At 36.1% G+C, this 288358-nt stretch overlaps 4 protein-coding genes across 5 annotated transcripts; 2 read left to right on the top strand and 2 right to left on the bottom strand.

The window, feature by feature from the left end:
• Positions 1-60649: 60649 nt before the first annotated feature.
• Positions 60650-155053, bottom strand: LOC149808461 (ribosome quality control complex subunit NEMF-like). Its single transcript, XM_089977628.1, has 33 exons — positions 154903-155053; positions 151964-152032; positions 150866-150968; positions 148612-148737; positions 147296-147441; positions 145767-145834; positions 145061-145150; positions 143708-143781; positions 140403-140470; positions 138747-138822; positions 138315-138377; positions 135200-135325; positions 133282-133442; positions 131306-131413; positions 129099-129162; positions 126162-126250; positions 123264-123367; positions 119299-119361; positions 118811-118981; positions 117138-117196; positions 112875-113335; positions 106986-107082; positions 104412-104452; positions 102604-102748; positions 97746-97796; positions 96368-96445; positions 93417-93645; positions 88232-88281; positions 85494-85550; positions 79241-79344; positions 74588-74631; positions 66859-66938; positions 60650-64921 (listed from the first exon to the last, which is right to left on the bottom strand). Exons 1-33 carry the CDS (start codon positions 154956-154958, stop codon positions 64844-64846), a joined length of 3399 nt encoding a protein of 1132 aa, XP_089833754.1. The 5' UTR covers positions 154959-155053; the 3' UTR covers positions 60650-64843.
• Positions 155054-155200: 147 nt separating this feature from the next.
• LOC149808460 (ribosomal RNA processing protein 36 homolog) lies at positions 155201-188056 on the top strand. 2 transcript variants are annotated; one of them, XM_089977617.1, is made up of 11 exons: positions 155201-155216; positions 158964-159064; positions 160116-160613; positions 164466-164481; positions 166160-166220; positions 171244-171336; positions 172651-172717; positions 178434-178538; positions 178934-179008; positions 182151-182268; positions 187463-188056. In XM_089977617.1, the coding sequence occupies exons 2-11, from the start codon at positions 159059-159061 to the stop codon at positions 187600-187602; spliced, it is 1179 nt and encodes a 392-aa protein (XP_089833743.1). In that variant the 5' UTR covers positions 155201-155216; positions 158964-159058; the 3' UTR covers positions 187603-188056. The 2 variants fall into 2 exon arrangements, with proteins under 2 accessions (XP_089833743.1, XP_089833752.1); XM_089977626.1 differs by lacking the exons at positions 155201-155216; positions 158964-159064 and adding an exon at positions 155223-155359.
• Positions 188057-217235: 29179 nt separating this feature from the next.
• LOC149808459 (large ribosomal subunit protein uL11m-like) lies at positions 217236-224294 on the bottom strand. Its single transcript, XM_089950676.1, has 4 exons — positions 224123-224294; positions 221512-221607; positions 218463-218556; positions 217236-217545 (listed from the first exon to the last, which is right to left on the bottom strand). The coding sequence occupies exons 1-4, from the start codon at positions 224255-224257 to the stop codon at positions 217283-217285; spliced, it is 588 nt and encodes a 195-aa protein (XP_089806802.1). The 5' UTR covers positions 224258-224294; the 3' UTR covers positions 217236-217282.
• Positions 224295-224384: 90 nt separating this feature from the next.
• On the top strand, positions 224385-286830 carry LOC149808458 (uncharacterized). Its single transcript, XM_089977589.1, has 20 exons — positions 224385-224539; positions 229595-229641; positions 230989-231034; positions 233251-233492; positions 235126-235401; positions 237564-237717; positions 243024-243602; positions 246167-246264; positions 254009-254124; positions 256347-256425; positions 258792-258935; positions 261929-262243; positions 262893-263042; positions 265234-265323; positions 269499-269606; positions 270607-270714; positions 276002-276135; positions 281580-281778; positions 285160-285357; positions 286486-286830. The coding sequence occupies exons 1-20, from the start codon at positions 224449-224451 to the stop codon at positions 286549-286551; spliced, it is 3240 nt and encodes a 1079-aa protein (XP_089833715.1). The 5' UTR covers positions 224385-224448; the 3' UTR covers positions 286552-286830.
• Positions 286831-288358: the final 1528 nt, after the last annotated feature.

The following is a 288358-nucleotide window of genomic DNA, read 5'->3' as shown; positions in this document are numbered from 1 at the left end:
ACCACTATAATCCAACTAACTAACTAACTCAATTTTGTTTTGGGGGATGTTTTCCATCACGTCCGCGCTTTTAGTATAAATTGAAACTCGCTTGGCAGTCTAGCTACCCTGTTCATTCGTTAACAAGACAATGAATACCAGAATAAGCAAACTTCTTGAACTCCAGATGCACCTGGAATATGCCAGGCGCATACTAAATGATCTGGCCGCGGAGGCCATAGTAGAAGAGGGAAGGATGAAAGAGGAGGAAAGAAGAGAAATAGAAGAGGAGGAAAAGGAGAGAGGAAATTTCAGAATCCCAGTGACAGAAGATTGGGATTCTGAAGCCACTTATCCCGCCTCTGCACTCCCAAGAAAGAAAGTAAAAGGAGACTGGGGAAGAAGATGTGTGTGTGGTGCCAGGCCTGGAATGTGCCATCATTAACCAGGTGTCACTGGAGCTCAAAAACAAAGAGCCCTTTTCAGGGCTACCCCAATCTCAATAAAAGAAATAGTAATCCATTTGCCAATGTGTGTATGTAGAGTAGTGTGAATATAAACACTGACTCTTATGTGGTGTGAGTGTATGTGTTTGTAAGAGCTGACGTACGTTTGTGTGGATAGTAGATTATTGGGCTTTGTAAGTGATCACGTATGTTTGTGTGGATAGTAAATTTGGGGTTTCATTTTAATGCTTTGCGTGTGTGGATAGCAGATTTTGGGTTTGTTTATTGTTGTTTCAGGTATGTGGATAGTAGATCATATGAAATGAGAAAAGTAGGGGATGTTTTCCTTCACGTCCGCGCGTTGTTTGGTTATGATCTAGGTAATATTAATTTTGTTTTAGGGGGATGTTTTCCATCACGTCCGCGCTTTCACTATAAGAACCCAGAAAGTTCGTCGTTCGCACCATTCTAAGGAATAAAAAAGGAAGATGGAAGTGTCCCAACTGTTTAATGATTTAAGGCATGTTTATTTTTGGATGGTGGATGGTGAATATGGAGTTGAAAGGATTGAAAGAGATTGGAAGTTAAGAACAAGTCTGCACTACGTGAACGAACTAAAATTAGCCAGGGAGATGATAGAGGGATTAATTGAAGAAGAAGTAAAGAGATTGAGAGGGCTCAAAAATCCCCCTTATGTCAGAGTGGGGACAATAAAAGAGGCCATGGAGAAGGTAAAAGAAGTAAGAAGGTTCTTGGAAGAGATAGAACAAAGGTCAGAGTGGCCCTTTGTCAAAAGGAGTGTTGAACAATTGAAAAAAGGGGAAGAAAAGATGAGAAAGGTGATAGAAGAAGAAGTGGAGAAAATAAAGAACAGGTGGGCAAAAGATAGAAAAGAAGAAGAAAATAGAAAGAAAAAGAAAGAACTAGAGAAACTAAACGCTAACTGGATGAAAATCCAACAGAAGTTCTGAGCCATGGGTCACCCGGACTGGATACCAGAAACAGAAAAGAAGAAGAAGAAAGGAATGATGGAGAAAAATAAGGGGATAGATAAAGAAGTTAAGAAGTTAGAAGAAGAAGAAGCAGAAGAAGAAACCCAAAGGCCCTTTTCAGGGCCACTCCAATCTCTCGAAAAGAGATAGACTTTCAATTGCCTACACCAATTTTTTTATTTTTTTTTGTTTAAAAAAAATAGAGACCCCACCCTGTTTCAATTTTCGTATGTTCCATTTCCATAGACCCATCAGGTCGGGACCGTATTAAAATAGGGTCCCGACCCTGTTCCATTTTCCCTTATCGCTCAACAGACCCAAGATTTTTTTTTCCATGTTCAATTCCCCTTGACGCTAGAGTGACCCAAGACTTTTTCCCCATGTTCAATTCCCTTGAGGCTAGAGTGACCCAAGACTTTTTCCCCATGTTAAATTCCCCTTGAGGCTAGAGTGTCCCATGATTTTTCCCCATGTTAAATTCCCCTTGAGGCTAGATTGTCCCATGATTTTTCCCCATGTTAAATTTCCATTGAGGCTAGATTGTCCCAGGGGTGTTTTTAATGCTAAGTCCCATTGAGGCTAGGGTATCCCACCTTACTACTATTGTACGATGCTATAGAACTGTTAGAAGATCGTGTGGTCACCGTCACCCTAACATCGAAGGAGACCGTTTAGCAGCTTGGATGGATAAGCACCCCGACGACAAGATTCTAAGTTTTGCTAGTGGCGGACCCAAAAGGTACGGCTACGAATACCGTAACCCAGAAGGAGAAGTGCACACCGAGTGTAAAGTGAGAGGATTGACTCTCAATTGTCGCACCAGTCAAGTGTTGAACTTTGGGGTACTGAAATACGCTTTTTAATCTGGAGAGGAATAACATTTTAAAGTGTCCACCTACAAGCCTCACAAGATTGTATGTTTATCCACACACCAAATCATCAGTCGACCTTTAGAACAACTGTATCAAATCGTGTGTCAGAAACGAGTGCAGCTTCCCAACCACTTCACTTTACCTTACGGACACATCAATATTGGTCAGCATGTAAAAAAAGGGAAAACATCCAAGTCCGATAGGTCATTGTAACTACCAACACTACGCGAGAAAGATGAATCTTTTCAAACATACAATATTCAAGTTGGGTGATTCTCAAGTGGAGTGCGATGCTGTCCCTTGCGATTGCAAGGATGCCGTACGCTGTGACCTCATTAATTCAGTACCACATCAAGGAAACTTCGCTATGGCTACACTTACCGTTGAAAGTGATGCTGTGTGTGTCACACTTAACGGATGCGAAGACAATGCCACTCGTTACTCAACATGAAACCATGCGGCTACCACCCTTCGGATGTAATTTATGCCTTAGCAAACTGCTTGGGATTTCACCGTACCCTCATCAAAATGAACCCTTGAAAAAAGATTATTCGTTCCTTGTGCGTTTGTCTGAATACCGCGCCTTTGAAATTCGATTTCAAACCTTCCATGGAAAATAGCCTAAATATCTAGGAGGACATACCCCCCACCCCGCGAAGAATTATCCGCAGCCGAATTTATCTACTTGGGCGAAGGTGACAAAGTCAAGTGATTCAGTTGCGTTGTGTCACTTCACCAGTGGGAGCAGAAAGATTCAACTTACCTAGAACATGCTCGATAGTCTCTGCACTGTTACTACGTACCTTTAGTGGGACAACCTCATTAATCTCTTGATGGATATTTTACAAGAGAACATTCGTGGTTTGCATGTGGAGATGAGAGAACGCATTTACCAAGAGTTTGTAAAAATAGAACTCAAACGCAAAAAATAGCATCCTTTACGTCACCGATGTTGGAACCAATGATACGTGAATGGTATAAGAGGACTGATTCATTTCAAAGTCTTCCATTGTTCAAGTGAGATTCATACAGTTTTGGATGCCACTCATTCTACTTACAAGGTGAGCATAGTATACTGTATTCCAACGGAAGAGTTGGAGGATTATCAAAATCTTTTACACGAATAAATCTTGGTTCAAGAGAAAACTTCGGTGCGATGTTTGGTGTGTGAGTTAGTGATTAAACAAGTTTGGTGTGGTACTAAAATAAAACCGCTTCTGTTCAAAAGGTATATGTATTACCTTCAACAAGAGAGGGTATAAAAACTTGCTCCCATGCCACAACCTTTATCATTATTGATAAAACAATTACCCTGGAAGGAAATCAATGACACTATTTAGACCGTGGTGGATTACCAACGCTTTTTACGAGAACTGTATCCAATGAATTTAAGTCGTCGTGTGGTGTGTGTCTTAGTGACTTCCTTTCTGTGATTTCGTTTACCAGCCGATTCCTTCTGGGATCTTTACGATCTGTACCTCACAGAAGCACCAAACCATGAGGATGGTACCTTTAAATGTACACGAGAGACTCATTCTGTTAAAAGCCTTGCGCATTCATCTCGATACTTCTCTACCTCTATAGAAAAAAAGATTCGTCAACTTTTAGTCACTGAAGATGTTTACAAAGATATGTGTATAGCCTGTGACTTACACCTTCATTAGCAAGATGCATGTGATTGCAAATGTCTTGGTTTTGAGGCTTAGACAAAAGATGTGGCGAACTATGCCCATGATTTGTGATCATGACTTTCAAAGTCCAGTGAAAAAGTAACTTTTAAACCTGCGTTCACCACAGTGGCAGAAGAAGAACCCGACACCGAGGAAAACCACTCTATTCAAGACAGGACCGTCATTCACATGGACATTACCCAACGACCATTCCGGGAGAACCCCTGTGTGACTGTGCCCTCTGTAGAGACTCTAAGAGCATTACCAAGTGTCCCTCGGACACCAAGCCTTCGTCACAAAAAAGTTGTACAGTGACTTGTTTATATTCCACTTTGATAGTTTTGATGTGTATTTTATCGATGTACTTACCCAATTGGCTTTTATGCATTTTTGACTTTCGTGTTCAATTTTAATTTTTTAAAAAATAAACGTGTCCGAAAAAGTATAAAATCTCTTGTCTTCTTTGTCTTTTTTTCAAACGTGACATTCCCTGTAATATGGCTACCTCTGCTGTCTCTGCTCCTCCACTTTCAAAGTCATCGACGAAAAGCTAGTTAGAGCCAGTTGGGAGGCCTTGTATCTCCGTCAATCATTTAACATATCAATTGCTGCCCCCCAGCGGTTCAAGCAAAACCGATTTTGTCAAACGTTTGATCGAACATAAAAATAATTTGATCGATCGTCCACCTCAACGTATCCTGTGGTGTTACAACAAGTGGCAACCGGAGAACGTCATGGAGATTCCATCGTGTTTGTTTAAGGCATTCTTGGCGAAGACGACGGGATCGTGTCTGACCCTAATCAAACTCATCTTGTCATCTTGGACGACATGTTAGGAGAAGATGAAGAAGAAATTAAAATGTGGTCTACGCGCAAAGGGCATCATCGTAATGCCAGTGTCATTTACATCACCCAAAATTTTTTTCAACAAAGTAAGGCCTATCGCATCATCAGTCTCAATGCTCATTACGTGGTCTTGTTTAAAAGGTCTAGAGATAAATCGCAAGTGCAAGTGTTAGCAAAACAGTAAAGAATTCCTTGGCTGACTAATGCGATCGACGATGCCATTCGAACCCTTCACGCTTATTTACTCGTGGATTTAAAAGCCACTACCGCCGATTATTTGCGATTTCGTACCCATCTGTTTTCACCACTGTGTCAAGACGGAAGGCCTGCCGTGTTATGACCCCATCGACTTAAAAAAACATATAAAAACCTCAAACACTTTTGGTCTGTCTCACACATCGTCAACATGAAATCCCTTCAGTCTCATCTTCACGTCAAATTGATTCATGCATCAGTCGCGAACAAAATCCACATCTACATTCTCGTGTCTTAGAAGCCAATCTCAGAGAAATCTTACGATGGTTTATGGTGACAGAACGTCAATTACTTCAAGGCATCACTTATATTCTTCATCATACCAAACGCTTTTTGAGAGAAACAAAGCAGCCTTGATGCAACTGGCTGATCTCCGCATCGACACTTAAACCAGAAAGCAAATCAGTTTGAAACCAGGAGTTAGCGGTTCTCTAGAAGGTGTCATTATTCGCTCGCTCTTAAAATGGTATTGAAATGCTCTTAAAGTCATGCCCAAGAAAACAGCTACTCTACGACACATTGGTATCCAGAAGAAAAAGTGCAGTGATATCATGACCAGGTCACAGCCCAGAAAAAGAAACGTCCCCAGAAAAAGAAAAGCCTCAAGAAAAGACCACAGAAATCAGCAAGAGAGGAACTACAGTCAGGGCGCAACCTTACATTCCCAAGCCACGACCTGAAGCGACGGTGACTGCGTATCAAGTAGCCTCAGGTTCTTCCACTTCCCCGTTGCTAGTGATGCCAGTTAAACCCAATTTGACACTCGTACTTCCCATTTGATGGACAAATGGAAACCCGCGTCACCAAGAACTTCTTCTACGCCAGTGACACCCTCCTTCTCTTCATTCTCAGCGTCAGCGGCTAACAAAGAACATGCCCCAAAAAGAAACATCCAAGAGAGATCAGGTACGTTACAGAGTTTACTCGATTTAACCAAGCAAGAACTGACACGATTTAGCCCGTTGCGACTTGTGAATACTGTTATAAAGTTGATATGACATAGCGACAATCAGTGGCTACGCATTCCACTATAAAAACATACCTAGGGCAAACGATGGGTATCAGCGTTTTTGTTGTCCTGAACACAAAAAGATGTCCCCTAAAAGAAAGCACACCATCCCGTTCTCCTGTCCAAAAAGAAAATGGAAAAAGGAAAGGACTGTCTTATCGTTTAACCCCACATCCGAAAAAACGCTTATCCAAGCATCAACGTCTGCCCAAGAAAAGACCCAGTCGTCCAAACAAAAACAAGTTGCTACAAAGAGGACGATTTTTATGCCTGTTTGTTACCACAGCTTCTCGAACGTTTTCCTCGTTTATTACCACCAATAAAAATATAAGATAAATGGATTTTTAACCTTGAGTGGACCTATTGTCAAAGGAATAACAGGATCCATGCTGGGAGGACTCATGGGAGGTGTTGTACTCATAAGTCCAAGATAAAAAGTACTAAGAAGATAAAAGGAGCCTTTGGAGTCAAAAGATCTCAGATGGTGACCTTTGAAATCTAACGGAAGGACGAAACCTGATTTTATTGCCTTACAAACGATGGATGGAATTGCATCCTTCGCAAGAACAATGCATCCCACATTTACCTCCCAATCCACATTTGACTTAGATGTCCCAATTACGACAAAAAACTTGCAATCACTGATGGATCACGGCGATTTATCAAACACGGAATAATCTCAACGGTACGGTCAAGTTTTTCAGCGACTTCAACTCTGTCACCAGAAATCTTAAGTCTAAACAGTTCGACCGACTCTGACTCTAACGATAATCAGTGGCAAGCAGATTTAGCCGATGTCTCTCATCTGACCACCTCCAATCGTGGCTACAAATATTTGTTTTGTGTCAACGAAGTCTTTTCCAAATTAGCCTGGGTCGTGCCATTGCCTTCCAAATCGAGCACTGAATTAATGCCAGCCCTAAAGCTTGTGTTGAAACGAAGCGGTCGTCACACTCTTCAATGGCAAACCCACAAAGCCACCGATTTTCTGAACCGAGCTTTCCAAAAAGAATTAAAGAAACGAGACATTATTTTCACAACAGAGACTACAGAAACCAAAGCCAACATAATAGAACGTTTCCAACACACCTTGAAAGAACGCATGTGGAAATAGTTTACGCATCAACACACTCTCAAGTACATCGACGTCTTACCTGGTCAAGGAATGCAACCAATCTTACCATCGCCACCACCACCACCACGAAATGACCATCTTTGAGCGCCTGTTTGGTACGTCCACGACTGTTGCTGTCCCCAAGAAAGGTAGAGTGTTGACGACGAGAGATTGGGTGCACATTGGCAAAACCAAACGCACTTTCTACAAAGGCAACTTCCCCAACTGGACCACCGAATTGTTTCGTGTCACAAGACGAGTGTGTGACCGTCATCCTGCTGTCTATAAATTGGAAGACATGAACTGGGAAGTGTTAAATGGAACTTTTTACTTACCTGAGTTACAACGCGTGACCAAAACATAAGACGAAGTGTACGACATCGATCGAAGAACCCGAAAAGCGGGAAAACGTGGTGTCAAAGAAGAGTCAAAGTACACTGGCAAGGATACACACCAAGTTTTGGCTCTTGGATCGACGCTTCGCAAGACATCGACTATAAAATGAAGTGACCATCATGTCCTTCAACACAGCCTTAACCACCACAGTGACCACTCCCTCACCGAGTTCTTCTTTGCAAGAGCTACAAAAGCAACTCTTATGGGTGTGGTGTGGAGAACGCGAGCCTAAAATGCACATCGTCTTTTTCTGCCAAACCTGTATGGTATATTGTGTCATGGGTGCTGCCATTGCCAATATGAGTATGCAACTAGGATACGAGCAATTGTGGATTATTTTACTGAGAAATTGCATCAGTTACCTTCGCCCCAATCCTTCCCTGAAATAGTCTAAGGGTAACAACGGGAGTCTTGCGACCAACGTCAGTCACCCTCACAACAGTCACAAGAACAACAATCCTCTTTTAGACACTCCTCTGACCTCCAGTGACCCCTCGGACAGCAGAACAGTGGAAATATTTTTTAAAAACTTTACTTAACTGCCCATTGGAAAGTGGCTTTGGTAGAAATGATTCACCCTACACAAATCAAAAGCATCACTATAAACCAAAACACTTTCGAGGTCGACGTTCCGAACGACCGAGTGCAACAATACTTGAGTGAAAACGAAACTGTAGATGCCCCTATAAAACGAATAGTGTCCCCAGATACTCTAAGGTACATCTATATGTTGAAACTTTCTGCAGGCTGTTATTTTAGTAGTCAACATCTGGTGGACACGATTGTTGCCAAATTCAATGCGTTGTTTGACAAAACCTTGGACAAAACGAAACGAAGAGTCACCATCGAGTACCATGAAGTGACTCATCGCCTACTGATGCAATTTTCGGATGCAAAAACGTTGTTCATTATATTTTGTCCTGAATTGTTTGTCATTTAGGGTGGAGACCTCAAGATGGTCAAGGGTCTACTCATACTACCCATCAGCAACAACTTGAATTTGCGGAGTTTTTTCGTTACCCTGTAGAACTAAATCTATGGTTAAATTTAGATCTTTGTGTACTCTGATGTGGTGGAGTACAACGTGCTGTGACACTAATCCGCATCGTCACTGCGAGTCATGCTTTCAAAGCTGATTCTGCCACGACCACTGACGAGGAAGGTGGAAATACCTATCACGTTCAGCGTGAATTTGTACATCCTCACTATTTACCTGTCATTAAGTCGTATTTCGACAGTGTCAACATTGGCATAAAGGTGATCTGGGACAAAATATTCCATTCTTCAATTGAAACTTTACGGTGAAACTTCATTTTCGAAAACGATTCTCTAACGAATTATAAGTCATGTATCATGTGTACGGAGGAGTCACTCGACAGCGAGGACATGGTTTAGGAGATATGCTGAAATCTGCTTTTCGTTCTGTGGCCTCCGTGTTGAAACCGATGGTGATACGGGGATTGAAAATCTTCAAAGACTGACGCAAGTCAAATAATTCCTTCCAAATGACATCATCGACAAACAAAACCGAAAATGATCCATGGCAATCACAATCCCTAAACAATAAAAAGACCCAAAAGATATTAATTCTTATAGACACATTTCCCTAACTAACAACATCTATAAAATTATGGAGACAATTATAACAAATCGGCTTAAATACCACTTGGAAAGTAACAATCTACTCTCTGAAAATCAACGTGGATTTCGAAATAGAAGGTCCACTACGGATCAACTCATAAGATTAGAAACGGCAATCAAAGTAGCACTAACCTCCCACCGCAAAGCAGGCAGAAACTTAATAACAGTATTCATAGATCTTTTAAAAGCTTTTGACCTCATCTGGACTAAAGGACTGATAGCCAAACTAAAGCGGGGGACACTTGTTCTGAACTATGCTCACTAGAAAACGATATTCCACAAGGGAGCGTACTCAGCCCTACACTCTTCAACATCATGATTAATGACCTTGATCTTAATGTAACTTCTAACCGAAATGAAATGTCACAACTTGCGGACGACATTGGGCTCTGGCGATCAGGAAACCCCGAAAGTCACACAGTTATCAGTGAAATCCAAAATAATCTAAACAAATAAGGGAAATGGGCAGATTAATGGGGATTTAAGCTATCTCACGAAAAAAACCATTGCAGTCCTATTCTCCCCAAAACGTCAAATCATATTAAAATACGCTAAACTTACCATGCAAAATAAAATCATTAAATTTGTAGCTAGATTTATGGATATGTACTATGACGAACATCTAAACTGGGGACATCATATAGATCAACTAGTTAACAGTTGTGATAAGGATCTAAACTTACTTAAAAACCTTAAAGGGGCCACATGGGGATCCAACCAGGAAACTCTATTAACACTATACAGGCCGTCTGAAGATATATAATTTCATTTTGAATTAAATCATGTAGCACGTACATATGGTCGTTTAATGATATTTATGGGACGTGACCAAAATATAGATACCGGTTTACAAATATCACAGTTAGATTTTAGAAATCTGTATCAGATCTATTACTTTTCACTGGAACATCTTGATTTATCTTGACAATCTGTCGTTGATATATATTTTCGAGCTCGTGTAAACCCAGCTGGTGTTAATTACAGAGCAATTGCGGTTATTCTTTCAGATAAATCAATGTTACTTGAAGGTGCTGGTGGAAGAATGCGAGTTATTAACGCTCCAGTAGAAAACAGGTAATTCAATCGCTCATCATATTATAAAAATATCGTTGGAGTCACTCTGAATTCCGGTCAGGTGAAAAAATTACAATCAAAACTTGCATGTAAATGCGGAGAAAAAAAATCACTAAAAAATATCAAATAGCTAATGGCGTCCAAACAAATTATCATTAACCAGGACACAACTTAAACATTTTAAGAAGGCTTTAGAATCAAAAACGGGAGTTCAACTTTGTCTTTCTCAGAGCGCTATTAAAGACACGTATGTCCACTTCTTGCAGCTATACCAGGATTAATTGCCGCTGCAGCTCCAGTCATCGCAAAAAACAGCTGCTTTAGGTGTTTTAAGTGGTACTGCCGGAAATATTGGTATCATGCTTGTTGATAAAATAACAGGAAAGGGATATAAAAAAGGGAAGGGGTCTAAGATTATCGGGAAGCCCTTATCGATACGTCCAGTGTCTAACTTTGATTTACTTGATGCTGCTAACAAAAATATAAAAACAAATTTGAGGTGTTTTATGCGTGGCCAGTTACCAAAACAACCAATTTTAAAACAGGCATTATTAATCTCGATGATAATTTAGGGCCCGGTACTCATTGGGTTGCATACGCAATTGATACACGTGGAATCGTTTATTTCAATTCGTATGGGTTGGCTCCACCAATTGAATTTTTAAAATATATAAACACAATAAAAACTCCAGTCTGGTATCAAACATTACCAACACAAATAATGACAGATCCACCGATATGTGGTCGTGAAGTAATTAATGTACTTGACGCTAAATCAAAATCAACATTACCACCTCATTAAGTCGTGTATGATTATACGAGTAATCGCGTCGTTTTTAACAGATCTTAAATTATAATGGTTGATATATACGAAAGATCTTCTTCTATCAAGGGCAAGAAAAAAAGATGATATTGATTTGTCAAATTGCGCGAATAAAGATGAACTCGCTGATATTATGAACCTCTCTGGAGTTGACAGAGATGAAGTTGGTTTTTTTTTTCAGGATAAATACGGTGTTTTAAAGACAAGCAACATCAAGTTCTTGGTGCTACCACGGATAACATTCCAGCATTTACTGATAGCGAAAAAATCAGAGACTCAAATATATCATTCGCAACTATTAAAAATGAAATTGTAGGAAGCGTTACTAATTTGTTGTCGGAACACAGGTGATACAATGACAGGCGAACTCAGCATGAACGGAAATAAGATAGTTTTAAGAGATCCAACATCTGATGAAGATGCTGCAACAAAAAAAAATATGTAGACACAGTAAATACTAAATTATCCACGCTGCGAGATGTGTATGACGTTCACGTAAATATGTTTTTAAATACCCGTATAAATTTTCAAAAACTCAATAAAATCACAGATGATTTCTTAGGCACCCCGTTGACTGTTGACATGAAACTCGTTGACATTAACACAAAATTCGGTGATATTAAAACAGCTATATCAGAAATTGATACGATTAGAAAAAAAACTAGATGTCATAAGTGGGATTCCTTAGATCGTTAAAATAATCTGATTAAAATCCCCCACGGACAGATTACCACCAAAGAATACAAAGTATCATCAGGATTCTCAACATGGTCACAGCAAAATAAAATTCTCAAACATGCTGCAGAAGTCACTGGTGTGTATAGACGGTCTGTGTTCAGTGCTGCAAAATTTGAGATATTTACTACGTAGCCATGGCAGCATTCAGCCTATAAGTTTTCTCGTTTTGTGTCTATCATATTAAATAAAGGAAACGAAGAAATATTTATTCTGGAAGCAGCTGATAAGAAATTAACTGCAACTTTTTACTGGTGGTGTCTGGAATTTGTGGCTCAAACACATAAAATGGTTACGAAGGAAAATATAATGAGTACTTCAATCGACGTTCAAAAATTCAGGTATAATCAAGCACGTGAATGGCAAACAAAATTGAAAAATATCGTTGACTAGAACGTAATTAAAATAAAGAAATATCGCAGACGTGTAGTTATTGTTAATATAATTGTTTATTCAGCGTCTGCTGTTATTGCTGGAACCGGCGTGTTATTATCAGTAATAACAATGATGGCACCAGTAGTTGTAACAATTTGTGTTTCAGCTACAACAAACGATTGCCGGGATTCTCAATATCATTGCAAAACAAATATGTACGTGCACAAATGCAAAATTGCATGATTATATAATAAAATTACACACATCCATATTAGCATACTCCAAATTATCCTCGTTGTTATCATCGAGTCTTAGTGATGGAAGAATATCAGATTTTGAGTTCATGGAGATGATTAAAATCTACAAACAAGCAATGGCAGTGACTGATTTAGAAAATCATGATTGAAATAACAATGACATCGCCAAGCGAGCTACTACAACAAATCGTAACGACTACGACTCCAAGAAAAATAACAATAATATCAGTAAATTCAATTAATCCAGAATTTTGTGTTAACTTTCCAACTGCAATTTCAGTGTAAGAAATCGCATTAGAACAATTACAAGTATATTACAGTTTGCCAAATATCAGATCAAAATCATTTGGTGGATTACAGGCGAATAATTCACTTGTATTTGCAAATAGAAATAAAGATGACGGAACACCTGATTGGAATGTTGTTTCTATTCCTACAGGGAGATATCAGATCGAAGAAATCAGTGATGAATTTCAACGGAGAATCATATCAATAACTGGAAGAGAAGCAAAAATAGCTATAACAACCAACATAATCATTTGCGATGGATATAAATTCTCCAGATTACGTTGTTGATATTTATCAATCGTCAATCAGATCTGTTTTAGGTTGGCCTGAAATTCCACCAGAATATAAAGAAATATCAGAACCAAAACGAGATGATTTTTCTACTAACGAATTTTTTTTATAATAACTCCAGAATATCGAAAAGAGAACCAGGGCTTAGCCGTATAGGAAAATATGTAGCAGAACATCTTCCTGGTATTCCTGGTCCTGGAAGAGTTTATAGTACGTATCATTATGGTAATGAAATAAAGCGTTATGTACCAATATTAGTACCAATATATAGTCGTAATGATCTAACATTCATGTACACAAGAACACCACCAATGTCAAACCCCAGGGAGAGGGCATGAAACGCTTTCGGGCACAGGAACAATTCCTTATATAGAAAAACCGCTATAATTGGTACAGTCGATAGGATGCCGGTCGAACCCTGACCCACAAGATGAAAATCAGACACGCTACTTCTGCACCATGTTCCAATCTTACAAATGTACGTTTCTCAAATTATTATAAAGTTACCTATGCTAGGTTGCTACATACAGTACTGAGAATTACAGTGTGCATTTATTTCTGTCTAGAAACTCGCTGTCTAGAAACTCGCAGTATAAAATAATTGTATATATATATATATATATATATATATATATATATATATATATATATATATACAAAATCAGGTTTAATACTGGTAACATATGTCTAAAAATAACTTTGTTGTACATGTACATGTTTACTGTACATGTAACCGCGTGTTCTACCTTGTTTCGTTTGTAAGTTAGAAACCATAATATCCCTTTACTAACTTGAACTATTATACAATTTTATGTTACATCACTGATATTAAATATGATACAGATGGTTAATTACATTAATTAAGATCTACGCAGAAAATATGCACTACAAAATTTTCTCGTTTCCTCATGTCACTGATCTTAAGAAAGGGAGGTAACCGATAAATTACTCTTTGTCAAGGAAAGGAGAGTTATGTCCCTTCAATAATACTGAAATTTGATTAGTATAGAAAAGATAAATATTCTAAGTCGCATATTTTGTGAGTGAGAAAACTTTCGTTTTCATATAATATATGTATAATCATAGAACTCTTGAAATGGTAAAATAATCGTTCTATCATAGTTATTTTAACAATGATTATGATGACACAAATTAAAGAAATTAAATAAATAGTTTAGTAATATGAGCGGCATAACTAGTTAATACCTCTACCGGAGAGAGACAGTTATCTCCCTTAACAATAATGGAGAAAAAAAAATTGTTTAGGTGGCGCGCTACAGTTTCGTATTTTGCATAGAGTTAGAATTTGTTTTAAAAAAAAAAAAAAACGAATTTTCCCGGCTTTTCTCACTGGTTAATCTGGTTTTTCAAAAAAGACATTGTATATGTTAGGTATAATTCAAAAGAACCTTTTATGCCCTATATTTTGGTGTATGATTGATGGGTGTAATACGAGTTATAGAGTATACAGCTTGGCCTTACTCAAGATGTGCAACTTTCAAAAAAGTGCTAGTTCCAATTGGTCATTTTCACTTCCTGAACTTCTGAGGTAAATTGAATAAAAAAGAGTCGATAACTTTTTTAAATTTTATATATTTGGTAATTCATTCATTGCACTTTCAGAAGCTGGTATTGTCTAGTCTAGCTAAAATCATTTTCACTGTTTTAATAGCGGTTATGGATAGTGTACTTTAGACTAATTGAGGCTGAATTTTTTTGCGCAAGGGAGCATTCATTTTAGTTAGCAGTGTGTTAAAATCATGTACAAATTCCAAACGTTCAATATCCCAAGAAATGTCATCCACATTACATTAAAGCAACCTAGAGGTATGCCAACATTCTCTCCAATGTGCATGTTTTAAATGCAAACAACTTCACCTTACATATCTCACTCTCTCAAAAGTACATAACAGCTGGTGAGCGCCCCCTTATATCAGATTTGCATATTTTCTCTGCGACATGTTGTACCGAAATCAGCATGATATTAAAATATTTACCAGCTGCATTCATTGACTGAATTATTATTTCTTCGCCAGTCTATGTATTTGTAGATTTAATTGATCTTGCAATTTTTGAATATTTACCGGTATTACCTGATTTACAATTTTGGCTTTGCGTGGCACAACGTAAATTTGATAAATAGTTATTTTGGGGGATTTGAGTCAATGTGATCGATGACAAGACCGTCGTCGATTACTCCGTTGAAACATTCAAATATAAATTTATGAAGTAATACTTTTTTCTTTCCACCAAACATTACATAACTAAATTGTCTAAATTATTATCAGATAATCTTCTACACTTTTTATAACCTTGTCACTGGCATTATGTTTTTAATCATAGTATATTTTTAATATTCTGTACACAACTGCGTTTTTCCTCTAACTCCAACACCGCATTTCAAAACACGGTCTTGGTCCTAAACTTCCGTTACAAACGCTTTGTAGATGATGTCCGCAGAATTCGATTACACAGACTTTGTTACAAGGAGTCAAGGAACCTATAATTAGCCATCTGCACTTGTCCTTTGTTTGAATAATAATAATAATAATAATAATAATAATAATAATAATGAGGACTTTGTATAGCACCTAATCTTTAGAAGCTCTAAGTGCTTTACAACATTAGACAACACCTATAAGATAAAAAGCATATATAATGATATGATTACAAAAACAAACACCATGAAATTAGAAAATATTAAAAACATGCTGATAATATTTAAGGTAGGAAACATTATTAGGTCTTTAAGTTTGTTTTTGCAGTCGAAATAAGTGAGTTTTGAGAGCACTCTTGAATGGGATCACTGTGTCCTAGAGTCTAAGTTCAGTGAGCAATTCATTCCACGTTACTGGGCCCTGGTATGCAAAAGAACGCTGTCAATATGACTTTGTTTTCATAGTTGAAGTAATGAGTATAGGATTGTCATAAGAGGAGCGTAAGTATCCTTTCTGGTGTCTACAAATGGATGAGGTCGGATAGGTCTGTTGGAATACAGTCCGTCAGTGAAACGTAGCACAGAGAACAAATTTTGTGTTTGATTCTGGATCAAATGGATAGCCAGTGTAGGGTACAGAGCAGCGGGGAGGTGTGCTCTGATCGTGGTACTCTAAGTATGATCCGAACAGCTGTGTTTTGAACTTTTTGAAGCTTCTGGAGTAGATATTGAGATGAACCAGACAGAATTGAGTTAGAATAGTCCAGTCTTGAAAGTACTAATGAACACACAAGTGTTTTAGTGTCATCAGCTGAAAGATACTTGCGAAAAGAGCTGATGCGTGTCAACTCAAGATATGCAGCCTTGCATATGTTCATGACATGTTGGTGCAATGTGAGAGTATTGTCCAGAGTAACACCTAGGTTTCGTACTGATTGTGTGAATTTGATGTTGGTGTTGCTGATATCTATTGTTTGAGGTAAAGGATGTAAATGAGAAAGTCTTCGTGTTGTAATCAGAATGGCCTCAGTCGTATCATCATTCATCTGCAGCTTGTTACATTTCACATCGGAAATGCACCTCTCTACACCTTGGATGGTAGCATCAACTTCAGTTTGTTGGCTAGATTTGTGTATTTGGGTGTCATCAGCGTACAATTGGTGAGACACTGGATGATGATCTATGACACTTGAGAGCGGCTGAGTGTTTAGAATGAAGAGAACAGGTCCAAGAACAGACCCCTGTGGAACACCAAAACATAGATCAACTGGACTGGAGTGTATTCCACTTGCAGATAACTTTTGGCTTTGTGCAGCAGCACGTAAATTTGATAAAGAGTTATTTTGGGGATTTGAGTCAATATGATCGATCACAAGACCGTCTTCGAGCACTCCGTTGAAACATTCGAATATAAATTTATGATAATAATACTTTTTTCTTCCCACCAAACATTAGATAACCAGTATTGTGACAAAACCGACTGTTTTTTTTTTTGTCGACAGTGCCGAATTACGCCATCACGAGATGCTTCATAATTTGCTATAATAGGATGTCTCATAAACGTATTTTTCTAATCATATATTTTATATAATATTTCAATTTAAATATTTGTCTTAATTATAATTTGGATGAATATGAGAGATTACTCAAGATCAAGCCTTCTAAAAATAAATTTAATTTTGACAGAATATCACCTGATTTACCGATAAAAGCTCTGGTTTATCCGAAGAAGAAAAAAGTTGATTAATAAAATTCATGACGCCAAGAAGGAATTTAGCAAAGATGGCGCATCTCATGTCTGGTCAACGTTCAAAATCAGCAATGGTGTCGATGCAACGATGAACGAAAAACGAGCGGCAGCGATCATTAATTATCTCGACAATCGAAAATATCTTTTTAAAGTTAAATTTGTTGTATTAGCAGAAGCAGACAGAGTATCCGTGACAAATATGATCCTGTCCTTCATAATGAAATAATTGCCATACTGAGTAAAAAATTCAAACCAGGAATGTTGACTGGTATTGACAAACCGTATTATGAACGAGCCTATCCTGTAACCGCGGTTATTTATGGAATTTATCCAATAAATGAAAAGCCCAGCGTTCATAATCTAAAGCCGATGAAATTTTCAGACTGAATTTTGTAGCTCAACGAGTAATGGAACATTTTACCGTTTGTGGTCGTGGAAACGGTCTAACAGATAAAATACGTAAAAAAAATAAACGAGTGAGGATAAATAGTTAAAGACACCGGAGCATCTATCAAATACGTTGCTGAGGTAGAAAAGAAACTAAAATTTTCAAAATCATTAAAAATTACAACCGGAGAGATTTTGTACGAATCAAAATATAAATCAAAAGAAGCTTTGATCGAAATTATTGATCAAAATGCGCATGCGTAGACTAATGCAGTAACAATATTTCCACGAAATCGAACTGTTAAATTTTATAACGAGGATATATTTGATTTTATTAACGAAATAAGTAAAAACGATCCTGTACCAGTATGGTTATTTCAGAGTTCTGAAAAAGACGATGAAGTGATTAGACCAGATGGAAATATCTGTATCGAAGAAAAAGTAAATTTGATCAGTTTGTACGACCTAATGGTGAGATTTTTCGAACAGATTCTCTTCATATAAAAATGAAAAATCTTCCATTAAAATATACCGAATATACTGAACAATTACTCAGTATTAGTTTCACTGTTCCGTCAGTTGCGGCTCATTTTGCTAGAGAGAAAAATTCGTGGGAACCACCTCAGTTTGATTTTATTAATGATATAATGTGGAGTTGTGTCGAATACGGACACTTTGGATTGTGGAATAGTAAATACGACCATAAAGATGTTATCTCGGTTGATATGGTTACATGTTATCCCGGAAGTTTTTATTTTGGTAATGGAGAATGTTCTGCATATTTTTTAAAAAATCGGTCATCCGACACACGCAATCACCAGAGTATCGATAAATGGACCATTGCGAGACTTTGACTTGACTGGATTCGATTTATCGAGTCATTCGAGTTTGCTAAAGGTCTTCATCCTATTTGTTATGTTCGACGTAAAAATACTGATAATTTTGACAGTAAGTGAATCAATTATATCATATCGTTCGCAGAAAGAAGTTTGGTTACCACAACAACAAAAATATTCTGATGATGAAAATCCTGATACAACCGATTACGAAAATAAAATTGCAAAAGATCTCGGCAGAAATATAATCGGTAAATTCACACAGGGAGGGGCATACGATTATAAACGACATTGTACAAGATTGATTATAGATGATGCTGAGTTAGATTTAATAATCGCTGATACAGCGAAGGAAAATACGTTTATAAGTCAATATGGACAGTGAATCGCAGCAATTTACTAATTTAAGATCTTCAGTGCTCGCGTACGTTTCGATAAATTTATTATCGATGATAAATATAGTTTCTAAGTTTGCTGTCAGAGTCGCTATAGATTCGTTTTATAACGAAACAAAATATTCAGGATTACTGGAAGAAATAAATATCGGTAATTATGCATCATGGGGCGAATGGAGAATAAAACAAGAAAATATACTCGATTATTCTGTAAAGGTATCATCTGCACCGTCATTGTATGATCCCGTAACTAGACATAAAACAGTTATCTCAATGGACCTGGAAGTTCTGGTAAAACAACTCGAGTGATTGAACTATTTCGGAATAATGATATGGTCGTTTTAACCCCTACACACAGACTCGCAAGAGAAATGAGAGAAAGAAATATTAAATCATGTACTTATAGTTTCTTTCGATGCAAGGGACATGCATGGACTCCTGGTCGAATATGCAAAAAATACATTCCAAAGATAATCGTTTGGGATGAAATATATACAGTGTCTATAGAAACATTAAGGAACATTTCTTGATTGGTTATTGACAAAAAATACTGCTGTAATAATATGTGGCGATCATGGTCAACCATCACCTTTTGTTGGATTGTCTCCACATAAATGGGTGAGGATTTTTGTTGATTATTATGACGAAATAGCTGATGACCATAGAGCACTTGATTCAGAATTAAGAGAGTTTAAGAAATTAATCAGACTACAACCGAATAAAGGTCAGTGTGAAATAATGCGAGAAGTAATTTCAGAAACTCCTATGAGCAAATTTTGGAATTTATGGAGACCAAATGATTTGATAGTTGCAAGCAGAAAGATAGTTCGTAATACACTTCAACAGCAATTATTTATGTTACATAAAGAAAATTTTTCAAGTCTACCCGTACCATATTGTTATCGACAGTTGATACGCGACTGCAGAATATCGACGTTGATATACCAGTATTGTCAGAATTGTCAGAGAAACAAAATCTTGTGTTATATGATATTGTTTTAGTTCCTGTCAATGTTGTTGAGAGCGCGTTATCTACTGACAAATCTCCATGGGGGCTAGGATACGCGATGACGATTCATTCATCTCAGGGGTTAACTATTTCTGATACGCGAGTTTGGATCTTAGATGATCGTATCGAATGGTCAAATTTAGTTTATCTCGCAGTGTCTAGAGTCAGGAAAATATATCAATTGCGGAGGGTTAGTATAGACTTTACAGAAACAACTGGCGATGTTATTGACAATGATATAATAAGATAAAAATTAGTTAACTGTAAGCAGTGTGAAAAAAAAGTAATAAGCGCGACTTTGACCTTGATGCTGAACTTATAATGACGCTGAAACAACAGTAAAATAATCATTGTGCGAGCTGTAATACAGTAATGTTGTGGCGATACTCGAGTAATGATCCAAGACAATTTACCTTAGACAGAATTAATAGTATGTTTGGTCATGCACGCGAAAATGTGATGCTAACCTGTCTTGAATTTAACCGACATCGAGGTGCAAGTTAAGTGAATTAGGTGGTAATTGTGTGTCTTCAGGAATTACTTGTAATTGCTCGTGTACGAATCCACGTTGAGGAGCAGTTGAATCTAGTCTGTAGATTGCGGGTCTACCAGTAAATATTACCACGCTAGATATTTTATGTGTCGTTACACTCCAAATAGGATCAGTCGCTTTTTGTTTACCGCCTTCAAGTTCACCGGGTTCATATAAATACCGGGCAGTAACATTAACTAATATTGGTTGTTTTGAAAAATCATTTCGTTTTATTGGTATATGTTGTTTTTTTTGTAATCGCATTAATAGGTTTCATGGCAGTTGTTCGAGTAACTTCATTATTTAATGCAGCTATCAGACTTTGTAATCTTGCAACCCATTCGCGAGATTTCGTATCCTGAATTATTTCCTTTGGATACTGATATCCAAATAACCGCTCAGCAAGTGTTCGATTAAATCGTTCAACAATTGCCTGATCACGATGAATTGCAGTATGTACTCGTCTGATTTCGACATTATGTTTTTTCATCAGAGATGATACTACACCAAGAAATTCCTTGCCAGGATCAACCTGTAATAGTTGTGGCCATCGTAAGGGGCCTCGTTGATAAATTCGCTCAAAAGCAGATACAACTTCAGCAGCTGTTTTAGCTCATAGTGGCTCTGCTTCTTTATGCCTACTTGCAACGTCAACGATAGTCAACGCGTATTTGTATGTTATTTGACATCAACCAATTTTGATAGTATTGTGTGGTAAAAACAAAATATCTGCTTGACGAACTTCATTAGGAGTCCTGACATCAAAACGTGCATGCTGTATTCGTTTAGGTGATGATAAAATAAATTTGCCATATTGCCTGTCGTGCTAACCAATTTGCGGCGGCAGAACGTTCGACACCAACTGCATCAGAGAATTTACTAATTGCTGTTCTACCTCTCCAATATCCCCATGGGCTATAATAAATTGATTCGATTATTTCAATAATTGGTTCATTAACTACCAACTACCTTTCATTGCAGATTTTATTATCAATCTAGCTAATTTCTCTTTAAAAGATAAATCTTTTATAGAATTTAATGCATGAATTAAATCCACGTCTGCAATATGCCTTTTTGTAAATCATTGATTTTATACGCAACATCACGAACATGACACGCTTTATCAATTTTATTTATTGGATATTCACCAGGTTTTTGTTGATCTTGGTTACCAAGTTGGATATCAAGTCGGGTTCCAGGACCACAACAATTGTATCCTGGAAGACGTTTTTCTCCTGGGTATTTAGCCCATGGAGTTCCTGGAAATTTTTACATTAACGTGGCAATATCACCACCGTATTTACGTTGAATTTCAGGTAAAAACAAAACATAACTTCTGTTACATATTACACATCTTCCACCATATGCTATTTTTCCAATTTTTTATATATATATATTTTTTTTGTAACCGTGACTAAATGAGTGGTTGGAGTTTTAACTCTACAACGTAAACAATATATATTCATGTATATTTATAATATGGATGTAATTGATTTCTCAGCGACACGAAAGCAAGAGCCAGTAAAACATATTTCAGCATTACCAAATTCTATCAGAATTATTATAATAGGTCCATTTGGGTCTGGTAAAACGCAATTACTGCTTAATTTGATAATGATATGGTTAAAGTGGGACAAGTTGTATTTAGTTGCACCATCAGTTGATGATCAGAGATGTCATGATGTACTTAAAGATTTTAATGAAAATGCAAAATTTTTAAATGAAGATGGTGACGACATTATTAATTTTATAACCGATATTGATGAAGCGCCGAGTGTTATGAATTAGATGGATTTATTAACAATCTCGTAGTATACGACGAGGTAATGCTGGACAAGCAATCAGATCCAGCTACAATATTTTCCAGAAGAAGACATAAAAAAATACGGATATAATTTATGTCACTCAACGATATACACAAATGCCAAAAGTGATCAGAGATAACTTCAACATTTTAGTTGTATTTAACGGAGGTGATACACATACCTTAAGGAATATTCATCAAACTTAGTGCAGCGGAGATATGGACATAATTATATTTAGAAACGTCTTTCCAAAAGCACAATCTGCTCCACACGGATTTATGACAATACATTTACACGATCCTCGATCGCGATATCGTGTAGGTCTTGATAAAATATTTGGTTGATAATTATAGCAGCAGAGGAGGCGCTACCTCAAATAAGTGTCCTGACGGGTGAACATAAACGACAGTTTGACGTTATTGACTTTCGTTTTCCTAGGAAGCCTTAGTTTTCAAAAAATAGACCTTCCAGCAGTGATATCTTCACCCATTTTCATTTTTCATAGGAAGCCTTAGTTTTCAAAAATGGGTCTTCCAGGAATTGGTCTGTTCGCCTCCTCTGCTCTTCCGTAAGAAAAGTTTACAACTTGTTTTAATTTGACCCAATTGCGCAGGTGGCTAACACATTTTTGGCATTTTTTTATATTGTCCATTAGTACAACTAGACTAAATTTGACTAAGTACGGGCTGGCGTTCTTGACAGTGCTCGACATCCATGGCTGGCTTGCCGAGTTCCTTGACCTCTTGCCTCTAACGGTGGAGATGTGGAACAATTTCCACCCGCCTAAAGCTAGGTGTCCCGATGTGACGTCATCGTTGCGACCAATCGCAATGGGCGTTACATACTGCTTGGGTCGACACCTAGTACAGTCAAAAATGGACTGAAATCAACTCTTTGTTAACATGAGTGTGTGTTGGGCCCATTACCACTCATGAAAGCCCTTCATTCAGGTCGTTAGAGACATATAATATTACGAACTGACGGCTAAATTAGCAGTGCTCCTTGAGCACATAAACGCCTGGAGGATGTGGCACTAATTCCTTCCCCCAGGAACATTTAGCATCCCACTGTGCGGGAATAAACCCGTCGCACATGCCCTTTTGGGTGCACCCGACGTAAATCCAAGTAATCAATCAATCAATGGGTTGACGATGTATTTAAGTAGCTCGCGCAAACCTCCCAGTATACCAATGATGTCACAATAAAGCACATCTAAGTCGCCTAACTTAGTAGTATAGTTGCTTTTCCTTCCTTTTAAAATCCGTGAATACAGAAGTGTCGCAGAATAAGGCAAGAAATAACTTGGTTTCGCCTAAGAATGATTTGATATATTTCGTCGTACATACGTACAACGTTAACTAGGGTGGATAATTGTTTTTCTAGTTATGACCGAGCTAACATGCAGCTTGTCGTAGATCGTTTGCGGTGAGAGACACAAAAAGCACGGTATGCACTACTGGTATTTTACCCTTGCTAATACTTATTTCCCTGTAGATTTAAGGCAAGTTTCTGTTCTAATAGACACATTGATCTTTGGGGATGTTGTCAAGGAGTGTATGCTCTCCATTTCATTCTACAGCCATTAGGGGTAAGTGTTACATTTTATTTTATTTGCAAATAGGTGAAACATATTCAGTTTTAATGATGTAGCGTGAAATGTTGCCTTTATCGCTACGCGAATTTAAAACTTTATGAACTTTTTAACTGTTACAAGTTGCTAATTAAGAGTTTAATTTAGTAGCATGTGTTTATAGATTTTAATTCCGTACCTGTTATTGCGACCAATTTAGTTTTGTTTTAGCTGTCTGTGTGCGGGTGTATCAGGCTGTCTGTTTGGCTGTTTGTATGTCTGTTTGTATGGGGAGGGAAGCACGTGCGACCATCAAGGCCATACAAGGACGGAAGTGTTGATCTGTAAACTTGTGCGCATGGTGGATCCATGAAGGGGGGTTAGGTGTCTGGCCAATACAAGTGTGGGCTAACCCAAGAATTCAGGAGAAGTAAGGTTTGACAATGGACATGTGAACCAGGTCAAAATTTCTCATTTACAAGGTTTGCAAGTATTAAACGAGTCATACGTTGTTAGGAGTCGTACCTGCTGTACAAATGACTATACGGGTCATGATTCGTATGTTTGATACAATTGTTATGTTTATTACAACTGATCATGTTTATTTCAATTATGATCTTTCAAATTAGTACATGGAACATATGTTGTTTCAGCTGAGTATACATTTGATTACAATTTGAGTTACACCTATTTGCACGAGATTATAGAATTCTTATCTATATTACATGAGATTATATGAATCACATCTTAGTTTTACTGTATCATGTGTCTACAATTTTTTGAATATATGAATCACATTTGTTTCCCCATTTTTGAATGATTGTATTAATTTTTGTATGTCGTAAGGTTTCATAAAGTCACAGTTCAATCACATATAATAAATGTTTGTGTAAAGTAACTGAATCAGTCGTATGTTTAGAGCTTGAAAGAATCATACTGTATGTGTTGTAGAGAATATACATATATTTATTAATTAATTTTAAAAAATGTCATCTTTCAACAGATTGTGTTTGTGTTGTCATTTAATCCAGGCATCCATTCAGGTCAAATTATGTTACAAGAATAAAGGAAGGATCCAGTCAATAAAATCGTGTGACCAAGGTCTAGCTGACCCAGAGGTCCAAACAATCCTTCAGCAGCGATATATTCTGAAAGAATATACGTTATGAGTAGCATGACCATAAGTAGTAATTTTCTGGCATACGATGGGAAAGGTTGAGGAAGTTCATCCATTTCAGATCTAAGGTCTGTTCGAACACTCGACGTAAAAAGCAGCGTACATTTCAAATGACAATTTATGATGCGGCAAACTGCTTCCAATATGACGTAATAAACGACTTGCTATATATGCAAGTTGATGTCAGTTCACTGTGTGGAAGCATTCAAAAGACCTAGAGACTTTCTGCAGTGGTCGAAATCAACTTCGATGGTGATTGTGTGGGCATGCTCAAACTTCGGTCAAATGTTGACCGAAACCCTATCCCACCGGTGGCTTAGTCAATATGGCGAATATGGCATCGTCAATTTACAACCAAACGATTTCCACTGGAAATCATGAACTACAAAGTAAAGAATGCTACAGGGCAACAGTGGATGGAAAATTAAACATTCGAGCTGTTTTTAAACTATCCTATTAGCCAAAGAAAATGCACCCCAATGCTTGCCACATTAACAATTGCCAATTTCAGTGCTTCAAGATAAAGTTTCATTGTAAGTACTGTCTCAGACTGTGACTCTTTATCTAAGGATTTTCTATCAGAAATTTCATTCCTAACCTCAAATATTATCACTTTTAAGGATAACTTCAGAAACACTGATTAGATGTTATTATTTTCTGCGCTGCTCAAGCAAATAATAGAAAAATGCCAAGTGGGATGTAGTACTAAGAAAGAGCAAAATCAAGAAGACATTGGAAACCTAACACCACGCCATCAACTTCCCTCCCCCAACCCATTACATTAAATGTTTCAGAGCCCCTTCTATTCTACTGTACATTTACATAATCTACAAAACAACAGCATCAACAATATCGAAGATGACAGCAACAAATGGGAAGAAGTGATAAAAAAAGGCGACAATAACTTTGTATGCATACGAATTATGCATTTAATCTACTGGAATAAATGCAGTTTGAAGTAGCTTATATTACCAAACGCTGGACATTTGGAACGTACAAATCACGATATATTATTACGGCGTTTTTGTCGTTGTGTATGTTTAAATGTTCTGTGCAGGTCAATATCACCCACTTATTGTAGTGTTTCGGATTTTTAGAAATCACTGAAGCTCGGCGTGTAAACTGTAACTGACGTGGATCATTGTAAGATATACGTATAACGCAACACCAATTTAGATGATGAAACAGTCGAGGATAATATTCGCACTTCTAAACGCATGAATGTCTTGATTTGAAATGAAGAGTCGAAGGTCTATAGTGCTTTAGGTAGGTAGGTAACTACTAGTATCCATTGCAGTGCCTAGCTACATATATCCATAGTTATTGTAGTGTGTACCTACTTTGAGAGCAGTCGGTTGCTACTTTGAATCCTTTGTTACTGTAGAGGGTAGCTAATAATATTCATATTAATGAATAGCTACATATATAAATAGTAGTGTGATATTAACTTAGTCCCATAGCTGTGGGTAGCTACTTGCGTTCATAATCGTCAGTGGTTACGTACACCTATTGTAGTGGGAAGCAACTTAGATGAATATCTGTGGGTAGCTGCTTGTGTCCATCATCGTCAGTGGTTACTTACATCTATTGTAGTGGGTAGCAACTTAGATGAATATCTGTGGATAGCTACTTAAGGCCATAATATTGGGTAGCTACGTATATCCATCCAGTGGGTAACTATATATCTCAGTTACATGGATACCTACTGATATTCATATCACTAATACAAACTTAGAAACTTTAGCCTTTGTGAAGTCATTTTAAGGTTTATCTACTTTATTAAAAGTGACCATGTTTAATACGGATCTGCATTAGTTTTATCAATCTAAAAGTTGTTTAAAGCTAGAATGAAATTAAGCTGATCAGTGCAAGTTTTTCAGAAGTTTAAAATAGTAAATATCAGTAACGACCATAGCAAACGCAAGGCCGGATTTGGATCATTTTGGCGCCCTCCCCCAGATTTACGCTTGTGGCCCCCTAAGAACACGGCTATTGGAAATTTTAAACAAGTTTTATATGATATTGAACTTAAAATTGGTTTCCGTCGCTTTAAAATCTCTCTCTCTCTCTCTCTCTCTCTCTCTCTCTTCATTACTAACGCGCGGAGCCGATTAGGCCAAATTTGTCCAATCGTCCTAAGGCCAGCCCAATTAAATATTGACTGACAATGCGCAGCAGACGACGCGCGATACATCTGTTGCATGATCAAAAGCTCAGTTGTTTTTGGCCATGATAAATACATGTTATTAGAAAATAAATATATAAAATTTGCTCATACGATATAACTGTCCCATGTTTTAAGAGAAAGTATATGGGCATAATATTTGAGTACATTTAAGTACTGACACAAATTGGGAGTCAAAAGTAAAGTTGTGAATGCATGAAACTTGGCAATGGCCCAGCTTGGCAATGTGTCTATAGGAATACACTAGGAAGAGAGTCTGTAGAGTTGTGAAGGATGTCCGACACCTGAATGTGGAGCCGCAAGGGGCTGATGCGGGTTATATAGGGACACTGATAACGGAATCTAGATAAGCCCGATCCTGGGAATGCCATGATAATGAACATTAAACGATTTGATAAAGGCCCACAGAACAGAGCTGGAACGGTTCGCTATGCAAGAAATTTCCCAAAATAAACATGGTGGAAGGAGGGGAGGCGAGTAGTTCTTTCCGCAAAAAATGTTAAAGATTAATTGCAGCATCTTTACAGGCGTATCAGTTACTATATGACTGATGCCAGTAGTTAAGTGGGATACTATACGTACAATGGGAATTAGCATTACGGAGACCCCTGGGACAATATACGTACAATGGAAATTTAACATGGCGAAAAATCGTGGGTCAATATACGTACAAGGGGATTTAACATGGAGAAAAATCGTGGGACAATATACGTACAATGGAAATTTAACATGGAGAAAAACGCTGGGCCACTCTAGGGACAATGGGAATTTAACATAGAGTTTGGGTCTGTCTAGCGACAAGGGGAAATTAACATGGGAATAGAGTTTGGGTCTGTCTAGGGACAAGGGGAATTGAACATATGGAAATTGAACATGGTGGGTCTGTATAGCGTCAAGGGGAATTGAACATGGTGGGATTGTCTAGGGACAATGATGGTAGAGGGTCAAACACAACAGAGACAGAAACATACATACACTAGTACAAGCGTGAGATTTATATATAAAGCATTACCAAGACCTGAAATCTTGCTGGGGTGTTCAAAAATTTGCATAATCGTAATGATGCTATAAATAGCTATAATCAAGGAAATGCTCAACGACAAAATGGATGTGACTAAAAGTAACGCTAAAATGACGAAATTGTCCCAGAATTTAAAGGAAAATAAACATATCCCCGAAAATTAAGTTACAATGGTTTAGACTAAAATGGATAAAATTAGTAACTACTTACAATATCAACTTCTGTGACGATCGTGAATAAATACCTATGTATCTATAATCAGCTGAAATTCCTATGAAATCCCACTATCTATTTATAGCTCCAACTTGTGGGTTTTTCCTTTGGAAAATCCCACTATCTTTTTATAGCCTCAGCTTGAGTGACGTTCCTGTTTATGAATTCTAGTATATATGTATAGCTACAAAATGTGGAAATCCCCAAGTCGATATTTATAGTCTCAAAATTTCCAGCGTCAGTGACGTCACTGTACTGAACACTAGGGGATAAATGTCAACAGTGTTGCAAGTGGCTGACCTGAATACACGCTACTGCAGGTAGGTAGGTAGAGTGTATCTGATAGGGATAAAGTGAGTTTTTATAGGGACAAACAGAGACCAATACACACACACACACACACACACACACACAACGTACGCGCGCAGACATACGCACACACACACACACACACACACACACAGGGAAGAGGAAAAAACAAACCCCAAATATACTATCAATACAGAAGGGAGATAACACAAACCCCAAATAAACTATAAACACAAACGTACGCGAACGCATACAAACCCCAAATATACTATTCACACAACGTCGCTAACGCATACAAACCCCAAATATGCTATCCACACTCGGGAGGAAGAAGAAAAAACAACCAAATATACGATCTACACAACGTACGCGAACACACACACACACACACACACACACACACATACACACACACACAGAGGGAAGAGGAAAAAACAAACCCCAAATATACTATCAACACAGAAGGGAGATAATACAAACCCCAAATAAACTATCCACACAAACGTACGCGAACGCATACAAACCACAGATATACTATCAACACAGAAGGGAGATAATACAAACCCCAAATAAACTATCCACACAAACGAACGCGAACGCATACAAACTACAAATATAGTATCAACACAGAAGGGAGATAATACAAACCCAAAATAAACTATCCACACAAACGTACGCGAATGCATACAAACCCCAAATATACTATCAACACAGAAGGGAGATAATACAAACCCCAAATAAACAATCCACACAAACGTACGCGAACGCATACAAACCCCAAATATGCTATCCACACTCGGGAGGAAGAAGAAAAAAGAACCAAATATACGATCTACACAACGTACGCGAACAAACACACACACACACATACACACACACAGAGGGAAGAGTCAAAAACAAACCCCAAATATACTATCAACACAGAAGGGAGATAATACAAACCCCAAATAAACTATCCACACAAACGTACGCGAACGCATACAAACCCCAAATATACTATTCACACAACGTCGCTAACGCATACAAACCCCAAATATGCTATCCACACTCGGGAGGAAGAAGAAAAAACAACCAAATATACGATCTACACAACGTACGCGAACACACACACACACACACACACACACACACACTCACACACAGAGGGAAGAGGAAAAAACAAACCCCAAATATACTATCAACACAGAAGGGAGATAATACAAACCCCAAATAAACTATCCACACAAACGTACGCGAACGCATACAAACCACAAATATACTATCAACACAGAAGGGAGATAATACAAACCCCAAATAAACTATCCACACAAACGTACGCGAACGCATACAAACCCCAAATATGCTATCCACACTCGGGAGGAAGAAGAAAAAAACAACCAAATATACGATCTACACAACGTACGCGAACAAACACACACACACACACATACACACACACACACACACAGAGGGAAGAGTCAAAAACAAACCCCAAATATACTATCAACACAGAAGGGAGATAATACAAACCCCAAATAAACTATCCACACAAACGTACGCGAACGCATACAAACCCCAAATATACTATTCACACAACGTCGCTAACGCATACAAACCCCAAATATGCTATCCACACTCGGGAGGAAGAAGAAAAAACAACCAAATATACGATCTACACAACGTACGCGAACACACACACACACACACACACACACACACACACACAGAGGGAAGAGGAAAAAACAAACCCCAAATATACTATCAACACAGAGTGAAGAAGAAAAAGTTTTTTGAAAGCACCTAAGCCCTCACCTGCAATGACCAACTCTGCCAAACACCTACACCCCACCCCCACTCCCAACACTACAAAACCCATTTAACCCGTTATTTTATGGCATCAATGTGTGATTTAGGAAACATCAAGACACAAAATGATGGATGAATAGACTGACTATTGTTTACCGACTTGCATGCCTAAAGAGCGTGCGTGAAGGAAAACATCCTTCCATTTCAATTCTAACTAAAACATGATCCAGAGGGATAGAGAGAGGTGAAAGAGCACAATTTCATAAAGTGTGAGTAAAAACAAAACACGCCATCCTTATTATACAATGTCAAGACCAAGAGACACACGTTTTCTTTCTGGTCTATTCTCTTTTAGAAGGTAGTATGAAATTTCACATCAGGGCCAACGCATCGGCTCACATTGTCAATTTTTCCATTTCCATGTCTTTACTGGCACAAGTTCTTCATCATCTTCAATTTCTTTTTCTTCTGAATCCCTCTTCTCTGTTTCGTCTTGTTTTTGTTTCTTCTCTTTTCTCGTAGGGCACTCTGAATTCCAGTGTCCTTTCTCCTGACAACGATATTAGGTATCTTGACTTTTGTCTCTCTTTCTTAGACGAAGCAGGTATTCTGGAGACAAATACCCATTTACCTTTGCAGATATAGCAAACTTCATTAGCACTTACACACTTTCGTATGACTCTCATCAAATCAACGATCAAAAGAATAAGTTTTGTTGCCACTTTCGCATGTGAATTATGCTTTCGTATGACTTTTAGCAAATATTTGACCAGCAGGTCGATCTGTGCTGACTCTTCCATCTTCTTGATCGTTTGAGAGCGGAATGAATACTCTGACGCTAAGATACTCTCCTTATACACAGGGACCTGCTGCGTATGAAACCTAGTCAAATGTAATTTTGCAATAAGATGAAACGATTTCATTGAGGAAGTAAAAAGCAATGATGTACCGTATCGCCTCACACAAAATCTGAAGTGTTAGTTCAAATCCGTGTCAGCGATTTCGAAGACGACATAACTGAGCTTTAATCAATGCTCTCCAATTATGCCACAAAACCACGAGTCCTGATTCACGCCAAAAGAAATTTCGTTCGGTCCATAAAAAATAGTATCATATCTGAGAAACGCAAAAAGGAACTTCCAGAAAACTGAGAAAGACGGCTTACACCTACAACGTAAATGTATGAGTTCAAGTAGTGCGTAAAACTTAATCAAATTAAATTTTTATAGTCAAGACGAAACGATCTCTTTCCGAACAAGAAAGCAGACACCAAGCGACAATGGCGATCCGTGTCACACAACACTTTTCAAAATGTATATTATCAGAGGTTTGTTCTAGCGATCTGCACGGTTAAATTAAATGTTGATGTATTTTGCAATAAGACGGACACAATTTCCATGGGATCGCCCATGGTACGAATGTTCGTGCATTAGTTTAATTTTTAAAAATATTTTTTTTATATAAATCGCCTTTCACTGTACTTTCGGTTCTTTACTTCATACAAGCCCCAAATTTATTAGTTTGAAAACGAAAAGATAACATGCCCCTCAATACTGTAACACGTCTGTTCTGACTCTACCGATGTGAGTGTGAGTGTTTATGTCGAAATGTTTAAGTGAGATATAAAAAAAATGGTCAGTTTGAAAACGCGAACCAATACTGTGACGCTCAGTATTTTGATGTGGTAAGAGGAAATGGTACAACACACACAAAGAGGGCTTGTAAGTTCACATTTCAGTCTGTCTGCACTGTAATGGTAACAACGCAAGAACATAGGGATTATTATGCCACACAGTCCTAGAACAAAACAATGCATCACCCGTTGTAAGCCATTTCATTGGCTATACTTATTTTCTTACCGCGTTCGCTTCGAATTGACTTCAGTAGCTATTCAGACAGTGACGAGAATGGCCATGCTTTACTGGGTCTATCCTATAGGCGATTTATATAAAAAAATATTTTTAAAAATTAAACTAATGCACGAACATTCGTACCATGGGCGATCCCATGGAAATTGTGTCCGTCTTATTGCAAAATACATCAACATTTAATTTAACCGTGCAGATCGCTAGAACAAACCTCTGATAATATACATTTTGAAAAGTGTTGTGTGACACGGATCGCCATTGTCGCTTGGTGTCTGCTTTCTTGTTCGGAAAGAGATCGTTTCGTCTTGACTATAAAAATTTAATTTGATTAAGTTTTACGCACTACTTGAACTCATACATTTACGTTGTAGGTGTAAGCCGTCTTTCTCAGTTTTCTGGAAGTTCCTTTTTGCGTTTCTCAGATATGATACTATTTTTTATGGACCGAACGAAATTTCTTTTGGCGTGAATCAGGACTCGTGGTTTTGTGGCATAATTGGAGAGCATTGATTAAAGCTCAGTTATGTCGTCTTCGAAATCGCTGACACGGATTTGAACTAACACTTCAGGTTTTGTGTGAGGCGATACGGTACATCATTGCTTTTTACTTCCTCAATGAAATCGTTTCATCTTATTGCAAAATTACATTTGACTAGGTTTCATACGCAGCAGGTCCCTGTGTATAAGGAGAGTATCTTAGCGTCAGAGTATTCATTCCGCTCTCAAACGATCAAGAAGATGGAAGAGTCAGCACAGATCGACCTGCTGGTCAAATATTTGCTAAAAGTCATACGAAAGCATAATTCACATGCGAAAGTGGCAACAAAACTTATTCTTTTGATCGTTGATTTGATGAGAGTCATACGAAAGTGTGTAAGTGCTAATGAAGTTTGCTATATCTGCAAAGGTAAATGGGTATTTGTCTCCAGAATACCTGCTTCGTCTAAGAAAGAGAGACAAAAGTCAAGATACCTAATATCGTTGTCAGGAGAAAGGACACTGGAATTCAGAGTGCCCTACGAGAAAAGAGAAGAAACAAAAACAAGACGAAACAGAGAAGAGAGATTCAGAAGAAAAAGAAATTGAAGATGATGAAGAACTTGTGCCAGTAAAGACATGGAAATGGAAAAATTGACAATGTGAGCCGATGCGTTGGCCCTGATGTGAAATTTCATACTACCTTCTAAAAGAGAATAGACCAGAAAGAAAACGTAAGTGTCTCTTGGTCTTGACATTGTATAATAAGGATGACGCGTTTTGTTTTTACTCACACTTTATGAAATTGTGCTCTTTCACCTCTCTCTATCCCTCTGGATCATGTTTTAGTTAGAATTGAAATGGAAGGATGTTTTCCTTCACGCACGCTCTTTAGGCATGCAAGTCGGTAAACAATAGTCAGTCTATTCATCCATCATTTTGTGTCTTGATGTTTCCTAAATCACACACTGATGCCATAAAATAACGGGTTAAATGGGTTTTGTAGTGTTGGGAGTGGGGGTGGGGTATAGGTGTTTGGCAGAGTTGGTCATTGCAGGTGAGGGCTTAGGTGCTTTCAAAAAACTTTTTCTTCTTCACTCTGTGTTGATAGTATATTTGTGGTTTGTATGCGTTCGCGTACGTTTGTGTGGATAGTTTATTTGGGGTTTGTATTATCTCCCTTCTGTGTTGATAGTATATTTGGGGTTTGTTTTTGCCTCTTCCCTCTGTGTGTGTGTATGTGTGTGTGTGTGTGTGTGTGTTCGCGTACGTTGTGTAGATCGTATATTTGGTTGTTTTCTTTCTTCTTCCTCCCGAGTGTGGATAGCATATTTGGGGTTTGTATGCGTTAGCGACGTTGTGTGAATAGTATATTTGTGGTTTGTATGCGTTCGCGTACGTTTGTGTGGATAGTTTATTTGGGGTTTGTATTATCTCCCTTCTGTGTTGATAGTATATTTGGGGTTTGTTTTTGCCTCTTCCCTCTGTGTGTGTGTGTGTGTGTGTGTGTGTTTGTTCGCGTACGTTGTGTAGATCGTATATTTGGTTGTTTTTTTCTTCTTCCTCCCGAGTGTGGATAGCATATTTGGGGTTTGTATGCGTTCGCGTACGTTTGTGTGGATAGTTTATTTGGGGTTTGTATTATCTCCCTTCTGTGTTGATAGTATATTTGTGGTTTGTATGCGTTCGCGTACGTTTGTGTGGATAGTTTATTTGGGGTTTGTATTATCTCCCTTCTGTGTTGATAGTATATTTGTGGTTTGTATGCGTTCGCGTACGTTTGTGTGGATAGTTTATTTGGGGTTTGTATTATCTCCCTTCTGTGTTGATAGTATATTTGGGGTTTGTTTTTTCCTCTTCCCTCTGTGTGTGAGTGTGTGTGTGTGTGTGTGTGTGTGTGTGTGTGTGTGTGTGTGTGTGTGTGTGTGTTCGCGTACGTTGTGTAGATCGTATATTTGGTTGTTTTTTCTTCTTCCTCCCGAGTGTGGATAGCATATTTGGGGTTTGTATGCGTTAGCGACGTTGTGTGAATAGTATATTTGGGGTTTGTATGCGTTCGCGTACGTTTGTGTTTATAGTTTATTTGGGGTTTGTGTTATCTCCCTTCTGTATTGATAGTATATTTGGGGTTTGTTTTTTCCTCTTCCCTGTGTGTGTGTGTGTGTGTGTGTGTGTGTGTGTGCGAATGTCTGCGCGCGTACGTTGTGTGTGTGTGTGTGTGTGTGTGTGTGTATTGGTCTCTGTTTGTCCCTATAAAAACTCACTTTATCCCTATCAGATACACTCTACCTACCTACCTGCAGTAGCGTGTATTCAGGTCAGCCACTTGCAACACTGTTGACATTTATCCCCTAGTGTTCAGTACAGTGACGTCACTGACGCTGGAAATTTTGAGACTATAAATATCGACTTGGGGATTTCCACATTTTGTAGCTATACATATATACTAGAATTCATAAACAGGAACGTCACTCAAGCTGAGGCTATAAAAAGATAGTGGGATTTTCCAAAGGAAAAACCCACAAGTTGGAGCTATAAATAGATAGTGGGATTTCATAGGAATTTCAGCTGATTATAGATACATAGGTATTTATTCACGATCGTCACAGAAGTTGATATTGTAAGTAGTTACTAATTTTATCCATTTTAGTCTAAACCATTGTAACTTAATTTTCGGGGATATGTTTATTTTCCTTTAAATTCTGGGACAATTTCGTCATTTTAGCGTTACTTTTAGTCACATCCATTTTGTCGTTGAGCATTTCCTTGATTATAGCTATTTATAGCATCATTACGATTATGCAAATTTTTGAACACCCCAGCAAGATTTCAGGTCTTGGTAATGCTTTATATATAAATCTCACGCTTGTACTAGTGTATGTATGTTTCTGTCTCTGTTGTGTTTGACCCTCTACCATCATTGTCCCTAGACAATCCCACCATGTTCAATTCCCCTTGACGCTATACAGACCCACCATGTTCAATTTCCATATGTTCAATTCCCCTTGTCCCTAGACAGACCCAAACTCTATTCCCATGTTAATTTCCCCTTGTCGCTAGACAGACCCAAACTCTATGTTAAATTCCCATTGTCCCTAGAGTGGCCCAGCGTTTTTCTCCATGTTAAATTTCCATTGTACGTATATTGTCCCACGATTTTTCTCCATGTTAAATCCCCTTGTACGTATATTGACCCACGATTTTTCTCCATGTTAAATTTCCATTGTACGTATATTGTCCCAGGGGTCTCCGTAATGCTAATTCCCATTGTACTCATAGTATCCCACTTAACTACTGATGCCCTAACTGACGCAATGTTTGATCACATGCTCCAACTCAGTCATCTGATTGGTTCAACATGACAACGTATCTAAATTTAGTTACTACCTTATTAAATATATTGGCTGCATTGACGTGTCTGGGTAGAGAAACCATCGTAGAAAAAGAGTGGGGCAGAGAAGGATGCACTGTGTATTACTTAAAACTACATTTAATCAATTAAATTATAAGATAAGCTAAATTTTCACAATAAAAAGGCGGTTATTAATCGCGCAGATTTAAATACCATTGATAGAAATTAAACGTGATTTGGTTTCATTCCTTAAGTGGTTAAAACGTTTTCGAATGGAAACCAATTTATCAACGAAGGCTAAAGTTCGACATCAAAGATGGTTCATAACTTAATCACATTTAAACATAAAAAGGTGAAAATCAAGCATGACCTTCAGCTATTTAGACGTGAAACCTCGTTCGAAAGATGCTTTTCAAGACACTAAGTCCTATTCAAAAGTGAGTGGAGATGAATTCATGACACAATTTCAAATTTCTAAGTTAAACTCTGGTCAAAAGCCGGCGAAATATTGATAAGAAATATGCCAATAGAACTTGACTTAGGTCCTTTTTATGTCAAGCCTGACACAAAATTTGGTTTAGTTCCATGAAGTCCTTCCAAAGGTACTTTCTAGACACTTCATGTATGATGAAGGGACAGGACGGACATGAATAACATCAAATGCTTACTTACTAATTTTTTAAAAAGTGTCATGCAATATGTAAGTCATTGTTATGTTAGCTTCGTGTAAGTAGTCTTTATTCAACTTCCTGTAGTATACAGCAACTTTGTCAGGCAGTTTTCATTGCCGTTGTTAGGTGAAATGTTTGTTCGTTTTCTTCATATATAGAAGACTCGAAGTTTTAATGTGATTACATATTCAAATAAAGTTTTGCAAGTGTTGGAGTGCTCAAATTCGAAAAGGAAACTAACATTTAAACAAGAGGCCCAAACTGAGCTTAAGCTTTCAGTCTATAATTTCCTGTTTTAAACAGTCTAACTAAAAAGCGAATCCCAACTTTGACTTATGGGATCATGACTTATTTAAAGAAGACTCCAATAATGCTAAGTTTGGCCTGGAATGTTTCATTTTAGCATTCAATGTATGTCAGATTCCCCGTCAGCCTAACTCATTGTGATTACCATAGAGTTAATTTAACTCAGTATGATTATCATATGGTTCAGTTACCTCAGGATGATTATCATAGGGTTAATTTAAACCTGTGATTACAACAATGGCAAATTTGCTCATTATGATTACCATAGGGTGCAGTTAACACAGGATGATTACCATACGGTTCATTTAATGCTGTGATTACCACAGAGTTAATTTAGCTCAGTATGATTACCATAGGGTTCAATAAACTTAGGATGATTACCAATTTACCATACGGTTAATTAACACCGATTACCACGGGGTTCATGTAACTCGGTATGATTATCATTGGGTTAATTTGACTCGGTATGCTTAACAATTTACCGTAGGATTTATTTAACGCTGTCATTAACACAAGGTTAATTTAAATAGATGAGAATCAATATGTACTGAGTGACTGCCCAGTTACAGAAAACAACGATGTGTACTAGTGTTTATGGAAAGGCAAGTAACGTACATAAATCTCTATACGAATGCAGGTGTAGGAAAATCTGTACATCAGAATAAAAACATGACAAACTTGATGAATTATGTTATTTTTGTAAAAAGCATTCTGTGCTAGTTCACAATCTAATTCAAACGGGTACATATTTTGTGTGACTTAAAAAAGTAAAAAAATCACAACTTCTGATATAGAATTTTTATTTGGGTGGGGATCTTATAACCCCCAATTTTTAAACGTTTTCACCACAAAGATTTAACTTCAACCAAACGACATTCGTGTCAGAAGGTGAAATTTGAGGAGTGCAGCCTAAAATCTCGCACAAAGCTCAAAATGACCCAAAAGCCAGATCCAGAGGAAGTTGACTAAGCATATAAAGGTTGCTATATTTATTTTAGTAACGGTAGACATATTGGGAGGCAGATCAACATCATGTGTGACAACTTAAAAGGCTTTATACCATGATGGTTTCTGGGAAAGTTGGGTACCATTCTATCGAAACGAAGCATTTTCAGCTTATTTTATATTTTGTGTAACTAAGGCTATTTCTAATGGCAGCATCCTTTGCATATTTGAAGACCATTATGTTATTTTGTTAACGAGGGCTATATTGGATGTCATATTAGAATTCTTTGCACATACAATTTTAATATAAGGCCGTTCTGTTATTTGGTGCAGCAGGAGCTATATTTGAGGGCAGTATCCTTTCAACGCATATTTAAATGGAATTGTGCAAGAAAGATTTCCATAATTTTATCAAATTCCGTTTAGATTTTGTTCTAGAAAATGTCTTTTACGGTTTTCTACTTCGATAACGGCTGCCATTAAAAAAAGCGGATAATCATTTGTAAAAACTTGCAAGGCTTTTATCACAGGCTTCTGTCTTAAAAATTAAACCTTTGTCGGATATATTTAACATTTGTTAAAGTGTTCCAATTAACTACTTTTGTACCTAAATATATCGAAGATTCGAAATCTCGTGTATTTTATTTATTGCAAGCTAGACCTCTCCGGTGGCTTAGTGGTTAAAGCGTACGCCTCGTATGCGGGAGGTCGTGGGTTCGATCCTCGGACGAGTCATACCAAAGACTTCTAAAAATGGTACTAGCAGCTGCCTCGCTTGGAGCTCAGCATTAAGAGGCTAGTGTTAGGACTGGTCGGCCCGGTGTCAGAATAATGTGATGGGGTGGGAGATCATGCTACATGTCTGCGACATGATGCCCCAGTGCTACGCATCACTATAAACTGCCACACTGCAGACATCGTAGCGATATGACTGAAAAATTGTTAAAGCTACGTTAAAAATCCAAATCAACACACATTTATTGCAAGCTAACAACATTTGAATTTGAGTGTGCACTAAAGTTGAGGAATTTCGAGAATAATGACGGGGCCTGGCTCTGCGTCCGGTGTGCGTCGTCCGTCTACATTGCCACAGGCCAATTTTAATAAAATTTGGAAGGGGCATTCCTCAGTACATGTTCCACAAACATTATGTTCGGGGGTTGCTCTACAAGCAATCGAATTGGAAAACATTTTTGATTTCTTCTCCAAAATGGCTTCTCCCTTTTAAATTAAACAAGGTAGGAATGCTTTTTAGTCTATGCTCATTCCAAAACAAAACTTCTGATGTGGCTACCCTACCAACAGTGTGGTTTACTTACCAGTTGGAAAATATACAGGTCTTCGCAAGAACGACTGCGTCATTTTCAGTCCAACTTGGTAGGAGAGTTTTTCGAAGTCGTGCTTTATCAAAATCATGTTTGGGGTGGTTCGCCTATGAATGCGTGTCTTTCTTAGCAACCATACGGAAAATCGATTTTCAGTTCCTTTTCCAGAATGGCTTTACCAGTATGGATTGAACGTGGTAGGAATGTTTAATACATGCTCCATCAAAATTGTTTCCATTGCGTATCCGCTGTCAACAGTGTGGGTTCCTTTGGAACAGGGTGGAAAATCTACTTTCTCTCTCTATAACGAATAAGCCATTATAACCACACTTAGCAGTAATAGTTTTTAAGACATATTCTATGCACACACAAAAGAATAGTTGGCTTCCTTAGCAACCATATCGAAAAGCTATTTTTAACTTCTCCAACAGCAAAGCCAGTTTTAATCAACGTGGTAGGAATGCTTGTTAGATTACGTTCTGTATAGCAGCAATGCTTTCTTAAGCCCATTCTTCGTTGTCACGTTTACTTTTAATTTCGTTATATAAGATCTAACCAAACTTTGTATATTTGCTAGGACATGATCTATCAAAAGTTTGTCTGGGATAGCTAACATTTCAACAGTGTGGCTTGTTTAGTAGTTTGGTGTGAAACCCATTTTCAAATTCGTCTCCAGAACAAGCAAGCAATTTTTGATAAATTTTGGTACAGATGGTATTTAGGACATATTCTATCATAATTGGTTTCTGCTACATATATTGTGGCTTCCATAGCAACCATATTAAAAGCCTATTTTCAATGTCTTCTCCATTATAACTGAAACAGTTTTGATCAAGCTATGAATTTTGTTTCTTCTTAGGATCTACTTTATCATGCATTGGTGTTGTTTTCATAGCAACCAAATGTAAAACTTACTCTTGACTTCTTTTTGAGAATGACAAAGCCAGTTTTGATCAAACTTGGAAAGAATGTATCTTGGGACATACCATATCAAAACTGTGTCCAACATGGCTACCCTTGCAGCGGTGTGGGTTCTATTGCAAGCACATTGAAAAACTATTTTCAAATTCATTCTTAGAGCAACCTACGAATTTTAATCAAACTTGGCATCAATATTTATTAGAATAAAGCTGTGTCAAGGGTGCTTCCCCTATCAACACTGTGGTTTCCATAGCACATGGTTAGAAAATCCACAAATGATGCTTATCTCTTGTTACGTTTGGCTATTTATTAAACGGTAAAACAAGAGTCCCATGTGTGACTGTGGCCACTCACCTGCCTAGCATATGGCCAAGAAATATGGCTCAGTAGGATACTTTATGTTGAAATTTCTCCAGCGGTATTGACTACATATGCACTGAAAACAACTGCTTCAGCGTTTCTATAGTTTTTGCATCTTCATCCATATTTTACAACAATTCAGCATAATTTGTCAAGTACTGAAATGCCACAAGTACAGTATGAAATAACTTAATACCAGAATGCTTTATGTCAAATCTGTTCAAATTCTGCTAAGTATTCTATCAGAAGTTGTTTAAAGTTTTGTCAAAGTGGGTAAAATTATGTTCTGTTGATAATGGCAGCCTTATTTATGGCAGAAAGGCATTGTTTGTATTATGTATGAAATGTGTTTTATGCGTTTATAATTTCTTTTATATTTAAGTTAAATTTTTTAAATTGGTTATTTATAAGATACTCAAGTTTTTTTTCTAACTAGATGACTGACTCAAGGTCTCTTCCATAGACATTACAATAACCAGTCCTCACATCATGTGCTATTAACAATCTCAAAGGGTGTCAGCACAGATCAGAACCCCAATTAAACATGAAATATATACAAGTAACAAGAACTAAACTTCATCATCATCCAAAAATGTTTAAGGACTTGAACAAATAAAACGTTGCGGCTGGACTTGATTCTTGTAAAAAAAAAATGACAATTTTTAATATAGTAGAGTGGCACAACATACTATTGTTGGATTACATTCTATAGGTCAAATTTCTGAGAGAAAAGAGATCATTTTAATAAATAATAGTTTAATAGAAAACTAGTATAGTATGCAAGGAAGATACTACAACTAAACAGCTAACCCAAAACTGAAAATGACACATTTTTATCACATTTCATAATTAAGTAAAATTTTTTTAAAAAAATTTATAACAACTATTTCTATCTCCTTTTAATGTTTTAAAATATCTCACTGACACAATAAAATATTCTGGAAATAAAATGTCTGGCAATAGCCATCAGAAAAAAATCCCATAGGACATAAAATTATTTTTTGAGTTTTTGTGCATTTCAAAAGAAGCCATCTTTCCTAGATAAAATGCAAATAGTGAATGGGGATACCGTAGGGACTATAGGGCATAACATTAAAAACACCCTTGGGTCAATATAGGGACAATGTAAATTTAACATGGGAAAAATGGCTGGGTCAATATAGGGACAAGGGGAATTGAACATGGGAATAATGGCTGGGTCAATATAGGGACAAGGGGAATTGAACATGGGAATAGAGTGTGGGTCTGTCTAGGGACAAGGGGAATTGAACATGGGAAAAAAATCTTGGACAAGTTGAGCCTCAAGGGAAATGGAACAGGGTCGGGACCCTATTTTAATACGGTCCCGCCCTAATGGGTCTCTATTTTTTTGTTTTTTTCTAAAAATAAAAAATGGGGCTAGGCAATTGAAAGTCTATCTCTTTTCGAGAGATTGGAGTGGCCCTGAAAAGGGCCTTTGGGTTTATGTTAATGTATCCCTTAACATAAAGGGCACCGCATTGGTCTTCTTCTTGTCCTTAGGCTACGTCTCACTGTAGGACCATACATTAACACTCTTTTGAGACATCCTTGACGTTCTACATAGATCCTACGTATCCATAGACTCGTGTCTGTCCTATGGATAACTGCCCAGTTGGATCGGACGTATATGGGTATGTTCGTCCGGAACATCATTGAAGACACAAGCGTGGAAGATTGTACGTCGGTCCACATCTTGAGGCGCCGAGAACAGGTGAATCAATGCAGTGAACTGCGCTTATTTATAGGTAGAGGAAGGATTGAAACGGATTGAGTTCATTGACCAATCCAAACACGCGTTACAAAATTCAGTCAGCTCGCATCCAATCCAAAGAGAGCAGTCTGTGACGTCACGTGGTCTTTATAGATTTGCTAGCGCTTGTGCGCAGTCAATTCATGTGAAAGTTATTCAACACGACGGAAACTCAGAAAACGATCAATTGGGGTGCACCAGCAGTGGAGACCACCCAAGGGAACCCGGACTTACTTTCAGAAGAGGTAAATTGGGATTTTGTGGATTTTCTTACCTCGCAAGAATTTGTTCCGGAACCTTCGTCACCTTCTTCATTACCGCACGTGGAGAAATTTAGACAGAGACAGAAAGAAGAATTGGAGAAATTTATACAACAGCAAAAGGAAGCGGAACAAGCTTTTCTCCTACAGCAACAACAGCAAGAAGAAGAGGTAAGAAGAAAACAGTAACAAGAAGAAGCAGCAGCAAAGAAACAAGGGTGTGAAAATCAAACGGTCACGGTACTGTTAGACATTTTAGCGGAGTTAAGAAGTCTGAAACAAATGTATCAGACTTCTTTATTATGACCGAAGAGAATACGACCTTCCCGAGCTAAACACTCCAACCCTGTGACTAAGCCTACCGTGCCACCCTTAGTAATTTCAACCAAATCATCATCATTATCATCAACAGTACGCAGTCCAGAAGTAGACCTTGGCTGTGGCAAAGGCTTAAGGCAGTTAAAGTTGATTGCTTAAACTCACTCCTACACCAAGAAAAAGGTCCTTTTCAGGGCCACCCACGTCTCTCGAAAAGAGATAGACTTTCAATTGCCAATAACTCAAAAAACAAAAACCATTTTACCCTTATAGTACGTGTCTGTGTATGAGTGCATGAGTGTACGTTCTTATTTTAAAATCAAAACCCAAAGACACTTACCTTTTTTTACCTAATTTATTCTTTTATAAATATTTACAATCCAATTCACAATTCACAACAAATCACTTTAAAAAGTTCATCTACTTCTTCTGTCTCATTGTTCACTCTCTCTGTGTTTTGAATTTCTTCACCGTCACAGTCTTTTCCTCCTCTTCCTCCTCACTTTCTTCCCTTCTTCTTTTCTTCTCCTGTTTCTTTTTCTTTACCTCTTGTAAATAGAATTGTCTTCTTTCTTCCTCTTCTTCCTCTGAAGAATCCCTCTCTTCTTCCTCTGAAGAATCCCTCTTTTCTTCTGACTCCTCTTGTTTCTTTTTTGGGCAATCTGGAGACCAATGCCCTTTTTCTTGACAATAATAACAGGAATCTTGACTTTTGTCTTTTCTAACCCCTTTTTTTTCTTTTTTGATGGTCTGGACACTCTAAAGACCAATGCCCTTTCTTCTGACAGATATAGCAAGTATCTTGACTTTTATCTCGAAAAGAAGGAAAGTAGTCCGAAGGCTGGACTGAAGAAAATTTTCTAATGACCCCTCGCAAAGCTCTGATGAAACGTTCGATCTGGCTAGTCTCTTCCATCGTTCTACTCGGTTTGAGAGTGAAATGAATAGTGAAAGGACAAGACACACACCCTTTTATATACGCTGGTCTGCCATGACTATAAATTAGTCCATGGTGTTTAAACTTAGTCATTTGACATTTTGCTATCAAGATGAAACGATTGAATCATTTCGAGAAGAAAGAAGAAGAAAGTAAGAGGCAGAAACGTGATCTATCGCCTCGTACCAGAGCTGAAGTCTTGGCACAAATTCATGCCAGTGATTTTGAAGAGGACATGAGTGAACCAGAATCCAAACCCTCTAAACAAAGTTCAGCACCCTTAGTCAACCCTGAAAAGTACTATTCCATTCGAGAGACAGAAAAGCGCTCCTCTAGAAAATTTAGAACCACGGCTTACACCTACACGGTGAAGTTTAAAGATTTCAAGGCCGACGTACCCTTGGAGAAAGCAGAAGGGTTCATCATCGGGGTGTGGGATTCTTTGCTCACCACACTCAAGCGACAATGTCAACCCAAAGAAGACGTTCGCTTGAGACTTTCCATACAACACGACGGCTTGAAATCCCCTGTTTGGATCGAGTTTAGTAGCCCTGCAGAATTGACCCGTTCCAAAGTCATGGACAAAATTCAACACGTACAACAATCCAATGACCAGTTTGACATCACCGACGGAAAAGCCACACTGTTTATGACCCACGTGTTTCCTCCTCAAAGGACTGGACGCAAAAAGATGTTATTGGTGAATGACCTTCGCAGCATTAAGCGTAGCCTCGTCCAAATTCACAACCCTCAAGACCAGATGTGTTTAGCCAGGGCTATTGTGGTGGGACGAACCTATGCCAACAAAAACGACACAGTAGAATGGAAAAGAGCCTGGGAGAATATTCGAAAATCGGATCGAGCCAAACAACGAAGTGAAGCAGAACTCCTGTTGCAACAAGCCGACTTGCCCAAAGACACACCCTGCGGCATTCCTGAAATGCAAAATTTGCAAGATGTCCTAGCTCCACGCTACACCTTGAAAGTGCACCCTCAAGAAATACGTGGGCCTCTGTTGTTTCGAGGGAAAGACTTTAAGGATGGAAAATACATTCACGTCTATCATCACGATGACCATTTCGATACCATTACCAGTATCACCGGATTCCTGGGATACGGTTATTATTGTGAGAAATGTGACTATGGCTATAACAATCGAGAGCAACACAAGCATTGTGGATCGAAATGCTCAGGATGTTTGGCCTCTCCACCCTGTGTGAGCGAAGGACAAGAACCAGTGCATTGTTTCACTTGTCTGCGCAGGTTTGTCAGCCCTGCCTGTTACCAACAGCATTTGAAGACGCAAGGTTCACAGAAGAAATGCGCTTGTCAACTGCTGAGATTGTGCCCTACGTGTGGACAAGGCATACGTACCAATAGTGCCAAGGCACACGTATGTTTAGCAAAGAAAAAATGTCACATTTGTCATCACATCGTTGACTTGGAACACCATTGCTACGTACAAAAATACCAACCCCAACCAGAGAAAGAGGATGGACACAAGAAGAAAGGCAATTTCATCTTTTTCGATTTCGAATACATGCAAGAGACCGGTATTCACATTCCTAATTTCTGCGTGGCTCATCGAGTGTGCAAAAAGTGCATTCAAGAACATATCGTGAGTCATTGCCCTTACTGCAGTAAGATTCCTGGAGGGCGTGAAAAAAATCTTTTGGGGACCGAACACGCTAGCCGATTTCGCTCGATGGGTCTTAGACCCCATCGACAAGACGTGGAGCCAAGAGGACATCGAACGTTACGGAGATTGTCATTGCCATGCCACAGTGATGGCTCACAATTTCTCCGGATACGATGGACAGTTTCTTTTGAGTTACTATACGGAACATGGCACCGAACGTCCTAAAGTCACTTTGAACGGAGCCAAAATCATTTTCATGCAAGTGGGACAAGTGCAGTTTAAAGATTCGATGAGTTACTTGGCAATGCCTTTGAGTCGAATGCCTAAAACGTTTGGAATGACAGAAATGGCTAAAGGTTATTTCCCTCACTTTTTCAATACGGAAGCCAATCAACATGCCGTTCTACCCCATTTGCCTGAGGCTCACTATTACGACCGCGACAACATGCGTACCGAACAAAGAGAAGCTTTCTACGCTTGGTACCAGGCTCACGCCTCCGACCCTTTCGACTTTCAGGAAGAAATGCTAAAGTATTGTCGTTCCGACGTGTACATTTTACGACGTTGCTGTGGAAAATTTCGAGAACTGTTCATGGAACACGGAGGGGTCGATCCTTTGAAAGAAGCTTGCACCATTGCCAAAGCGTGTTCCTTAGTGTACCGCCAACGATTCATGCCTGAAAACACCGTGGCTGTCATCAGTCCTCAAACGACCAACTATGTCAAACGTCAATACTCGGTCAAAGCCCTACGCTGGTTACGTTACTTGTGCGACAAGGAAGACAAGTGGATTCAGCATGCCCGCAACGGAGGACGAGAAAAGACCATCGGAACGCATTCGGTCGATGGCTGGGACTTAGAAAACCCCAAGATCGTGTACGAGTTTAACGGTTGCTTATTTCCATCCAGCTCTGAGCAAACTCCTGTCCATGTCACCCAACCCTCATCGAAACGAACCTGTGAAAGACGAATATTCGTTTCCTGTGCGTTTGTCGGAATACTGCAACTTTGAAAATCGTTTTCAATCGTTCAAAGGAAAATGGCCTAAGTATATGAGAGGACCGACCCCCGAAGAATTAGCCAGAGCCGGATTTTTCTACTTGGGCGAAGGGGATAAAGTCAAGTGCTTCAGTTGCGGTGTGTCACTTCACCATTGGGAACCGCAAGATTCAGCCTACCTGGAACATGCTCGATGGTCTCCCAGTTGTCATTACTTACCCTTAGTAGGAAAATATATTTATATGGATACTTTACAAGAGAACATTCGTGCTTTGCCTGTGGAGTTGAGAGAACGCATTTACCGAGAGCTGGTCAAAATACAAGTCAAACGTAAAGAACAATTGCATCCGTTACGTCACCAATTTTTAAATCACTGGTACCTGAATGCTATACAAGGACTGATTCATTTGAAAGTGTTCCATTGGACAGACATTGATCAACGATCCCCTAGTTTTAAAAAGGATTGGTTTGCTATTGATGATTCTATCTACTACATTGTAAACTTACTGCATCGAATTCCAGAGGAAGTGTTAAAGACTTACCAACATCTTTTACACAATGTCAACTTAGTGAAAGAGGAAACTTCTGAACGAATTGTAAGGTGTAAATTAGTGATGAAACGATTTAAAATAGACACTGAAGTAAAACCATGTCTGTGCAAACGGTACATTTCTTGTGTTAAAAAGAGGATTTAGTATTACCTATTCATGGATACTTTGCTAGAGAACATTCGTGCTTTGCCTGTGGAGTTGAGAGAACGCATTTACCGAGAACTGATCAAAATACAAGTGAAACGCAAACGCAAAGTTATTCATCCGTTTTTAAATTATGCTCTGTTCCAAAGTATAAGAAGACTGATTATGAGTGGATATTACATCAGGCACAAAGGTAAACGAGGCTATCGGCCACCACCCAAGGATTCCAAAAACAGTGTATATACTTATGGATACTTTACAAGAGAACATTTTAGGCTTGCCTGTGGAGTTGGGAGAACGCATTTACCGAGAGCTGGTCAAAATACAAGTCAAACGTAAAGAACAACTGCATCCGTTACGTCACCAGATCTTTAACCACTGGTACCTGAATGGTATAAGAGGACTGATTCGTCAGAAATTGTTTCAGTGGTCAGACCTTGTTCAACACTTTCAGTTAGTGAATGAACTAAATGTTCGTAATTTTGGTTACTTCGAGATTCACCTAGAGCAACGTATTGAGGAAGACGAGTTAAAGGATTACCAACATATGTTACATGGAATCTGCTTAGCGGAAGACGAAACATCTAGACAAACTCTGAAGTGTAGGTTACAGTATGCAAGATTTAGATTCCCTACTGGAGAACGAAGATGTCTAGTTAGAAAGTACCTTTATTGCTTCCGAAATAAAGAGACTATTAAATCAGGAATCCATGCCACGGCTTATGTCACAAGTGATTGAACAGATTCCGTGGAAGGAACTCAATGACCATATTCAAACCGTGGACCATTACCATCAATTATAGCAAGAACTGTATCCATTTAATTTGGGACGACGCATAGTGTGTGTCTTAGTGACTTGTTTTCTGGGATTTCGTTTACCAGCCGATTCCTTGTGGACTCTTTACGATGAGTACTTACCACCCCAATGGCCTTAAATGGTCACGAAAGACTCCTTTTGCTCAAAGCCTTGCGTTTTCATCTGGATACTTCTCGACCTCAACAGGAAAAAAAGATTAGTAAACTTTTAGCTACCGAAGACGTGTATGACGATGTGTGTGTAGCTTGTGACCTACACCCGCATTGGACAGATGTTCGTGACCGGAAAAAGGGGGGTTTTGAGGCTTTGACCCAAGAAGTGGCCCAGTATGCACAAGAGTTGTTCAAGGAAAAAAGTTACTTTTCAACCTGTGTTAGTGACAGTGCCAGAAGAACCCGTCACCGAGAACAACCACTCGCTTCAGGACAGGACTGTCATGGACATTCCTAAAAGGTCATTCCGGGAGGACACTTGTGTGACAATACCTCATGTAGAGACTGTAAGAACATTACACACTGTCCCTAGGACATCTTGGTTACCCAAAACATGTTGTACAGAGACTTGTTTATATTCCACATTGATCGTTTTGATGTGTTTTTTATTCCTGTACATAACTATTTGGCTTTTATGTATTTTTGTCTTTCGTGTTGTTCATATTTGAAACAATCAATAAACGTGTCCTGAAAAAAGTATATAAACTCTCGTCTTGTTTGTTTTCGTGTCACAAGTGACATTCCTAACACTATGGCTACCTCTGCTTTCTCTGCTCCCTCTTCCTCCCCTGTCAAAGTCATCGACGAACACTTAGATCGTGCCAGTTGGGAGGCTTTGTATCTTCGTCATCCCTTTAACATGCTCATTGCTGGATCTAGCGGTTCAGGCAAAACCGAATTCGTCAAACGTTTGATCGAACATAAACATCATTTGATCGATCGTCCACCTCAACGCATCGTGTGGTGTAACAAAGAGTGTCAATCGGCGTACAGCCTCTTGCGAGAAAGTCAAGGCGATTCCATCATGTTTGTGGAAGGCATTCCTAAAGAAGACGACGGCATCGTCTCTGACTCCCGTCAAACCCATTTGGTCATTTTCGACGACATGTTAGGAGAAGACGAAGAAGAAATTAAACTGTGGTTTACGCGCAAAGGGCATCACCATAATGCCAGTGTCGTTTACATCACCCAAAATTTGTTTCAACAAAGTAAAGCCCATCGCACCATCAGTCTCAATGCACATTACGTGGTCTTGTTTAAAAGCCCCCGAGATAAATCGCAAGTGCAAGTCTTAGCCAAACAGTTAGGAACACCTTGGCTGACTCAGGCGTACGACGATGCCACTCAAACTCCACACGTCTATTTACTCGTCGATTTGAAACCTACGACCCCCGATGATTTGCGATTTCGTACCCACTTGTTTCACCACTGGTGCCAAGACGGAGGACCTGTCCTGTACACGTCTCCATCCTCGACTTAACTTCACTCAACAAAAAAAATCTATAAAAACCTCAGACACTTTTCGTCTGTCTCACACTGCGTCAACATGACGTGCCTTGTATGGCATCAGTCGAGAAAAAAATCCACAAATACGGGCTCGTGTCTTAGAAGCTAGTCTCAAAGAAGTCTTACGATGGTTCACGGTGACAGCACGTCAATTACTGCAAGGGATCATTCAGATTCCTCATCAAACCAAACGCTTTTTTGATCGAAACAAAGTCGCTTTGACCCAAATGGCCGATTTCCGCATCGACACTCAAACCAAAAAACAAATCCTTTTGAAACCGGGAGGGAGCGGTACTCTAGGAGGGGTCATCATTCGCTCTCTCTCAAGATGGGATCCTAATGCTCCCAAACTTCTCCCCAAGAAAAAAGTCAAACGAAGCTCCAAGAAGAAGAAAAAGAGCCACGGTGTCAATACCAATTCCCCAAGGAGACCCTTGTCTCCAAAAACTTCTCCAGTGGCGGGACCCTTCTCTTACTGGACACCACTCCGGAAAAAGAAAAGAAGCCCCCAGAAAAAGAAACAGAGAAAAAGTCCCCAGAAAAAGAAAAGCCCACAGAAGAAAACTAGTTGCAAGAGAGGCACTTCGGCCAGGACGCAACCTTACACTCGCAAACCACGACCTGCAAAGGTGGTGACCGCGTCTCCGGTAGCCTCAGTTTCAGTCACTTCCCCGTTGATGTCACCAAGAACTGAAGAGTACTTGGAGACGTTGATCTCACCAAGAACTTCCCCAGTGACAGGTCCCTCCAATTTAGCGGCAGTGGCCGCTGCTCACAAAGTACCTTCTCCCAAAATCAAAGTTCAAGAGAGATCGGGTATGTTACAAAGTTTACTGGATTTGTCCAAGCAAGAACTGGCTCGATTTAGTCTTTTACGTACCCCTGCACGACGTGTCATGCCTGTTCTGAAGTTGATACGCCGTAAAGACAACCAGTGGCGACGCGTTCTAGTATAAAAAAGGCCTGTGACTAAGTAGGGGCATCAGTGTTTTTGGTGCTGAAGACTCAAAGATGTCACCCTCCAGAAAACATCCCTCTTCTAAACAACCACAAGGAAAGAAAAGGAAAGGACTGCCTCCTCATTTAGGCAAACATGGGGACATGTTATCTGTCCTGTCCAAAGCTTCTCCACCCCTACGAATAAAACTCATTCAATCAGCCTCCAAAGAGGTCATCGATACCGTGTGCGAATGTTCTTTGAACGTCTTGAAAGGCACGATCCCTTTGTCCAAACACCAGAAACAATGCTTAGGCAAACATCGTCACGTTCTTCGCCAAATGGTTCAAAAGAAAATTCCCATTCGTCAAAAGAAGAAGATGTTGGTCCAACGTGGAGGCATTTTACCCCTCTTGTTGGGTCCATTGCTAAAAGGAGTCTTGGGAACCATGTTGGGAGGACTGGTGGGAGCAAGATAAAAAGACCCTCTGAAGTCCCAAGATCTCAGAGTCGACCCCTGACAACCCCATGGAAGGACGAAAACTAGCTTTAGTGCCTCACAAACGATGGATGGAATACCATCGTTGGCAAGAACAACGCACCCCGCATTTACCTCCTAATCCCCATTTGAGCGAGATGTCCCAGTTACAACACGAATTGCAGTCCTTGATGGATCGCCAAGATTTGTCCGAAACAGAAAAATCGCAAAAGTACGGTCAACTCTTGCAACGACTGCAACTCTTTCACCAGAAAGCTTTAGACGAAACAGCTCTACCCACTCTGAAAGATTTTAAGACCTTGATGAAAAGTCCAGCACCATCATCACTACCACCACCACTACTACCATCCCCAGGAGTCTCCAGAGATGTTACCCCACGAAGACCTGAGGAAGAAGAGATGCGAAAAGTGTTTTAAACACCGTCAGCAGCTCCCATTTCAAGTAAAATTGCAGCATCCTTGTTGATCCCGTCCCCCACACCCCAACGAGAGAAGCTTGGGTTAAAAAGATGATGTCCACTCCTCCTTCGACAGAAGTGAAAAAGAAAGAAGGGAAACCAGAAGTGAAAAAAGAAAAGAAGACCAAAGCCATTCCATTGCCACCTCCACCACCACTACCTTCGACTTCTACTCCCGTAGCCCATCGGACACGTAAATCCGTTTCCAAACCACCCTTTCGTCCCATCCAAAGTAGCATCACCGAAAAGTGGGTGACTTATTAACACACAAAAAAAAATCGAGAAGGTGTTAGCCAGCATTTACTACGATCCCTCCCATCCTGCAGGTTACGCAAGAGTTCAAAAATTGTATCGTGCTGCCAAACCTCGACTGAAAAGTCTCCGTTTACCTCAAGTGCAACGATGGTTACAAGAACAAGCTACCTACACTTTACACAAACCCATTCGACGCAAGTTTTCCAGAAGTCGGACCCGAGTGGAAGGCATCGATCATCAATGGAAAGCTGACTTAGCCGATGTCTCTCATTTGGCCAGCTACAATCGCGGCTACAAATATTTGTTTTGTGTCATCGACGTCTTTTCCAAATTTGCCTGGGTCGTACCCTTGACTTCCAAATCGAGCAGCGAGTTAGTGCGAGCCCTGCAACGAGTGTTGAAACAAAGCGGTCGTCACCCTCTTCGATGGCAAACGGAGAAAGGTACCGAATTTCTGAACCAAGCTTTCCAAAAAGAATTAAAGAAATGTGACATTCATTTTTTTACCACTGAGAATCCCGAAACCAAAGCCAGCATCGTGGAACATTTTCAACGCACTTTGAAAGAACGCATGTGGACATATTTTACGCATCACCACACTCTGAAGTACATTGACATCTTACCGCACCTGGTGCAAGAGTACAACCAATCTTACCATCGAAGCATCGGACGTGCCCCGCAAGACGTGACTCCCGAGAACGAAGTGTTGGTGTTTGAGCGCCTGTTTGGTACGTCCCCAACGAGGGCTGTCCCCAAGAAAAGTGGAGTGATGGCCGTAGGAGATTGGGTGCGCATTGGCAAAACCAAACGCACTTTCGACAAAGGTTACTTACCTAACTGGACGACCGAATTGTTTCGTGTCACTGGACGAGTGCATGGCCGTCATCCTGCCGTCTATAAATTGGAAGACATGAACGGAGAAGTGCTCAAAGGAACGTTTCATTTGCCCGAGTTACAACGTGTGACCAAAAAAGAAGACGACGTGTACGACATCGAACGCATTCTCGAACGCAGAACCCGTAAAGTAGGCAAACGACGTGTCAAAGAAGTCAAAGTACGTTGGAAAGGATATCCACCCAGTTTTGATTCTTGGATCGACGCTTCGCAAGTCATCGACTATAAAAAGAAGTGACCATCATGCCCTTTCACACAGACGCAGCTACGTCGACCACTCCTTCACCTAGTTCTTCTCTGCAAGATTTACAAAAACAACCTTTGTGGGTGTGGTGTGGAGAACGTGTGCCTAAAACGCAAATCGTCTTTTTTTGCCAAATCTTCGTGGTGTATTGTGTCATCGGGGCAGCCATTGCCAATTTGAATTTGCAACAAGGAGACAAACAATTGTGGACCATTTTATTAAGCAGTTGCATCGGTTACCTGCTTTGCAATCCCTCCCTGAAATTCTCCTCGAACGGGAACCACGGGAACCTTGTGTCCAGTGCCAGTGCCAGTCACCACCCAACAACAACAATAACCCCATTTTGGGCGGAGACACGCCTCTGACGTCCAGTAACCCCTCGGAAAGCCACAGAACTCTGGAGTCACCAAAACCAATTTTACTTAACCTTACCCAGTGACAGTTCCATGGAGGTGTTTCCCCACAACACGTTGTGCTGTTACACGGCCAAATTACCTCAGGCCATCCCATTAGATCACGAAGCCCATTGGGAAGTGGCTTTAGTAGAAATCATTCACCCGACCCAAGTCCTCAAGTCCTCAATGTCCTTCCCAATCAAAATATTTTTACGGTGGAAGTTCATGACGAGCAAATACAACAGTACTTGGATATCCATGGCAAATATAACAAAAAATACCCTAACACAAAAAATCCAAAGTGGACCGACTGTCGCTTGTCCATTCCCGCAGGCTATTATTTTAGTGGTCAACATTTGGTCAGCACCATAGCCTCCAGGTTTAATGTCGTGTTTCTGAAAGCTTTGGAGTGTCAAAAAAGTGTCACCGTGGAGTACCACAAAACAGCTAGTCGCTTCCTGATGAAATTTCCTGAGGGGAGTAAAATCATGTCTTTCTTATTTTGTCCTGAATTGTTTGTCATGTTGGGCGGGGACATGGAGATGAGAAAGAAAGTAGAACAAGAAAAAGGCGAATTACTAGTCATTTCTGACAACGATACTTTTGCCAAGTATTTTCGTACCCCGGTAGAACTGAACCAAGGACTGAATTTGATGTTTGTGTACTCCGATGTGGTGGAGTACAACGTGGTGGGACACACATCCGTACCGTTACTGCGTGTCATTCCTTTTAAAGTGGATTCTGCCACGGCCGCTGACGAGGAAGGTGGAAACACTTATCACGTCCACCGCAAATTTGTACATCCTCACTATTTGCCTGTCAGCAAGTCTTATTTGGACACGGTCAACATTGCTATAAAAGGAGATCTGGGACAAAATATTCCATTCACCAAAGGAAAAGTCACGGTGAAACTCCATTTTCGAAAACGGTTCTCTCACGATTCGTAAGTCATGTATCCAGTGTACCGAGGGGTTGCTCGACAGCGAGGACACGGTTTAGGAGATATGTTAAAATCGGCCTTTCGTTCGGTGGCCCCTGTGTTGAAACCGATGGTGACACGCGGATTGCACGCCTTGAAAGATGCGGCACTGACATAAGGCAAAGAATTTCTCCAAAATGTCATCATCGACAAACAAAACCCCAAAGAAGCCTTCATGAGGGCAGGCAAAAATGTCTTGCTGCAAACGGGTAAAGACCTTTTGAGCCGACGTGAAACACCTATAAATGCCCTGCACGCTACCGAGTCAGGCATTCAGCAAGGACAAGGCACAAAGAGACGACGAAGAAAACACCCTTTCACCAGACTTCACACTTCTAAAGCTAGAAAGACAAAGAAAAGAAGAACCGTTCGAGACTTAGACGTTTTCGATTATTGAGAAAGAGAAAAAATGATGCACCGAGAATCTTGCGCTTGTTTCAAGTCGGAACTAGATCTGTTTGCCATGCCCCCCACTATGATGACCATGCAAGAATCCCAATGGGTGGAATTTCATCCCGTCTCCTCTTTGACAGCCTCCGCTCCCATCGAGTTTGAAATCAAAGGACAGTCCGAAGATTACATCGATCTGAATAGCAGTTACTTGTACCTGAATGTCAAAGTCTAGATAAGACAGGAGGTGATATAGACACCGAAGCAGTAGCTCCCGTCAACAATTTCATGCATTCCTTGTTCGGTGGAGTGGACTTGTACTTGAATAACAAACTAGTCAGTAGCAGCATGAATACTTACCCTTATCGTGCCTACCTGGAAAATCTCTTGACGTACGGAATAGACGCCAAGAACACTCATCTCGATGCCTGTGTGGTATGGGAAGCTGACGAAACTGACGAGTTTGAAACATTCGAAAGTATTACAACTGATAAAAATAAAAAAATACAATAAGGGATTTGTAGAACGAAGAAAGAAAATTGCTGAAAGTCGTAGTTTAGAACTGATGGATCGTTTACATTTGGACATGTGGTTGCAAGAAAAGGATTTGCTGAATGGGTTGAATGTTCGCCTGAGACTGAATCGTAGCAGTGCCGCTTTCCATTTGATAGGTACTGCCGCTTGCAAAACTGTCATCGAGGAAGCCAGGCTCTACGTACGACGCGTGGAAGTGTTACCTAGAGTGGGAAACGACATCAGTAACACTTTGAGCAGAACGACCGCCAAGTATCCGATACGACGCGTGGAAGTGAAAACCTTCACCATTCCCAAGGGGCAACGATCCATGATCGAAGATCATCTGTTCCAAGGACAGCTACCCAAACGTTTAATCGTTGGTATCGTGAGCAATGAAGCCTTCAACGGAGCTTTGGCTAAAAATCCTTTCTTCTTTCAACCCTTTGGCGTGTCCAAGATCGAAGTCAGTCGCGATGGCAAGACCTTGTGTACCCGACCTTTCGAACCTGACTTTGACAAGAAGAATTACTTGAGATCGTACTTGTCCCTGTACGAAGCCACCGGTCAGTTAGGAACCAACACCAGTCACGGCAATACGTACGACGATTATGCAGGAGGCTACGCTTTGTGGGCTTATGACTTCACTCCAGACCAAGGCAGCGACGAGGGACATTTCCACCCTATAAAATCCGGCCAGATTCGAGTAGAAATTCAGTTTGCAAACCGAATCCCTGATGAAACGGTGAACGTCATTCTGTATGTAGAATTTGATAATACCATAGAAATCAAGAGTTTGAGAGAAGTCATTCTAAATTATTAGAAGCTATGGAAGACTGTTATCCCTCTTTACCTAGTGGATAAACTTTGGAGATGAAATGTGAGGAGACCGTAGAAGAATCCCAAGACAAAGACGAAGAAGTTGTCATGATGAAGTCGAGATGGCCAGAACAAGAAGCCCATTTAGTCTCCTGTTCTGCCAAACACTTGGTCGAAAATATTACGGAACTGATGAAGAAACATTGCTATGGATGTCAAAACAACCATCCCAGTCAAATTCAACACGATAAATGCCTGATGCTGAGTCAAGAAGAAAAATTGGACAAGTATCTGGACGAAGCTTGGAGTCTCATCTCGGACGAAGTCGTGTTGCACCAGTGGTATAAAGACTTGCGTGAACATTCTTGTCCACCATTAACCACTCAAGAGATCCGTCGTATTGAAGCTCTCCTGACTCAGAGTGGGGAGACGATGCGAAGAAAAGGTAATTTGTCAGACATTTTCAAACAAAAAGTCAGGATCGAATTGATGACCTATTATTACCTATGAAGAAAAAAACAACACACAAATGGATACCTGGGAACTTTATTACCTTTTGAACCACAGTTCGTACACTGCTTCTTGGAATCCTGTCGTCTGTGCTAAAGATGAACTCCCTCATCGCAAACCTCAAGACCATCTAGCTTATGTGATCAACACGGACGACAGTCATCGCCCAGAAACCCATTGGGTAGCCGTCTACTTTCCTCAAGAAGGATGTGTGGAATATTTCGATTCGTATGGATTGCCTCCTTTGGAAGACGATATCATTGACTTTATGAGAAGAAATGCTCAGACCACCCGATTCATTAATGTGAAATTACAAGGCACAGATTCCTTGGTGTGTGGACAATATTGTGTGTATTTTCTGCATCATCGCAGCCTGGGCTATTCCTTAGAACATTTAGTGACTCATTTTGATCCTCGTACTTCTTCTAGAAACGATGTGAAAGTAGATCAATGGTTTTGTGAGCATTATGCTTATCTTTTGTCTCAAGCTAGGAAACGTAGTGTCCATCAATGGCCTAATGACTTCCAACAGTGGAAATCACAATTTCATTCACAACGTTGTCAACCCTGTTTAAAGAAAAGTGTTAAGTGAAATAAAATGTTTGTAATTTGGAAAAAATGTTTGATGTTATATTGTTGAATTATTATTAAAAATGTTATAGTCGTTTGTTAGTATTAAGTGATTTTGAATAAAAAATGTGTTTTGAAGAAAAAATGCCTTTGTGGTTTGTTTGACTATAGAAATCTTGATTCATGCTCTTTGACTTCTTACTATCCCTCTCATGACACTCATTGAACGTTGTGGCTCGAAAACTGTGGAGGGATGTTTTCCTTCGCGTCCGGGCTTTGACTTTAAAGCCTGGGTAGCCTTCAGTCTAACCATCCATTGTCGACTCATCCTCCTACGAAGATGTGCTCCAAACTAGTTAAGCTAAACGAAGCCTACGTGAATTTGCATAGGGTCAGACACAGTCTGATACCGAAGCCAGAAGAGATAGAGAATGTGAGAATGTTAAAAGTCACTGAAGACCTGATAGAAGAACTCTTCAGAGAAGAAGTGAACAGGGAGAAAGAAGAATGGACAGTTGTTGTTGTTGTTGTTGTTGTGGGGTTTAACGCCATTTTTCAGCACTTGATTGGCTATACATGGCGGCCAGTATTAATGGTGGAGGAAGAACCTGGGAAAACCCAGGAAAGAACCACCGACCCACGAGAAGCTACTGGCAAGCTTTCTCACATACCCACATTGGCTGAATCTTAGACTCGAACCGCCGCAGACAGAGGTGAGATGGCAGTGATCCGTAACGAAGAGCGCTTTAGACCACTCGGCCACTCGGGGCCCCGACAAGAATGGACAGAGAAGTACAGACTTCAGAAACAGCAGAGAGAGCAGCAACAGCAACAACAGCAGCAGCAGCAGGAACCTGAACCTGACAGAGGCTTTGTCGATTGTCGTATCGACACCAAAGAGTTCTTCTCTTTCCGAAGAAGCAGACCTATCATCAGAAAGCCTATCATCAGAGGACGTCGCATTCTTCGAAACTAAAAGATCGCCCTAGCTTCAACTTCACACAAGCAAAAACAAATAGCCCTTTTCAGGGCTACCCAATACTCTAGAAAAGAAATAACAATCGATTTGCCAATGTGTGTATGTAGAGTAGTGTAAATATAAACACTAACTCTTTTCTGGTGTGATTGTATGTGTTTGTGTGGATAGTAGATAATGATCATATTTTTTTTGCTGTTTGAAGTGCATGGAGAGTAGATTTGGGGTTTGATTTGATTGCTTTGCGTATGTGAATAGTATATTGAAGTGATTAATGAAAATTTTTAAATTAGTAATGGGCAGTAAAAAAGTGAGTGTTTCTTTTAGGTCCGCGCATTGTTTGGTCATGATCTAGGTAATATAACTTTGGTCTTAGGGGATGTTTTCCTTCACGTCCGCGCTTTCACTATAAATTGAAAATCTCTCGGCAGTCAAGCTACCTTTGTTGATTGATCAAGAGAATGAACATCAGACTAGCAAAACTGCTTGAACTTCATGTACACCTGGAATATGCCAGGCGTATAGTGAATGAGCTGGCTGCAGAGACCATAGTAGAAGAGGGAAGAATGAAAGAGGAGGAGAGAAGAAACAAAGAAGAGGAGGAGAGAAGAAACAAAGAAGAGGAAGAAAAGGAGAGAGGAAATTTCAGAATCCCAGAGACAGAAGATTGGGATTCTGAAGCCACTTATCCCGCCTTTGCTCTCCCCCCAAAAAGAGTGAAAGGAGACTGGGGAAGAAGATGTGTGTGTGGTGCCAGGCCTGGAAGGTGCCATCATTAACCAGGTGTCATGGAGTTCAAAAAACAAACAGCCCTTTTCAGGGCTACCCAATACTCTAGAAAAGAAATAGTAATAGATTTGCCAATATGTGTATGTAGTGTGAATATAAACACCGACTCTTTTTTCTTATGTGTGTGTGTGTGTGTGTGTTTATTTGTAAGCGCTCATGTACGTTTGTGTGAATAGTAGATTTGGGTTTAATTTTAATGCTTTGCGTGTGTGGATAGTAGATTTGGGGTTTGTTTATTGCTGCTTCACTTATGTGGATAGTATATTATATGAAATGAGAAAAGTAGGGAGATGTTTTCCTTCACGTCCGCACTTTAACTATAAGAACCCACAAAGTTGTTCGTTCGCACCATTCTAAGGAATAAAAAAGAAGATGGAAGTGTCCCAACTGTTTAATGATTTAAGGCATGTTTATTTTTAGATGGTGGATGGTGAATATGGAGTTGAAAGAATTGAAAGAGATTGGAGGTTAAGAACAAGTGTGCACTACGTGAACGAACTAAAATTAGCCAGGGAGATGACAGAGGGATTAATTGAAGAAGTGAAGAGATTGAGAGGGCTAATAAATCCCCCTTATGTCAGAGTGGGGACATTAAAAGAGGCAATGGAGAAGGTAAAAGAAGTAAGAAGGTTCTTGGAAGAGATAGAAAAAGGTCAGAGTGGCCCTTTGTCAAAAGGAGTGTTGAACAATTGAAAAAAGGGGAAGAAAAGATGAGAAAGGTGATAGATGAAGAAGTGGAGAAAATAAAGGACAGGTGGGCAAAAGATAGAAAAGAAGAAGAAGAAAATAGAAAGAAAAAGAAAGAACTAGAGAAACTAAACGCTAACTGGATGAAAATCCAACAGAAGTTCCGAGCCTTGGGTCACCCGGACTGGATACTGGAAACAGAAAAGAAGAAAGGAATGATGGAAAAAATAAGGGGATGGATAAAGAAGTTAAGGAGTTAGAAGAAGAAGAAGAAGAAACCCAAAGGCCCTTTTCAGGGCCACTCCAATCTCTCGAAAAGAGATAGACTTTCAATTGCCTAGCCCCATTTTTTTATTTTTTTATTTTTTTAAAAAAACAAAAAAATAGAGACCCATCAGGTCGGGATCATATTAAAATAAGGTCCCGACCCTGTTCCATTTCCCTTGAGGCTCAACTTGTCCAAGATTATTTTTCCCATGTTCAATTCCCCTTGTCCCTAGACAGACCCACACTCTATTCCCATGTTCAATTTCCCTTGTCCCCATATTGACCCAGCCATTTTTCCCCATGTTCAATTCCCCTTGTCGCTATATTGACCCAGCCATTTTTCCCCATGTTCAATTCCCCTTGTCCCTATATTGACCCAGCCATTTTTCCCATGTTAAATTTACATTGTCCCTATATTGACCCAAGGGTGTTTTTAATGGTATGCCCTATAGTCCCTACGGTATCCCCATTCACTACTAATGCAGATTATTTCATACAAATTTCATGAATATTAATGGAGATACTATGGTCTAAGTATATGATGCAACAATGTTATTGTTATCAATTCTTTTTTTGACACAGGTTTTCTATAACAATGTCACATTGTCTTTATATATATATATATATATATATATATATATATATATATATACACACACACACACACACACACACACACACACACACAAACATATGAAAAGGGAAAGTGATCAGCATTTGAAAAGGAAAGAAATATTTGACACTTTGTACTGATCTTTCCAAGAGTTTCATATTGATGGTTCAACTCAAATATATCAGGAAACAAGAAAATATTTCAACAAAACAGTAAAACAGTTTCAGTTGGTGGATTAAATGTTTATTTAGCAGCTTGTCCCAAATTATTCAAGAATATTATATAGTGTTTCAGATGATTCAGACTAGAACAAGTCACAGATCAGAACAACAATATTTAGGACATTCCAACAGAGAAGTAGATACTGTAATTACCGTGAATTAATTTACAATTTGTATGAGTAGTCTACAGACTCAATTTAATACAATACAACCTGTCTTGAGAGACCACCCCTTCTACCAACAAAAAGCAGTTTCTCAAGATGGTCTTGCATAAGAGGCTTATTCAAGATGATTAGTCGTCACGGTCAGAATTTGACAAGGCTGAAGAAGGAAAAATACCCACAATTACTCAAGATGATTTTTATGTCTTATTCGTGCATCTTTTTCAAATATTGCATTCATTTTGTCTCAAAATAATTTAAAATAACAATGGATTTATATCTATCATAAAACATTCACAGTTATAATTAAACTGCAAAATTAACTACAGTAATATTTTATTTATCCTTCATTAAGTTAACTTCACAGGTCAATAAATTTCATAATTACTTTAAATGAAGCATAAGAATTAAACAGCTATGATAACACTTACTCAACAAAATAAATTTATGGAGAGACGAAAAGTCAAATGTTCAATTCACCAACGAAATAACGATTAAGTTGACAAACATAGGCTGAAACCAGCTGCACTATGATGAACAGATGATGGCTTGGTGTGTGGGTTTTAATAAGATGGCTTGGTGTGTGGGTTTTAATAAGATGGCTTGGTGTGTGGGTTTTAATAAGATGGCTTGGTGTGTGGGTTTTAATAAGATGGCATGGTGTGTGGGTTTTAATAAGTGTATATTCAAAAAAAAAAACAAAAAAAAAAGATGAACCTTTTTAAATGACAAGCAAATTTGGAAAATTATAATCACTTATTAAGACAAAGACCTCTTTCATCGCCGACATTATAGATTGATTCCAATGAAAAACAACTTAATCACCCGTATAGTGATACCATTTAAGGTTTCTAATTATGACATAATTGGGGTTGTGTGGGTTCTCCCAAAGATAAAGAAACAATACAAACCACTGAACTGACAATCTATATCCTTGACTGTTCACTCTGATTAATAATGGTAAATCGTAATAGGGATTTACATGATTCAGCACTAAATTGGTGGTTAGTAAAATGTACTTTAGTCTGGTACGGACTACGGGATGGTAAAATGTACTTTAGTCTGGTACAGACTACGGGATAGTAAAATGTACTTCAGTCTGGTACAGACTATGGGATAGTAAAATGTACTTTAGTCTGGTACAGACTACGAGATAGTAAAATGTACTTCAGTCTGGTACAGACTACGGGATAGTAAAATGTACTTCAGTCTGGTACAGACTACGGGATAGTAAAATGTACTTTAGTCTGGTACAGACTATGGGATAGTAAAATGTACTTTAGTCTGGTACAGACTATGGGATAGTAAAATGTATTTTAGTCTGGTACAGACTACGGGATAGTAAAATGTACTTCAGTCTGGTACAGACTACGGGATAGTAAAATGTACTTTAGTCTGGTACAGACTACGGGATAGTAAAATGTACTTTAGTCTTGTACAGACTACGGGATAGTAAAATGTACTTCAGTCTGGTACAGACTATGCGATAGTAAAATGTACTTTAGTCTGGTAAGGACTACAGGATATAATGCTTCCTGCATGACCTGCAGATATTTTAAATCTGGTAGACAGATTATTTTGTCAAAATAGAACAAATCCTCATAAGTAGACATGTTTACAAAGGATTAAATAAAAAGGTAAGAGTGTTTATCTCTCTTCTTGTGATGTTGTTGTTCATAGCACTGTTGTTTAGAACAATCTGCACTTAGCTTCCAGACCTTCCCAAGTGGTTATGATTACAAAGGATTAAATAAAAGTCAGTGCTATTTAACTTTGTTTCTGTGACGCAGTCATTAACAGCAGTGTCAAATCACTGTTTTCACCTAAGAATTATGGTTGCTGGTCACATTCTGCAGGTGGTCACTCATGACAGTGCATTTTATATAATTGATCTGTGCATGAAAATTGTTGTCACAAATGACAGGTGGTCACAAACAGCAGAGGTTGCTCAAGACAACTTTAATTTTTACAATATTCTTTAGTCAGTAAGTTGCAAAAATATAAAACCAATAAACAGTCAAATGAAAAGTACTTCCTGCAGTTAATAGGTATCAACAGTTATTAGAACAATGCACATTTCTAAAACTGATGCATGAAATGAAAATTAGATTTTCTACAGGTAAAATGCCTGTTTTAAGTTTACACAAAAAGGACTGACTTTAATGAACACATTTAACAATTTCATGGAAATTGTTATTAAAATAATTGAAAAATATCATGCTAGTTTTATACAGACCCACCCATATGCTAATGCAAGTTCATTTTCAAAGTCACCAGTTTATTTTTGAAAATCACCAGTGAATGAAATCTGAGACTGGAAGAAAAAATGTTAAATTACTGAAAATCCTTCATCACTGATATTGTGTTAAGATGAAAATCAAATTGACCAACTCAACAGTAGTGATATTGTGTTAAGATGGAAATCAAATTGACAACTCTATAGTAATGGATAATATGCACATTAAAGTTAAAAATATCCTGAATACCATGCAATGTCAAGTTCATACTCTTGTATATGACAGCATACAGCAGTACAACCAGCTTGTATATCTGTCCAGGATTTGTGGTTAGCACATAAGAAGAAAGACTGCTCTCCCTTGTTTATGTTATGAAGGAGAGTGATTTAATAGTTTGACTTGCTGTTGATGCGTGCTCCTTGTTATTCTTAATGGGTGATATCATGCTGATGAACACAGTAACTACAGTTTGTATTCAAATTAACTATTAGTTGTTCTTGTTGTTTTAATACCACTTTCCAGACCGTGATGTACTTGTACAAAGTGACTAGTATAACTAGCAAAGGAAGAATCCGGGAAAACCCAGCAAGAATCACTGACCCATGGGAAGCGACTGGCAAGCTTCTCACATACCAACATTGGCTGAGCATGGACTTGAACTCACATGGACAGAAGTTTGATGGCAGTGATCAGTAAAAGCGAGTGCTTTAGACCACTCGGCCATCGAGGCCTCCATTACTATTAGTCTACAGATGAATGTAAATCAAAAGGAACTTTATGTAATCAATCATGGACAAAATCAGAGATTTCTGCCTTTGTCTACACAACATGAAATTTATAAATCAGTTTTAACAGATAAATGAGATTTTGAGTATTGGTCAATCTGGTGTAACTCCCAGTGAAAAAGTAGTCCAAATTATAAACAAGTGTTCCCTGGAAGGGTCTCAGATATATCAGTAAGCTGGTCATTATATTCCCTGTATCAGACATTTTCACTTAAAACTAAAAACTTTTAACCATAGCTATAGTTGGCAAGAGAGGGAAGAAAGGACGTCCTTGCATATCAACATATCATCTTTAGACCTATAGTAACATTATTTTAAACATTCAGCTGAAGACAGCAACTATACTGAAAATTCCGATTTTAAAAAATGTTAACATGCAACTTGAACACCGCCAAGATGAAACATGATTTCTGCATAAACAGGTGAGATAGGCAAGAGAGTATAAAATTTCAGACATAATGGAACACTATAACAAAATTTCAATTGAAAAAGCAAAAAATGTAGAAGATATGAGACTTTTAAGACCTTTAACACAAAATTTTAATATTATCCACAATGATAAACTAAGCTTTTGCTTCAGATGACAAGGCAAACAGGAAAGGAACTCCTAGCAAATTGGCATATAAACTTTAGACTCAGTAAAATTATCATTAAGTTTCAGTTGAATGCAGCCACTGATAAATAATACATGTGACTTTTAACGACTTTAACAGAAAACTTGAAATATTTTCTCCATGATGCTTAAGCAGGTAAAACAGGGACTCCTAGCACTTTAGGGCCAGAGTGCTATTATCAAACAGTTTCATTTGAATACACAATGGATGCAGAAGATATGTGACTAAAAGTCTTAACACAAAACTTTGACATTGATGATGACAACACTGCTGACAAAAAGCAGCCATTTGTCAAAAAACTAACATCCATCTAAGAATCAGGCAGAAATACTTTTGAAAGACTCAGCATAACTTGAAATTGTTGGTAAGTAACACAAGAAGAATCTGGTGCTTTATATCAATGTCTCTTCTGTTTGTGCAAATTCGCAGCTGCAACCTTCACCTTGCCTGGAAAATTTCTGGATATATCAACATCCTGTGAAGAAAGAAGAACCAAGTGTTGAGTCTTTTGATGTAAAATAAAAAAATCCTTTACAGTTTTATCTAATGCTGCTAATGCTTTTCTATGGAAAAACTTTGTATTCATTGTCATGCTGAACAAAGTAAAAGAAAGGTTCAAGGGTTTACACTGCTTCATTTATAAAGAGATTAGTCAAGAAATGTAACCATAATGTTTTAATGCATATTTATTTACCAAAAAAAGTCAAGATATATAATCCCTCATTATATTGTCCAATTCTATCATAAATCTAATTGACAAATTACAAAACAATTCTTCTTCCTTCAAAGGTTTCTGAAAAAATAATAAATTTTAGATGGTAGAGAACATTATAATTTAATTAAATGTCTCCTATTCGTATTCTGAAACAGAGGATCCCCAGAATATTGATTATTATTTTAAAATCTTATAAATTGCATTCAATTATTTTGAGAAGTTTTGCAAGACAAAATACAAATAAAAATAAAAAATAAAAACTAACCTCACTTCTCTGTGGTACAACAAAAAACAACTGAAAGCTTATTGTTTATACTAACTTTTAAGGCAATTCCAACTGCACACAGCATGGATACTGATCTGCTATTGCATATATAGCAGATCATAGTGTGTGATGTTCATTTTACCGATTACTTCAAACTGCATAGACCCAGATCTGCCAGTGTATTATGTGCTGACAATTCTGGTTCTAAGCAGTGTGCACTTGGATAAGATTTATAAAGTATTTCTTACTTAACATTTGCCAGAAATGACTTGTAGATGACGTAAGTTTATCTGAACTCTCCAAGTCACAACACTGATACAGTAATACTAATACTAATACAGTAGTACATTATATATTGCATCTAAATTGGGTCGAACTGCAATATACCCAGATCTGAAAGTGCATTATGTGATGGCAGATCAGGTCTATGTTGTTTATTTCTATCAGACTCAGATCTGTTGGCTGGGTGTGTTGAGGCAGATCTGGGTGTGTTGAGGCAGATCTGGGTCTGTGAAGTCTGCAGTTTTATCTGATTTATAAGTGAGTAAACATGTTATGCTCGAATTCACATTAGAATTATCAGATACAGTAATGTCTTTGGTTTTCTCTGCACCTTGTGACTTTCTACACAATTAGCAATGTGCTAGTGACTCCATCTTACAAAAGAAAACTTACATAGAACTGCTTTATGTACAGACCAAGAGCAACACATTCAAGGTAGGCTTTATGAACAGACCAAGAGCAACACATCCAAGGCAGGCTTTATGTACAGACCATGAACAACACAACCAAGGCAGGCTTTATGTACTGACTAAGAGCAACACATCCAAGGCAGGATTTATGTACAGACTAAGAGCAACACATCCAAGGCAGGCTTTATGAACAGACCAAATCAGCTCATCTAAGGCAGGATTTATGTACAGACTAAGAGCAACACATCCAAGACAGGCTTTATGTACAGACCAAGAGCAACACATCCAAGGCAGGCTTTATGAACAGACCAAATCAGCTCATCTAAGGCAGGATTTATGTACAGACTAAGAGCAACACATCTAAGGCAGGCTTTATGAACAGACCAAATCAGCTCATCTAAGGCAGGATTTATGTACAGACTAAGAGCAACACATCTAAGGCAGGCTTTATGAACAGACCAAATCAGCTCATCTAAGGCAGGCTTTCTGTACAGATCAAGAGCAACACATCCAAGGCAGGCTTTATGTACAGACTAAGAGCAACACATCCAAGGCAGGATTTATGTACAGACTAAGAGCAAAACATCCAAGGCAGGATTTATGTACAGACCAAGAGCAAGCTAACTGAGTACATTATAGCCTTTCTGTATCTTGTCAATACTTTTGTTTCTGGTAACTTTGCAGAAAATATACCTAACTAAAATAAAATTCAAAAAAGGAATTACAAATAAAAATTTTACCTTCAAGATCTTCAGGAGATCTTTCTCTCTGGATGAGGCTTGCTTGTCGTGAACAAACATATTCAAGGCAATTTTGGCAGCTAGAATAAATAAATAAATAAATAAATACCAATACACATAACATAACTGATTAAAATCTTCTAAACAGTGCTCCATACACATAGCAAAATGTGTCAGCTCTAAGCACCTGGTCAACATAAATTTAGGAAAATAATAAATGATGATGAATTAAGACTTTAAGTTAATAAATGAGAAACCAATTATTGGATTAAAATATGTTATGTGACGCAATTTGGATTTTTAACGTAACTTTAAAAATATTTCAGTCATATCACTATGCAATGTGGCAGTTTACTGTGCTGTCTAGCACTGGGGCATCATGCCGCAGACATGCAGCATGATGTCCTCCACAGTCACATTATCCTGATACCAGGCCAACCAGTCCTAACACTAACCTCTTAATGCTGAACACCAAGCGAGGCAGCTGTTAGTACCATTTTTATAACTCTTTGGTATGACTTGGCCAGGGATCAAACCCATGACCTCCTGCATTTGAGGCAGATGCTCTAATCACTAGGCCACCGGAGCAGTTGGGTTAAAATATATTTCATCAATGATACTTACCAAATTATAATAACAGGTTTATGACCACTACTATGTGAATCCAGCCCTCCCAAGCTTGTTTTTTGCTACCAAATGTGCTAAAAGTTCTCTGTCCACTTATGTGGGTGTCAGACCAGAGAAGTCTATTCTTCGACACAGGGAATGGCGCTAAATTCCAAACATGTGTCAGTTACCACTACAGTGGATATGCAAAATGTCATGTATATATAACCATGGAAAGCAAAATCATCTTATCCTATTTAAATATACAAAGGATAATTACTCTTGTCTATTACCTACCCATGGCAACACCTGGTGTTGCTTGTTTTTAGCTAAGTGAGTAACTGACGAGGATGCTTCTGGATTATTTCAGTATCAGCAGAGTTGGAGGAGAGGCAAATGCCAACAACCGCTCCCAAATGACTGACAGTGCATCCACAGCCCATGCTTTAGGGTCTTGAACTGGAGAGACAAAGAAGGGTAGCTTGTGATTCCACCTTGACAGAAAGAGGTAGATCATTTGACCCCCTAAATCCAAATAATGACCATTCTGTGCGAAGGACTTGACTTCTTCTGGATAGAGTGTCAGCCTAGGCATTGAGTCAGATGGGAATGTGTCTGATTTGTATGTTGATATTGAGATTGTGACACCAATGTAGAAACTGCCAAATAAGAACACACATGTCATGTGATTTGGAGCCAACCTGCTTCAGGAGATAGGTCACCAATACTGAGTTGTCGGACCTAATGAGGACCATTTTTGCCTCAGAATTGATCTTTTTAGAAGTGAAAGGCGTTGATGACAGCTTTTATTTCTAGGTTGATGATGTGCAGAGGATGTTCACCCTGGTTCTCATGTGTCACCAATGGTAGCGAAGGTCGGAAACAGGTGGGTACCCCATTAATGCACACTGGCATTGGTACCTACCGCTACTTCCACTTGAGGCAGACAATTCTGATTACATGTACATGAGGACGTTGTACCAGATTCTGGTAGGTTAAAAATGCTATGTCCAGATGGACAAAATTCTGGGATGGACAGAGATCTGACAATCCCAGCTTACTGGAAAGCCTGGATAATCTTAAGAGAGAGGAGATCATTCCTGCCTTGGGGTAGAATAGAACTTACCATATGTTTCTGTAGGATTTCATCCAGGTAGGCTGCTGTTGATTGGAACAGGGTGATGACATAATCCATAATCTGATATTGAGGTCAAAGGGAGAACTTTGAACTGATAAACCGTGTCGTGGTAAGCAACAATAGAAAAAACATTCATGACACATTGTGTGAAAATATGTGTCAGTCAGATTGAGATTGGTGGCATACATCCAATGAGTGACCATATCTCCTGTTGTAGAAAGGCATCCTTCTCCCAATTTGATGGTGTATCCATGAAGAATGAAGAGGAGGAGAGGTAGGGACTGTTGATGAACAAAACATGCAACCATCCAAATGACCAGGATCCCCACTCCACCCCCCGTTCTGAGGGAATAGGGACATCCGGTAATCTCAAAATTCAGTTTTTTGCTGCTTCTGTATGAATGCTTCCAAAAGATCGATATTGGTGCACATGTGACTGAGAAATCCCCTCTTCTGAGGAGGCTTAACATCCCCTTACACTGGTGGGGGCTGAGTAGTTCCAAACACCCCTTGTGGTTTGAGCGGCAAAACGGAGGGGCAGTTCCTGACATGCCTGCCTCCGAACTTCCTCAATTCTTAATCCAAAGCAATGGTGACCTAAACAGGGTTTTCTGGAAAGGGAGGGTGTGACAAGGTTTGAGAGACATGGATCACAGAAATGTGACATGTCGTATACGGATTAAATTGGTAGAAACTCGTTAAAGTATTGGCCACAGTATAGTGAGCAGCCCTGGTCAATGAACCTAGCAATCCTGGCCATCGCCTCCCAAGTTTGGCTAATGCTGGGTGTCTCATCTCAGTTGAGTCTGAAAGGTCCGAATGAGGCCAAATCAAACAATGAAGGTGCATCGACGGCTCAAACAAGCTCTGATGGGCATGGAGCACTTTTGTCCACCTTATAAAACAGACACATGAACAGCTACTATATTCTTTTCAAGTGAATGGAGATCAGTACTGAAGGCATCTGTCACCATAAGTCCATCTATTCCTCCTCTTCGGGATTCTTTAAAGTAGTGGTAGGGGGTGGAGAGCATTCTGAAGTAGCCAACACCCTATAAATGCCTGCAATGTCAGCTTAAAAGCTTAACTTCAGTCCATTCCTTGGTCTGATCTGAGTAAGATGTGAAGGATGGTGGATTTGAAGGAGTTCCGTCACATTCACTGTGTCTATGCCCAACTGGGTCTACTTGCTGCTCTGGAGAAGCCATACCTATGAAAATGTGACTAGCTCTCTTTTGTTGACAAACAGTGAACATATGAAGTTTGGCATTTCTGGCTGGTCTGCCTGGTGAATGGTCGGCCTGGAAGCTGGCGATATAGGAGACAGTTTGGATATCACCAGCACTGACATTTCCAAGGACCTGGCTGGACAGACTGACTTATAACTGAAATCTCCGTCAAACAAAGGGCATGTCAATGAAGGTATGGTTAGACTGACGGAACTGTCACTAAGATCCCCATAAATCATAGTGGGCTGGACTGATTTAGCGAAAAGGTCCCAATGTTGGAACATCTGGATGGCCAGTGATGGACGGACAGCAACACTGCAGTTTTATTATGCATTAGATCAAAGGGATCCAGTTCAAACCCCATGTGTCCATACATACTGGCCCCAAGACCAAGCTTAAACATGCAGGAGGACTTACACCCACTGGGCTGCCTAAAATTGGGGAACACTGACCCAATGATTGGGAGACTGCTGAGCTGTCTTCTAAAAGGACTCCCATGCTGGATGGTCCGTGATGGCTGGACAGCCAGTAACAGTGCAGTGGTACAAGGGGGTTGATCCAACTGACTCGATATGACCCCCATGGGCCCTGACTTACAGGCCTGAAGGCCATGCTCAGACATGCGGGGGAACTTATGCCAACTGCGCTGCCTAAAATTGGGGAATATTCCCCGATTATTCACCAACAACAAACCACATATTGTCTTCCTTGATTTATTCTGTTTTTCCTTCCCTTCAATGCTGAATGGACTATTGCTTTGAACGCGCATTTCATGCATTTAGTAAACATTTCTCATGAAATGAAACAAGAAAACAAAGCATAGATTAGCAAATCAGTATGTGACTAACTAGCTAAAAGAGTAGATTAGCAAATCAGTATGTGACTAGCTAAAAGAGTAGATTAGCAAATCAGTAAGTGACTAACTAGCTAAAAGGTTTGATTAGCAAATCAGTATGTGACTAACTAGCTAAAAGAGTAGATTAGCAAATCAGTATGTGACTAACTAGCTAAAAGAGTAGATTAGCATATCAGTATGTGACTAACTAGCTAAAAGGTTAGATTAGCAAATCAGACTATGCTTTGAACTGAAGCATTTCAAGTATTTAGCTTACTATTCTACTGAAACTACACAAGGAGGGGAAAACAAAGCATAAATTAGCAATGCAGCATGTTAAAAACTTGTTAAAACCAACTCCATTAAAAATGGAGCAAGTGAAAAAAGTCAAAGTTGCACTAGCTCATAACGACCTTGTAGAGGTCAAGGATAGCATAGTGTGATGTAGTCTTAGAATGGCAAAGTCCTTAAAAGTGACAAAATCACTCAAATTTGGATGAGTCAATTAGAATACAAAAATGGCTTGGATTGTTGGAGGATAAACTGGACAATGTTATCCAGACAGCAGCAAATCAAAAAACTGGTGACACCTGGTGGTGCCAAGGGGAGGTAATGGGCAACTTAATAGTTAATGCCCTTTGTCTACTGAAATAGAAAAGATGATTTTCATCTTCTAGTAGGGCTAGATTCGTGAGGTAGCAGGCTAATGACCTTAACGTAATGTGAATGAGGAACTTATTCAAAGGAGAAACAGACAAAAAGTTCTGGAAGGAATTCCATGAGTAATATGTGATTCTTTGTAAGGATAAAAGACACTATTAAGATGATCTTCAAACCAAGTTCCATAGAGAAACTGACCTTGTTCACATACATTTTGAGATCCATACCAAAGTTGTTATAATGATGAGATGGAATGATTTTGAATTTGTACTTTTTGATGAGGAATCCAAAGTGGAGCTAAAGCAAAACATGGGATTTCATGTCTTGATTTAGAATATAACACACCTAAATAATGAATGTGGAGATGGTTTTGAAGTGCAACATGACTCTGCCCATAATTCTCATAAAGACCCAGAGATTAATATTCAGACTAAAAAAGAAATGCCCTGGACCGGTATATTGTATCCCTGAAAGTGAACCCCAGGATCTTCCTGTAAGATTTGTGTTTTGATATGGAGTTATGCATTCTGAAGATCTAAAATGACTGCAGATTATCCCATCTTTGGCACCAAGAACAGTATTCAGTAACATACATGTGAGTTTATGCTTCAAGCACTTTCTACAGTCACTCTTGTGAGAGAAGAGTCTACTTCTTGCTGCAGAACACTGGCTCTGAATGGGTCTTTGAGGGTATCTGTAACAAAAGGAGCCCTGACCAAGGTGCAAGGGGTACTGAATGTGATCTTGAGGTCCTCAGAGATGATTGTAAAGAAGATTTACTGCTTCTTGATGCAAAGCAATTGCTCTGAATGGGTCTGCATCTACAAGAATGAGATACTTGGACAATGTGGAAGGGTGCTGAGCATGATCTGGAGTAGCTCCATAATGAGAAGATTGTTTGGAGAAACTTACATGGAGGTCCATTAAGTTAACTTGCTGGATTAAAGGAACATCTTTCCCATTATGTGGTTAAGTGTCAGAGATTCCCCACCACTAGGATATGTGAAAAAGGTTGAGCATTGTATCATTATGTGGGGAGGAGAATGGTGTGGAAAGAAACTGGATCAAAAGTGATCCCAATCTGCCTGCTTCTTGTTGTCATTGGCCTCTAGAAACTGGTTTTGATCAAGGGAAGGACCTGATAGACTGTTTCATCATCTGGCATGACCTAGTGGGGTCCTTCTTGTTTCCTAGTCTCTATTCTGAAACAAGGGTAGAGTTCTAAGATTTGGGCCTTTGTGAGGTTTGTCTTTTCAGCAAACTTTTTCTGATCCTCCTCCATAGAACTACAAAAACGCTGATTTGACAACAATGGCTGCAATACAAGTAAGGCATTTATGCTGTTTTTTAATGAATGCAGAAGTGATTCTCTTTTCAAAAGCTGCAGATTAACTGACACAGTTACGGCACTAGCAAGCATTCATTGCGCTAGTCTGTTCATCACACTTGCCATCCATGAGACTGATACCCAAGCAAGACAAGCAAGGCTATCAGAGGGTGTGGCTGTGTTCATATTGCTGAAATATAACCATGTATACCAAGTTGAACAATAAGTCTATTGCAATAAAACTGTAAACAGTTATTGTGTGTCAATAAAGAACTTCTAATATATACAAACTGACATTGGTCTTGACATTCCCAGACCTGCCACATCACTGATGAGAATTGGGAATTCAGCATCAAAAACAGGTTTGTTTGTCTTGGCATAAACTATTATAATTACACTGGAGTCATTACTGCAGAAAGAAAGATCTGATAATGCTCAGGTCTTGAAGCTTCCTCTCTAAACAATGTAATACAACTTGACCTGACTGCAGAACCTGTCTGAATGTCAACTTGTCTTTCTTGGTCAATAGACAGATGATGAAACTTGGAACAGACAGCCACACAAAGATGTTTTTATGTACTTTTCAAAGACCTTCCAAATTCTTAAATTAGTGCCAACTTGTACATCATAAGATGAATTTTGCCAAATTAAGTGTGAATTATTTTTCTCGGACAGAACTGAGAAAGACAGAAATACAGATGCAGTATATTTCTGTTATGTCAGACAACAACTCAGAATCACACTAATTGTCCAAAAAGGCACCAACTGAAAACTGCTTTGTGAGGTCTCCAAAAGAGTGTGCTCCCTAGCACAAGCAGAAGCAGTAACTAATGTATGGACAGGATCTAGTACCAATCCTTCTATTCATGGGGAGACAACTCTCATCTGACTCCCAATGAAGGTGGCAAACAACTTTTTGCACTTTTGTGGCTAAATACAGGCTTTATAGGACTGGATTTGCAAGGCAATTGCCATACTCAAAATGTATTATGATCAGTAACCTATTTGAAAAGAAATTTTAAAAAAAAGTATTAAGTAGTTGTTGTTGTTGTTGTGGGGTTTAACGCCATTTTTCAGCACGATAGGCTATACATGGCGGCCAGTATTAATGGTGGAGGAAGAACCCGGAAAACCCCGGAAAGAACCACCGACCCACGAGAAGCTACTGGCAAGCTTTCTCACATACCCACATTGGCTGAATCTTTGACTCGAACCGCCGCAGACAGAGGTGAGATGGCAGTGATCCGTAACGAAGAGCGCTTTAGACCACTCGACCACTCGGGGCCCCTAAATAAGTAGTTGTAATAGTATGACTAAATCTGCCTGATAAAACTGTCAACAGTTATCATCTGCTACAACCTCAAGCCTGCCAAAGAAATTCACTACTAAGAATTATATAAACCATCTCTCTCCATGTTGTCACTATATAATGCCTGTTCCTAAATTCACTGATGAAGGACCTTTATCTTCATTTCTTTTATGATAGTAGTAGTTTGTATAAATAAAACTTTTCCGTCTCTGTGTTTACAGCAGTCTGACTGTCAGTAATTTTACTGCTAATTTTTTCTATATTGTTCCTGTGTCACATTTACTGAATCCATACCATCAACTGAGGCTGATTACAGTTCTTAAGGTCACCTGAGGGTGATAGGTTTACAATTTGAACTTGACAGTTAATTATTAGCTTCAAATATGATGATTTTACCCACAATTTGGAATGTGACTTCACTGACGACACCATTTTAAAAAGTTTAAAATACATCTTGCTTAAACCTTAATGCCTTAAGATGATTAGTTACCTAATTTGCAAAATCATGAAATGTAGTTATGAAAATATAGAGATAAATACATAGCATATTTTTACTGCATTTAAAGTTTTCAACTTGATTCTTTTGAAAGTTGAACATATCTATAGATATAATTATTTTACTGACCTTTGCCCTTTTTCGTTGAACCAGGTAGTAGTTTAGCCTTGTACCTGAAATATATAGAATTTGAATTAAACATTTCTACATTAAAAAATATATCTGCTCATGATTTCCCACCCAAACAGACACACAGACACAAACACAATTATATAGATAGTCTAATGAAGCAGCAGTGTTATGTCATTATTTGCAACATAAACTGGATATTTCCGATACATGACTAACTCTGTAAATGTCACAAATATTGAAAACACGACTTAACTTGGTAAACTGTCATGGATGATGAGAACATTACTGAACTTGGTAAACTGTCACAGATGATGAGAACAGGACTGAACTAAAGAGAACATGACAGGACTCTATACAGTCAAGGATGATGAGAAAATGACTGGCCTCATGTCAATTGTCACTGATGATAAGAACATGATTGAATTCTGCAAAATGTCATGGATGATGAGAACAGGAAAACTGTCAAGGATGATGAGACCATGACTGAACTTGGTAAACTGTCACTAATGATAAGAACATGACTAACTTGGTAAACTGTCACAGATGATGAGAACATGACTGAACTTGGTAAACTGTCACTAATGATGAGAACATGACTAACTTGGTAAACTGTCACAGATGATGAGAACATGACTGAACTTGGTAAACTGTCACAGAGGACGAGAACATGTTTGAACTTGGTAAACTGTCATGGAGGATGAGAACATGACAACTTGGTAAACTATCATGGATGATGAGAACTCGACTGAACTTGGTAAACTGTCACAGATGATGAGAACATGAATGAACTCTGTAAACTGTCATGGATGTTAAGAAGGAATTCATAGAGACATGAGACGGAAAACCAAAGTTAGGAGAACATGCATTCAGGTGCCATTATTCCTCAAACAATGACAAGGAATGCTAAAAATCCAACTTGTTTAAAATAGTATGATAAATCTGGTTGACTGCCTGCACTTTTTAGTGAAGATATGCTGCATAAGTTTATGTTAGGTAGACTGGAAATCCTGGGCCATAACACTTCTAAATGGTACATGTATTATCAAACTTAGTGAAAATGTCAACAATAAAAAGCATTATCCTGACTTTGCTGAAAACAGTCTGGAGAACAGAAAATATGGGGCCATGAATTCTGTAAATGATGTTGCGGAATGCTATAAATCAAACCCGTTTATGGTCTTATCGATATATACTAAATTGTGTTGAAATCCAACAGAAGAAGGCAAGGTAATGCTCCAGATATCCAATGGAAATAAGGGGCCATAATTCCTCTAAATGTTATAGAATGCTGGAATTCAAACTAATTCAGTCTCATCAACTGAATACACCTTGACATATACAACTGAAATCCAACAAAAAAGTTAGGCCATAGAAACCAAAGTCAAGAGCATGGGCAATCAGGGATGTAACTCCTGTTTATGATATCATGGGGAACATTCAGGGATATAACTATTGTATATGATGTCATGAGGAACATTCAGGGATTAACTCCTGTATATGATATCATGGGGAACACTCAGGGATGTAACTCCTGTATATGATGTCATGGGGAACATTCAGGGATGTAACTCCTGTATATGATGTCATGGGGAACATTCAGGGATATAACTCCTGTATATGATGTCATGAGGAACATTCAGGGATATAACTCCTGTCAATGATGTCATGGGGAACATTCAGGGATGTAACTCCTGTATATGATGTCATGGGGAACATTCAGGGATGTAACTCCTGTATATGATGTCATGAGGAACATTCAGGGATATAACTCCTGTCAATGATGTCATGGGGAACATTCAGGGATGTAACTCCTGTATATGATGTCATGGGGAACATTCAGGGATGTAACTCCTGTATATGATGTCATGGGGAACATTCAGGGATATAACTCCTGTATATGATGTCATGGGGAACATTCAGGGATATAACTCCTGTATATGATGTCATGAGGAACATTCAGGGATGTAACTCCTGTATATGATATCATGGGGAACATTCAGGGATGTAACTCCTGTATATGATGTCATGGGGAACATTCAGGGATATAACTCCTGTATATGATGTCATGGGGAACATTCAGGGATATAACTCTTGTATATGATGTCATGGGTAACATTCAGGGATATAACTCCTGTACATTGTGTCATGGGGAACATTCAGGGATATAACTCCTGTAGATGATGTCATAGGGAACATTCAGGGATATAACCCCTGTATATGATGTCATGGGGAACATTCAGGGATATAACTCCTGTATATGATGTCATGGGGAACATTCAGGGATATAACTCCTGTATATGATGTCATGGGGAACACTCAGGGATATAACTCCTGTATATGATGTCATGGGGAACACTCAGGGATATAACTCCTGCATATGATGTCATGGGGAACATTCAGGGATATAACTCCTGTACATGGTGTCATGGGGAACATTCAGGGATATAACTCCTGTACATGGTGTCATGGGGAACATTCAGGGATATAACTCCTGGATATTATGTCATGGGGAACATTCAGGGATATAACTCCTGTACATGGTGTCATGGGGAACATTCAGGGATATAACTCCTGTATATGATGTCATGGGGAACATTGAGATTTCATTCCACAGTATTGCATTTTGCACAGGGTTAAAGTTTTATAGAAAAAGCAGGACCCAACATTCGACCTATGGGATCATGTGTTAATGATGAATCCAGGAATACTGGCATGAATTAATTTGATTTAGGCATTAAATATTTACCAAATGCAGATATCCAGCAAAAAACACAGATAATTGGCTATTTTGAGCTAATTCACAACATGGATTGTAAGCACCAGCTATACTAATTGCAAATTTTATTTTGGATTATATAAGATGAAAAATGTCTCTGTTTTGGGCATTATGAACACAAAGACAGAACCTCATGCAGACAAAATATGCACCAGAAAGTGCAATGTTGTGAAGACTTGGGGTTGTAACCCAAATTCATATAATATCTTTCTAATGTAAAGCTGCATGCCAAATTTGGTTGAATCTAACAACCCTAGGTGATGCAACGTTACTGAAATTAAAGCTAGGAGGTGACGTAATCAGAGGCCATAACTTCTCCAAATGATGACACTGAAGGCTGAAAATCAAAATCAGCATAAAACTTCATACCAAATTTAGCGTAAAACTTCATACCAAATTTAGTGTAAAACTTCATACAAAATTTAGCATAAAACTTCATACCAAATTTAGCGTAAAACTTCATACCAAATTTAGCGTAAAACCTCATACCAAATTTAGCGTAAAACCTCATACAAAATTTAGCCTAAAACTTCATACAGAATTTAGCATAAAACTTCATACCAAATTTAGCATAAAACTTCATACCAAATTTGGCTAAGACCCAATAATTCCAAGTAGAGTCATCTTGCAGAAGCAAACTGTTGACAGACATAATATCAGACCCCAAACTGGTAATTCTACCAATCAAAACCAAACACAGAATGAAACAAAAAAATGCAGAATGAAGACAAAAGCAATGTAGAATAAAGTTAGATGAATTGATTAATGCATTTTCAAGAAAATGTAAGTGCAGATGCAAAATGCAGAACCACAATGACAAATGAATTAAATGCATTCATGAACTTATTTGAATATTTTCAGGATGTCACTAAATTTCCATGATCAAAAGCCATTTCTGCATTGTAATCTGGGATCGGAGTCTTTAAATGGACAGACATTTTTCATCTGTTTCAAGTTGTGACATTGTTTATCTCAAGGCAACCACCCATAATGTGATGACATTATCACAACTGTGTATATATTTGTACTTTTTTATTTGAATTAAACCAAGTAATAAGCAACATCTGCTGAATCAAAAATGGGGGATTTTACATTTATTGACATTATAGATTTTACTTTTATTAAAAGCAAATTCCATGCTACCTTTCCTTTTTATGCATTTGCTAAAATAATTAGCATACAATAAGAGAAGATATGAAAGCAGCAGTTCTCTCATTTAACACTCAAAAAAACAAAACTTCCAATTTCAGTCAAATATTTCCATTTTGTTCCAAACAAATGAAAATGAAAGAAAACAATAATGGAATCAATAAACACAAAATCAGAATACATGGCTAGGACTGTAAATGAAAAGTGATGAGATGATAGATGAAATGCAAATGGAAAGGAATGCAAATGGAAATGGAATGCAAACAGAACAAATAAAATGAATTATAAATGCGTTTCAAAATCCAAATGAATCACAAATGAAATACAGATTTGGTACAATTTTCTGCAGCACAGTCTGTACCATAGAGCTTCACAATTTCAGTGAGTGGGGCCCTACTGAGAATATCATTCTGTTAACTCAGAATGTTTCCTTTCTGATAAAGAAATTAGGATTTCAGAGACTGTAAAAGTTCCAAACACATTCATTAAAAATACAGACAATATACAGAAATACAGAAAATAGATATACATCATTTCTGATGCCATCCTTCTTTGCATTATATCTCAGAGAAATTTTACAAGAAAATACTCCATATGTGAACATCCCACATTAAAACTTAGCTGTAATTTTTATGTTTTTATACTACTATTTCCCAAACTATGTTATGTATGATAAATATAAAGAATATGTACTGATTTTATATGGATAATATAAAAATACATACTTGTAATGTGTCAGACAAGTGTATGGAGCACAGACTGGAACAGCATACAGAAGTTCATCATCTGGGTGGGGAATACCAGACAATGAATCCAAAATCTTTTTATCCTAAAAGTTAAATGAAAATGAGATAAATACATTGTTTAATGCTAGCAAAATATAATGGATGCAAACATTGGCCATTTTGAATTTCTTCCAAGTGTGTGGTTGTTATTACATCATAATAACCTTACTGACGTCAAAACAATTATAAGACATGTTATCACTAACAGCAATGTAAACAACAGGCCATGAAAGCTGATGATTTCTTCATTCTTTTTTATTCAAAAGTTACTGTAATGACATAAAAAATTAAAAGTACAGGCATTTTATTGATAATTTCAATTCTGCCAAAAATTTAATGTTATTTTCAACACCTGTCTAATGTTATGAGGAAGTATCTTCAACACCTATCTATTGCTATGAGGAACTATCTTCAACACCTATCTGTTGCTATGAGGAACTATCTTCAACACCTGTTTGTTGCTATGAGGAATTATCTTCAACACCTAACTATTGTTATGAGGAACTATCTTCACCTACTTTGCTGGACATTAATCCACCAAAATCTTATGACTTTGGGAAGTATCACTAGGAAATAAGAATGTCATGAAACACATATGACTGCTAACAAAGCAGCACTATAACCAGTCTAAAATAACTTCATCACATACTGACAATGCCTATACCATTGTTACCACCAAAAAGATAATTGCTTGTGACATAATGGAATATATTTAACTTTTTTTAAAAATGGACATGGCTATTGTAGCTTATGTAGTTAAGAATCTAAGGAACCCAAATTCATCAAAAAAATGGAAAGGCTGGTATTATGTATATTTTATTTAATTGCTTGTTTGTTAGTTTTATTTTTTATTTCATTACATGCTATTGTAATCCAACACTGTAAGCTGGACTTGACCTTGTCCTAAACTGAGTCAATTTCTGCTTGACCTGATTGACATTTTTCAAAAAATGTATTTAATTTTATGTAAACAACTAATAATAGCTTCATTATTCTCTATGAGTATGAACTTAATATCAGGAATTTTATTCAGGTAAACTAGAAGAATTAAATATGTTGATTTGGGTCAGGGTTTTGGAGTTTCCTAAGTGAATTTTGCAGGCTACTGTGTTGTAAGTAAACAAGGCTCATTAGATCATTCTAGAAGGTTATTTTCCATTAGGTAATGTTTTTTTAAAAAAGAAAATGATAATTGTGACCAGAGGTCAAGTAGGCAAATATATAATCTTAAGATTGTGAGGATTTGGTCAGTCATTCTTTATCATCAAGCACCTTCAAGTTGTATTATGTTGTGACCAATTTGGTCTGAATTTTATTTTCTTCAAATTATTGAATTAAAGTATATTATTTTCTCTGAAATACAAAAGTGCTCTGATAAAATTCTTGGATGAAGATGTTCACTGGAATTTATACTGAATTCAAACCTGGAATTATATTACTGTGATTCAGCAAAAGACTTTTGACACATCAGCACTCCATAAGCTGTAATATACACATCATCGCCTTCAGTTTTGGATCTCTTCGGGACTTGTACTTAGTTTTATTCAGGACTTTAAATTACTAGGACTTGTGTTTGATCTAATTCTTGGATTATTTTGGGATTTAATTCACAATATCATAAATTCTATTTTCTTATTTTCACTTTGTATTCAAGGGAAATTAAATTATTTGTTAAATTTGATACAGCTTGTTGTCTTTCACTCTTTTCTGTTACTTATTTTAAGAGCATAGACTCGTAACACTGGTGTTCATTTTCTTTAGCTACTCTTAGCTGAATATCTATCCAAAAGTTGTTGTTGTTGTTGTGGGGTTTAACGCCATTTTTCAGCACGATAGGCTATACATGGCGGCCAGTATTAATGGTGGAGGAAGAACCCGGAAAACCCCGGAAAGAACCACCGACCCACGAGAAGCTACTGGCAAGCTTTCTCACATGCCCACATTGGCTGAATCTTAGACTCTCTATCCAAAAGTAATGTCATTACAAAGAAAGTATGGGGACATGTACACGGTCTTCACTGTCTATTAAATTATTACCTGAATGAGTATTTAACAATTCATCAAATTTTCCTTGGCTGAAGATCATCGACTCCTCTTATCAAATGCACAAAGATAAAGGTGTGTTGGAGAACATTTTTTTTTCAATTTGACACAATTATTGTGCTTTTCTGTATATGAAAGCTTGTACAGCTGGCTGACGGAATGTGAAAGATTGTAAGTGATTTTCCAAGGTTTTATACATTTTTACATTGATTATATAATTTCTTTCATAGATATGTAATTGCAGTTAGCGAAATGTTTTTGGTAAATTATGTTTCTTTAGGAATACTTACCCAGTCACATTAATGTTTGGAAGTGACTCTGCTAATTCTTAAATCCAGCAATTGTAAAATTTCTTTCCAATCAATATATCATATAGATAAATGGAAGAAACTCTTCCCAACCTTTCTCCTTACCTCCACTTGCCACTGCTATGTAGGTTTGGTTGTTTACTTTTAACCGAAGCACTGACTCAACTAGGATGTTCACACTTGATGGGAGGTGTGTGAAGGTTTAATAGTAATTTGATTATGTAAAAGGTGGTAGTGCTGAGCTCCCTACCTATACCAGGGTCACCCTTGAAGGATAAAGATTCTTCCCTTAAGGAGCATAACTGCACATTACATTAAGAGAAGAACAACTAACGGTCTAAAGTTCTGTACCCATGGTATGACTGTGCTGACTTCAAACTGGCCTGGTGGTGTCCTGGGCTGCAACCACTGGACCCACCAAATTAAATTATTGTCTCAGCAAAGCTAGATCACACAGTTAAAAACGTTTTAAAAAAAGACTGCATACCAGCCAACTGCATCTATTATGTTTTGTATCACCAGATTCCAGACTGTTACAGTGGTCTAGTGGTTAGAGTGTCTGCCTCGGATGTTGGGGGTTGCAGGTTTGAACCCAGGCCGAGTTATACCAAAGACTTATAAAAATAGTACTAACAGCTGCCCCGCTAGGTGCTTAGCATTATGAGGTCAGTGTTTGGACTTGTCGGCCTGGTGTTAGGATAATGTGACTGGGTGGGACATGATGCAACATGTCTGTGGCATGATGCCCCAGTACTAGACATCATTAAAAACTGCCACACTGCATACATCAAAGCTATATGACTGAAAAATTGTTAAAGCTATGTTAAAAATTCAAATCACATGCACAAACACCAGATTCCATTTGAAAGCAAATCCTAGAGATAGATCTGATTTCATGAGCTGAAATTTTCATGAGTACTTGGTCTCTTCAAATCTTGGAATACACTAAGTGTATTACCCATTTTAGCCAAGATCAGAAGAAAGAGGTGTTGCCAGGCCCAATGGCATTTTTCTGCAGACTTCACAATGCTTGAGTGCATGGAATGGGCATTGCATTAAATAATGCTTCCTTAGATTGACTGATGGAGGAAAGGGGATAGATTATCTATCTCTGACTGCTCACTGACAGCAGCATTTAGCTTTTTCTTTGCCATGATCTGGGCTACAGCCACTAGACCTACCAAATTCAATTCATGTCTCTGTGAAGATAGATTACACAGACAAAAGCTTGAGAAGGTTTACTGTATGCTAGTCAACTGCATCTTGCATCACCAAATTCCAATGGAAAGTGATTCTTGCATAATTATCTCTGATTCCATTAGTTGAGATTTTTATGAAGCATACTTGATCTCTCAGAATATGCTGAGTGTATTACCCACTTTTGCCATGATGCCTGTCATTGGATGGTTAAACCCTCTTTTCCTGGACTGATCAAAAGAAAACGGCATTGCTGGGCCCAATGGCACCTTTCAATTCACTTTATAATGTTCCAGTGCATGGACTGGATCCTGCATCACTGCTTGCTTTCTTGTGCTGATTGATGGAATGAGGGGATAATTGACCACTCTCTGAATGCCCATGGACAGCGTCCTGTTCTTTGCTATAAAACTTGGCTGCATCATCAATACCTTAGAACCATCTTATCTGAACTGGAGCCAGTTCAGATTCACTGAAAGGGCATGCAATTCACTCACCATACATGTCAAATCTAGAGCTATCAAGAAATACATTTTGTACAACAGCAGCTTCAAGGGGGTTATGGCTAAGGGCTCAAACTGATCTAAGTTGAATCATATCAGCACCCATGACAAATTCCAGTTGGGAAAATTTATGATGAACAAAGTCAGTCTTATTGTGGGATCTGAGTATGCTAAGTCATCCATGTAATACCTGCACTCACTGTGGGGATAATTCTTATTCAGTGTTAGCTCCATGTCCATGTAAAACTTTCTTTGAGGCATGGATGAGAAATTGCCACTCTGTGTGTGTCATTGTATCTCTCCAAAGGATAAGATGTGAACAACTGACTTGCAGGCTGAATTGGCAGCCAGTAAAGAGCCACAGCTTGTCTTGCTGGTATGGATGTTATGCATGGTTGCTGACTGGACAGTCAGCTTGACTGTTGCATCTGGAACTGCCCATGCAGAATGTGTACTAAAATGGACACATTAGTCAAACTGATCCCCCTACGCTATCACATGCCATGGAACAACTGGCCAGTATGCAAAACAGCTTCGTGAAGTGACAGATCCCTGGTCATTAGACTACAGGTAAAGCCAGCCAGATGGCCAGATTGGCTGGTTGGCAGCCAGAAAGGTGGTGTATTGTGTGAAAGGATGGTGATTTGGATCATCAGGATTTGACAAATACCCATGCATCCAGCCTAACAATGCTATGCCCGTGCTAGGCCACCAGGTGGCACTTGTGCCCAATGGACTGCCAATATAAGGTGGAACACTCCCTTATTAAACCCAAACCATCCAACACATGAATGGATAAAAACTGTCTCAAGGCCAGCAACTGCATCACTATTTCTATGTAGCTGGTGACACATCTGTGACTCGATTAACATCTGGGAAGAATGTGGTAACGGCAATTCTGTAACCTTTTCTGCCTCAATTTGACTAGAGGTAATTGTTACAGTCTGCAATGAACATATATTATTGGGGGGTAAACAACATGACATCCACCACTAAGATAACGAACTGATGTGACGGCTTATAATGTTGCACTCTATCTGAGGCTTCACAACAATGCTACTTAATGATCCTTAACAATGCAAGTTGAGGATGATAAATATTATGTGAAAACAAAACAAGTCTCATGTGAGTCTTCATTAGCTTTCAATTTCTTGCACTTAGCGCATTCTGTTGCCATTATACATACCATATAACTGGCATAAGTTTTATTCATTTATCTACAGGGGTACAAATGTTATTGCATAATAATTACATTTTCCCTTGCTGTGAACTTGACCTTCAGGCACAGGCCTTATTATGGTATGGAACACACCATCTAGTCATACTATGTTTGGGCAAAGATCTCTTCAACTGTTACAAGCTTATGGACCAGACAAGGAAATATTAATGGCTGGATGGATGTATGGACAGACTGACCAACATACTGATGGTCAATGATAATGCCAATAACAAAACATTCCTGAGGTGTATAAAACCATAACTAATTTCAAACCAGAAAGCAAATTACCCAGTCCATTAAACTCATACCTAAAGCCCTCATTTTTGCTTAAGAAATTAACATATGGCCTACTTTTGGGTCTCAAAGAGTTCATGAGAACTGCCCCCACTTTCAGACTTAGAAGTTTCATTGGATATAAAAAGATTACATTCAAGTAATTGTTTGCCTTCATTACAAATCTGCAGTTGTCATTCCGTTATGCATATCTTTAATCAGCGAAAATGTCTATATTAGAGACCAGTGAACTGTACATTTTTCACATATGAAAACATGTTTTCTTATGGAAATCTATAGAAAAATCTGATAACCAGCCTAATGAGTCACTGTTGCTTAAGATCTTATTGTGTTGAGAGATTGTTGATTTAATGATGTAAACCTATATAATAATACTCTTACTGCTTGTTTTGTTTTAAACACAATTTTCAATTTTGTTTGATTCTCCAAGTTTTCCAATTTAGACTCAGTGCTGCCACCAGGGAATGTTTAGGTGCATCAAGCTAAAATTAGATACATTTTGCATGTGTTTATTTGTGTACTTCAATGCTGTATCTTTTCTCATTTGTAATGAAAATTGTCTTTTTATGAATTAATTTCATTGGACCGTGGAGTTACATTAGATATGGATTCTACTACGCTTCAATTACCTCTGATGTTGTCTGTACATCCTCCTCTTCTTTATCATCTTCAACTTCTGTTTCACCCTGTAGATAATAAACTTTATATGTTAATAGAACTGTCTAAGAAATGGTATAAATGACTCAGTACTCAAGGATGTAGAACAGTTCCAATGCACTCTCCTGCATCTTGTAAGAGTTGGATTATTAAGGTAGGAGCTGCAGGGACTCAGTGGTCAGCATGCCAATCTACTTCAAATCTACCATTAGATTAGCCCAGGCTGTCTTCTATGGTGTACCATTAGATTAGCCCAGGCTGTCTACTATGGTGTACCATTAGATTAGCCCAGGCTGTCTACTATGGTGTATCCTTGGGCATGGCACATTGCTCCAATTGCCTCTTATACTAAATAACCTACTTGTGTTGTTATGCCATAAAACACCAAACCAAATCAGAACTAGGTAGTTTTTATGAACATATCATTGCTGTAAGAAACATTAGGTGTTTGCCTAGCTGTTTTTGTGATCAAAATGTTTTCCCAATGGACAGCACTGCTATAGCCCTCTGACTTGTAAAAAGCAGGGAAAATAAAAAAAAACACTATGACTGTTATTGTTATGACTGTTGGATATAGGAAATATCATGCAATAGTCAATGGCATCTGAATCTAAACCGAAGACTGTTGGATATAGGAAATATCATGCAATAGTCAATGGCATCTGAATCTAAACTGAAGACTGTTGGATATAGGAAATATCATGCAATAGTCAATGGCATCTGAATCTAAACTAAAGACTGTTGGATATAGGAAATATCATGCAATAGTCAATGGCATCTGAATCTAAACTAAAGACTGCTGCTGTTATGACTTGTGGATGTAGAAAATATCATGCAATAGTCAATGGCATCTGAATCTAAACTGAAGACTGTTGGATATAGGAAATATCATGCAATAGTCAATGGCATCTGAATCTAAACTAAAGACTGTTGGATATAGGAAATATCATGCAATAGTCAATGGCATCTGAATCTAAGCTGAAGACTGTTGGATATAGGAAATATCATGCAATAGTCAATGGCATCTGAATCAAAACTGAAGACTGCTGGATATAGGAAATATCATGCAATAGTCAATGGCATCTGAATCTAAACTAAAGACTGCTGCTGTTATGACTTGTGGATATAAGAAATATCATGCAATAGTCAATGGCATCTGAATCTAAACTGAAGACTGTTGGATATAGGAAATATCATGCAACAGTCAATGACATCTGAATCTAAACTAAAGACTGCTGCTGTTATGACTTGTGGATATAGAAAATATCATGCAATAGTCAATGGCATCTGAATCTAAACTGAAGACTGTTGGATATAGGAAATATCATGCAATAGTCAATGGCATCTGAATCTAAACTAAAGACTGTTGGATATAGGAAATATCATGCAATAGTCAATGGCATCTGAATCTAAACTGAAGACTGTTGGATACAGGAAATATCATGCAACAGTCAATGGCATCTGAATCTAAACCGAATACTGCTGGATATGAGAAATATCATGCAATAGTCAATGGCATCTGAATCTAAACCGAAGACTGCTGGATATAGGAAATATCATGCAATAGTCAATGGCATCTGAATCTAAACTGAAGACTGTTGGATATAGGAAATATCATGCAATAGTCAATGGCATCTGAATCTAAACTGAAGACTGCTGGATATAGAAAATATCATGCAATAGTCAATGGCATCTGAATCTAAACCGAAGACTGCTGGATATAGGAAATATCATGCAATAGTCAATGGCATCTGAATCTAAACTAAAGACTGCTGCTGTTATGACTTGTGGATATAAGAAATATCATGCAATAGTCAATGGCATCTGAATCTAAACTGAAGACTGTTGGATATGGGAAATATCATGCAATAGTCAATGACATCTGAATCTAAACTAAAGACTGCTGCTGTTATGACTTGTGGATATAGAAAATATCATGAAATAGTCAATGGTACCTGAATCTAAACTGAAGACTGTTGGATATAGGAAATATCATGCAATAGCCAATGGCACCTGAATCTAAACTGAAGACTGTTGGATATAGGAAATATCATGCAATAGTCAATGGCATCTGAATCTAAAAGAATGTTGGATATAGGAAATATCATGCAATAGTCAATGGCATCTGAATCTAAACTGAAGACTGTTGGATACAGGAAATATCATGCAATAGTCAATGGCATCTGAATCTAAACCGAATACTGCTGGATATAGGAAATATCATGCAATAGTCAATGGCATCTGAATCTAAACTAAAGACTGCTGGATATAGGAAATATCATGCAATAGCTAGTCAATGGCATCTGAATCTAAACTGAAGACTGTTGGATATAGGAAATATCATGCAATAGTCAATGGCATCTGAATCAAAACTGAAGACTGCTGGATATAGGAAATATCATGCAATAGTCAATGGCATCTGAATCTAAACCAAAGACTGCTGGATATAGGAAATATCATGCAATAGTCAATGGCATCTGAATCTAAACTAAAGACTGTTGGATATAGGAAATATCATGCAATAGTCAATGGCATCTGAATTTAAACTAAAGACTGTTGCTGAATTTACTACAAAACAGCACTGCTCATATTAAAAAGTACAATAAATACAGCAAGTATGAAAATAAGGTGTATTATAACATTTTATATAAAAGTATTTAGCAATTAAATTTATATTCGTACATTTACAAAGTGGTTATAAATAGTGTACCTTAATGTTCACTGAAATGGAGGTTACATCATCTGCTCTATGCTCACCATCTGGAATACAGGTAAAACTGACATAATCATTTCAAACAAGAAACTCAGATAGCATGCTTTACAAGTTTACATGCTATCTAGATGTATGTGTGTGAGAACATCATTAACATCTTTTAGTAACCATTAAATGTGTGATATTGGTAGTAATATTTCTAAGCTGATAGCGTACAACCAGGCCATCAGAACAGATGATTTCAAGATTTTTAATAGTAGACTGGATTTGAAATCAGTGGGATTTCTTACCAAGATACATTTTACGCATTTTTAGGTTTATAAAACAAAACATGTGCATTTATTGCCATAATATTATACCCTTTTCAAATTATAATAAAATAGCAAATTCTGAACTTGAATCAGATTATGATGCAAAATTACAAAAATAATTCATTAATAAGAGTGAGGTTATTGTCAAATAAATGGAAAAGGAGGAGTTGTATATCTCTTGACTGATTGCAAACATATTTATTATAAAATTCATAAGCATTTTCCTTCACACGTTTACTAGCCTCCTGTCCACTGATTACATTCACTGTGCTTTGTAACTTTCACACTTAACAGGTTGTCAATATTTATCAGATCTAGATTTCCCGAGTTGTTGGTGTCTGCATGTATGTTATTCCTCCATATACTATCTTAATGTCCACTTTGCATAAAACACAATGCCAACTTGCGAAATTTACTACTAACCTGAACTGACTTAACTCTGATTTCCAAGCGCTGTTAAACTTTTTAATTTTCGTTTGATGATGATTGTTAGCATTGAAAAAAGTGCATGTTTTGGCATTTAACAGGAATTGGCCAAAAAAAGTTTCCTTTCAATATTCCCAACATCTTGAAAAATACAATAATAATTAAACAAGACTAAATTCAAAATAATTATTAAAGTATTTCTGCAGAGATAATTTTCAGGTCAGTCTCTTCTATTTATGTCTACTTCACCAAAGGTTGGCTGAATTTTAATTAAGGTAGGTCACTGCACAGACAGTTGCACTGGTGAAACAGATCTAGTCCCTAGTAGACTGGATGTTACTGGTTTCTGTGTGGATATAATGCCCAATAATGCCCTTTTGTATCAAAATCATCTTAAAAATGTCTCAGTTTTTAAAAGCTGTGAATTTCACCTTTAAAATTGTATGAGAGGTAGATAACTTTAAATGATATTTTTCCTACCACCAGTAGAATCACATGTATGTAACAGCTGATGTTTCGGTTTATTATTTAGTTAAAGTGTGTTCATTTATTCTTTCAGATATAATTAAAACAAAGAAAAAGAATGTTCAAAATTAGAAGCATTTTCATTTTAAGAGTTGTATCCTCAGACACCTCTTTAGGCAATTCAAGGCACATAAGAAAAACTGACACCCTTCTTCGATAAGCGACTAACCAAATGGACAAGCAATGTATCCTATCAAGTGAAATTCTGTCCAGTTGTGTTGGAAGTTCAGATAGACAACAGACAGATTATTAGTTGTATGTGAATTTCCTGGTATGTATGGGATTTTATGATGTTCCTGAACTCCATACACTCTGAGATTACACTGATGGGTTTATGGGGTTCAAGATTTTCATAACATTACATACTCCTTGGTAAAAACTAACATGTAATTCATTTATTGACTCTTAAAACTTTGCACAAAACAAACTGTTTTGGTCAAACTTTCCACTGATATGAAACCACACAGTAAATCATTTTTAAACATAATAGAATCATTTCATATATGGTATTTGCATCACAAATTAGATTTTTGAATTTTTAACTTCTGATGCAGAGGTTGTCTACCATTTTGTTTCACTTGTGTATTACCAGTCTGCATATCATTTACTTACATCCTACTTGTCACATGATCTAGTTTTGACTTACTTACACCCTAATTGTCACATGATCTAGTTCTGACTTACTTACACCCTAATTGTCACATGGTCTAGTTCTGACTTACTTACACCCTAATTGTCACATGATCTAGTTTTGACTTACTTGCACCCTAACTGTCACATGATCTAGTTTTGACTTACTTACACCCTAACTGTCACATGATCTAGTTTTGACTTACGTACACCCTAATTGTCACATAATCTAGTTTTGACTTACTTGCACCCTAATTGTCACATGATCTAGTTTTAACTTACTTACATCCTAATTGTCACATGATCTAGTTTTGACTTACTTACACCCTAATTGTCACATGATCTAGTTTTTACTTACTTGCACCCTACTTGGCACATGATCTAGTTCTGACATTGTTGGGAATTCATACACCTTTTCAAGAATAATTTTTACAGAAATACTGGATTTTATATCAAGGTAATTGACTATTCATATTGCTAGAAATTTGATTATGCTGTAATAAAGATGGATGAGGACATCTATATGTTCTCATGACAATGTATGCAGGTAAATGACAATGTATGCAGGTAAATGACAATGTATGCAGGTAAATAACAATGTATGCAGATAAATGACAATGTATGCAGATAAATGACAATGTATGCAGGTAAATAACAATGTATGCAGGTAAATAACAATGTATGCAGATAAATAACAATGTATGCAGGTAAATGACAATGTATGCAGGTAAATAACAAAGTATGCAGATAAATGACACTGTATGCAGATAAATGACAATGTATGCAGGTAAATAACAATGTATGCAGATAAATGACAATGTATGCAGATAAATGACAATGTATGCAGGTAAATGACAATGTATGCAGATAAATGACAATGTATGCAGATAAATGACAATGTATGCAGATAAATGACAATGTACATAGTTTGTTCAATATCGAAAATCTGTTCTGCTTAAATTTATTTAACACCTGAACTTTTACTGCCTTACCAATGTCAACTTCAACTTTTACTGTCCCTCCCCAATGTAAACTTTAACTTTTACTGCCCAATCGATGCATACTTTAACATTTACTGCATTAACAAGGGAAAGACTTGTGTACAGCATGGATGGCATAAGTGAGTGACAGAATGAGCTGTACTCCGAGAAAACTACCTATCAAGAATGGACAAATACAATGTGTTGCACAATGTACAAATATGATGTCTTGCACAGAGTACAAATACGACGTCTTGCACGATGGACATATATGATGTCTGGAAAACTGACAAATACAGTGTCTTGCACAGTGGACAAATACAATGTCTTGCACAGTGGACAAATACAATGTCTTGTACAATAGACAATAAGGTATCTTGCACAATGTAAAAGTACAATGTCCCTTGCACAATGGACAAATACAATGTCTTTCACAAATTACTTGATGTAGCAAGAAAAGTTTAATTGTAAATTATGTTTATCTAAGAATGAATACTAGATCTGATCACAATAATGTTAGGAATTAATTTATGCTATATCCTTAATCCAACTGTTCTCGAGAAGAAAGAAAAAATTGTCTTTCCCATCTATATACCATACAGAAAATAGTGATAGCATCAATGGAAAAACTCTTCCAGGATGCCGTCATAATTATCATGGGCAGATGGATGGCAATCTATGGAAAAACTCTTCCAATATGCCATCATAATTATCACGGACAGAGGGATGATAGTCCTAGGAAAAACTCTTCCATGATGCCATCATAATTATCATGGATAGCTGGATGGTAATCTAATTTATTGGATAATAATATGTTGGCTGTTCCTCAGTGAGGATGCTTATATATGTCAGGAAGTGGGGGACGGCTTAATTATAATGTGATGGATACCGAGTATTCTTATAAATGTCAGGAAGTGGGGGACGGCTTAATTATAATGTTGGACACTGAGTATTCTTATATATGTCAGGAAGTGGGGAACGGCTTAATTATAATGTGATGGATACCGAGTATTCTTATAAATGTCAGGAAGTGGGGGACGGCTCAATTATAATGTGATGGACATCGAGTATTCTTATATATGTCAGGAAGTGGGGAACGGCTTAATTATAATGTGATGGACATTGAGTATTCTTATATATGTCAGGAAGTGGGGGACAGCTCAATTATAATGTGATGGACATCGAGTATTCTTATATATGTCAGGAAGTGGGGGACGGCTTAATTATAATGTGATGGACATTGAGTATTCTTATATATGTCAGGAAGTGGGGGACGGCTTAATTATAATGTGATGGACATTGAGTATTCTTATATATGTCAGGAAGTGGGGAACGGCTTAATTATAATGTGATGGACATTGAGTATTCTTATATATGTCAGGAAGTGGGGGACGGCTTAATTATAATGTGATGGACATTGAGTATTCTTATATATGTCAGGAAGTGGGGAACGGCTTAATTATAATGTGATGGATACCGAGTATTCTTATAAATGTCAGGAAGTGGGGGACGGCTCAATTATAATGTGATGGACATCGAGTATTCTTATATATGTCAGGAAGTGGGGGACGGCTTAATTATAATGTGATGGACATTGAGTATTCTTATATATGTCAGGAAGTGGGGAACGGCTTAATTATAATGTGATGGATACCGAGTATTCTTATAAATGTCAGGAAGTGGGGGACGGCTCAATTATAATGTGAATGACATTGAGTATTCTTATATATGTCAGGAAGTGGGGAACGGCTTAATTATAATGTGATGGATACAGAGTATTCTTATAAATGTCAGGAAGTGGGGGACGGCTCAATTATAATGTGATGGACATTGAGTATTCTTATATATGTCAGTAAGTGGGGGACGGCTTAATTATAATGTGATGGACATTGAGTATTCTTATATATGTCAGGAAGTGGGGAACGGCTTAATTATAATGTGATGGATACCGAGTATTCTTATAAATGTCAGGAAGTGGGGGACGGCTCAATTATAATGTGATGGACATCGAGTATTCTTATATATGTCAGGAAGTGGGGAACGGCTTAATTATAATGTGATGGACATTGAGTATTCTTATATATGTCAGGAAGTGGGGGACGGCTTAATTATAATGTGATGGACATTGAGTATTCCTGAAAAAATATAATTTACTATGTAAATTTCTTCTCTATACTGAATACATCACCCAAAAAATTATTTTCATTGACACTATTTTTAAAGTGTGAGAGCTGCATAGAAGGAAAAAGCACATAATCTCGACAGAAAAACAACAACACTGATTCTAAAAGAAAATGCTGCAAGTCTTACTCTCTATCTTGATATCTTCAACATCCTTGATGACAATATCTACTAGCTCTAGCTTTCTTCCATAGTTCTGGGCCAGTCCCTTTCCCACTTGCTGTGGGACTTTCCCTCCCTTAGACTGACCTGTTCCACTCTGGGGCCTGCCTTTGTCTGATCCAATAGGGTTAGGACCTTTGACTTTCTCTTTACTTTTCTTTCCTTTCTTCTTATCCTCCTTTTTCGATCCAGCAGACTACAATTACAAGAATTGTAAGAATAATGAAACAACATCAGGTGTGGATTATTTATTTTGGTATTTTGGTATTATATTTACTTTAAAATGTAGCCATTATAATTGAAAGTGAACAGATGCTTAGCAACAACAGGACTGTGATGAATAACTGATTATGGATTATAAACGGAAATGTAAAAAAGATATGTGTTTGAACCTACATCAGGCAATTAATTCCATGCTAACACCAATTTCTGTATGTGATCGCAACAGTCAATATTTTTTTTGCACACAAATTTTTCACTATTCTACAAACAAAATAACCTGTTCCAAAAATATTTGTGCAAATGAAAAATAAAAGAAATGAGAAGTCATTTTTATGCAGTTTACATGGGTCAAGCTAGACTTGAAATTTAGGGAAAAGTGACTTCTTCTTTTGGACAAAACAGGGAGAAGTGTAAACAAAGCAAGATTTGCTCCATAAATATTATTTATAAACATTGGTTTTAAACATTCTTTTATTTTCAAGTAGAAACATTCTGAGTTGTATGTATATTATAAACACATATTCATATGCAGTGTATTTTGGCCACATGACTTAAGAGCACTGTAGACGCTATACATCTGCAATGAATTTTAACTTAAAGAAATAACCAGATTACAGTATTGCAATTGTGCAATAGTAAAAATGCTGAATCAAATGCCAATAAGCATTTATGTTTTTTGAAACGGTATAAAAGTTAACTGTAAAATGGCAGTTGAATAAAATTTGTAAACTTGTTTAAACAACCCCTGTAACATGTACATGAGAGCAAGTCCATATATCTTCACACCATTTTGTTCGTCTCAATTTCTTGTTGCCGAAGAAGCATTACCATAACTATTCATACATAAGACAGTGAAGCATTGAAGTTGGTATATGAATGAACTAAAACCTTTCCAGCTGAACTGAAACAGCTAAAACCTTCTTTCCAACCAAAACTAACTAGCCAACATATGGGTGCATCTATTTTTAGAAAGGGGGGGCTTTCATTATGTACCCTCTCACATTCTGGCTTTGTTGTATATTTTGACAGAACTACAAATATATGGTTTTATTATCTGTCAACATGCATGTAGTAACATCAGGAATTGGTTAAATAGTATTGCTTTGCTCCTTTTTTCTGTATTTTCACAACTTTAATCTTACAACACTTCTCAAATTCCACAACACTTCAATGTCCCATCTCGGGACCTACATAACTGCATTTTTACAGTAAATCTTGACTATCATAACATATAGACTTTGCTTTTTGAGTTGAATATCTTTCTAAATATATTTTCCCAAATGTTCCCGAAAATAGACAATCTCACAGAGTGGTACTTCCCAGGCACAACAATGTTCACCATGATTTCCCCCTGACAGGTTCACTCATGGTTTCAAATGGTTTTATGATTAAAATAATGAACATATAGCAATTAAAATCTTCAGGTCACTGATTTTGTTCTTCAAACACAAATTGCTATTTACATACTATATTAAGTTTTAAAACACAAATTTGTGTTTTTATCATCAAATGATAACTTTTGGAAATCAACTGATAGTTTCTATAACCAGAGAGATATATAACACATCTCTGCTAAAAATTTACTCAGGAAAGGGTTAATGGTCAATCAGTTATCAAAAGACATGCCTGTGAATGTGAAAGGGTCTGTTTTTCGATGCAACTGAAATAAAAACCAGCTTATTTGATGGCTTCATGTCTAAATTTTGCCTTGAGCTACAAAATAACACTTGAAATAACAGGCTGAAGCAAAGGTACATCTCAAAATGTATGGTCACTCAATGTATATCTAAAAAATCACAAGGCATTTTCACTTTCCTAACAAAAGAAAGGCAAGGTTTTCATCTTTTAGGCGACTTAGTCACCCACTTCACCTGGTAAGGTGACCCTGGAGTTTAATTGAAAAAAAATTAATCCACCTCAAGTGAATTGTTTATGGATATTAATCAACACAAGTATTTGAAATCTGATATCAATCATAACAAGTATTTGAAATCTGATATCAATCATAACAAGTATTTGAAATCTGATATCAATCATAACAAGTATTTGAAATCTGATTGAAGTTACAAGTACAACAGTTCAGATCTCAAAGTTGGAAGTAAGAGAATGATCTTCAGTACATGATCTATTGCAATGACAAACAGCACATTAAATAAAAATTACCTTACAGTAAAAGAACTGAATTTACATATTTTTACTAAAATAATGTCAAATGTATGGGCATTTCATTGCAGTAATATTAATAAAACTAAAACATTTTCTGAACTGGGCATAGCATCACATAAATGCTCCAAAAATCCAATTTTATTCAAAATTATTCAGACCAATACAAATCCTGCATCTGTTAAAGGCTAGAGTAGCATTTTATTCATAAGGTTTTAAACTGAAGGGGCCTGAGTGGTTACACTATTGTGAAATTTGTGTGAATTATGAAGATGCCAGACTGAACTGTTTGAACTTCCATGATAAAAACAAAATGGGGAAACTTTTTACACTGGTAAGTTTTAATGAATTTGTACTTTCTGGAAAATCATCTAGTTAATATTTATTACTTTGCAAATTCATTTTTGGCAATGACAATAAAAAATATTGCACTTCATAACCAGGAATCTGAAAATTGAAACGTCAAATAAAATTTCCAATTTATTACAAATAAATGTTGCAAACTATACAAGTGTACATGAAAACCAACTCACAGCCAGTATCTCCATACGCAGATGTCTCTCCTCCTCATCCTGGTCTTTGTACTTCTCTTTCATCTTTTTCAGCTTCCCCTACAAAAACAACAATAAAACGTTGAGTCTGATCTATTTACACAAATAATGAAAACCAGAATTTGTGAGTTTTTGTGCATTCATAACCTTTTCTCATGATTCACATCTATTTGTCATTGGTATACATCTCTAGATCAATCAATCACTCAATAAATCATTTATTAAACAATCACAAACCTCTCTACTGATCTATGTATCAGTACGATGTACATGTATGAAAATTCAAACAGAGCTATCATTTTGTTCTTATTAACAAACTTATGTTGAAACATTTTCAAATATTTTAAAGAAAATTATTTCCCAGTATCAAGCCTCTCTTCATTTCTTACACCAGTATTATCTATAGAGAAAGCAGGTTTAGTGCTTGAAGTGAAAATCATGTAAATTGTCTGACAGCAGTATGTGGGCAATTGTTACAAATATATGGTTTTAAAACAAGCAACAGAAAGAAGTGAAACTAGCAAGTTTAGTAAAATTCAACAAAAAATTTATTTCTCAAAAATACAAAGTGAAGATTCAAAAGACACATACAGTATTGTGAATTAAATTCAAATAATAATAAATGTTCTATCACAAGTTGAAAAGTATATAATATTCCAAATGAATTCCAATAAACTTTAATGTGCTGATGTACTAATAGTCTTGAATGTACTGATGTGCAAAGAGTCTGAATGAATTCACAATAATCCCAAAGTATTATTTCAATCCAAATTGAGCACTCTGTAAATCTAATGAATAATTTAAATAAATTATTCCTCTTAAATTACATCTGAACACAACTAAAACCTATGATCACATAATCCCAAAAACCGATATCAGACAGGAATGAACAATTCTTTACCTAACCTCTTTATATACAAACTGTTACCTGACCTATGACACAAAAAATTTTCAGAAAAACTAATGGAAAATTACACTACCTCTTAAGCAAGTTCAGCCTTGAATTTAAATTTTAGTAAACATCTTGTTTATCACTTAGAATCATGATACAATTGAATAAACACTACATGACAACAGTTAGAACAAAACTTCACCATCATTCACAGAGAAAGGTCAACCAAACAATATAAATTAAATATACATACAAATGATGAAGCAATAAAGCTCACACTGTTTACATTTCTCACCTGAATATTGATATCATAAATGTGCTCTGTCCCTATAATACAATGTCATGAAATCTTTTTGCCACCCAATAGGTACAATATGAAAACTTGTGTTGAAAAGCATACATGAATACCTGAATTATATTTGACAGAGACTTAATGATAGGATAAACAGCCATGTATTAATTCCTCACCTTATGTCCCCTTTTCTGTTGTTGGAGTTGCTGTTGCTGATCTATGGGTTCCTGAAAAAGATTAAGTAAGAAAGATGTAGTCAAAATCTCACAAGACACTTCCTGCTATCTATTTGTAGTAACAAGTCTGTTGGTGGAAAGGTCATTCCTTTGATTTATGGTAGTTATTGTCCTTCTTTTATTAATGTTACACCAGCATGTATAAAAGAAAATAATTAGTTAGAAAATATAGCTACATTTGTATATAGTATTTTTGTAATTATTTTTAAATCTTATACATATTTTCCTACTTTTACAGCCCATTTTTCCAGCAATGAATGTTTATTCACAATCCTCTGATATTCAAACCTAAGGAAAGATGATGTTGTTGTAGAGAATAATACACATTATAAAATAAACATGCAAGTTTCTTTTCTCATTAAATTGCTATTACAAAAGTTGGACAATGAATATTCCATTTAAAAAGATCTAATTTATTATGAAACACATTCATTTCCTCCAATTTTCTGGTGAAACCCAAATATTCCATTGTAAAGAATGTTGTTGTACTTAGAGATGGCTGTATTTCATTACCTTTACTAAATTTACACACTCATATTACTTATAAGACTAAACATAAAGTCATTCAGTTACATTACATGAAATCAACTTCATGAAGATGAATGGTATTTGAAAACAGTACTGGCATTTATTGTATATTCACGAAATTTTAATTCACTTCAAATGCATACTAGGAATGAGAAAATTAACTGACACCAAAAAACAACTGTGTAGTTTTTCAATGTTTGGAATTGTATATCCAAAACTTCCTTAAAAGTCTGGAACAAACACAAAATAGAACATTATATATATATATATATATACCACTATGTCGTCCCATTCTGTGCATTGGGTAATTCTGTGCAACAATACAACATTCCTGTAAACATTGGATCATATATTGTTTTTGGTCCAATATCCAACTTGTATCAAGAAAGAATGATTCTCCTTTAATTAAGGAAGTGATATTCATAAAGTGTACACAAATATACCACATTTCTATTCTAAATGCATATGAAAATGTGATTCTAAACATCAATATGAAGACCCACTCCATGACCTTCTTTATCTTGTGACCCAGAAAATCCTATTTACTATGGATTTGTTACAGATAAATACATCTATATATCTTTTTGAATCATACCAGTATATATATATTATATAAAAGAAGGAAAAGTATATCTTAAAACAATACTGCATTTTAATCCAAGTTTCCAACTTTGCAAGAAGTTGTCCCACATGTACAAAATCGTCTGCTATCCAAAATGTCAACTTGTTGCTAGAATGGGATTCTCTAGAAATTCCCCTGGTGTATAGTCTGTTTCTAAATACTTTAGTATTTTTTCCTCCCAAAAACAAGACATTGTAAACACATTTCATTCTATTATTTGTTGTTTCTCTTCAACATCTTATTTTTTTTATAAAATGTTGAACTGTACTAGTTTTTTTCAACAAGGTTGGTTTAGTTTGCTTAATATCTCTTGCCATTTATTGGCATTGTTACATTGAATTTTGTAAAACTAGCTATAAACCTGACCTAATTACTCGACTAAACTGCTGACAGAAACAGTCCAAAGTAATATATTTCATTTCTATAGCCTGATGGATAAACATTACATCTTTTCAAAGCTAATGCACAGAATAGGCTGACATATCGTGAGCCATGAAAACACAGGCATGGTATCCCCTTTGTCCAAAATTAATATTATTCTGAACAGAATATTCTGGTGACAATTGCCACTCATCAAATGGTAAGCATTGGAGTATTTTATTTTCATCAATTGCTTGAATTTGGTATGTATTTTGCTTCAATATTGGTGATGGAAACCAAATGTTCGTAGAAATGCCCAACATCAGCGTGTGTATATATATATATATATATATATATATATATATATATATATATATATATATATATATATTCTCAAAGCACATTGCTATAGTGAAAAGCTGTCTTAAACTTTGATACTTAGTCTTTGAAAGTTGGTTCTGTGCCTATAACACTCAATTCTGAACAGTGTTGGTGCCCTAAGTCTAGTACGTAGTATTCTTGTATTCACTGTACCATGTAATGCAGAAATTTTAAATTTATGAAGACTATGACACAAAAGAACAATTGTACCACTGTAATTAATCAATCTGATTTAAAAAAATCTTCATTTCAACACAATCAACAACAAAAGATTAATATATATATAATAATAAATCTCATTATTTAGCCTCCTGGTCACTTCAACTCTTCTCATGTATGCAGTAATTTATGATGATCACCACAATGCTTCTCATGTACCCAATACATTTTGAGTTCACCACAATCCTTCTCATGTACCCAATACATTTTGAGTTCACCACAATGCTTCTCATGTACCCAATACATTTTGAGTTCACCACAATGCTTCTCATGTACCCAATACATTTTGAGTTCACCACAATGCTTCTCATGTACCCAATACATTTTGAGTTCACCACAACACTTCTCATGTACCCAATACATTCTGAGTTCACCACAACGCTTCTCATGTACCCAATACATTATGATGATCACCACAATGCTTCTCATGTACCCAATACATTATGATGATCACCACAATGCTTCTCATGTACCCAATACATTTTGAGTTCATCACAATCTTTCTCATGTACCCAATACATTTTGAGTTCACCACAATGCTTCTCATGTACCCTATACATTTTGAGTTTGAGTTCACCACTGTACAATGCTTCTCATGTACCCAATACATTTTGAGTTCACCACTGTACAATGCTTCTCATGTATCCAATACATTTTGAGTTCACCACAATCCTTCTCATGTACTCAATACATTTTGAGTTCACCACTGTACAATGCTTCTCATGTATCCAATACATTTTGAGTTCACCACAATGCTTCTCATGTACCCAATATATTTTGAGTTCACCACTGTACAATGCTTCTCATGTATCCAATACATTTTGAGTTCACCACAATCCTTCTCATGTACCCAATACATTTTGAGTTCACCACAATGTTTCTCATGTACCCAATACATTTTGAGTTTGAGTTCACCTCAACGCTTCTCATGTACCCAATACATGTTGAGTTCACCGCAATCCTTCTCATGTAGCCAATACATTTTGAGTTCACCACAACGCTTCTCATGTACCCAATACATTTTGAGTTCACCACTGTACAATGCTTCTCATGTATCCAATATATTTTGAGTTCACCACAACCCTTCTCATGTACCCAATACATTTTGAGTTCACCACTGTACAATGCTTCTCATGTATCCAATACATTTTAATTTCACCACAATGCTTCTCATGTACCCAATACATTCTGAGTTCACCACTGTACAATGCTTCTCATGTATCCAATACATTTTGAGATCACCACAATCCTTCTCATGTACCCAATACATTTTGAGTTCACCACAACGCTTCTCATGTACCCAATACATTTTGAATTCACCACAATCCTTCTCATGTACCCAATACATTTTGAGTTCACCATAATCCTTCTCATGTACCCAATATATTCTGAGTTCACCACAATGCTTCTCATGTACCAATACATTTTGAGTTCACCACAATGCTTGTCATGTACCCAATACATTTTGAGTTCACCACAATCCTTCTCATGTACCCAATACATTTTGAGTTCACCACAATGCTTCTCATGTACCCAATACATTTTGAGTTCACCACAATCCTTCTCATGTACCCAATACATTTTGAGTTCACCACTGTACAATGCTTCTCATGTATCCAATACATTTTGAGTTCACCACAATCATTCTCATGTACCCAGTACATTTTGAGTTCACCACTGTACAATGCTTCTCATGTATCCAATACATTTTGAGTTCACCACAATCCTTCTCATGTACCCAATACATTTTGAGTTCACCACTGTACAATGCTTCTCATGTATCCAATACATTTTGAGTTCACCACAATCATTCTCATGTACCCAATACATTTTGAGTTCACCACTGTACAATGCTTCTCATGTACCCAATACATTTTGAGTTCACCACTGTACAATGCTTCTCATGTATCCAATACATTTTGAGTTCACCACAATCCTTCTCATGTACTCAATACATTTTGAGTTCACCACTATACAATACTTCTCATGTATCCAATACATTTTGAGTTCACCACAATGCTTCTCATGTACCCAATACATTTTGAGTTCACCACTGTACAATGCTTCTCATGTATCCAATACATTTTGAGTTCACCACAATCCTTCTCATGTACCCAATACATTTTGAGTTCACCACAATGTTTCTCATGTACCCAATACATTTTGAGTTCACCACAATCCTTCTCATGTACCCAATACATTTTGAGTTCACCACAATCCTTCTCATGTACCCAATACATTTTGAGTTCACCACAATCCTTCTCATGTACCCAATACATTTTGAGTTCACCACAACCCTTCTCACGTACCCAATGCATTTTGAGTTCACCACAATCCTTCTCATGTGCCCAATAAATTCCGATGATGATCACAATTTATCTTGTGCACTCAAAATGTTCTAATGATCATCGTAACTCTTCTCATGTACCTAACAATTCATACAATCAAAGTTCTAACAGATAAAGATTAAATTAAACAAAACATATTTTATTTATTCCACCCTCCCAAGTCTTACTATTACACAATTTTCAAGGCACTGCTAACAACTGGTGGCCTTTACCTACCATCAGTTTCCTCCTGTGTTATCTCCCTTAAACTGCTAGCTTTCATTCTACAGCCAAAACTGACCCACTGCATAGCTGACTGTTTAGGGAGTTTACATTATACAAGAATTGTTTATCTTCTTACCACATTTTCTTCCTTTCTTCTTTCCTCTGCAATTCCTTGTTGTTCATGCTCATGATCAGGTGATAATTTGGACACTTTATCTGTCTCTCTGTCATCAGTATCAACATCATGCTGCTGTTGAGCCTTCATGGCTTTCTTCATCTCTCTGAGAATAAATAGAGAATCTGTACTTGACTACAGACAAATTACAGATATATCTAGTACACAAGTGATTACTTAAAAACACTATGCAGAGTTAAGTCTCCTTTTACAAGACATATCGCAATTTTAAATAATGCTTACTCAATTGCAAAATATAATACTAATGCCAAACAGTAACTACACAAGGAAGCTTGCAGTATCATTGTTGTAAATTTTTTAAAATTATAATGAAGGATCAGCCTTCATTATCAGCTATAATTTGTATAATTTGTTGTTGGCTAATTTTACACTGTTAATACTACAGGCTTACTCCAATGTTGAGTCACCCTCTGGTATTAAGAGTTGTAGTAATTTGGTATGATAGGCATGAATTCCCTACCCATATTAACGTCAGACATTTCAGTCAATGGAATTATTTTATAATTTATGTTCCTTTTAGGTCTGTTTACTGGTACATACTGTTTACATTATTTTAACTGCAAATGCTAGGCCTTCAGTAGTGATATATCTCGAGAAACAGTTATAGACTCCCTATGCTGCTGGGTGCTGGGTCCAGTTTTTAGGTGCTTATAGGAGAAAAAAAATGACTGAATTTTAATAAAGAGTAATTTCTCACCACATGCTGTACAAAGGAATCATAAAAATACCCTGTTAATTACAGGTGATGATGCATTATAATGGAGTACACTATACATACTGTAACTAGTACATTAAGTACTGCATAGTTGCTAACCCTCCAGGCTCACAATTAGTGATAATAGGGATAAAAATGAGTGAATTTCAAAATGAATTCGTGAAGCAATCTTCGAGTCTGAGAACATTTGTCAGAACAAATATTTAGCATAGCCTCCAACTGTTAAAGGTAGATTGTGTTCAGCAAGAAAACTCACAATGATTCAGCATTGGTAGCTTGCAGGTCTTCCGTCGATGGCTTAAAATATTCCAGAGCTGAAATCTGCTGCAAGTTCTTAATTTTCCCAAACTCTGTGCTTTTTGCTACCAATGTGCTTCCTCACATTATCTCTGCCACCATGCCCAATGCTAAAAAATGGTGCACAATGTGTGCAAAAAGCATGATGTATATCGGGTGTTTGATGGCAGAATGCATGGCCAATTTTGGTATACTCCAAACTAAAATTTCACTTTTTGTGCAATACGTTTGTTTTTCCTTGGTGGTGAAGACATTTTCAAGATGCAATGCCGAATGGAAATTCAAATCAGTGTTGGTGGCACACACATGGATCAATATTTCAGTTATGCCCCCGTTTCTCTCAAAAGTATTTGTATAACTACTCTTATACGTATAGATTAAAATACTCTAAAATGATTGCTACCTGGGCCAACGTTATCAATCGGCTATAGTTCTACTAATATCATGAACTGCAGGGCCGGACCATTTCGGCAACTGCCAATATCATGACTAGTACTTAACGGGAAATCGGTTATTTTCTTAAAGATTTTAAAAAATTGAGAATTGGGAAATTCATGAATATTTTGCATGTGGCATGAATCTGAATTACTGCAGAAGTCGTGAAATTCACGTCAAAATCGTGAGTTGGCAGCTATGAGTACTGGGATCCATAACTGTACCTTCCTTATACAAAGAGTTTTATACTGAGGTGTTTTATAGCAAGGGGCACTGTACTTTGAGGAAAGATAAAACCTACCTTCTTTGCTTGGCGGATAGCTTTGCCTTTGTGTTTGCTGGCTGCAATGTAAAAAACAATGAATATTGCACAATGATAAAACAGCTTGTTATACAATCCTTACATGTCATGTCAAGATGGTAAGAAAGAAATTCACAAATTTGCATAGTATCTGAATAAATTCTGATTATTTCTATCAAAAGACACTGTATCACAGATGACGACAGCACTATCACAGCAATGACATCTGCATACAAAGGCATGATTGAACAAGAAAGAAATTTTCAAGTTTCTTTGGTAAAAGTTAAACAATTTCCTACTTAATACTGTATACACTTATGCACTGAGAACACTTTCAATTTCATTTGTTTGAGAAAACTGTTAGCATATTAGAACTTTTAGATAATAAACTTCTCACAAAGAACTTCTTAGAAAATTGACAGACTGATTATTCATCAAATCAGTAAGTAAAATTAATAGAACAGACTGTACCTACTGTTTCATAATGTAGTACTTACTACAGAAAGGATCTTTGTTATTTCTTGAAAACCAATTTTGAGAGTAAAATCTTTCTTTGAATATACTAACCCAATCATAATATACATATAGTACATCCAATAACTTGCAAATCCAGCCTTCCAAAGCTAAAAATAGACATTCATTATGTCTTTAAGCATGTTTTAGCAACTGAAATGCTACAAGGTTACTTGCCAAGGTGAATGTTGGACTAAACTGGTCTCCCATTAGACAGAAAAAATCCTGTCAATTTCAAGTATATAAAGTTTCTTCTACAATTAGTGAATCATACTAATGAGGAGAAAAAGCAAGAGGAGGAGGGAGCAATATCCCCATACAAAGTTGGCATTGTCTCTGGTCCCCTAACCTACATAATGGCACATCAAGTTGTGAGATATGTTTAGGGTCAGCACATAGTTTATACACAGATAAATAAATATTCAAAGAATATTTTCTACGCCATCATATAAAACAAGGGATGAATCCCAATGCTCTGCCTATTTTAGCTAGAGTGACTAGACATGGACACTCTAGACAGTTGTTCCAAGGGTGTAATATTAAACCATATCAGAACCCATGGAAGATTCCATTTGGCACAATGGGCCAAAGTCTTTGGTTGAGACATGTTCACAAGGCTGGCTAATATACTCCCTTCCATAATGTGAAAAGGTGTCCCAAATTGTGGAATGGTACTACCTGATTGTGATGGGAGCTAACTTATCCTTAATGAGTCATAATAAAAAGTTAGCTCTGTTGTGCCCAGGCTATTAAGGGCAAAAGGTGATTCAACTTGAATTACTGGAGGAAAACAATCCTTGTACTCAAATAGGATTTCACAGTGACAGGCCTTCTTGCCTGAATGACTCTGGCCACATTTTATTCTGCAAACCATTTATTTGTGAGGGCTTGCACAATGTCTGCCAGACATGGATGTACAACATTTCTGAGTATGGATGGAAAACCTGCAGTCATGGTTGTCTGAGAATGGGAGAAGGCAGGATCTACCTGGGAATCTCTTTGGCTAATTTCAATATGTTACTGATTCACTGTCACAATGACAAGGCCCATGAGGTGAAGAAATTACCATTCTAACATTTTATTCTGAGTAAATGATAGACACCATCAAGATAATTTTCAATGCACGAAATCTCAAAGAAGATGCTGATACAATGAGAAAGGCCTGTTGACACTTGCTTCTTGAAGGCCTGTTGACGCTTGGTTCTTGAAGGCCAGTTGACACTTGCTTCTTGAAGGCCTGTTGACACTTGCTTCTTGAAGGCATGTTGACATCTGGTTCTTGAAAGCCTGTTGACACCTGGTTCTTGAAGGCCTGTTGACACTTGCTTCTTGAAGGCCTGTTCACAAATGGTTGTTGAAGGCCTGTTCACACTTGGTTCATGAAGCTGTCTGCCAAACCAATGTAGCATATCAGCAACTCCACTAGAATGGGGTTGTTGTTAAAGTGATGGCTAATTTCTCTTGACAAATAGATTAACAGATGTTGCATCTTTAAAACAAGTCACTAACAAGCCAAGTGAAAGTGAATGTATTGTAAACTACAGGGCAGTCAGTTAAAATGTTACCAATAAATTTGAAGTATGACAAAGAAAAATGTGCACATCTATGATGTAGATAGAAAAACAAACGGAAAATAGTTTAGAAGTAGCTATCCTGGGTGAGAAAATTTCTTGATGAAAAAGCACAATGAACTGATTATTGTAAGGCATCAAGAAATAGCAAGGGTGAAAGTAGTGCATGTTGACATTTGGCACCAATCCCTTTCTCCACTTCCACTTTCTCAAACAACTAACTCTTTCACACTTCTGTTGCTAAAATAAGCCAAAAGACATAGCAAACATCTCTTTTAGCTTGGGAGAGCTGAATTTGGAGGGTAGTAGATAGTATAACACATTATGATTGGGTTAAGTATTTGATGAAGAAACCAATCAGCAAACATCATACTTTCAACAAGTGTTAAAACTTAGTACAAAATAGGATTGGATCCTTTTCTTCGTTACCTAATCTTTGTCATAAAACTAGAAATGAAAAACATGTGCACTGTCTACTCTACTTAAATACCTTTTCTCCAAATGTGACAGGTGTGTCATCTCCTAGATAGAATGGCTCAGACTCGGAGGTTCTTGAAGAATCAGTATGAGATCGTGACAGCTCAAATCTAAACAAAATAAGCTAATTTTTACTTCAATATATCTTCCAGTTACTTAGATAGAACTCCTAATAGGAATCTGTATATTCAACTTTGCACAAAATGCAATTGCTTCCATTATTTATTTAATTTCCGATAAGACAAGCTTTCCCACTAAGGAGTTTTGAAACTAAACTATTTTATGTATAACAAGCAGTCATAATGATTTATTTATCCCAATAATGGTCAAACAAATTAAAATGAATCTAGTTCGTAATTTACTGGTAGCTATTGTCAAACCTGCACATAAAAAGCTCACATGGGTACACTTAAATGATGTGATAGTCTTCATCATATGTCAATATGCACTGAATTATGTGCTAGATTTGGAATCCATTATAAATATTTGCAATATCTTTTGCTGTTAAGTGTGGATATAAAGAAAAGAAAGAAACACAAGGTCTGAAAGTACTCACCTGGATCACATAAACCTGACAGTGAACCACCTCAATAAACATTCTTATGCTGTATTGAAACAAAACTGCTCTGAGATCATATTCATGAGTAGTCTGACAATGTAAGACCTCGGCCTTGATATTTATGTTTTGGGCGATTAGGTCTTACTGCCTAAATGACAGTGCTGTGTAACATGTTTGGATGTCAACTGACATCATAACAAAAGTAAAATTTTCAGGAATATCTCAAACACTTGGCAGCCTATATCGGCAATTTTTTCTACAAATTAAAGTTATAATGTATTTGTCAGACTTTACATACTCTGATGTCCTTTTCCTAATAAATTCTAATTCTCACACAAGCAAATGGACCTGTTTTCAAGTTTCGTTTGCCTACATTTCAGTTGGCTGGAAAGCAATGGAAGCTGGGAATGCCAAAATCAACTAATGCATTAATTTTTAATGAAATGAATACAAATATATTATGTCTATTGTGCCTATTGGAAGAGTAAGCAACGTTTCATTTCATTCAAGAAACATATCCCCACATGAACCTACCTGAATATACTTCAGCATACCTGAACTACCATCGCGTTTCAACAAAGTCAAATGTATATTAACAGAGCATGAAAATACATCCCTTTGCTAGTGTCAGATTTTGACTCCACCGGGATAAAAGCAGCACAGTAAGTATATTAATTACATATCAATTTGTGGAAGAGTGTCAATATGGACTGCCATGTGTGTGCAATATTCCTGAAACTTTGACTACTCGTTCCAATGTCAACCGACATCAGAACACATTACACAAAGTGGTTATTTGAGCAGTAAGACGTAGCACTAAAACATAAATAACATGACACATCTAACATTGTAGGACTAATTCATGATTAAACATGACACATCTAACATTGTAGGACTAATTCATGATTAAATATGACACATCTAACATTGTAGGACTAATTCATGATCAAACATGACACATCTAACATTATCGAACTAATTCATGATTAAATATGACACATCTAACATTGTAGGACTAATTCATGATCAAACATGACACATCTAACATTGTACGACTAATTCATGATTAAATATGACACATCTAACATTGTAAGACTAATTCATGATTAAACATGACACATCTAACATTGTAGGACTAATTCATGATTAAATATGACACATCTAACATTGTAGGACTAATTCATGATTAAACATGACATATCTAACATTGTAGGACTAATTCATGATTAAATATGACACATCTAACATTGTAGGACTAATTCATGATTAAACATGACATATCTAACATTGTAGGACTAATTCATGATTAAATATGACACATCTAACATTGTAGGACTAATTCATGATTAAACATGACACATCTAACATTGTAGGACTAATTCATGATCAAATATGACACATCTAACATTGTAGGACTAATTCATGATTAAACATGATACATCTAACATTGTAGGACTAATTCATGATTAAATTCAAGATCTTTATGATATAAACCTGTTTTCTAAGTTTTATCAAAATCATAGACTCCAGATAGGTAACAAACTTAACTAATCAGATGCAAGATCATTTTATTAATATGCACTGATCTTGCTTAATGTATAAGATCATCTAAAATGACAAAAGCTTATTTTCCAAGTCTTAAGTTCCATCTCTATATCAAGCTCAACCAATCAGATACAAGATTATTTCATAATATGGATAGATCTTGCCCATAATCAAACTCATCCTGAGAATATAAACTCTTTAGGAAGTTTGGACAAAATCTTGCTGAGATTTTGCTGATATATTCTTATATTCCAAGTTTGATCTTTAAATCGTATAAAAACATGGTCTCCATCATGGTATCAGAAGTAAAGCTCTACAATGCCTACATCAAACTGTCTTCACTCATGGATCAGGATACTGAAGTGTCACAAAATTCGACATAAACATTCTTTCTGTTTTCCACAATGGATGTCTTGACAGATTATGCTTGATCTTCAAGGTCACAAGAAATCAAACTTAGTGGAGATTAGAACAGAAATACAAATGTGCTGTTTAAAATGACTGGGATATATACCAGGAATACCTCCCTACAGCACTCCAAGAATAGAATGGAGATGGATGCCGATGGGTCACGATTACTGACCTACAAAAAGATGGGCCGGTCCTGGGGTGAGGCAGAGATGGCAGCAAAAGACCAGGCGACGTGGAGGAGGCAAGTCATGGCTTTATGTTCCAGTGTGAACAAAGAGGATTAAGATGGTAACAAGAAGATGTTGACAGGCAGATGAGGAATAAAGGACAAAGGGCAAACCATAAACTCACTTGGCCTTAAGGCCAGGTGAACTAAAATTTTACATAAAGATATTTACAACAAATGATTAAATTTTTTGGTATATGCAAAACATATATATATTTTTTGTGCAAGGGAGTTGATTAAATAAGTTTGGGTTTTGCATTTTATGCTAAGGTAATTAATCTGGTAACATCCAGACAACAGCTATAAGCCTTGTGCAATATGCATATTTTAAAAATAATAAGCACATTTTGGGTTTGTATTACATATGTTTTTGAGTCTGCATCATTTTTCAGTCCTGTTTTCTCAAAACAAAAGAGTAAATTTTACACCAATATTAAATCCTGTTCTAAAATGAAATTAAGTTAACTTTAATAAAACACTGAAATTTTGACAACTTTGAATTCTAAAAGCTGTTACAGTAAATTTCAATAAATAAAAAAACAACCTTGCAACCCATAAAATGATCGTGATGCATCCATATGCAAATTCAGTCCACACTAACCCAAGATCTAAGTGATCATATTAATCAGGTTTTACTGTCTTTTGATTACAATTTAAGTATAACCAATGTTTTGCCAACATAATATGAAAAATGAGAATACAGGATCTGATAGGGAAGTAATATCAAATCTCAAGTAATCTGACACAAGGACTGTAACTGATATGCTGTGCAATTTGTGTAAGGCATTGGAGTGATATAACTTACATTTTTATCTCCTTCCTATATCAAAAAGTTTAAATGTAGATTTGCATTTTAAGAAAGATGAAAGCTTCAATGCTATCAGATGACTGAATGAATAATGGCAACAATGACCAAAAAATATTTAATAAACAACAGTTAAGAATTTTAAGGCATGACTAATAACAATGCATAGAGCTTTACCTTTTCATATACAACATATATTTCTGCTTGGAAGAATTGATTTTTGACTCAAACAAAACATATATTTCATTTCACATATTTCTGATATTGGGAAGATCATAGCTATGATGAAAAGCACAATAAGGGAAAGTTGGGTGTTTATTTTGATTAAAGACAGGATTTAAAACTGCATGGTTACAGCTGTATATTGTAGTGTGTGTGTGTGTGTGTGTGTGTGTGTGATTTGGATTTTTAATGTAGCCTTAAAAAAAATTCAGTCATATTGCTATGATGTCTGCAATGTGACAGTTTAAAGTGATGTCTAGCACTGGGGCATCATGCCGCAGACATGTAGCATGATGTCCCACCCAGTCACATTATCCTGACACCAGGAAGACCAGTCCTAACACTAGCCTCTTAATGCTGAGCACCAAGCGAGGCAGCTGTTAGTACCATTTTTGTAAGTCTTTGATATGACTCAGCCAGGGATAGAACCCACGACTTCCCGCATCCGAGATGGACGCTCTAACCAATAGGCCACTGGAGCGGTTGTATATTGTAGAACTAGCTATCAAACAAATGCGCTTATAATTGACAAAACAGCTGTCTATTTTGAGGTCTGTTCATTAACATAGAGAATAAATAGCACTCCTTGTTCAATCATCTTTGTATAAGCCAGCTCTGTCTTTCAATAACATTTTAAATATCAGGCACCTTCATACATGAAGGCAGTATGGCTCTCTCATGTTTGATATTTTAAGTGAACTAACTTATCATTCTGAGACAAAATGTATCACAAATGTATATGTCACAAAATGTACATAGGATTTCTAAGTATTTGAGCAGATCTATTTAATTATTTCACAAGTGAAGTGGAAACGTTGTCTGGTCATGAGAAGTGAAGCCGTAAGTGATAATACAAAATGTTTCCACTACATGAGCGAAATATTTCTGTATATTTACTTTAAAAATGTAGATTGTTTTTATATGATATATTTTTATAGGAAAAACCCTCATTTTGCATGGATTGTTTTTCCATTCTCTGCTACTGCAATTAACAGTTGCATTGCAATATCATTAAAAAGAAGTTAAAAACTAAATTTTACAATAATTTAGGTTACTGATGTTTTACAAATTTTGCTTGTAAATATTGTGCTTTTAAATTGTGTATTTTGTCAAATTAATGACTGTATTCATACAAAAATGAAGATATTTTTAATTTAGTTAACACATTTTATGTGTGGATTGATGCAAAGTAGAAACATCTCAGAGTGACTGAATCCAACAGAGTGCAGAGACTTTAATGATTGGGATAAGGATTTTCATTCAACATTCAAGTGTGAATTTTTGTGTCACCTTGGTAAGCTTGCAGTTTAGTTAGGTAGCAAATGCTGCATACAATTTTTGATTGGCATTTCAATCTGGTTTGCAAACATCAATAAATGACTGATTTATCCATCATTTTCAAACACAATTCTGATGCAAGTAAAAATGGCTGCTTTAAATGTTTACTACTATATTTAATCAAGAGTTTTTTTCTTTCCTAAACATTTATACTGTTTGTTGTTGAGTATTAGAGATTATGGGTGACACACAGCAACAAATCATGTAAGTTCAGTTACTGGCAGTTTCCAAGATTCATGTAGAAAACGAATAATAAAAAAGTAATACCTGAAGTCTACTTTCTGCTCTTGGGAGTTTATTTTTAGGCATGCCCTGATGGCACTTCAATGACTGTATAAAGGTACCCTATTAGGTCTAAAGCTGACACATTTTAAGATTTGTTCTGATTCGAGGGTAAGAGAGCAAGGAAGAGAGAGAGAGATAAATAAATCAGAATAAGATGAAAACTGATATAAGTCTAAATATCGAAATACAGATTTGAATAACATACATAAGGGCAGATATATTTCTTAAATGGGAAAAAGTAGTTCCAAAAGTGATATTGCCACAGTGGCTATAAAAGTAGCATCACCACTCTGGTATAAAAAAATTCCTCCATCTGATTTATTTCAATATCACATTATGAAATATATAATATAAACTGTTACCTATCCAAGATTGGAATATCACTAAAACAGTAACACCTGATAAAATTTCTTCTAGGAAAACTCTAAATGGTATAAACTCTTGCTATAGAATTATAAAAAATAATTTAAGTTTGCATAAAAAGAATGAATTATGTAACTGTTTGACATACTTATCTCCCTTGACATGCTGAAGATTAATCATAGTATCAGGGAATGCCATATCCACGTCATCTCTTCCACTGTTTGTTTCCCCATCCTGAGCTTTCCTTGACTGTTCCTCTGACGTGTTTAGATCCCTTGATATCACGGTTCTCTTTTGCAATGCACCCTCCTCTGTATCATCTGCCTCCAAATGATCATTTTCTGATTCATCTTTTTGACTGCCTATCTCATTTATTGCATCTCTGTTTTCCTGTTTGCCATCATCTTTATCACAGACTTTATCATCATCATCTTCATCACTTTTGTCTCCATCAATATTGTCATCACCATCCTCCATTTCCCGGTCACTGTTAGTTTCTATTGTAGCTTCACTCTCTGTTGCCATTGAGTCAGCCACTGACATCTCATCTTCATCAGCTGTTCTGACTCGTCTTTCTCCAGCATGTCGGAAAATACTTCCATCTTCAAGCTGGCAGGAAAGAGAATTATATAAAAAGATTCAGAGCAAATGTCTTGAGTACTTGTATTTCAATGACAACCTAAATCACTTTAATCACTAGAACTTTCACAGACTTTTATGTCAAATGCAGTAAAATCCTATTGATCTATATTTTGTTTCCACCTAGTACACACACACACACACGCGCATACACACACACACACACCTCCGGTGGCCTAAGTAGTTAGAGCATCCGCCTTGGATGGGGGAGATCATGGGTTCGAATACCTGCAGGTCATGCCAAAAGACTTATAAAAATGGTAGTAACAGCTGCCTCACTTGGTGCTCAGCATTAAGAGGGTAGTGTTAGGACTGGTCAGCCTAGTGTCAGGATAATGTGACTGGGTGGGACATGATGCTACATGTCTGCAGAATGATGCACCACTGCAGACATAGTAGCAATATGACTATAAAAAAACTACTTAAAAAATCCAAATTTATACACATATACATACATACACACACACACACACACACACACACACATACATTACACACACACATTATAAGAGTTGCATCCCTTGTTTGAGCTGTGCTCCCATCTCTAGCGGTTCACTATCAATCTGAGTATTGTTGTACCAATTACACATCTACTTTTGAGACTGATTTAACACACAAAATTAGGGACCAATAAGTCTATGGGAATAAGATGAAAAAATAAACTGTACAGCCCCAAGGATTATATATACAAGGAGTTTCTAAGGACCTACAACAGTTTTAAAAGTATTTTTCACTATGGAAACTGAACTTCCTAAGCAGAAGAAAAATCACAAAAAGCCACAACAATGATAAAAATATCTGGACACCAAAAGATAATAACTTTTCTCTGTTCAGATATTTTCATGTACTAATGAAAGTTTTCAAGGTTCCCAAATATTACATGAAAAAACAACTTTTTTTGTTGAAATTGTTTCTTCAAAAATACTTTCTTTGCTTTCTCCAGTGTAGGATCATGTTTTATTGTTGATTAAATTGCTTAAATCTGCAAAATGTTTAAAACCTTGAATGTTTTAACTAATGGATCATTAAGAAAAAATTGAACAGACATAACACTCAGTGCATACATCTGAACTTTAAATCACAATAGGCAAAGAATTATATTTTCTTTTCTGTCTCTGTCTCGCAAATGACCTGGCGATGATGAATTTTCTGACCATGAGACTCCAAAGAAACAGAATGATAGTGTCAGTTCTAAGGAGGACAAGAACAGTCAATCTCCAAAATTTGTTAGAAAATGTAATGACGAATGGAACGGTGAACTGACAATTCTGTAATATACATCCTTGATATCTGAATAATATATAACCTTCATAGTTGTACGGGTATATTTTTTGCATATAAAATGATTTGTGCAGCTGATAACAGAATATGTTGAAGAGTTGCAAATATAATAAAGTATAAAATAATTCTCTGTCTGTTTTATATATAAAATATACATACAGTAACATATAGACACAAAGAGAAACAATTTTACAAGAACGAGATTGTATACTTCTTACAAAATACTGAACAGGTATTTCTCATTATTCAGCATGAGAAAATAAATCTTAAACATCATTTGTTTCCACCAATAATGAGGAATCACAGGTCATGACGGTCCAAAAGAATGGACTCTTGAGATTTTAGTTTTGTCTCCTGAGATTTTTATTTTGACTTCTGAGATTATGGTGTCGACGGTCAACTGACTCTTCAGTTTGGAAATCTATTGAGAACCCTGTATGTGTGTATATATATATATATATATATATATATATATATATATATATATATATATATATATATAAACAAACACACGCATAAAGACAGACAGATGTATTTCTGGGAGGCCTGGATTTGGAGGTAGCAAAGAAAGTTATCCTGCTGTAATGTAATAAGGTAACTGTATTTGACAGAGAATACTAATATCTTTATTGTCACAATTTTGTATCTGACAGGTAAAGTGTCTAGGCAGGCAAACCAGGTTGCATTATATCTTTGCTTGCCAATACAGAACATTCACATAATAATGGTTCAATATTCTTTTACAAATAAGAATTTTAACTGCATTTCATGTGGTTTTTTTTCTATTTATAATACTATGACAGTCTGTTCATTGAGTACATGTACTGCTGTTGGTGATAAGTCTGTCTGAATACCTATGAATGAGACACAGATCAAATATTGACAATATTTTATAACATAAAGATTGGCTATGACAAAAGAATATATCACCAAAATAATACATTTATTCATACTATTTTACCCCTGAAAATCTGAATGATAATCTGTATTTTCCTTTTCAAAAAGTATGAAGCAATCTCAACACTAAAACTCCAAATATAGCAATCACTGTCGTAAACATGTAATGGAGCCAAATCACATAGACTGGTTCAGGAATTTAATTGTAGAATACCATTATTTGAACTAAATTACAGGTATCAAACCAGTGTGACTGCATCCATACTTAAGTTACTGAGGGGAAATATTGAAACAAAAATAAATTGTGAAACTCATGTGGCAGAGATGTTGACCTCTTTATCAGAAATAAATGTAAACCCCATTTAGTTGACTGGAAATGGGAAAAAAAAACAATGTTAACCTTCATACATATTTCAACACTTTTTATCACACAACTGAGAAAAGAAAAAAATGTGCATGACTGTTTTGTCTTACTTTCTGCACTCTTCAATGGTAAATATTAAACCTCAATCACATGACAGCTGCTGATAATTATTTTTCTGTAATCATTACCTTTATCATGTTCAAAGTCTGCCTTATTTATTGTGCATCAAATAATTTGGTTTTGTTGCTGGCTACTGAAAAACCTTCGGTAAATATGCCCTATAATTTGAGTATTCAAAGCAACTTCATTGCCTACAGGTTGATTATTCAGTTTCCAGGTTTTGTGTACAAGTTAAACATTCCTAACAGATTATGTTGCACCTTGAAAAATTTTTGTTTTGTCTGCTTTAAAAAAAAAACATTTGATGGTGAAAATATTGTATCAGGAAAATTGAGGATCCAACTATTTGGGTTAATTATGGGTAATATGCATGCTATTTTGGCAAAGGAACACTACTCATCTGTCATTTTATTCACTCAAATTTATCCCAAAACATTTACTAAATTAATAATTTTAAAAGTGTTTCATACAATTTTAACATTTTGTACTCCCTCAGACAAATTTAAGGAGTCTGGGGGAAAATTCATGGCATTTTCAATACAAACAAAGACTTTCCAAGGATAAAACATTTTCAAAATTCAAAAAGTATTCAATATAGTATCTCAAATTCAAAGAATTTCAAGGTTGTACAAACCATGAAAAAACCAGAACATTCCTGGCATATTTAGCCACTGCCCCTCCACCCTCCAGGCATGAGTTTTGATGAAAGGTTGAGATATGTGCTTATGATATATATATATATATATATATATATATATATATATATATATATATATATATATATATATATATATAAAGATATATATATATATATATATATATATATAGACATACACACACATAATGATACACTTTTGATAGGGACTCATGTTTTTCACCAGATATTCACATGCATTATTTTTAAAAATTTATAAATGAAGTTGAACAAAGCATAAAAAGCTTATTACTGAAATATTGTTTTTTCCCTCATAGTATTGTTTTGGGCAAGGTCACCATGCAAACTTACACATGCTTTATTTGCGATGTTCACACATGGCACTGAAAGACTAAGAGAACCAAGATTTTGAGGAATTTAAACGTTCTTTCAAGTATGAGCTAACAACATCTTACCTTAAACAAGATGGCAAATCCATAGACTAGATAAGAAGGTGGCAGGTAATTCTTTTTACCTAAAATAATCGTGAAAATGAGTCAGATTTTTTTAATATAGCATTTCCAGATTGTAAATGATGGCAAAGAGTTTATCTTCATTTTCTTCTTTCTGTTCTTTCCCTAAATTCTTGAGAAAACCCAATTCTTGTTTTCATCTTGAAACTTAAGTTTCTTTGCAATCTCTTTCTTTAGAAAAACAAAACTGTGTGCAAGCAAAAAGAATTATTCGAAGCACTGCAAGAGGCCAAGGAAGAATTTAAACATGCTCTGTCCAAATAGCTAATCTGCCATGCTACCTATTGAGTAGTTAGAACACAGTGGTATTATGTACTATAGTCCTGATGAACTTTTGTACAGATTAAACTGTACTATCTTAGCCAAAAATCCCCAACTGGAATGTCTTCAGCCTTTCTACTGTCTGGTTGAAAAGACCTCGCATGTAAATTGTGGCCATTTTGAACAGCTCTGAAGTCTCTGTTGTTATTATAGTGGCTCTCCTCTTATATGGCCCTCCTCACCACAGGCCACCTACTATAAACATTGATGCTTACAGGAAATGGGCTCAACAATGTTTTGAAAGAGTTTTGGACTTTACATAGCTATTGAATTCTACCCTTGATGATTAAGACCTGTCATAATTGTCAAGATCATAACGTGGTCAACACAGGCTAAATATAGCTTTTATGGATTCACACACAAAGAGAAATTAACCTTGAAAAAAAAACAGGTACCAGACTGATATAAATGTGTGACATCTGTTATGTATCACTTCTTATATAAGCATGTCATTTTGTCTACTCTACAAAAGTTTCATCTGCATGATTAAATTCAGTACTGTACACTTAGCAAAATAGGAATAAACCATCACAACACTTTAAAATGTCATCAAGTAAATGGAAATATATTACTTTAGAAGAAAAAGTACAAGTTATTTGACTCAACGACATTTGGGAGAGTTCAAGAGTTCTTGCAGAAAAATTTGATTATGGAAAGACTCAAATAAACAACATCATTACAGATAAGGAGAATATTCTACTGCAGTGGGAAAACATAATAAATTAAAAGAAAATGATTATATATGCCAAGCAATGTTTGTACTGAGATTTAAATGACATTTTTGAATGGTTTGGCATGCTAAAGAAACAAAAACTATTAATGTATGTTCACTTGAAATAGGTCTATTCTTAAGGCAAGAGCCTTTAACAATTAATGATGATATTATATGCTCCGAAGATACATGTAGCTTTCTTACTATATATATATATATATATATATATATATATATATATATATACACACACACACACTTCTCACAAATATAGTCCAATTCTGGAAAGGCCAACCATCTTATATGGGTTGCCACATAAGAGGAAACTCACTGAATGTCATAAAAACTTTATTGTTCAACCAACCACCTGATGAAATGTCATCACTAACAGCAATGTAACCAACAGCTTTAGGCTACCATAACCAAGGGGAAATGGCTGAATGGGAGGACAAGGGTCACACAGTATAATGCTAATATTGTCATGGTAAATCACAATAAATCACATCAACTTTCACATGAATTCACTCCTATTAAGATTTAAATAGGCACTAAAAGTACTCATAATAAATGAACAAATCCACACCTCTGATCATAAAACTTCCTGTGGTGAGGTACTCCCCAGATGGCGCTGTTTTTGATACCTGGTCATGATATACCCACCATGCACTAGTCACAACCTTGGCATCCCATGCTGCACTATTACAAATGGCCATAGTCCCAGCTTCATTCAGAGTCTTGGGAGGAACTGTTTCTCCTGTAAGCATGGAAACATGATTATACAAATTTTCAATACTTTTCATTATTACCAATATTTATTTCATATTTTATTTAAGGCAAAAGATTGTGAAGTCATAATCATATACATGCAATCTGATTAATATTAATCATTACATACATTTTTTAGCTTTGAATTTATTTTATGAAATGTCAAAATTTAGTGTCGCTATAATTTATGAGTGACAAGTAAATTTTTCAATGTTCCCATACTACCACAGAAATAATGATATATCTGCATGCAAGTCAAAAATACAAATATTTCTTGAAGAAAAAACATGCATTTTATGCATTTACCTGTCAGATTTTTAATGATGCAACTGCTGGCTCCATGCAAGTCAGCATGCACATATAGATCACCTGTTGATTAAGGAAATATTGCAAAGTTAAACATAGTATGCAATTAAATAACTTGAAGACATGACCCAGGTATAAATGGAAGCTCAACACAACTGGATCATTTTGTCTTAGCTGTGGGAGTAACCTCTAAATAGGCACATGAATTGCTTACTTGATTGCTTTCATATCAAATCCTGACCTCTCTCCTGTATTGGAGTAACCTCTCAGTTTCAAAATCCTGTCTTTACAGAGCTGGAACTATATTGAGAAATCTTGCATCTTTTTACTTTATACACAATAGGATTACTTTATCACTTAAAATTTACAATATTCAGTCATAGTTTTTGCATAAATGCCTGTTTGTTTGTACCTCCGACCTATTTCAAAAACGAAAACCTTTATTGTGATAAAAAGAACTAAGTCATTTCATTCAATGATTTATAGTTTCTAACCTGACTGTGACCAGGGTGGCCCTAACACTGTCATCATCCATGGGTTTCATGCTTAATGGACTTTCCATACTAACACTGCACCACAGTGCATACACTATGGGCGAGTCTATTTTCCTCAAACAACAGAGTGATCTTGTTTATGCTATTCAGTAACTGCTGGAAAATTCCATACATTACCATAAGGTTGAGAGTTTAAAGTTATAGCACTCTGCACACATGTATACAGAAATGACAAAGTTTGTTAAATCCACGTTAAAGGCAAATTCATAGTTGTCATTCTTTTAATTTGCTTGATCTGACATTGTAACTATCAGAAGCAGATGACGTATCATTTACCATCTTTTACACTGAAAACTTCCATTTGACATGAAACATGTAAAAGATAATGGTTTTAGGGCCCCCATGGACATAATCAGGTTTGAAATTATAAATCAATGAATGAACTGACTAACTTCTGTGCATTTCTTAAATCTCATTTATGCTTTTTGTTTATTAAATTGGTGGGGAGGCTTTAAAACATATTCAGACTATAGGTACAACTTCTCTGCTGTCCATACAAAGAAGATTAGCATTTTCTATCACTGCATATTCAATTCATGAGGAAAAAAGGGACTGTACTCTGAAAAAATGACCCCAAAATTAGTCTGTTATTGACAGCCAGACCAAATGTTTTAAAATCTGTCCATATTTTAAAAACAGCAACTACTGGAGAAAATTACCTGAGATTTAGGTATGTTGTATCCTAAACATTTTTTCTCCTTAAAAGTCCCTTAAAGGAAGTATTTTTCTTTTTTTTTAATCTTTTTTATTGCTGAGTATTGGAATCATCTCAAGCAATCTTGAGAAACTCCTACACGAGTTCAGTAACAAAAATATTTATTCTACATATGTGACTTGATATGTTCACAAGTCTAGTACACAAATATTTGTCATGGTCTTTGACCAAGACCTTTATAACATGGACCTGAGATCAGTACAATTATCTCAGATACTGCTAAGACATACTCACATGCAAAGAAATATTTTTGAACAAACCCAAGATATTGAACTGGCATTATTCAAAATATTATTTAGATAGATCTACAAACAACCTGTATATGTTATCAGGCTCACAAGACATCACATATAAAAACCAAGTGAAGACCTTTGACCTTTAAATCAATGGCTGACTATCAATTTATTTACTAAATAACAATTAAATGTAAAGTCTGGTCAAAATTCATTTGTCAACCTGCCAACCTAACAAAGACCTCCTCAGGCAGGTCAACCTGCCAACCTAACAAAGACCTCCTCAGGCAGGTCAACCTGCCAACTTAACAAAGACCTCCTCAGGCAGGTCAACCTGCCAACCTAACAAAGACCTCCTCAGGCAGCCAACATTCTTCTGTAAATCAGACTGATTTTCAGTCAGGCGTAAATTGATCTCATGAAACACTATCACTGACCAGGAAAACATGCATCTGAAAGATTTAGAAGTGTGATCACATGTAGTGAAGACAATATTTTGTTGAACCAAAAGTTCATATTGGCCTTAATGACCCTCAGATCAGTTTCAGAAACTTAAGTTCCAAACTCCATGGAGGTCAATGACTCTGTACAAGTGCTCAACCTCATGAAATTTACATTATTTTTGGTTTTACATTTTTTTATCTCTCCTGCCCTGAACAATAATCGAATCAACATGACATGATGGCTAATAAATGTCATTGTTGCCTTTCCTGCATTTTTTTTTCAAGCATGAGCATGTATATCAACATTCATTTTATATTTCTGTGCTGACTGGACATTTTAAGTGACTGACTGTCCCTTTCACCTTCAGCATTTTTGTCTGTTGGACTTGGTCAAGTATGTCTGGTTATCAAACTCGCTCACAATCGTACAGATAAGCTGATGGTCAGACATGCAATTTGTTTATTCAGGATGAGTTACATAGTGCAATAGGTGTTCTGATGAAAACCCCATGTTAACTGTCACAACAAGGTTTCTGAGAGAGCCAATATGGTTGCCATATAGGAGGTTAGATCAGCACCATTTTCATTTAGGACCTGGTACATACTGGTTATCTCATGGGTCAGTGGTTCTTTCTGGGGTTTTCCCGGGTTCTTCCTCCACCATTAATACTGGCCGCCATGTATAGCCTATCGTGTGCTTAAAAATGGCATTAAACCCTACAACAACAACAACACATTGGTTATAGTGCTTTAGTGAATCCCATGTTGATATAACCATACATTCAGAAAATATGGCTTTACCAAGATTTTTAATATGGCCACCAATGACAGCCTTCTGAAAGTTATACCAGAACCATTTAAATGATTGACAAACCACTTACTGCAAGACATGCTGTAGTAAAAACCCTAAGTCAATATAACCATTCATTCAAAAAGGAGTGGTCAAAACAAGATTTTAATATGATTCTCATGCTTACTGTTGTGATGGCCATATACTGAGATGTCACATCTGCATCATTATCATGCAGAACCAAATACATATTATATGCATTTTAAGAATGATCCATGTTAATATGTCTATCTTTCCAGGAGAAGCAACAATATCAACATTTTCAAGAGCTACCATGGCAGCCATGTTGGACATCATATCGGCATCATTTCATACTAGTGATATCTAGTACTATAAATCTTTTAATCAAATCTGACCATCTGTGCAGTAAGATTAGCACTAACAAGATTTTCAAGATGGCCACCATAGCAACCATGCTGGAAGTCAGACTGGCTTCATCATTTAGAACTATCAAGCTGTCATAAGAACTCTAGTAGTGAAAAAAATATGTTGATTTCATTATCTTTTCTGAATGAATAACCATAACAAGGTTTGTATGATGGTCATCACATATGCAATCAGGAATGGTGAAGGGGCATCATTTTCATTTAGAATTAAACAAATCTTTTTGTACCAAGTTTCATGACTTTTTCCAGCTAGTTCTGGAGAAGTAGCAATAGCAAACAGCCGCTAACATTGGCAAATTCTGCATAAGCTCTTTCAGTCTTTGACCATAAGAGGTAAAAAGAAATATAGAAAAAGGAATTGTCTTTTTTATAACTTATATCATGTAACAAACTTGAATATCAATACATCTGAAGTTAAGGTGAAAGAAATTTTAATTGCTGCGATGAATATTTATTTTGCCATTTTCTATGAAGGCATGAGATCATAAATCTCTTTTATCATATCAAATATCACGTGTACGGTTTTAAAAAATCTGAAGCTTGAGTTAAAGAAAATTTGATAACTTTGAAAGTTGCTCAGTTACTTTTTGATACTTTGTTTTTGGAGAGTTTCAGTAAAATTATAACGTTACTTTCCTGTTCATCATTACAGAAAGACTTCTTTCTCCCTTATTAATATACTAATAAAGTCACTGTCATTACAGCCTATTCATTAAGACTTGTCAGGACAATGTGTTTCATAATTGGACACTGTTAACTAATAAATAACTTCTGTCCATATTACCTGGTCGAAGGTGTTTCTTGACTATGATTTCGTTCTGCTGTGAATCTCTGCCACCAATGACCAAGTAATTCTCTGAGCTGATAAACCACAGGAACTTTTCAAACCTGGGTCAAGGAAACAAAAAGAAACAGCAATCACAATGCAGGACCAGTGTCATACAATATATATTTAAGAGTTAATTTCGAACTTATGGATAAGCTGCTTTACTGTCAAACCCCATTTTAGCCTTAAGTCAGTACAGCATAATGCAAGGGTATCCTGGTCAGGTTTTAAACTGATAACATTCTGTGCTGATGAAATCTGTACCAGAGTTTAGATTTATTTTTCTCTTACACATTCAGCAAAATGCTTTTGATAACTAAGCTTCATCAAGCAATTTTCAAATAACAGGAAATTCCAAACAAATTTAAGTGGACACAAGAAAACCACCAACGGTGATATGGCCATGTTGTAAAGCTTTGTTCTGTCTCAATGACATAGTGCATCTGATAATGCATACCATGGTTTGCTGCTTCTTATAATGCAGCCTTGTTATCAAAGTGACACTGCTCTGCAGTAAAAGTACATAAGAAAATAAACTAAATACAAAGGTTAATGTAGATTAGTAGAGTATGAAATATTGGTCACAATGACTTAGTGATGACTGCATGATGTAGTAATTTTCATGGAGCATTGACTCACTAAGTACCATTACTAAATGCATAAGTGTCTGAGAAACTGAGTTAAACAAAAAAGGTCATTGAGTATGAAATGTATGTCACAGTAACCCAGTTTTGACACTGGGTGTAGTACTTTTCATGGTACATTTACATGCCAAGTTACATGACTCTGAAGACATTACTGCTTGAGAAACTAAGCTCAGCATAAAGGTTATCAATGGTGGGAAATATATGTCACAGTGACCTAGTACTCTTCACAAGTTACATTACTCATCAAGCAAACGTGTCAGAGAAACTGAGTAAGTGCAAAGGCAAGCATACATCAAAGTGAAATATAGATCACAGTGACCTATTTTTTCTGATGGCTATTGTACTTATCATGATGCAGTTACATATCACGTTATCTGATTCCATGGAAAATAGTGCCTGAGAAAAAGTGAGCTAACTTTAACTAAAAGGTGTAAAAGGTGTAGTACTTCTCACTGAAACAACAACTTGTGTCATTGTGCAAGTAATAAATAGTGTCAGAAAAAAAGAACGCAAAAGCAAACCCAAGGCAGAACAACTAGGTTCATTGCAAAGGTAAGTACAAATTATGTATCTATGAAATATAGCTCATAGTGACCTACATTTCAATTATGTACTTATATACCAAGTCACATCACCACAGGCAATATTTCCTGAGAAAATAACTAAAACCACACTAAAATGTAGGTCACATTGATATAACTTTAACTGAAAAGTGCAATATTCCATATGACACATCAAAATTCCAACTTCAGTGACTCTATGTGAAACAGCTTATAAGAAAATGACCTAAATTCAAACTGTAACATCACTGTTGGCACAAGATGGATGGACAAACAACATTCCCTAAGTGGAGTATCTAATAAAAAACTAACATTAACGTAGCTGATATTGCTGTCATCTTGAAAAAATTGATACCATAGTTTTACCATACTTATGCAGGAGATACAGTGTTATGAATGATAAGCTCTTTTTTGCAAAGGCCATCAAGAACAGAATTTAGATAAAACTTGACAAAGAGTTTTATCACATTTTCTGAGCAATTGTGAATTGGCAGTGCATTACATAAAACATGTACAAGAGTGCCTGTTCTGTGTTTAATAGTCCTCAATATAGACAACAGTAGGATATGGATGACTCTAGATAATATTAACCAACAGATCTCAATGACCTTTGGGCAAAGTATGTGGCTTTGAAATAAACTTACTGTGCGGGAAAACATAATTTTTCTTATTAGACTTACTCTGACCTATAGATCCCAGAATAAATGGGTTTTGTATGACTCTAAATACAAGACATCCACAGTTTGTTCAAGAAATGTAGTCTTGAAGAAAAGTTATTTTGTAAAACTCATTTCCTTTGAGCTACCATGACCGTGGCATTTGACCTCAAAGTTAATAGGCCTTTTTCAAGTGTAAGCCCTCCAACAATTTTGGTCAAGACATGTGAACTAAAGTTTATGTGCAAAATCCATTTGTCTCTTTTGGTCAGTGACCTTGAACTTTGACCTGAAAATCAAGAGTCTTCTTTCTTACCTATATGTAAGTCATCCATAAACTTTAGCAAAGAGTCAAGAAATGGAATTGCTATCTAAAAACCATTTTCTTTATGCACTCAGAGACCTTAACCTTTAAACATTTGACCTCCAAATTAAAAACCCTTTCCATAACCCAATATGCAGTTTGGTACTGATTTGTGACGTACATATAATTTCATTATGTTGAACCATTTTTCTTTTAGGCACATGGATTGTGGCCATTTGATCCCCAAATAAATAGGCTTCTTCTATACCCCAAGTGCAAGTAATAATTAAATTCTCATAACTGAGGATGGTGAAGAACCCGAGTTATTGAGTGGAAACAAAATTGGTACAGATGGATAGATAACAGCACAACCTTGTGACTGGTGCATAATAACCAAGGCAATTTTGTTGCCAGGAGAAACACACAAAATGCAAATGCTGAACACCAAAGGTTACCAGGAGATTAGATGACCACTAGCCAGATAGACTGAAAAACCTACACTGATTCTTTCATTAAGTAACATTTATGTAAATGCATTAGTTAAACATAATACAAAATGACCTGACAAAATATTTGTGTATCTTAATGTATGTAAAGCCTGACTGCAAATTTTAATATCTGAATAAAGGTATTCTATCAAATGTAGATTTAGTATACACTGGCTTAAATGTTTCATCTGTTTTACTCACCAATATGTCTTTCTGGCTTTGTTTATGGAAACTGCTGTGGCAACTTCCTTTAATGCCTCCATGGTTTTCCTTTCTGCTGACTTCAGAGCCTAAAATACAGCAATAGATTATTTTCATAAAGTCTATACTTTGTGGGATTCAATGTGTGCATATACCAAAAGGTATACACATATAAAAGAGAATGCTAATTATACTTTTTCTTAATTAGTGACAAGATTTATATCTACGATGTCTGTAAAGTGACACGATGAGATGGGTAACACTAGATGTTCCCGCCACATATAAGGTGGGAGTACTGATAGTGGTGGGGCACACTAAGTACCATAAAAATAGTAAAAATGTCTATGAGGGTTGATCATAAACTTCTAAAACAAATGCAATATCTTCTGAACAAAATAACACAACTTTATAAATTTTGCCCATCTGTTACTGAGAATGTCCTAATTCATGACACTGTCATTTTTAAGTTGTTGACATCACAGGTCTAATGACATCATCTTTTGCCAAGATATATAAGCTGACACTGTGATAAAATGGCAGATGTGTCATTTATTTAACAGAGAGTGATTAAAAAATTATAAGCAAAATTAGAAAAATCCTTTAAACAGATAAAAGCTGACTTAGATGCTGTTTATGGATCTAAAGCACTTGCATAAAAATATGGAATCACTAGATGGTTAATTTTTTTGTGATGGTAGGGAGATTGTTAAAATTGATATAAGAAATAGCAGGCTATGGATATCTCTTCTGAAAGAAATAGTAGTAAATTTATGGAAGGTTTTGTGCATTAAGTTTTTCAATATACACCACTCCCTCGATAACTCATGCCCTGATAACTCGCGAACCCGCTTATAATGCGGGGTCAGGCATGGATCCTATTTTTAAGCCAGAAAATACCCCCAAATCTGATCCCTATTTGTTGAACTTGAAGAAAATCGTGATCAAAATTGGTAACTGAAACTTTGATGTATCTTTTGTTTTACCATCGAAAATGGTAGATAGGACCTGGAGATTTTAAACACTATAAAAAAATCAAATTTAAAAATAGGTCATACAATTTTTTACATTTTCTTTCCAAACGAAATTCCTAGTACACCGCAATTAATGATATGTAAGGAAATTTTGATCAATGAAAATGTCATTTATGACGAGTTTAGGCAGTACTTCAATAAATAAATACAAATTAAAAAAATATGTTATCAATTGAAATTTGTGTTCTAGTTTTATCTTTTAGTTCCTTTTTAAGTATAATCATCATAAATGCAATGTGTCTCTTGTAATTAAATGTAAAATGCATCAATCTACTATAACAGCTATGTCCGCGAGCATTTCTCTGAGAACCTAATTAAGTGCCGATGTGTTTTGATAACTGACTTCCGGAAGTATTTGTTGTATGGTTGCACTGAATTAAAAGCTGGCCTCCTTTGTATTATCACATTAATTATGTATTTTGAATCAAATAAAAAAGGTGGAATAAAAGAAAAGTTAAAAGGCATGAGAATCCTACAAACTTAAAATCTAGTGGCCCCGGTCATATGTCGGGTGAACTCACTTCATTTGATCAATCGAACACTTATAAATGTTATTGTGTAACATAAACTACCTTAAATTAACCGACTCTTTCAAAAGTGTGATCAAAGATAACAAGGCAGCCAAGTGAAATGAATACTTTGTAAAGTAAAGAGCTTGATTTCACAGATATGGACCATTGTGGGCAAGCGAGTTTCAGAGAATTCTTGAACTGGCACTTAGAGATATCCTCAAGGATGATAAGAAGTTTCATTATTAATTCCAATGAAATCATGACATCAATACTGTACTAATTGAGCAATATAAAAATTGAGTTTCAACATAGACGATTGTCCCACGAGAATAAATGTTGCATGTTATTGAAAGAAAGGAATCTTGTTTGGTGGTGAATCAACAGTTAGTCTAGTTCCCTGCTCTGTGGTCTCTGATTTGGCAGGATAATATTAAACACCACCACAGGAACCAGACTCATCAAGAAAACAAAAAGTAGTGATGTAATACACACATTTTTTTGCATACACGTGATGGTTGTTGAAACCAGTTGGAACGATCTTTCATATGATGGACATTTTGAAAATAAATGTTATTTAAACAGAATAACGAGCAACTTCATTAGAAAAAGCGCGTTATTAAAAATTATTATCGATGTGATTGTAAAATGAGGATTCAGTCAATAAACAGTCCAGTTCTCTAATGCTGCTCCCTCCCACAGTTTTTTCGATGTCAAAGTGATTTTTTTTCGAATTTCTGGAGGTCCCTCAGTAACACACGCCTCACTTATAGTGCAGTCTATGTTTGTGGACCCTATTGTGCATGAGTTATCGAGGGAGAGGTGTACAAGGAATAATTCTGAACTGAGAAAACCAGTTAATGGACAATATTTTGCCACTGTAATCATATTTAATTTATATGAGGCTGTCTGCAAATTGTGTAGAGACCAGGAGGGGGAGGAAGTGTTATTCTGCACCAGGATAATGCCCTGCATATTAAAATAAAAATCTGTAATGCAGACCTTACAAATACCTGGCAAACCCTAAACCACCCATCATTCTGCCTAGATTTGACCTGTTTGTGACATCTGTTTGTCAAAATGTTTGTTATGGGAGCCATTATAAAAGTAGAGAAAAACTAAGGGATGCAATCAATGGGTCACTTTGAATGTAGTTACATGATGGGCTAATGCATGTGTTTAGGACATAAGTCACAAGATGAGAGCAATTCATTAAGTCAAGTTACTTTGAGAAGGACTACTAACATTATTGTAAACAGTTAATATTTTGATTAGCACTTCTATGCTGTGTCACATCTTGTAACCCTTGTTCTTTTTTATTTCATTTAAATGCTGATAATAGGACGAAGTTTATACAAAGAATGTGTGGTCACCTTGATTAGAAAGAACCAACTGACCTTTGCTGATGCATCTATTGTCTTTTGCTCCTTGTGAGATGCCTGCTTCTTCTTCTCAAAATACCTGTAGTGTGAAATATTATCATTTCTTCCTGTATTTTATAACTATAAGATGATGTTTCATAAAGCTGTATCAAGCATCGTTTATTGAATGCATGTAATATCAAGTGATCAATTCACACAAAGCAATAGTGGAATGTCCAATATATCTGAATGTACTTCAAAATTCAAAATGCTGAATTCTTTTTAAGATATTAGTATATTTTAAACAATGTGATAATCCAAATCTTTCATTTCACTAATTAGATATGAAATATATTCAAGTCAATGAATAATCATAATATTTTGCTCCAAGGCATGCACAACTTAAACTTGCAACAAACATTTACAGATATCATGCACATCAAATGAACATGCATATGGCTGATTCATGACTCTCTTGTATTCCTTTATTTTTATCATGCATATAACAAGAACTTGGCAAGTAATCAATATAAAATTAAATTTTACACAAATTGGAATGGGTAATTTTATCAAATCTGCATTTTACCTGTATTCCATTTGCATTGTTTCCATTCTTTCTGCATTTTATCTATCATCTCATCATGTTTTGTTTATGGTCTTAGAAAATTCATTAGGATTTTGCAATTATTGCTTTCATCAATCATTTCCTTTTCACTAATGTAGATGAAATGGAAATGCATTTTCTGAAGTCGGGTATTTTATTTAAAAGAAGAAACTATTGCATTCATAAATTGTTTAATTACAAGATGTTGTTGTTGTTGTAGGGTTTAACGCCATTTTTCAGCACACGATAGGCTATACATGGCGGCCAGTATTAATGGTGGAGGAAGAACCCGGGAAATCCCCGGAAAGAATCACCGATCCTCGAGAAGCTACTGGCAAGCTTTGTCACATATCCACATTGGCTGAATCCGAGACTCGAACCCATGCAGACAGAGGTGAGATGGCAGTGATCCATAACGGAGAGCGCTTTAGACCACTCGGCCACTCGGGGCCCCGTTTAATTAAAAGTGTGCTTTAGGTAAACACTATGGGCAAAAATTCAAAGGACAGCACTGAGTTATACTTCAACTGCAATAAGTGAATAAATAGTTAATACATACTCATTAGCAATGTTATGACTCATTTCATTAGCAATGAGATAAAGATTGTACAGATTCAATCACCAATGTCATCACATCAATGTGTGTACTATTTTCATCGACCTTTACAAGAACAATGTGACCAGTTTACACATGGTGAATAAATATGTCAGTTTAATGAATCCTGGATTTTGTCATGGCTTTTGACTATGGAAATTTATCACCAGCCTGAAAGCAACTGATTGTCAATCAATCCAACAATATGAAATACATCCATGTTTCATTCCATTTCATCTTTTGCATTCTGCATTTACATTCTCTATTTTCTTCAAAAAGAACACACTCATCATTTCATTTAAGTTTCATTCTGTGTTTCATTTGTGTTCAGTCTACATTCCATTTTCATTTTAATGGCAAAATGACACTTCCATGTCAGATGTAGTTAAGTAGATGCCATGACACAACCATTTTGAAATTCCTCCAATGACTGGATAATCAGAGTTTTCAACAGAAATAGGCATTAAATCATGCTACATCCTAAATGTGCATAAATGTATTATCTAACTAATAAACAAGAAACATAAAGGAAAGAAGACTGATAATGATATTTTTCAAATATGGTGGAATAAATATGTCATACAGTCTGATTGTACACATTGTGTAATCAAAGGAATCACCAATGTTGAGCATGAATTGTGCTACATTTCCAGATTCGGTGATTGTATTTGAACATGGCATACAATTATGGCAGAATTTCAAAATATATAATTACTTAAATTGTTGTTAGGGACTGCAGTTTAGTAGTAATTCAAAATTTAAAACAAAATATTTGTGCAATAAGAAGCTCAAGAAGTCACCTGATTTCAATAAAAATACCTAATCCAAAAAAGGGTACTTTCACATCAAAGAGATTTGTCGTTCTTTATATTAACATAAATAAAAATCTTTTCATGTAAGACTAAATCACACAGGTAGTCAAGCACATTATGTGAAGTAATTCAGTTCTACATTTTCTAAATTTATTTCTAAAACTTCTTTCTTGAAAGCACTTCATAAACTGGAAAATTCTATGTTTCTTACAATTAATGAATATCACCTTACTTTCTGGAATTAGCATAGGCACTCAGTGAAAGGTCAATGTCTACTTTCATGGGTTTTATCCTCTCATCATCGTCATTGTCTTCCTCATCACTACCCATGTATGGATTTCTAAAATATTACAAAATGGCAATTAATCATAATCATACACTGAAAAGCCTTCATGCAAATCCTCATAAGGCCAAAAACTAGTTTTTCATGAAGAAATTTTTTTGTGAAAAACAAGTATTTCACCTATATTCCTGTGTAACTACTGGAACTGTATCATTATAGATCCTATACTACCCCATAAATGATAACCATAAGGGTATATATTGAAACCTAATACACCCAAAAATGATGACAAAGAGGGCAAATAATGAAACCTATTATGCCCATGCCTTTCTGCTATAAAATGTCACTGTAATATATATTTTGGTACACCTTTCAATTTTTGCCCCAATTCTAAGAACCACATGCCAAGGGGAGCCTACAAAAATAACCTTCTCTTGCACATGGATACTATACACTGCAAAAAATCCATGTCTTGTTTTGTAATTTAAATAACTTCAAATCTCTTCAACAGACTCGGAGGTAAATGTAGTGATATTTCCAAAACTGGAATGTTTTAGCAGATCTCTACCTACTGCTTACATTGACGTTAGTTATGATACATCATCCAATCACTGTGACACTGATACATCATCCAATCACTGTGACATTGATACATCATCCAATCACTGTGACATTGATACATCATCCAATCACTGTGACACTGATACATCATCCAATCATTGTGACACTGATACATCATCCAATCACTGTGACATTGATACATCATCCAATCACTGTGACATTGATACATCATCCAATCACTGTGACATTGATACATCATCCAATCACTGTGACATTGATACATCATCCAATCACTGTGACATTGATACATCATCCAATCACTGTGACATTGATACATCATCCAATCACTGTGACATTGATACATCATCCAACCACTGTGACATTGATAAAGTTCCAAATGTCCATTATATACATCTCAGGGTTTTTTCTTGCATCTGATGTAAGCAAAATCAATTGAGTGGGAATTAATGGCTGAAGATGACAAAAACTGAAGGATTAAGTTAAGGCAACTTACAGAGTAATTCTGCAAATGCATAAACTTATTTTTAATAGCATACCTTCCTCTTTCAGAAGGAAACAACCTAACAATAATCATCTGTTTCAACCTAAGCCAGCCATTAAAACTCAGATTTTTTAATTCGCTAAATTATCTTGGTATATAGTGCCATGCCTCATATTCACTGATAAAAGATTCTAACCTTAACTTTCATCTGATTACCATTTATATTGCTAAATTCTTAGCCATATCTGCAGTTTGACTGATGGTAGTTTTAAGGACTAAAATTTTCCAATATATGTCTACAATTCTGCATTTTTGTCATGATCCAAGCTATTAGCTGAGGCTGACAACACAGATCATGCAACAGACTGATCACTTGAGGGCTAGTAATTTGTAAAGATGTCAACTTAATGCAGAAAATGAAATGATAGTCTTAAAAATGGGATTATGTAATAAATTAGATTGCATCTACCAAATGATTTCAGTGTGAAATGTTTTATGCAAAGTGTACTTGTAAAGTACTGATATTATTTTCTAGCAGAAGCATTATAATTCCAAAGGTCACACACCAGTGAGCAACTAGTTGAAAATTGTCACTGGCTAATTCTAACTGATAATTAAAAATGTGTCCATTTTAGAAGTTTTGATCTGGAAAACTGTATCAAACTTTGTTGCCATTCCAAACAGCAAAATTAATGACTGACGGTTTAAAAAATTGTGAATGAGTTCATTTTATTTCTGCTTCGACACATTTGTGACTATATTATGCAACTCTGTGACAACATTATGCAAATCAGAGTCCACACTATCCACAAATCAGGATTGTGTCAAACATGGGTAACTCTATTTGCTTAATTACTCTTACTTAAGAAGCATAGTCATGTGGTTTGTGTTGAATTTGAGATCTTTGATGGCTGAGGCCACTGGATCTCCATCCATTGTCGCTTCCTTGATAATGCTCTTGATCTCTGTCCAGTCAAGCTGGTTGGCAATTCCACTCCGGACAATTAGGAGAGCATGGTCAACCTGACAAAATGAAAAAATATATTCATAAATACAAGATGAAACAGGAAAGGTCACTTCTTAACATATTGGTAAAATACTTGCTCTGTGCTTCTGTGGCTCTGGGTTTGATTTGTAGTTCTGGCATGTGCAGTGGTATATATCAGACCAGCCAACTAAAAGAAAACGGAATTCAAGACTGGGTTTCACAGGGTAGTTTTGAGGTGGAGAATGACACAAACAATATCTTTCAAACTGGACTTAATGAATGGAAATTCCTCAGTGTATTCCTTTCTGTAGTGGACATCTCATTCAAAATTTGTCCTTGTTCATTGTTCAAATCAAGTTTTCTTATTCAAAAATGTATCCATTAGAATAAACTGAACAAAGAGAACAAACCAAACACATTTCAAATCAACTTCACAATGGTGGCTGTTGATACTAGAAATTAAGAATATGTAAGTACCCAATTTGACTGAAAAACAGAATTTGACCAAAAATTATCTCAAATTTCTCCCTCAACATGCATAGATGCAACCGTCCAGGCTCACAACGAGTGAAAATAGGGATAACAATTAGTGAATTTTGACATGAATTAGTGTAAAATACCATGACAATAACTCCATCCACTCTGACCATCAGTACTACACTATATCATGATCACAAAATAAAACTAAAACACTACATACATGCATAAATATATCTGCATTTCTGTTTATTATGGCATTCACAAACTTCACTTGTTCTTGAACTTCCTCAATCGCTTGATCATAAATTTGTTTTTGAAACAGTTCAGGCTTCGTGCCTGCTGGTTGATCTTGGTGTCAAAAACTGCTGACAAATTTTTTAGGCCCCAGTTTCTCTCAAAAGAATTTGTAAAACTACTCTCATACATACAGGTTAAAATAGGCTAAAATGCTTGCTACGGGTCAACTATACCAATCGGCTGTAGTTCTACTAATATTGTGACCAGCAGTACTGGACCATTTCGGCAACTGCCAATATCACGACTTGCACTTAACGTGAAATCGGTTATTTTACTACAGATTTAAAATAATTGAGAATGGGGAAATTTGTAATTTTTCTGCATGCGGTGTGAATCTGTGAATTGCTGAAAAAGTCATGAAATTCAAGCCAAAATCATGAGGGTTGGCAGCTATGAACATGGAATGTGCAGAAATACATTTTTTTTTCTTCATGCAAATCCTCATGCAAATCCTGGATACTACCGGATAAATCGAGACAGTTGGCAGGTCCAGTATATGGTAGCCCATCTAACGTCTATGGTTTCTTCCAGGTTCTAAAGTTTCCTTTACCGTAAAGACCATCATGAATCAAAACCCAAACCATTAAAAATGTGCTTAAGTGTTTTGAGACAATTTACAACAAAAATAAAATCATCAAAAGATAAAAATAAAACGAAACAGTTTTTGTCATGTATTGGCTTGGGACATCAAAATTAGTTATCTTTATTGGGTTTGTATTAGTGTATTGGTTCAACACAGCAGGAAAACTGAAATTTAAGTGTCAATGTCATATTATAAATATTAACTGATAATAAAGCCAACTAATTTATTCTAAAGCTGAATAAAAATAACAGTGTACTAATTTGAGGCTGCATCAATTTTACAGCTTACTAATTTACTCTGAAGCTTAATCAATCTTAAAACTTACTAATTTACGCTGCGGCTGAATCAAAATTATAGCATACTGATTTGCTGAGGCTGAATCAATATTACAGCTAAATAATTTAATGAGGGTGAATCAAAATTACAGCTCACCAACTGAAGGTTCATTTCTATGAGCTGTCCCTTTAACTTGTCCACATCCTGTTCCTTTTGAAGTTCTTGAACTCTTTTTTCATGATCCTTTTTTATGTTTTCTAATTTCTTCAGTGCTGCCTTTTCCTATAAAAAACAAGAGGTCCACATAGGCATGATTTTACTCCCATTTCACTTAACAGGGAACCATTTCACTAAGGAAGCTTATGCAGTATTGTAGGAACACCATGTAAACTGTCTCCCAAATTCTATATTGTTAAGTTTACTTGTTTTACTATATCCTGGTACATTTCATTTCTAAAGATAAATATATAATAAACATTCATAATCTTTTGCTCATAAGTGATGTCATCCATGACCTTGATGATACAAACCAATTTACCATGTTTTAAACATCTAGAGAGGTGACAAGCTTAGCTGTCTGATGCAAGGGAGGTCACTAATATGTCTTTTGAAATGACAATACAAGCTTATTTAGTATGGTGGAGCAAACTATAACTGAAATTTGGTCTCCAGAGTGGTAACAAGCTCAGCTAATCAAATGAAAGATTATCCCAATAATGTGTGAGGATATTGTTCACAATCAAATTCATCCAACATTTTGATAATATAAGAAGATAACACAAGTCTGGTCGACAAATTCCAAGGTCAAGTCAATAATGCATGAGTTTCACTCACAACCTTGAGAACACAGGCCTATTTACCAAGTCTGATCAACATCCTGGGAGACATACGGTCTCTAGAGTGGTAAAAAAAATCAGGCAATCAGATGCAATAACACATAATAAATATGCATAGATATCATATGTAATAAAATAATCCAACAGCTTGGTGATATTTGACTATTCACCATGTTGATTAAGATTGGGTCACAAATAATAATGATGATATAAGTTTGGCAAAAACACTTTACACAACTTTATTATACAAGTTTGGTAAATATATGATCAGAAATTGAGTTGCTCAAGTGTTGACAAGCCCAGTCAATCAGGTACACATCACTCAATAATACGCATAAATCTTGGTCATAATTGTACTCATCCAAGATCTTGATCATATACAGCCTATTTAACATGGCTCATGGTTCCTGCAATCGTTAAAAAATATAATTGGATGACGTTACCAAGACCTTTTTACCAATTTCAAGAGTACCTACTTTGTAAATTTAATACTTACCTAACACAAATTTAACACAAAAACATTTTACAGCTGGCTTTTGGCATACTTCATCCTACTGGCTAGGTCATTCTCTTTTGAGTTCCATGAGTACAATGATTTTGAATGGCAGTTAAAATCCCAGGATATAGTCTAAGAAGTTTCAGGGGAAATAACTCTAACAAATCCATTGTCAAAGTAAGGTAGGATGGTAAAACATTTGTGCCAAGATTGGATAATGCAAAATAACCAAATTCCATGACTTTTCTAAAACTTTGAATGATTTATGAAAATTTCAAAAATTTTAAAGCCCTTGAAATGCTTTTCTGTAATTTACAAGCTTTTCCGGGACTTCCAGGACTGCAGGAACCTTGAAGGTTAATCAAAACTGGATCAGAATTTTGTCTCTAAAGTGGGAATAAGCTATCACATGCAAGATCACCTCATTATGCTATAGGCACAACTCAGAGATTTATTAACTGATATCACCTTTTTTAACAAACAGTGTTTCATTTAACAGTACAACATGGTTTTATGGAAGTCATAAAAACATATTATGTTATAAATGAGAGACGTTAACAGTAATGCAGTATCATTATAAGGTGTAGTCTATAATAATGTATTTTATAGGTTAATCAACAATATATAGGTATAATAATGTATTTTATAGGTTAATCAACAATATATAGGGGATATTTTCTTTTCCTACATTAATACTAGATCTATTTCATTGTGTGATGCAACAGAAAAATGTGATATATCCTTTTTGGTACCACAAGATGAAATATATCTTGCATTTAAACAGGATAAGAAACTTTTCTTTTTATTATATACCAAACTTGCTTGAAAACTGAAGGAAAGAAGATTATGTTCACTCCTGAGCACAGAACCCCACCTCCTATTTTACAAATTCATCCCATATTCATAGACTGATCATATAAATATCAGTGACTTAAGAGAGTGATAGGATTGAGTAGACCTGATCGTATTACATTTTGTAAAGTATCTGATCATTTCTGACCATAAAGCAAATTGAACTCGGCACTGTCAGAGCTGGTTTATCACTGTTGTCAAGGAAAAATGGGGAAATAGATTCACAGAGATGTAAATGACATCAAGCCAAATTTCTTTAGCAAAAATAAATTTTTATGACAGAAACGTAATTCAGTTTTCTATTGATCTGTTGCAACTTTAAAAAAAAGCGATCATTTTTGTTGCTGCAGATATAACTTCTGAAGGCAAACAGAGTCGAGCATTGCACAGCATGATGGAAAATTTTGTATTTGCGCATGTGAAAATATATAGTATTTACATGTGAAAATATAATGAGAAAAAAAATATGAAAATTATTTCACCAATTATTTTCTATATTTCACACTCGTGTATATAATAAAATTGCATCTTATCATTCAAAAACTAAAATCAAGTGAAAAAGAGAAATCAAAGAATTTTATAATTTAACTGGCTCTATTACCTTACCCATATTATATGAGGGCTTCATAATACTACGGTCCTTAATAAGAAAGGAACACGGTATAGAGAATCAATGTTTTTAGCATCTGTGCTTTCAGTAAATCCAGGAATTTTGTGATACAGATATTTTAACATTTGCTCACTGTAAGACATGTACAAACATTTGAGAAGTTTTGTTCTTACTTATGTAGATAAAATTTATATAAATTAAGTAGGATGTCTTGCAAAAACTGACAAAATTTTCATGAATATTTTTAAAACAAATGTATGGTGAAAAGATTGCAAATGCTATTTAAAGTTTAATAACTGTTCTTCAACTTGTATTAAGTTAATCACACTATTAAGCTAATGTCTCTTGACATGAACTTATGCTAAAAGTGTTTCAAGAAGGGTTCACAGTTGCAATCAAGTGCATGAATAACAAATATTTAGTGCCTGAAATTAGATACAGAAACCAAGATTCAGAGAACTGCACTCCAGTTTTTACTTGTTGCAAAGCTTTTGTGTCCAACTTCTGACTTTCCATTTTGGAGAAAAACTCATCAACAGCCTGAAATTGAAAATAAAAGACTCAAGATTCTCGACAAAGTCTCCAGTGTAATGGAAAATGACAAATAAAAGACTCAAGATTCTTGACAAAGTCTCTGGTGTAATGGAAACTGACAAATAAAAGCAAAGGACTCAATGTCTGATATTCACTATGGTAGGGAAACATTAGCATTATAAGAGAAAGTCCTTATTCAAGCTATCTGTACTGTTAATGATCAATCAGTAAATCTTTGCACCATAATAAGACAGAAAAACATACCCACACTGTATTTCAGCAATAAACAATCCTGCTAGGATTTTAAGGTTTAAAAATTATATAAAAATTAAAATTCTAGCTTTTATTGGTTCAGGAATAAATAAATTATCTTACCTTGTTGAAAGTGTCAAATTCCACATATCTTTGTTTTTCATTTTGTCTGAACATCATAGGATGAAATTCATCATATCTATATATAAAAAGGTGGATTGAAATAATTTTTTAAAACTACATGTATATCACCATAGTACAACACAATAACACAATAATATTTTAATATTTAACTTACTTTTGAGGCCATTACTTATATCAAAATCAGAAAACAATATGCATGAACATATTGCCAGTAGCTTCTCGTGGGTCGGTGGTTCTTCCCGGGTTCTTCCTCCACCATTAATACTGGCCGCCATGCATAGTCTATCGTGTGCTGAAAAATGGTGTTAAACCCCACAACAACAACAACAGCATGAACATAAAATAAAACAAATTCATATGCAGTGACAAAAGGGAAATTACTCTATACACTCCATTTTGAACAGCAGCAATTAAACATTATCAAATTCACTCACTTGACGTGTTAAAGTTATCAAATTCAATCATTTGTGTAGAAGTTATGAAATTAAATCACCTGTACAGAAATTACCAAACTAAAACACCTGTGTAGAAATTATCCAATTCAATCATCTGTCTCGAGGTTTTCAATCACCTTCAAAGAAATTACTATATTCAATCACCTGCATACAAGTTATTAAATTTAATCACCTGCATGGAATTTATCAAATTCAATCACCCATGTAGAAATTATCCAATTCAATCACCTGCGAATAAATTATCCAATTCAATCATCTGTCTGGAGGTTAGGGCAGTTCCATTAAAACATAATGGGGACCCAGAGAGGGCACTTTTAATATGGGGTACTCACCTATATATGCAATTAAAAAATTTCTTTTCATTTTAATATGAACTCTGTGCAATCACAGTACCCTGACATATGTTTTTAAAAAACTGCCTTCCCTGGGTACCATGTATATTTAAATTTAACAGCCCTGATCAAATTAAATCACCTTCAGGTAAGTGACCAAATTCAAACACCTGTATAGTATTAAATTCAATCACCTGTAATGAAATTATCAAATTCAATCAATTACATGGAGGTTTTTAAATTTAATCACCTGTGTAGAAGTTATCAAATTCAATCACCTGCATAAAAGCTGTCAAATCCAATCACAAGTGTTCAAAAGTTATCAATTCCAATCATCAGTGTAGTAGCTATCAAATTAAATCACCTGTATAGAAATTATCTAATTCAATCATGGACAACATAAAAAATAAAAAATCTAAATGTGTTCTGTAACTTGTTTGCATTTTCTATAATTAAAACAGACTCAACAATTTTGTCTCATAAAACAGTGAAAAAAAATTAAAAAATCAAAACATGATATGTTTAACATCAAGAAATTAATAATATACAGTATATGTGCAATGCCTGTATAAGATAACTAGAACACAATAATGAAAAACAACTGATGTAAATAAATACCATATAGCCTGAAAATTTTGCAAGGATTCTTCATTTTTATATTATGCAAATAGAAGTACAGATTCCCTTCAAATTATTTTGATTTAAGCAGCTAAATTAATTTGAACAAATTACACTGCAAACTCCACCTCCATCCCCTTAAGGAATATTCTGAGATGATGTCATCCACCTAAAAATAGTTAGGGTATCATGAGACCCAAAAATTAAAAAGTCTGCTGCTTTTAACTTACATCAGTAATTGTTCCTCTTCTCCCTGTTTGGCACTGGGCTTCTTCTCTGCTTTCTGAATAATGTACCCCTAGAATATATTACAATTAAAAATTAAGCAAAGTTTCAAACAAAGGACATAATATTATGGGATATGTCAAAATTCCCTCTTCCTTTTATCGAAAAGGGAAACATTTTCTGAAAATGGGAGTGAGTGAATACAAAATTTTGAAAATATTGTATAATTTTTTCCAGATCCGTTTAATTTTTCCAGATATATTGCTTGAAACTAGCATAAAACTAGCATTATCAAACAGATCATGCAGGAACTGCATTGAAAACATACATTTTCATAAGGATACTTTCTGTCATCAAACAACAGATGGCTTTGACATTAAGGTCACAACTAAGTAGTTTTGGGGGCATATAAATATTCATTAATAACATGTTTCACTGTCATTAATATAAATGGCCTTGACATGTAAAGCATCTAAACCAAATGACAATTCTAACACATCTGCAACTTACTAGGTCATCTGAATGGTTGAATATCACAACTTGCAACAGTAAAATTTATTATGAACTATACAATTTTGATGTTATTACTATATGACACATCTTGTACCTCAAAGATACCTAAAATCATACTTGTTAAAATTCTATGCACAAAAAATAGTCATGCTAAAATAGAGATAACAATCAAGTTAATGAAGAGTTTAGGTTTTCATGGTAATTTTATTTGTCATCTATATCATGAGGACTTTAGATTTTCATGGTAATTTGTCACCAATATTATAAGGACTTGTGGTTTTCATTGTAATTTTAGTGTCACCAATATTATAAGGACTTGTGGTTTTTATTGTAATTTTATTGTTACCAATATCATGAGGACTTTAGGTTTTCATGGTAATTTAATTGTTACCAATATTATGAGGATTCAGTTTTTCATGGTAATTTGTCACCAATATTATAAGGACTTGTGGTTTTCTAGGTAATTTTATTGTCACCAATATTATAAGGACTTGTGGTTTTCATGGTAATTGAATTGTCGCCAATATTATGAGGACTTGTGGTTTTCATGGTAATTGAAATGTCACCAATATTATGAGGACTTTAGGTTTTCATGGTAATTTAATTGTTACCAATATTATGAGGATTCAGTTTTTCATGGTAATTTGTCACCAATATTATAAGGACTTGTGGTTTTCATGGTAATTTTATTGTTACCAATATTATAAGGACTTGTGGTTTTCATGGTAATTGAATTGTTGCCAATATTATGAGGACTTTAGGTTTTCATGGTAATTTTATTGTTACCAATATCATGAGGACTTTAGGTTTTCATGGTAATTTAACTGTTACCAATATTATGATGATTCAGTTTTTCATGGTAATTTGTCACCAATATTATCAGGACTTGTGGTTTTCATGGTAACTGAATTGTCACCAATATTATGAGGACTTGAGGTTTTCATGGTAATTGAATTGTCACCAATATTATGAGGACTTGTGGATTTCATGACAATTTGACAGTCTGACTGTATAAGTGTACTTTTCAACTTTTTCAAAGCCTCCATCCTACATGTGCTTGACTTTCAGATGACCCATGGTACCATCATGACTGTAAGTCTGGGAACACCCTTAATTATTTTCAAATATAATTCTCTATGACCTACAAATTTCATGACATGAAGCAATTTTTTCATGTATTACAAGTCTTGGGGCACTTAAGACTTTGTTTCACTGATCACTCAATGTATTTTATCAATTTAAAGGTTATTTTGGTATAAAATATCCGCAGTTGTTATGGTGCTATCATTATCAATTATTAGGTGGAACTGAGATAAATTGATATCATATGTTTGAAATATCGACAGATATATTACATTTTTCTGGTTTCTTACAATTTCTATATATTTCAAATATGTATAATTTCATTGGACAAAGGCAAGTATTGTGCATTTAGCACAATGTTGTCCACAATGTTGTTACCATAGTAACCCCAGATATTTAGCTATATTGCACTATTGTCAGTTGATATATTAGTGCATTAAAATTGTCATAGATCACTAGTATTTACATATTCTGCCTTGAAAATTTAAGTATCTAACTTATTAAAATGTTTTACAAGTTTTAAAACAAAGAAAGAGTGTTTGGTTAATTGTTCACATTTACAGTAACCAAGTTTACATCATGGCTTCACTGCAAGTAAATGGAACATTTTAACTTGCATTGAATGAAGTACATATCTTGGTTTGAATCATAGGTACCACTACACTAAAGTTTAATAATATCTCAAAATTATCAAAAAGAAGTCTCTGAAAAAAAAGCTTTAAGACAACTGCAATAAAATTAACTTTGCTTTCATGTAAATGACCTTAAATATGAACATGATCATTCAGCTAGCACATACATGTTAATATTATATAGTAAAAGGATAACAGGATTAATGTTGTAGAACAAAAGGGTACCAGAATTGCCTTCAGACAAAATTATCTCTTTTCTCAAACCAGTTTCTGGGTATAAACAATATACTGGCCTGGGTTTCTGTTGGAAAACAAAAACAAATTACCAATCATAACTAAAGGAGCACCAAAACAATCACCATGGAAAAAATCAAAAGTGGAATGGAAACACAAACTAAAATGGATCGACCATGGTGTAATTTAGTGAAACAAAGCATAATGACTACGCCAAAAGCGTAATGGTTGGCATGTATATAAAGACTAGCAGACATAAAATTATTGTAGCCCGATCATATCCTGTGAAGATGTATAGGCGACCCATGCAAGTGACAAAGAGCTCTAAAATATGCAAAGGCAACAGTGTCAGCAAACCGAATGGCAGAACTTTGTCGGTATAAGGAGATGATACAAGTTGGAAGTAGAGATCTTTTGAGGTGAAAGGACTCCTACGAATGAGAATGGTACGCTTCCAAGGTTGCGAGGTCTCTCTTGAGACAGAAAGCATGCTGCTTCACACAAGTGGTAACTGACAGGTTCATGGGTTTTGCCATCAAGCTTTAGACCTAAAGGGAGTTCACTCTGCCAGACTGTCACATAGGTTGACAACTTTTAGCTCCCTTTATCTAAAACCATTATCTGGGGGAGCTAGATTTGTGAGGTAGTAGTTTTCCTAAGTATTATGATTGGGTAACATATTTAAGGAAGAAAAAATGTATCATGGGTGTTTAAATTTGTGATCTTGAAAAATTCACCAGTGTGAACAGAATTAAAGGTTTGGCTCTGTCAATTTATGTTAAGGAAATATACTGGTGACATGATACAATTTATGGACATTATGGTGGTTTCTTTTATTAGACACTCACTTTTGAGGGCTGTGATTGCAGCTTGACAAACAATTCCTCTGCTTCATTTATAGCTGACATTAGTCTGCTGATATCTGGTAAAAAGACACAAAGTTAACAATACTTGGGAAAAATATTGTGAATAAACCTCTGGCGATTATAGCACTCACAATAAGGCACTTCATTATAACACTGTTATTGTTATAAGGCTGGTATGAGTATGGCTCCATTTTAGTTGTATAAAATTATATGTATATAGTGGTTCGTTAAATGGTGGTCTCGTGATGAGTTCCAATGGACATCGTTATAATGGCAGAGTGCTGCATAGTGAGGAAACATACAATCACTGATGTAGTCTTTTACCATTTATAGTGTACAGAATGTTCCAAAATGTCAAAAAGTTTTAAGGTACTAAATTTTCAAGAACATCGAGATGCCTAATAATAATCAGCTATTCTCAAAATTGCTAAATTAATAAAAATAAAAAATTGTTTCCAAAGATGTTGATATATATTTTAAATCCTTATACTGTAGAGTGTCAATCAATAATCAAATTTAAGAGATTCAGTAAAGATATATATTCATAATGTAAACATTGTTCAAATAACTGATTGCATATATGTATGTATGTATGTATATATATAATATGCTGTATTATTCATTGCAAAGATTATGATCAAAGGTTAATATTTATCTATATATACATATATATATATATATATATATATATATATATATATATATATATATATATATATATGCAATCAGTAATTTGAACAATGTTTACATTATGAATATATGCATTTATTAAATCTGTTCAATTTGATTATTGATTAACATGCTACAACATAAGGATTTAAAATAGCATGAAATCAAAGTATAATATTACTATGACCACTATCAAGTTGAATTATATCCCTAAATTTCAGTTGCCTCCCTTGAAATATAAAATTAACCTGAAAGGCCACTTCAGCTAAACTGTCTTATTAATTTTCGTAAGACCACTGGATTTGTTTTCATTATTAGCAATACAAACAATTTTTAATGAAAGAGAATAAGCAAGGTCGGGTTTACATTCCTATAAGTCAAAAGTTAACAATTACAAAATATCTCCAATAAAATTTACTTCAAAGACTCTTAGCTATCATCTCAAACTAATAAGGTATGTACAAGTAAAATTCATTTATGCTTTTCATGCATTTATTAAACTCTACAGAATCAATTTTACAAATAGCTTTTTAATACAGGAAAACTTCTAGTTACGGTTACAAGCATTTTCTGGTATAAATGAAAATATTACCAAATAAACAGTTACATATTCAGATGAAATAAAATTGATGAAAATGAGCTCAAAGATGAATATGTATTTCTTACCATTTGCCAAATTAAATCCTTTGCCAATTTTCACATTATTTGCAAATCCGGCTCCAATCAGGCAATTTTCAATCAGTGCTGGACCATAGTCTACAACAATTTAGAAAAATCACATCATTGTTTTTTTATTGCCTATTAACATGGACTGTTTAAAGATGTGTGTAAATATATCATAAACAAATTTTTCCAGCTGTATGTGCTAAAGGCAAAATTATTTCTCTTTCTTCATCAGAAATAAATGGAATCATTACCTGGACTTTAAGCATGTGTGTGTAATATAGTAGTCACAAGAAAATAATAACTGACAAAAAACACTGACATTCCCATTTACACATATTATCACCCTTTACTGCTAGTAAAGTTTTTGAGTAAATTCATCTCTGTTTAAGTAAAGCTTTTCTGAAGAAAAAATATGATGCAAAAGTTACCTATCTGTACACATGTTGAAAAAAAAAGACCTATTCCAGAGCCAAAATGGCCCTTATAGTGCATCCTCCATTGCTCTTTTATGTCCAAGTTTTGAAGTTAATCATGAAAGGGAATTATAAATGAGATCAGAAGTTTACTGGAGCACCTGTATTTTCACAAAAACAAAAGAATGGTAATTAAAATACAATTAGTACTTAAAGAATTTTTAAAAAATCATATCTGAAATCAATGATCCCTTGATTGTAAAGTACTGAAATATTTTCTGAATACATGTTACCTAATTGTGGAATCAGAACTTTCTTCAATGGATCATCTTCCTTTGCTCCCAGAATTATCTCCCTCAGTCTGAAGATAACAGATACAATAACAGTCTTATTCATAGTAATATTACAAAATGTAGCACGTATCTTAGCTACTTATCACACAAATTACCATATAAATCCTCCCAAATGTATTTGTCTTTTGTAATCTCATAATCCTAATTTAATTCTAAGAAGACATTGGTCAAACTGCAACAACTGTAGCAATAAACCAACTTTATAAACAATTTTTTAAATCTGTAGTAAAATTTTTAAAGACTTTATAAAAGTAGATTTATTTCCCATGCTTATTCATGTGATATGTCATTTTAAATTCTTAATTGCAAAATTAAGTTTATCACTGAATTGCAAAATCAAGTTTTTTAATTATTACACTGAAATTACATACCATATATACTTGCTGATAAGTTGCATCCAACTGCAAATTGCATATTAATCAGACTCAGATCTGCCATCACATCATGTGCTGGCAAAATCTGGGTCTACGTAGTTTGTTAATGTCAGCAGAACAAACTACACAGATCATGAACTGCCACTGCATTATGTTATGGCAGATCTGGGTCAACAGCCTAGATGTTTGAAAAATATAAAGCAACTCTGCTATTAACATAAATTTTTAAATTCTAGGATCAAATTCTTTAACTCATAAAAAACAATATATACATAATAAACATATAGGTACCAGATGCTATCTACTTACATTTTATAATTCTAGGACTGAATTCTTTAACTTGTATATAAAGTATGTGTCTGTGTGTGATTTGGATTTTTAATGAAGCTTTAAAATAAATTCAGTGATATCACTACGATGTCTGCAGTGTGGCAGTTTATACCGATGTCTAGCACTGGGGCATCATGTCGCAGACATGTAGCAGGATGTCCCACTCAGTCACATTATCCTGACACCAGGCTGACCAGTCCTAACACTAACCTCTTAATGCTGAGCGCCTAGCAAGGCAGCTATTAGTACCATCTTTGTAAGTCTATGGTATGACTCAGCCGGGGTTTGAACCCGTGACCTTCTGCATCCGAGGTCAATGATCTAACCATTAGGCCACTGGACTGGCCTGTACATAAAAGTAAATAGATACATAATAAACAGGTATGTCAGTTACATAAACACAAATTTCACAACTGACAAAGCATACCATTTATATGAAGGTTATCTAAATTGTCTCACATATCATTCCATTACTGATTAAATCTAAGTCATAAAGACTGAAGACTGTTGTATTGCAATTAATGAATATCACTTACTCTTTGTAAATTTGAAGAATACAGTGTATATTTACTGGTTATTCAATTGTTTCTCACTATGCAGATTTGAATTTCTTGTAAGGGATCATAGCATAATAAAAACCATGTCCACTAACTTTGAGATTTGAGTGAACTCTCAAAATGCTAGCAAAGTACAGACACTTTCATGTTTATATAAAGGTGTCTGTGTAAAACAAAAAGAAAGTATGCATAAAGTGCATTTAGTTACCTTTCTTCTGTTGGTAGTTCATGTTCTTTGGCAGACGCTACTGGGTAGGTCTCTCTGACAGCAAACCGCACATCCTGACTATTGTCTGTACGTGGGCGCAGGATGTTTAATATGATGTACTCAAAATCTGTCAGAACTATGTTGCCCTAAAATGGTGAAAAATCTTTGCCAAAATGAGGACAATACTGCTGACATACCATCTAGTTACTCAACACAACATTCAAAAGAGAATATACTAGGCCATTATAATAGAATGTATACAATGTTGATTATCAACACATGTACTCGTGTAAAAGTTGGGTACAACAGCAAACAAAATGTACTCTGATGTTCTGTTGTATAATGTGCCAGGAGTCTATCTTGTTTGTTCTACTGATTACTTTCAACAACCTGCACATAATCTAGATCTCAGTGCATTATGCAATGACAGATATCAGACTGTGTAGGTATCTCCCAGTGCATTATGCAATGACAGATAATGGTCTGTGTAGGTATCTCCCAGTGCATTATGCAATGACAGATATCGGTCTGTGTAGGTATCTCCCAGTGCATTATGCAATGACAGATATCGGTACATAATCTAGATCTCCCAGTGCATTATGCAATGACAGATATCGGTACATAATCTAGATCTCCCAGTGCATTATGCAATGACAGATATCGGTACATAATCTAGATCTCTCAGTGCATTATGCAATGACAGATATTGGTACATAATCTAGATCTCCCAGTGCATTATGCAACGACAGATATCAGTACATAATCTAGATCTCCCAGTGCATTATGCAATGACAGATATTGGTCTGTGCATGTTCCAGACAGTACTGGCCTATAATTGAGTATTCATAATTTCTAAATGTATAAAAAAGGAAACAAATTCAGTCATTACAACTTAAAACAGTCTAATGATAGTTGTGGCAATGCTGACATTAAAATAAAGCATGGTTTCATGACAGCTGTGGCAATTTTGTCATTACATTAAAGCATGGTCTAAGGACATACATTACAATGTTGACATGAAATTATTTGAAAGCTGCTGAAATTTGTGATATCTTTTATGCTGGAATGAGACAAACACTTCTTTTATTCATGATCTGCAAGTATATTATTTGTATGTGTTTTTTGAATTTACACTGCAAAAAAGGAGGGTACAAAAAACAAAACATTAAAACATCATACACTGGGTATGAGAATTCATGGAAACTACAGACAACTTGTGCAATCTTTCCCCCACTGGTTTTAAGTTACATGACTCTCAATACATTTGAAGAGAAACCTACCATCCTGTGGCCTGGCAGTATATCTGTTATGCTTACCCGGTCATACAGCTCCACAATAACATGGTATGCAGCCTCTCCTGAACCAAACTGCAAGTCTACCATTCTATCAACCCCCAGCTGGGTCACACTTTCTAGTCTCCGACCTCTTATGTGCTTCCTCATCTGCAAATGATACATGAAAGAACATGTCTAAAGTGGAAGATGATACTTAAATTTTGTAAATGAAAACATCTAGAATTATGTGCGGATATATATATATATATATATATATATATATATATATATATATATATATATATATATATATATATATATATATATATATGTATATATATATATATATAAAGGGCAATAACTCTTGCCCATTACCTCCCCTCAATACCACCAGATGTCACCAGTTGTTAGCTGAGCAAGATACTAACAAGGATGATCGCATGGTGGGGTGGTTGGAAGAGTGTTTAAGTAATGTGATTGGGTAAGTATTTTCGGAGAAACATAATATACTTAAAATTTGCTTTTTCCTTCAAATACATTATAAAATTCCATTACATTAGGAGAATAAGAATAATGAAAAAATGCAGGAAAAAATTTTTTTCCCCCAAGGAAGCTGTTAGCCCTGGATGGTAGACAGGGTCAAGATTTTGGGGGACATAGGACACAAAACTGCAGGAAACACATGTGCCTGCTCTCAGTCTGGAACACTCAAGTTTTATACTCTCATCACTCGTAACTATTGTGGCAGTTTATTTTCAGATGTCCTTTTTAAAGCAGATTAAAAAATTAATATTACAATGGTTTGTGTACAGTGCAAATGCAAACCAAAAGCAGTTACATAATTCTATTCTTGTTTTGCAGAGAAGTTGCCATTTTAAGAAGCAGAGGTAGCAGAAGATGCAATTGTTGAATTTTTGTATAAAAGAAGTTTTTATTTATAACAAGTCCTTTATGTGAAAAATATATTTATTCATTGATAATATAAATTTAGGCCCACTGTAATAAAATATTTGTAACTTGCCAGTGTTACTGGAATAATGGTGCCAAAATAATAATGTGGCACTGTTTGTTTCACATCAAATTAATGTTCTGCTCCATTTTAAAGGATAGGATTCTTTGTGACATATTTATCATGCAGATACAAGTCAACAAACTAGAATAATGAACATTATTAAAAACTATGTCCCACTTACAATAAAAAAAATCATGAAAAATAAAGTCACAAAAACATGATTTGGTCCATTAATAAGTAGCTGAAAAAGTCATTTAGTGTTTCATGTTAAACTATGTGACTCCAAACATATGTTGGCAAATGAACCTCACGCTATGTATTGAGTTTAAGCACTTCAAAGCATAAAATGTGTATGCCAATATGTACTATTAACTATCTAAAGAGCTTGGGAAACAAAATGTTCAAATTAAGGAAGGATGCATATTTACATCTTTTTGACAATGTACGTATCTGACAAAATCTAAATGAGTCTGTCATTTGACCTAATGAGGCCCAAACAGTGAAGTTCACTTCACCTTACATTAATTTCATGACATTCCCCCAAACAAAGTTTGTTCAAATACAATGCATTAATAATCAAAATGTTGACTTTGTGTCAATCTATACTTCAAAGAGGAAGGTGTGAAGATAGCTAAAATAAGTTTTATGTTCTGTAGTCAGTTTTGGTGCTAATTTCATGATCAAATGTATCAGTAATTACACTGCTCTCTATGGAATTCCCAACAAAAATTCACACATGATCCTTGAAAATATAGTACAAAACTGACTTTGCCCAATTGGAAACAAATTATGATTCAGTGAATCCATGTCCATTACTAATAAATTAATCATTTTATCAATTATTTCAACATACAGATATATGAAATGAGAACTTCTGGTATGGAAATTGTTGCCAATTGTTTTAGTGTAATTTATTTTTGAGGTTTCTGGTTTGTTTTACAACAATATACAACAATTGTGGTTCAGTAAAAAAAGCAGTGTTTTACTATTTTTTAAAAACTTTTAATAATACTCATCAATAATACAATATACAAAAAGAGAAATTTAAAGTGACTATTTTGAACTCTGTTTGCCTGCTTCACCCTATTTTCCTCAATTTCAACCTACATGAAGGGTCACTGGTTCATATCCATGAATCCTCTTCCTGTAATACATTCACAAAATTCTATATTTCAACTCGACAATGTGGTATACATCTGACAGGAAAGATAACTCTTTCTCATATCTTATCATGTGATTTTTTTTCATAATGTACTACTGCAACATTAAATGCAATATACTAACCTTCATAGAGAATCCAGAAGGTGCTGGGTTCTTTGGCCAGTCAAACTCTGTGCTGTGAATCCTAATGCCAGATTCTATAAGGATTGTGGCTTTCTCTTCTTGCCTACAATTGTCAAATAACACATGCAAATTACATACATTTCTAACAGTATTTAGTTCTCAATAGGAAATGTATTCATATTGACAGACAAAAAGTTTGACTGACTTTACATATTTTAATTGATATTCAACTATACTCCATTTTATATTGTGACTTCTTATGATTATCTTCTGGTCGAAAGTACTTTCTTCCTAACAAGCATGAGTATTTAGGATCAAACAAAAGAATCACTAATGGCAAGTGTATTTCTCTTAGTTTTGTTAATTACTATTTATCTGCAAAAGAAAATGGTATTTATATGCCTGTCTACTGAGCAATGACATATGTTCTTCCAGTTCACACTTCTAACCACATCTGTATTGGGTAATTAAATTGACAGATATTTTGTTTATATATAAAAAAAACAGTCCAAGTCAAATCTATGGTTTAAAGGCTCTATGTAGATAATGCTGTTTGACTTATTGGTATATGACAGCATATGCACAGAAAAAGGATGGATCAAAAGATGTCTTTTTAAAATAATTTAAACCACTAGACCCTTATCTTTGATGGAAAAGCCTGCAGATGAAAATGGCGAGGTTGTAGAGAAGGATTTAAGATCAAGTATAAAAATAAAAAACAGATGAATCTTTAAAAGCTCAAACTAATAATTTCATATATAGCAAAGATATTTTTAATTATGCTAACATTAAAGGGAAAATATTGTAATACAAAATTTGGTTGACTGGCAAAACATATCTGGTTGTTTGACTATAAAATCTGTAAAGAAATTCTAATTCAATTACTACTAGTGTAATGTGAAATCTATTTTAATCTGTTATTTCATACAGCAAGCCCATTTAATTGAATTTACAAATTGGCAAACATTAAACCACTGCCTCCAAAGGGTGGTTTGTCTGGCTCTAATTTTGGAGTAATTTGGTTTCTCAGATTAACTGCAAGTTGTCCTGACTTTGTCTACTCCTGAGATACCATTTCTATAATAGACTATTACTCACTTGCCCAGTTTTATGAGGTAGGTTTTGTTGTCTACATCATAGACATTTATCACCCTCATACAAAGGAACCTGCAAAATAGAGTTAATAAGTAAATAAATACTGAATAACAACTACAAGAGAATGTTCTAACTATACAATAATACCTGTAAGACAAGAAGATGGACTGCATGTTGAACTCAATGAGTTTTGATAATGTCAGATTTTATTTAGCTAGAGAAAGGTAAGTGCATACTGGAGCTTCATTTCAAATCTGAAGTGGGTGGGATAAAATGATATTTAAATAAAAGTAAAGAAGAAAACTTTAATATTAAAATTAATCAATGATGTGAATGAAAATGTATTGATGGGCTGACATATACCTACATGCACATGGATACATGAATACATAATTGTTACATGTACACAGAGCTTCTGTTAAGGCAGAATTGACAATAAGTCTTATGACCCAGACTTAGAAGTCTTCATGTTAACTTTTCAAATAATAATTTGTCAGACTCTGATGAACTCCTATCATGTTATCACCAGATTTATTATTAAAAGAAGATGATTTAGTACTAATTAGCCTGAAATTGCAAACAACTATATTATCTGAACATCACTGTCATTTATAGTTTGTTCAGACACAATACTAGTGAGTAATTCATTGAGATAGTCCAGAGTTTGCCTTGTTTTGAGTTTATAGAGCATTATTAATATTTGTCTCTTTTATCTGCAAATGTTCCCACCCACTTTCAAAACAGAGATTGCTTTCTCATGTATATTGGAAATTGTTTAAGTATTCTTCAAGCAGTAGTTCTTTTATTTAAACAAATAACTGAATCGTCAATCCTCTGTGACCAATACCTAAGTTGGTGTGGTTATACATATTATCCACACCTGCAACAATGTTGAATGCTGGCTTAATGATCTCAACACACAATTCATTGTTTTCATATGACATCACAAAACATGTGTACTGCCATATCCGCCATTTTGAGTCCCTAGCCACACAAACCGAGACCTAATAACATCCATAATTATGAAGGCATGTCTCATTTCATGTATAAGAATATAATAAATCAAATTCTGCATGTCAACCACATGAGACACAATGCGTGACTTTTCTACTTGTTTTCTTCAAGTAAAACATTTTAATTTCAACCATCTTTGTTATTCTTTTGTAAACAAATAGATCTATCAATAAACAAATGCATAAACAAATGGACATACAAACAAGTAGAAACATGTAACGATTTTCAATTTTCATGGCCTGGTTATCGTTCAAGTTAAAAAGCTAACAGTTAATATATAATTTCATATTTCTAAAAGTATTTCAGGAATACTTCGTTTTGACATTCTACACAAAGTCATGTTCTGTTAGGCACGAGTTTTGTTTGAATATACTGAAGATGAAACTTCTTTGAACGGTTATCGCTATCATTCAACATTATCCTACGTCTATCATCACAAATACAATATTTGACCATACTAATTGAATTGGTTTGTCAACTGTCTTTGGCACAAACACCTATTGTCGCAAAAAGTATTTGTACATAAAAGTTCTGGCATAAAACACATGCTACGAAATTTTACTTCGTAATTGATATTGTATCCCAAAAATCATTGTCCAGAAATACTCTTTTAAGATGACAAGCTTAGGGATATGATACGAAACACTTGTAAAAAAATGTCAATATTGTCCATTTGTAAAGAAAATAACTGCATTTCTATTTGATAGCAATATACACAACTGCAGTTCAACTTCACTATTCGGTCTTTCGATATAAGCCAGGGAACTTCCAGCTTTATTTTTATTTTCATGCTATAGGGCACTTAATTTCAAGTATAATCTATGTATCATTTCAATGAAGTAAATGTCCTTATCGATAGTTAAATCGATTATCTTCAGTATGCAGGATTAATGTTGACAATGGTTTGTTAAGGACTCAAAATGGCAGTGTAAGGTGCATGCACATTGCACTGTGGGTATTTGCGTACTCAATCATGACATACATGAAAACAACCCACTGTATTAATCTAAATACACAATCATTTTACATATAATATGCTTTAAGTTTTGGAATATTTAGAAGAATGTATGGCTCTTACTAAGAAGACATCCATGTTAAAAGAGATGAGAAATAGTATCACATTTAATATTGGCTGACTCCTCTGTATCTGGTTGATATTTATGCTAAGATATATAATTCCTCTGATAACTTTTGTATATAAAATGTAAAAGATCTACACCATAATTATAAGTTATAACTTTTGTAAAAGAACTGGTTACAAACAAATGGCATCCACTGTTTATGTTTTGGCTCATGGTCCAAAGAGTGTCCTGCAAGTCATCTTTTTTCACTGGCCTATCTTAATGTAGTCTTACAATGGAAGACCTCAACCCTGATATTCTAAGTTTGATGCCCACAAAATAAATGTCTGGGTCAAGGTCTTACATTGTAGGACTAATCTGAATTTAGATCTAGACACAGATACAGGGTCCTTCAAAGTGGGTTTCTACTGAGTGCTATTCTATTTTGAATCAGGATTTTACGTTGAATCGGTATTTTGGCTATTCTGCTACCAATATGGATCCATGAAGTAAAGAATAAAGCACTGGTTTAAAATATGTGTACTACGACTACGAGTATGGATGTATGAAAACATTGCCAATTGCGTGCCCATATTAGAAACTGTCTCATTAAATTATCCCCTCCCCCAAGCTCATTTGACATGTATTCTCTTCCAGTACCGCTGTGGTGTGTGAATCCACATGAGTCTGACGTTTTATCAATAAAGTACGGCGAAACCTCTGACAACATGAAAGGTGATTTCATGTTGTCAGAGGTTTTGCCGTACTTTATTGATAAAACGTCAGACTCGTGTGGTGAATCTAACACCTGATTACGAAATCGTAATGAAGATTAAGACCAAGACATTCAGTTCAATTTATGATTACCCAATGAGTTCCTTAATGATGGACGCAATGTCAATAGTACTAAACCGACTCTTCATCTTGTTTTCTGTTTTGTATGTGATGAACAAATTCCAAGAAAAACACAAGAAACGTAGATTAACAATTTGAGATCATTAAGGAAGTCACTATCCAAATTGTGTGAGAAATTATGATTGGTTAAACTCGAGGACAAAAGTTAATATAAACCAATCAAATTAAAGATTACATTTATTGCTCTTTTTGTCCTTGTGGGTATAACCGGATGTAAACACACAACACACGTGGTACACATATATTCATATTTATCGTCGTATCAGGTATGTTTAATTTTTGCTCCATCTATGCATTGGTCAAAACAATATTTTAATTTTCTAACCTATGGAAAGTAATTGTATGACTGCCTGCATGATTAAACGGTCCAGATCACTTTTAGAGCAATCAGAAAACAATATTCCGAACAGTAACAGTTATCATCCATTATGGAAAAATATACAGCAAATTGATTGTTTTTCTAACATGTGTTCTTACATTTGTCAAAAATGCTAGCAACAGATGCTTAGAGTGTATTGAGAGACGCCATAATATTTACATGACGATTCCATTTAGCTATGTGCCTGCAATGCCTATTAACTCGATGATGGGAACAATGTTCGAATTCAGCTATGTTGTTTTACTAATAATTTTTCCGTTCTGCATAAGTCCTATTCCTGATCGTCAGTTGAGCGTGCCAACAGATTTTGTTTGGATACAGGATATATTTGCTCATATTCAGCAAGGCTAATAATATTTTTAAATTTAGTAATGGATAAAATGGGCTACACGGTCCTATCTGGGCAATCTGATGAAAAGTATGTAAAATTTTGGCGAATATGGAGCTTTACTTGTAACAACGTTTTATTGTTCCATTATTTTTTTGCACCCTGATCTGGTAATGTAATGATACAACACCATCTAGGTCAGTTATGAAAACCCCAATTACCTGTTACAAAAACAGTGCATTTCTTTTTAAATCAATATATTTCAACCATTTAAATAAAAATTTAAAAATGATTTTATTGGTATAGTTTGGCATCTACATGTCAGCAACTGGACTGTCTTCCTCAGTATATTCTCTTCACATGCTAATGGCTTATGATATATCAGATGGTACTGTAGGTCTCTTAGAGCTATCTGTCAAATCAGAACAAATTAAGATGCAGGGGTTCTTCAAGGGTCAAACCATTATTGTTATCATCAATGATAATTTTTATTGTATTAAATATGGATATTTATATAACTGTGCTGATGATAACACTGAATTAGACTGAACAAACTGACATTTGTCCTATCCAATTTCACTTCTATCCCATAGTCAGGCATTTCTGCTGTGACACTACTAAACTCAAAAAAATACAAGCATGTGCTCTGAGATTTATGTGATAATTGCACAAGCAGATATCATACACTCTTACTTAAGGCAAAAATATCAACCCTGTCTTAGGACTATGGCTTTAGTGACTTAAAATTCAGAATAAGGGCACTCCCAAATGTCTCAGTGATTTGACATTTTAAAAACAACAAATACAAGTTTAGACAATAAACTCTTGTTTTATTAATAATTTGTCCAATAAGAGATCTTTTTAAATTATGCTAGAGTGTGAAAACTGTCATGCAGGGATCGTCCTGGGCTTCGCCAATGTCGCAAATTGCGATTTTTTTTCCTTATTGGCAACAAAAATATCCCATCTGGCGATTTTTTTGGTGACAGACTTTTTGGTTATTTAATTTGTACATACAATCATGGATTTGGACTGGATAAATTAAAAGGGAGAATGAAAGGAAGCCACAAACTTGACTAAGCAATGCATTGGAATCAATCTGTTACACAAACAATCCTTTGTTCATATTGACAACCCCATCTTTACCATGCATTGTTACATCATAATCTGCTTATGCTGACATCTGGGCTGAGTACTGTATGCTGTGATACAGTCAATCATGCTACCGAACTATACCTACAACTGACCGACTTCTGAAGACGCGAATAGAACAGATACAATTAATTGAATGGCTAATCCTTCAGTTGTTTTTTTGTTGTTGTTGACATATACCAATACAATAGTTTTGCCGAACCTTCATAGAAAACTGATAACCTTTGAAGTACCGACTACTGCGTATAAATACAAAGCAAATGGAAAAAATCTCAATCACAATTATATCTGTCGCCAGTGCAGCATTTTACTCATTGATCTTTTCCTTTTGCCATCAATCCGTGTTACAGCTGCAGAGACTTAAACTCCGCAACAAGAAATAGCAAAAAAAAGACAGTTTTGCATAATTAATAATAATTATTTATTTCTCAAAATACAGGAGTGAAAGAATCCCTAAATTGGGTGTGAATTTATGCTTATATATACGGTCCAATATTGCCAGGTGTTGTCTCATGTAAGTTTCATTCGTGGGAATGGAGATCCTATTTTGCTTGTCGAGAAAATTTATACAGCATTCAGTGATCATTCTTGGGATTTAGGAAGCAATTCACTACAAGCTTTGTGAAGCTAGCCATAAGGTGGGGGGGGAGCTGCTGAGAGACTACTGGTGTCACCTGTCAGCACTGTAGACTGTGAATGTGGATTCAGTAAGATGAACCTCATAAAAACTGACATCAGAAATAAACTCTGCATCTCATCTCTCGAGAATTTAATGAGAATCAGCATGTACAGATGTGAAAAATTAGACTTTAAAACTGCATTCAACAAGTGGGCAGCCCTAAAATCGCGACGGATCTTCATGCAACACTTTGTAACCTTTTGTTAATGCTTGTTGTAATTAGAGTATTAACTAACTCATCTTTTGTAATTTTCATTGCCTGTTACATTAACAGACTAAATTAACACTTGAAAAAATGTACACTACTTGTTCTGGCGACACTTTTTGATAATTGGCGACAAAATATTGAGGTTGGCGATTTTTTGGGCGGCAGCTTTTTAAAAGCCAGGACTATCCCTGGTCATGAACTTATTAATTTTTCATATTTCAACAATTTGACACATGTGGTCTGCAGCTGATATACCTACACCTCAGGAACTAAATCTTCAACATGTGGAATAAACTCTTTTGGATATGCAGCTGCCATTATATGGAAAGAGTTACCAGTCGCTTTAGAGATCAATAAAATGATAATTCATTTAGATGAATAATTTTATCCTGGAAAGGTCAAGACCTTAAATATAATATCTGTAAATACCCCCACCCTCAGTCGACTGCAATCATGATAACTAATCTTGTGTTACCCATTTGATTTACTGCCCATGTCACATATATCATGAAGTTCCCTCATTTCTGTTTATGTAAGGCATAACTTGCATCACAGAATGCTTTTAGTGTCTTTTGTTTTTTTTCATGCATCCTTTGGATTATCCTCATTTTTAGTTACCTGAATAAATCCACTTTTATTATGCCTTATTCAAATGCTTAGCTTGGTTATATTTTATGTTATGTGCTGTGTGTTTTGTCCAATTTCTGTATTATGCTGTGGTCTTGCAAATCATTTTTGTTTTTATGCCTTTATTGTTTTTGTCATGTCGGTAGATTAGAGCTTACATTAAATCATTTTAAATCATGCAGACTGTAAAATTAATCTCATATCATCTCATCTTATTGATTTGATATGATTCTTATTGATAATAAACTTTTTAAAATGATTTGAAAGGACTCTTCAGCAAGATAATAGCATTTCCTTAAAGGATTAGCCACAGTAAAATGTCTGGTAGTTTCTTTCTTTTAAGTAAGGCATAATCAGCATCGCAGCATGCTCTGACGCTGTCCAATAAGAGATCTTTTTAAATTAATGCTCGAGTGCGAAAACTGTCATAACTTATTAATTTTTCACATTTCAACAATTTGACACATGCGGTCTGCAGCTGATATACCTACCTTTGCTTAATACCATCTGCCAACCAAAACTTTGGATGAAAATTCCAATTTCTACACCTTCTGTCTTTCTTACCAACCATTTGATTTTACCAGACATTAATTTCTATCATCTGCCTTGAAATGAGTCTTTTAAACACCATTCTTTACAGGGGCCCCGAGTGGCCGAGTGGTCTAAAGATCTCTCCGTTACAGATCACTGCCATCTCACCTCTGTCTGCGTGGGTTCAAGTCTCAGATTTGGCTAATGTGGGTATGTGAGAAAGCTTGCCGGTAGCTTCTCATGGGTCGGTGTTTCTTTCTGGAATTTTCCTGGGTTCTTCCTCCACCATTAATACTGGCCACCATGTATAGCCTATCATGTGCTGCAAAATGGCTTTAAACCCTACAACAACAACAACCATTCTTTACAAGGAGCAAGTAGAAGAAAAAATCCCACACATCTTTATTCAAGCTGGTTGTTTTTTTTATATCAATTGACAACAACTAGATTGATTAAAAATGTTAACATGCAAAGATTACATATAGACAGCAAAATTCTTGAAGCATATTAATTATAGATAATTTTGGTTCAGTTACTCCCTCACTAAAGTGCAATTTACGGTAGCCATAAAAGCGGACCACTTTAAAGGAGATATCAGGTTTTATTTAAGCATTTTATACATATTATTAGTATTAAGTAATGAAATAACTGTACCTTCATTATGAAGGGGACTGTTTTACACTGAGGTTCCTTTCATTGAGGATTTCTGTAATAATACTACATGTACCACTATATTATAGTTCCAGGTGTTGTACAATTTGCTCTGATTTATTGGTGTCTCTGCTTTTAGTAAAATGGTGTTTGAGTTTAGTGTACTGTTGTATTTTTGCAGTTGTCAGTTATTAAATTCAAACTGAATTTTTTTAACAAATCATTATTTAACAGTCTGTAGCTGTAGAACTATGATGAGACACAGTATTCCATGTATCAGGGATCTTGGAGCAAAGTATTATCTTCCACAAAAAGAATCATTGTTTGTTGAAGTTCAGCTGTTGCAGTTGCCATGTTTAACAAGGAAGGAAATGAATAAGTTTAAATATCATTCCCATGTTTATCACAATGTTGAATTTGTGTTTGGAAAAAGTGGTGTAATTTTGGATGAGATCAGTAAGTTCTGAGGAAGGGATTAACATGCAGTCAGTGTGGTGTCTTATGGAAACAAATGTTACAATAATGAACAAATGTACAAATGATTATTGGATCATCTGACACTCAACATAGATTTTTCACATTTCAGAAGATTTTTATTTTCTTGTTTCAGAGTCTTCCAAGCGCAATCACAATGTCAGATTCAGAAGGACAGTCTTTCAGCTTATTTAACACTATATCTAAAGCATCAAATGCAAAAAAATCTAAACTAACTTCTGAGGAAGTCAAAATAAAAAGGAAGAGGAAAGCAACACAAATAATAGATGGATATGATGATAAAGAAACATCATTTAAAACTGCAGAGCAAGCAAAGAAAATAAAAAAGAAACTAAGTAGAGACCACTCTTTTGAACATGAGATGTTGCCTACAACATATTTAGAGGATGAACAGTCAGATAGTTATTTAGGTAATAGTGACTCTAATTCAGATCAGGAAATTAAGCCATGTGTGGAGAACAAAGGAATGGTAACAAAGACCCAAAAGAAAGAAGAAAATAGAAGGTCAGATGAATCAGCCATTGGTGGAAAATCAAGCAGAGCTTATGATGAGTCAGGGTCAGAACATGACAAAGACAGAGGCGAAGAAGATAGTGATGTAGACAGGGAATATGTGAGTAAACAAAAAGCAAATTTAGCTACAATATATAAGATCTATTGCATCTCTTGGGAATTTACCATATATACTCCTTAAAAAGATAGGTCCAACTGCAACAACATAGACCCAGATCTGACTAAAGCTGTGTTGATGCCACTTTTTGCCAATTATGCCGATATTGCGTATATCCGATTATTAAAATTGCCAATACCGATTATAAGATCGATTATTTCATTATTGTTTGTTTTATAACAATGACTGATTCAGAAACGTAAACCTATTAGTTTAATGCAAGCAGGTATTTTGCCGTGTGAGTTATAACAAGGTTGTTTTTGCAGCAAGTGAATTTGAACTTCTATACAAAAACAAACAGAAACCGGATAAAAAGTACATTGTTATTTATAGAAAACAACGATCACACAAACATAAAAACTTGAAAAACTTTAAAACTAACACTGATAAAACTTATGGTTTGCCAATTCAAGATATAAATGAATGAAAATGTATTAAGCTAGTCTTTTAACTTATGTTGAATGATGCAGGTCACCATAACTAGATTTCAGTAAATGACTAAAAAAAATGTTAATAACGATAGCCCAGTAACAATTAAAATTAATAATATGCATGCTTTAAGACTAAAGTTAGACATCACTGTACACTGGCTGCATCTAATAATGAAATCCTAGTTGGGGTAGGTTGTATTTAAGCAACAGTAACATTTCTCCCTTCTCTGCAAGTAACGATCCATGATGATCCGAAAAAATCTGGCTTATGCCACTAAACAGCTGCTAGCTGAGAATGCTTGAAGCTGGTGCAGACAAATAGCATCTAGCTAATTTTGACAAGTACGGGAACTGAAACCTGTGAGCATTCCACCAGCCATATATGTCTTCTGGAATTTCATAGTGCGGTTCTGCCATGGCCATCAGACATGAAAATCCAATGTCTTTAACAACAGAAAATGGTTGCACGTCTACTGCCATGAACTCTGCAATAGCTTTGTGCCAACTAATAGCTCTATGGTCGTCAATGCAAGTGGCTGCTTCCTTTCCAGCATGGCGTCAGTAGTCAGAGTACGAGGAGTTGCTGCAGCTTCTGAGGTTAACTGCTCAGCATCCTTTTCTTTTTTATCTGCCAGAAAATGGCCATGTTCGACAATGTACTTGCAGCACAAGTGCTGGAAAAGATTTGATATTGTATAGGTTTTAGAATCTTTTCCACCTCTGGAAATGCATATTTTGCAAAGTGTGCAATTTGCTTTGGACTCATCGACTGCATTTACTTTGAAGTAATTCCAGACTAAACTTGAGTGTTTCAAGTTTGACATTATGCATAGGCTTGGTAGTATATTTAATAGGGTACAATTGCTAGTCAATAATCCAATCGATTCACTCTTGAAATAATGTTTTAAATCAAGTAAGTTACTACTAAGTTGTCCATGTGGCTGGATGGATGCATGCACCACGCTGCTAGTCACATGCTGAAGCAGCTCAGCAGCTGGGGTACCCAGGGGTAACGTCGCTGGCGCTGACATGCCAGTATCAATGCTGCATAATATTTTTATGTCAGCATTCAGTTGCTTCAGCGTGCGACCGCTATTTGTTGATTAGCAGCATTGCAGGACTGGCTAAAGAACAGAGTAACTATAGTATGTCATAGTTTCACAGTAGTTGGAAATTTCGCTAGCTAATAATCTCATTAGCTATTTGCTAATGTATATAATGGAAGTTCAACAGCCGCATGAGGCCTCATTGGCTGGTTGGCTGCTGTGATTGGGATGAGTGCATGAATGGGATTGATAATTTGTTGTGTGCAGACAGTCAGCGGTAGTTTACAGCATGTGTGTTAAAAAGTATTTACTTTTAAGAATATATTGTCTTTTATTTAACCCCCCAAATCAGATGCTTATTCCTTAATTTCCACTATATAATTCTGATTTAAAATTCAAGCCATGTCAAGATGAATGTTATGATTGAATTTATATTTTGGAAATTTGTTTACATCGGTATTGATTATTTCTGCCAATACTGATTGTTCTAATAATTGGCCTGATTATGAGTATGGTCGATTAATCAGCACAGCTTTAGATCTGACACTGCATATTGCATTGCCCAATTAAGGTCTTTGTTGTTTACTTTACTGATGACTCATAACAAACTGCATAAACCCAGACTTGCTGGTGCAGTATGCAATGTCAGATCTGGATCAGTGCAGTTTGCATTTCAGATCAATCTGTAGACAAGTATAAATGGCAAAAAACAAATAAGCTTATGCTCTGTTGTAATAAAATACTTTAAATCATTATATTTTTTAATGGCAATATTATCATCGTCATTATTTACCTTAGTAATTGTAGTAGTAGAGGTACAAGCAATAGGCATATACAACTTTGAAAATATTCTCCTTTTTAATCTTCAGATCACCCTATGCCACTCTAATGCTATAATTATAACATATGGTTTGAATTTTTACCCAAACACGGGGATTGCGCTGGGCTTCGGCAATGTTGCAAATTGCAAAAAAAAAATCCTTATTGGCAACAGAATATACCATCTGGCAATCTTTTTGGCAACAACAGTTTCGGCTGTTAAAAATTGTTTATACAGTCTTGGGTTTGGAGTTGGGAACTTCAAAGGTACCTTGACAGGAAGCCACAAACTTGGATATAAAATTGCTCTGGAATCTATTGTTACATAAACAAATCCTATGTTCATATTGACAAACCATCCTAACATGGCATTGTTATATCATGATAATCCGCTTATGCTGGCCTTAGTACTCTGTGCTGTAATATAACCTAAATAGTCATGCTACTAGTCCTACATGTATCACATGTCTGGCCTTAGTACTCTGTGCTGTAATATAACCTAAATAGTTATGCTACTAGTCCTACATGTATCACATGTCTGGCCTTAGTACTCTGTGCTGTAATATAACCTAAATAGTCATGATACTAGTCCTACATGTAAGACGTATTACATGTTATTTATGTTTTAGTGCTACATCTTACTACCAAAATAATGGCCTTGTAGAGTGTGTTCCAATGTCGGTTGACATTGGACTGAGTAGTCAAAGATTCAGGTATATTGCACACACTTGACAGCCCATATAGATATTCTTCCACAAATTGAAATGTAATTAATATACTTATTGTGCTGTTTTTATCTCTGTTGAATTAAAGTCTGACACTACCAAATTTTCATGTTCCATTGACATACATTTGAATTTGTGGAACTGTGATGGCAGTCGAGGTATGCTGAAGTGTGTTCAAGTAAGTTCATGTTGGGGATATATTTCTTGAATGAAATGATACATTGCTTACAATTCCAAAAGGCATAATATATTTTTATTCATTTCATTAAAGAATAGTATTTCAGCTTAACCCAATTTCGGCATTCCCAGCTTTCGTCGCTTTCGAGCCAACTGAAATGTAGGCCAATGAAAACAGGTCCATTTCTTTGTGAGAATTTTAATTTATTAGAGAAAAGACATCAGAGTAAGTAAAGTCTGACTTTGTGGAGTGTACTACACAAATGTAAGTTGTCAGTATACAAGTGTATTTCAGACTACTCTTCATTTAATCAAAATTTCCAATTTTTTTTCTCTGTGTAAATTCTAGTCACTGATGACAGGTAATCTCTTATAAATTTCACTTGTTTGTGAATTTCAATTTATTTTGAGCCCCCTCATCTAAACACCCGCTTATGTTGACAATATTAATTTGGTCCCAAGGGTGTCAAGATAGATGGATAATATGGTATTATGAAAATGGCAACATTCTTTAAAGCCATCACCATCCCTGCCTAATTGTATGCATTCTTTTTTCTCAATGGTCTGTTTCATTACAAATTTTTTTTCATGTTTCAGATAGCCTTGAAGGAAGGTGAGTAGTCTTTTTCCAGTTACATAATGTTTTGTTTACTGCTAGACATACCTGTTTTATGATAATGCTGGTAGAAAATGAGTGTTACCTAAAGTTACGTGAGAGAAGGATCTGGAACAGACAATACTATTGTGCATCTCATTTCATGTTAACCTGATATTCAAACATGTTACATTTTCATAAGTAATTTGAACACACAATTAAACATTTCTTGCAGTAATGTAAGTCTCAGAAAAATATATTACAGTGCAGACAACAAAATTAAAATGGAAAAACTGTCGAAGCAAGCAAGATTATCTCATTTTGACTGCTAGTGCATTATCATTTTTCTTTGCCCCACTAAAACGTTGCATGTCCCCAAAATTTGGAGGGTGGGGGACACAGTGTCTCCTGTCACTGGGATCCTCTGTGCAACATAGTAGTAGGGTCACTTGATCTATCTAGTGTTTGTGTTTCAGTGTTCTTGTCAGAAGCTAATTCGACCTTATGATTTGAGTACCAGTTACACAGTATGCACGGGTATTTTAAATATTGCTGAATAATGCTTCAAGTCAAAGACTGGTATTTCTATATTACAATAAGTAAGACAAAATTATGTGGACTGGTGCTCAAATCCAGAGGCAAGCATAGCACACACTCACATATACGATGTCCCAGTCTGACTGTCTTGTAGCTACGATGTCGTAGCCTCAACTTGATTTGTTGTCCACGAGGTACGAGTAAGGGTACTAATATTAGTACTAACTGTCTTGTACACAGCAAAACAGAAGTACACTTCAGGTAAGATAGATTGCAACAGTCTTAAGCAATAATCTCTATCGACATTTTACATTCATTGAAGTGACAGCTCAGAGACTGCATATGAACATTTTTCCTTGGAAAGTCAGGAGGTCCAATGGACTTGTGACACATTTAGCCATTAAGTCGTATGGTGAAAATTGCAAATCCCATATCTTGGACCACTGCTATATTCCTACACCAAATAGTCATCCATCCATCCATCATCCATTCATTCATTCATTCAGTGGCATCTGATGAATTATGGTATATGATGCCAGTCCCTCTCTCAATGGGTTATGAGATCTTTCTTATCAGATCTTTGTCTTGGTAAGCAGGCAGTATCGTAGAACTTTTAGCATAAAAACAAACCAAAAGACAGGCATGTGATTTCTTGGTGGGGCTTGGGAAGACAGGATTTGCAAGGTAGTAGAAGGAATATATTATGATTGGGTAAATATAATCAAAGAAAGAAATTTTACTTTTGAAATCATTCCTTGGATTGCACTAGTATATTAAATCATCTCTTGACGATGTCCAAAATTAGAAATATCCTTGTCTGCTTTTCAAACCAAATTGTTCTGGTTGTCATCGTGTATGTTTGAAACTATGTAAGAAGAACCAGGTATATTTATTTTCAGAATTTTGGGGAAAATTTATGGAAAAAATATAATTGTATTCATGAGTCTCACTGTTATCTAAATTTCTCGTCATTCAAGCATGTAATTACTTATTTTTAAAGTTTAAATATTTTCTTTTTATGTTATACTCGATTCATCTGCACAAGAAATTGGAGGTTAAGCTAATCTTGAAATTCTTTTTATTGAGTATTATTGTCATTGAAGAAGAAAATATTTCAGACATACATATATTAATGTAGAACTGTTTTTACTGTTAACAGAGCTGTCCAGTCTTTCTTTTGAGGAACTGCTGAAAGTCAAGGAAAAGATTGGGCTGAAAGTGTAAGTGTCATCATCAGCTCTCCTCCTGGAAGTAGAAAAGAACTATTGTACTTCCCACACACGTAATAGCATATACATATGTACTACCCACACACATAATAGCATATACATATTTACTACCCACACACATAATATCATATACATATGTACTCCCCATACACATAATACCATATACATATGTACTACCCACACACATAATACCATATACATATGTACCACCCACACACATAATAGCATATACATATGTACTACCCACACACATGATACCATATACATATGTACCACCCACACACATAATACCATATACATATGTACTACCCACACACATAATACCATATACATATGTACTACCCACACACATGATACCATATACATATGTACCACCCACACACATAATATCATATACATATGTACTACTCGCACACATAATACCATATACATATGTACTACCCACACACATAATAGCATATACATATGTACTACCCATACACATAATACCATATACATATGTACTACCCACACACATAATAGCATATACATATTTACTACCCACACACATAATAGCATATACATATGTACCACCCACACACGTAATAGCATATACATATGTACTACCCACACACATAATAGCATATACATATGTACCACCCAAACACATAATATACATATGTACTACCCACACACATAATAATATATACATATGGTCTACCCACACACATACACATAATAACATATACATATGTACTACCCACACACATAATAGCATATACATATGTACTACCCACACGCATAATGGTATATACATATGTACTACCCACACACATAATAGCATATACATATGTACTACCCACACACATAATAGCATATACATATGTACCACCCACCCACATAATAGCATATACATATGTACCACCCACACACATAATAGCATATACATATGTACCACCCACCCACATAATATATACATATGTACCACCCACACACATAATAGCACATACATGTGTAGAGCCTCACTGAATCTCGGACTTTCTTCTAAGATCCTACAATTCTTTTGGATTGAGTTTTGTAGCAATTAATCACTGGGAATAATCTGAGGGGATAACATTTTACATGCATGTGTATTAAATACACATTCTTGGTTAAGCTTTTTTCATTTAGGTCGGGCTGTTTTTTGCACACTGTAAATGCTGTTACATAAGGAATTATGAAACTTGGTGAAAGGATGCATTTTGAGGAGTGCTACCATAAAAGTTAATCACTGTGACCCATATTTTGTACGCATTGACTTTTTGGTAAATTTTGTGTTTTAAGCTATTTTCTTGGAATCTTTTCCTCATAGTATCATCAAGATTATATGCATCTCTGTTAGTACCACACCATTATAAGAATAGAGATTGCTAAAAGCCTGTGAATTTCACCCAATAAAGCCTTTGTTCCAGGATTGATAATTATTTTAGAACAGATTTTTGTATCAGAGAAGAATAGTTTTTTTTTTGTGTGTTTGATTTCTTAATGGTTTTCACAGTTGGTAGGTAAGATTGAAATTTAAAAATGTAACGAAAACAAATTGCACAAAACAAACTTTTGTTAATAAAGGGGTCTACATTTTGTTAAGATGACTGTCAGAACTTAGTTTCTGCATGAAAATATGCTCTGGATTTTTTATGTAACTCAAGTAGAATTGTAAACATAGTTTAATTTAGAATATATTGAATAAGTTGAAAGTAATGTATTACTGTCTTGTATTTGCATTGCATTCAAGTAACATTATAAACCTCTCCCTCATGGGTTCCATATACATTAACCAGGCCATAAGCAAGGGGTAAAAGAAGCTGGGAGACTAAAGTTTGGAAAAGTGTCAGGGGAAACATGCGAGCAATTTTCCTTGATGCATTAGAATTATAATCTCCATTGTCCATCACAAATATTTGACAATGGCTTTAAAGATTAATCATTATGACAAGTTATAACATAAATTAAAATAAGATGTTATGAAGTAAATTAAAATAAGATGTAATAAAGTAAATTAAAATAAATCTGATGATGGACTTTTTTTAATATAGATCAAGTTGTGCAGTCATCACCATTTGGTGCATTGGTAAAGTTGGAGTTGCCTCCCTTTAAGGATCATGTGTGTGAATTGGATTTTTAACATAGCTTTAACAATTTTTCAGTCGCAGCACTATGATGTCTATAGTGTGGCAGTTTATAATAATGTCTGGCACTAAGGAATAATGCAACAGACACATAGCATGATGTCCCACCCAGTCACATTATCCTGACACCAGGCCGACCAGTCGTAACACTAACCTCGTAATGTTGAGTGCTTAGTGAGGCAGCTGCGAGTACCATTTTTATAAGTCTTTGGTATGACTTGGCCAGGGTTCGAACTCACTGCCTCCTGCAATCAAGGTGGATCAACTGTATTTGTATCCATCATAAGCAAATACAAATTAAAGCTTTTTAGCTAGAACTATAAACTATAAAACAACAGAGACAAATTTACAAAATTGCCATAGCACATGATAGCAATATCACTCAACTTAAATTTCTATAGTGTTTGTATTAATTAACACAGCACATAGTAGCTGCACAGTTCTAGATCACTATATCCAGATCAAAAAGAAAACAGATCAAAGAATTCAAGAGACCAAAATGCATACATTATACCACTGCAAAGTTTGAAGAACAATCCACAGATTTGCCAATGGCATAGACTTTGGAATTTCTACATTGTGCGATTTTAATAAGTTAGGCCATCCAATGCTTATACTCAGATTTTTCACATTTAGTACAATATGCTGTATACCTTAATCGCCCTGTGTGTCATTGTGTCAGACGACCATTTTGACCAGAATAGTTATCAAAATAAAGAAAGCAAATAGTTGCCAAGTAAATGGAGTTATTTATAACTGCTTATTTTATCATGATTTTACACCCTAAGGGTGTAAGACGGAAAGTTTTAAAAAAAAATGGCCTTGGTGTCAGGACTGGGGGTCAAATTACATCAGAAAAGCATGCTGCAGAAATTGTGAATTGATGCATAAATGTTGATAAAGGGGAACACTGGCACTATTATAAGTATCCTGCCCATTAGTATTAATATCACTGTTCATATACTGATATGTTCATACATTATTTCTCTTTATTTCCCAATAATTTGACATGATAAATTGGTATTTAACAGTCAGAATGTATGATTATTCAATGTTCAATATAATTAGACTTTTGTAAAACGGTATCACATTGTCATTGTAGTGTCAACTTACAAAAATGTGTGATTAATTGTTCTTATTGTGTTACAAGTGAGCTTATGAGTTATACAGGAATGGAGAGGTTTATAATCTCCAAACAAATATGGAAAGTTCAAAATCAGAATGGTTTTCACATAGTTTACAGAACTAGAGTCAGATTTGTAGAACTCGAGTCAGATTTGCAGAACTTGCATCAGATTCGTAGAACTCGTCAAATTTGTATAATCAGACTTTCTTGGACAAAACTATATAACTTTAAATTCTGAAGAAATTTGTATGTATCAATCACCATGAACTAGATCTTAATTCATCTAGTGGTAAGGTCAAGTTAACTTATGGTAGGGTTCTGTGTCTGTCTTGCAATAACTGTCATCTACTAAGAATTGCTATTATTTATAAGCGAAGTCACTGAATCAGATTTGGCCAGATTTTGAAAGAAGGCATCCTTGCATCATGCTTATGTTTTATATTTGTTAAATGATGACAGTCTGCCATTAGATATAGTCAACATTAATTATTTTTTAAAAATCTTAAAATGACTTCACAAAAGCAGCACAACAGAATTTGAAATATTTTGATGAGAATCACCCTGGCATGAAGGTCTTTAAAATTGTTTATATGTTGTCAGTCCACCATAAAATATGTCCATCATTACTGAAAACCTTTAAACAGCTTCTTCTCAAAAAACAGCTCAGAATAATTTGCGTAAATAAAAAAGAAAGCACCTTTGCATTGATGGCTTTCAATTTTGTACATATGATACCAATCCATTGTCAATTTCTTTTCAAAACACTGCTCAACAGAATTTGACTAAATTTGTCAGAAAGCATCCTGGCATCAAAGGGTTTCAAATTTTTTAGAAATGGTGCAAATAAAAAATAAAACATGGCTACTGTTACTAAAAATAGAAAAAAACTTTAAAAGTTTTCTTCCAAGAAACTGTTCAGCAGAAATTTACCAAATCTGACACAGAATACTCAAGTAACAAGGCTTTCAAATTTATGCAAATTATGCCAATTTACCATTACATGTATATATTTCACCATTACTAAAAGTGGAAAATCCTGTATAAAAAAAAAACTTCTTTTCAGACACTACTCAACAGAATCTGACCAAATTTGTACAGAAAGCATTCTGGCATTAATGGCTTTTAATTGTATACAAATCATGGCAGTCTGACATCAAATTTGACAATATTTTTTATACTGCTTGATTTGCAGGTACCGCTGACATGTGTCATATAGGATTATGTGCCTTCTTGTGGATCAGGTTTGTTTCACTCCCACCCTACCGCCTTCTGATGGAGTTATTTCCCTTGAAAATAATATTTTCAGTGGCCATGTTTGGGTGATCTCATTTGGTATTTTACCCAAAGGCCAAGTTTATGTTCTGATGTTTTTTGGTGTAGTGATCCTTACAATTCTAAGAGTTTATTTCAGACATCAAACATGGTAAATCACAATCAGCATGTTTTGCCATCTTTGTTCTTGTTCACCTCCACTTAAGAGATGATGTGAGTTCTTAAGCTGAGAAAATTGTACTTGTTTGAAAATCTGGTTTGCCCAAATGCACCAAATGTGAAATCAATATTCCTTGTGTGGCCTATAGGTCTACGGTCATTCAAGTTGAAACAAATAACAATACATTCTGACTTCTTGACCTAATTTACATATCTTAAAATAAGAACTTATCTGCAGTTGATGTGATGCATTAAATCAGATTCATTTTGTCATGCATCTTGTATTTTCTTCTTGTCATACATATTTCAGATTTAATCAACTGATGTATGGCAGCAAATTGAAATCTGCAGTGACTAAAACTTCCAAGCCAAACAAGAAATTCAAACGTGAAAATAAGAACAGGTAAATTTGGGGAGAAAAATGATTCCTACCTATATTAAGCATTATGAAAGACAAATGAAAATATATATTCAACTGTCCTTTGTTATAACATTCTTGAATAGAACATGGTTTGGGATTTAATTTTCAAACATTCTCATTCTTCTGTGTTTGATACATAATGAGGTTTACAATTATGGTGCCAACTAATGTGTTATTACAATATGTTTGAATACCATTTTGTTAATTACACACAGTCACACAGACAGTTTATATTTTCAAATTTTTAACCATTCTATTTATACTGCTGTTCAATACATAATGTGGTTTATAGTTGTTGATTTCCATGTTATAACGAATGAGAGCCATACTACAAAAATTTCTTAAGTTTGTATTCATACCTCTACTCCATCAAGTACAAATAGTCCATAGAAAGACTTCTATGCTAAATTTTCCCCCGTGTAATGAAATCTATCATGAATGCCTTTTTATTTAGAGTACTTATATTTCATATTTATCACAAAAATTGTTTTCTTGTCATTTGAGATTATATTATGCAAAGTTATTAATTGTTCCCTCATCATCACTCTTGTGGTACCTGCAAGAGTCACAGTGAACAACTGTATCAATGAAAAATAAAATCCCATATAAAGTTATGATATAATCATTAGCTGTGAGAAATAACAACATTTCATTGAGCACTTAATTACTTACATGTTAAAGTGTTAAAGGATTATTATTTTGTTGTCTTGCCTGTGAATCATGAAACATAGATATCCCTTTTCTAACAGCGATGACATCTCAACATCAGTGGCATACGTGTGTTTGAGATTGTTAATCATGTTACATTGCTGTGTTACAGCTTTTGAAAGTCACATATCTTTTGAATCTGTCGCTATTACAGTAGTAAAATATATGTTGTAAGGTTATTCACAGTTTTGCTCTGAATTCCTATCTCACCTGTATAAGCAGACTGCTACATGATAATAATGGCATTCACTGGCCAGAAAATGTGTTTTTGGGACACTTTTAAGTTTTGCAATTTACGTCTTTGCACATTTTTGCATGCTTAGTGAATTAAAATATCAAATTCATAGAGAGTATCTTAAAGGTAATTTATCATGGCGATTGTAATATGTGTGGATATGGGTGGCTGTTTTAGAGCTGTTCATCAATTATCACTCATTTTATAAGTGACAAAATAATCAGTTCTTTAATCAGCCCTTGACTTTATTAATTTATTGATTCAAGATTTGTGCAGATGTCATTGTAGCCAGACATCATGTCTCTATGCAGGTCTAAATAAGACATGTATTCAGAATATAATGTGTTTTTCAGACCCATGGAAATGTCCTCAAAGATTCATGTTCCCAGAGTTAGGCAGATCATGCCAGTGAAGAAAAAGGTTAGAAAAATGAAGAGAATTTTAATTTTTTAAAATCTAATCATACCTTTCTTTACTTGTACAAAGTACAGTAATATTTACTTTACACAAGGTCTCAATATGGACAAACTGATAGCGTGGATACATGTATATTATTAGCATAGTTATTGATAACTAGATCACATTGACTTATCTGCATCAGATCTTTACCAGGCTGATGCTGACAACAGGACCTGGTGGAATTACTTTGGTAATGATATTTTTATTTTACATATCTATCAATTTTCAGATAGTTTCATAAAATCATGATACATAACTGAAAAACTAAACAAATTGCTAAACATTTCAACTTTTTAATGTGAATTTAATCATGAATTATAAATCCCCGGTCCTTGACTGGTTTTGTTATCTTCGTAACACATCAGAGGGAATTGGTCCTGTTGAGTCAGTGTTTCAGCTGGTCACCATGTGTTGTGGGTGAGAAGTTTAAACACCCCTAAACCACTGATGCTGCCAGTGCAGCCATATTATCGGTCATGCTAGTCGAGACAATTTACCCCCATTTTGGGTACTAGATATGCCATTAAAGGTTCTGTTCAATGACATTACAATTTGTTTGTTTATTGATCTCATTATGATACCCTGGCGGACACAAAAAAAACTATAGCATGGCAGTTTAATATTTAGCAATACAAACATAAACTGTGTTTATATTGTTACGTGTTTAGGGTCAAATAAACAGCAACACAAGAAAGAGTGAAAACAACAAGCTTTGAAAAATTTAACAAATAATTTATTTCACTGGAAAAATACCATGAAAGTGAAAAATAAGAACTTATGATTTTAAGAATCAAATCCAAAATTTTTAAGAAATGTCTTTGTTCAAGAATTCTGTATGAGCACTCAAAATATTTCCAGAGAAATAAATTACTCTTTTAGAATCCAAATAATTCAAATAAACATTAAAATGTAATTCCCGAAATGACACAACAAAAGAAACACCTTTACATCCCAGTGTTTAGAAGCCCGACTGAGATTATTTCTCTAAAACAATGGTTTAAAACTTAAATATTGTGTAAAACAGTAAGGGTCACATCATCATGTATACTTATAAAAAAATCACATAGCCCCTGTGTGACCTTGATAAGAATCAATCATTTTACTCCGAGAATAAAAAAAAAGTCATTTACTTCACTAAAATCTATTTACAAATCGAGGGTCACGTATCCATCACAGCCTCAATCTCAGCCTTATTATTCCCACAATAAAAATAAACTTTTTAAAAAACTTGTTCACATGACTGTTACTAATTTTGAATTAAGGTCCGGAACTAAGGTAGGTCAGCTATAAGTGCTTACAAAATGAACAGTTACGGTCAAACTATTTTCTGGAAAAGTATGAGTTCCTAGTAAACAAAACTACATTGTTTTGACATATAATGAAATTTAAAAAATAAAAAGATTTTGAAACTTACAAACATACATAACAGTGTACATAATATAGAATAAACATCACTTGTAATTATTAAAAATATACATTTCAGAAGAGTTTTCTTGTCACTTCATATTTACCCCTACTTTTATATTTCTGTTTTCATGTTTCTAACGCTACTAAAGCCAAACCCTGACTGCATGACAATTATGTGATTTGAAACTGCTAAATCAGTGTAGTCCATAAACAAGTACAATGGCTGCAATAATAGGTCATGACAATATAAATGATTGGCAGCACCAGCAGCTTAGGGGTATATAAAATTCTCACCAAACAGACACAGTGATGAGTTCAAAAAAATGACTAAAAAAGACAATTTCCCTCTGATTAGTTACAAAGATCTCAAAACTGGTCAGGGACCAGGAATGACTAGAACACACCAGCAGTTGGGAGGGTATGCATCCACATCCTATCAGGCATTACCTTCTTTGGGTTTCCATTTAACTGAAGTGAAAGCAACCCTCTGATAGATCCCAAATCCACAGAGAGCCCAATGAGTCCCCATGGAAGTGCATCAGTGCTTTTTTTCAGCTCTTCCACAGTCACAGTGATTAGAAAAGATGCGAGATTTATCAAGAAGAGTAAACGACAATCTGGTTTCGGAAAAATTCCAAAATTCCGAATGCTTGCTACTACTTATTAACCCCTTATAAAAATTTGTAAAACTACAAAAAATAGCAAACTATTTTCGGGAATAAAGGCAATGAACCAGCCTGACAACAACATAAAGTGTGTTCAGTATCAGATAATAGCAAACTATTTTCAGGAATAAAGGCAATGAACCAGCCTGACAACAACATAAAGTGTGTTCAGTATCAGATAATAGCAAACTATTTTCAGGAATAAAGGCAATGAACCAACCTGACAACAACATAAAGTGTGTTCAGTATCAGATAATAGCAAACTATTTTCAGGAATAAAGGCAATGAACCAGCCTGACAACAACATAAAGTGTGTTCAGTATCAGATAATAGAAATCATCCAGAGCTCACTAGTACCATTAATTGGAAGGATAGTCAACTTTATTGGATACACCAATTATATACTATACAGCCAGTTGGGTTCAACATCTCTGAATGAATTATGAACCCAGTTACATTTTGATCAGCAGATATGTGCATGAACATTGCAGTTTTATAAACAACACAATGTTACTCATTTTCACTGAGCTCTGTTAATAACACAAAATATACATTTGATTTACAGTTATTGTGTAGTAGTAAAATTTGCGTGACAGTAGATTTTACTAGATGAGTGACTATGAAAGATTCTTTGTGAGGCTAGGCAGATAGTGGTTGCACTGTCTCTGGTTGGAGAGGCTCTGATTGAGAATGACAGCTTTATTCTTGACAGTTATTTTACAGCAGGATTGGATAGATTATTGGAACTTGATGATAAAAATTGTCTGCAGAGAATGTTACCATAAGGAAAAAGTAGTTCCAGCCTCATTTGAGAGTATGGTTATAAGAAATCAGACAAATCAGCATTCTGCTTCTGGGAGTAAAATACCTGCGCCAAACACATGATTAAGTTCATTTAAAGTTATATAATAAATTCAGAATTTCAAGTGAAATAACTTACCCCATTGCCCATCATTTCAGCCAAACATGCAGAAAAATGGAAAATATACTTGGATTTTTCTTCAGTTGTTGTTTTCACATCCACCCACCCCATTTTTTAACCACTGATTGTGTTTTTAATCTAACTTGAATATCAACTCTTACAAATTGTTTCTGTTCAAAGAGCAATGTTAAACAGTTCCAGCATAGTATTTTCATGCTTTCTCATAAACTTTATGTCACTTTCAGAATTATTTATGTCTGTAATTATGTTGCAATCTTCAGGAGTCAAAACTTGACACATGAAGCTGCAAGTGAAACCCCATGCATTTTATCAAAAGGAAATTATTACTTACTCTTTGGAGGTTTATAGGCTGATTGCAATAGAGGTTTGCCGAATCAAACTAAGAAAAAATGTGTCACTGAATTAGGCAAAGAAATAACTTGGTTTTGTCTTAAAAACAATTAGACTATTTCTCGTTGTACATACGTACAACGTTATATAGGGTGAATGTGTTTTTCCAGGTAAGCGACTGTATTAACATGTACCTAGCCACAGATTACTTGTGTCAGGTATCATGACTAACATGATATGCATGGGTATTCTACCCCGACTTGTACTCACTCTCCTATGGATTTAAGTAAGACGAATCAATGAAAAACCACACTGGTCGTTTTTAGATCACGTCAAGGAGTATACACTCTCCTTTATTCTCCAGCCATAGGGGTAAGTGTTAAATTTACATTCTTTTTATTTGATAGGCGAAGCTTATTCGGTTTGTACTGTGTTATCGCGTAACAATGTGGTTATTACAACGCAGATTTTTTTAAAGTATTATCATATATCTAGAAATTATGCAGAAACTATTATGTCCCATTTGGTTTTATTATAACTGTTTCTGACTGTGTTTCAAGATGTTACTGACTGTGTTGGAAGCTGTTTCTGACTGTGTTTGAAGATGTGTCTGTCTGTGTCTGTGTCTGTGTTGGCAGCTGTGTCTGTGTTGGAAGCTGTTTCTGACTGTGTTTGAAGATGATTCTGACTGTGTTCGTAGCTGACCGTTTGTAGCTGACTGTTATGGTAGCTGACCGTGTTTGTAGCCGTGAATTTATATGAAATGTTATTGTGAATATAACTAGAGCGGTCCGAAGCTGTATGAAGCCGTCTAAAGTTTCTTGGAGTCATCTGGAGCTTCCAGAACAACACTGTCTGTTGTGATAACATTATTGTAAATCTTAGTCGTGATAAAATTATTGTGAACCTTAAGTTGTGTCAGATATTATTTTGAATCTTAAGTTGTTTCAAAGATTATTTTGAATCTTTAGGTTTGTCAAAGATTATTTTGAATCTTAAGTTGTATCAAGATTATTTTGAATCTTTAGGTGTGTCAAGAGTATTTTGAATCTTGTGTAAGATTATTTTTGAATCTTTATAATTTTGTTCAAGATTTTGTGAATATCTTGTTGAACAAAATACTGTTTAACGGGTATGTGCAGTCCATGAGGGTTCTTGGATCTGCACTTCATTTTATTTAATATTTGTTTTGTTTATTTTCAGTTGTATTTTTACATCATATATTTATCATTATTAATTCATTCATAAATTTCCATCTTTCCCACATTGTGTTTGGCTTGTTCATTTAGTCCAAAAACCCACTCGGTTACAATTCTGTGACAAAATGTACTAGTTTCATAAAGTTTGATGTTTTTTATGTTTTAATACTGTTGAGCTCTTACATTGACTAAGATAGCAACTTTCTTTTAAGCATTGTAAAATTTGAAAATTCGGTACACTCACCACTCTGTTTTTGCACCTAGAGGAATATCAAAAGCCATAAGTATACAAATAAATCTGCTAAAATGGGAAATGGTAGACAGTAATTGCACAAAACTTGTTTTCTTTAAATCTCCCCAATTAAGGAAAGCAAAACATTGGATCACTCCATCAGTATCTGTAATGTTACTTCAGGTTAGGCACTGAAACCTGGAAAAATATTTGATCAGCATATTTCCAGCTTCATGCTCTTTAGCTTCTCAGAAAATTGACTCATATGATATTTTAGTTTGAGAAACCCTTCAATACTTAACATGAGTTGTTCATACTAGCATAACATCTTTGTGCAACACTACCTTAGACATAATATATTGTATATTAGTGAGATTGTTTTTTATTAATTATGATATTTTCTAGTGGAGCTTCTTATAATAGGAATCAGTTTTAAATGCTGATAATGCTATTGTGAAATAGTAAATGCTCAGAAATTTTATAGCTTCTCAAGGGCAAAGGAAATGCGTTATATACTTGTCTGATGTTTTATGCATGTGTGTGTGTGTGTGTGTATATATATATATATATATATATATATATATATATATATATATATATATATATATATATATATATATATATATATTTGTCTGATGCAAGTTGATGTGGGTCCAGCTGTGCATCAAAAGTAATTTTTTAAATAAGAATTATTTTTCTTTTATTGCTGTTTCATTATTTTCTTAAGCATGCAGCACAAAATCAAGAAGTGTAAGCCTGTATCAGTGCAACACTTTAAAAAATATTTTTTTGCGAGTTGTACAGTGTTATTGTAGGTAAGAGCTTTTTATGATGGCTGCTGACTGCTAATGAAAATAGTTTTGAAAATGCATAAAAATAATAAATTTTACTTGGTTTTCAGATTGCTCGTGATCCAAGATTTGATGACTTGTCAGGCCAATATAATGAGACCTTTTTCAAAGAAGCCTACTCCTTCCTGGATGATGTGAAAGCCAAGGAGAAAGAGGTAAGCTGGCAGAATCTGGTGGTCAGGTTAAGCATGCATAGAACTGTATATACTCGCTCACATGACAAGTCCAACTGCACAGACCCATATCTGCCATCACATAATGCACTGGTAGATCTGGATCTGTACAGTTTTTTAGGCGTAATTAGTAGAACAAGCACCATAGATCCTGATCTGCATGCGCATTTTGCTATGGCAAATCGTGATCTTTGTTGTTTTATGTTTGACTCGGCTTATAAGCGAGTCTATAAAGTCCTATAGAGCTTCGTTAGCCCTAATAGCGACTGTGATAGCACTTTGTCAGTGTCTGACAATATTACCCTGAAGCTGGGTACAATTAGCATTAAACCAAGCATTGATTTATTGTTCTGACACCTGTTTATTCCTGTTTACAGAAGGTGAAAGTATTGCTGAAGAAAGAGAAAAATGAAGAGAAGAAGAAAAATATGCAAGCATTGGTGAATAGAATGGTAAGTTTAATTTCCAGTTGCATACCAACCTGTAGAAATAGCTTCCAACACATAGATTCAGATTTTCCATTACATAATGTGATGCCAGACCATTTGATTTGTTTTTAATATAAAACAAGTGGCATAGACCCTCATGTGCCAGTGTATTATGTGGAAACAAATCTTGGTCCACACTGTCCACATTAAGATGTGTGTTATATATTGCTAAATGTGGTAAATTTCTGATACATACTACTGCAAACAGCAATTATATTTTGGAGTGTTATTTCTGTTAAGCCAGCTTTGGTGGAAGTTTGACATAATGATTACTTGTGCATGTTCATCTGTCCATACTTCCATCCACACCCTAGATTGCAGTCAGTGTTAAAGTTTTGTTAGATTAAGTGTTTAAGTCCTGCCTTGCTAGGCATTCAGCATTAAGAGGTTAGTACTAAGACCAGTTGGCCTGGTGTCAGGATAATGTGACTGGGTGGGACATCATGCTATATGTCTGCAGTATGATGCCTCGGCACTAGACATCACTATAAACTGCCACACTGCAGAATAGCAGTATTTGACAGGAAAAATGGGTAAATTTACATTAAAAATCTAAATCACACACACACACACAGATCAAGTGTTAATGTTTCTTAAATAAAAGTGGGCTTAACATAGAATGAGTCCCTTCCATTTACGAACATATCTATAGCTGTATTTCCTTGAGAAAAATGCATTTTGCAGAGTGAAAACTTTAAAATTGACATAAAACTATTTTCAGTCTTTGGAGCATATTTTAACAATTTTGAAAACAATCTCTCAAAGATTTTCACCATCATACACAGTTTTTAGATGTTAGCTAAACCAGTGGACATTAAATTGAGATTTTGAAATACAGTGAACAAGTTATTATTATGCGAGTCTTCTGCAAGAATAATGATCCCAAATTAATAATTCTAAATGGTTTTTTTTTCTTTGTCTTTACCTGTAGTCAGTAGTGCTGTGTGCACTGCCAACCTGTATCTACTCTTGGCTGTATTACAAGCAATATGAATAATCTTAAACACACAAATAAAGCACAACAAAATGTATTTTTATTATTTTTCTTGTATCAGATAATAAAATGTGTTAGTGAAACTTACTTTAGTGAATTAATCTGAATAAAGAATACCTGCTCATAACGGACACCTATTTATATATTCCTTTTTAATATTTAATCATCACTGTCAATTTCACTTAAAGGACACCTGCCCATTTAAGACACCATCTTATAAGTCCTTTTATAAGTTTGTGGCATGATGCCTCAGTGCCAGACAGCACTATGAACTTCCACACTACAGACATTGTAGTGATATGACTGAAATGGTTTTAAAACTACGTTAAAAAAGCAAATCACACACATGTAAATCCTTTTTTAAAATTTCATTGTCATTGTTAATATTTATGTAGATGACAATTTTACAGGCCCCTTTTTAAAAGTAAGGGACACCAGCCCATAAATATAGACTTGTGTACACCAATTAGTGCCTTTTAAAGTCACTGACTGTACATTATTCAAAGACTACTTGCTTATAAGTTGGAGTCCAATTGCAGACAGCTTAGACATGGATCTGCATTTACATAATGCACAAACAGATTATGGTCTTTGTTGTTCATTCTACTGATTACTACTAACGAACTGCCTAGACCCTGATCTGCCAGTGCCGATATGTATCCCAGCCTTCCACTTGTCTCACACAGTGCATATTCCTCATCTGAAACCTACATATCTGTACCCATAGTAATATTTCAAATTTAAAGTGACAAAAATTTGTAAGATTTTTTAATAAGCATGGGTTATAATCAAAATGTAAACACAACCATTCATACTTGTATTGTGTAGTCAGAAATATTTCATTCTTTAAAAGTATCTATAAAGAGAATGATCCGATAACTGAGTTTAATATCAGTCTAGCTTTTTTTTGAGGATAGAAAAAGATCATGCGATAAATAAAGTCCTTCAGTGGCAGCTACACAGAAGTCAGAATAACCAGTTTACACCAGTTTTTATGACATAGGTGTTGAGCAGAAACTGTGATTTTGATTTCTTGTTTGGAGTTTCAAGTGTTAATGTATGGATCCTTTAAATCAGATGTTGTCAATGTGTTCTCAATCACCACTGCAAATTTTTGGGTCATCTGTGGTACTGTGATAGATAGAAATCTTGTAGGTATGGTGCATGTCTTTTTGTTATTTATAGGGTCTTGGAGAAACTCCAAATTGAGGCAAATTCTCTCTGAGTTTAGAAGAGAAGCTGATGATGACTTAAGTCTCATCCTTTGGGAAGTCTCAGTCGGGATGTAAAATTGTAACTTCATAAAACCATTCACCCGTTGGGAAGTTTCAGTCGGGATGTAAAATTGTAACTTCATAAAACCATTCACCCCTTGGGAATTTTCAGTCTGGATGTAAAATTGTAACTTCATAAAACCATTCACCCCTTGGGAAGTTTCAGTCAGGATGTAAAATTGTAACTTCATAAAACCATTCACCCCTTGGGAAGTCTCAGTCGGGATGTAAAATTGTAACTTCATAAAACCAGCAGAGAGGGCTTGAAATTCCATTTTATATTTTGTGGTACACTGATTCACTTGCAGCGTAAAACTTGGGTGGTCTGTACCATTTCACATGCACTTAATGGAATTTATTGTTTAGTTTATGCTGATTGATTTAGCTCATTAGTAATCCAAACATACTGAGGATTACTTCTACTCACACACAGTGTAATCCATCTAGAAAAAATCTTAAAACACTGAAGCCAACTGACCTTATCAACAGAATCAAAGGGATGTTAATTAATTTATGCTGCTTGAAGTTAGCAACTATATTGTCTTGTCAGCTTAGGCCAGTTCACAGTCATGAGACCACAGACATTATTACCATCAATATACTATGTTGGAACCAAAGTGTGAAAAAAATATGGAATAAATTAAATTTTTCGTAAATTTTGCATATATGGTAGATTTCATTGAATGATGGGAGGGACATCAGATATCCTTAAGCTTGAGTTCTGTTTGGGAGGTTCACATGTAAGAAGGTATAGGTATAAAATTTAACTTGTGTCAAAATAATTCTTTATGTAAATCTTATGTTTTCATATCTCAGCTTTTGTGAAATTGCACTTCAGAATCAACAGGAACAAAGCATGTTACAAAAAAAGAAGCAGACTGAACTCCTAAGTGAATGGAAGAAGAAAGAAGAAGAGAGAGTCAAAGAGGGAAAAAATCCATATTTTCTAAAAAAATGTAAGTTCAACTTAGAGGTCAAATGCTAACTACTTCAAATATAAGTTGTTAGTGGTCAGAAAGGATGGGAAGCTGTTCTAGTTAGGTTTCAATATTTTTACAATAATGAACAGAACTTGGAAATTGAATTGTGAATGCAAGTAAAAATACAGTGCAACTCCGCTATAACACGATAATTGGAGTCCAAAAAATTGGAACTCTTTAATAGCAGGGTCATGTTAATGTGGGGTTTTACAAGTATTTTACTTTTTCCAGAGAACAACTCATTGGTACATATACATGTATTCATGTCTAATGTATATGATGAATAGTGTATCAACACCATTTACTAGTGTGCCATCGTGGCATGCAGTTCATCCATAATGCATGTAATTCCATTGAAAAATTGCAATGGAATTGTGTCTGAATTCAATGTCTAATATATAGCATGAACAGAGTATTAACACTGTTTACTTGCCATATGAAATCATACCATCAGGGCTTGTAATTAATCCATAATGTAATTCCTTTGCAAAAATTGCATACATATTTAAATTATTCAATAATTTTGTCACAGATCATTGTGTCTGAATTCAGTGGGAAAAGTTAACTGCAAAATTAGGTTAAGAAAGACAGAGCATGTGTATGCTTCATTATGTTCCAGGGTCTATGAACTGTGTCTTTACAAATTTCATACTGCTAAAGTTTTCTCACATGAATTTCCTTGTACATTTATCCATTGTAAATTTCCAATGATTAACGCTTGTACACCTATTCGATTGAACTACAACAAGAATAATTAACAATCAACACATGCTTTCAGTGTGCATATAACTTTTACTTAAGATTTTGTGAATATCGAAAGAAACGTGTGAAAACTACTATACTAATCATTGCGCAAAGTGCAGAGAATGACTTGCATTTGTGAACTTGCTCTTTCATAACGGTAAAATATTTTTAGAAAAAACAGGAAATTAATAACGAGTTCATAAGCAAACACCATACACATGTAAAACCCGAGAAATAAGTGCAGGAGGCCTGCAATGGTCACGAGTCACTTTTATAAAATTTTTAAGCTGAATGCATGTACAATTTCATAGCCTTTCAGTTTCCAGCTAATAAAGTGGACATTAATTACTGGTCATCTGACTGCGTCTAATAACACCGCCAATCCCAGCTTGTTTAATTGTGAGAATCTTTTATCAACCGCCACATTGTCAGTTGCTTGGTTGTGTATACAGTTAAAGAAGAAACACATGTTAGCTATTGTTTGAGCAATGATTGTATACAGTATTAATTGAAGACAATCACAAAGTGTCTCACCAATTGTATGCTGATGGCGCCCAAATATAAAAATCTAGCCACCCAACTGAAGTTGATGCTACCATCCAAGGTGTAGAGAGGTGCATTTCTGATGTGAAATCATGGATGACATGTAACAAGCTGCAGATGAATGATGATAAAACTGAAGCCATTCTGATCACAACACAAAGACTTTCTCATTCACATCCTTTACCTCAAACAATAAATATCAGCAATGCCAACATTAAATTCACACAATCAGTACGAAACCTAGGTGTTACTCTGGACAGTACTCTCACATTGCACCAACATGTCATGAACATATGTAAGGCTGCATATCTTGACCTGAGACGCATCAGCTCAATTCGCAAATATCTTTCAGTTGATGCCCCTAAAACACTTGTGTGTTCATTAGTACTTTCAAGACTGGACTATTGTAACTCAATTCTGTCTGGTTCATCTCAATATCTACTCCAGAAACTTCAGAAAGTTCAAAACACAGCTGCTTGGATCATACTTAGAGTACCACGATCAGAGCACACCTCCCCGCTGCTCTGTTCCCTACACTGGCTATCCATTTGATCCAGAATCAAACACAAAATTTGTTCTCTGTGCTACGTTTCACCATCAGACTCTAGTCCAACATACCTATCCAACCTCAACCATGTGTACACACCAGCAAGATACTTATGCTCCTCTTCTGAAAATCGTATACTCATTATTCCAAGTATGAAAACAAAGTCATATGGACAGCGTTCTTTTGCATACCAGGCCCAGCAACGTGGAATGAATTGCCCACTGAACTTAGACACAAAGACACAGTGATCACATTCAAGAGGGCTCTCAAAACTCACTTATTTCTTCTGCAAGAACAAACTTAAAGACCTAATAATGTTTCCTATCTGAAATATTCTCAGCATGTTTTTTATTTTTTAATGTTTTTCTAATTTCATGGTGTTTGTTTTTGTAATAATATTATTATATGTTTTTTATCTTATAGGTGTAGGGGCCCCGAGTGGCCGAGTGGTCTAAAGCGCTGTCCATCACGGATCACTGCCATCTCACCTCTGTCTACGTGGGTTTGAGTCTCGGGCTCGGTCAATGTGGATATGTGAGAAAGCTTGCCGGTAGCTTCTCGTGGGTCGGTGGTTCTTTCCGGGGTTTTCCCTGGTTCTTCCTCCACCATTAATACTGGCCGCCATGTATAGCCTATCTTGTGCTGAAAAATGGCGTTAAACCCCATAACAACATCTTATAGGTGTTGTCTAATGTTGTAAAGCACTTAGAGCTTCTAAAGATTAGGCACTATACAAAGTCCTCATTATTATTATTATACAGTATTAATTGAAGACAATCACAAAGAAGACTTACCACCTTTACTCATGGATCAGTAATAAGTAACATTTCCAATAATGTTTATTTTGGCATAACACTTCAAGAACCTGGTGAAATTGTTAAATTTCAGAAGCTATGCCACAATCGTATTATATTCAAATTCATACGCGAACTCTTCCCCAAGATGGTAATAAATGTTTTACACATTATTTCTCGTACTTAAAAAAAATAATCCCAGTATGAGAAAAATACATGTACATTTATTTAAAATTTCAAAAACCATGCCACGATCATATTATTCAAATTCATTCGTGATCTCTTCCCCAAAATAATAATAAATTTTTATACACTATTTCATGTGCTTTGAACAAAAAATATTTTTTCATGTGCGAATGAATATACGAAATTTCGGGAGCCATGCCACAACCACGTTATATCTGAATTTATGTTATATCAGGGTTGCACTTTACTTTAATTGGCCTCTGACAATTTTGCAAATTTAGCAACTTTATTTAAATTTGATATTTTACATATCTGTGCAGAGTTGGAGATTGAAGGTTTAGCATCAGCATCCCAACTGTCAATCTAAATGTAGCATTTTAACAGTAAGATATACAAGATCTTTTCATTTGTGTAAGCCGTTATTCATAAATGATGAAGTATAGCAGAGCGTCAGTAATTTATCAATAACATGCCTCATCTTCCCAACCTGATATAGTGATAGCAGTGTCCATCTATATACAAGATGGTGACCACAACCTATGTTTAGTTTGCTGTGGTCTTTTTCCTTGAACCTCATGTGGGTTACTGATGAGTAGAGTCACAAGCCTATTGGTACTACTAGATTCAAGGGCAAGATCACTGGAACTGAAGGTGTAGTTTTCATTTCTGTATGTTAAGTGAAATTTTCTTGACATAATTTTCATCAGACATTAGAGGTACACTAAACTTTGGCAACTCCCTATTGATTTTGAGACAAAGAAATGAAAGGTTGAGGCACTTGGGCAGACATTGTAATTATTTTGGTTTCTGTCCAATGACGTCAGGTTTCCTGGATAACCCTTTCTTCAGATTGTACAGGTAGTCTACACTTGGGAAAAGGTACCTCTCTATTAAGAACAGAGGTCAAAGATCAAGGTCACAGCTAAAGTTGTCATATTGTGTTCCCCATGACAAGTTTTCATTCATTAAGTTTCCCGCACTTTTGATCAACATCATTGATGCATTATGTTTGAGGAAGGATAGCTTCATTTTGATGGTGTGATTAATCAAAGGTCAAGGCCACTGAACTTGAAATTGCAGAAATTATATTGATTTTACATTTTTGTCCATGGTTGGTGGGTGATAAGCCATTCATCTGATGGTGATTTTCTTTTTAGTTAACAATCCAAGTGATCTTTGTATTTGGCATGTCATATGTCAATCAGAACATTATCAATTTTTCTCGTCTTCAAAAAAATCTGATGAGTATAATTTTACTTATTTTGAAACAAGGGATCCTGAAAAGGGCAGTTAAATTGGGTACAATTATGCCAGTCTGGCAGATTTGACTAAATATAGAATAATTCATCGTCACATGAGGCCTCTTAAAACTTTATTCCTTTGGCAAGATCAGAAAAATTCAAACTGGACATACCAAATCTCATATGGACACATGGACTAAAATGTCTTCCTAAAGTATTAATAGTCACCTGACAAAAATAGATTAAATGGTGAAGTGTGAAGTAAAAATGTAGGACAGTTAATGAGTTATAAAATCAAGGAAAAGTCTGACTATATGCTATATCAAGTAAGGTTATTTAATGAAAAACTGCAACAGATTAATACATTTGAATACCAGTTACTAAAGCATCATCAAGTAAGGTCATTTAATGAAAAATTGCAACAGATTAATACGTTTGAATAATATTTACTTTCCAAAACAGATTTTTTCCTACATGACTAGTTATACATTATTTTAATTCGACAATCTGCAAGTTTCTGAACTACATGTCCAGTTTTACCTCTGGCCATACATGTATAGCTTTCAGATTTTGTTGTTATTGATTTTGAAACTCTGTTTGTCCGTAGGGATGGGATTCAGACTTCTATGTGTACCTGAAACCTTGGCTGCCCAATTCAACACTAACCATCTTAGACCTGTTCTTTAAGATTACTTAGTGCATATCGATCACTGATGCTGACAATGTTGCAAGAAGAATTTATTATGACTGCACACTTTATTTGCACTTAATATTTATTTTGTAATAATGATTGTTGTGATAAGTTATTGGAAACAAAATGTTACTGTATTTGGTCCTATTTTAAGGTTTGTTCATTGGTGGCATGTGGGACAGTTGCATTGAATTCTGCTCAACCCATCCACTGTTCTGCTGACACAGTGTCTTCCATTGCATAGAACTAAATAATAAGCATCATATAGCCAGTGTTGTGCTAACATACTGTTAAATCTCATATATACAAAGAACTAAATAGCCATCATGTGCTGATGTGCCATTAACACCACTCAGTCAGTTACCCAATCACTAAATCAAATATTGTTTTTAAAAAAACATTGCATTTTTATCTTGTATTCTAGCTGACAAGAAGACATTAGTGCTTGCTGAGAAGTACAAAGAGTTGAAGAAATCAGGGAAAGTGGAGAAATACCTCAACAAGAAACGGAAGAAGAATGCCCAGAAAGAGAGAAAGAAACTTCCAGGAAGATTTGACCACTGAACCTCTGAATTATATTACTTGCTTTTTCAACATTAAAATGATGACTCAAATGATGAAAGTCTTTGTTGAGTGTCCTGAATTAATTGACATCGAAGGGACAGTAAGCTTCAAATTTTTTAATTATACCAGTTCTTAACAGCAACTAATTTTTGCATCATGTCTCTAAAAGAATACATTTCGAAAATAAAATTGCTTTCACATTTTCTTGACCTCCCTCTTGTAGCTTTCCAAGCAGAGCAGCAATTACAGACACAAAATGGTGGCTTTGCCATATTTGCATTTCATTTACACTTCATTTGTACACCATTCATGTTTAACATCATGTCATTTTTTTAATAAGAAAACAAAAACTTTACAGTCTTAGAAATGCATTAATTTTGCACTGATTTGCTCCCATTTATGATTTCCTGTTATTTCCTGTCACTTGGAATAAACATGAAATGTATTTATTGAACTTTGGTTTTCTGTTTATTTTTTTAATAAATATTGTAAAGGGAGATAACTATTGCTTTTGTAACATGTTTTGAAAATGTGTTTTAATAAAACAGAAAATTCATAAAATATAAGACATGAATCTGCTATAAATAGAAAATATAAGTACAATATCAAGAAAACACTTAACTGCCTATCCTTGCATGGGAGTCATAAAAGAAAGTTTCAACCTAAAAATAAAGTAAAAGATTTGAATGAGCAAGTTTAAAGGACATGACATGACCTTTTGTTTGGCAACCAGAACACAAAGAAAGACAAATATGGGTGTTTATATATAAGATGCAATTATAGAGCTCTAACAGCAAATTGTATTACATCACTTTCATATATTATGCAGATACAGCCATATGTGAGGATATATCACAACAGTGTCTGTTATGTTTGCCTTGTAACAATGTTCTGTCTTGTATGGATGTCACAGCTTGTAGGGCATGAAAAATTGTCTTCCTGTGATCCTGGATTATCATGTATACATATGATGAAACTGAGAAGTCAGATTAGGCCATTAATAGACTTGAAAACTTACTTTATAAGTGGAATGATATTCAATTAAAATGCAAATTTTTGTTGTGGCATAGGTCTTAAGCTTTCTTATCTCGGAGAGGACCAATTATTTTTCGTCTGTGCGAGAACTTTCTTGCAATTTTCCAGTCAGTGAACAGTATTCTGACTATACTGGAGAAATGATCTCCTGCCATAAACAGACATCTTCGGCTCTAAAGCTGGCAAACAGGGTCTCATATTTTAACACATATATCTATTATATAACATATATCTTTATAGACATTATTTCAATGAACATGGGAGTTCATTGATGGCTGTGTTGTTGCATTTATTATGCTTAAATATGCTGCATGTTGTGTTACGTTAGTCTTACTGTTGTAGCAGATTTTACAATCAGCTTTATGGGAAGGGCAGAATGCATATTCATGTCTTGAACTTAATTCCAACCACTGAAATTCCCATTTCCATCCGTTTCTAAATTTCTTGGAAGTTTTTTGGTTGATTATATTTTGATGTTTTGTCAAACTACACCAAAGCCCAACTGACACCGTTTTATGCTGATTAACCTCTTTCGTCAATAAATCTCTAGAATAATTTCAGAAGTACTTCTGATCACAATTACAGTAAAATCCTTTTCTATAAACTTCAAACACTTAAATCATCAAAAGGGCGTTAATTGTATTATGCTGCTTAAACATAGCAACTAAATTGTCTTGCCCTGATTAAACATAGCAACTAAAGTGTCTTGCCCTGATTAAACATAGCAACTAAAGTGTCTTTCCCTGATTAAACATAGCAACTAAATTATCTTGCCATGATCAAACAGTTTATGTTTATGTGATCACAGGCAGTATTATTATTAAACTACACTGGAAGCAAGGAATTTTTTTTTTATGGACAACAAATTTTTTAATAAATGTTTGAGATTTCAGTTGAGTAGCAGGAGGGATGGGAAACACCCTTCATCTCTGGAGGAAAACTTATCATGTATGATAATCTGAAACAAGCCTTCAACCATAGAAATTTTGTGGCAGTCTGAAATTAATTTATTTTCAATCTCAGATGCATTAGGCATTTCGTTTGCATTGATTCTGCATTCCATTTTAATTTCACTGGTACTTACCTGCTTCAGGATCGGTAACCTCGAATTACAAGCAATTATTTAAAATGCAAACCAGAATCCATCAAGTGTACATTGTAGTGCTGGTGGGGGCCTGCCTGAATAGGATAGTATTTGCCATAGCAGTATTTAGGTACAAATATTGGACAAGAGATAAACTATTTCTAATGTTTAAGTGATAAATATATACTGAATCCTGAGGTTGTTAAGTGAAATGTTTGTTCCATTGATCGTTGATGAGAACTGTAAAACAGTAAAACAAATCACGATTCAATGGTATTTAGACCTCACCCCCACTGACTGCAGGAGAGCTTATGCTTAACATTTGATGTGTTATAAATGTTCACACGATCAGCATTATGTTAGTCATTGTACACCTTTTGTTTTAAGTGGCTTGCTTCGCTTTAATCGAGCCTCTCCATTCCTTGTTTAGAATGCATTTTTGCCAATTCTTTTATGATTTATCACAAATTATTTTCATTACCCAATACAGTATTTTTCATGATTTGATAAACTTGGAAGGCTAGCCTTGTAAGTACTTGAAAAGTGGAAGGTGAGCCCTCTCAGTGGAAGAAACTGTCTAATATTACATTTTGACAATTTTTCTTCCTAAGAGTGGACTTACCCAGTAAGGTTGATTTTATTTAGCACACTCAGGAACTTGTCAGAATTCCAGCATCAATTTCTTGGAATTAGGGTAGCATTATCCAGACTGGTTACACATTCATTAAAAGTTAAAAAAAACCTCTGATAATCGTAGTGCATTTACACATATCTGTACAGTCTAACAGTAACAATCAAGATCAAGTGAGAATAAATGTTGTGATCCTTGGCAAAACAACTATCAATATTACTTGCAAATAACCTGTGTTTTCTAATCCTCTTCTCCTTTGCCACCATTCTGAACCTATACAGTAGAGTCAAGTAGGTTCTTGTTGTCTACATTCTAACATTCAGAAACTATATTCCGTGTACCAGTAAATAACACTGGTACTTAAATACTTTCATTCCTACCTTTGTCAAGTGTTAAAAATTGTTACACCATGATTTTTCCCCCTTGGAATTTAGTTAATTTTTCAAAATGCAAAAATCTATGGTAAGTCAGCATTTTTAGTATAAGTTTTATTGAATGTTTAGGATTTCAGTGCCAACCATTTCAGTAATGGGTGTCATTTTTAGAATTTATTTTTTTTAAAGTCTTTAGAGATAAATATTTGCCTGGAAATTTAATAATGACATTATGGTTTCAGGGCAATCAACAATCTGGGTTTAATAGACTTTGTTTAGATAATATTAGTATTACATTTTTAAAAAAATGATTTTTATTTAAAAAGAGTAAATGCACCTACATGACCATTTTGACATAAACTTCACAGAGATACAAGGACATATCTTAAACCTTGATGCCATGAAGGAGATGTGAAAAGTAAGTCACAATGGACTACTTAAACTTGAGTAGAACCCTGACATTTCAGCCCTACCCCCTTTTATGCTTTGTTTACATGCTTAACCATATATTTAAGTTTTTGTGAATCATCGGTGATTGTGCTTAAAGAGGAAGAAGGTCTTTCATTCCACCTATTTCCATGAATGGTAGAAGTAAAATGTAAACAATTATGAATAATTATGTTTATATGTAAATCAATATCTCTTACAGAACAAATTATAACTTTTTTAGAAGTGAACTAACAAAAATTACTGACAAAATCCACTCAGTAACAACTGAATTTGTAGCCATAATATTACCAGTTTATATATTTAGACATCTGAGAATGAGCATTTATCCTGTACAATAAATACACTTTGTACACCCTCCTAAGTCGCCAACAGTAACACTTGATATACTGTAAATTTAGGATCTTACATGAGTGTGTAGTCAATGGTTGAGTGAGAAGTTGAGTAAAATATGCATTAACAAACCCCATTTTATTTTATATCACATAAGGAATCAAAACAAGCAACTTCAGTTAATTTTGGTTTGCCTCCAACCATGATGAGGTCAAAAATGTTAAGAATAATGAAATCTAATGTACCTTAAAGAGAGAGGTGTCAAGTTACTGGACAGGTATGGGAATGTTACTGGACAGGTATGGAAAGTTACTCATGCTTCATAACCCTATCTCAACGAGTGTTATAGGTAAAGACTGGTAAGTAAGAACCATCGATCAGTGACCTTGAAATTAAATGAAACAAACAAATGTTAAGAATAATGAAATCTAATGTACCTTAAAGAGAGAACTGTCAAGTTACTGGACAGGTATGGAAAGTTACTCGTGCTTCATAACCCTATCTTAACGAGTGTTATAAGTAAAGACCAGAAAGTAAGAACCATCGATCAGTTACCTTGACCATGAAGATTAAATCTCAACTGTGATATATGAGATGCCACCAAACTAAGAAACATAAATGTATTATAGTTTATTTCTGTTCCTCAAGCATGTTTTATAATATCATACTGAAAAGAAACCATAAAACAGTGATTTGTGACCTTGGCCTTGAGGACAAGACCCCAAATATGTGACACAAGTGACAACACAGCTAGTTATGACAGTAAGCTTCATCCATTTATCTAAAAAAAAGTTTTAAGTTTGAAAGCTATAGAGATAATGTGACTGAAACCTAAATTATTGACATGTGACCGTGAATGAAAACAGGATCCTCCAATGTGGTATGCCAAACACCTTAACATGACAATATAGAGTTTCTTAAGTTTCATCCCTTCTTCTAAAATGGTTCTAAAATTATGGGGTAGAAACGAAAGTGTAATGGAAAAATTAAACATGAACCCCATGATACTACCCTTGGCAATAAGACTTCAGCTGGGTAAACAAAGCAGTTGCTAATCAATACCAAGTTTGTTTCATTTACTTTCTAGCAGCTCTAAAGATTAACACTTAAATAGAGATGAAAAACTTGAAATAGTGAACCTTGAATTTGACCATGAAGATGGGAAACTTGAGGTCGTTCACAACATATCTTCTAAAGATGATATATATATATAAGAATATCCATGCCCTCAGGCAGAATTAATATTAAAGAGTAGAAGGGAAAGCTTAAAATAATAAGCCATGTCTTTAACCCTCATGATATTATCCCAGTATGAATACTTTATGATTATTACAAAGTTACATACTATAATCTCTCATGTTACAGAGCCAAAAGAAAAGTTGATGGAAAATTAAAATATGAAGCCATAAATTTTACACTGAAAATTGTGACCCAACCGACCAAAAAGAAATGCTTTCTAGTAATGTTGTGTAAATATACCAAGTTTCATCCTTTAATCTGAAATTGCTGTAGAGTGGAAAGGAAACGGGTAACTTAACATTTAAGCCATGACCTTGACTTTGAAGAAGGCAACTCCGAAATATTGGTACACTACACATATTTTTATAATTAGATACAAGTTTACATTTTCATTTCCTAATCACAAATAAATTTGAAGTCACAGAGCTTTTGTTTTACCAGGACTCAATTTCACCGTAAATTAAGTATAGACTTAAGAAATATGACTGCCCAATTTTAAGTCAGAATTCAAATCAGCCTGTCAGATTGTAGTTTCATGACTTTAAATGAGACAGTTAGGTTCTGTTGGTGAAATTAAGGTCAGTATATACCAGACACCTTTCTATTCAGAACAGTTTGTGTAATGTCTTATATACAGGTTTTTACTGAATCACAAGAGTTTTCTCAATGTTGCATACTAAAAAGAACACAAAATAATGATGTATTATGATTCCACATTGACTTCTTTGTACTAATAAAGCTTAAAGATCATCTTTAGAGTCTTAAAGATGCTTAATTTCAATGCATTTTACCTCATGTTTAGAGTCTTAGAGATGCCTAATTTCAATGCATTTTACTTCAATAACTTCCTTCAGCTCAGCATACTATGTACTGATAGAATATCATTTACACAGTCTGCTATGAGCAAAATTTCAGACTTTTCAATTCTTACCAATATCTTTGTTCCCTTCCATAATATTGGAAAGACTTTTGAGGAGCTTGTTGCTTGTTGAGAGAAGCAATTAAGTCCAAAATAGGGATGATAATGGTGGCATTGTATGCTTGCACATCACTTGCATGCCAAATGAATGTCCTGTAGTCAGTCCACAAGAGTTTAAAGCAGGAGTAACAAATTAGACAAGCAACGGAATGTAGGACTGGCATCTTTCTATTGCTAAATTGTGAAAAAGCCATTAGGTTTTGTTTTACTTGGTGCTACAAATCCATCATCTTTGCAAGCCAAGGTTTCAATATATTAGCCTCTCTACACCTTGGCAGATCAATCAGATATCTGGGTGCTTTGCACTAGCGACATCTTCAACTGGTATTAAAGATGCAGCTGTAAGAACTGGGACTCCTACAAAATAGTCTCAATCCTATTTTTAAACATTCTGCACAAAGCAATAAGCTGTTAGACACGGCTACATCTCACCCTAACTGAAGTAAATGATAGTAACCACTACGAGTAGTTAATGGGGATCTTATAGGGTCTATGGGATTTATCATTACAGACCCCCTTGGGAACATATAGGGTCTATGTAAATTTAACATGGAGAAAAATCGTGGGAACATATAGGGTCTATGGGAATTAACATGGCCAAAAACCCTGGGACAATATAGGGTCTATGTAAATTTAACATGGAGAAAAATCGTGGGAACATATAGGGTCTATGGGAATTAACATGGCCAAAAACCCTGGGACAATATAGGGTCTATGTAAATTTAACATGGACATAAACCCTTGGGACTGTATAGGGTCTATGTAAAATTGAAACAGGGAGGGTCTCTATTTTTTTATAAAAAAATAAAATAAAAAAAGGGGTAGGCAATGGAAAGGCTATCTCTTTTCGAGATATATGGCTGGCCCTGAAAAGGACCTTTGGGTTTTTCTTCTTCTTCTTTTATCTTCTTAACTTTTTCCAACATCTTCTTAATTTGTCCATCATTCCTTTCTTCTTCTTCTTTTCTGTTTCCGGCAGCCAGTCCGGGTGACCCATGGCCCGGAACTTCTCTTGGATTTTCATCCAGTTTGTGTTCAGTTTTTCGAATTCATCCTTTTTTCTTCTATTTTCTTCGTCTTTTCTTTCATTGGACCACTTTTCTTTGATCTTCTTGACCTCTTTGGTCAGCACATTCCTCATTAGTTCTTCAGCTTTCTTAAGTTTTTCTAACCCCCACTTTGCGAAACACCAATCTGTCCATTCTACAACGTCTTCTAAAAAGCACCTTGCACTTGTCACATGATCTATTGCTTCTTTTAACTTACCCACTTTGACATACGGTGGGTTAATTAAACCTCTGATTCTCTTCTCCTCATCCTCTATCATTTCTTTCACGATGTTTACGGCTAAGTGCAGGCTCTTTACTTGTCTTGTGACGAAGTCTTTTGTCACTTCATACCTCCATTCCTGTTCAACCCTTTCTGCTACACTCAATCCATCTACCATCCAATACCAACTTCCCATAAGATCGTTGTATAAAGCTGAAGCTGCTGGCATCTTCTTGTTTGCTTATTCCGTAGAATGAGCTCCAATGGCCAACACTGTTAGTTTTATACTGAAAGTGTGGACGTGATGGAAAACATCCCCCTAAAAAACATAAAATTGATCTTACCTAGATCATGACCCAACAACGCGCGGACGTGAAGGAAAACATCCCCTACTTTTTCATTTCATTTCATATAATATAACCCAAACTATACTCTCCCCATTTGCTAAGAAACAATAAAGAAACCCATAATCTACTTTATCACTTACAAACACAAACTCACAATCACACAAACACTGACCCTCACATTTTTTAAAGAAAGAGTTAGTGTTTATATTCACACTACTCTACCTACACACATTGGCAAATCGATAGTTATTTCTTTTCTAGAGTATTGGGTAGCCCTGAAAAGGGCTGTTTTGTTTGGAACTTCATGGGCACCTGGTTAATGGTGGCACCTTCCAGGCCTGGCGCCACATACGCATCTTATCCCCCAGTTACTTTTTACCTTTTGGGGGGAGAGAGCAGAGGTAGGATATGTCGCTTCAGAATCCCAATTTTCGCTCTCTGGGATTTTGAAATTTTTTCTTCTCTCCTTTTTCTCCTCCTCTTCTTTGTTTCTTCTTTCCTCTTTATATCTTCTTTCTTCTTCTTCTTTATATCTTCTCTCCTCCTCTTCTTTGTTTCTTCTTTCCTCCTCTCTTATCCTTCCCTCCTCGACAATGGCTTCCGCGGCCAGTTCATTTAATATGCGCCTGGCATATTCCAGATGCACATGAAGCTCCAACAGTTTCTCAAGTCTCGTGTTCATTTTTTGGTGTTGATCAATCAACAAGGGTAGCTGGACTGCCGAATGAGTTTCAATTTATACTGAAAGCACGGACGTGAAGGAAAACATCCCCCTAATAACATAAAATTCATCTTACCTAGATCATGACCAAAAAAAACAACAACGCGGACCTAAAAGAAACACTCACTTACTCTTTTATGCTACCCATCACTATTTTAAAATTTTTTTATAAATCACTTCAATAGACTATCCACATACACAAAGCAATTCAATTTAACTCCAAATATACACCTCAAACACTAAGAAAAGATATCATTTTAATCTACTATCCACACCAACTTACTTGAGCTCTTACAAACACAAACACACCAACACATACCCTCACATTTTTAAAAAGAGTTAGTGTTTATTTTCACACTACTCTACCTACACACATTGGCAAATCGATCGTTACTTCTTTTCTAGAGTATTGGGGTAGCCCTGAAAAGGGCTGTTTTTTTTGTTTGCTATGGCATTCTTTTTTAGTTTCTAAGAATGCGATGTCCTCTGAGGATAGACTTTCTGGCGATAGGTCTGCTTCTTCGGAAAGAGAAGAAGAACTCTTTGGTGTCGATACGACAATCGACAAAGCCTCTGTCAGGTTCAGGTTGTTGCTGCTGTTGCTGTTGTTGCTGCTGTTGCTGCTGTCTCTGAAGTCTGTACTTCTCCGTCCATTCTTCTTTCTCCCTGTTCACTTCTTCTCTGAAGAGCTCTTCTATCAGGTCTTCAGTGATTTTTAACATTCTCACATTCTCTATTTCTTCTGGCTTCGGTATCAGACTGTGTCTGACCCTATGCAAATTCACGTAGGCTTCGTTGAGCTTAGCTAGTTTGGAGCACATCTTCTTAGGAGGATGAGTCGACAATGGATGGCTAGACTGGAAACAACCCCGGTTATTATAGTGAAAGCGCGGACGTGAAGGAAAACATCCCCCACACGGTTTTCGATTCGCAACGTTCAGTGATTGTCATGAGAGGGATAGTAAGAAATGAAAGAGCATCAATTCAACATTCTTATAGCTAAACAAAAGACAAAAGCATTTTTTCAAAACACAACATTTTTTATTCAAAAATCACTTAACACTAAACAACAACTCTAACATTTTTTAACAATAATCCAACACTATAACATCAAACCATTTTTTTCAAATCACTAACATTTTTTCTCAATGGACAATCTACTTTAAACAAGGCTGACAACGTTGTGAATGAAATTGTGATTTCCACTGTTGGAAATCATTAGGCCATTGATGGACATTACGTTTCCTAGCTTGAGACAAAAGATAAGCATAATGGTCACAAAACCATCGATCTACTTTCACATCGTTTCTAGCAGAAGAACGAGGATCGAAATGAGTCACTAAATGTTCTAAGGAATAGCCCAGGCTGCGATGATGCAGAAAATACACACAGTACTGTCCACACACCAAGGAATCTGTGCCTTGTAATTTCACATTATTGAATCGGGTGGTTTGAGCATTTCTTCTCATAAAGTCGATGATATCGTCTTCCAAAGGGGGCAATCCGTACGAATCGAAATATTCCACACATCCTTCTTGAGGAAAGTAGACGGCTACCCAGTGGGTTCCTGGGAGATGACTGTCGTCCGTGTTGATCACGTAAGCTTGATGGTCTTGAGGTTTGCGATGAGGGAGTTCATCTTTAGCACAGACGACAGGATTCCAAGAAGACGTATACGAACTGTGGTTCAAAAGGTAATAAAGTTCCCAGGTATCCATTGTTTTGTGGTTTTCTTCTTCACAAGTAATAATAAGTCGTCAATTCGATCCTGACTTTTTGCTTGAAAATGTCTGACGAATAAACGGTTATTCGTTCTGTTTCCTCACTCTGATTCAGGAGAGCTTCGATACGATGGATCTCTTGAGTAGTTAATGGTGGACAAGAATGTTCACGCAAGTCTTTATACCACTGGTGCAACACGTCTTTGTTCGAGATGAGACTCCAAGCTTCGTCCAGATACTCGTCCAATTTTTCTTCTTGACTCAACATTAGGCATTTATCGTGTTGAATTTGACTGGGATGATCGTTTTGACATCCATAGCAGTTTTTCTTGATCAGTTCTGTTATTTTGTCGACCAAGTGTTTGGCAAAACAGGAGACTAAATGGGCTTCTTGTTCTGGCCATCTCGACTTCATCATGATCACTTCTTCTTCCACAGTTTCCTCACATTTCATCTCCAAAGTTTCTTCACTAGGTAAAGAGGGATAACAGTCTTCCATGACTTCTAGTAATCTAGAATGACTTCTCTCAAACTGTTGATTTCTATGGTATTGTCAAATTCTGCATACAGGATGACGTTCACTGTGTGTTCTGGAGCTGGATGTGCAAACTGAAGTTCCACACGAATCTGGCCTGATTTTATAGGGTGGAAATGTCCCTCGTCGCTGCCTTGGTCTGGAGTGAAATCGAAAGCCCACAAAGCGTAGCCTCCTGCATAATCGTCGTACGTAATACCGTGACTGGTGTTGGTTCCTAACTGTCCGGTAGCTTCGTACAGGGACAAGTACGACCTCAAATAATTCCCGTCACCAAATTTAGGTTCTAAAGGCCGGGTACACAAGGTCTTGCCGTCGCGACTGACTTCAATCTTGGACACTTTGTAATGTTGAAACTCAAAAGGATTTTCGTGGTAGGCTCCGTTGAAGGCTGAATTCTTCACTAAACCAACAATCAAACGTTTGGGTAACTGTCCTTGGAACAGATGATCTTGGATCATGGATTGATGTCCAGCAGGAATGGTGAACGTTTTCACTTCCACGCGTCGGATCGGATACTTGGCCGTCGTTCTGCTCAACGTCTGACTGATATCGTTACCTACTTTAGGTAACACTTCCACACGACGCACGTAGAGTCTGGCTTCTAGGATTTTGGTTTTATAAGTGGCATCATTAGCAGCCATCAAATGGAAAGCGGCACTGCTGCGATTCAGTCTCAGGCGGACATCCACCCCGTTCAGCAAATACTTTTCTTGCAACCACATGTCCAAATGCAAGCGATCCATCAGTTCTAAACTACGACTTCCAGCAATTTTCGCTCGTCGTTCTACAAATCCCTTTGAATGTGCAGCATCCGCAGCAAGTACAATAGCGTTGAACTTAGTTGCTGGGTCAGGTCTCCATACCATGCAAGCATCCAGATGAGTATTCTTGGCGTTTATTCCATACGTCAAGAGATTTTCCAGGTACGCTCGATAAGGGTAAGTATCCATGCTGCTGCTGACCAGTTTGTTATTCAAGTACAAGTCTACTTCGTTGAACAAGGAATGCATGAAATTGTTGACGGGAGCTACTGCATCAGCATTGTCTATGGCATCGTTGTTCGCTTCGGTTACTTTGACTTTCAAGTACAGGTAACTGCTATTCAGATCGATGTAATCTTCGGGTTGTCCTTTGATTTCAAACTCGATGGGAGCGGAATCGGTCAAAGAGGAGATAGGAAGAAATTCCACCCATTGGGATTCTTGCATGGTCATCATGGTGGGGGGCATGGCAAACAGATCCAGTTCCGTCTTGGAACAGGCGCAAGACTCTCGGTGCATCATTTTGTTTTGTGTTTCAATAATCGAAAACGTCTAAGTCTCGAACGGTTCTTCTTTTCTTGGCCTTTCTCGCTTGAAGTCTGGTGAAAGGGTGTTTTCTTCTTCGTCGTCTCTTTCTGCCTTGTCCTTGCTGAATGCTTGACTCGGTAGCGTGCAGGGCATTTATAGGTGTGTCTCGTCGGCCTAAAATGTCTTTGCCCGTTTGCAGCAAGACATTTTTGCCTGCCCTCATGAAGGCTTCTTTAGGGTTTTGTTTGTCGATGATGACATTTTGGAGAAATTCTTTGCCTTGTGTCAGTGCCGCATCTTTCAAGGCGTGCAATCCGCGTGTCACCATCGGTTTCAAGACTGGAGCCACCGAACGAAAGGCCGATTTTAACATGTCTCCTAAACCGTGTCCTCGCTGTCGAGCAACCCCTCGGTACACTGGATACATGACTTACTTACGAGTCGTGAGAGAACCGTTTTCGAAAATGGAGTTTCACCGTGACTTTTCCTTTGGTGAATGGAATATTTTGTCCCAAATCTCCTTTTATAGTAATGTTGACCGTGTCCAAATACGACTTGCCGACCGGCAAATAGTGAGGATGGACAAATTCGCGGTGGACGTGGTAAGTGTTTCCACCTTCCTCGTCAGCGATTGTGGCAGAGTCCACTTTGAAAGGAATGACACGCAGTAACGGCACGGAGGTGTGTCCCACCACGTTGTATTCCACCACATCGGAATACACAAAGATCAAATTCAGTCCTTGGTTCAGTTCTACCGGGGCATGAAAATACTGGCCAAAAGACTCGTTGCTGTAAATGACGGTTTTTTCTTTTAGTGTTTGTTCTACTTTCTTCCTCATCTTTACGTTACCACCCAACATGTCAAACAATTCATCACAGAAATAGAAACCCATGATTTTTTCTCCCTCAGGAAATTTCATCAGGAAGCGACGAGCTGTTTTGTGGTATTCCAGGGTGACAGCTTTGGACTTGAAAGTCTTAAAAGCTTCCCCAAACACGCCATTAAACTTGGAGGATATGGCGCTGACCAAATGTTGACCACTAAAATAATAGCCTGAGGGAATGAACAACTCATAGTCGGTCCACTTTGGATTGACTTTGTTTTGTTTTTTATGGGGATATTTGTTATTGTCATTCATCCACTTTTGCAATGGTTCGTCATAAACTTCCACCGTAAATTTACTTTGATCGTCAATGACATTCTGGACTTGGGTCGGGTGAATCATTTCTACCAAAGCCACTTCCCAATGGGCTTCGTGATCTAAGGGGATGGCCTGAGGTAATTTGGCCGTGTAACAGCACAACGTGTTGTTGGGAAACACCTCCATGGAACTGTCACTGGGTAAGGTTAAGTAAAATTGGTTTTGGTGACTCATAATTCCAGAGTTCTGTGGCTGTCCGAGGGGTTAGTTGATGTCAGAGGCGTGTCTCCGCCCAAAATGGGGTTTTGGTTGTGGATGTTGGAGTGGTGACTGGCACTGGCACTGGACACAACGTTCCCGTTCGAGGAGAATTTCAGGGAGGGATTGGGAAGCAGGTAACCGATGCAACTGCTCAATAAAATGGTCCACAATTGTTTGTCTCCTTGTTGCAAACTCAAATTGGCGATGGCTGCCCCGATGACACAATACACCACGAAGATTTGGCAGAAAAAGACGATTTGCGTTTTAGGCACACGTTCTCCACACCACACCCACAAGGGTTGTTTTTGTAAATCTTGCACAGAAGAACTAGGGGAAGGAGGAGTGATTGACGTAGCTGCGTCTGCTGCTGTGTGAAAGGGCATGATGGTCACTTCTTCTTTTTATAGTCGATGACTTGCGAAGCGTCGATCCAAGAATCGAAACTGGGTGGATATCCTTTCCAACGTACTTTGACTTCTTTGACACGTCGTTTGCCCACTTTACGGGTTCTGCGTTCGAGAATGCTTTCGATGTCGTACACGTCGTCTTCTTTTTTGGTGACACGTTGTAACTCGGGCAAATAAAACGTTCCTTTGAGTACTTCTCCGTTCATGTCTTCCAATTTATAGACGGCAGGATGACGGCCATGTACTCGTCCAGTGACGCGAAACAATTCGGTTGTCCAGTTAGGTAAGTAACCTTTGTCGAAAGTGCGTTTGGTTTTGCCAATGCGCACCCAATCTCCTACGGTCAACTCTCCACTTTTCTTGGGGACAGCCCTCGTCGGGGACGTACCGAACAGACGCTCAAACACCAACACTTCATTGTCGGGAGTCACGTCTTGCGGGGCACGTCCGATGCTTCGATGGTAAGATTGGTTGTACGCTTGCACCAGGTGCGGTAAGATGTCGATGTACTTCAGAGTGTGGTGATGCGTAAAATATTTCCACATGCGTTCTTTCAAAGTGCGTTGAAAACGCTCCACGATGCTGGCTTTGGTTTCGGGATTCTCGGTGGTAAAAAAATGAATGTCACGTTTCTTTAATTCTTTTTGGAAAGCTTGGTTCAGAAATTCGGTGCCTTTGTCCGTTTGCCATCGAAGAGGGTGACGGCCACTTTGTTTCAACACTCGTTGCAGGGCTCGCACTAACTCGCTGCTGGATTTGGAAGTCAAGGGCACGACCCAGGCAAATTTGGAAAAGACGTCGATGACACAAAACAGATATTTGTAGCCACGATTGTAGCTGGCCAAATGAGAGACATCGGCTAAATCGGCTTGCCATTGATGATCGATGCCTTCCACTCGGGTGCGACTTCTGGCAAACTTGCGTCGAATGGGTTTGTGCAAAGTGTAGGTAGCTTGTTCTTGTAACCATCGTTGCACTTGAGGTAAACAGAGACTTTTCATTCACGTTTTGGCAGCACGATACAATTTTTGAACTCCTGCGTAACCTGCAGGATGCGAGGGATCGTAGTAAATGCTAGCTAAGACTTTTTCCATTTTTTTTGTGTTGATTGGTGTCTTAATAAGGCACCCACTCTTGGAAGAGGCTACTCTTTTTCTCTTGGGGTAATTTCTTGGATTGCAAGGCTTTGCGTGTGCGACCGGCAATAGGTGTCGAAGAGGAGGATGTCTGAGCAGGGGATATCGGTTCTTGTTTCACTTCTGTCTTCACTTTCTTTTTCTCTTGTGAGGAAGAAGGGGTGGCCATCATCTTTTTAATCCATCCAATTCTGGAGGTAGGTGGTGTTGTTAACTTGCGTACTTTTTCTGGTGGAGTTTGAAACCCTTCTTCTTCTTCTTCTTTTCCTTTTTCTGTCTTGACCACTGGTACCGGTACTGGTACTGGTACTGGTGATGGTGCTGGACTTTTCATCAAGGTCTTAAAATCTTTCAAAGTGGGTAGAGCTGTTTCGTCTAAAGCTTTCTGGTGAAAGAGTTGCAGTCGTTGCAAGAGTTGACCGTACTTTTGCGATTTTTCTGTTTCGGACAAATCTTGGCGATCCATCAAAAATTGCAATTCGTGTTGTAACTGGGACATCTCGCTCAAATGGGGATTGGGAGGTAAATGCGGGGTGCGTTGTTCTTGCCACCGATGGTATTCCATCCATCGTTTGTAAGGCACTAAAGCTAGTTTTCGTCCTTCCATGGGGTTGTCAGGGGTCGATTCTGAGATCTTGGAACTTCCGAGGCCTTTTTATCTTGCTCCCACCAGTCCTCCCAACATGGTTCCCAAGACTCCTTTCAGTATGGGGCCTAACAAGAGAGGTAAAATACCTCCACGTTGGACCAACATCTTCTTTTTTTGACGAATGGGAATTTTCTTTTGAACCATTTGGCGAAGAACGTGACGATGTTTGCCTAAGCATTGTTTCTGGTGTTTGGACAAAGGGATCGTGCCTTTCAAAACGTTCAAACAACATTCGCACACGGTATCGATGACCTCTTTGGAGGCCGTTTGAATGAGTTTTTTTCGTAGGGGTGAAGAAGCTTTGGACAGGACAGATAACAGGTCCCCATGTTTAGCTAAACGTGGTGGCAGTCCTTTCCTTTTCTTTCCTTGGGGTTTTCTGGAGGGTGACATTTTTTACTTGTGGGTTCCGGGACATTCACCGAACAGACACTAACGTCGATGACTTAACGCACGCCCTTTTATCTTTTTTTTGGGACTATCGCTTTGTCATAAAGGTGACAATGTTTTTCCCAAAATCACCAAGGAATCCTCCCATTTGTTGACGCCTCTTTTTCTTGGAACGACTGTGTCTTTTCTTAGGGTAATGTCGATGCTTGGCTAAGCGCTTTGTCAGATGACGCGTCTGCCTTTGTCTCTTTCTTTTGTGGCTTCTTGGAGGTGACATCTTTTTTACAAGTTCACTGATACCCCGACTTGGTCACAGGCTCTTTTTATACTGGAACGCGTCGCCACTGATTGTCTTTACGTTTTATCAGTTTGAGGACAGGCATGACACGTCGTGCAGGGGTACGTAACGGACTAAATCGAGCCAGTTCTTGCTTGGACAAATCCAGTAAACTTTGTAACATGCCCGATCTTTCTTGGACTTTGATTTTGGGAGAAGGTACTTTGTGAGCAGCAGCCACTGCCACTAAATTGGAGGGTCCTGCCACTGGGGAAGTTCTTTTGGGGGTCATCAACGGAGATGTTCTTGGTGTGATCAACGTCTCCAAGTACTCTTCAGTTCTGGGTGTCATCAACGGAGAAGTGGATGAACGTGAGGATGCCGGAGACGCAGTCACTGCCGTGGCAGGTCGTGGTTTGCGAGTGTAAGGTTGCGTCCTGGCCGAAGTGCCTCTCTTGCGACTAGTTTTCTTCTGTGGACTTTTCTTTTTCTGGGGACTTTTTCTCTGTTTCTTTTTCTGGGGGCTTCTTTTCTTTTTCCGGGGTGGTGGTGTCTGGTAAGAGGAGGGTCCTGCCACTGGAGAAGTTATTCTTCTTGGGGACCTGGTCTTTTTCTTTTTCTTCTTGGGGCTTCGTTGGACTTTTGTCTTGGGGATAACTTTGGGGGCATTAGGATCCCATCTTAAGAGTGAGCGAATGATGACCCCTCCTAGAGTACCGCTCCCTCCAGGTTTCAAAATGATTTGTTTTTTGGTTTGAGTGTCGATGCGGGGATCGGCCAGTTGGACCAAAGCGACTTTGTTTCGATCGAAAAAGCGTTTGGTTTGATGAGGAATCTGAATGATTCCTTGGAGTAATTGACGTGCCGTCACCGTGAACCATCGTAAGACTTCTTTGAGACTAGCTTCTAAGACACGGGCTCGTGTTTGTGGATCTTTTTCTCGACTGATGCCATACAAGGCACGAATCAATTTGACGGGAAGATGCGACTGAAGGGACGTCATGTTCACACTGTGTGAGACAGACGAAAAAGGGTCTGAGGTTTTTATAGATTTTTTGATGGGGAGTGAAATGAAGTCGAGGACGGAGACGTGTACAGGACAGGCCCTCCGTCTTGGCACCAGTGGTGAAACAAGTGGGTACGAAATCGCAAATCCTCGGGGGTCGTAGGTTTCAAATCGACGAGTAAATAGGCGTGTGGCGTTTGAGTGGCATCGTCGTACGCCTGAGTCAGCCAAGGCGTTCCTAACTGTTTGGCTAAGACTTGCACTTGCGATTTATCTCGAGGGCTTTTAAACAAGACCACGTAATGCGCATTGAGACTCATGGTGCGATGGGCTTTACTTTGTTGAAACAAATTTTGGGTGATGTAAATGACACTGGCATTACGGTGATGCCCTTTGCGCGTGAACCACAATTTAATTTCTTCTTCGTCTTCTCCTAACATGTCGTCGAAAATGACCAAATGGGTTTGACGGGAGTCAGAGACGATGCCGTCGTCTTCTTTAGGAATGCCTTCCACAAACACGATGGAATCGCCTTGACTTTCTCGCAAGAGGCTGTACGCCGATTGCCACTCTTTGTAACACCACACGATCCGTTGAGGTGGCCGATCGATCAAATGATGTTTATGTTCGATCAAACGTTTGACGAATTCGGTTTTGCCTGAACCGCTAGGTCCAGCAATGAGCATGTTAAAGGGATGGCGAAGATACAAAGCCTCCCAACTGGCACGATCTAAGTGTTCGTCGATGACTTTGACAGTAGAGGAAGAGGGAGCAGAGACAGCAGAGGTAGCCATGGTGTGAGAAATGTCACTTGTGACACGAAAACGAACAAGACAAGAGTTTATATACTTTTTCAGAACACGTTTATTGAATGTTTTTTTATCAAACATGAATACGAAAGACAAAAATACATAAAAGCCAAAAGCTTAAGTACAAGGATAAAAGGCACATGATAACGATGAACGTGGAATAAACACAAGTGTCTGTACAACAATCACATCTTTTGGGTAATGTTCTAACCAGTTCAACAGAGGGTAAGGTCACACAAGTGTCCTCCCGAAAGGGTCTTTCAGGTCTGTCCACGACAGTCCTGTCCTGGGTGACGGGTTCTTCTGGTACCGTCACTAACACGGGTTGAAAAGTAACTTTTTTCCTTGAACAACTCTCGTGCATACTGGGCCACTTCTTGGGTCCAAGCCTCAAAATCCCATTCTTTCCAGGCACGGACATCTGTCCAATGGGGATGTAAGTCACAAGCTACACACACATCGTCATACACGTCTTGGGTAGCTAAAAGTTGACGAATCTTTTTTTCCCGTAGAGGTCGAGAAGTATCCAGATGAAACCGCAAGGCTTTGAGCAAAAGGAGTTTTTCGTGACCATTTAAGGCCATGGAGGTGGTAAGTACTGATCGTAAAGAGTCCACAAAGAATCGGCTGGTAAACGAAATCCCAGAAAACAAGTCACTAAGACACACACCACTTGTCGTCCCAAATTGAATGGATACAGTTCTTGTAATAATCGATGGTAATGATCCACGGTTTGAATATGGTCATTGAGTTCCTTCCACGGAATCTGTTGGATGACATGTGACATAAGTCGTGGCATGGCAGCCTGTTTTTATAGTCTCTTTGTTTCGGAAACAATACACGTACTTTCTAGCCAGAGATCTTCGTTCTCCAGTAGGGAATCTAAATCTTGCATACTGTAACCGAAACTTCAGAGTTCGTTTAGAAGTTTCCTCTTCCTCTAAGTAGATTCCACGTAAAATATGTTGATAATCCTTTAACTTGTCTTCCTCAATGTATTGCTGTAGGTGAATCTCGAAGTAACCAAAATAATGAACATTTCGATCATTCACTAACTCAAAGTGTTGAACAAGGTCTGACCACTGAAACAATTTCTGACGAATCAGTTCTCTTATACCATTCAGTGGTTAAAGATCTGGTGACGTAACGGATGCAATTGTTCTTTACGTTTGACTTGTATTTTCACCAGCTCTCGGTAAATGCGTTCTCTCAACTCCACAGGCAAATCACGAATGTTCTCTAGCAAAGTATCCATGAATAGGTCATACTAAATCCTCTTTGGTCTGACACAAGAAATGTACTCTTTGCACAAACATGGTTTCACTTCAGTGTCAAATTTAAATCGTTGAGTCACTAATCTACACATGACAATTCGTTCAGAAGTTTCCTCTTTCACTAAGTTGACATTGTGTTCAAGATGTTGGTAATTCGTTAACTCTTCCTCTGGAATTCGATGCAGTACGTTTACAATGATGTAGGTAGAATCGTCCATACCAAACCAATCCTTTTTAAAACTAGAGGATCGTTGATCAATGTCTGTCCGATGGAACACTTTCAATTGAATCAATCCTTGTATAGCCTTCAGGTACCAGTGGTTCAAACACCGGTGACGTAACGGATGCAATTGTTCTTTACGTTTCACTTGTATTTTGACCAGCTCTCGGTAAATGCGTTCTCTCAACTCCACAGGCAAAGCACGAATGTTCTCTTGTAAAGTATCCATGAACAGATTATTATGGTAAGAAGTTACTTCAATGTCTCGGTCCCACTAAGGGTAAGTAATGACAATTCGGTGACCATCGAGCATGTTCTACGTAGGCCGAATCTTGCGGTTCCCAGTGGTGAAGTGTCACATCGCAACTGAAGCACCTGACTTTATCTCCTTCGCCCAAGTAGAAAAATCCGGCTCTGGCTAATTCTTCGGGGGTCGGTCCTCCCAGATACTTTGGCCATTTTCCTTTGAACGATTGAAGACGATTTTCAAAGTCGCAGTATTCCGACAAACGCACAGGAAACGAATATTCGTTTTTCACAGGTTCGTTTCGATGAGGGTTGAGTGACATGGGTAGGAGTTTGCTCAAGGCTGGATGACATCCGTAGGGGGGTAGACGTGAAGGTGAACATTCTCCTTTAAAACGAAACCCAGTAAAATGTCCAAGAGGACGAGCGGCATCACTTTCGCATCCGACAGGTTTGACACGCACAGCATCACTTTCCATGATAGGGGTAGGGGCACTAAAGTTCCCATGATGCTTTACGGCATCGCTCAGGTCACAACGTACAGCATCGTATCCATCGCAAGGCTCACAATCGCACTCGTCTGCAAACTCCGTGACGCAATTACAATGGTAACCACATGGACAATCGCAGTTTCCTTCCGGACATTTTCCGTCGCAATGCATGGGTCTTATCCATCCAATATTAGTCACACTAGAGGAAGATACAACTTTTTTACAATCCCCAAACTGGAACGATGTCTCTTTCAAAGTATTCATCTTGTTTGCTCGGTCTTGGTAGTCACAATGAACTATCGATCTTGCCTAGGGTTCCTTTTTATATACAGACCAATACCGACGTGACCGTACGGTAAGGTGAAATGATTGGGAAGTCGAACTCGCTTCTGGTACACGATTTGATAAACTTTTTCCAAAGGTCGACTGACGATGTGGTGAGTGGGTAAACGTACAATCTTGTTCGGTTGGTAAGTGGTCACTTTAAAGTTTCCATCCTCTTTCGATTGCAAGGCTTCTTTCAATACCCCAAAGTTGACCACACGACTGGTACGATGATTCAGAGTCAGTCCTTTCACTTTGCACGTCGTGTGCACTTCTCCTTGTTTGTCCCGGTATTCGTAGCCGTAATTTTTGGGACCGCCACTGACGAAACTTAGAATCTTGTCGTCGGGATGCTCGTCTGTCCAGGCTCCTAAACGGTCTCCTTCGATGTCAGGGTGATGTTGAATCGGGTGATGGATGTAAATGCAACTGTCCGTGTCAAAGTACAGGACGCGTTCTTCTAACAGTTCTAAAGCTTCGTACAATTTTAAGCGAGCATGGGCTGTCACGTAAGCCGCAATGATGACATTTCCAAAGGGGTCGTCTTGTACAAAGTCCAGATCTTCTTCGTAATTGACTAAGATCAAATCCTCGCGAACGACGTCCACGTGTTTCATGAATTTGGTTTTGTCGTGAATCATCTGAAAGTAGCGGGAAGGTTCTGTCAAATATTCCGTCTTGGGTAAACACGGGCGTTGTGCCATTTTACCCCACAAGCAATTTAACATCACTTTGGCAAACGATCGCCTGCCTTCGTTTTTCTCGATGTGGTCTAAAGTGATGCCTTCTTGTTCGTAGTATTTCTCTTTGAATTGTATTTGGTCTTCGGGAGTGTGACACCAGGAAGGATAGCCGCTGGCTTCTTGCTTCAGTTTCAAAAAGGCATCCACATAGTCTGCGAAAATGCTTTTCTGAGTAGGGTCACCCTTGTGGTATTGTTGTGTCTTGGGAAAGTGGCAAATTTCGTACACTTCTAACAGTTGGTATCCCATGTCCAGAGCTTTGAACAATTCTACGCTGACCCAGGTTCCCGTCAAGGCCCGTTCTTCCTGGCTGTGACGACAAGGCTGGTCTTGGTTGCACGTTTCGGCACAAGTACGGCACAAAGGAAACATCAGTTTGCCTTGACAATGGTGAGGTAAGACGGGATGGTATAGGTTCGTGGGAGGCAAAACTTTACACTTGATCAAGCCTTCGTATTGTCGAATGTTGACCAGGTCGATGTGTTCCGTGAACAATTGCGGGTGCCCTACGGGAAAGCGACAATATTTGCACACGTAGGGATACAGCGAACACACGTCCAAGTATTTGATTTCTTCTCCGTTCTCTTCGTCGGCTTGGTACAGCAAACAGGTGGCATTGGTCCTTCCTCCGTACAAACTATCCCTCGGGTTCAGCGGGTCCATGAACTGGTAACTTTCCACGAGGCGTTTAAACTCGGGATCGGTTTTCATACGGTGATCGTACTCGTGTTCCCACATTTCCACCACTTGGTATCCTTCCTGTTCCAACTTTAGGCGCCGCTGACAAGTGTCCTGGTACAAGTCTTCCATGGTTCGTTGTAAAAACTGATTTTTAGTGCCACGGTCAGGATAACAAACGGGACATCCGTGAAATAAGCAACCGTTAAACTCGTACACGATCTTGGGGTTTTCTAAGTCCCAGCCATCGACCGAATACGTTCCGATGGTCTTTTCGCCCCCTCCGTTGCGGGCATGCTGAATCCACTTGTCTTCCTTGTCGCACAAGTAATGTAACCAACGTAGGGCTTTGACCGAGTATTGACGCTTGACATAGTGGGTCGTTTGAGGGCTGATGACAGCCACGGTGTTTTCAGGCATGAATCGTTGTCGATACACTAAGGAACACGCTTTGGCAATGGTGCAAGCTTCTTTCAAAGGATCGACCCCTCCGTGTTCCATGAACAGTTCTCGAAATTTTCCACAGCAACGCCGTAAAATGTCCACGTCGGAACGACAATACTTTAGCATTTCTTCCTGAAAGTCGAAGGGGTCAGAGGCATGAGCCTGGTACCAAGCGTAGAAAGCTTCTCGTTGTTCGGTACGCATGTTGTCGGGGTCGTAATAGTGAGCCTCAGGTAAATGGGGTAGAACGGCGTGTTGATTGGCTTCCGTATTGAAAAAGTGTGGAAAGTACCCTTTAGCCATTTCTGTCATTCCAAACGTTTTAGGCATTCGACTCAAAGGCATGGCCAAATAGCTCATCGAATCTTTAAACTGTACTTGTCCCACTTGCATGAAAATGATTTTGGCTCCGTTCAAAGTCACTTTAGGACGTTCGGTGCCATGTTCCGTATAGTATCTGAGAAGAAACTGTCCATCGTATCCGGAGAAATTGTGAGCCATCACCGTGGCATGACGATGACAATCTCCGTAAAGTCCGATGTCCTCTTGGCTCCACGTCTTGTCGATGGGGTCTAAGACCCATTGGGCAAAATCGGCTAACGTGTTTGGCCCCCGAAAGATTTTTTCACGCCCTCCAGGAATCTTGCTGCAGTGAGGGCAATGACTGAAGATAGGTTCTTGAATGCACTTCTCGCACGCTCGATGAGCCACGCAGAAATTAGGAATGTGAATGCCAGTCTCTTGCATGCATTCGAAATCGAAAAAGATGAAATTGCCTTTCTTCTTGTGACCGTCCTCTTTCTCTGGTGGGGGCTGGTATTTTTGCACGTAACATTGGTGTTCCAAGTCCACGATGTGGTGACAAATGTGACATTTCTTTTTTCCTGAACATACGTGTGCCTTGGTACTATTGGTACGTATGCCTTGTCCACACGTAGGGCACAATCTCAGGAGTTGACAAGCACATTTCTGCTGTGAACCTTGCGTTTTCAGATGTTGTTGGTAACAGGTAGGGCTGACAAACGTGCGCAGACAAGTGGAACAAGGCACTGGTTCTTCGCTCAGACAGGGTGAAGAGGCCAAACATCCTGAGCATTTCGATCCACAATGCTTGTGTTGCTCTCGATTATTATAACCATGGTCACATTTCTCACAGTAATAACCGTATCCCAGGAATCCGGTGATACTGGTAATGGTATCGAAATGGTCATCGTGATGATAAACATGAATGTATTTTCCGTCCTTAAAATCTTGCCCTCGAAACAACAGAGACCCGCGCACTTCTTGAGGGTGCACTTTCAAAGTGTATCGTGGAGCTAGGGCATCTTGCAATTTTTGCATCTCAGGAATGCCACAGGGTGTGTCTTTGGACATGCCAGCTTGTCGTAACAGGAGTTCTGCTTCACTTCGTTGTTTGGCTCGGTCCGATTGTCGAATGTTCTCCCAGTCTCTTTTCCATTCTACCGTGTCGTTCTTGTTGGCATAGGTTCGTCCCACCACGATGGCACGGGCTAAACACATCTGGTCATGAGGATTGTGAATTTGGACAAGGCTACGCTTAATGCTGCGAAGGTCGTTCACCAATAACATCTTTTTGCGTCCGGTCCCTTGAGGAGGAGAGACGTGGGTCATGTCCAATGTGGCTTTTCCATCGGTGATGTCAAACTGGTCATTAGATTGTTGCACGTGTTGAATCTTGTCCATGACTTTGGAAGCGGTCAATTCTGCAGGGGTGCTAAACTCGATCCAAACAGGGGATTTCAAACCGTCGTGTTGTATGGAAAGTCTCAAGCGATCGTCTTCTTTGGGTTGACATTGTCGCTTGAGTGCAGTGAGCAGAGAATCCCACACTCCGGTGATGAACCCTTCTGCTTTCTCTAACGGTACTTCGGACTTGAAATCTTTAAACTTCACCGTGTATTTGTAAGCCGTGGTTCTAAATTTTCTAGAGGAGCGCTTTTCCGTCTCTCGAATGGAATAGTACTTTTCAGGGTTGACAAAGGGTGGTGGACTTGGTTTAGAGGGTTCGGATTCTGGTTCACTCATGTCCTCTTCAAAATCACTGGCATGAATTTGTGTCAATATTTCAGCCCTGGTACGAGGCGATAGATCACGTTTCTGCCTCTTACTTTCTTCTTCTTTCTTCTCGAATGAATGGGATCGTTTCATCTTGAAAGCAAAAAGTCAAATGACTCAAGTTCAAACACCATGAACTACTTTATAGTCATAGCAGACCAGCGTATATAAAAGGGTGTGTGTCTTGTCCTTTCACTATTCATTTCACTCTCAAGCCGAGCACAACGATGGAAGAGACTAACCAGATGGAACGTTTCGTCAGAGCTTTGCGAGGGGTCATTAGAAAATTCTCTTCAGACCAGCCTACGGACTACTCTCCTTCCTTTCGAGATAAAAGTCAAGATACTTGCTATATCTGTCAGAAGAAAGGGCATTGGTCTTCAGAGTGTCCAGACCGTCAAAAAACAGGAGCTAAAAAAGACAAAAGTAAAGATACCTGTTATTATTGTAAAGAAAAAGGACATTGGTCTCCAGATTGCCCAAAAAAGAAACAAGAGGAGTCAGAAGAAAAGAAGGATTCTTCAGAAGAAGAGAGGGATTCTTCAGAGGAAGAAAGCAGACAGGTGAAGAAAAAGAAACAGGAGACGAAAAAAAGAAGGGAAGAAAGCGAGGAGGAAGAAGAGGAAAAGAGTGTGATGGTGAAGAAATTCAAAAAACAGAGAGACTAAACAAGGAGAAAAGAAGAAATCAATGAACTTTTTATTAAAGTGTTGTTTTGTGAATTGTGAATTGGATTGTAAAAAATGGAGAAAAGAATAAATGAATGATATAAGGTAAGAGTCTTTGAGTTTTGATTTTAAAATAAGAAGCTACACTCACGCACTCATACACAGGCACGTACTATAAGGGTAAAAATGGGTGGGGTTTATTTTTTTTTTTTTTTTGAGTTATTGGCAAATTGAAATTGTATTTCTTTTCGAGATATGTGGGTGGCCCTGAAAAGGGCCTTTTTTATTTACGATGTAGGGGTGAGTTTAAGCAATCAACTTTAACTGCCTTATGCCTTTGCCACGGCCAAGGCCTACTTCTGGACTGCGTAATGTTGATGATGATAATGATTGGGTTGAAATCACTAAGGGTGGTACGGTAGGCTTAGTCACAGGGTTGACGTGTTTAGCTCGGGAAGGTCGTATTCTCTTCGGTCGTGATAAAGAAGTCTGATACATTTGTTTCAGACTTCTTAACTCCGCTAAAATATCCAACAGTACCGTGACCGTTTGATTCTCACCCTCTTGTTTCTTTGCTGCTACTTCTTCTTGCTGTTGTTTTTTTCTTACCTCTTCTTCTTGTTGCTGTTGCTGCAGGAGAAAAGCCTGTTCCGCTTCTTTTTGTCGTTGCATAAATTTCTCCAATTCTTCTTTCTGTCTCTGTCTAAAATTCTCCACTTGCGGTAATGAAGAAGGTAACAAAGGTTCCGGAACAAATTCTTGCGAGGAGAGAAAATCCACAAAATCCCAATTCACCTCTTCTGAAAGTAAGTCCGGGTTCCCTTGGGCGGTCTCCGCTGCTGGTGCACCCCATTGGATCGTTTTCTGAGTTTCCGTCATGTTGAATCACTGTCGCATAGATTGACTGCACACAAGCGCTAGCAGATCTATATTGACTACGTGACGTCACAGACTGCTCTCTTCGGATTGGATGCAGCTGGCTGAATTTTGTAACGCGTGTTCGGATTGGTGAATGAACTCAATCCGTTTCAATCCTACCTGTCCCTATAAATAAGCGCAGTTCAGTGCATTGATTCACCTATTCTCGGAGCCTCAACATGTGGACCGACGTTGAATCTTCAACCCTTGTGTCAACAATGATGTTCAGGACGGACATGCTCATGTATGTCCGATCCAAGTGGACCGTTGTCCACAGGACCAGCAGCAGCCTGTGGATAAGAAGAGTCTATATAGAGAGACAAGGTTGCCTCAAGAGGACTCTGATGTATGGCCCTGCTGTAAGACGAAGTTTGAGGACAAGAAGATGTCGCAAATGCCCTTTATGTTAAGGGCATATTAACATAAACCAAAGGCCCTTTTCAGGGCCAGCCATATTTCTCGAAAAGAGATAGTCTTTGAATTGCCTACCCCTTTTTTTATTTTATTTTTTATTTTATTTTTTTATTTTATTTTTTTATTTTTTAAAAAAAAATAGAGACCCTCCCTGTTTCAATTTTACATAGACCCTATACAGTCCCAAGGGTTTATGTCCATGTTAAATTTACATAGACCCTATATTGTCCCAGGGTTTTTGGCCATGTTAATTCCCATAGACCCTATATGTTCCCACGATTTTTCTCCATATTAAATTTACATAGACCCTATATTGTCCCAGGGTTTTTGGCCATGTTAATTCCCATAGACCCTATATGTTCCCACGATTTTTCTCCATGTTAAATTTACATAGACCCTATATGTTCCCAAGGGGGTCTGTAATGATAAATCCCATAGACCCTATAAGATCCCCATTAACTACTACTACGGTATAAATTAGTTTAAATGCATCTTATTTGTGCACAAACTAATTGCTGATGTTCATGTGCTAATATAAGAATACAATCAATGTTTATTTAGATAAAAAATGTAATCAAAAAAGTTAAAACTCAAACATACTTTCTTGTACATAAGAAGAGCCAGACTGGGACCCAGAGGTACCCTCTGGAGAAAACACTGATATCACGATGAACCAGATGTAAAACCACAACTGACACCTCCTACACTGCAAACCACAACAATTACCAACACCTAAACTACAAACCATAAATGACTCCTCTACACTACAAAACATAACATCTACCCTAAAATGGACCCTTTTAGTCGAGCCTACTTTTAATGTAGAGAGTAAACAACATTGCACTGAATCTAGAATGTTGACTGATATACAGATGGAAAGACAGACACCAAAGTGAATGCTATATCAATCTAGAATGTTGACTGATATACAAATGGAAAGACAGACACCAGAGTGAATGCTATATCAATCTAGAATGTTGACTGATAAACTGATATAAAGACAGAGACACCAAAGTAAATGCATGTCAGTCTAGGATGTTGGCTGATATAAAGATGTGAAGACATAGATACCAAAGTGAATATTGTTAATCCAAAATGTTGACTGATATAAAGAGAGAGACACCAAAGTAAATACTATGCAATCTAGAATGTTGACTGATATACAGATGTAAAGACATACAGACACCAAAGTGAATGCAATGTCAAGCTTCTATTAAAGTTAAACAATAATGAAGTTGAATTTAGCCCTTTATGTGGCACTCTACAGTTTCGTATTTTGCATAGGGTTAAAAAATTTAAGAAAAAGAATTTCCGAGTTTCCTCATTGATTATACTGGCTATTTAAAAAAGCCCTTGTATATCTTGGGTATTGTTCAAACAACCTTTAATTCTGATTTTGGTGTATGACTGATGGGTTTAATATGGGTTACAAAGCATACATCTTGGCCTTACTCCACATGTGCACCTTTCAAAAAACTGCTAGCTCCAGTGGTCATTTTCACTTCTGAACTTACAGGGGTAAATTGTAAATGAAAAAGCCTATAACGTTTTGTACATTTTATATATTTTGCAATTCTTTCATTGCACTTTCAGAAGCTGGTATTGTCTAGTCTGGCAAAATTAATTTTCCCTATTTTAATAGAAGCTATAGATAGTGTACTTGACTAATTCAGGCTGATTTTTTTATCACAAGGGAGTGGTCATTTTAGTTAGCAGTGTGCTTAGATCATGTACAAGTACAATATCCAAAGAAATGTCAGCCACATTACATTAAAGTAGCATAGAGGTATGCCAACATTCTCTCCACTGTGCATGTTTTAAATGCAAACAACTTCAACCTTACATACATCACTCAAAAGTACACAATAACTGGTAAACACCCCCTTAAAGAGCATATATGTATTATTATAATATGATTAAATTTTTATTGTATGGCTGAAACATTTAAGTTTCAAGTATCAAAACAGTCTTTTGAATAATCCTCTTGTATTTCCCCCACATTGTCCGAGTCTCAAACAAGTCCTGCCCCCCCATCACTCTCCCAAAAGTACATAACTGGTAAGTGGCCCCTTACCCCTTTGGAAACCTCTACCTGCATTCTCAATGAAGCATTAATGGATACCTCTATCCGATTTGCATGCAAGCATCATTGGATGCCTCTGCACCATTCACATGGAAGCAGGTTTGGACGACTACTGTAAATATCAACCATTCTGAGCTGGTTTTGGGGAAAACCCTCTATTAGGTACTACAGGCATTGAAGCGAATGACCATTATGTCAAACCACATGGTTGATATTTAAGATCTAGTCCTAGTCTGCTATTTGAAGTAAATGAATTGCTTTCTCCACTCTTCAAAAATAAAGGCTGTGAACACATACCTTTCAGGAGTTTAAAGCAGGTAAAAATTCTTCCATGAAAAATAATCATAGTTATAAAAATCAGATTTTACTCTTAATCATTTCTATGGATAATATATTTGTATGAAAAATACCAAAAAATGTAAAATGGTTAAAATTAATATTAAACTTTACACACTGCTATAAACTTATTAGGCAGGCCTATGCGTATCGAGTGTGTGTGTGTGATTTGGATTTTTAACATAGCTTTAACAATTTTTTAGTCATATTACTATGATGTCTGCAGTGTGGCAGTTTTATAGTGATGTCTAGCACTGCGGCATCATGCCACAGACATGTAGCATGATGTCCCACCCAATCACATTATCCTGACACTAGGCTGACCAGTCCTAACCCTAACCTCTTAATGCTGAGTGCCAAGTGAGGCAGATGTTAGTACCATTTTATAAGTCTCTGGTATGCCTCGGCCAAGGATTGAGCCCACGATCTCCCGCATCCGAGGCGGATGCTCTAACCACCAGGCCACCTGAGCGGTTACGCATCAAGTCATACAGATAACGTGGTTTGTTTATAGCACACTGCGCTGTGGTTTTGGTATATGTATATCAACTGCCTATAGAGCAACCAACACTGAGGTAAAGGATTAAATATTTGGTAGGCAACAACAGCACCTGTTTAAAGCAACATAACCAAATTATTTTTCTCTCTTTTTATTGTAAAAAACACATAAGAAACAATGTATCATAATCTGAGCATTTTAGCCTGTCTCTGTTCCTCTAATTCTTTTTCCTGCTGTGCCACAATCTCTTTCCTCTCTTCCAAGAATTTACCATATTCCTCAGGTTTAATTTCTTTCACAACTTGTATACCACAACTATGTGCTGTACCAATCACACTTCGACAAATCTCCTCCATTGGAACCATGTCAAATGCTTCATCCTGACTTTTTATTTTTGCAATTTCGTAGATGTGCTTCAAGCTGACCTTTCCTGCTACTTCCTGGGCTGAAACAAAACATTTTATTCAATATTAGTCTTTTGGTTGCACAATGTGTTAAAACTTGTAATAGATAATTCACATTATTTGGTTGCAAAAGAAAAACAATGGACTTTATATAATAGCCATTGTTCCAAGGTAGAGCCCAAGTGCAATCAATACTCCAATAATGGCTTTCTGTTCAAGTTATTTTCATTTTCATGGGGTAAATAAAACTGTTTGCAAGAACAGTAGTTTTTACAATCTTTAAGAATTTGGTACATTCTCTGCACCACACTGTAACCATTTTGACTTCCAATACAAAAATGAGTTTTCTAACAGAAACAAAATTTGTATCTACAGCTGACCTTTAAGTCAAGAGTGGCTTTTCTTGAACTAAGAGATACAGTATGAGTAAAAAGACTAGTTTGCAACACAGAACCTGTCAATTTTCTTTAATGGAAATGCTGTGTGTGCACCAGAAGAGGAATTGTTAACAACTAATTATAGGAACAGACTCTGGGCTAGAGAATTTATTCTATCAATTTATGAAGTTTTGAGAGAAGACGTTAGAAACAGTCAGTGTGAATTCAGCAATTTCTGTTCTTGCTGATGGAAGTAGAGATGCTACCAAATATAGAAAGAATGTATGTAAGATACCATTTCAATAAAAGGTTAAGCCCTTTTGAAGAAATAAATATGTTGTAAATTATTTCTTTTGTTTTTGTTTCCATGGATTAAAATGCATACATCTCAAATCAAGTTAAGAAAGTGAAATTTTGGGACAAGTGAAAATGTAGGTGGAACAAATGAATTTTCTCAAAAGACATGCTAGATGAGTGGGTGAAGAAAAAAAATGGATCAGCCATGTACTTGGAAAATTCTAACCCTAAGCAAACAATAATGGCAGAAAATACAGCTAAGTATTATGAAATTAATGTAATACCTGGTTTCATGGCTCCTTTCTTTATTCCTGCTGCCATTTTAAGGAAGTATGTTGCTGGAGGCATGGTGGTTTGGATGTCAAAAGTTCTATCAGACTGTTTTGAATAATAAAAACAAGAAAAATGAAAATTTACATTTGTTAAATATTCAGATAATAAAAGTTTGCTACTGGAAATATGCAAAGAATCTTCATTTTTTTAAAAAGCCAAACCATATTACTTTATTTTAAAGCCAAGCCTTACTCTTATCTTGCCAGCCAGACAAGACTTGTACTAAACTACATATAAAGCTGGACTAGACTGCTCAACATATATTTGTATCTTCCTTAGCAGAAAATTTATATGCAACCAGTTACCTATAATGGAATTCATCTGAATGAATGGACATTACTGCAGCTATACACAGGCTTTCCAGTACACTGTATGCCAAAAAGAGTTCCTTTAAGGGACTCAAGCTGTACAGATTGAAAAGAATTGCCAGGGATTCAACATGTGAACACTTAGTCCTTTTAACTGCTGAGTGTTGAAATCATCTATGATAATGATATTCTTAAGTAGTTTTGGAAGAGTAATAATAACAAGATTTTCAAGATGGCTGCCATGGTTAGGACAAACCAGAAATACCAATTAATAAAAAGCCTTTTTGGGAAAGCAAAGCATATATGCGACCTGACATCTCTGAAAGGTGGTGACAGGATTTTCAAGATAGCCAGTCTCAAAGCCATATTCAAAGTCAGATCAGCACCATTTGTTATTTACAAGCAACATAAAAAAAGTCTTCAAGTGAAAACCCAATAATAATATGAACATTCATTCAACAGAAGTAGCCAGATTTTCAAGATGACCTCTTTGGCAGACAATGGACATCTGTGCAGCAAAAATGTCAGTTAGGACGAACAAGGTATCAGCATAAGTGTTGATATGATGATGCAATTAGGAGTGACAGTACCAAGTGTTGATACGATCATGCAGTTGGGAGGAATGAAATACCAAGTGTTGGTATGATGATGCAATTAGGAGGAGTGACAAGACCAAGTATTGATATGATCAAGACCAAGTATTGATATGATGATGCAATTAGGAGGAGTGACAATACAAAGTGTTGATATGATGATGCAATTAGGAGGAGTGACAAGACCAAGTGTTGATATGATCATCCAATTAGGAGGAGTGACAATACCAAGTGTTGATATGATGATGCAGTTTGGAGGAGTGACAATACCAAGTGTTGATATGATGATGCAATTAGGAGGAGTGACAATACCAAGTGTTGATATGATGATGCAGTTAGGAGAAGTGACAATACCAAGTGTTGATAAGATGATGCAATTAGGAGGAGTGACAATACAAAGTGTTGATGTGATGATGCAATTAGGAGGAGTGACAATAACAAGATTTTCAACATAGCCAAGGTTATGGAAATATTACACATGCAAGCAGCAGCATCTTCATGAGATAAACTAGACATAATAAAATATAATTTAATGAAAAAGACATGTTACTATCCATCTAGGAGTGGTAGCCATAACAAGATTTTAAAGATGGTGGCCACCAGATCAGCACCATTTTCATTCAGGGTCAACTAGATATCATAGAAGCTTTCTGTTAAAAAATTACCCAGTCAACAGGACTTTAAATTCAGGAGTATTTATAACAAAATTTTCAAGATGGTAGCTTTGGATGCCATAGTGGACATCAGAAAAAAAAACATTCCAGGAACTGATCAACCCTGCTTTCCAACAGAAGTTGGAGAGTGTAGTTTTACAGTTTTTAACAGCTCTATCCTGGTCATATGGTGTACGTGTGTGTTTCAGCGTATTTTGGATTTTTAATGTAGTTTTAACACTTTTTCAGTCATATTGCTGCAATGTCTGCAGTGTGAAAGTTTATGGCAGACATGTGGCATCATGTCCCATCCAGTCATATTATTCTGACACCAAGCAGACCAGTCCTAACACTAACCTCTTAATGCTGAGCGCCAAGCGAGGCAGCTGCTAGCACCATTTTTACAAGTTTTTGGTATGACTCGGCCAAGGTTCAAACTATACACTTATATGGATTTCGTGAATATATTTTATTCTTTAATACTCATGTTGAAAAAAGGAATAACTGATAACAACACAAGGTTGGTTAGTTTCTTTTTATTATCAATTACGCATTTTATTTATCTATTTTATTGCAACTTGTGGGGGGGGGGCGTGAGTACAAATGCAATACAAATTTTTATTGTATCTCAAGTCTTGGGACATACGATCAAAGTGAAAAAATGTTTTACCATAAGTTCTGGGACAGGGGAAAAAAAAATTATTTTATCATGTCCCAACATATACGGTATTTATCAACTATTAACAAAACCACACCCATTACCTTGATTTCATTATTGCATGTGTAGTTCAAGAGCTGACTAATGAGTCTGTTAGTGTATTATTTATTTTATCTTTGCTCTTCTAATTATCTATTCATTATGTTATCCATCCATAATACCAAGCCCTGATTTTTTTCTTATCTACATATGCCACATCCTTTTGTTTCATCACTCCAAGAATAATTCACAATATTCTAAGAAAAAAATATCAATTAAATAAGTTTTGTTAAATGAAATACACATTTCAATTTTAATTTTAATTCAGTCTCAATGTTATCATCACAAGTGTTATATGTCCACTTCTATTCAAATCTCAAAAGTGTTGAATGACCTTTGAAAGCAATGCACGGTTGTTCCAAGCAGTTCACTCCAGGCTCTTTATGCAGACCCTTCTAAGTGGTCATGGTTACAAAGAATTAAATAAACATTAGAGGTGCTTATCTCTGTTTTTCAAATTATGTGTTCACAGCAGTTTTAAATCCCTTGTTTTGCCTAAAAATTGTGGTCACTGGTCATATGCTGCAGGTGGCTGCTAACAATATATAATAAAATGGGTCTGTGCCTGACGATCATAGTCATAACTGACCGGTGGTTGTTAATAGCAGGGTTTGTACATAAACTTTAAATTCATTTTATCTGTATTCATCCCAAAATATAAAAGTATAAAGGCTTATATGAATACTTACATTAACAGTTATTCTGGTAGGAATTGGGATCCCAGGTTTAATATTACTTGTCTTCTCATTGAACTGCTTGCAAAAAGCTCCAATCTGTATCCCTCTCTGAAAATTAAGCAGACAATGAAAGCTGTCAATATAAACATTAACAATGCAAAAAGCTCCAATCTGTATCCCTCTCTGAAAATTAAGCGGACAATGAATTCAACAGATATATAAACATTAACAATGCAAAAAGCTCCAATCTGTATCCCTCTCTGAAAATTAAGCAGACAATGAATTCAACAGATATATAAACATTAACAATGCAAAAAGCTCCAATCTGTATCCCTCTCTGAAAATTAAGCAGACAATGAATTCAACAGATATATAAACATTAACAATGCAAAAAGCTCCAATCTGTATCCCTCTCTGAAAATTAAGCAGACAATGAATTCAACAGATATATAAACATTAACAATGCAAAAAGCTCCAATCTGTATCCCTCTCTGAAAATTAAGCAGACAATGAATTCAACAGATATATAAACATTAACAATGCAAAAAGCTCCAATCTGTATCCCTCTCTGAAAATTAAGCAGACAATGAATTCAACAGATATATAAACATTAACAATGCAAAAAGCTCCAATCTGTATCCCTCTCTGAAAATTAAGCAGACAATGAATTCAACAGATATATAAACATTAACAATGCAAAAAGCTCCAATCTGTATCCCTCTCTGAAAATTAAGCAGACAATGAATTCAACAGCTGTCATTAACAATGAGTATTTATTCACAATATTCAATGCCTTCTAATACAATATGACTCCAAAGTAATAACAAGAGTCCCTAAAGTGACTGATACTCCAGCATCCAAAATGAGTTTCCACTTCAAGGTAAGACCATTCTTCTTTTCAAATGCTGAGCGCTAAAACCATTTCTGATATTCCTGAGCCAACAAGGTAATCAAACTAGCTTCTGTGGTAGCCATACTGAATGAAACATTGACACCATTTTCATGACAGGCAAGAGGTTTGCTCCCTAAGGATATTCCCAAATTCCTGTGATAGGAAAGGAAGGTGGGTTGGAGAACTTCCTATTTGGAGAGGTCTAGTTCAAGGTTTGCATTGTGGCTGCATACATCTGAAAAAACTTGGTGGATGGCCCTTTGAGTGATTCACATTTCCTGCTAGACTGTAATGGGCCAGGAGTGGTTGAGAAGGGCCAATGTTGATGATCAATCAAGTCTTGGGAAGCCACTGGAGGGATGAGTGCCCTGAACTTCAACTGCTGCAGCCCTTAAAAGAGTGCAACGTCAGTGAATATGCAGAAATTCCACTGTCAATGCCATTGCAAGAGAAAGTGCATGTCTAGACATCTTGGCCACTGCTTCCAGCAAGTGTTGTAAGGCAGCTGGATTCAGCGATGGTTTTCTCAGCATACTAAATAATCTAGTTGAGATGTCAGCATGTGATGCTATGGTGATGAGTAACCTGGCTTTCAGTTACAAGGCTCCAATTGTTTTGAGGAAGGTGTGCCCAGCTTCTGAAATACCCAACAACTGGTAGTGGAGACCAGGGATCACAGCATTTAAGAAGGACTGACCAGCATTGACACTGCCAAGCGACATTCTGGTCTGCCACAAACTCTGTAATAAGTCCATATTTCTGAGTGGATGGAAGGGGGGATGAGACAGGATCATTGGCCTTTTCTAGACAATGCAATTCTTTCTAGGAAAATAGTGAAGTTGATTTTTTTAAGGTTTAATGTCATTTTTGAGATGCATGTTACAAGGCAGTTGATTTTATTTCCATAAGTTGGACCAGTTTTCAGTAAGGTATAATAAAATATCAATAATTGCTATTGTAAAGCTGGAAAACATTATTAAAAGTTTGATGCATCGACGATAAACATGTTCCACTAAATTGTCTGTAAAGTATGCACAGACTTTATTTACTGCCAGTACAGTTGCACTTACTCTAGTTCCAAACCCTATGCAGCTCAATGGCTTGTTGCTATCTCTCAACTGGACATAATTCTTAGAAATTCTTTTCCATTTTACATGACGATGGCAATGATATGTCCAGCCACAAGTCATACTCAAACTGGCATGTGATGTAAACGTAACTGTGTCCTTTCCTGCTTTTCTTCACAAGAATCTGAATACTCCTTTTTATTTTTCTGTGTTGATTATTAACACGTTTCGGAACCCGTAACTTCAGTTTGGTACATTGCAGAAAAGTCAATAATGGCTTGATGAATAGAAAAATATCTCAGGAGTAAAACATGGTCGTTTGCCTTAAAAAACGGAAATAACAGAAAAAAATCGAGGGTCACGGGTGAAACGAAGTATTTGTTAGTTCCGTACCGTCTCTCTTATATATTATGATAGAGAGTGTCCTATGTCAGAACGGGTCATGGGGGTAATCTACGGTATTTTTGTCACTCTGTATGATTTTTTCCTTTAGATTTTTTTTTCTTTCTCAACATCTCGCTCGCGTCGAGCACATGTGTTACATTGTAGGACTAGTCCTAAAACCAGTGACAATGTATACTCAGCAGTTAGATAAATGGCTGCAGCTTACTGCAGCCTACACAGTAAGGTTTGTACTACTATTTATATGTCAAATAAATAATACCTGTCCGAGCTGTGGTCCCAATGGTGGACCCGCAGCTGCTTCTCCTGCTGAAATTGTCAATCTCATGTAGGGAGGATGAACGACCTTGGCAACATTTTTTGCAGCTTTTCCAACAGCGCCAACTTTTTTGCTCATGCTTTGCCGGGTGTATAACCTCCCTTGAGAATTGAGAGCACAGTCTGGTTTATATATATATTTTAAACATCATTTGTTTTTCCTAAACGATACATCAACACCAGTCAAATCATCATTCAGACTGGTAGTACAAACTATTGTGCAAAATTTACAGTTAAACCAGAGAAAAATAATTGTATTAATCCACAAAAATGGAAGAAGAACTAGATATAGACGAGTTGAGAAAATTAAAAGTTGTTGAATTAAGAGAAAGATTATCGGAGCTAGGCCTACCAACTGGAGGTAATTAAGTTAAACTAAATACCTGTAACCATGTTTCTCAACACATGGCCTTGTACATTGAAAACAAAAATAACGATGCTAAAATCTTTACGGTTGTTGACGCTTTCCACACGTTTCATGACATCGGCAGTAACAAAATGTAGTGATTTTAATTAGTTGGTGCTTCATCAGATCGAGATTGATGCACATCACCACATTAGCTGCTTCTAGTTATAAAATTTATTAAAATCAATTTTTCTGTTACGCTTAAACGAAGAAATTGTATTCGTACGGCCGCTGTTTGCAAGTAGGGGCCTGGAACGCTGTATTATCGCGATACTTAATGTTGTTATCGGTACATATTAAGACCGTTCTATTATTGCTGAATTGTTACAAATTTTGCAGATTCTGTGACTTTTTCTTTATATGTTCCTATAAAAATCTTTGTCAATGCAATCGCATAAATGTAAATAAAACCGCTTACGGCGGCTGACCCAAATTACCGTACTAATGGGGAACAACTCTATATTATCGTGGTATTTGCCCTACTTAAGCATGGTAGCATGCAGGTATTATAATAAACATATTTTAACTTGCCGATTAGATGGGATGCCTCGCGTGCACTGGCAGAATATTTCCACAATAATAAATCATCCAATGACACTAATGTCGTTTATGTTGAAATCTAAGAAAGCAGTAGAAATAGAAATAAAAATATATATTTGTCCGAATTTTAAGTGCAACGTGGGCAAATAAATCTTCATATAGATAATTTAATCTATTAATCTATTATTGATATCATTATTAGTAATGTAATATTGCTCTTAATAAAAAAAATGACTATTATTGCTTTCCAGTATAATGTTGTAAAGCACTTTGAGCTTCTCAAGATTAGGCGCAATACAAAGTCCTCATTGTTATTATTTATGTAGGATAAGTAGGATCATAAGCAACTTTTTATCAGCTTTGGTCTTTATTGGCTACCATGGAATGAAATTCCAAATGTAATCTTGAAAGGATATTATGTTACCATTGGTATATGACCAATAATCAAACATCAGACAGTACACTTGAGTATATTTTTTAATCAAGACCAATGTAGATATAGTAAGTCTGACCTGAGCTTTGTATATGAAGATAAATGGAATTGCATATACTTTACAAGAAAGAGATGTTCATTGTTTTTCAATGTCAATTTATAAAAATGTTGACATTTTTAGGAAATTGTGCTCTGACAGAGTTGCGTTCTTCCAGGTTATAGCTTTACATCAGTAAACAACTATTGGACAGTGAGTGTTCAAAATTATTCGTGAAATCCTGTTTGTGTGATAATACAGTGTCCAAATGGAGACTGGTCAGATCATTAGGAATGAGTCTGAAACATTCTGAACTCAATGAAATGTAACATGCATACTTATCAATGCCGTTTCAGGTTTGAAGACCGATTTATCAAAATGCAATGCACCTAGTCCTACAATTTAAGATGCCTCCCCAGATATATTTGTGGAATTTTTAAGTTGTTGTGTTCCAGCTTAAATAATGGCATTGTGTAGTATGTTCCAAGGTAGACTACCACCTGAACAAAGAAGTAAATATTTCAGGAATATCCCATACACATTGCAGCCCATATATATCTTTAGTCAGATTTTGCTTACTCTTATGTCTTTTTTCTGATCAATTCAAATCCTGACAGAAGTATATATAAAAAAACGTTTTCATGACCTACAATTCAATTGGCCTCTAATGGGATGGAAACATGGATTGCCATGAGTGTTTAAAAGGATGACAAGTATCTTGAATGAAATGAAGCTGTTTAAACACTTATTCAACATGCTTCAACGTAATTCAGTTTTTACATCCCCCATGAGAAAAAGTTTGATAATACCATTTTACTTTAATTACAGTCTAGAATTGTTTTCAATAGGCAGCAAAACATAAGGAAATACCAGCTTTCAATGTATCAGTTCACTGTAGTCGAGGGAAAATATGTTCACCTGTCATGCAAAAGATCCAGAAATGAATCTTATTCCACATTTTTTTTTATAGTGTATGCTTTGTAATCTTGAATGAGGAAATAATTATGTTATTCAGATTTATTGTCTAAATAAATATTTCAAGTGCATGCTTTGTTACCTTGAATTATAACAGAATTGTCACTCATATTTTCAGTGTGGATGTACATAAGACACTGATATACATAAACCATCTGTTCAAACACCTAATACACTTTAGCTAGACAACTCTTTTGAGTGTAAAATAATACAAAAAAAATTTGTGTGAGTAACAGAAAAAGTTCATCAGTTGGGGGGACAATACCTGAGTTTTTTATCCACAAGATTCACTAAATATATATAAGATAATATATATTTCTGCTGAAGGTAAAAGAATATTACATTCAGCAGTTTTTAATAACTGAGGTGCAGAAATGGAATTAAAGGTAATCAGTTGAAAAATGAGTAATTTCATTGATCAGGTACAAATAGCTTTCTGTAAATTATATACAGGTAATCAGTTGCAAAAATGAGTATATTTCAATGATCAAATACAAATAGAGTTCTGTAAATTATATACACAGTGACCATGCATATAGCCTTTCCAGATGAAGTACACAATGACCATGTAAATAGTCTTTCCTAGTTAAGGTGCATGGCAGCTCTGTGAATAACCTCACCTTTAAATAAATCATGCAACAGATATTTTCTTAAATATCAAGTTAGAGATCAAGTACTCTTAGATCATGTGAGTTAATATAAACCATTTGAACTAGATTAAAATTGTTGTTGTAGGTAGATAATCCAGTATTGCCATTTTTTCCTATAATAATGTTTATTGATTATTGTCTTAGTAAAAGGAATTAGATATATAAAATAACACTGATACATTTTTGAACCAGATATGTTTTGTCAGATAAGTTACTTTCCAGTTTTGGGATCAGGCTATTTCATACCAAACGTTTGTCCTCTTTGTGTAATGTGTCCCTTGGCAAAGTTATTATATATACTTAACTAAAGGTACAACAGCATACCGTAATGACTATATCTTGGGGCATGAAAAAATAAATAAAAAATTTTGTGTCCCAAGATTTGTATGTGTTTAAAAACTATAACATTTTCGGTATCCCAACACTTATAGACATAAAATAAAATCAAGACAAAATCAGCAAGATCGTCATACTGCGCCATTTACCAACTTTTATTCATTTACTATGGCAATAAACTGTTATTAACTACTATGATTGTTGTTATGTTATTATTTTGCATGCACATATTTTTTTATTTTTCCCGCATGAAATAAAGGTCAGTAAAAATGTCAATAAATTCACAGGCACCATGAGTTTGCTAGACAACTGGTACTATATATAGCAACCCTTGAAAATCCCACTCGTAAGCTTGCAATTTGCAAGTGGAAAAATGTCATTTGCGAGCTAAAAAAAAATAACAAGTAGGCTATAATACGGTAATATTTTTTTTAATCATGATTTTCTATCGACTTTTTTATATAAAAAATGTATTTACTAGCAATCAGTTTGATTAATTTTTTCAGTTTAGATGTGAGTCATGATTGTCGTGAACATAGTATTAGAATAACAATAATAATTTACTTATATGTCTTGAATGCATACCATGCGCAGGCGAGAGGCATGCATAGAGGCATATTCTATGCATACATACCCACCCCTTTCTGCATATTGTCAACTGCGCATCTGTACCAAAGTAACTCTGCAATATTCAGATCAGTTCGGATTCAGAAGAGTTGTTTGTGTCAGCAGCAAGCATCCTGTCCCATTCAGACATCACGTGGGTATCACGTGCTGTGTGTTAGTTTCTGAGTGCCTTGTTTTAAATTCATTTTTTTTCTTCTATTTTTTGTTCATGATGTCTTTTAGTCGTCTCCTACGTCGCTGGGTATCCTGTGTTTGGACTATTATTATTTACAGTGATATTTAATATAGATGTTTTTAAAAAAATTCTAAATAATTAAAAGTTTCTAGAAGCCACAGCTTGTGTTGCTGTCTCAATTGTATTGAGTGAGTGAGGGTTCAGTTTTGTAAACAGAATTAAAACAAAACAAAGATTGACACTTTCACCCTGCCTGATCTGCTACAGATCTGCGACAATGGTACTTCATGGCTGCAGACAAACATGATATGGGTGGACATAAGCACAAACTTGCAGTGGCTGATATATAGGTTAGGTTGTTGTTGTAGGGTTTGTTACATGCACGTGCAGGAAGTCAAAATCTTATCAATAACAATAATCATCATCATTAATTACTGTGAATATAGGTGTCATAAGTTTCTAATTGTATTTCACCTTATATTCTTCTTCTTCATTTATACTTCTTTTAGATGCCTTGGATGATCTATGATTGAATTTAGTGAAGGGTATATATTGTATTTACACTAGTTTATCATGGTACTATGATGTATTACCAGTCAGTTGCATTGTTGTATCCTTCAGTTTCAAAAATGGAGTAGTACTGCTTATTCACATTGGAAAAGATAATCCCTTTAATCATGTCTACTTAGTTTTATGTCAGAACACAGAGTACACACACTGCCATAAGCAAGCAATTCAAATCAAGCAGAGATCTCCTTTATGCACAACCATGTGCTGTTAATAAGCAGTGACCTGTTAAACAATGAATAGCCTAAGCTTTTAGCACAGGTCTATTGCCAGTTACCATCATTAAAAAAAAGTTAAAAAATTAAATGGAGCACATAAGCAACTGTTTACATTTGCAAGATACAAAAAGTTGCATTTTGCAGCCAGGAGTAGGGCAGGTTGTTTGGAAAAATGTCCTACTGCAATGTAAAAATGGTCTGGCACAGGGTAGGAATGGTACGGTGTCCTAAAATGGCAGAGGGAAAACACTAGTCATCTTTTGCAGTTAATTTCCCACTTGCAAATGACTTTTGTTCTCAAATTCTATGGCATCCAAATTATTACAGCTTGGCAACATAAAATCTGAAATGCCCAATTTTCAAATGAATCTGAAATGTCCAGTTTTCAAATGATCAGCCAATAGCTATTTAAGTTTGAAAGTTATTGTATATTATTTCATTATCTTCCACAGGTTTGAAGGCAGATTTAGTGGAGAGACTTTTCACGCATCTGAGAGAGGTAGTATAAGCTTAACTATATTGGCAATGTTTAACTTATTTTGTTTTTCTTTAGCATAATTGCATCAAGTTTGTAGAAAGCAGTATGTTATTGTTCATGCAGAAAAAATTCAATGAAAGTTATTGGTAAAGGAGTAATTGATTTGGGGAATTCCCTGCAGTCTGTTAAATTACACTGTCACATTATAGTCATTGGCAAAATTATTTTGTACAAGCAGGAAAATGGAGAATTACATATGAAACTGGTTTAAGCCAATTAAATATTGATTATTGTTTATCAGAAATATATTCAATTTATATTGTCTGCAAACAAAATATGGCAAGAGGTAAGATATATGGGCTAAATGCTTTTGAAATCAAGTAAAACTTTAATTTGTTTCAACATGACTAAGATTTAACAACAACCTTGCATGATCTAATGAGTATAAATGTTTTTCAGTTTCATTTTTATAATATATTCAAAGATAACATACTTTTACACACCCATTATTAGGTAGAGCATATTACATGATTTTTCAGCTGTCTGTTTATCTGTTCACTGATGTGTTTTTGTACAGTAACTAGAGTTTGCTGCAGTCTACTTTTGCTTTCGGAGTGCTTGTGGAGCAAGAAAGAAACCATATGAATTTCTTGCTTGAAAAGGTCATAGGATAAAATCACTGGAACTTAAAGAAGAAAGACTGTTTCTTGCAGTAATTTGGCTAGTAGACCAGATATCTTGACCAGACTTGGTAAATGGCTTGGATTATAAGATAAGAAATACCTGTTGGTTTGGGGTTAATTGGTCATGATCACAGTGACACTTTAAAAAAAAACATGTTATTGTAGAATATCACGAGTTCCTTATCACCTGGTTTGACATGATTTTGTTGCAGTAGAGACAGGAAGGAAATATTCATTTGGGCTAAAGAGATCATAGGTCAGAGTCACCTGGACACAGAGAAGAAAAAATGTTTTCCACAAAACGACACAAGTTCTGTGAGACATTCCTTGACCAAACTTTGTAGATGGTTTGCATTTGAGTCTTGGAAGACACCTATTGATTTGAGGGTTGAAAGGTCAAAAGTCAGGAAATCTAAGGAAAATGGTTTCTTTATTATAATTAAATCCTTGGTCCTGCAAACCGTGACCAAACTGGATTGCATGAACATGGGACAAGAAAAGCACATATTGATTTAGAGGTCAAATATCATAGTCACTGAGACTGAAGGAAGTAAAATGGTATCTGCTATATAACTTGACCTGATAGGTATGTATAGTTTATGGTATTCTTGTTTAAAATTGAATGACCATTTTTGGTTGAGATTTAATGAGAACACATTGGTCATGGTTTTTCTTTTGTTCACAGAATGCTGAACGTGAAGAAGCAGAAGAAGAGGAAGAAATAGAAGAAGGTAAGTGTCACTTTAGTTAAATGAATTAAATGAAATTCATTTTTGTACTATCCCAGGATGCAGTATGATTATTACAATATTTATCTGTCAGGCTGTCCTTAAATATTTTAATTTCCAGATCATAATTGTTCAGAGTCAAACTCAATAAACATCAAGAAAGTTACATAGTGGTACCTATTGATGCTTAGAATTTTCTGCATTACGTTTTTTGTGTTGCCATGGAAATGAAGCGTAGCATATATGCCAAAAATTATTATGTGTAAACAAAACTATTTTTTTTTGCACTTGTTGGTTACTTTTGAGCTTATATTTAATGAATATTTATGAAACAGATCTCAGAGATTTATATTTTTAACTTAAACATGCTGAAAGAAAAAACAACATATTGAAAAAGTTGCACGTATAACTTGGTATCCTCATTTTGCTCAAATTACAAGTGGATATGGGCACACACAAGCATAATACTACAGAATATTTCATTTCAAAGCATTTTTAACTGAAACTTGACATAAAGGAGTAACTTGACATATAACAAACATACATACATTATGTGAAAGCTTACACAAGATTAACTTGTTCATACTTAAAGATTTTATTATTCAGTTTGATTTGTGCTATTTGACAGTATTCATTGGTCAGGTATACACATATGAAGAACAAAAATTGTATGTTAATTGACCATATTTTTTTAAAAACTGGTATGCATACAACTTGGACACCAAATCCCAACTAAGATGGCAAATGATCTGTAAATATTAAAGTAAATTAAAACATTACATGTGATGATGGAAAACCCATAACTTTGTAAAGATTTAAAAAGAAGCAAAATAAATAAATGGGTGGAGAGAAAATATGTAACTTTGTTAAATGGTTCTGCATAAAACAAAGACATAACAGAAATAATGAATGTTTGTGTATTTTAGTTATTAGCCTTACTAAAATTGATAGTCCAGAAGAGATAGTCAAAGCAGCCTAGTACTTGCAGCACATGGACACATTTTGCTAAATCAAGTACAAGCACAAAAGACATTACTATATCCTAAGTTAAATGTAGCTGTTATAATGCAAACACAGTAATATGGTAATCCCAAAGTAGTGTCCAAAAAGTCAGTGAGCACTTTGTAATTCCATAGAACAATTTAAATCAGGTTGGTCGAACATCTTTAACATTGCTGGCCACCTGGACCAAAAAAGTTTGTGGGTCATACATGATATATATTACAGTAATTATAAAATAGTTATAGAACTGACATTTTGTACGAGTGCGGGTCACTAAAAATTACCCATGGACCACATGGTAATATAGTTGGATGCACCATCTGATTTAAATAAATAATTCCTCTCAAATTACATCTGAACACCACTTCAAATGATTCCAAAGATTGATCTTAACAAAGGAATGAATAATCTTTTACCAGATCCCCATTATGTACATTCCCACTTCACCTGTGAAAGAAGTCTTTTCTAGAAAATTAATGGAAAATTCCATCTACTTTTGAATTCAGCGTCTTATTTACTACTTGCAAATCATGACAAAAGTCAGGTAGACATTACATCCATTCACAACCCTTAACCACAATCATGACAAAAGTCGTGTATGCAAATCAAGATTTCTGGAGCATTTAGAAACATGTGTGAATGATTTGCCTTATGATGTTTCTGGTAGAAGTTAATTCTTTACATGAAGCCCAAAGAGTGTGTGTGTGTGTGATTAGGATTTTTAATGTAGCTTTAACATATCGCTATGATGTTTGCAGTGTGGCAGTTTATAGTGATGTCTAGCACTGGGGCATCATGCTGCAAACATGTAGCATGATGTCCCACCCAGTCACATTATCCTGACACCAGGCTGACCAGTCCTCCTAACACTAACCTCTTAATGCTGAGCGCCTAGCAAGGCAGCTGTTAGTACCATTTTTGTAAGTTTTTGATATGACTTAGCCGGGGTTTGAACCCACGACCTACAACTTCCAAGGTGGATGCTCTAACCACTAGGCCACCAGAGCGGTCCCTTCCCCAAAGAAAGCACATGACAATATGGATGTTTTCCCATTATAGATCCACTGCAATAGTGCTGTATGTTTCAGGTAATATATCCAGAGTGCCAGTTTTTCTGATTTATTTTTTTCCATAGAGATTAAAACCAAAATACTTTTACTGGTACATACTTAAGCTTTGACTATGGCTGTTTTCATTTGTAATCAATTCTATTTCAGATAATGATGATGGAGAAGACTCTCCTCCTCCCCTTTCACCAGAACCTCAGCAGTTTTTGCAGCATGAAGACCAACATCAAGCACCACCCCAACAGCAGCATCAAATGAGGCACATGCAGCCCCCACAAGTACCCCCACCCCCTGGAGTTCGACCCCCAAGTGGTCCTCCCCCTTTTGCTGCCCCACCACAGTTTGGTCATCCAAGAGGGATGCCACCCCCACCACCTCACATGCAGCAACAGGTATGAAATACATTACCCTGAAAACTCAATATGAAGTTTATAATTTTGAAGTCTGTAAGCACTGTGCATGTGCAATCAGTATGCTTCAGTAAAACCAGATAAAAGAGAAAGTGTAGTTACTGTGGTTAAGCATATATGGTATCTTCATTGGCAGGCATAATTGATCTTATTTACAGTTTATAAATTCACTAGTGTATTTTACCAGTTTGTTCAAGTTGGGACCAAGGGCTTCTGTCGACATGTAAATCTATATTTTTATCTTGATGTTGACATAAGCATGACAAATTTAGTAGTAATAATACACCATGGGACTAAGACTCGACATTGGTGGCTTGTTGATATAAGCAGACTTGCCAACTCATACAATTTTGCCATAAGTCTTACGAAATGTACCCTTAAAATGCGAACTTACATCATACAAGCAAAACTTTGGGAAAATGATCATTGCCAAAAAATCCAGATTCAGGTTTCATATTAGAAGTAGTAAAATTGGTCAGGGAACCAGACTAACTTTACAGCAGCACGTCAGACACTTTAAACTGCACAGATTTATTCATGCAAAGCGTCTGCATGATCAAACTTGATCATAAAAAATTTAAATGGCGTACAGCAAGCGATGCATGTTTAAGACAAGTGGGGAAATAAGCCTCTTGAAAAGTGTTAATAATCAACACAGAAAAATAAAAAGGTATATTCAGATTCTTGTGAATATAAGCTGGAAGGGACACAATTACATTTATTGGACAACACGTGCCAATTTGAGTATGATTCATGGCTGGAAATATGATTGCCGTTGTCATGTGAAATGGAGAAAAGAATTTCCAAGAATTACATCAAGTTGAGAGATAGCAACAAGCCATTGAGCTCCATAGAGTTTGGAACTAAAATTTGTGCAACTGTACTAGTGGTAAATAAAGTCTAGGCATACTTTACAAACTTTTCAGTTGGACATAATGTTTATCATCGCTGCATGTTCCGAATAACGAACTTTAATTATGTTTTCCAGCTATACAATAACAATTTATGGTATTTTGTTACACCTTACTGAAAACTGGTCAAACTTACGGAAAAAAATCAACTGCCTTACTGAGATGGACTCATCAGGGTTGGCAGGTCTGTATAAGTGATGTCGATATATGTGGGTAGGACTATGGAGGGTTTGGTTCTGGTTTGTGGGGTTTCATTGTATCTGTCTACTATGTCTATATATATATATATATATATATATATATATATATTGATTACATGCTAAGCATGTGATGTTTCAATAAAAAATATTAAATGTTTAAAATTAGTGTCTCCATTTTCTTACATTCTATCTAATAATTACTCACATCTGTGGTATCCTCCAAACAGAAGGAATAGCCCTCTTGGAAGATCACTTATTAGAAGGAGACAACTGTGTGTGTGTGTGTGTATATGTTAAATCCCCACCCTTTAATGTGCATATTTTGTTTAGGATAAATTTACTTTATAACATTACTTTTTCATGGACCATCAGATGACTAACTGAAAAATTTTATTGTTGAAGAACTGATAAAACCTCAAAAGCACAACAGGGAATGTCTGTCATGACAAGAGCCAGTACATAATCGTGGTTCAGTTTACAACATTTGTACATGTATATATTTAGGGACCTTTAGATGAGCTTCAGCAGAAAGTGGCCCTCCAAAACAAGATGATAGCAGAGGAGAAGGAGCAGCAAATGAAGCAGCAGCAACAGCAGCTGTTAGAACAGCAGCAGAAAATTATGCAGCAACAACAGCAGATCTTAAGGCAACAGCAGCAGCAGCAGGGATTACCACCTGGTCCACCAAGGGATGTTGAATTGATGGAGAAGGTGCGACAACAGCAACTGATGATTGAGCATGAGAAGCATCAAGAACTACTCAGAGAACAGCAAACAAAGGTATGGTAGGAGTTAATATTGTCAACACTTTTGCAGTCCTTGTATGGTTTAGCCTCATTTATTATAAGGAATATTTTTATATCGCTATTGGATCATTTGAACATGCACAGAGGTTATATCATAGTATCCTACATTGGTGAGAAAAATCAGGATTTTTGTAAATAACACTATCTTAGCACAATTATATTTGAGCAACTGTTTAATCTTAGTATATTAGTGGCATAAAATTGTGGTGAAATACTAGTGGGCTAACTATAAATTCTTGGTGATTGTTTTATCCTAATTGATGAAATAATTAAAAATAATATATGCTCTCAACACAGATATGGATATTCCCATGTGAGGTATAATCTAACTGAACAAAACATGTATTGCTGCCTGCAATGGAGGATGTGAAAATAAGATTAAGCTCCCAGAAATCATCAGTTTGAATGCCATATATTTTCACTTAGTCTGGTACAGATGCAACAGCATAGGTCCAGATTTGCTGACACACTAGATCCCTTTCTAAGCAGTTTGCAATTGGATCCAGCTTGTCCAGATCTGCTGGCACACTAGATCATTTCTAAGCAGTTTGCAGTTGGATCCAGCTTCTTAGCAAATATTATGGTATTTCTGAAAAACAGGTTCCACAAATCAATCTGTGCCCTTTTTGGAAATTTAGCCTGGTACATCTTGGTCCCTAATGAAATGGTGGCTACTGATGTCTATCCCCATTACAAACTTTAAGAATTGTTCCTACAGGTAGACACTCGTATTTCTGTTGTGCATATAGTTTCATCACATAATTTTAGTGACCATAAAAGAGACGCATTGCTAGAAAGTTATTTATTGATCCAGTTCTTTAATATGATCGGATTTTTTTATATATGCCTGCCATAAGACAGGGCACATTATGTTATGTCTGTCTGTCTATCTTTCTGTTACCAACTTCCTTGTAATAACTTTAGCTGCCAACCATTTGCATTTGCCCAAATTTGTCTACGCCACCTTCAGATATTGAAATTGCTGTTTCTTCTGAATGGATGGTCATATTGACATGAGGTTCTCTTTCTTATGATGATCCTAAATGTAAATTATGCTCTTCAGGCATCCATTATGGCTGTTACATTAACTGTCTTGAAAATCTTGTTATTTCTTAATAGATGATCATATCAACATGGGATTTTCATGGAAAGATTTCTGACCTTGTGTTGGTTGTGAATGAAAATGTTTGACATCCAGTACAGCTGCCATGGTTGTTATAGCTATTCCATCTGAATGGTCATATCAATATGAGGTTTTCTCCAGAAGACATCTTGTTATGTCAAGTTGGTCCTAAATGAAAATTGTCCACTTTCGACATCCAATATAGCTGCCACTGTGACCATCTTGAAAATCTTTTTATCACTACTCATCCACTTGGATCAGCATTAGGTTTCCTAAAACCCAGCTGAACGGAATTTGACCAAAGTGTATTGTTTTATGGCTATTCAGTATTAGACAATTTATGCATTTGTGCCATCAGATATAGATGAAATTACAAGAGAAACCTTTTCATAACAGATGCAGTTAGCACTATAGAAATGAGAAATTTCTGCAGAGAGCATACTGCTGACCCAAATTCTTGGCAAACTGCCGAACCTATATTTGGCTACTAGGGCAGATATCAGCCATGCAGATGATCTGAGTCTCACTTGGGGATTAAGGGACTTTCCGTCAAATCTGCCAGAGCAGAAGCTCAGACTGTTAATCATTTTATCATCAATATGTGTGCACATTTATCCACACCCTAGATTATCCTCATTGTTTGTGCGGGGGGAGGGGGGGTATTATTTCAATACCATTTTGTCCCACATGATTTCAATTTGGAATATGGTTAAGTTTGCATTTATCTTTAAGTAGTTAATAAATGAACTGGGTGTGAGTTTGACATGCAGGCCAGAACCAGCATATTGTATATGAGGAGCAAACAGATTAGTCTGCCCCAAGCCTATGTCCAGATTGTTTATTTAATGTATATAATTAGGATACCCAGACACTAAATGTAGATTTAAAAGAAACAAGATGCTTTTAAACTCACATTAAAGGGTCAGCCTGCCTGCTTACTTTGCTTAAGCTGTACTTTACAAGTTTTATGCACAACATATTGTTGTCATTCCCTTTGTTGTTGTTGCTTCCAGCTGCTAGAGACACAGAAGCAAGCATTGCAGAAGCTGGAGGAAGAGCGTCGTCAGAGAGAAGAAGAAATGTTAAGACAGCAGCAGATTGCAGTAATGGAGGCCCAGCGGGAAGAACAACAGAAACGACAACAACAACAGCAACAACATCCTCCAGGTACAATACTCTGTCCTATGATGAATGTTCACAGTTGTCAACCTTTAGCGAAAGGATTTGAATGCTTATGTAAAGGTACTCTTGATAAAAAATTTCAAGAGACCTTTTTAAAGCTTTTGTAACTTGTAAATAGAATTAGATATAAAAAAATTGCAATAAATGTTCAGATTATTTTTATAATTTGGACCTTAATCCAGATATGCTGCCAGGCTGTGTGATTGTATGAATTTGCTCACATGGAAATAGTGATATACAAGTACTCCAGAAAATTTATTTAAAGTCATGCATATCAAACTCTTTTGCACATTATGCAGTTTTTTTTCATCCGTTCACCCTTAGGGTGCTTGTTATGAATTAAGGCAGTAGAGGTATTTTGACTCTCATCACAACATGTCTTTTTTCTTAACAGTTTACACGTCTGGGTTCTTTGGCTTGACATGAATGGATTTTAAACTAAATTTGATGGGCACATTGGGCCCTGCAACAAGCATTCTGTCATAGTTTGAACATTGCACAAAGGGGTTTTTACAAGTGGGATGTAACATTTGCATCACAGATATAATGTTCCAGAATTAGCCAGATTTTTATGTAAATATCTTATGTTCACAGTGATGTCTGATCTTGTGTAGAATGTACATTTGTTAACCCAATCATGAGGCTAATCAGGAAAGAAATCACAAACAGAATTTCCTTTTCAGTATTCTGCAATTTTTTAAAAATTGGTTTGGTGTCAGAATATTAAATCTTGGAATCTTAAAAAATATTGACAGCATCTTTAATTAGTATTTATTTGACAACAGTAATACACTGCCCATGTATGAAAGATTGGCATCATACAAAGCACACGGTTTTGCTGCCTGGCAGATGAAATTGATATTTTACATTATTGCCAAAATGTGTTAGTGGGTTTGATATCACATTAAATTTATAAAAGAATGGAAATTGCAAATGCCAAGCTTGCATCAGAGAAACAGTGTAATTAGACAGGATGCTTCCAGTGACCAAATGGAACAGAAAAATCCTTGTTATGACTGTAAGAAAGGATGCAGTTATTTAAGTTACCCAAATCAAGAAAAATAACCAGTAAAAGTTAAAATCAAAGATGCATAAAACTTCAGTCAACTTAAATGTTTAAAGCTGATTATTCATTTGAAGAGACATCTGATGTGTTTCATACTCGTAAATGAAAAAGCAAAATTGGCATCTTCTTACATCTGGAGCCAATTAATCATTACAGTTTTCATAAACTGATCTTAATGTTTGGTTAAATAAATGAAATTGCTTCTTTGGTGTCCCTGCTATTATACAATCACAACATCAGCTGGATATTTTCAGTGATATTACTAAATTTGTAGGACAAAGATCTCTATGGTACCTTCTACCTTTTGCTGCACCAAAAAAAGCCAGTTCATTTTTACTCAGTAAAATTCCTATGAAAGAAAAATTGCACCTGATTGGTGTTTCAAACTTAAACAACATGAGCTAGTTACTATAAATATGAAATTCTTGGAAAACTTTTAAATGTAACATGAATTGTATGACATAAAATTCTTTAGCATGTGTCTTATAAAATTGTACTCAAACAACAAATATCCATTTCTTTTTGCTTACATTTGCATAGCTAATTTGTAGAGCTGTACATTTTTTTTCCATTCATTTATTTAAATTTATTAAAATCATAAACTTGGCAATTCATCAATATATTTCACATTAAATTATGAAACAACATTTTTTATGCTGAACATTATGACAATAGATATCAAAATGTAACATTGAAACTGTGCCCTGTTTTTTTCCTTCCCAATAATTATATTTTTTATCAGTATGTGAAGAAAAAAGTTTTAGTATTTTTTAGTATAAACAACCCCACATTTATGTGTATTTCTGCTAATGCACCCAAGTACAAAGGTCAAATCATGTTTATGAAGTATGAATACATTGAAGATATTAAACATGAGATAATAATTTAATTATTAAATTTATATTTGGTAAAATGAAAAATGATAAGTTCAAAGAATGGAATCCAAGAATATTGTTTTGAAGATCTTAAATGGAATGAATAATTTTTCTATGCCTGCAGTACAACAGAGCTTAATACATTCTGATGTTATCTGTCATTGAGTTGTCTGCATTTAGCAAATTTTGGAGATGGATTGTACATGGGGCAAGGAAGAACCCAACTGATATCAGGGTCAAAAGCTCAGAGGTCACAGTCATTGTAACTGAAAAAAGAAAATTGTTTCAGCACAACAAGCTGAGATCTCAACCATTTACATTTAAAAATTGTGCAGGTGTCTTGCACTTTGGATAAGGAAGAATCCTATTGATTTCAAGATCAAAAGCATACATGCCAACCATTACGCTTTTTTCCACCAAATTACGCATTACATGTAACTGTATTCGGATCACGCCTTTTCGGTATATACCCCTCCCAAAAATTTAATAATTTGTTTTCTCATTTTTATTAACATCCCATTAATCCCACAGACCGTATTCTAGAAAAGACGGCTTCTGTATAACTACGACATGAGTACGCTTGTCCAAAGACTTGCATGCACTGTCGTAACAGTTTTATGTTCCATTTATAGCAGTTGCCCTACTTCAAGAAACATGCTGGTTTCAACTTTCAACTTTTGACCTCGGTTTCTATTTATAGCAGCTGTATCGCTTAGTTAGGAGAGAACAGACTGGTTTTCTAATTTGTAATCTTTGCTCGCAGATTCTTTGTTCTAATTCCGAACAGAACCAGTCTGTAGGTATTTGGTGCTATAAGTCAATTCAAATTTAATCTAGTCGATGCATGTTAGAGCAAAAATATTTTTCAGATAATTTCACAGATGGATTAGGAAAAGATGAAAAACCGATTCAGAGATGAATACATGAATTACACAAAAAAGTATTCCATTCTAGGGATCTTCATGCCCCTTGCAGGCTGCATGGAAAGGATTTTAATATTGGTCATGGTGGTAAAACAAGAAACCTTGAATTAGCTCGTTTTTTAACTCCAGGACTGAGGTAACTTTTTTATACAGCAGAACTAAATCGTGGACATGAATTTTGTAAATGCAGTTGCATTATCTACCGAGTTCTTAATAAAACACGGACAACCTCTAGCGGTAGAAGACTACATTGGTCCTTTGTTCTGATGATGCTTCCTGATTCCAAAATTGCAGAAAATATGCATGTGCAAGAACAAAATCATCTAATATTGTTAGGAGTTTAGCAGAAGATACTTCACTTAAAATTGCAGAAGTTATGAAAATAAGGCCGTTTAGTATTGCAACAGACAGGAGTAATGATTGTGACATAAAGTTGTACCCAGTCTTTGTAAGAGACTGACAACGAAAAGGGCAAAGTCAGAGTGCTTTTCTTTCATTACCAGAATTAACAGTAGATTCCATGAGAAAACGTTTTATTTATTTGCTTGATAATACTTTGAATAAACTTAAGTTGGCATAATTGTATGGGTTTTTAAGCTGATACTGCATCAGTGATGACTGGAATTCATAAAGGAGTTGCATTCTATATTTTGAAAAATGTCTCCATCATTGTACATATTAGGTTGTCTCTGTCTTATGATGCACCATGTCGCAGGAAAAGCTGCTGATAAATTATAACTCCAGAAGTATCAAATAGGCACTCCACTCTACCTGACAATGTACTTCACATGGATAGATTTGATTTTTTCATCTTATTTCCCAGCTAAAAGACCCAATAACTGTAAGATATAAATTTCCTCCTCTTTGTCGGGTTATGAAAGGAATATTGGTTCTTTACCACGTGAGAGATTGTTCAGTATTTTTAACAAAAATAAAACTGAATTCAGATCCAGGCTCTCTAACCCAGCACTTAGTGTTCTAATATCACTGAGTGAAAAATATTCTGCACAATGACTTGAGTTACCCACCTTTCACAAACCTTTGCAGATAACAGACATTTGGTAAAATTAAAAGCTCTGTTGACATTTTGGGTAAAAAGATAAAAGGTGATGGCACTGAATAAAATTAAAGTTTCCACATGATAACATTAGTTCTTCATCATGTATCTGAAACATACTTTGTGGATGGCTTGCATTTGGTGTAAGGGAGAATCCTATCGATATTGGTCTCAAAGGTCAGTGGCCATTGTCACTTATGTCAAAAGTTATGCATAACAGACCTGGACCAAATTTTATGGATTGCTTGCAGTTGGGGTAAGGAAGAAGAATATTGATTTTGGAATCAAAAGATCAAATGTCAGGGTTGCTGACTTTAAGAAGAAATGTGACTTTTACATAAACATTTTAGTTATCTGCATTGAGGACTAATAAGTCCTCAAGGCCAGAAGCTTATTTTAATTTTCACTTATGATGAGGGTAGAAGTGAAAGTTTTTTATATTTATACTTGAATCCAAGCACATTTCTATCAAAGAGACTTTCTTATCATCATTTTTGCTTATATGTGTAAGACTGTTTGTGACTGACTATTAGGCCTGCATTTATACAGATAGGTGAGATTTTAACCTTTTTGATTATTGGACCTATGATTTTTGCCTGTTTGTGAAGGTTCAGCTGTCTGTAAAGTCTTGTTAGGACTGCTTTAAATCTGTCAGGAGGTATAAAATCTAGTTGTTGTAGCTGTAATTGTTATAGGGTTTAATGCCATTTTTCAGCACAAGATAGGCTATACATGGCACTCAGTATAAATGGTGGAGGAAGAACCGGGGATAACCCCAGAAAGAACCACTGACCCACAAGAAGCTACTGACAAGCTTTCTCACATACCCACATTGGCCGAACCCAAGACTCGAACCCATGCAGACAGAGGTGTGATGGCAATGATCTGTGACGGTGAGCACTTTTTACTACTTGGCCACTTGGGGCCCCTTATAAAATCCAGATAAAACCTCAGAAACCGCTGCTTTGTTTACTAAAGAAAATCAGTTCTCAAAATTGTGTTGGTATTTTTCTTCAGATTTATTGTTTGGAATGTGCATTGAATGTTTTCATTACTTGCCAGCAGTGTAAAGCTATTTTGTCTGATTCCACCCTTTTGGGTCTATCATAAATTGTGATAATGTCACAGGCTCTAGAAGGGTACTGCCTCATGACACAAAATTACATCTTTTGACCTTAATGACTTAAACACAGTGCAGTTCTATAATGTGCCATTTGTAGGTTTTTTTTGTTTGTTAAGGTATATTTTAATGATCACAGAATATTAAAAAATAGTTTTTATCCATAAAGACTTTAATGTCTGAGAGAAAGAACACATGCACACATACACTCACAAAGCAATATAAGATTGTTTTTTATTCATCGTTTTAGGTGGGATGCAACCCCCAATGCCTATGGGAATGGGACAGCCCCCAGTGGGTATGGGTCCCATGCCCACTCCTCCTAGACCCCAGGGAAGTATTCCAGGTGGCCCACCCCCTACATCAGCTCCTCCTGGTATGATGGCTGCCCCAGGGGGCATGATGCAAGGACCACCAAGGCCTGGTATGCCACAGATGATGCCTCCACAGTCTTCAGGTGGCAGTAATATGCCACCACAAATGATGCCAGCCATGCCATCTCCAGCCCCAAGCCACCCCCATCCACCAGGACCTCCACCTCAAATGAGCCGGCCTCAACCTCCACCTCAGGCCCAGCCTCCTCATCAACAGCAGATGAGGCTGAGGGGTCCAGCACCACAAACACATGGGCCCAGACCAACAGCTCCTGGAGGCCCACCAAGAAATCAGGCGCCAGGAGGACCTCCTCAGAGCCCTGAAGACGAGGATGAAGAACGAAAGGAAATTAGGCTTCCTCATGCCCTGGAGAAAATCCTGGCTTTTAAAGATGTACGAGCCCAAGAAGTTGGCTTGACCAAAGAAGAACTGGAGGAACTGGACAAGCCAGAAGGTAAAGATAATTTTTTTGTGTTTCTTCTTCAATCTACCTTCATAACATTAGTTGTGAATTTGATATGAAAGGGTTTAAATGGATCTTTATTGGGAAACAGAGGGCATATTCTTCCTGCTGTTTTACCTCATGACAGGTTTGTCATGTACTTGCATATTGTTGAACAGAATGGATCATATTTACCATATATGTTGGGCCACTATAAAAGTTGGGACATTCAGGTTCAGTAATTTACATCAATGACAATAGTTTTGGGACACATTTTCTTTGATCTTCTTACATGTTTTCATGTATTTAGAGTGTTCATCTGGGATGAATATTAAATCATGAAGTAATGCTGGGTGTTTGCTGATAATGTGTACTTAACATATGGGTAAATATCTAGGTTTCCTTTTTAATTAGCATTCATTCTAGCATCTAATGTACAATTAACAGTTTCAGAATCCAAGTTGGATTCAAATATTATAGCAATGAGACTTCTCTTCAGTGAGATGGGACAAAGGTTAAGGGAATGAGGGAGGAATTTTGAATGCTCAAAAGCTTCACTTGAAATAGCCATTTTGATCCCTCTTTGAGCCAAATAACAAAAACAAGAAACACTCCTTAAGCTTGATAAAAGTATTAAAGTTTGTAAGTTGATTCTGCATATTGCTGCATTCTGCAAAAGATGGTAACCTATAAAATGGGATGTTAACACTACTGACAGCATATCTTAGAGAGACTGATTATACATGCTGACAATATCCATTATTGCCCTATGTAATGTTACATCCCTTGAACTCGAGTATCCAGAAGGAGGACAATTCCCCTGACAACATCTTGACCAAAATCAAGCACTAACTTCTCCAGTGGAAAGATGGAGAGTAGCAAGTGGTGGGAATACCTTTACAAACCACACAACTGGAAATAACAATCTGCTCAGATGCCATTTTTTAGGTTTTGGACATACTTGCTACCAGACTCCATAATGGTCATTGGCATGTGTATGCAGTAAGAGAAGGATGTGCATATCAGCCTCTTGGAAATGAAGGCCATCCTCAACTTCCTATGCTTGGGTGGAATGCATCCAAAGAAAGAGAGTCCTGATAATATTGGACAATTTGAGTATAGTTATGTATCTGTTCAGACAAGGGGTAGGGAGTGGTGACAGAATCACCAGACCTTTGCTTCATGCTGTGGGAATACTTGTATTATTGTTCTCAGTACCAGATATATATTTAAGTCTGACATATGCAGAGCAGGTATGCATGCAACAAATTTATGTCTTTTCACAACATATTAGCAACATATTAGCTGTATGGCAACAACTGATATGCAGCAAGAACTGGTCCCATGCCAGTATATTTTATCGCAATTACAAAATGGGAATGAACAACAATGATCATTAACCAGATGTTTTGTATCCTGATTTTATTAGCAAGGTAGTTTTGCATGATGGTTGATGATTAATAATAATTATTTTAAATAACATTAATATAAGTTTTATCATACCGATTCCATAATATGCCAGTGTATTATAAATTAAAATTTTAAATATTTAAAATTTAGTTACAGTATGCCTTTCACACTGTATATGTAATTATTACTCACAGACGTATAATCTAGAAAGGAATCCTTATACTACCCTTTTCTTGCTACAGATGGGGTGGCCTTATAAAAATTGGAATGCTGTATTTATTTTATTGGGTACCAAGATAACTGCTGATAATGAAAAACAGAAGGCATCTTAGTCAGCAGCAAAATGTTTTATGTTCTGCACTTTCTTGGTCAATAACTCACAAATACATCACTTTCTTGGTCAATAACTCACAAATACATCACTTTCTTGGTCAATAACTCACAAATACATCACTTTCTTGGTCAATAACTCACAAATACATCACTTTCTTGGTCAATAACTCACAAATACATCACTTTCTTGGTCAGTAACTCACAAATACATCACTTTCTTGGTCAATAACTCACAAATACATCACTTTCTTGGTCAGTAACTCACAAATACATCACTTTCTTGGTCAGTAACTCACAAATACATCACTTTCTTGGTCAATAACTCACAAATACATCACTTTCTTGGTCAATAACTCACAAATACATCACTTTCTTGGTCAATAACTCACAAATACATCACTTTCTTGGTCAGTAACTCACAAATACATCACTTTCTTGGTCAGTAACTCACAAATACATCACTTTCTTGGTCAGTAACTCACAAATACATCACTTTCTTGGTCAATAACTCACAAATACATCACTTTCTTGGTCACTTTCTTGGTCAGTAACTCACAAATACATCACTTTCTTGGTCAGTAACTCACAAATACATCACTTTCTTGGTCAATAACTCACAAATACATCACTTTCTATTCCAACTACATCTTGAGAGGACCACATTCCAAGAAGGTTGTTTTCGTAAATAAATGCCACAATTCAAATCCCATGTTACGATGTCAGATTTTGAATGTTATAAGAGACGTTGTGTAATATACACCTATGTAGATGCATGTATAACATGTATTCCATATAATTTCTTATGAAGGATGATGATGATAATGATATTTCAGTGGAGCCAACAAGGGAAGATGATGATGACATAGAAATGGAAATGGATGATATAGAGGAAGACACAGAAAAAACACCTGACCAGACAAAAACAAAAGAGGTAATATCACTATAATAATATGGAGTCATTTCCTTTCTTTGGAATCTGAAGGATTTAGCGGGGAGAAAGTTGTGTTTGAAACAGAATTACTCAAAATGGGTTACATTTGTCTGTGGACATAACTATTCACTCCACTATATTCAGATATCAAGAAAACAGAATTTGTTATAAGTGTACTGCAGCATCTTTTGACCCTGACAAGTTAAAGCCAAGCATAACCTCTACCTGGCCCTCATTGAGTCAAGACCTATATATCACAGTTTTGATTAACTGCTTAGCCATATTTTTGTTTTATCATCTTGATCACTCAGATATCCTAATGTTTAAAAGATAAGCAAGGGGAATTTTTTGCCAGCTAAAATGTTTTGATTCTGGTGATATTTGAGTGATACCTAGTCAACACTAAACCTTTTTTATTTTAAATATTGTAAAAGATGTCAATGAAGAAAAAAAATGAGGTTTATATTTTTTGTTGTGCATTTCTCCACAGTTACTGACTGTTTTGTTCTTTACCTTGTGCTCCAACACAGTAATGTTGGTGCGTGTTTTTGATCATTTTTTTCACACACAGCCTGTACTTACTTGATTAAGTATGTGAATATAATCAGCTTGTTATTTTGATCATGTTTGGTCAATTTCCAGAAGGTGTTGGGTGTTAATGAGGAAATGCATTAAATGCAATGTAAAGCCACAGAGACACAAATGAGATGTGCCTGGCTTTGTTTTCCTGAGGTTCAGCATGCAGTGTTTGTGTGTCATAGTCTAAAGCATACTGGTCCACAATGCCAAGGAAAGGTCTCGAGAGCAGAGAGAGATCTGTTAAGTCCAGAATGTTATTTTTAGCTAATGTACTGGGAATGTCATGATGGTTGCCCTCACTCCTAAAGTATTGAAAGTGATGATGACTGTGACCATTACATTGGGTCAGTGTGAGATAGAAGAACAAATTGTTTTGGAGTTCTCAGCCCCACATTCTTCACAGGCACTGATGGAGCTGAAGATGGAGCAGCTAGTTCAAAAGGGGTTAATACATTTGTTGACTTCAAGTAAATTTGTATCACATTGTCCCACACATTTCTTCAGTGATGGAATGGAGTTGATGGGAGATTGTTCTCCTTTTACTAAGCAGCCCAGTTGGCATAAGTCCCCCAGCATGTCTGAGTTTAGCCTTTGGGCAGCAGTTCTTAACCATTTTGGCAGCAACCCAGATTTGCGGTTTTAGCCTTGCCACCCATCAAGTGCTAAAAAAAAACCACTTCAGTAGGAAATTTCATACTATTATAGGTTGGGCTTAGTAACCCACTCAAAATAATGACTCGTGAGTGAAAATCCACTGCCATAGGGCTTATAAGTCAGGTGCATGGGGTATATTCTGACTTTGACGAACAACTAGCAAGCCCATCTGTTGCCCAGTCATACATACCAACTGTCACGCCATGTTATGAGGATCTGATAACTGGGCCAGTAGCTGAGCTGACTAGCCAGCACACTTTCCATCAATACATTTCATCAATGCCAAATGTAGCAGACGTACCGCCAGGTTCTTAACAGCATGCCCAGTGAGGAGAGACCCAGTTTTGTACAAGGACAATGGCACTGCCTCATCCTTGTCCCCGTGAATATTCTACTCTGATGTATAATGCAGTGAGTGTATGCCTGCTCCACACTGAGCATAGGGATAACCTCAAGGACATAAAATATTCTAGTCCCTGCAATGGAGCAGATGAGTTTAGCTTTAAGGCAGCCATAGTGTAAATCTCTGGAGTTTTGCTGATTTCTTAGTGGCCACCCCTGTCAGCTGCAAGTCAAGCTGAGATGATGAAGACCTCAGTAGACATGAAAGACAATGATGATCAGCCTCTCTTTTGTCTACTGCCTCAGTCAGCAAAGGGCAAGAAATATCTGACAGAAGAAATAAGGGATCCAGGCAATTGCAAGGGTTTCTTTTTTCAAATTCCAGCTAGAAGTGTCTTTTTTAACATACTGGTATCATTCACACTCTTTGACATTTAGTACTGACCTACTGTCCTTGGATTAGAACTTTTCAGTGATTAATATGACCAACCCAATGTCCTGTAAGGTGGTTACATGCCACCTCCAAGTATGTGTAAAACATGATTACAACTTTATCTGATATAGACTTGGCATCTCTATCATTTTGACTGGCCAAAATATTAGGTAGCAACCATGCATGGGATGCCAGGATTAGGATTGCCACATATTTTAATAGGGTCGCTCACCACATGATGGTTAATACCTAGCTGTTAGAAAATTTGGGTCTTATAAGACAAGATGTCAGTCTTTGTTCATCCACACTAAAGCCACATCATTCCTTGACTTTTCAGGCTGCACCCTTTGGCATCCTCTTACAGTTTCACAGTAAAATTAAGATGTGGAGGCAGGCATCACATGACTGCCTCTCCAACTTGCCTTGCCACCTGCACTGGATTTTAGGCCAAATTAGTCTCAACCATAACAGAGAGATTGTTGGCAAAAAGATAAGAGACTGAACACTGTACAAAGGTGACCGTCTCAGTTCAAATTAAGATGGCAGCATACTGTTCAAGAGGCAGTTAAATAAAGAGTAGAGGAAACAAAGTTTCTCCTTCCCCAAGCCCTCTAAAAGACAACTTCTTCCTTTTTGACTTCCCGTACTATGACAGACTTGCGTTCCAATCAGGAGAAGTTGGATTTTTGCAGAAGGAGATATAATCTTACATCGACCGTGGGGGAGGTGGAGATAGTCGTAAGCTAAGTTTCCAGTTTTTTTTCCCCAGGCTGTTTCTAGAGCCTAAGGCCAACAAGAATCTCAGGCCAGTCATGGACCTCAGTAGACTCAACAAGATCATGGCTGCACTGAGGTTCAAAATCAAGATGGCAAGGTTAGTTAGACTTTCCATAAAACAAAACAAATTTTGGGGTCAGTTTAGACCTAATAGACACATACAAGTTCTATGGCTTGGATTCCAAGGTACTAGATTACCCATTTCACGCTGTTCAGTCTAGTCTTAATACCAGCCCATGGGCGTTCACCAAGGTCATGAGTAGTGGTGCCACTCTCTTCCAGTCCACCTCGTAAATATTGACTGTGGCATGTCTCCTAAAACACATCTTAAGTTGATCTCTGGGCAGGAGCAATCTTCTGTCCCTTTTGAGTCAGGGTTTCTAGTCAATAGGGTCAAGTCAGACTTCATTCCATCCCAGCATTTTGTCCACCTGACATGGAATTTTTTTTACCAACCTCAGCTTTGTTTGCCTCATGTGTGCATCATGGATTACAGATTTTGTGATGTCAGTTTCCAATGGAGCAGAATTCAGCGAGAGTTTCTCCAGCTTGGTCTGATCATTGCAGTGACAGATTTATCCTCCTTGCCCACATATGCCTGCACCCTTTACAGATGGTTTGTTGGGCTTTGATCTTAACAAAAAAGTATTTTTCCTGATTTGATGGCACAAAAAATGATGAATCATGGCAGGAATTTCTCTGGATCATTCCTAACCAGAGCTTTCATTGTGTATGGATGTCAGTTCAAACATTTGACGAACCCACCTCTCGCCCAGGGTAGAAAAGAATATAAGCCTTTGGTCATGGAGAAGATCTCATGAACGAGAAGGCTGTCCACTTTGAAGTTGTACAAGAAATGTTGGTGAATTTCAAGGGAATGATGTAATATAAACTGCATTATCCCATTGAGTGCCTCTTTCCCACTGTTAGCTAAATTTTGGGTTGCTTTTTGATGAGAAAAAGTTAGCCACAGTTACTATCAAAGTCAACTGCTCCATGATCTGAGACTTGATAAGGCATCATGGTAGACTGGATATTGGTCATGATAAGGATTCATTAAACCTATTTGCCCATTAGGAACTGAATAGGCCAAATCTCTTGCCCTGTTTTCTAAATTAAATCTGTGATGGCTGTTGACATTTGCTCAGTTCTGATCAATATTAATCTTTAACCAGAACCTTGTTGAAGCTGCTGTTAGACAAAATGTGATTACTTTAGGCTGTAGCTTAAGCATACAAGGTGAACATAGTGCATGCCATTTCATTGCACCCAAACCTTCTCCTTTTTAAATCAGATGTTCCATGGTCCAAATGATGCAACCAGATTTCATAGCAGATATTAGGTTGCCATCTGTGGGCAGTCAGAGCAGTCATCAGCACTCCGTCTCCATTGACAAGTCTAGAGAGGCAGTGATACAAGACCCATGCTATGAGACAGTACTTGAAGCAGACAGAGATGGGCCATTGGGCCTGGCAACACTTCTTTCTGCAGGCAAAGCCACGGAGAGAGAATGCATCTAAGCCCTTGCATCATGGTTTAAGTGGGTAAAATGTCTGGTGTACTCCAGTATCTCACAAGATCAGATACACCCCATGAAGATCTCAGCTCATGAAATCAGAACTATCTCTGCGGTCCTTGTATTCAGTCTGAGACATAATAGAACCCATTGGGTGACAGGTACAGTGAACCTTCTCAGCTTTTATATGTCATGATCTAGCTTTGGAGAAATAAGAATTGTATCTGGTAGGTCTGGATGCTGCACCCCAGACTTTCACCAAACCAGTTGAGGTCAGTGTTTATCCTACTGTGGGCATAGAACAACTTTCACTCGATTCACCCAGAATATGCTTGTTAAGAACAAGTCTTTTGCATCTTTTGTCTCATCTGGTACATGCTTGTCAGTTGTGCTGGTTGCGTGTTAGGAGTGCAGTATATCTTCATACAGAGAATACTGTCTTTTCCCTTGCACGGTAACCAGGGTTAAGGTAGGATCCTCTGTATTGCCTCCTCCTTTTACCTCTTCTAACATTAATGTGATCAGGGAATGTATTTGTCTTTCAATTTTGTTGACCATTTGATTGAACTCTCACTGACAAATTAATTACTGAATTGAAAGATTAGTTGAATCATTTGTTCTTCTGAATATAGTCAAGATTTGACTCTTCTTTAAACACAGCCAGGTTCATGAATGTAGAACATTAATATGAAAGTTTTTACAAGGGTGTTATAAGTTTATCTAAGTTTAAATTTGCCAGAGAAAAGAGATAGTGTTGCTGCATCAGCAGTCTCGGAAATGCTTAATCATGCATATTTCAATGCAGTTTTTTTTTTATCTGGGATGCTGAAAATCACTTATGCAGGGGTCATCCATATGCACACAATAGCTGTGTGGCCAATTCAAAGACTTGCCAGTCCTGCTTCAGCCACCTGCTGAGTGGGAAATGAGTTGGTCAGTTGATCATTTTAGCTGTGCTGATATTTACTTTACAGAAGTCAGTGGCTGAAAGACCCCCCAGATGTGCATGTTGTCAGTATGAGAGTACATCAAAAGAAATGATGCATTAGCTAGCTGCCAAGTGGTGTGACAATGTGCTGTTATTTACAATGACTGAGTTCAGAGGCAGAAAGACCCAGAGATATACAGTGGAACCCCGCTATAACGCGCCCCGCCATAACGCGAATTCGGATATAACGCGGTCGTAGCATGACTCCCGAAATTTCGTATATTCATTCACACATGGAGAAAAAAAATTTGGAGAAAAGTAAAAAAAACAAAACAAGAAATTAACTTCATTTTGGGCATGAGATTAGTTGTGACTTTTAAAATAATATGATCGTGGCATGGTTCCTGAAATTTGAAATTCATTTATGTGTATTTTTATCGGACCGTGAAAATATTTGTTTAACGTATGAGAAATAGTGTGTAAAACGTTTATTATAATTTGGTGGAAGAATTCGCGTATGACTTTTAATAATAAACGATCGGAACTTAACAATTTATCCAGGTTCTTTAAGTGATTTTGGAGAAGTGATCGTGTATGAATTCTAAAATAATACGATATATATAACGTACGAGAAATAGTGTGTACAACGCTTGGCTTCTGAAATTTATCAATTTGAACAGGTTGTGGTGAAGCTCCGTATTCTACTCTAGAAGAGAAAACTGGTTTCATTAGGTTTTTGAATTGTTAAGCCGAAGTAAACATTATCGGAAGTGTTACTTATTACGGATCCATGAGTAAAGCCAGTAAATCGTCTTTGTGATTGTCTTCCATGAATTCTGTATACAGTCATTGCTCAAACAATAGCCGACATGGGCTTCTTATTTAACTGCAATCACAGCCAAGCAGCAGACAAAGCTGTGGTTGATACAAGAGTCGCACAATTTAATAAACATCAAAGGACAAAAGCCGCCAACATGTATGCTGTGCTTGGCGGTGTGATCAAACAACAAACAGTTGAAAGTAAATAATATCCAATACAGACACCGTATGTAGACCCGGGAATAGCTGCATGCAATGACCGTACGATATCAGACGGCAAGTAAATGGTTTCAATATTTGGTTCATCCTATATTTTACACGACGAATTCAGACTATTACAAAATTATTGAATATTTTAAATCCGTACGATTTTCAATGAAATTACATCCATTATGGATGAACTGCATGCCACGACGGCACGGTAGCATACGGTGTTGATACACTTTTCATGATATAGCGATAGTCTGGTATTATCGGTCAATCTGTATTATCGTTCAAACAAATAAAAATTAGTAAATGTTTTTAATGCACAGTAATAACCTATAAATATATTAGCCATCGATTATTTTGAATATATCTTAATTAATGCATTCCAGTTAATATTCATCTGATGATAAGCCGACTTTTGATCATTGTACATGTATACACGTATATGTTCTCGGAAAAAAGTTAAATATTGTAAAACCCCGCATTAACGCGACCCCGCTTTTAACGCGATCCGATTTTATGGACCCCGATCATCGCGTTATAGCGGGGTTCCACTGTACATTAAAAGAGTTCACCACATAAACAACTTTAGCTTTCATAATTGTGTTAATTTCCAAGTATAGCTGAAATAGTGCGTGTGACTTCAATATCAAGACATTTTGAGACTTAGACAAAATGCTATTTGCAAATTTGGATAAGTATTTTGGGGCTAAATGGCATATTGAAAAAAATTGTAAAGAGATACAGAAGAGTGTTAAAGTTGCTAGAATTGATATTTTGGATAGAACAGTAGTCAGGTGTAAGAAAGTGTATGATGCCTGGTTTAGTGTTGGGAATAAGATCTTTCCATGGATTGACAAAATTCTTTTCTCTCATGGACAGACAAGAGTTATGTGTCAGTGGTGTAAATAATTTGGAAAATTATACTCAATAGCAATCTGACACTGGTTCTTCTCATCTGGACATTTAGCCACTTAGGTATGCCCAATATTTTCTTCGGGGAGGGGACTGCAACTTTTGCTGGTGGGGCTATTTTGGTAAAAATAGGAGTCTTGGAATCTTAGTTTTAAAATCCAAAAGAGACCTCTGTGTATACATTATTTTTTTAGATGGCATCTTCTTTTGTGTAAGGTTAGTCTATATAGATGTAGCCAGTTCTTTAACAATGTGGTTTAATAATTTCGGATATTATTGTTTGGTATCTCTGAATAACAAATGAGATGACTCACTTTTAAGAATTCGTCTAGCAGATTTTTTATTATCATTATGGGTTATTAGTGTGCATGTGAATAATTGGGAGATATTTATCATTAACATAAAATCATTTTTTAAGTATTTAATACACATTATACAATAAAAACCATGAGGTAACTTTCTTTTTGATTAAAAGATGTTCCTGTGCTTCCATATAAGCGCAAAGAAGTTGTCAATTATAGAAACAGTTTGTTATTGGAATTTCAGATCTGTTACAAATATTTTTAACTTTCAGTCCAAGAATAAGAAGCGCAAGAAGAAGAAAAAGAAGACCAAGAGAAATCACCAGCAGCAGGAACACCTGAAGATACCTGCACCGGAAAAAACCCCAGAAGAAGATGTCCAGATTGAGTGAGCCATAATTATAATAGATTTTATATTTCATGCTGCATACTTTTAAAATTATTTTAGCACAAAATTATAGCTCAGAATCTCGATTCAGATACAATAGTTTAAGATAATCCATGTTCATGAAATTTATCAAGCAGGAATCAGCAAAGTTCAGGAAATTCTTAAGGCCTTTTTTTTGAATTTTATTAGAAGGGAAGGAATAAAATGTTAAGAGTTTTAGGAATGTCAGTTTCAGTTGAGGACATTTCAGAGAGAACTCAACATGACGCAATACTGCAGAAATGACACTTGCCTATGTTGCAAACAGCTTGAGTGTTGGTATGTATATGCAGGTATATTTGCTATTTCTACTGAACTAATCAATGGATGGTGATATACTGTCTGCTTTGTAGTGTGGTTTTGGCTGAAATAAACAGGTGTAAGAGAAGAAACTACCCAAATGAAATGACTCTTCATGCGGTAATTTTATTGTGCTAGTATCTGAGACAAGATCAAGCATATTAGTACACTTAATATATATATGCCAATCATTCCGGTTTTGGTTAAATGATTCTTGTTCATGATCTCAGATAATGCAATTATAATCACTTCTATCAGGTTTGGATTTTCCTATCAGACACAATTTTATTTAGGTGAACCACAACTTTACCACCAGTATCATATCAGTGAAATGCTTGTAATATCAGTGATGACTCTTTAGCGAAAGCTTAACCAAGTGCTTGGATCACAATAGCAGTTGAATGTTGATCTGTCAGAAATCACATGAGCTTAATACCCTAACTTACCGGAGAAAGCTCAAGCTAGATTTTAAAATGAATGACCCATTTGGATAATATGGAAAACAGTAGATGCCACAGAACTTCCAAGCAGGATACACAAGGCATCAACATTGGATGAATACCATGCCTTTGTAGTAATTTATTGACTGTCAGCTTTGTATCATGTGATGGGAAAGATAACTCTAGGAAGCATGCTATAACCTAAAAACACCTTGAATCAGTAAGTCTAAATGCTTAAACTAACATTTGGATAAAAATTGGAAGTATTCCTATTTTGATGTTAAGATTGCAAGTTATAAAGCATGCATTTCTGTTTCATATCAGTAAGATTTGACATCTGTTCTTAAACACCTATGACAATTTAGTGTTTTTACTTTTGCTATTGCAGAGTGAAATACTAAGTTCATCATGAATTGGTTTATTCGCAATGCATATGTATTAGTGAAAGAAGGTTTCTCATTAACCATATATCTAGTTGGAAAAATCCACTCACTGTGATGAATGGTTAGTGTTCAAGGAGGAGAGGATTTTTCACCAAAAGGTTACATCTTATGTTCACCTGTATATGGATTACTCTTTCTTGGTACATTAAATTAATAATAACAAAAGAAAATGTTATGTTTCTCATTATCATCATCGTTTTAGTACCACATATATAAATTTGAGATCATTCTAAAATAAGTATAATGCTGTGTATGAATAGTATAAGAGTACATTTGTCCATTGTAGACATACAGTTACTTTCCTTAGTATCTTTTTATTTTGGCTGTATGTAAGACACATTTCGAGTAAAATAGACGTTTCTTCAATTTGAAAACGTATCTCACAGATTGATTATAGTTTTATATTTAGTTAGCAGACCAGCCAGTACTTTAAAAATAAGTCACATGAGATGTTAAGTGAAACAGGCTTTATTGATGTGACTCACATGTTATATGGCTGAAAAATGTTAGACAAGAGGGATCTATTTAAACTTCCAAACATGTTGGATCGGAAAATGGCAAATCATTAGTGCTTTGCAAATTTTGAAAGAACATGAGAGTGATGCAATACAGCACTTGGATTGAGCATATCAGAATGCTCATTGCATAATTTATACACTTGACTTTATGATCATTCAGAATAATTTAGACATGCAGACTAGTAAAGTGGGTGTTTTGTATAAATAATTTGTCAGTATGTTTTGTATTTATATTCTGGTACTAATCCACAAGGAATTTGCCCATATATGACAAGAATTTTAACCCACTGCAGATCTAGTAGCAAAAATAAATAGAATTTTTTTTATAGTTTCCTGTAATTATGGCATGTAATATATAGATTACACTTTTAATGCCCAGATTATGCTTTTTTACCACTTGTAATATTAATAATTATGCTTATACCTCACTATGGGTTGGCAATGTATTCTTGTATTTAATATTTTCTTTTCTCTTCCTCCAGGTATATTCATGAACAATTGGACCTAGATCCCATGGATCCAAATTATTTCACTTTTGCAAGGATATTTGAAGCTTTTAAGGTATGATGGCAATTAGTTGTGACATTTGATTAATTTGTTTTTGCATTAGGTTTCATGTCACATCATCACAGTCCTCTGTATTAAGGGTTTAATGACATATGTGCAAACTCCTGTTATTTTCTCAGCATTAAAAGAAATGACTCCATCTCATATGAAGTTATTACACATTAGGTTAAAGCAGTTGCCATTTGTGTAGCATTATTCCAGAACTGTTCACTAACTGACATTCAGGCTGTGGGATGGAGATAGGAGTTCGCGTTTTCAAGTTTTTTCTCTGAGATCTGTCATCTCAAATGGCTGAATACGATCTGGTAGGTCCCATATCCACAGCTCAATAGGTGGCCCTTTCAGGTTGATCTACAGCTTTTTTAAAAGACATGGCTTCATGACTTCTGTTGGGTTTGCTGGGGTGGGGTGGATTTTTCCGTTTGAAGCCGCACCCCAACAGATGGAATCCCCTCCAGTCAGAATACTTAGAAGCTGTCTCACATACCTTAGGGGACCAGAGTTGGTATCTCCGTGGTAAGGGGATGTACCTCCCTCCACCTCTTACCAATTCTTCTAAGGTGCTATGATTGGGTAACGTATTTAAGGAAGAAACCAATTTTTCCTTGTAAAATGTTTCTTCAAGAATACTTATCCAGTCATAATACACATACACCCTCTCAGCCTCCCCACAGTTATATCCAGAGAGAGTGTGCCTTCCACTCCAGAAGTAACTGAGAGGTTCATAGACTTTGCCGCCAATTCTTATATCTAAGCGGGATCACTCTGCCCAACCGCTGCATATGTCTGCAGACAATGTTTAGCACCCTTAAGCTAACATTAGTACCAGAGAGGGCTGGATTTGCGAGGTAGTAGTAGTTCTCCTAAGGTAATATGATCAGGTAAGTGTTCTCAAAGAAACGTATTTTACTAGGAAAAATTAGTTTCATAAATTAGTCAGAAAGCCCATCAATAATAAGGTGTTATTAGGATCATAAAATATCAGTGATTTCATGGTCCTCCTAAGTGAATCAGTGTATGCACAAATTTTCAGAAATTCTTGGGATTGAAAAATTCCCTTTTCTCATAATCTACCTGTAATGTATGAGCCATCAAATCTATGAAAAATAATACCCACCCCCCAATAAGAAAAAACTATTATTTTATATACTGTACATGACAGCCATTACAACTACTTGGGCAGTGTTTTAAGATACTGTGGTAAATCTTTGCATGTTTTATCATCTTTTCTTGAACAGTCATATAATTTTAGAGTTCTCACTGTCTTTAACACAGTACTGTTTATGAGGAATCTGTTCCTCGGAAGGACAATTTCACAGAAGTATTAAAACCATATTCCCTCAGCAATGACCAATTTTATTATTACACCCATAGTTTGCAGCAGGTGGAACTTAATTTAGTACTGACCATGCATCTGTTCAATCCAAGAAACTTGCTAACAAGGTTTTAAAAAGTACTCAACACTGACATCAAATTTGGCAAGCATTGTCATGTGGAATGTTCCAATTTTTCCCAATTTTATTTTTTTAGTTTTAGGCCATCACTTATTTGATTTACAATGGATGAATATGTGTTTCGCAATCACAAAATAAAAGGTTTAATAAAATTCTTAAAAAATTACTTGTACAATTATTCCATTACTTACCCGTTGAATTATATTTTGCCTGCATTTGCCAGTGACAGTGGTGCTGTCTGTGGCTTCAACATTAATCTACTGTGTTTAATTTTGTATGAAAGGTTTTGAACATTTGTGGGATACATCACAGGATGGTGCAGGAGCAGGAGATTGCATATTGAAAAAAACTTTATTAGTTATGAAAAGAATCATTGACGAAATGTTCACCACAAAAGTAAATGCTGGCACATAACTGAGATATTTGAAAGGAAAGTACATTAGGAAAAAAATGCACACCTGGCAATGGCAACAGCTAAAAATATAATTGCTTTCTTATTTGTAATAATTTTAACAAATATCTGCTTGAAACATTCATTTTTAAGAAAACAGTTTGGAAAGACCCTTTTTTTGGATCTCTGGTCCATGTACCCATGCACACCCTAGATTATGCTGAGCCTTAAAGTTTTAGATTAATGTAAATATTGAAGTTTTAAGGGAATAATATAATGTTGTCTCATTAAAAAGCTGGTATTTGTGGAGTACCAGTTTTATGGTTTTGCTTCAAACCATAAATTTAAAGACTTGCTGCACAATAATGCCTCGGTAAAAATGCTTCCATATTAGAGGCATATTGACCAATTTTGCAATGGCAAATCAAGGTCTGTGTTGTATGCAGTTGGACTCGACTTATAAGCAAGCATAGATGGTAACCAGTTTCATATTAGTGCCTACCTTTATTTTACAGATCTCTGAACCTGAGCAGTCAAAAGAGAATGAAAAGAAAGAAACAGAGAAGAAAGAAGAGGAGAAAAAAAGCACCACTATTCCAATCAAAGCCAGGGGACTTTATGATGATGATGATGATGTTGAAGACGAGGAGGATGATGATGTAAGTACACTTGTACCATGTTTATCCATGTACAGTGGAATCTCTCCAGACACAGATTTAATGAGAGCAAATTAAATGTTTGGTTTTAAGAAGTTTTAGGTTTACTGAGATTCAGTATTTTCCTCTCAGAAAGATATTTGATCATTTAGGCTCTCAGCGACAAGTGAATGTTTGTATGTTTTCACAAAACTTTGATAGTCTTTTTTTAATCTCTTTGGTATGTATTAAGCGGGTGGAATAGGATGTAACTATCACTGTCCAGTGTCTGTTCATAATTTGTCTGTCTATCCATTCATGAACATGTTTATTTCCAGAACATAACTCTTGTGTCATTTTAGGTATTTCAACCAAACATGGTACACATGTCAAGTAAGTTGTGTAGAAAACATCTCAGTGACTTGGTCCACATATTAGACTAGTGATCAAGGTGTGCCTTTTACTGTCTTGGAGTTCTTCATTTTTGATACTTGTTTTGCTTTTTTGTTCATCATTCTATCCATTCATTCTTCTGTCATTCACAGTTTTGTTTCTGGAGCCAAACTCTAGAACCATGCTGTTTGTCCTGACTACATTTATCATTACATATCCCATGCTCGTAATATAGATGTTCCTTTTTGCTATTGAGAAATCAGCTGCAGGATCATTTTGGCGGTTCAGGGAATATATATATGATATGGTCTTGTTTCACTTACAAGTTTTATGATAACTGATTGGACTACATCATGAATCGAGCATGATATTCTTGGAATTCAATGATTTCAGTGATTTTTGTCCTGATTAATGTTTGATGGCATTTCCCAATTAGTCCAAAATGATGAAAATAATTGATTTTCTAATTAGATCAGGGGAATTCACTGACATTTCAGGTAATCTAGAAATTTGTAATTATCATGCCAGCATGATGAACTGCGATAGAAATAACAGAGATTATTAAGACAATCTTTGAAATATTTGCATTGATCAACCACGGTCAAGATAAACATTGAAAACTTGATCGATCTGCCAACAGAAGTGATATTAAAGTAGGATTTGAAGAACATTCCAGGGTTTCATTGAGGATGCATGATCACATGCACAAATAAACATTGTTTGCAGTATTTATAAATCCAGTTATTGCCCTGCAAATTTTGAAATTATGTCTCAAAATTGTTGTCTCTTGGCACTCAGAATGGTGCAGTAAACAAGCATTGTTTTGCAAATTTATGTAAATCCCACACATTTTCCTTTTTATCCACAGAAGTCTATGCTGGCTTATGTCTGGAAAACCTATAACACTCAAAGATGAAATTGTCAGATGTGTAGTTCTGAGACAAAACCAGCAACTATAAGAATTTATTTGAACATCATTGGCTGTCTACAATCTCTAAGTTTCATTTTTGGGATTCACTTTAATGTACAAATTGATGTTTAGGACTGAAAATATTAAGTTTTCAGAGTAGAAGTATTTTTATTTACAGAATTAAAGCATACTGTAGTATCACTAGCTCTCATGGGGTACATCTTTTCATGGATTTTGTTGTTGTCCTTATCCTTGAATTTAAAGACCCAATGAAAAATTAGTCACATACAATAAAGAACAACCCCTTTTTCCTGATTCCTAGAGATCAACAAAGTTGTTTGATAAATCAGTGTTTTTTCTGTAATCTGGTTAAACAGTATTAGCTTGTACACATTTTTTTTCTTCACCCTTAACAAAAAGAATTTAAAGCATTTTAGATTGTTTCAATGCTGACATATCTATACAGCATCCAGTAATCATAATTTCTACTAACTGCCTTAAATCAATATATTATGAGATAGGTAACAATGGAGAGAAACATGAAAAAGCAAAAGGTATTCAAACACTCTTATTACTGAAAATGAAGGGGCCCCGAGTGGTCTAAAGCTCTTACCGTTACGGATCATTGCCATCTTACCACTATCTGCGTGGGTTAGAGTCTTGGATTCGACTAATGTGGTTATGTGAGAAAGCTTGTCAGTATCTTATCATGGGTCGGTGGTTCTTTCCGGGGATTTCCCGGGTTCTTCCTCCACCATTTATATAGGCCGCCATGTATAGCCTATCTTGTGCTGAAAAATGGCGTTAAACCATACAACAACAAAACAACTGAAAATGAAAGAAAGAATTGGAAATGATATTATAAATGAAAATTATATTTAATACCTATTTAAATAAATTCTTCATTCAAGGGAACTGTTGTCAAAAAGTTTAAATCCTCGTGAAAGCACACCTCATTTTCATGTATGCCTAATCCCAATGAAGAATATAACTAAATACTAAAACTTTTGCTTGAGGCTCAATTGCTAATGAATTACTTTTAAAACACTAGATAAAGTAGAGTTGAAACTCACACTAAACTGACTTTCAGAAAAAAACAATGAAATAACAATGCATCACTAAAGTCAGCTAGGACACACAAATGTTTATCAGGTAAATAAACCTGAAACTAAACGGGAGAAAATATCCATAAGAGGAAAGTGCTTTAATCTGTATCTTGTTTGTTATTGTTACCTTATATTTCTGCTAACTTTGGAACCTAGCAAACAGTGAATCCATTTTTATTATTGCCTTCAAAATCAAATTCCTTCTCATCCAAATCAATTGTTTGCTTTGTAAGTTTATCCAATTCCTTGAAGAATTCAAATTTAGTAGCTTCAATTAAGTACAAAAATTTCAGCACTGGACATTGCACTAATTTTGGACCAATTGGAGCCCCAGTATCTCAGCTTATTATTTATTTTCTATCACAGGTAGTTTGTAATATTGTTACATGAGGTGGATGGGGTTATAATGAGAATGAAGAAATTGGCTTTGTAAATCATGAAATACCCCGAAATTAAAATGAAGTGTTGATTTTACTTTCAGAGAGTTTTTTTTAAGAATTTATATTTGGAGTAAAATTTTACGATGTCCTTTATTTTTCTCAGTTGTCATGTATTCCACATTATTATCCTCATTGTCAGTGTTGTTAATATGTCTGTTACTCGTTTAGGGGAAAAAACCAGAGGATGATGCTGACAAAATTTCAAAGAAAAAGTTGAAGAAGTTAACAAGACTTAGTGTTGCACAGCTGAAACAACTAGTGTCTCGCCCAGATGTGGTGGAAATGCATGATGTGACAGCCCAAGATCCGCGATTACTTGTTCATTTAAAAGCAACAAGGAACACAGTTCCTGTACCTCGTCACTGGTGCTTTAAGAGGAAGTACCTACAGGGCAAGCGAGGTATTGAGAAACCACCATTTGATCTGCCAGACTACATAAAAGATACTGGAATTATGGAGATGAGAGCAGCTTTACAAGAAAAGGTTGGCTAATATATGACATGTTTAATCTTTGGCATTGCCTTTCAAATCAGGTGCTACATCTGTTTCTGCAGTCATTCAGAAAAATAGCTCAGGAAAACTCTTTTTACATGAGTTTTATTGATTTTACCATTTTTGTCCCTGCTAACTTGGACATTGTGCATTCCACTCACCCTCGAAAGTTTGTCTTTTGAATGCAACTTTTTGCAACCTGAGAAGAACAAACAGAAGGTTGTATAACCCTGTGTGGATGACAACTCATGAATAATCACATCATCTGTGTCAGTATTTGCAATTTAAAATTAAAAAAATCTGTAATATGAGAGAAGAAAAGTTTTTAGTGAGCTAAACAAATTGTTCAGGACAAATTACTGAAATAGTTATTGACCAGAAATCAACAAGGAGGTTGGTGAATGCATGCCCCAGCAAGGAAAATCCATTTGACATGTTGGCAGTCTTAACATTGCTATATGGGTAGATGCTTCACACGATACTATTTGCAATGCCATTTGAAACCATCTTTTGTTACAGTTCTGATAACCAGAATTGTTGTCAGTTACTTGATATTCCATTAATTCAGAGTTCATTTGTCATGTATGGAATTTCATTCCAGATTATTACTGGTGAATCCAAAATCTTTTCTTTTCTTCAGGAGGATCAGAAGAATTTGAAGGCCAAAATGCGCGAGAAGGTGCGTCCCAAAATGGGGAAGATCGACATAGATTACCAGAAGCTGCATGATGCCTTCTTCAGGCACCAGAACAAACCCAAAATGACTGTACATGGAGACCTGTATTATGAGGTATGGGAAGTGATGTTTACTGCTGAAATAAAGTTGAGGCTGTACATGTTAGCTTATCCAACAGATGTATTTTTAATAAGTCCAATGATGAGATGATTCCAGACACTTGCAGTATCCTGTCTGCATCATTGCTTATAAACTGCCTTAATGGCATTGTATTATCTTCTGTATCTTTTATGGCATATACATTTTTAGCAACAGAAAAGTAAACTAAGGAAAGACTTAACTGGTCAAAATAGGCCTTAATGTTTTGCTTTATTTAGCTGATTAAAAATATGAGTTAAAATTTACGTTTTGTTGCATTTATGCAGGTTAGTCTCTTAAATATCTATATATTTGTTTCACACATGAGAGCAAAGATGATCGGGTTCATTTCATTACAATTTTATCAAATAAATGTAATAGCAGAGTCATTTCTTGATAAGGTTTATACTAACCTTTCAGGAAGAAGTTTCTCTACCACCATCCTACCTTTGTAGATATTCATCTTTTATCCATAATAAATGGAATCTTTGTGTAGTGCCACAAAAACTTTCACCTTTTAGACTGGAAGGCATTGCAGGTATAAGCATTCTAACTTTAATTTGGTTCTCATATCTTTTTTTTGGAATTGTATAACAGATGCATTACTTTAAATATGTTTTAAAACCTTTTTTGAACTTAAGAAAATCATTTCATAAAATTTGTCCAGAACTGTGATCTGTTAAATTTTGTGAAGAGATAAAATATTTAGATGGACCACATACTGAATTTGAGTATTTCTGTGCAAGTGGGGCTGGGTCTATCAATTTTATATACCTGCTTCTTTGCAGAGCATATTATACTGTGACTCTCTATTCATCTGTTAGTTAATTGTTTTTCTGCACAGGTACTTCAGTTCTTTGTCATCCACGGTTACCAAACTTTTGGATGACTTCCACTTTGGGTAGAAAAGAAGCCACTTGATTTTTTGGTGAAAGGGACAAAAGTCTAGGTCACTGACTGAAAAAAGAAATATGGTTCCAGCACAGTCACACACAGGTTCTACTTCACAGATGTGAACCACATTTTTGGTGTAACCCACACATGGGATAAGAAGAACCATTATGTTTTGGGGTTTTTTTGTGTGGCAAGGGGGGGTTGGATCATACTGTCAGATGTCATAGTCACTAACTGAAAGAAGCAAAATGTTTCTACATAATATGATTTGGCCTAAATCACATAACTATAACACACTTTGGAGATAACTTGCACTTCAGGTCAGTAATAAGCTTATTGATTTGGGGGTCAAAAGGTCAAACATTAAGGTCATTAAAAGAAGTAAAATGGTTTATGTACACTTACACTTCGGGTAAGGAAGATGTGTTTTGGTGGTTAAAAGATCAAACGTCAGAATCACTCTTACTGAAAATAGCCACATGTTTTCAGCACAGTAACATCAGTTCTACATCACAGACCAGGACCACACCTTGTAGATGGCAGCACTTGGGGAAAGGAAGAAGCCTATCAATTTGGACATCAAAAGGACAACAGTCAACTCTACTGTGACTGAAAGTTGAAAAATGGTTTCTGCACATATCTTTCAGGTCTTGACCATGATACTGCACTGAAGGTTTTGGATGACTTGCACATTGGCTAAGAAATGAACTGAATGATTTTTGGAGGTCAGCAGTCAAGGTCACTCTTTCTGAAAGAAGAATATTTGCCTAATAACTTCAGTTTTATACCACATACCTTGACCAGTTTGTGGAGGACTGCTAAGTTGTCAAAGAGGCCTTTTAGTATGGGTGTCATAAGGTCAAAGAAAAATGGTTGTTGCAGAATAACCTTTTTCTCTAAAGCATGTTCCTTGTCCAGACATTTTGGATAGCTTACACTTAGAGTAATACAGTAGGCATGATATTTTGTAATTTGGACTTCAGAGTTTACAGTCATGGTAAGTCTGTTAAGGAAAAAATGGCTTCTACACAGTAATCTTAGTTAAAGTCTGCAGATATTGTCAGTGCTTCAGGCCAGTGAAACCCATCAGTCCAGAGTCAGCCATGTTTAATTGTGCCTAGATAGAGGACTCATGGACTCAGGTTGGGCATATAATGTGGTGTTTGAAGTGCTCTTGATCAAGGCATAAAATTATCTCAGCCATTATTGTTGCAAATATTTTTAATAACTCTTGCATCTATAAAAAAAATATTTGTGTCATTGCTTTTTGCAGGGCAAAGAATTTGAAACCAAACTGAAGGAAAAAAAGCCTGGCAATTTGTCTGATGACCTTCGAACTGCACTTGGAATGCCTATAGGACCGGTGAGTGCTAAAATGTATATATTGATCATTAGGATTATGGCAGGGTGGACACTTTTGGCTCATTATGGTAGGTCAGATTAAGACAACAAAATGTTAAACAGTCAATTGAGACCCCCAAAAATACTCATCAAAGCCAGTATTCCAACTAAGATGAGTAACAAGCACATTACTGAGCAGGGAATATTTTTTCCACCTTTTGTGAAATTTTTCTTTTCCATTCATTCATCATTTTAAAATATGTTTTATTACCCTCCATGGTACAAAATTTCAGCCTTTTTGACAAGTTTGTTTCACAGTGTCTTGACATATAACTGCCCAGCTACTACCCTATAACCTGATCAGTGGTTATAAATGTTTGGACAGAATAATGCACATGGCTGTATGGGGTGAAGTAACGTGTGTGCCACATATCGATATTTATGGCAATACTCAATTTTTTTATATGATGCAATTGAGACCCCAAAAAATACTCATCAAAGCCAGTATTCCAACTAAGATGAGTAACAAGCACATTACTGAGCAGGGAATATTTTTTCCACCTTTTGTGAAATTTTTCTTTTCCATTCATTCATCATTTTAAAATATGTTTTATTACCCTCCATGGTACAAAATTTCAGCCTTTTTGACAAGTTTGTTTCACAGTGTCTTGACATATAACTGCCCAGCTACTACCCTATAACCTGATCAGTGGTTATAAATGTTTGGACAGAATAATGCACATGGCTGTATGGGGTGAAGTAACGTGTGTGCCACATATCGATATTTATGGCAATACTCAATTTTTTTATATGATGCATATCGATAAACATAATGAATAACATGGTTAACAGCTAATATGTGAATGATTTCGATTTTTAATGTTGCTTTAACAATTTTTCAGTCATATCGCTATGATGTCTGCATTGTGGCAGTCTGTAGTGATGTCTAGCACTGGGGCATCATGACGCAGACATGTAGCATGATGTCCCACCCAGTCACATTATCCTGACACCAGGCTGACCAGTCCTAACACTAACCTATTAATGCTGAGTGCCAAGCGAGGCAGCCGTTAGTACCATTTTTATAAGTCTTTGGTATGACTCAGCTGGGGATCGAACCCACAACCTCCCACATCTGAGGCAGACACTCTAACCACTAAGCCACTGGAGCAGTGGATAACAGCTAATAATTATTCATGACTATTGATGATTAAAAGTAACTTTTATAAGATAAGCAATGTTCTGTATTGATTCCAAACCTTTAGTATCACTCATTATATTTAAATGGCAAAATTATTGATGTATCGATACATCAGTGAATGTTTCACCCCTATTGCTAGCCTGCATGTGATAATCTTTTATTCTGCAGTTAAAGGTGACAGGTACAGCTGACCAGGTTGTTAAGACACATTTATGATAAAGACAAAATGTGTATATTGAAAGGTAATATAATTGTGGTTTTTTTTAATTGATGAATGAATTTAAAAAAGGTTAGTCTATAACAAAGAGTGACAACAAATTCCCTGCTCAGTAATGTACTTATTAGTAATACAATTTGCAAGATTTCTGTAATTTCTAACTAACCTGTCCAGAGGCCAGGTTAGCTTATGGTATGGCACTACTGCAAACCTTGAATTTCACATCCATTTTGATGAATAGAGTTCTACGAAATGTCCATAAGAAATTATACATTATACCTTTCAGTAAGGTTCCTTTTAAATGAAATTTTTGAGAGATAGGAATTTTCCATTGTACAAGTATGAATACTGCATATATTAAGGACACATGAATGTCCCAGGTCTAATACTCTTGAACAACACAGACAGAATTGTGTTTTGCTTATACTTGGCAGTTACAGTTACAATTGTAAAGGTTACCTTAACAGAAGGATTCAGAATTTTGTACCTATGAAATATCTAGAATTGTGAGAGAAAAAAACAAGGTATGGTACCTGCTGTGAAGATCGTGTGATTGATACTCTCTCGCTCTCTCTCTCTCACACACACACACACACACACATCTTTATAGAACATTTAAACTGAGAACTTTTATTTTGTCCCCACAGTTAAATTAGAATGACACTGCCACATCGACAAAATAAAGGTCAACATTTGTATTAAATACTGTTTGTTCCAGTGGACTATCTATATTATTCTTTGAATTCTGTTGGAATCTGTTACCTAAGTCCTTGGTTGGAAGGCTTTATAAGCACATTTTATAGGAATCTGTTACCCAAGTCCTCGGTTGGAAGGCTTTTATAAGCACATTTTGTAGGAATCTGTTACCTAAGTCCTCGGTTGGAAGGCTTTATAAGCACATTTTATAGGAATCTGTTACCTAAGTCCTCGGTTGGAAGGCTTTATAAGCACATTTTATAGGAATCTGTTACCTAAGTCCTCGGTGGGAATGCTTTATAGGCACATTTTATAGGAATCTGTTACCTAAGTCCTTGGTGGGAATGCTTTATAAGCACATTTTATAGAAATCTGTTACCTAAGTCCTCAGTTGGAAGGCTTTATAAGCACATTTTATAGGAATCTGTTACCTGAGTCCTCGGTGGGAATGCTTTATAAGCACATTTTATAGGAATCTGTTACCTAAGTCCTTGGTGGGACTGCTTTATAAGCACATTTTGTAGGAATCTGGTACCTAAGTCCTTGGTTGGATGGCTTTATAAGCACATTTTATAGGAATCTGGTACCTAAGTCCTCGGTTGGATGGCTTTATAAGCACATTTTATAGGAATCTGGTACCTAAGTCCTCGGTTGGAAGGCTTTATAAGCACATTTTATAGGAATCTGTTACCTAAGTCCTCAGTTGGAAGGTTTTATAAGCACATTTTATAGGAATCTGTTACCTAAGTCCTTGGTTGGAAGGCTTTATAAGCACATTTTATAGGAATCTGTTACCTAAGTCCTCGGTTGGATGGCTTTATAAGCACATTTTATAGGAATCTGTTACCTAAGTCCTCGGTTGGATGGCTTTATAAGCACATTTTATAGGAATCTGTTACCTAAGTCCTTGGTGGGAATGCTTTATAAGCACATTTTATAGGAATCTGTTACCTAAGTCCTTGGTGGGAATGCTTTATAAGCACATTTTGTAGGAATCTGGTACCTAAGTCCTCGGTTGGATGGTTTTATAAGCACATTTTATAGGAATCTGGTACCTAAGTCCTCGGTTGGATGGCTTTATAAGCACATTTTATAGGAATCTGGTACCTAAGTCCTCGGTTGGAAGGCTTTATAAGCACATTTTATAGGAATGTGTTACCTAAGTCCTCAGTTGGAAGGCTTTATAAGCACATTTTATAGGAATCTGTTACCTAAGTCCTTGGTTGGAAGGCTTTATAAGCACATTTTAAAGGAATCTGTTACCTAAGTCCTCGGTAGGAATGCTTTATAAGCACATTTTATAGGAATCTGTTACCTAAGTCCTTGGTGGGAATGCTTTATAAGCACATTTTATAGGAATCTGTTACCTAAGTCCTTGGTGGGAATGCTTTATAAGCACATTTTGTAGGAATCTGTTACCTAAGTCCTCAGTTGGAAGGCTTTATAAGCACATTTTGTAGGAATCTGTTACCTAAGTCCTTGGTTAGAAGGCTTTATAAGCACATTTTATAGGAATCTGTTACCTAAGTCCTCGGTTAGAAGGCTTTATAAGCACATTTTATAGGAATCTGTTACCTAAGTCTTTGGTTGGAAGGCTTTATAAGCACGTTTTATAGGAATCTGCTACCTAAGTCCTTGGTTGGAAGGCTTTATAAGCACATTTTGTAGGAATCTGGTATCTAAGTCCTTGGTTGGATGGCTTTATAATATAAGTACATTTTGTAGGAATCTGTTACCTAAGTCCTTATTTGGAAGGCTTTATAAGCTCATTTTGTAAGAATCTGTTACCTAAATCCTCGGTTGGAAGGCTTTATAAATGCATTTGCCTATATATTAACCTGATACGGTTCATTTACTAAGGGCTGGCCAGCAACAAAATACAAAACTACAATGAAGGCACTTTCAGATTTTGCTTCTTTAACTGAGGGTGTAAGCAAATTTTCCATAATCACTTTGGGGACTCTAAGTGTAGTATTTACCTTAGAATATTGGGGAGGGGGGATAATTTCCCATGCACCAAGTAAATGAGAAACAAATGTGTACATTTCTTTCAAAATACTGTTTTATATACTTTTGTTTTCAGGGTGCAGAAAAAGTGCCACCTCCATGGTTGATTGCAATGCAGCGTTATGGACCCCCACCTTCCTATCCCAATCTGAAAATACCTGGACTAAATGGAGCTATACCTGAGGTATCATAAAACTTGAACACCATTGTTGAATTTTCCCTGTCATCCCATAGAAAGCTTTATGTTATGGCATTAATAAAATTCTGTGAGTAATTTTTATTGCTGGCAACTTTAATAGAAAGTTTCTTAAAGCTGTAGGTGAATTTTAAAAAATTTGGATAAAATCGGCACACATGTAGACACTGCTGTTACTCACAAGTGAATCGTTGCAGTCTGATGGTATTGCTAACACAAATGTGAAAAATGGCTGATTGAAGTCGAGACAAATTATGTACCAAATTGGTGATTTTGGGTTGTTTATAGAAGCAATGCTAACTGATGCCATTGGTTTACAGATGTAACTTGCTGTGCAAAATAGTATGCAACAAGGGCTCACTCTTTTGAAGAGATAGCTCAGGACTAATTTTACAAGGTTGGAATGGGTCAGATTGGACTCAGCAATTTTTCATTTAAAAGAATTCCATAAATTATTCAAATCCTATTACTTAGGATTAGTCACTAAGCTGTCTCTATTTAACTGTAAATTGTCTTTATTTCTGAATTAGTTACATGACATAAAAGGTACAGACACACTCAAGTAATGATCAGTCATTTTTGCACATTGTTTGAAATGCTAGCCAGAACAGGCTATGTAGTGGAACTTGTTTTCTGTCCTGTTAATACCAAATATTCAAATGAATGCAATTCATGAAAGTTCTTTAGCTGCCATTACTCGTCATATGGACTGGTTTTTATTTCAGATCAGTGGAATCGGTATAAATCTGATCATTTCATTATGTCCTTGGTGCTGTAAATGAAAAATGGAGGGGGTTGAAATGAAGTTAAGACATAGTAATTACATATTTCGATTGCTTAAAGACAGGGTCACAATAGTTAAAATATTTAGTTTTAGATGGATATAAATCATACCCTTTGTTTAATTTAAAATATTAATTTCTTTCTAATGAAACACATTTTTCACTAACATTTGCTTCAGATTTATTCAATCATATTGTTTTTTCAGGGTTGTTCATTTGGGTACCATGCTGGTGGGTGGGGAAAACCCCCTGTGGATGAGAATGGAAAACCCCTCTATGGTGATGTGTTTGGAACTCAGAGTGCAGAGTTCCAGGTATGTAATATAGTGATAATACAATCATTTGTGTGAGAACAAAGGAAGAATTTCTACCTTTGTTATCAGAATCTATCCCATATGCTTTGGCAAACTTTTGCATTTTTAGCAAATAATATATGATTGTTATATTTTTTTAATCAGTTACTATGCAAATAATTAAATACGAAATGGGTACAAATAAAGGTGTTTAATATGAAATAAAACATCACATGAAATTCCAGTGTTATTTTTTATGTACATTTAACTGCATTAGTTTTTTTTATTTTTATGTTTCATTATGTGCTGTGCTATGCTAAAATTGTATCTAATAGCTGATATTGTCCAAGTTCAGTGACAGTTTTGTAAACATCGTTGGATAACTATTAGGATTATTATCTTAAGCTGATTCAAGGACATTTGAATTTCTTCCCGTAGCTTGATCTTGTGTACGTGATGTGGATCACATGCTTTGTTGCAGGAGTCTCAAACTCAAACAACCCTGAGGGCCACATGAGGGCATTTTGATGGTCAAAGGGCCACACTACCTTTAGTATCTCTCATGACACCTTGTGATGCCAATCATTTTGCAGGCCACAGGATATGGCTTGGCAGGCCACATGCAGCCTGCAGGCCACGTGTTTGAGCCCTCAGCTTTATTGTAACAGACCTTCTGATTTGTTCTAGAACAATGAATTATTTTACCCTCATCCAACTTATTATTTGATGTCTTATTTTTGATTACATAAATCTTGTTTACTGGAAAATTATTCATGTGATAACATCTGAGCAGAATCAAATTCTATTCTTGCTTTTCAGTATTTTGATTTGGGTGAAATTATTTCTTTCAAATTATTCATTTTTAGAAAAACAAAGTGCTCAAAATAATAATCTTGGACATAGAGGCTTGGATTCATAGTGAAATTTCAAATAAGGATATATTCTTGGACTGTATTATTGTGATCCAACAAAAGACTGTTGGTACATCACCAAGACAAAGGCACATCAACACTTCTAGTGATTATGACCCAAGACGACCATCCTTGTAGGAGTTTAGGAAACAGAAGCCAATGAAAACTTTAACCAAGTATGCATATTACCAAATCGTCTTTGTACTTCATCCATCTCATGAACAAAATCAATCAAGAGGTCTAGGAAATATAAGTGAATCAAAACTTTGAAGGGAAATTTTCACTGATTATGACCTTGAACTCAAGGTCAAATTGGCAAATGTTCCTGTCATTGAATGAATTGTCTTAGATTCATATGGATTTATTTTGGAGTACCACTAAAGTTTATTCAGAACTTTAATCATAAGACTTGTGTTAGAAATTCTTGGATTATTTGGGATTTCATTTGCAATACCATAAGTAACTTTTTATTTTACAATTTCACTTTGTATTCTGGGGGAATAAATTTTTTGTTGAATTTTATAGAACTTGATGGCTTTTGTTCTTTTGTGTTACTTTGTTTAAGACTTAAAGCCTTAACATTGTTAGAGTACATCTATGTCATAAAAGCAGAAAACACAAACCAGCTGGATCTGATCCAATTATGTATCAACATACCTAATGCATTGACCCCGTTCTTATTTTAACAGTAGAAATTTATAGTTTACTCACAATGGAAACTGTCTATTGTACCCATTTTAGGTTTATGAAGGATTGTTTACACTTTTCACCCTTATTTTATATTTACCAAATAATTTTCCAAGATACTTCTGACAGGCCATAATCTTAATAATATCCCAGTTGCTCACCTTGGAAATGCTGAAACCAGTTGTTATATCAAAATCAGTGAAGTTTTGAAGTTTCACCATATTTCCTTTAAACATGTACAGTGGAACCCCGCTATAATGCGCCCTTATTTAATGCGAATTCGGATATAACGCAGTTGTGGCATGGTTCCCAAAATTTCGTAGATTCACACATGAAAAAAAAATATTTTTTTTCCAAAGTACATGAAGTAGTGTATAAATAAATTTGTATCATTATGGAGAGGAGATCACGTCTGGATTCCAATTTAATATGATCGTGGCCTGGTTCCTGAAATAGGGTGTAAAACGTTTTTTATCATTTTGGGGGAAGAGTTTGCGTATAAGTTTTAATATAATACGATCGTGGTGTAGCTTCTGAAATTTAACAATATCACCAGATTGTTAAAGTGTTATGCCAAAAATAAACATTATCGGAAATGTTACTTATTACTGATCCAGTAAAAAAAATAGCGGCCAGCATGTTTGCTGGGCTTGGTGGTGTTATTAGACGCAATCAGTTGACCAGTAAATAATGTCCACTTTATTAGCTGGAAAGTGAAAGGGTATGAAATTGTACATGCGTTCAGCTTTAAAAAATATATATATATAAAAGTAACTCGTGACGTTTGCAGGCCTACTATGCTTAGTTCTCGGGTTTTACATGTGCATGGGGTTGGCTTATGAACTCGTTATTAATTTCCAATTTTTTTATTAAAATATTTTATCGTTATGGAAAAGCAAGTTCACAAACGCAATTCGTTCTCTGCACTTTGCACAAAAAAATTGATTTTCATTTTGGGGAAGAGATTGTGTATGAATTTGAATACAATATGATATATAATACGATTGTGGCATGGTTCCTGAAATTGTAAATACATGTACATGTATTTTTCTCGTGCCTGGAAAAAATACTTTTTTTAAAGTAAGAGAAATAGTCTGTAAAACGTTTATTATCATTTTATGGAAGAATTCGCTTATGAATTCGAATATAATACAATTGTGGCTTGGCTTCTGAAATGTAACAATTTCACCAGGTTCTTGAAGTCTCATGCCAAAATAAACATTATCGGAAATGTTACTTCTTACTGGTCCATGAGTAAAGCCAGTAAGTCGTCTTTGTGATTGCCTTCAATTAATTCTGTATACAATCATTGCTCAAACAATAGTCTACATGTGTTTCTTCTTTAACTGCATACACAACCAGTCAGCAGACAACATTAAAAAACGAAAGCCGCCAACATGTTTTTTGGGCTTGGCGGTGTTATTAGACGCAATCAGTTGACCAGTAAATAATGCCCACTTTATTAGCTGGAAATTGAAAGGGTATGAAATTGTTCATGCATTCAGCTTGACATTTTTCTTTAAAAAGTGACTCGTGAGCAATGCAGGCCTTCTGCACTTAGTTCTCGGGTTTTACATGGGTATGGTGTTTGTTTATGAACTTGTTATTAATATCATATTTTTTACAAAAATATTTTACTGTTATGGAAAAGCAAGTTCACAAACGCAAATTGTTCTCTGCACTTTGCGCCATGATTAGTATAGTAGTTATCACACGTTTCTTTCAATATTCAGAAAATCTGAAGTAAAAGTTACATGTACGCTGAAAGCATGTGTTGATTTGTAATTATTCTGTTGTAGTTGTTCAAACGAATAGGCGTACAAGCGTTAGTTATTGGAAATTTGCAGTGGATAAATGTACACGGAAACGCATATGAGAACAATTTAGCAGTATGAAATTTGTACAGACACCGTTCATATATCCTGTAACGGAATGAATCGTACACGTGCTTCGTCTTTCTTAACCTAATTTTGCTGTTAATATTTTCCATTGAATTCAGACACATAATGATGTGTGACAGAATTATTGAATAGTTTAAATATGTATGCAATTTTTGCAATGTAATTACATATTTTATGGATTAATTTCAAGTCCCGACAGTACGATATCAGACGGCAAGTAAACGGTGTTGATACTATGTTTATGCTATATATTAGACATTGAATTTAGATACAATGATTAGGGGAAAAAATATTGAATATCGTAAATCTGTGTGCAATTTTTCAGTGGAATTACATGCATTATAGATGAACTGAATGCCACGATGGCACGATAGTAAATGGTGTTGATACCCTATTCATCATATACTGTATACATGAATACATTATATGTGCCAATGAGTTGTTCTCTCAAAAAAGTAAAATACTGCAAAACCCCGCATTAACGCGACCCCGATATTAATGCGATCCAATTTTGTGGACCCCAATTATCGCGTTATAGCGGGGTTCCACTGTATATGTAATGGTGTAATTTATTTTATTTGTGCAGTACTGTTTTTTTTGTATGGATTTTTGTTTGAATCAGTCGCATTTAATATCATTTTTAGATTGCATCTGTAAAGTTTGGGAGATATTATGCTGATACTCCTTAATCAGCAGATGTATACAGCCAGTTCAAGTTTGTTTAAGGCTTGTCTGGGTCAAGGACAAGAAAAGCTTATGAGATGGCCTGTTGGCCATCCATTTTAACTTTCTGGTTTATTGTCATGAAACTTCACATATATTCATATCAAGGTCTAATTGATCCTAAATGAAAATGATGCTAAGCTGATGTTAAGTATTACCACTGCAGTGACCATGTTGTAAATCCTGTTATCCTGAAAGGATGGTGGTATAAAAATGTGGGATTTCATGAAAAACTTCTTACGATGTCTTCTTGGTCCCAACTGAAAATGGTGCCAGTCTAAGACCTAATTTTGCCTTCTTGGTGGCCATTTTGAAAATCTTGTTATTTCTTCACCAGAATGTATGGTCGTTTTGATATGGTCATTTCAATATATTTTTTCATGTAAAGAATTTTATTACATGTGGTTGATGACAAATGAAAAGGTGCTGATCCAAACTCTACTTGGCTATCTTTATCTCCATCTTGAAAGGCTGTCAGCAGGATTTTATGATGCTAAACTCTTATTAAGAAATAAAGTTAAAAGGTGATTGTGAAGTTAGCTAGAACTTCTTTAGAATTTGGATCAAATTGTCCTTCATCAGGTGTCACTGGTTGGCATTAGTGTACAGGTGAGATATGCAGTCTTCTGACAGCTGTTGTTTAAAACAACTGATACACAGAATTAACTAGTAACTAACTTGTAATTTTCTTAAAAAAAATTACAACAATGATGACTGTTACCAACAGCGGTACACAAAGAAGCATTTCTTTGGGAGTAAATACATTATTTTATTAGCCAGACATGACATTCCATCTATACAAAGAAATTGACAATGCATGTCTAATGCCATAGGTCAAACCCATTGTTCTGCCATCAGAGCCAGGTACCCATATTACAAGGCTAAAAGGTCCTCGCTAGCTAGACTTATCTAAAATACCCTGACCATTACAAATTGTCACAAGAGGATTTCAGAAAATGAAGACATACCGCATGCTATAAAGGTTAAGACTTTCACCAAGTAAAGGTATTCACCCAGCATCAACTAAACAAAGAATTGTCTCTGTTTACTGTCTACAAACTAGACTTGTCATTTTCTCATTTTCAGACGCCAGTGCAAGAAGAGGAGATTGACCGAACACACTGGGGAGAAGTAGAGTCAGAGTCAGAAGAAGAAGAGTCCTCAGAGGAGGAGTCAGAGGGTGAGGAGGATGAAATGGGACTCGTCACACCAGCAGAGGGGTCAGTATTACATGAAAATTTACATCATTTACCAACAAATTTTCTGCTCATGTCAACATTCATACTGCATGTCAAAGCAATGTTTCAACATAATTTTAGGTGTCTTGAGGTGACACTACATCTATAATGATTTTATTTTATAATGATCATAGGTTGCATTCTTCAAGTCATTCATAGTTTCTCCCTTACAGCGGAATATCTTAAGAAATAAAAAAATGTACACCCAGGATGAAAAACCATGAATACTATAGGAATCTAATAAAGAAGTATACACTTCTCATGAGATATTTCAGTTATCTGCATGTCAGGTTAGAATATCATATTAAATATGGTCAGAGTGGAGGAAGTTAGGTTAGATCAGAGTAGTTAAAAGGTATAATAGAGGGTGTTGCCCATTATTTTCATCTTCTAGATTACCCCCTATTTATTTAACTACATAACATGACCATGGTACATCAGGAGTACTCCCACTACTTTGCAAGTCCATCCATTCAAGGCTTAAAAAAATATTTGACATTTTTTTGTGGCTATTTTTATGAACAAAGCAATCATCTGCTTGCCAAAATACAAGTCAGACAAGAGTAGTCTCCTCTTGAATAGAAATAGTGGTGCCAATCCCTGCATTCATTATTTCATTCGTCTGCTTGTGCCTGGTCAAGCATACCTTCACAATAGATCTTGCAAATACATCCCATTTTCTTCCTTTTTTCTCCCATTTGATAAATCCTGCTTAGTTCCTGCTTGATGGAAATAATGCATCATCTGTTTTGTTATTAAATTTCACTCTTCATCGTAGACAACATTTTGCATTGCATAAATAGCAGAATCAGAGCCATCTTAGTTACCTGCGTAATAGTCATCTCGGTACTCAACCTTGTTATAAGATGGGGAGCATATCATGCTTTGACGTCCATCTGTCCAGCTCAAACTCTAACTCCACCCATCTATTCCCTGTTAGAAATTATAACTTGGTGAATGAATGAAATGATGTTTTGTTCATTTTTTGTATTTGTGATGCCTTTCAATTTTTACCATTGGTAATGGGATACAAACTTCAGGAGGGGTAGGTGAATATTATAGTCTCAGTTTTCAACTGATTGCCATACAGCTTTGAACATCTTGTGGATGTCATTTGAAGATAAATGAAGATGCAAAGGTCAACAAATCCTTCTATTCCTGTGATTTTTAGTTCTATCAGACACAGACTAGAAAAGTATGTGTGATGGCCTTTCACCCATCCATAACTTTTAGCTTGATATTGCTATTCCTCTTAAACTATTTGGCGGAATGACCCCAACACGTGCATCCCTAGGTTAAGTTGGTCCTAAAAAAAAAGAATTGGTCTTCAGACATCCAATAAAGCCACCAAGACAACCATTTTGATTGCTCCAGTGACCTAGTGGTTAGAGCATCCACTTTGGATGTGGGAGGTCATGGATTCGATCTCTGGCCAAGTCATACCAAAGACTTATAAAAATGGTATTAACAGTTGCCTTGCTTGGTGCTCAGCAATAAGAGGTTGTGTTAGGACTGGTCAGCCTGGTGTCAGGATAATGTGACTGGGTGGGACATGATGATGGCATGATGCCCCAGTGCTAGGCATCACTATAAACTGCTTCATTGCAGGCATTGTAGCGATATGACTGAAAATTGTTAAAGCTATGTTAAAAATCCAAATCACACACATGCAACCATTTTGAAAATCATGTCATCACTACTTCTCCAGAACAGATAGCCATATTGACTTAAATGAAAATAATGCTGATTGACAGACAGCCAGTATGGCCACTATGCTGGCCATCTTGATATCACTACTCATGGATGGATAGTTGGTCATATTGACCTGGAATGAAAATGTTGCCGATCTGATATCCAGTATTGGTCACCAGTGACCAGTCTCATTGCAAGCTAAATAAGAGTCATTATATGGGTACTCATGGAGTGCTGAGTTTGTCAGTTTTTGTGACAGCACAGTTATACAATTTTGGGAATTGTCTTTCAATAACATTTTACAGTTTCAAAATATATCATCCTTGCTGCCATTAATTTTGTCTAGCATACATTAGCAGAAAGTGTGACATAACTCATTTTTCCAATGGCAACTGTGGTGGCAACATTTTGTTAAGCATTTTTAAAGATCATGGTTTACATATTTCTTTCCTAAACCCCATGAAAGATTTCCATCAGACATGGTATGAAGCATTAATCTAAGATAGTTTTAAAAGATGCTTATTTATCTTTTTTTTTCCTGATGTCATTGTCTTGGTCAGAGAAAATTTGCATTAAGACTTTGGTTAAAGTTGTTGTTTCCGAAATTTCATGATAGATTTTCATTACACATGGCATTTGTTCATTACAAAAACTATGACAGTTCCTTCTTCAACATTCTATCTCACCACCATGGCCTTGGAATAAGTGTTTTCATAGAATATTACATTCAGATTTCGGTTAATGTTTTTTTTATTTCGTCATGTTTCCTATATTCATTCTTAGAATTAATCATATGAATCTAAGACAATTCATTTAGTGACATGTACATTTGCCCTTGGGTTCAAGATTCATAGTCACTGAAAATTTCCCTTAAGGTTTTGATTCAGGTAGTTTCATTTGCTTATATTTCCTAGACCTCTTGATTGATTTTGTTGATGAGATGGGTGAAGTACAAAGATGACTTGGTAATGTGCATACTTGGTTGAAGTTTTCATTGGCTTCTGTTTCCTAAACTCCTATTTGGACAGTCTTCTTGGGTCATAATTTTGGAAACTATAAACAGGGTTCCCATGGTGCAGGGAAATTGAGAAAAAGTTAGGAAAAATTATTGCTTTTTTTCCTGAATATGAAAGTACCTGAATTTAGCAAATATTCAAGACAATTGGGAAAAGCCCAGGAATTTTCTGCCACCACTTGACAACATAAACAATCGCATAATTGAGTCATAACTGAACTGATCATGAGTTAAATTTATTTGAGTTCTGACCAGAATATTCAGAGGTTGTAGTATGGATCATTTGGGTGTATGCCATAGACATATTTGTAATTTCTAATTGTCTGACAGACAAGATGAAACTACAGTATTGATGAAATTTGACATGGTACTCGCCATTTGTGTTGCTGATCACATGAGTACACAACTCCAGCAACCCACATGCTCATGACATCATAGATCCAGTAGTCATGCGATATCAACAATAACCAGTTTCAAATGTTCTATAAAAATATTAAATAAAAGTTGCATACTGTTTGTAAAAAAATGAAAGAACACAAAATTATAAACATTTATTCCAAAAACAACTACCTAGGTAAGATTCATGAAGCATAAAACATTTGTAAACAATGGTTTTGTTGTATCATGTGGTTACCACATTCAAGTGTGCTGTCTGCTTCATGAATCTGGCATTGTGGAGGTTGCTGTGACAGCGACAGGTTTTAGATCATTGTTCTCAGAATAATATAATGAAAATTATGTGTCCTTTCTGGTTTTTACAAAAGGTAGGCTACTTTCAATTAATATTTTCTAATTTTTAGGCAGCAGCATTGGAAAGGAGTTTCTTATTGATATTTCACGACTGTTGGACCTCTGATGTCATGGACACATAGGTTGCAAGATTTATGTAGTCATGTGATAAGGAGAGTACAAGATCGAGTTTCATAAATAGTTGCAACTTTTTTTGTCAGTGGATTACGGATATAATTATCATATTACCTGCAATTTCTGAGAAAATAAATAATTTTCTATTGATCTCATGGATGTATGACTCGATATAACATCTTTTAAGTTTGCTAGGTCTGCTGGAATATGGCTACCCTATGCAGTCACCTCACATTGGTGGCGAATGTAAACTTTTTGATAGGCAATAGGCCCTGACCTGACACCCGAACATAAGTGCCAGAGTATCAAAATAGGGTGGGAAGATTTGTAGGAAGCTTGGATTAGAAAATGGACTGCCATTCCTTATAAATAGAGTAGTATGTCATATTTGTAGTAAAAAATATTGAACCTGAACATGATTGCTAAACTGTTGCACTGTGTGACCCTTTTGCTTAAAGTATTGGTTTCAAGTCTGACATAGGTCGCAGTGTGTGACATGTAGCTTAAAGTATTGGTTTCAAGTCTGACATAGGTTACACTGTGTGACATGTAGCTTAAAGTATTGGTTTCAAGTCTGACATGGGTCGCAGTGTGTGACATGTAGCTTAAAGTATTGGTTTTAAGTCTTACATACATAGGTCACAGGGAGATTGTTATCATGTGTATTATATATTAGATTCATTTTAAGAAATGATTCAAGCCCCTGTGAGTATCAATACAGGTTTAGGGACTGGTTTATCAAATTACTAGCATACATATGTTGATTGTACAGAAAATTCAATCCTTTCTTATAGAGTAACATAATTTTGGGGGTCTTTTTGTCAAAATTTTAATAAATCATTTTGTAATTAGGTCTTTTTTAAATGACCCAGATTGTCTTAGGAAGTTTAGATTGTTTGAATAATGTTGTTAGTTTGGGTTTTTATTGGCACAGATTAATTCAGGGTTAAAACTTTTCTTTATAAGATTCTAATACTTTGCATTTAAAGTTGTTTTTTTTACATTCTGTATACTGTGATTGGAAATATGTACTTTGTATAACATGTGTATAGATTGTTATCTTGATTTACTACTGATTATTCAGATTTCGTTAGAATTAAAAGTTTGAATGGAAACAAAACTAATTTTTATGTCCATTTTGTTTCCTCATACCAACATAAAGCAGTTCAGCAAGGTAAAGTTTGCATTCTGTAAATTAAAATAACATGCAAATTATATGAAACTTGTTTCTTGTGATAAAGTGTATGGTTGAGTGCATGATCTTGACTCAGATGTTTTGGGAGAGTATTGAAACATATTTTGATTTGAGAAATGCATGTTTTGCAAGCTAAAATTTATTTAATTTCTTCAGTAATGGTATTATGTGAACCTTGAAAAAAAATGAATTTCATCTTGGAAAAACAACGGAAATGACCAGGAAATTTATCTTTGAAAAAGTGTGGTGACCATGTATAAAGTTCCCCTCCCAGAAACCTCATATAGGTTTACTAAGCATTTAATAGACACATTTACACTTGCAACTGATATTTACCCTGGGGTCCATCCCCAGACTAAGAGGCTTAGCCATGGTGCCTTAACTTTTAAACTGTTAATATTCCCATAATAACCATGTATTCTAACTCATAATGAAAAGACAAGCCTATACTTAAAACTAAAAGTGGCCCTTTGGGCTGTTCTTTCCCATCTAGATCTAATAATAGGATCGATGCCATCAGGATGTGTGTTTTCAAACTCTCTGGTTGCCATGTTACACTAATGAACAGAATACAGTTATCTTGGTTAGGCTGTTCATCAAAGCTGATGATATGCATCTATGCTGTTTTTAATAATATCTTTTTTTTGTGAATCTTGATAGCATGGTGACACCCAGTGGAATAACCTCAGTGCCTATTGGCATGGAAACCCCAGACATGATCGAGTTACGAAAAAAGAGGATAGAAGATATAATGGACCAAGGTGGAGAGACACCAGCTTTATATACAATTTTACCAGAGAAGAAAACCACTGTGGGTGGAGCTATGATGGGTTCTGCTCATATTTATGATATATCTGCAGTAAGTATTTTTCTTGCAATGTTATAATTTTTATATGGTTTAGCATAATAAGTTAATGCTATTTGAGTGTCAAAACATAGGTATCATTTTCCTAGCTGTGGTACATGTATTTTCAGTCATTTTAACATCCTGTGTTTATGTTATTAAACTTATATAGCTTCACATCAGCAAAGATGCTTCCAGGCCATTAAATTCTCACAAAAATGATCAAGTCACACTACTTAAAATCCATTGAGGGAAAGATTCAGATTACATGCAGATCCTGCATATTTTTCATCCCAGGCTTGAGAGGTTTTGTTGGTTTTAAGACCATTTTTCACCACATAATAGGGCTATGCATAGTGGCCAGTATATTTGCTTGAGGAAGAGCCACCTACCCATGGGAAGCTGATGGAAAACTTTCTCACATATTCATGTTGGTCAGGCCTGAAATAAAACTCACATGGACAAAGATGAAACATGTGAGTGATCTGTAAAAGCAAGCAACTTAGACCATTTGGCCACTGGGACCCCTAATAAAATTTACATTACTCATAAGGGGGACGTCAATTTGATATTGTCATGAGTTTATACTTACGATGATGAGTGTTAAATATTAATTGATAATTATAACATTTTAAGTGCCCTCTGTGTGGGTGTTACATAGATTACAGTCAAATAAGTACATGCCAGAGCAGTCAGTGTGATCCAGAATACATGTAATTTGAATGACCTGTACTCCACTAGAATGAGTTCTTAATTAAACTCAACATTTTGTCACCTAAGTAAGAGTGCCCTTTATGGCTTTTTGTATGAATGTGCTCCTGCATTTTAAAGGGGAAAAAAAATCTTGTATGCCTTGATTCTCTATCAAACGGAAATTACTGGAATTTATTGAACTCAGTGAAAATATATCATTGCCTCAATAATACCACTTTTTTTAAAAATCACAGGTGTTTTAAGATTGATATATTGGCAAAATGTTGATAAGAGAGAACTTGTAAAAACAAAGATTACAAATTATATTAAAATTTAATGGAAAGGTTACCAGGTTTACTGTATGCATATTGGTATTCTAACTTTGAAAAAATACATATTTTATTGAATTTATGGGAGGATGGAATTTATATATAAAGTTCACCCAGTATTTTTATTCTCCAGCAATATCTGTTCAGGGGACATAATAATGTACATTGAGCATGTCATGTTGTATCACATCAATCACAGATCTGATTTCTGCTCAGTAACTTTTGAAGTACTTTATGGATTGAAACCAAATTTGATATGAGGTTTTATATTAAGAAGACCCTGGACAAGTCTAATTTTTACTATTTTCTATAAAAACACTTGAGTTATGGCCCTGGATGAACTTGACACTATACCCTTCAATAACATTACGTTGGCAGGGACATCTATGCCATATAAACAATACATTTACAGTTCTCACTTGCAGCAGCCATGCCAGCTCATCTAGTGGATCATGAGATCATTAATTCAAGACTGTTATGGCCCTGGGCCTGTTTAAATGGCATTCATAGAACAATTCAACCCACCTGAAAAGGCATAATACTGTCAACTGTATGGGTTACAGTTATGGCCCTGGGCATGTTTAAATGGCATTCATAGAACAATTTAACCCATCTGAAAAGGCATAATACTGTCAACTGTATTTGTTACAGTTATGGCCCTGGGCATGTTTAAATGGCATTCATAGAACAATTCAACCCACCTGAAAAGGCATAATACTGTCAACTGTATGGGTTACAGTTATGGCCCTGGGCATGTTTAAATGGCATTCATAGAATAATTCAACCCATCTGAAAAGGCATAATACTGTCAACTGTATGGGTTACAGTTATGGCCCTGGGCATGTTTAAATGGCATTCATAGAATAATTCAACCCACCTGAAAAGGCATAATACTGTCAACTGTATGGGTTACAGTTATGGCCCTGGGCATGTTTAAATGGCATTCATAGAACAATTCAACCCATCTGAAAAGGCATAATACTGTCAACTGTATGGGTTACAGTTATGGCCCTGGGCATGTTTAAATGGCATTCATAGAACAATTCAACCCACCTGAAAAGGCATAATACTGTCAACTGTATGGGTTACAATTATGGCCCTGGGCATGTTTAAATGGCATTCATAGAACAATTCAACCCACCTGAAAAGGCATAATACTGTCAAATGTATGGGTTACAGTTATGGCCCTGGGCATGTTTAAATGGCATTCATAGAACAATTCAACCCATCTGAAAAGGCATAATACTGTCAACTGTATGGGTTACAATTATGGTCCTGGGCATGTTTAAATGGCATTCATAGAACAATTCAACCCACCTGAAAAGGCATAATACTGTCAACTGTATGGGTTGCAGTTATGGCCCTGGGCATTTTTAAAATGGCATTCATCAAACAATTCAACCCACCTTAAAAGGCGTAATAGTGTCAACTGTACATTTTAAACTGGGATTAACTGTCAGCCCAGAGTAAATCTTTTAGTCTTGGAAACAATGACAAGCTTCGGACTGTACTCTAGCAGGGTGATTGATGTAATATATAGCAGCAAGTTTGGATGGGTGTAAATTAGGAGTGGAAAATGTACTTAAATTTTTGGAATGAGTATTGATTTATCTTCATATTTTTCTACCAGTACAGATGCTAAAATGGGTAGTTACATCAATGAAACAAAACAGAATACAGAATGAACTGCAGGATGAAATGCAAACTGAATATATAAAAAATGATAAATGCTATGTGAAGGGTATACAGAACAGCACAAATTCATAATGCAGATTGATGAATAAACACTGAAAACTAAATGCATCTCATGAATGGATTTGAAAATCAGTATAACTATGATTTGGGCTGTCTATCATTTTTCTATGGTCAGAAGTCACCTTGCATGATAAGACTTTCATTTGGAAATTCTTAATTCTTTACACTGATTATTTTTCACTATTTACAAGCTGTGAGATTATTTAACAACTACTGCTGAGGTGATGACATCATCACTGGTGGTTGTATCTGCACAATTTTTATTTGAGCAAAATTAAATAAAATTTGCTGACAAATATTTTGCATGTAAATTTTTACATTTATTGCAGATGTGGTTATGTTTTTATTTATGAATAGAGGACTGCTTTTCAAATTTTTGTATTTCCTATTTTATAAAAACACATTGTAATAAGACAAGATAAAGAAGCAACATACGTTCCAAATGAACGAATAGAAAGGAAACAATGAAAGGAAGTGAAAATAAAGTAAAATCCAAATGTACATCCTTGACTGAAAACAAAACACAAGGAGATGAAATGAACACAATGAATGCAGAATGAATGCAAATGCAGTGCATATAAAAGGCATACAGTTTTAAACATTTATGTGGATTTTTCAGGTAACTGGAGTTCCCCAAGCTAAAAAACCAGGAGAGAAGGTAACAGAAGGAATTGAGGTGGCCTTGAATCCAGAAGAGTTGGATTTGGACACGGCAGCCATGCAGGCCAAGTATGACCAGACCCTGCGAGAACAGCAATCACAGCTGGAGAAGGAGGACCTGAGTGATATGGTGGCAGAACATGCTGCAAAACAAAAGGTACAGTTTTCAAATAATACTACTTATACCATAAATACTTGCTTAAATAAATCAAGTCCAACTGCAAAGAACATGGACCCTGTTCTACCATCACATAAGCGGCCAGCAGATCTGGGTCCATATTTTTTTCTGTTGATTACACCTAACAAGTTGCAAAGAGCAAAATTTGCTGGTACAGTATGCATCAGCAGATCTAGGTCTTTGCAGTTCTTTGCAATTGGACTTGACTTACAAGTGAGTATATATGATATTTAATGGTGTATGATTTATCCGATTGGTATTAGTCATTTTTGAGAAGTTGTTTAAATTGTTTGTACTAATTTTAGTAATGGTGGGCATATTTGATGACAGATTGGCATCGTTTGTACAATTTTAAAAGGTATTCATGCCAGGATGATCTGTGCCAAATTTGTTGAAAATTAATGTAGTAGATTTTGAGAAGTTTAAAATAGCAGTTGTTGACATAGGCCTGATGGATGCACGGTCATGCCATAAATTCACTTGACTTCATAGCCAGGTGAGCTAATAAATGAATTAATTACTGCAGTAAATTAATTTTTATACATCATTAGTCCATACAGAATACTTTTGTCCTCTAATGTTGTTTTTCTAATTTTTATTTATATTTGCAAATTTTAAGTACCTCATAAATTTATAGTATTTTTTACCAGCAATTATTTGTGTAGCTGAAAAGATAATAAATATATGTACATGTACATGAAAATTTGCAGACAGAGCATTAACCATTTTAGTATTGGCAGCCTTTAGTGTTAGGAGAGTTCAGGAGATCTTCTGCTCAGACAAAGTAAGCAAAGAAGGCATGAAGTTCTTAAATGAATTTTGAGTAAACTCAGTTGAATCCACCTTTTATGCAGAAAATTTCCCCTTTTCCCACGTAGAAATTGAATTTCCCCCAAAATTCGTAGTTCAAGAATAGACTCTGAAAACGTGACTTTTGGAAAATACTTCAATTCATATATTATTGAAGGGATCTCATCACCTCCACAAAAAGTTTGTAGTTAAATGGGCCTTTAAATTGTTGGTTTGTAACAACCATGAACTCCAGGAATATTGGCACCTTCAAAAGCAGTTAATTCACAGTACATTTTGTTATTTCTTTTTTAACAGAAAAGGAAAAAGCAGCTTCAAGACAGTGGAAAAGGAGCAAAGAAATACAGAGAATTCAAGTTTTAGTGATCACCGTTAGAAAAAAATTAACAAGAGACATTTTTACAATTTTAATTTTCATCTTACAAATACGGTTTGAATTTATTGCTCACAACAGCTCATTTGGTGTCATTATCCTGGCTTTAAGAACCAGATAAAGTTTCAGAGATCACACCTAATGGCATCATGAAAATGTATCATCGGAATCTTCAATAAGATATTCATTGCAACCCATGAAATAGTTTCTTCTGGACAGAATCTGTTTTTAGATGTAGAACAGATAGAAAGAATAAAAATTTCATTATCTCCTTGCTTTGTCTTCATTATATCTGCTAATGATTTTATCAAGTTAAAAATATTGATAGCTCATGTTTAATGTTGCACATTTATCATTTCATAAAAAAAATTAAAAATTACAAATGTACAAATTTATGGTGCTTCTGGCCATTATGGCTTATACATGATGCCATGGATCATAATCACTTGAATTAAACATATTGCTGTTTATCTCAAGATGATTTTTTATATTGACTTCATGACATTATTTTACATCTGTGTAACATGCCACATACCAACATCGTTGAATAATGCAATTCCCATAACATTATATAAAAAAAATCAAAATGTAGAACTGGTTTTCATTTCCCATTAGAAATATAAAACTCAATAAATATCACACTGTACCAGCCATTGCTTGCAGCTTGTGACATTTAATGTATTATGTTTCATAACACTTTATATGAATTTATTGCTTCTTTAATTTACAATGTATTTTTTCATTTTGCTGTAAAATTGTTGCTCTTTTTTCCTTGTCCAAATTTTTTTAATGTGACTGGTTTATAAATTAATATTATTATCATGGAAGACAATTTGGAACATACCATGGGTTCCATTATTTTTTTTTCATTTTTTGGATTGGCTCAAATGCATTCAAACCATAACAATTACCCCCCAAAATATATCATAGATGTATAGAATGTATTAATAAAATAATATCATTAACATAACAAAAAGAAAAATATTTTATAAATGTATAAAAGCACATACAGTTTATTTTGAATATGTATTTTAACAATATTTAAATAGTATTTTTTATGAGAATCTTATCCTTAACAGATCACAAAGTCAAAAATTGAATTGTGTCTTGTTTATAAGTTGCAGTTTTCCCAGTGAATAAAGTCTACATAGAGTAGCTCTTTATTGTCAAGTATTGATTAAATATAAATGCACATAAGGTACTTTATAAAGACCTCAAAAGTCGTAAATTGATAGATATGCTAATTTAAGACCATAAACAATATACCTTAAAAAGTTCATTGTTAATCAAGCCCTTGATAATATTACCACATAGATTATTCATTGTTTGAATGCTAGTTTCAGGATATGTAATATCTTCGTCACAAGTCTCTGTAAATTTGTATCTTTCTCATGATTATCAACACAGCCTTGAACAATTCTCCTTTTTCTCAGATATAAAATCATTGAGTTGTCTTACTTGGTATGTATATTATTCAACTGTCTGAGTAGCATCGTTCCATGGTCCATGCTGGAGTCCGTATTTGGGCAAAACAAATTCTCTCTCGGGCCAAAATAGGACAAAATTGACAAGAAAAGGGAGAAGTGAATATATGTATCAAATTAGCCCCAAAGTGGACTTAGAGAATACAATTTCTTATTTTGAACTATCCACCTTCTTTTTAGAATGGGAGATTGACACAATGGTCAAGGTTTTACCTCGATTATTAATGCATTATGCTGAAAATAAAGGGGTGGGGGCAATGGCATGAAATCAAAGCAAGGCAAAGTGAACTTTGCTTTTTGAGTTTGTGAGGTG

This window comes from Sinohyriopsis cumingii, chromosome 1 (assembly GCF_028554795.1).
Source record: "Sinohyriopsis cumingii isolate HCF-2022 chromosome 1, ASM2855479v2, whole genome shotgun sequence".
NCBI classification, from domain to species: Eukaryota; Metazoa; Mollusca; class Bivalvia; order Unionida; family Unionidae; genus Sinohyriopsis; species Sinohyriopsis cumingii.
This window is presented reverse-complemented; position numbering and strand designations above follow the sequence as displayed.

Bases quoted from the DNA above. Each gene is read 5' to 3' on its own strand.
- LOC149808459 (XM_089950676.1), bottom strand. From the start codon at position 224,257: ATGAGCAAAAAAGTTGGCGCTGTTGGAAAAGCTGCAAAAAATGTTGCC. The intron at 218,557-221,511 runs GTAAGTATTCAT...TATTCAAAACAG, and splicing joins CTACCAGAATAACTGTTAAT to TCTGATAGAACTTTTGACAT. The intron at 217,546-218,462 runs GTATTACATTAA...GTTTTGTTTCAG, and splicing joins GAAAGGAGCCATGAAACCAG to CCCAGGAAGTAGCAGGAAAG.
- LOC149808460 (XM_089977617.1), top strand. The intron at 166,221-171,243 runs GTAAGTGTCATC...TACATATTTCAG, and splicing joins GAAAAGATTGGGCTGAAAGT to ATTTAATCAACTGATGTATG. The intron at 179,009-182,150 runs GTAAGTTTAATT...ATTGCACTTCAG, and splicing joins AAGCATTGGTGAATAGAATG to AATCAACAGGAACAAAGCAT.
- LOC149808458 (XM_089977589.1), top strand. From the start codon at position 224,449: ATGGAAGAAGAACTAGATATAGACGAGTTGAGAAAATTAAAAGTTGTT. The intron at 237,718-243,023 runs GTACAATACTCT...TCATCGTTTTAG, and splicing joins ACAGCAACAACATCCTCCAG to GTGGGATGCAACCCCCAATG. The intron at 263,043-265,233 runs GTATGGGAAGTG...TGCTTTTTGCAG, and splicing joins ATGGAGACCTGTATTATGAG to GGCAAAGAATTTGAAACCAA.
- LOC149808461 (XM_089977628.1), bottom strand. From the start codon at position 154,958: ATGAAGAGTCGGTTTAGTACTATTGACATTGCGTCCATCATTAAGGAA. The intron at 150,969-151,963 runs GTGAGTAATAGT...TGACAATTGTAG, and splicing joins TACCTCATAAAACTGGGCAA to GCAAGAAGAGAAAGCCACAA. The intron at 74,632-79,240 runs GTATGTATTTTT...TATATATTTCAG, and splicing joins ACTTGTCTGACACATTACAA to GTACAAGGCTAAACTACTAC.